At 40.9% G+C, this 202,895-nt stretch overlaps 15 protein-coding genes across 23 annotated transcripts; 6 read left to right on the top strand and 9 right to left on the bottom strand.

The window, feature by feature from the left end:
* Positions 1-13,576: 13,576 nt before the first annotated feature.
* tacr1a (tachykinin receptor 1a) lies at positions 13,577-49,043 on the bottom strand. Its single transcript, XM_034541818.1, has 5 exons — positions 48,640-49,043; positions 35,126-35,320; positions 22,693-22,843; positions 21,009-21,205; positions 13,577-13,922 (listed from the first exon to the last, which is right to left on the bottom strand). The coding sequence occupies exons 1-5, from the start codon at positions 49,041-49,043 to the stop codon at positions 13,577-13,579; spliced, it is 1,293 nt and encodes a 430-aa protein (XP_034397709.1).
* A 7,232-nt stretch (positions 49,044-56,275) lies between these two features.
* On the top strand, positions 56,276-70,458 carry zgc:110329 (uncharacterized protein LOC550500 homolog). Its single transcript, XM_034542018.1, has 8 exons — positions 56,276-56,604; positions 62,489-62,674; positions 63,596-63,670; positions 63,777-63,872; positions 65,334-65,450; positions 66,838-66,888; positions 68,086-68,202; positions 69,239-70,458. The coding sequence occupies exons 1-8, from the start codon at positions 56,506-56,508 to the stop codon at positions 69,572-69,574; spliced, it is 1,077 nt and encodes a 358-aa protein (XP_034397909.1). The 5' UTR covers positions 56,276-56,505; the 3' UTR covers positions 69,575-70,458.
* Positions 70,459-79,355: 8,897 nt separating this feature from the next.
* Positions 79,356-110,216, top strand: slc4a5a (solute carrier family 4 member 5a). The gene is given in 30 exon segments (XM_034540766.1): positions 79,356-79,416; positions 80,272-80,478; positions 80,592-80,650; positions 82,295-82,455; positions 83,697-83,857; positions 84,817-84,969; positions 85,463-85,579; positions 86,718-86,773; positions 88,211-88,368; positions 88,466-88,553; positions 89,808-89,962; positions 90,293-90,421; positions 90,540-90,714; positions 91,952-92,085; positions 92,696-93,002; positions 95,344-95,535; positions 96,086-96,199; positions 96,610-96,771; positions 96,934-97,112; positions 97,311-97,383; positions 97,930-97,998; positions 98,349-98,522; positions 98,878-98,989; positions 107,821-107,990; positions 108,074-108,185; positions 108,305-108,443; positions 108,617-108,671; positions 108,782-109,039; positions 109,117-109,233; positions 109,928-110,216. Coding segments are annotated over 30 exon segments (4,311 nt in total). The 3' UTR covers positions 110,192-110,216.
* On the bottom strand, positions 102,912-106,789 carry ogfod2 (2-oxoglutarate and iron-dependent oxygenase domain containing 2). Of its 5 annotated transcripts, none has more exons than XM_034542099.1 (8): positions 106,725-106,789; positions 106,326-106,385; positions 106,151-106,207; positions 105,667-105,777; positions 105,476-105,575; positions 104,772-104,896; positions 104,089-104,346; positions 102,912-103,546 (listed from the first exon to the last, which is right to left on the bottom strand). In XM_034542099.1, the coding sequence occupies exons 4-8, from the start codon at positions 105,703-105,705 to the stop codon at positions 103,280-103,282; spliced, it is 789 nt and encodes a 262-aa protein (XP_034397990.1). In that variant the 5' UTR covers positions 105,706-105,777; positions 106,151-106,207; positions 106,326-106,385; positions 106,725-106,789; the 3' UTR covers positions 102,912-103,279. The 5 variants fall into 5 exon arrangements, with proteins under 5 accessions (XP_034397990.1, XP_034397989.1, XP_034397991.1 ...); XM_034542098.1 differs by having other exon boundaries at positions 106,151-106,232; positions 106,725-106,761; XM_034542100.1 differs by having other exon boundaries at positions 106,320-106,385; positions 106,725-106,760.
* On the bottom strand, positions 109,631-112,853 carry LOC117736637 (zinc finger protein OZF-like). Its single transcript, XM_034542094.1, has 2 exons — positions 112,536-112,853; positions 109,631-112,440 (listed from the first exon to the last, which is right to left on the bottom strand). The coding sequence occupies exons 1-2, from the start codon at positions 112,705-112,707 to the stop codon at positions 111,476-111,478; spliced, it is 1,137 nt and encodes a 378-aa protein (XP_034397985.1). The 5' UTR covers positions 112,708-112,853; the 3' UTR covers positions 109,631-111,475.
* A 582-nt stretch (positions 112,854-113,435) lies between these two features.
* On the bottom strand, positions 113,436-115,397 carry LOC117736639 (zinc finger and SCAN domain-containing protein 12-like). Its single transcript, XM_034542101.1, has 2 exons — positions 115,088-115,397; positions 113,436-114,992 (listed from the first exon to the last, which is right to left on the bottom strand). The coding sequence occupies exons 1-2, from the start codon at positions 115,257-115,259 to the stop codon at positions 114,181-114,183; spliced, it is 984 nt and encodes a 327-aa protein (XP_034397992.1). The 5' UTR covers positions 115,260-115,397; the 3' UTR covers positions 113,436-114,180.
* Positions 115,398-115,702: 305 nt separating this feature from the next.
* On the bottom strand, positions 115,703-121,327 carry LOC117736634 (zinc finger protein 91-like). The gene is made up of 3 exons (XM_034542092.1): positions 121,053-121,327; positions 120,262-120,918; positions 115,703-119,068 (listed from the first exon to the last, which is right to left on the bottom strand). The coding sequence occupies exons 1-3, from the start codon at positions 121,222-121,224 to the stop codon at positions 118,413-118,415; spliced, it is 1,485 nt and encodes a 494-aa protein (XP_034397983.1). The 5' UTR covers positions 121,225-121,327; the 3' UTR covers positions 115,703-118,412.
* Positions 121,328-122,825: 1,498 nt separating this feature from the next.
* LOC117736636 (zinc finger protein with KRAB and SCAN domains 8-like) lies at positions 122,826-125,534 on the bottom strand. Its single transcript, XM_034542093.1, has 4 exons — positions 125,238-125,534; positions 124,037-124,831; positions 123,186-123,382; positions 122,826-123,092 (listed from the first exon to the last, which is right to left on the bottom strand). Exons 1-4 carry the CDS (start codon positions 125,407-125,409, stop codon positions 122,949-122,951), a joined length of 1,308 nt encoding a protein of 435 aa, XP_034397984.1. The 5' UTR covers positions 125,410-125,534; the 3' UTR covers positions 122,826-122,948.
* Positions 125,535-133,238: 7,704 nt separating this feature from the next.
* On the bottom strand, positions 133,239-157,293 carry LOC117736219 (protein FAM214B). Of its 5 annotated transcripts, XM_034541396.1 has the most exons (11): positions 146,452-146,704; positions 143,141-143,198; positions 141,479-141,665; positions 140,981-141,179; positions 138,770-140,125; positions 136,974-137,032; positions 136,552-136,651; positions 135,873-136,031; positions 134,994-135,062; positions 134,588-134,793; positions 133,239-134,409 (listed from the first exon to the last, which is right to left on the bottom strand). In XM_034541396.1, exons 5-11 carry the CDS (start codon positions 139,955-139,957, stop codon positions 134,256-134,258), a joined length of 1,935 nt encoding a protein of 644 aa, XP_034397287.1. In that variant the 5' UTR covers positions 139,958-140,125; positions 140,981-141,179; positions 141,479-141,665; positions 143,141-143,198; positions 146,452-146,704; the 3' UTR covers positions 133,239-134,255. The 5 variants fall into 5 exon arrangements, with proteins under 5 accessions (XP_034397287.1, XP_034397286.1, XP_034397288.1 ...); XM_034541395.1 differs by lacking the exons at positions 143,141-143,198; positions 146,452-146,704 and adding an exon at positions 156,932-157,293; XM_034541397.1 differs by lacking the exons at positions 143,141-143,198; positions 146,452-146,704 and adding an exon at positions 146,959-147,008.
* Positions 157,294-158,690: 1,397 nt separating this feature from the next.
* ccdc84 (coiled-coil domain containing 84) lies at positions 158,691-162,477 on the bottom strand. The gene is made up of 11 exons (XM_034542500.1): positions 162,212-162,477; positions 161,766-161,932; positions 161,335-161,433; positions 161,177-161,243; positions 160,935-160,997; positions 160,482-160,549; positions 160,273-160,387; positions 160,132-160,159; positions 159,598-159,699; positions 159,257-159,389; positions 158,691-159,012 (listed from the first exon to the last, which is right to left on the bottom strand). Exons 1-11 carry the CDS (start codon positions 162,326-162,328, stop codon positions 158,904-158,906), a joined length of 1,068 nt encoding a protein of 355 aa, XP_034398391.1. The 5' UTR covers positions 162,329-162,477; the 3' UTR covers positions 158,691-158,903.
* A 1,360-nt stretch (positions 162,478-163,837) lies between these two features.
* On the top strand, positions 163,838-166,592 carry LOC117735772 (zinc finger protein 625-like). The gene is made up of 2 exons (XM_034540565.1): positions 163,838-164,081; positions 164,239-166,592. Exons 1-2 carry the CDS (start codon positions 163,910-163,912, stop codon positions 165,324-165,326), a joined length of 1,260 nt encoding a protein of 419 aa, XP_034396456.1. The 5' UTR covers positions 163,838-163,909; the 3' UTR covers positions 165,327-166,592.
* An 836-nt stretch (positions 166,593-167,428) lies between these two features.
* LOC117735774 (transcription factor TBF1-like) lies at positions 167,429-170,825 on the top strand. Its single transcript, XM_034540567.1, has 3 exons — positions 167,429-167,701; positions 168,247-168,678; positions 168,994-170,825. Exons 1-3 carry the CDS (start codon positions 167,530-167,532, stop codon positions 169,020-169,022), a joined length of 633 nt encoding a protein of 210 aa, XP_034396458.1. The 5' UTR covers positions 167,429-167,529; the 3' UTR covers positions 169,023-170,825.
* Positions 170,826-171,203: 378 nt separating this feature from the next.
* On the bottom strand, positions 171,204-184,345 carry naaladl1 (N-acetylated alpha-linked acidic dipeptidase like 1). Its single transcript, XM_034540564.1, has 19 exons — positions 183,486-184,345; positions 182,892-183,064; positions 182,423-182,544; positions 181,094-181,213; positions 176,239-176,431; positions 175,980-176,073; positions 175,780-175,884; positions 175,409-175,494; positions 175,188-175,307; positions 175,021-175,106; positions 174,666-174,729; positions 174,299-174,366; positions 174,093-174,184; positions 173,759-173,852; positions 173,111-173,192; positions 172,700-172,873; positions 172,292-172,379; positions 172,080-172,172; positions 171,204-171,772 (listed from the first exon to the last, which is right to left on the bottom strand). The coding sequence occupies exons 1-19, from the start codon at positions 183,683-183,685 to the stop codon at positions 171,595-171,597; spliced, it is 2,232 nt and encodes a 743-aa protein (XP_034396455.1). The 5' UTR covers positions 183,686-184,345; the 3' UTR covers positions 171,204-171,594.
* LOC117735773 (zinc finger protein 699-like) lies at positions 177,189-179,143 on the top strand. The gene is made up of 2 exons (XM_034540566.1): positions 177,189-177,477; positions 177,612-179,143. The coding sequence occupies exons 1-2, from the start codon at positions 177,306-177,308 to the stop codon at positions 178,532-178,534; spliced, it is 1,095 nt and encodes a 364-aa protein (XP_034396457.1). The 5' UTR covers positions 177,189-177,305; the 3' UTR covers positions 178,535-179,143.
* Positions 184,346-186,094: 1,749 nt separating the features above from the next.
* On the top strand, positions 186,095-195,276 carry erap1b (endoplasmic reticulum aminopeptidase 1b). Its single transcript, XM_034540562.1, has 19 exons — positions 186,095-186,383; positions 186,810-187,325; positions 187,767-187,905; positions 188,141-188,275; positions 188,392-188,512; positions 189,059-189,213; positions 189,416-189,529; positions 189,804-189,935; positions 190,083-190,214; positions 190,430-190,513; positions 190,789-190,946; positions 191,356-191,435; positions 191,563-191,746; positions 191,860-192,016; positions 192,760-192,944; positions 193,101-193,262; positions 193,346-193,486; positions 193,726-193,807; positions 194,213-195,276. The coding sequence occupies exons 2-19, from the start codon at positions 186,835-186,837 to the stop codon at positions 194,381-194,383; spliced, it is 2,823 nt and encodes a 940-aa protein (XP_034396453.1). The 5' UTR covers positions 186,095-186,383; positions 186,810-186,834; the 3' UTR covers positions 194,384-195,276.
* Positions 195,277-202,895: the final 7,619 nt, after the last annotated feature.

Genomic DNA, 202,895 nt, shown 5'->3' with positions numbered 1-202,895 from the left:
TAATTGACTTGGCTTGGATTTATGGAAATGCATCATGCTTACAGACTGCACTTTTTATTAATTTATAATTGTGTCTAAGGACAGCTGCTGTTTGTCCCATTTCTTTACCAGCCTTTATCATGGATGACTTAATGCATACAGTTAGGTCTATAATGAGGTTTTTAATGTTTTTTTGTGTGTGATAAACAATAGATCATTCAGCGGTACAGTGAGTAAGAAGGGACTTCAAGGGTGGAGGCTTGCATATGGACGGCATATGTCCCAACCAATATTTGAGCTAACTCGTTCGCATTTTCTTTGGATTGGAGACATATTAGATATTTCTGATGTTTCCTCCCAGAGTTGAGATGACCTTACATGCTAGCATTTGATTGGATGGAAGGGAGGGGGCTGTCTGTAATATCACATTTTATCAGAGGTGGTGAAGTTACATTTGTGAAGACTGAGACACATAATGAGGTGAGATCAGAAGTGTTCTATGGCTAGCTCTATCCATCCAAAGGTGAGTCTAGGAAGTCATTGTGCCCTGCCAACAAATAGTAGAGCACATAACCGCCTGTAAAACCATATTTCCCCTTGTTTCCAGCCCCAGCAATAAGCTTGTCTTAGCTTGGCTGCTGCCTGCAGATTTATATTTATAATACAGGCGATCCAACTCTCAAGAAATAACACAAATTAAAAACAAATTCACCAAGCTAACACAACCGGTGAGACAATGTTTTTGCCCGACAGTTCTAATATATATAGTTAGCCGGTTTGCATTGCCACCATGTTAATTGCAGATGCTTCCGGGGTGTCACTGAGCACGAAGCAGTTTGTCTACCTGACATTTAGCTCTATTCTCTATCAGCCCCGTCATCCCTCTAGGGAATTGCATCTGTTATTTGTCACTATAGGCTCTGTACACTGAGCCAAAACTGCTGCCTGTAGAGTTTTCGATAGTTGTCCAATTTTCTTTTTTTAATACCTTGATGTAATTTGCCCTTGACCTCATTAAAATACACTGGACTTTGGAGCAAGGATGGGGGCTGTACATTGGTGAATCGGTGGCTTGAGCCTCGTTGTGATCACTGGACCAGGATGTCACACCTGCTGCCCATCTGTTACTGTATATACTGAGAGACCTCTGGCACGGCAGGTCTGGACTAATGCAGTTCTCTGGTGCTCATGCTAATGCTGGTCTGTGTGGGATTAACTGACATGTAATGATGATGGCCTTTGACTTGTTGTGTATTTCTGGTCAAGACATCTAAAGCTACATCTTCTTATGGTAGTCACTTATGGTAGTGACGCTGTGCTTTTGAAATGTAAAACTGATCTGTGGGGTTTGATTTCAAGTGATAACAAATTAGAGAACATTGCTATTAAAGAAGTATTGTGAGAGTTTGTACGTTCTCGCTGCCTGTTAAGCCTGAAGACAGCAGCACAACCACGAGGTACCCAAATACAGAGGCTGAGATGGGCAGAAGGTATTTTTAATGAGCAAAAAAGTCTTACAGGTTCCCAAAGGCAGGCATAGCAGGCGGATTACAGGGAAACACAACTCCATTCAGCAATGGAGACAAAGGGAGCACAGAGACGAAATACAAAAGACAAGGAGGGTGACGGCAGGGATCATTAGGAACCGATGAAACACATGAGGGAGGGAGAGAACCATCACAAAGGTGGGAAAACCAGACATGACGAATGGGGAGAGTGAATTCAAAAAAACAGGAAACAGGCTATGACACCAAAACAATAAAAGGTCACACAATGTAATGGCAATGCATGCAATAGTTGTCGAGATATTTCACTGAATAAATGAAAGCTTTGACATGTTTGATGGAAGGTCAGGAGATCAACATTAATAATTCATCGTCTGGGAGCCGTCAAGACAACAACAACATTATTTAAAGTACATATCTGGATATGACTTTCCTGCCATTTAAATGTGTACTGCATTTATGAATTGATATGTGCCAATTACATCAAACCTGAAGTCCATCCATCCATCCATCCATCCATTTTCAATACCGCTTATCCTCATTAGGGTCGCGGGGCGCTGGAGCCTATCCCAGCTGACATAGGGCGAAGGCAGGGGACACCCTGGACAGGCCGCCAGTCCATCGAGGGCACATGTAGGGACATACAACCATTCACTCTCACATTCACACCTATGGGCAATTTAGAGATCAATTAACCTGCAGCATGTCTTTGGACTGTGGGAGGAAGCCGGAGAGCCCGGAGAGAACCCACACTGCCACGGGGAGAACATGCAAACTCCACACAGAAGGACCGCTCCGACCGGGAATCGAACCCGCGGCCCTCTTGCTGTGAGGCGACAGTGCTAGCCACTACGCCACCGTGCAGCCCCAAACCTGAAGTCATTAAAGTTAATGCCAGCTTTTTGGAGTCTCCACAGTTCATTCAAAGTGAGGCAGGTTGTACAATCCTCCCACACCAGATTAGAGTGACACTGTATCAAGACCAAGACTAGACCAATGCTAGTCCAACACTGACACACGTGCGATAACATGTGGAACATGCAAACCATAGCACTCCTCAAAATGATGTGAAAAATCCACATTCCCATAAAAACACTCACGGAAAACAACTGATATCTAATACAAATGCAATTAGCCGGAGAAATGAGCAAATTTGACGTTTGTTGTAACTCTCCATGTTGGAAAAAAGCTCCTAGCTGGTATGTGAGATGATGTCCTCAGTGTACGAGGCAGCGATGCGGCTGACAGTGAAGATAAATGATAGTCCTTCAATTTGCCTCTGGAGAAATGCCTCATACACACACACACACACACACACACACACACACACACACTTCACCGTGGATTCTTAAAGCCCAAACACACACATTTGTAGCACTAGTCTTGTGAAGACCATCATTGACGGCATGTATCGGAGTCTGGCACTGTGATCCAGATCCTCTCAGACTTGTTGTCGACTGGGTTGTTGAGTTGTTTTCTGGGCTCGAGGTTTTCTGTTTGCCGTGTATTTTCTTCCTGTGCTCCTGCACTGCCTTTGCCTCCTTTGCTCATCTCCACACGTCCTCTGAATCAGCCTCGTGAGTCAGTCCCCGCTCCCTGCCAATCAGTCTCCTTTGTGTTTTGATACGTGGTCAGTTCTGCCTCACCTGCACTCCAGCTTGAATTAAAGTCACTTCTCGTGTGTTTTGGGTCCACCCGCTCAACTCTTCATGACAGCATGCTATTCTTCAGGCCTGATCACTCCAGCACTCAAATAAACTGACGTTTGACTTTTATAATCTGATTTGACATCGGAAAGGTGTGAGGCAGGGGATTTCCAAAGCTATCCCACCATCTGACAATAAGTTCACTACTTTAGGGAATGCCAATTTTGGTATAGAGACTAAACCCTAATGAGCACACATATTTGATTCAAAGCGACAGATGAAAGAAATGCTTAAAGACAGATTACATTACGTCACTAACTCACCAAACTTCTAGAACCTCCAATTTCTTTTTTGGTATCACTGGACTTTAACTCTACTCCTCATAGACGTGAAACAAAGGGATTACAAGTGAAAGTCATCCATCTTCCCCGGGATGATCAGGCAGCTATCTTGTTTTTCCTGTCACCGGAAAATCCACCCAAACTCTGATACCCTGATAGACGGTTGCGTGACTCAAGTTCCCTCTTCCCTCTCTCACTCTTTGGGCTCCCCTTTCGGTTTTTTGGCCCTTTTCTGTCCAGATTCCCACAGTATTTCTCCCTTTTTACTTATTTATTCTACCTTTGCTGTCTGACTATGTATTTATTATATTTGTTTGGATCTTGAAGTCTCTCATTTGTCCGTTTGCACTGTCTACTATGCGGCTGTAATCCTGCAAATTTCCCTGTGAGACTAATATGATTAATAAGGATAATCTTATCTTATCTTCCACCAACTTCCTTCGCCTCCCTCTTTTTTGCTTCAGTTTTCTGGCTCCTCTCCCCTCTCAGTCCGTCAATCTTCATCAGAGTTTCATGCTGTCATTAATAGTTTAGACCTCCTGTCACTCTACAGCCATCTTATTGTTTTGTTCTTTTTTTTTCCTGTTTTTATTCGGCCTACTTTAACTATCCCTCTGTGCACTTTCTTTGCAGCCTTGACTGGCGCATCTAATTACTGTCTCAATGCTGATCAATGTCTAAGTTGATTACTGAACTTTTCAATGACAGATGCTATTGCATCAGTAAATTTAAAGGTAAGTCTGTGAAAATGTTGGGAATTGTTTTCTTATTTTAACGTCAGTCTGATTTCAGTAGAGGCGTGTGCATGTTTTCATTGGACAAATAAACATATCCTGTGTCACAATGGTTTGGATGCAATTAAAAAAGTGAGTCACTTGAGTCACCATTGGTCGTGGATGAAGACTTCAAGTTTGACAATGAAAACAAATCTGGGGTTACGGATTTAGAAAGTCAGGTTTACCAGATCTCTGAAGCCGGCTCCGCATCTCTTGAGCTTGAAACAAGAAAGCATGGAATACAAACACATTTTAATACTTTGATTTCTGAATCTCTGTTATTTGTATTCATGTGTTTGCAAGGAAGTGGGTAATAACATCAAGTTCTGAGGCATGCCCAATCGTTTGGTATTGACAACTTGATCTGTTGTTTTTGAGTGTCGTTCATTTTTGCTGTGAAGCTCGTTAACTTTGGATCTCTGATCCACTCACGCAGCATCAATTCTCATTGCAACATATATTCAATGCTTCTTTTTGATCATGGTGGCGTAATTGAACCGTTGGTTTACTCTTTTACGGCCAGGCCTGCTGCCACAGTGCTTACCTCATGTGCTGACACATGCTATTGCTGCGGCTGATGCTCTATATTTTGCTTTTGACAGCCTTACATGCCTCACACACACACGTGACCTTAAAGAAGTGACTCAATGACCACTGACGCCGCACTACAGACCCTTTTACAGTTTATAAGTTTCTATAATAGCTTTACCGGTGGTCCCTATTAAAGCAGATCAGAAGATCTGATTATGCATCAATTCGGAATTGAAATGTTTACTATAGTCAATTTGTCTTTTTTCTCACCTGCTGTTTAATTTGCTCCGGGAGTGACTCAGCTGGACACACACACTCTGCAGTGCCGGGCCCGGTGTGTGCGCAAAACCACGAGAAACAAGACTTGCCCTACTGACACAAGGACACACAAGGACTCAGATATGAGCAGATATGAGCACACACACACACACACACACACACACACACACACACACACACACACACACACACACACACACACACACACACACACACACACACACACACACACACACACACACACACACACACACACACACACACACAAACACACGCACACACACACACACACACACACACAATGGGCCCGGCGAAGCAGAGCTCGTTAGCATTTAAAAAAAGCCACCTTCACCCCAGTATCCACTTAAGTCTCCATTCTCTGTGTACGGAATTGAATTATTGTCACTCAGTTTGGGGATAGTGTACATATTGAATATTCACATAATAATCTGTTCCTGACTGAAATAACTGTAAGCTGTACTTTGCAATGCCATACAACCTGCAAACAGATTGATACACATTTAAAGCTGCCTATACTTCTTGTTAGTCTGCATTATTGATTTTTAAATCTCATTGTAAAGCTATCATTTCTTTGCCACATGGTTACCTTCTGTTAAACACAATTTACTTACCTTGAATTAAAACAATCATGCATTGGGTTTTGTACTTGATACTGATAAGTGTTGTATGGGAGAAAGACAAAAAAGGGAGGATATGAAAAGAAGCACAGATGGTGCTACCTGGAGCTTGTGGTGGCTCTGACAGACGTCAGACATTTGCTCGCTGAATCTCTCTCTGCTGGTTTGGAAAATGACAGGAACCAGATGCAGTGCAAGGCAGAGCTTCCCAAAGGCTGACAGGAGACCTGCTTAGTATGACCTTTACTTATAAATCACACATTGGTTGTGGTTTATCTCTCATACTATTGGAGGTCCCCCCTAAACACAGCCAGTAGTCAGGTGAGGTTATTTCTTTATCATGCGTCTGTCCATTATTTCAGTCTGTAAAACCTGCAATAAAGCATCCATCATCATGTTGTAATGAGCTGCTGGCTTTCAGTGGAGACATTTACTCTCCCAAGGGGGTCTGAAATTTGTTTTAGAGGCTCTTTCTATCCTGAAGATAACTCTATTCTAGCCCCTAACACCTAATACTTTTGGGTAATGAAATGTCCAAATTCAATTATATCAAACAATAACAGAAAATGGATCAGCAGCTTAAAGAAACTAATGGTTATTGCACGTTTCAGACAATTTACTGCAAATTACATCTATTTAACATTTTGTAAATGCTGCTCTGCATTAGTTATTTGAATGTGCTTTTTTTCTGCTTTTCAGGTTTTCATTATTTCCTGAATCCATTCGACTCAATGTATTTGCGAAGTTTAATCCATCAAAAGAAATATGAAGTCTTTATTCATTTTAGTGAAAGTTAAATTATTAGTGAAGTCTTCAAATCAAGCTGCTCTTCAAGGAATAGTTTTAGATTTTGGAAAATACGCTAACCTATGGGTGACATCAACACGAGGATGTCCATATTTTATACAGGCTATGGTCTGGATGCAGTGACTCTGGACAGAGCCAGGCTAGCTGTTTGACCCTGCTTTCACTTGTAATGCTAAGCTAAGATAGCTTCATATTGAGTGTACACACACAAGAGTGGAATTGATCTTCTCTTCTAACTCTCCGCACGAAAGCAAAGATGTCTCGTTCCGTTTCTATTCCATAAAGTAAACGATCAAATATGATGTTGTATTTACATGACAGGGAGTCTCTTGGTGTTATAACTGACATATGGTTCATCCCCAGAAGGCAGCTCAGCTGTGGTTTAATATGCATGCAGTGTGCTCTCTCTGAAGGTCCAGTGCAGCACAGACATGTTTTTATCTGACACCAGCAACACACTCAGCCTCATTTTTTTTTGTTGACACACACACACACACACACACAGAGCCTTTCTTTCCCTGATGCCTTTTCCTTGTCATCCTCCCTGTCACCTGTGTGCACTCGTACCGTGGGTCAGGATACACACAGACGGAGTGAGCCGTGGCAGAGACATATACAGAGTGAATTGTTCTTTGGTCTATTCTCTCTCTGAACATTGTGGGAGCTGTACGGTACTTTCTGTGCCAGATGCTTGCTTCCATCTTTTAGTCCCAACTGTTGTTTGATGTGGAGGAAAAGAAAAAGAAAAAAAAGAGGACCTTCTGTTGCTTGAAATTAATACTGTAATTTATTTGAATAGAAGACATTAAAATTGATACCCAGATTTTGGCAACGATCACAGATAAAAACACCCACTGTACAGTAAATGTGACTCCACAAATAGTCATTAACATTAAAAGGTGCTAACAGATAGACTCAGAGCTGTTAAAAATGCTGTCTAAACCTACATTTCTTTCAGGAAGAAGTCAGCATGACAGAAACAAGCGAAACAGATAAATACAATACAGTATAGCACAGTATAGTGTATGTTTCAGATTTATATTTCTCACCCATGTACAGTATTCAGTCACCGATATATGATCAGAAATTTATTATTTTTCACATACTGCACAGTATCAGTCAGCTCTATATCCCTGCACATTGGACTTCAAATAGGAGTTCAAGTGCTGACTTTCCGCTTTAAGGGTATTTGAGGGATTAAAAGGAGAATCTTGGGGGAACAGTAGGAGTTTTAGCACCCTTGGGGGTTAGGCATTCAAAAGTTCCACAAGGGGCTTTAGATGTCAACTGAAACTAAAGCTGACAGTCAGCATTTTACACGATACGGCTGGGAAATATTTTTCTCATCATCAACAAATCCCCCCCCCCAAAAAATAAACAATGCCTTAATACGTCTTGCAATACTTTCGGACTTCTCTAACTTGAGTCGGTCAGCACGGGGCATATTTATTACGACTGAGGACATCAATTTCTCTCAAATATATTGTTTAATTTACTAAAAACAGACATTAGCTTTAAGCCAAAATATTCAAGTAAATAGTGTATTTGTTGGGGACTATATTCAACTGCAGATTAAGACACGTGTGAGTATTTCCAACCCGTCACCAGGATAAAATGCTGGTATTGCACAAAACTGCTCTGTTAGCTTAAGTAAAAGTTAATGTTTTAGGTTAAAATAAGTACTTAACTTTTGGTTTCACATGGCACATCGGTTGTTCGAAGCTTCCATACACCTAATCTGTGAGAAAATTGTTAGTAACTGACAAAGCATTTTCATAATATGGGAACTTGGTGGGGGAATTGTCTTCCTACTAACCATACAGGAAATACTGTATGGTTAGTAGGAATCAGGGATTTGTTAACAATAAGAATAATATAGAGTATTGCCAGCCTCATCCATGAACTTAAAGTTTGAATTAAATGCACAGGAGTAGAGTGGCAAAACAAAACCGTCAGAGCATTTAATTTAAAAGCTGAATCTCAACCTTCAGATTACATTTAGAACATAAATATCAATAAAGCTATATGGCAGGTTCAGTAAAAGCAGTGTTATTTAGGTTTCAGACAGCACATAGAGAGAAGTCTATGTCCCTTTGTATTGGAACAGGCACTATACTGTATACTGTCTTCTTGAAGGACACACTTACATGTGCTGTTATTCTGTTCTACATCTTTCCATTGGTTCATTAATTTTACAACACAATACAGATACAGTTGTTTCTATATCATGAGTTAAGGTGAGTTCGCTTTAAAGTTCACGAGTTCAAAACATCACATTCAAAAGTTTAGTAGATTCACAGAAGAGACCACCGAAAAGGTTGGAATTTGTGCAAGATGAGGAAAACCAGAGTAGTATTTTCACAAAATAACAATATGGAGCAATCTTTACATTGATTATATATCGCAGAAGCTGTTCTTCGCTGCGGTTTAGTTTTAATATCTCCTAATATACTAACACATATGATGCTATTTACTCTGGCTAAAGCATCAGCCATATGTGTACATACTCTTAAAAATAACATTTATTTTCTCAATGAAGTGCACTGTGAGTGATGCATTAGTGAATGTGAGGACACTGAATGACTCCCTATGTTGTGTGTGGCACTCAAAACTACTCCGATCTCTGTCGCAAATAAGTGCGCTAATCTTTTCTCCCCATCTCACGCGCACAAACACGCACATGCACTTGATTGTGCACCCACGCCACTGATGGGGTCAATCTGTATATATTTCACCCCGATGCAAGCACAAATATATGTGTGTGTGTGTGTGTGCCTGTGTGTGAGGTACGGGTCTGCGTGTTGCCACTTCTATGCCGTAATTAGCATGATTGGAGAGCGAGGGATGGATCGAAGCACAGGAAGAGATGGTGCTGATGAGGCTATTCACCCCGCTGTGTAGCCTGCCTGGAGCCTCTCCTCAATAACAAGCTGGCATCTTTTGTCTCCAGCACTCCAGCACTCACCAGCCACGTCTGTCTGTGTGTGTGTGTCTGTGTGTGTGTCTGTGTGTGTGTGTGTGTGTGCTAGAGAGGCAGAGAAAGGCAGAGAAAGAGAGCCTGCCACATGCTCCTTTTGAAGAGCACTCAAACAAAGTTGATTACACATTCATTAAAGCCACAGGTTCTCCTTCGCCGGCTCCACTTGACTTGTCCAAGTGATGGTAGGATGAGGGGACGTACTCTGCATTCAGGACAGAGGGGATGGGAGTTTTCCGAGGCTTGCTGGCTATGATTAGCGGTTAGCGGTCAAATGAAAATGAAATAAATAAAAAGATATGAATGTCTTTTTTGGAGGATATGTCCGTAGTGCTCACTCCACTTCTATATTCCTCTCACTACCTCAGCCAGCTGACACTACATTATAATGGGTACCACGGATATGTTATGTCATATTAGGGCTGTCATTTGCCCGTGTAATTGAATTTGACGGGTTTACATCCAAAGAAGTCACAACATCCGGTGGAAAGGTCAGGCAAACTGACACAGAACAATCTAGCAGTAAAGCTACTACGAGAGATTTATTGGAAATATATGAATGTTTGTTTTGACTTTGTTTATAGTTTAGTCAGTTAGTGAGGCTTCGTGCTAAGGGGAAAGCTCGACAGGAGCACAACCCTCACAAACAACTTTTTTTGACTCATGCATGAGCTAATTTACTTGCAGACAAGGAACATTTTATCCAGCTAACTGACGTCATCCAATCAGGGCAGGAGGCATCAAGGGTGCAGGTCTTGTTCATACTGTAATCCAATAACTATGTTCTAATAACATCAAGCGCAATGCTCTCGTTTTCTCCCAGCTGACTCTCTTTGTGACTCTGTGGTTGAATTGTAATGATACCGAGAAGGTCTGCTGCCTTTGCTGATGTTCATTTAGTTATACAATATCATTTTAGGCTGATTGGTTCCTTGGCTGCTTCTGCCCAAAGAAGAAAAACAGAGCAGAACTATTACATGACGGTCAAGTGATAGTGTGTCACTGCTGTTGCCAGGAGAAGCTATAGGTTTTTCTTTTCCAAGCTTTTAAGTAAATTGGATATTTGCAAACTTAAAAGGACCTAAAATCTTATTTGTGAAATAACCAGTGGTTATTTCTGTATTTTGTTCTCTTTTTACCCTCTCTGATTTTGAGTGGTTGGGGCTCAGTTGAAAGCGGTGGTGTCATGTACAGTAACTCTGTTCCCCAATGAGGATTTAGCATTACAGTATTGGAATCAAAATCTGATGCGAGTTGTTTGTCCATGTTGCTAGAACAGTTAAATGTTATTAAACTACAACAGCACTGTCCTGATAAATCAGGGTAGGCGAGTGTAAACAAAATATATGTAAAAATAATTAATAACTAAGGAAGTTGAACTAAGGAAGTTGAACAATTGCTCATTTACTCATTTGCTCATTTACTCATTTGTATTGATGGAAAAAATAAATACTTACGGTCTGAAATAAAAATGTTATGAGATTTTATGAGCTTTAAGCCACCTGTATCCCATCATTCTGCCGAGATGCTACTGCTAACAATAAAGCACACATTGTGCAGGTTGTAAAACACAGACAAACCGAAGTCTCTGTGTTCACTTAATATATTGATGACATGTCATTAAATGATATAATCTAATGATGAAATGATATAATCATTCATCAATCATCAAGGCAAACCCACTATCCTACTATCTGTATTATAACTGCAGGGAAGGTTCTTCACTAGTCCCACACTCAGCATAGTGTGTGTTCATTTGTTAGCATGCGCCATCAAAGCCAGAGATCTTTGCTCTCCATGGTCTCGTCACTGAACTGATGTTTTTTTTTTTAATAGCGACTGTTCTATGTCCATTTTAGTTTTGCACTGAATGTGACCTCCTGTTGTCCCTGCACCCTGTTTGTACTTTAGCGTTAGATGTGCGTCCGTGGCACAAAGACAAAGTTCTGTTAGCGTTATGCTTTGTATCGTGTTCTGATTTCATTGCTTCTCATCTGCTACTCAGTTTCATGTCAGCTGACACAGGAATGTATAACAACAGCTTTTGTGCGGTGTGTGAATAGACCAGGATTTACAGGGTGACTGGTGTGTGCGAGTGTGTGTGAAAGTAGAACGATGGGTGACAATAGGTGATCCCTCTCTGGTTGCGCGTGCGTATGTATAAGCACATACAAGCAAAGGCATATAAAGCGTCTCTGCCGAGCCAATTATGAGTGACTTTGTAGCTTGTTTTAGTAAATAACACAGCGCAACCGAAAGATCAATTGCATCAAAATGTGTAAATCTAGATTTAGTTATTAAGCTCACTCCAGGATATTTGTAATACAACTATTCTGGCTTCCATCAAACCAACACAAACTATGCATGGAATCATGAAGTGATTATCGTGATACGAGTTGAAACTAATGCAGCCATTTGCCACTGAAGTACGGAGACAAGATTCATATGTTTTCACTAAAACCCCACGCCAAGCTTGTTAATTTTTACAGTAGTTATATGTTTGTGTGCGTACTTAATCGTGTGTGTTTGTGTGCGTTTTCCACTGTAGGAGGTTAAGACACTTTTCCCCCATTAGGCTTCCGTAGCCCGTTTCCTAACCAACCATTTCCTGGAACCCTGCAGAGTGAGCAGCGTCTCTGCAACGCTCGCCTTTTTACAGACAATATGCTGCGCAGCAAGGCACATCGCTGCACATTAACGAGCTGTGGCGGACAGGCAGCCTGTTGGCCACAAAGCACCTTGAACCTGACACTAACATGCATCTTGAATGACTGGATTATGTTTTAGTGGAGCGACAGCAACTATTTGAGAGAGGTGAAGCTCTGATCACCTGAACTATACGCGCAGAGGAGGTCAGAGATGACTGTAGCTACATTAACAAACCAAGGAAAAAAAGCACACAAATGAAACAGGTGACGAGAAAATGTAATTCAGCCACATCACATTAAGACACAGAGTGCATGTTACTGCCAGGTGGAAGGGTAGAGCTGCTAATGAGAGTTGCGTGAATATTTCTCAGTTTGAAAGTGGAGCCTTGTATTCCGACGACTACCCAGTGTCATGTGTCGTATAAAGGCGGAGCGACTAACACAGACAGGCAGCTGAGGCAACACTTATTATAGTGACACTCTATTGATTATGTGGGAAACTGGAACATTTGATCTGCTCTCCATTGCAGATCGATCTCGAAACTACACACTGGTATCGCTCGGGTTCAGCGGTGTCAAGCAAAACAAAATCTGGGATTCAGGTGAATCTCACTCCCATCTTCAGCATTTGGAGTTCAGATGATTGCTCGAACTGTTCATGGCTGCAGGGGATGCTTGGAGCACTCCTTCAGCCAGATAGCCAGTCATCTTCTGCTCGGGGAGATAGAGATGGCATTCGGATCTGTTTGCTCGCGCGTGCGTGCCTACATGCAAAAACTCAAAAGTTTTGCCGTTGTTGTTTTTCTTCTCGCCATCACCTCTTCTCAATGTGTATCTTGTGAAAACAAAAAGTGTGAAAACCAGGTTTCCTCCATCAGAGATCTCCACATCCCGTCTCTTCGTTGCGTTCACAGCATGCTGGTCTCATGTCATAGCTCCGCTTCAAAATAGCCTATGTGAAGTCACACAGTGTGTGTGATTGAGGATGTGTGAACCTTCACCCTCCACTGAGAGAAAGCTGGTGTGACAAGCAGAGGCTGTGAAGATTGGAGCTGCTAGCGTCTGCTTCAGTTTAGTTTTTGAACTGGATGTCATTTTTTTTTCTTCCTTTTTTTTTTTTTTGGCAATGAGCAAACCTTTCTAATGGCAGTCAGTTGATCATTTACAGTGAGCAGCACGAGTTCCTTTATACAAGGGTGTTGTGGGTGACGACAGCAATCAGTGAACAGCAACTTGCAAGTCTCACTCGCAAACGAGCTAACACGACGTTCCAGTAAAATCACTAGAAATGGATTCATCAAAAACGGAGCCAGAATCACTGGCAGACACACATCCACGTTGTTCTTTTGCGTGAACATACACAGGCAACAGCAACAATCAACAATCAACTCAGGCGAACAATCAACTCACTCGCTCTCCCTGCTGCAAAATGCCACCTGTGTTAGAAGTCTATTCCGGCAGGTTGTTACCCGAGTAGAAACTGGACGTCTCCGATACGGTTTTGGAGACGCTCCGGGACGATGACCCGTTGGAGGTGAGGTCCAGGGAGGAGCTATGTGGTCCTGCTCCGACTGCAGTCCCAACAGGTTGTGGAGCTGCTATTGCCTTGACCGTGGGCTGCTGCATGTCATCCCCAACCTGGAGCACAGTGGACACAGTGGTCTCCATCCGGCTGGCCTTGTAAACGCTCGTCTGGGTCTGAAGGTAGCGAGTGGACTTGAGTTCCAGGCCATCATAAGAGCCTCGAGGGACACACGGGCAGAAGCGGAAGGCTTGCTTAAAACCAGCACGAAACCTGTTCAAGAGAAGCAAAGATTAGTCCTATTTAGTTTGGTTAATGTGCACACAATTCAACAATGGTATGAATTTAACAGCATGGCTCCCCTACTGGGATGAGAATATACCTGCCAATAAAAGTCTTATATAACTTTTGCTACACCAGTCATTGTGGCAACACATTTAGTTTTATGTAGGGGAGTAGAAATATAAAGTTGCATGGAATAGAAATGCTCAATTAAAGCACAAAAAAGGACAAAATTGTACTTAAGTAAAGTACGCAAGTAACGGTACTTAGTACATGAATAGTTTTTATACAATGAAATAAATATACGCTCAGAAGGCTACTTGATTTATTATCGATAAGCGATGTACACTATTTATTGATAAGGAAGCAGAATAAATAAATGATTCTCCACCATGGGTCCTGAGGGTGGAGCCTGGAGATCTGCAGCGGAAAGCTACTGGAAATCTTCTCAATCTGACAAGACTATTTACTCTGTTACAGTTTTAAAAAGAACTGGCTGACACAGTGTAGATCTACAGCGGCTCATAGAGATGTAATGTAAAATAAGGTAAAGAGAAAAGTTAATTAACACTAAATGTTTCTACCAGCACTTTGATGTTTAGCAAAACATAAAACACACACGGAAATGACAGAAATAAGAATTGTGCGGTTGAGATAAACACACACACACATAGAAAAATCCCACAAAGCCTACAGAGAGAGAGAGAACTGAAGGCAATCACTGAGTGCAGGAATGTCAATCGCTGAGAGCAGGAGCGAGATGAAAAGAGATTGAGAATGAGAGGAAAGGGCCATCATCGGTTACACCTTTGAATTTAAACCCACTGAGCTGATAAAGAGAAAAGACGGACGATATCTTATGCAGCATACTAAACCTCAGCTCACTGCAGTCCAACCCACATATTTTCATTCTATATTATTTATTTATGTATATATATATTTTCATTCAGAGTCATATTCATAGAGTTTATTCATGTCTGTAATCTCATTTCTTCGACAATGAAAAGACAATTAACAGGTGGCTGCAATGCGAGACAACGGGATATGATTGATTCCAGACCTCAAGCATTTATTACAAATGACGATCTTTAAATTCATTGACATTTAAATTGTTGGTGCTCACTGTGGGACAATATGATCGCTGCTAAACAAAATCAAAAATGTATTGCTCTCTGAAAAGTTGTCATCTTTTTGCAGTTCTAAGTGGGTTAGATGCACGGCTCCGCACCATCGAAGCTCAGACAGTTACGCTAGTTAGCTCGCCACCCCCCATAGCCGGCGCGGGGCCTTTAGCTTTAGCCTCTGTTAGCTGTCCCCCGGCAGCCCCCGAGCAGCCGGATGGCTGGGTGACTGTTCGAAGGGGTTTTAAGTCTAAACAGAAGCCCACTGAGCACCGCCAACCTCTTCACGTTTCGAACCAGTTTTCCCCACTCAGCGACGCACCCGCTGAGAAACCCACTCTGGTTATAGGTAGCTCCATAGTCAGAAACGTGAAGATAGGGAAGCCAGGGACCAAAGTCATATGCATCCCGGGGGCCAGAGCGGGCGACATTGAATCTTGTTTAAAACTGCTGGCTAAAGATGAGCGTAGTTACAGTAAGATTATAATACACGCCGGCGGTAATGACTCCCGACTGCGGCGGTCGGAGGTCACTAAAATTAATGTGGAATCGGTGTGTACTTATGCCAAGACAATGTCGGACACCGTAGTTTTCTCTGGCCCTCTCCCCAATCTGATCAATGATGACATGTATAGCCGCATGTCGTCGTTCAACCGCTGGTTGTCCAGGTGGTGCCCAGCAAACAATGTGGGCTACATAGATAACTGGCAGACTTTCTGGGGAAAGCCTGATCTGATGAGTCGAGACGGCATTCATCCCACTTGGGATGGAGCGCGTCTCATTTCTGCGAACATGGCGAAGTTGATTAGCGGACTTAATCCATGACCCAGAGTTCAGATCAGGAAGCAGAAGCAGAGTTGTAGTCTTCCACCCTTCTCTGCACTTCCATTCGAGCAGTTACCCACCCTTAACCTTAACTCTATAGAGACTGTGTCTGTCCCACGGCCACTTAAATTAATTAAATCAAAAGTAACCAGAAGAGGAGTCATACAAAATAACCTCATAAAGGTTAACATCACTACTGCCACAGTGCAACAAAAGAAGAGAATTAAATGTGGACTCCTAAATATTAGATCTCTGTCATCTAAAGCTGTATTAGTAAATGATTTAATATCAGACAATCACATTGATTTATTGTGTCTTACTGAAACCTGGCTGAGGCATGAAGAATATGTCAACCTAAATGAATCAACTCCTCCAAGTCATATTAATACTCACATTCCTCGAGGCACCGGCCGAGGAGGTGGAGTAGCAGCCATCTTTGACTCAAGCCTATTAATGAATCCTAAACCTAAACTAAACTACAACTCATTTGAAAGCCTTGTTCTTAGTCTTTCACATCCAACCTGTAAAACATTACAGCCAATTCTATTTGTTATACTGTACCGGCCACCAGGTCCATATTCAGAATTTATATCTGAATTTTCTGAGTGTTTATCAAGTTTAGTCCTTAAAAGTGATAAGGTTATTATTGTAGGAGATTTTAATATTCATGTGGATATTGACAATGATTGCCTTAGTACTGCATTTATCTTATTGTTGGACTCGATTGGCTTCTGTCAGAGAGTACAGAAACCCACTCACTGCTTTGGCCACACCCTCAACCTTGTTCTTACATATGGCATTGACATTGAGCATTTGGAGGTCTTCCCACAGAACCCTCTTCTGTCAGAGCATTACCTCATAACTTTTGAGTTTATACTCCCGGAGTGTACACCGTTAGTCAAAAGTTTCTACACCAGATGTCTAACTGACAGTGCTGTAGCTAAATTTATAGAAGCGATTCCTTCTGCATTTGATTCAATACCACGTCTCAATGTGACGGAGGACTCCTGTGCTAACTTTAGTCCGTCCCAGATTGATCATATTGTCGATAGTGCTACAGGCTCACTGAGAATGACACTAGACTTGATAGCCCCACTGAAGAAAAAGACAGTGAGGCAAAGGAGGTTTGCTCCCTGGTATAACCCTCAGACCCGCGACCTAAAGCAAACTTCACGAAAGCTTGAAAGCATATGGCGTTCCACCAATCTGGAAGAATCACGCTTAGTTTGGCGAGATAGTCTTAAAACATATAAAAAGGCTCTCCGTAATGCCAGAGCAGCCTATTACTCATCAGTAATAGAGAAAAATAAGAACAACCCCAGGGTTCTCTTTAGCACTGTAGCCAGGCTGACAGAGAGTCACAGCTCTCAGTAGTAATGACTTCATGAACTTCTTCAATGAAAAGATTTTAACTATTAGAGGCAAGATTGATGCTCTCTTGCCCTTAACTACTACCGATCTGTCATCAAGAGGAATGGCCTTGGAAACGGCTGTATGCCCTGGTGTATATTTGGATAGCTTTTCTCCCATTAACCTAGACCAATTGTCCTCAACGGTTTCTACTTCTAAACCGTCTACCTGTCTCTTAGACCCCATCCCAACGAGGCTGCTTAAAGACGTGTTGCCTTTAATTGGCACCTCTCTGCTGGATATTGTTAATGTGTCTTTGCTAACAGGCCATGTAACACATTCCTTCAAAGTAGCTGTAATTAAACCTCTCCTGAAAAAGCCCACTCTTAATCCAGAGGTGTTGGCTAACTACAGACCAATCTCTAACCTTCCCTTCCTCTCTAAGATCCTTGAGAAAGTAGTCGCAAATCAGTTGTGCGACTTCCTACATCAGAATAGTTTATTTGAGGAGTTTCAGTCAGGATTTAGAAAACACCACAGCACAGAGACAGCACTGGTGAAAATTACAAATGACCTCCTAATTGCATCAGATAAAGGACTCATCTCCGTACTGGTATTATTAGACCTTAGTGCTGCGTTCGACACCATTGATCATGACATCCTATTACAGAGACTGGATCAGTCGATTGGCATTTCAGGTACCGCACTAAATTGGTTTAAATCCTATTTATCAGATCGATCTCAATTTGTATTTGTAAACGATGAAGCCTCAATGACTACCAACGTTAATCACGGAGTTCCACAAGGTTCTGTGCTTGGACCAATTTTATTTACCTTATATATGCTTCCTTTGGGCAATATTATCAGGAAACACTGCATAAACTTTCAATGCTATGCAGACGATACTCAATTATATCTATCGATCAAACCAGAGGAGACCAACCAGCTCGCTAAAATTCAAGAATGTCTTAAAGACATAAAAACATGGATGACCTGCAACTTCCTGATGTTAAACTCAGACAAAACTGAAGTTATTTTACTGGGCCCTGAACACCTCAGAGATCAATTATCTGGTGATGTGGTTTCTGTAGATGGCATTTCCCTCGCATCCAACACCACTGTAAAGAATCTAGGCGTTATCTTTGACCGAGACTTGTCCTTTAACTCCCACATTAAGCAAATCTCAAGGATTGCATTTTTTCATCTACGTAACATTTCAAAAATCAGGCACATCTTGTCTCAAAAAGATGCAGAAAAGCTGGTTCACACGTTTGTTACTTCCAGACTAGATTACTGCAACTCCTTATTATCAGGCTGCCCTAATAAGTCTCTTAAATCCCTCCAGTTGATCCAGAATGCTGCAGCTCGTGTACTTACAAAAACTAAGAAAAGAGATCACATTACTCCTGTATTAGCTGCGCTGCACTGGCTCCCTGTAAAATCAAGAATCACATTTAAAATTCTTCTCCTCACCTACAAAGCCTTGATTGGTGATGCACCATCATATCTTAAGGAGCTTGTAGTACCATATTGCCCCACTAGAGAGCTGCGCTCACTAAATGTGGGGCTACTTGTGGTTCCTAGAGTCCTAAAAAGTAGGATGGGAGCAAGAGCCTTCAGTTATCAAGCTCCTCTTTTATGGAACCAGCTTCCACTTTCAGTCCGGGAGGCAGACACAGTCACCTCATTCAAGAATAGACTTAAGACTTTCCTGTTTGATAGTGCTTATAGTTAGGGCTGAATCAGGTTTGCCCTGGTCCAGCCCCTTGATATGCTGCTATAGGCTTATAGGCTGCTGGGGGATGTTTTAGGATACACTGAGCACCTCTCTCCTCTTCTCTCTCTCCTTATGGATACATTTACATCTCTCCATTGCACCTTATTAACTCTGCTTCCTCCCCGGAGTCGTTGTGACTTCACGTCTCATAGGGTCCATTGGACCTGGAGGTGTCTGATGCCTGGTGAGCCGGCCTCCCACCTTGGCCCTGCTGATGCCCCGCCCCCTCCTCTCTACCTCCTTCTGTTTCATGGATTGGAGTTCCATTCATACATTGTCATATTCATGTAATGTGTTTATGTAACTTTGTAAATGATGTTCATTCTGTACACATGACATCTATTGCTTCTGTCCATCCGGGGAGAGGGATCCTCCTCTGTTGCTCTCCTGAAGGTTTCTTCCCTTTTTTCCCTGTGAAAGGTCATTTTTGGGGAGTTTTTCCTGATTCGATGTGACAGGGATGTCGTATGTGTACAGATTGTAAAGCCCTCTGAGGCAAATTTGTAATTTGTGATATTGGGCTATACAAAATAAACTGAATTGAATTGAATTGAATCTTTTCTTAAAAAGGGGGAGCAACATTCTCACTGTATCTTATCAAAAGGACAAAACTATTTATTTGATTTTCTTGTCCTGGTGATTACTTACAAATGAAGATTCTATCTTATTCATTATCTTTTAAATGTACATGAGGATAGCATGTAATGAATTAATGGTGAGATGATTCAATTCATGAAGTTATGAATAGTGTAAATAAACACCACACCAAGGGAGGAAATTAATTAGTAATAATACTTTAGAAATGATTCACATGTTCTGCAGTATTTAAATGACCAAGTCTCAAATACCATCAACCACAACTTGAATAAAAATTGGTGCTTACCAACAGTACTGTGTTTATTCATAAGTGCTTCTACTTTGCTGCACTTTCATTAGAAAAGTTAATAAAACTGAAAAACGTCAGATGTTTCAACCTAAAAGCCTGTACACAAATCTTCTGAAGTACCCGAGGATTTATTCATTGCATTTATTTCTTGCCTTTTGTCTGTCATCAAGGTGGTGTCTTGGAGATCAATAACTGATATCCATGTGTATGAAGAGACGGAGGACATTCAGATATATAGTTAGAGTATTACAAATGGAGATTAAACCCTGAAATGTTGTTTTTTCTAAAGAGTATTTTTTTTTAAATGGTTGCTTTATATTAATTGACATTAATCTTTTTTATGTCTTGTGTATTATATGCTAGGGTGTACTGGAGGACAGTTGTGTTTTAATTTTGACTGTGTCTGGCTGAACATTATCAAAGATTTGGAGGCAATATTCATGTCACAAGAAAGCTTTAACGGTGTAACGTCTGTGCAGGAAGAGCTTTATTGACGACAGCTTTAAGCAACAGCCTTTAAGAAGCTTTTATGTCAACACACCTGGATTACTGCACTTTCAACCAGAGTAAACAGGCTTAAACACATCCCCCCAGGTTAAGCCTCTTTATACCGGTTTGCATGGTTCTTTTAAATACTTACATGGCCCATAATGGTCTCCTGAATAAAATATTTTATTCCTGTAGAACAACAATATATTCAAGTCTCTCTGCTGAGATGAGAGCCTCAGAAACACCCTGCCAGTTGAGTTTGGGGCTTCTTTTTAAATTTAAGCTAAAAAAACCCACACTTTTTATCTCACTGCCTTCCATGATTTCACATGATTCTAATTTTTATAGTGTGTTATGGGTTTTGCCATTTTGATTTCTGTGTAATGAATACATTAATGAGAACAGAATATCCGTTAAAACTACACAGTAGTGATTATAGAATGACTGTTTTTGATAAATGTACAAATCAAAATTGGAGCAGATAATACAACGGGGAGGCTTCTTCCTAATATATGATCAAGAATACTGTCTCTAATATAAAGCCAGGCTCAAATAGAGGCCTAGTTCTCTGCAGTGAATGTCAGTAAAAGATATATGTTTCATATTTATGTGTGTAGGCGCTGACTGACCTGTCGTTGAGGCAGCAGTAGATGATGGGGTTGTACATGGTGGAGCTCATAGCCAGCCACATGATGGCCAGGTAAACCTGCTGGATAAACCTTTCTTCAAACATGGCAGGAAAGACCTGGTGCAGCAGGAAGAAGACGTGGTAGGGAAGCCAGCAGATGGCAAACGTACACACCACCACGATCATCATCTTCACCACCTGTTGGACACATGACATGACACTGTTTTGTCTTCATTTTTGTTTCCCTGTGCATTGTGGATTAAGCCAGCGTCGACATACTTTTCAGGGCCGTGAGGTTACAAGTTGGCCTCTCCAGTATTTTTATTTTTACATCGCAAAAAGTCTTTATGCTACAAAAGGGTTATCAAAACATCTCAGTACAATGAGCCTGTCATAAAAGGTCCAACGGGATACCTGCTCCATAAATAATGTATAATTTATATAAAACATGTACAGGAAAACCAACACACACAACAATGTTACAGACGTTTTCTGCTTGTTTTTGTAAGCATTTTATGATGAGGCACACTGCACTGCATTGATTGTCTCCCCGGAGGACTTCTCTCCTTCGCCTTTCTTTAACAAGCCTCTCTGTTGGCTCAACAAGTAGCAACAAATCTGTCAGTCCAGAAAAAGCGCCGCCGCTTTGAACTCTCTGTCCGTCAAAATAGAAATCCAATACTCACAGGCACATCATTTGCGCTGTCAATAGCAGACAGTGCTTACTGGCAATGAATTGAAAATAATGTACATGGACAGACGGAAAAGATCTGAGAGGGTGCCTCATTAGAAGATGGACTGGCGTCCTTGCGCATGTAACAGGATCAAGGGATTTCTACAATCACAAAGGAAGTCGGGAAAGTGAGAGTTATTGTATTTAAAAGACTGTTATTGTTTATTTTTCTAATAGAGATTTCTGCCCACCGCAGCTTCTGATAAAACGATCATACATGTAGTTGCTCCCATGTACAAGTCTCTATCCTATATGGTTATATGGCCAGTAGGAGAGAAGAACACTAGGATGTCTACAGTCATGTATGATCATACAGTCATACAGTCTCCGTGATGCTGTTGGCATAGTGAAGCTTTATCTTAATGCTAACATTAGCATGCACACATAGTGGTATTTAGCAGATATAATGTTTATAATATAAGTTTTGGCCTGATGATGGTGGATGAAAAAAGACAGGATCACCAAAAACCGAGGGGGACATGATGGTCTGTACCACATTTCATGACAATCCGTCTCATGGTTGTTGAGATATTTCACTGATCTCTTCAGTGCAGAAACAGCTTAGTAAATATGTCTGTATGAGATTCTCTTTTTTATTTACTAGGGTCAGAAAAGCATGTCTATTCTATCAGATGTAACAACACTGAAACTGTGAACACGCCTTACAGACAGGGGGCATGAAAGATGACCGGAGACAGAAGAGGAAAAGACAACAGGTAGGCTGGGAAACCACCAAAGAAGAGAGGATGAAAGGAGAGAGGTCTTTGTTTCAAGGTCATGGTGCTGAAATGCTAATTTCATCACTTGAAAAGATAAAGGCAGACATCGACATTGCAGCCACGTCCTGTTCAAGGCTGCAGTGTATAAAAGTGCATATGCTGTGCTTGGAGTAATCTTGTTGTACTAGTTTGCAATTTAAATACTGTGAGTAGCTGTCTAAAGTGGGAGTTACCTTGCGTTTGGCGGTAAGCTGCTCCTTGTAGCGGTCAGAGGAGTCTCCGGGGATTTCGCTGGCCCAGAGAGTCAGTCCCACCACCAGGTAAGCACAACCCATCACCAGTAGAGGAAGGAAATAGATCAGGATGGCCACGCACACATAGTACCTACAACAAGACATATATCTCATATCATAAATAAATCATATACATATTTTTTGACTGGTAGTACAAAGAGACTCAAGTTGAGCCTGTAGAAAAGGAACCTACCGGTACCGTGAATGTAGTCCTAAAATGACGCTTGAATAGAACATCAGGCTAGTACAGATGTTCCAATACCCTTTCTTACAGTTCCTGAATACTGGATGCTGGAAATCGACCCTTTACCAGTGTGTTATAAACAAAAACAACATTTTAGAAGATTACATTTGTACCCATCATGATGGTGTTAGTTTAACATTGTCTGCATGCTGTTCTAGAAATGAGGCTATTTCTAGAAGAAAGCAATGAGACCAAAACAGGTGTATTTTCACTCAAATGTGCTCATTGGTCGGAAGAGCTTATTAGGGGAACTGCAGTCAGGTGATAATTCTCTATAGGTTGTCACGATGACTGACCCCTTACACATTCTGATGTGTAAGGTGTGGTTACACATCAGAATGTGTGGTTCTTTCATCCACCTTTAATATAGAACAGTATTTGTTATGGAGCTTTAAGAAAGGGAATGGGGAAATTGCAAATCCCAAAGATAAGTACCAAGGACACTGGTATCGGCAGACAAAGGACTCAATGACAAGACCCGATACACAGAGAGGTTTCAATAAAAGGTCTTTCCTTGATGGCATGGTCTGATACACCGGTAGGCATCCCAAAAACAACAGACAAATGTTTCCAAAACACAAGGCAAATAACTAAAGCAGATATGAGGAACCGGCACAGGAAGGGGAGCAATGAAATGAGGGTGATAACGAGGGACAGGTGAAAATAATCAGGGCCGAGCCAGAGTGTCCCACAAGCTAGAAACACACAAGGGCAGAAAGTAAAGAAGCAGTAACGAGAACGGTGAATGCCCCAAAATGAAACATAAAACATGAAACCTAACCAGGGAGCAGAGCTGGACATGACAGCAACATTCATGTCCATCGGACCTGGCTGTGTCTGATTTAGCAGATATAATGTTTACAAGTTTTGGCCTGATGATGGTGGATGAAAAAAGACAGGATCACCAAAAACCGAGGGGGACATGATGGTCTGTACCACATTTCATGACAATCCGTCTCATGGTTGTTGAGATATTTCACTGATCTCTTCAGTGCGGAAACAGCTTAGTAAATATGTCTGTATGAGATTCTCTTTTTTATTTACTAGGGTCGGAAAAGCATGTCTATTCTATCAGATGTAACAACACTGAAACTGTGAACACGCCTTACAGACAGGGGCCATGAAAGATGACCGGAGACAGAAGAGGAAAAGACAACAGGTAAGCAGAAACGAGAACGGTGAATGCCCCAAAATGAAACATAAAACATGAAACCTAACCCGGGTGCAGAGCTGGACATGACAGCAACATTCAGGTCCATCGGACCTGGCTGTGTCTGATGCCTGGTGAGCCGGCCTCCTGCCTTGGCCCTGCTGATGTGCCCCGCCTCCTCTCTACCTCCTTCTGTTTTAATGGATTGTGGAGGTCCATTCGTACATTGTCATATTCATGTAATGTGTTTACGTAACTCTGTAATGCTGTTCATCTGTACTCATGACATCTATTGCTTCTGTCCATCCGGGGAGAGGGATCCTCCTCTGTTGCTCTCCTGAAGGTTTCTTCCCTTTATTCCCTGTGAAAGGTTATTTTTGGGGAGTTTTTCCTGATTCGGTGTGAGGTCCTGGGACAGGGATGTCGTATGTGTACAGATTTTAAAGCCCTCTGAGGCCAATTTGTAATTTGTGATATTGGGCTGTATAAAATAAACTGAATTGAATTGAAATTCAGTGTAATGTTTATTTTGAATGACGTGGCAGTGGGTGTTTAACAGAATAATTGCCTATGAATAATTAGTTTTATGCCTGTCAATTTCCCCTAACTCTGAAGCACTAATTTAGCAAGTTTTAATACGAAGGGCTGAATCAATCATCTTTAGAGTGTTTGCCAGAGGAAAGATAAAGAGTTTCGCTTTGTGACATGATTAAAAATGCGAGGGGCATCAGTTAGACTCCTGCTCCAGTAACTGTCCACTGAATTTAAACCCTTAATGAAGTAATGCATTTTGACAGTTTCAGAATTTTGCTAATGATTTGGTAATCGAAGACAGACACACCGTTTGATCCTGTTAAATCCTTGTCCAGTGTGTATGCTGGTTAATAGGGGTATTGTGGTCTGTCTATATACTTATGTGTGTGTTGTGTGTGTGCGCGTGTGGGAGCGTTAATGTCTGTTAAAATGTGCCACATTGTAGTATATCACTCTGGGCCATGTAGAGAGAGTCTTTATATCGTATTTAACCGTGTTCAGAGATGAAAGACCCCCTGACCCCAGCAACCACATCAGTTTTCCCCTCTGCGAACAGTGCAGATGAGACTGGCGGGCCATTTTCTCTGCAATTAACTACAATTATGTTAATTTTGCTAAACACTCGGGAGCACGGGAGTACAAATGAACACACGCTGAGAAACACACACATGCAGATACACTGCAACGTAGATGTAATACAGCACAAAACATAGTGTAGATAATATCGGAGCCTCGAGCGCTTCGTCAGGTTTAGTCTTTCGCTTGAAGAATGTTTGAATAAATCATTCAATGCAACGAAAGCCAAAGGTCTACAATATTTTTGGATTACTATCTGTTTGTGCTAGTTACGGAAATGATAACAAACAGTCTTTGAATAAATAATACCATGGATACTTTTTTGAAAAGAAAAACAAAATATTCCTCTTAAGCCCTCTCTGTGGGAAAGGAGTTTTTGTATGCTTGCACTCAACACAATCTTTTCCTCTTTCATCCTAATCTAATTATCATGATTGGATTGCCTCGACAGCAGGTGGATATAAAACACAGAACATCAATAAAGTCAATTAATCTTAAGTGCTTATTAAATGGAACTTGAGGAAGTAGTTTCTAGTACTCTACAGTCAAAGTCAAGTGCTTGAAAGATTACTTTAATATAGATTGGTCAAAAACATCATATTTTTGGAGGTTTGGTTTATTAACACCAGCCTTTAGGAAATAAAAACAACAACTGCAGAACTGCCTGCTCTTGTCTGACAGGTGTTTGCAATGACGTTTCCTGATTGAACCTTTTCTCAGGTCAACGTATCCTCATACAATGATTTCGGACGATGTCTTCAATTTTCTTACGTTCTCCACACGAATGTCCAGCAACACGTGTCACCAAACCTGAGCAATGACACTAATGCTGCGTTCCTGACAACTCTGAATTAGAAAAATGTCTTCCTACGAGAAAAAAAGACAATGGAACGCCTCTCAAAGTCAGAATTCCTACTTGTGAATTGGGGAAAATCCATCAACCGCGACGTCACAAAGAAACCTTCGTCTGATGTCACACAACAATGGAAGCGCATATTGTAAATGATAAACCATCAATTAAAAAGGAAATGGAAAGTATAATTGTATTTAAATACAATTACGAATAGCTATCATATAGTGTGTTATGAGCCCAGTCAACTACTGTGCTGTCTTTCCCAGGAGTGACCTGCTTGACACGCGTCAGCCTAAGTTACCAAACCTAACCTTTTGATATAAGTTGCTCTACATACTAGTTCTTCTTTGAGAGTCTTTTTATAAACCAAGTCTCTTTGCTTCCACCAACAATCAAACACACCATTTATAAAAAGTCAAGAAAAAGTGGTCGAAACCCTTTTTTCTTCCGTGGTCAAACACCTGACAACAGCAAGGATGTCTGTACCTAAATACCTGAACCCAGGATATTAGTACAGGGCCGCCCAATGCATGCACAGAGAATAAGAATTACATTTCTGGATTATTTCCAACACCATATTTGGTTCTTACATCGAATATATTAGACATTGTGACATATGTCACAATGTCTTCTCTGCTCAAAAATGACACTGTAAAACATAACAAATGCCAAATAATGTGGAGACTTCACCGTAGAGAGTTACATTTTGTGTCCACTTGCTAAAGAAGCATCCCTTTATCTTCCGTGGTTTGTGTTAACGTTTGGTGTCTTGCATCTTGAATGCTTGGAGGTCAAAAGTTGAACATTTCAACCGGCAAAAGTCTGGAACAACAGAGTGAGAGCGATGTAACAGAGTGAGAGAGATGTAACAGTCTGTTCACACCCACACAGTCTTGAGAAGAGGACTAATCAAGGAAACAAAGTGAAAACACCTGCGTGGATGAACCAGGCCGTGCAGGGGCACATCAGTCACAGATGATTGCACGTACAACATAAACGTATAGAGTATTTACTGTAATCACAATGCCGTATACTCTACTGATTCCACAGTTAATACAGGAAATGGAGAAAAACTATTTTCGCTGACAGAAAATGATGCGATATATATGCACCAATGTACTTCAACTAACCGGTGGCTTTGTTGTACGATGTTAAACGTCACGCAAAAAAGAAAATACATCTTCATGTTTTTCTTGTACACTGTCTTTCTTGCGCTTTCTCACCCTCATCTGCAATTAGCTTGATTTTTTTCCCCCCCAGTTGTGGAGCAGCACCTCCATCTCCTTTGTGTATTGAATTGTAAAACAGTATTGTACATTTTTAAACTTGCCACATTTCAAGCGTATGCAATTGGGACTCTACGATCATGGCCGTGCATGTCGGCTATCTGGCAGAGCTGAATGGAAAGAGTCATCGTTCATGTTATCAGCACCGCCTTCTTTCTTTTTTTCTCACCGTCTCTCTTCACACGAGTGGAGAAGAGAAACGCAGTCAAGTCTAATCTTGTCTTTAACAATTAAACAAAGACGTCAAAGCATTCTGCGACACCGGCAAAATGTAACACTATTTAACGTATTAAGTAAAGCCAACACACACACAGCAGCAGCTCACACAAGGCGCTGATAACATTTACCACAAGGCTGAGGAGAATCAATTCAGAGAAAAGGAAAGCTTATTTCCAGCAGACATGGTGGGGTTTGTATGCACACAAGTGACCAATGGGAGAAGTGAGCTTCTAAGAAGCTTGAGTGAATCCTTTTGTCAATGTGTGTGTCTGGTGTCGGTGTGTTTGTGTGTGCTTCTCAAGAGTTCAGATGGAACGATATAGGCAACATACTGTGCATCACATCTGTCATTTGCTGAACGCGAGCTCCATTTCTTGGAAATGTTGAAGAAACCAGATTCAATTTATTCCCCACTGGATTTGTTTGTTAGAGATCAGCGTTTACAGTCTCCTCTCAGTACAGCACCTGTGTTATGTCTCAGCTCTCAGATGTCTGTGTTCTGAAGCCACCGTCATGAGCAAACCTACTTTATTTCTTTGAAAGAAATCTGCCATTTCAGTGTGACTTTCCAGAATCAGGCTGTGGGTAAAGAAAGATGCCGACTCCCACTGTGTTTCAAACCAACACGTCCTCAAATCTAAACAACAGAATTAGTTGTGTTTGCCAAACAACATATGTGACAATTTAAAACTTGTAATTAACGTTTTGAAACATAACTACTGTTACCTGTTAGTCTCTGCACTTTATTTTATATCCTTCTGTACATTTAATATGTTTAAATTATTGCACTGTGTTGATTGTTGTTGATTTTTTAATGTTATTGTCCAATGTTGCACCACCCGCCATGACAAATTCCTTGTATGTGAAAACATACTTGGCAATAAAAGATTCTGATTCTACTTGGATAGGTTTAGTAAACGATCATGGTCTGGGTTAAAATAAGTAACTTTGTCACGGAACAATGCGTTTGTGACATAGTATGTGACTTGTAGTTTCTTCTGTAACTTAAAATAATTCCCCAACATAAAGTAAGTCAACTTAATGACTTTTGGCTTCAGATGGGACATGAACAGCCTCCTACTGGGTGAAAGTCCTGTTGGTTTGGTCCATCCATCCACTCCAACCTCCTCCCTACATGGACTTTGTCGCTCTTTATACTTCATCACCTGACTTCCTCAGTTGCTCCCATCTTTAGGTTAAGGCTGTTAAACAAAGACTATTGACATATGTTCGTCAACAACCTTTTTCCCCCATGACTAATATGAGACAATGACAACTCAAACTCAGAAAAAAAGACGAAACTCAAATTTAGTTTTAAAAAATACAAAACGTTACCAAAATCTTTTTAAATTGTCACTTTGCACCTTCTCTTCCCCTCTACTTGTTGCTCTCTCTTTGTCTCAAAAACACTCTCTGTCTCCGTCTCTGTCTTTCTTGTCCTCAGTACTGACAATTTATTATAATAATATATAAAAATAATACTTAATGTTTGCTGATGGGTCGGGTCAGAGTGGCTGATTAACGCATATGTTTGCATGTTGAGGACTGGACTGACCTGCGCATCACACCTGAGAACAGTCAGGAGGACTCGGAGTACCAAAGCTTTATTCTTAATTCTTCAAGCTGTGTTTTTCACAAGATGAGATCCAATCTTATGTCAAATATGACTAAATGTACCACATGTTTGGGTTTTGGCTAGACTAGATTGACTGAAAAGCTCAATATATGTTGATGACTTAATAAATGACACATTCATTTAAAAATAGCTACCTTCCTAAAAGAAAAATTCTGGAAATGACACCAGATGTCCATCTGAATGGCAAATGCACTCTCTCTGAAATGCTCCTTCTTATTAGTCCTCCAGAGAGTGAATCGTGAAAGTGTAAATCATGCAGAGATAGTTGAAGGATTCATTTACAGATCCTGCTGATTTACATGATTAAAGTGGGTGTAGGCGGTAAGACGCTTGGCACCACATCCAACATCACATTAAAATAAACAACCTCAGCTAGGATGTTGGCTCGACTGTGTCTCGATAAACAATGGTGCCATAACTAAATAAATAAAGGAACCAAAATATGTTAAGAGAAGAGAGGTCAGAAAGTTTGGCACGCTTGTGTACAACAGAAATTTAAATGTGTACATACATAAGTATTCAATCTCTTTAATAGGACACACGTAGTTTTAGAAGTCACATAATTAGTGAAAAGGCGATCATGTGTGTATTGTTAAGGCATTTCACTTGATTGCATGAATGCAGCTGTGAAGGGTGTTGTCGTGGCAAAATCTGCAACAAGCTACTTTGCAATAAGATTGTACAATTATATCCGTCATAAAAGCTGAGGATGAGTTGAAGAAGAGTCTATGGTCTGTTGAGACTAAAATATAACTTTTATGCCATATGTGAAGTCATTTGAACAAATATAGCTTAAAGATAACATTTCCCGGAGTTCCCATCTTGACAAGTTTAAAACAAACACATTAAATCTACTTTAATTTAATGTTGCATGACAATAAAATATAAAAGCTATATCAAAATTAATTTTATAGGCAATGCATACTTTATTCTTAATTAAATTGTTTGAAGGCGGCCAGAAATTACAACATTTCCAATAACATAATGCAACTAAGATTCATCGATAGACAGACAGTGACGTATGGACAAAAACAATTCACATATAAGCAAAAGAAAAGTGTACCTACAGTATGAGCACATATATATCACTGAGGCACACACCATACATCAACACTGAACAGGACAAATGCACATATACAACAAACAAGTAAGCAGGGTTTTTTTTGTGTTTTTTTTTTGTGCTTGTTCTTTTCTTTCAGTCTGTGACAAAATAAGTCAGCATTCAAACCGCATTAGTATAATTGGATTATTATAATTTCAGAAGCAATGGTTCGGTATTTTTCACAACATTTTCATCTGGTGTTAGAGGTTGCTGTGTGTGTGTGTGTGTGTGTGTGTGTGTGTGTGTGTGTGTGTGTGTGTGTGTGTGCGTGTGTGTGTGTGTTTATTTCAACTGCAGAAAAATACTAACAAAAAAGACAGTTTCTTGATTTTCCTGAGATTGAAAACATTTGTCTGGCTTCAAATGCTCACTGTCGACCAATTTGATGATAAAAGATGTGAAACGTGTCTCTGCCAACATTTCTCGACGGACACATTCCCAAAAGTGTTGAGATGTTTACTGCGCTGCTGCTCACAATATCAGCTACTAACCATGAAAAGCTTGGAAAAAAGAGAATAGATATTTGCTGATGCATAATGCAGTACACTGGGTACTATTGATATATTTCTTCGGCAGCAGATATGCATTCCTAGTTTGCAGTCTGTTGAGCTCTCAGGGCCACCGTACTTATCACACCTTGTAAATACATATTGAGAAATAAACTCGGAAATTGACTTTTCTGGTCTTCTGACCACTCAAAGCGCTTTCATAATACATGTCATTCACCCATTCATACACAGCAAATTTATCTCTGAATTGTAGTAGAAGCATAAAGTGGTATGAAATGTGGATTACTTGATTAAATACATTTCACCACTGTTACCGTAATACCAGAGGTGGGCCCACACTTAGTAAAAAAAGCACTGATCCTACTATTTTTCAAAAAAGTTCTATGCACACAATTTCTTGCATTCCAAGTTTCTTCTTTTAAAACACATCAGCTGTAGATGAAGTATTACCTTGTAAGAGCTCTCCCTTGGGCCCCAGCTGATCCTTAGCTTCCACTGATGGCTGACGCTTGAGGGAACTATGTCATCTTTCTGTCTTACAAGCTGAATCAATAAAACTGCCTTCAACAGAGGCCACATACACACTGACAGATGATACACACAGTCACTTTATGTCCTTGGCTGTCGCGTGTGTGTGTGTGTGTGTGTGAACATGTGTAGACATGTGAACAAGTGTGAATATGAATACAAATGCAACAAATAGGAGTGGCTGGCTGAGTTCATCAAGTGAACTCTATCAACATCTATTTTACAGTAAATGAGCATTACAGTGTGGGTCATGTGAAGGAAATGCATATTGACATGCATAATTAAATTATGCATTACATTGTCTGCTTATTTAAACATGTGGGTGTGTGTACATAATTAATGAATGTGTGTGTGTTGGGAGGAAGGGCAGCTGTTCTTTTGACCTAGCCGGCCAGCCGAGGCAAGAGAATACTCAAAGTAACAGGACGCCTCGCTCCGCGCTGCCATACTGGCACTAATCTCAGGCTCATGTCGTGTGAGGCCCAATTTAGTGGAGAGAGGGATCACAGAGGACAAGTGTGCTCAGACTGTGATTTCCTCTCTCTGTGTGTGTGTACGTGTGTGTGTGTGTCTTTCTTCAGCAGTCAGTGTCTTTGTATTTATTTTCTTATGAGAAGCAAATATTCCCTCCTAGATAGAATGATGAGGACGATTCTGCAAACGAACACATTTAGTTCATTCTCACTTTCAGGGGGTTATTTGGTGCTGATTTACTGTTTGCGATACAACTTGGATCAAGGTTTTTTTTTCGTAGTCAAAGGTTTAAGGTTAGGAGGAAAGCACAAAGCTAAAAAAAGAAAGCACAAATTGCGCGTCACCAAAGTCTTCCACAAGCTGCTCGCTGGACAGCTGTGAGTTCTAACAATAGCCATGTTTGCGGTTTACATGCATTATGATCCAATGCTTTGGAGGGAGGCCTGACGGGCCGACAATGATCCAACTGCATTTTCCCCTAGTCAGCTTTCATACTTTGGCCATTGTGGGTTAGGGACCTGAAGTACACAATATCTGCCATGCAGCAACAACAGCCAGGGGGGGTGGGGGGGGTATGGTGTAACAACAGTTATCTGCATAAGTGTGCATTCACAAACAATGTCATCTATCAATACGACGACACCTTACTCACTAATTCCCCCTGGCAGGAGACAGGCCATCAGACAGATTTACTGTAACAGTGGCAGCGGGACAATGCCCGGAAAGAAAGACATGTGGGATCTGACCTGTGGTCAGCCTTAATCAGATGTGTCATTCACCGATTCAGCACCTGAGCTGAATCACTCCTCCTTTCTCACTCAGCTGCTGCGTGTCCCCTGATTCAGTTTCATTAAAAAAAGTAATAACCGCAGCTGGCACCCCTTAATGAACATTGAAATTGCCGTTGCGCTGCTCATAACACACACTATATTTCCATGGAGAAATGTGACAGAGGCAGTAGAGGGGGGGGAAAGGCACCCTGCGTGCAGCAGAGCAGGGTGAACACTGTTGCTGATGAGTTGCCATCAGCAGAGCTGCGATCAGAGCCGTGTTGCTGAGTGCCTGCATGTCTGCGTCATTGTGTGGGTGTTTTTCCGTTTTTTTTCCGCTGAACTACTCTGTGCACATTTACGGCACGATACCTGTGTTTATGCCTTTCGTGTGTGTGTGTGTCGGCCAGTTATGCCAGTGGGATTACAAAAAGACAAATGGAAGAAATTGAAAAGTGTGCATAAATAAATCAACTGTCATGCCTGCTGCATATATCGTGTGTTTTTGAAGCAGCTTCAGAAGTTTGTCTATCCCAGTAAGGTTTCAGGTTTCATGCATTTGCACAACCATACATTTCCTTGCATTCTCTTTGATCATAAATCATGGTGTGAGGGGAGATGGAATAGGTGCGCTTTGGCAGCAATGACAGCTTTAGCTATTTCCTCTGCACGTGTTAAAATGATTTACTCTGAGGTTAGTCACTGGTATGATATGAATTTGGCTTTGGTTCTATTTTAGCAGCCCAAAGAAATATGATATCTGGAGGAAAGGTGACTAGTCAACCGTGACTGTCACTGAACAGTCAGACCAGGGTCACATACTGCCTGTAAATCCTTCTTGGTGCATGTTGTGATCTTCACTAACTTGCTGCGTCACAGTCATTCAAATGGTGTCTGGCAAGCTTCTCGTCAAACTTCTATGGCATTCCGAGTTTAAAATGATATGCAAAGAGTCCTCAAAGGAGCCCGTGGGAAATAAATACCTGCGCGTCAACTCGTTGCCTACAGTCGTTTCAATGAGGGTCAGGCGGCAGAGAGGAAGCAGTTTCGATCAAGACAGTACGGGGCATAAAGTGGTTGCCACCCATGTAAACGCGCACATAGTTCACACTGGCTTTGGCCAATCAAAAAGAAGAGAACGGGCATTGGGAAAATAAAAGGAGGTTGGAAGAAAAAGAAAAGAAAACGAGAGTGATGGAATAGCTAATAATGCTGTCGTCTGACTAATCTGAGTTGTATAACACGGCCGGCGCAAGTTATTTATAAGGACAAACCGAACCCTATTTTCGGTTGCCAGGGCGGTGTGATGGTAGCTTAAAAGTGTGACGGTTTGTCTAAACGTTGTTTCACTTCAAATCCTCCCCGAGTCAAAATGTGTTGCTAAGTGTTCAGCTGGATGTTTGAGCTTCACTTTGCAGAAAAATGTGTGTGAAGAATTTTAAACTAAGCTTGTTTTTCATCCATCTGCCGATCGAGGACATATTCCTAAACTGTAAACCGAGAAATAAATTGAGCTATTGAATACACAGTAGAAGATCAGACTTTGGCCCTGCATGCCTCTGAACAGAGAAGCCCTCACTGCCTCAGGAGTAAAATCCTCTCACTGTCCATTACATTTAGAAATGTGCACTCTGTGCAGCACTCTGACTGAGCTCGCTAAATCTGCAGCAATGAAAGGACTAACCATATAAAACCAGGTTTGTATTTTGCTACCTAAGGAGCTGCTGGAACCGGCTCTTTCATTGATAGAATCAAGTCAAAATTACAAAGTTGCACTGCTGGCTTTTAGAAAATCGTGGAATCAATAGTACAAGTAAACATCGAAACAGACTTTGAACTGTTGTGGCTCGATAAAGAGCTGTGCCAGGTGGGCAAACTTCTGTTGTCAGCCAGCCCTTTGACATAAATCTCATTGCGTTTTGGTGTCAAATTGCAAACAAGGCTTTTGTGTTGAATACTGTCTGACTTGAGTTAGTGAGTTAACATGAACGTGAAAAGCTGAGCGGAGTGGGAATCATCAGTTGAAAACAAAAATTGTTTATACTGTCTTTTCATTCCTTTTTAAATGGCTTTCTAAAACACCTTTCTCCTAAATCTATTAAATTTAGGATTGATTTATTCTCAATTGTTTATTCTTTGCTTTTGTGAAGCACCTGGTAAACCATTCTTGAAAAGCATGAACGTCTTCTTTGTCGAGTAGAATTACAAACTAAAAATGAACGGTGGAGAGAGGCTTCAATTCAATCTAATTGTTCTTTTCTCCTGTCCAACTCGACTCGTTTGCCTTTCATGAGACGGCGAGCACAAATCCCTTATGATGTGCCTTCAATTTATTCCCTGCAAAGCACAAAAGCTTCCGTGCTTTTTCGACTCGCTCTCTCATTTACACTTAATGCAAACAACTTCCTCCCACATTTGCTGTCAATTCAAAAGTAATTAACGCTTAATGCTTGTTGACTATATGTGAATAGCTGTTCCACGGAGACACTCACAGCTTTTTGAAGTCGTACACCGTGTACTCGGGCCAGTCGATGTAGCACACCACCCGGCCGGGGAGCTGGTCCGTGTTGGAGTAGTAGTACTGGGGGAATGCCAGGAGCAGAGCCAGCACCCAGATCACTGCCACCACCACCTTGGTCTCTGTGGAGGACATGCGCTGCTGCAGAGGGTGGATGATGGCCATGTACCTGCAGGGGAGAAGATACAGGGATGCTGAGCAACACCTGAGCCTCTTTGACCCTCGTATTAGTCATATTAAATAAGTCACCACTGTCTCTGACATAATGCAGTTTTGGTGATCACTTAATTTCGAGTATGATTGATTCACACTTCATTGCTTTGAAACTATTACGCTGAACTGATACAATACATTATAAGCCATCAGAAATGTACATGTAGACAGATGAATAAATCAATAGTTCTACATTTTGGGAAACACGTTTATTAGCCGGTTAGCTCAGCCGAGCAGAAAGACTGGAGGCAGCTCAAGAAACATTGCACACGACCAAGAAAAAGTCCTACAAATAACTCGTCACAAATCTATAAATGTCGATATTACGCTCTGGTTTTTGTATGGATTAAATATATAAGATATACATTCAGACAGAAGGCGTTCACATCCATTTTGGGTGAACAATTCTAAGATGATGTAGCAGGACCTCATCTAAACCTTAATTCAACATGCATAACCTGCTGAAGATCAGATTTAAAACAAAAATCCCCTAAAACAAGGAAATGATGCTATATACTATATGCTTTCTGCAGTGCAGGCCTGGCAAAGCGTTACCAGTGAGGAAGTGTCTGCTCATGTCTGTGACTCACAGCCCTCCGGCCCTCATTGACTGCAAAAGGATTTGACACCAAATATTAAATGTGATGACTCATTTAAATTAAGAATTACTAATGCAATAATTCTCTGTCCCCTAAAATGCAGTGACTATATATATATATATATATATATATATATATATATATAAAAAAGGCTACAAGTCTTACACTTTACATTTGACTCACTCAAATTAATGCTAATTATAAGAACTTTAACCTCATTGTCACAAAGTCAATATTACGGTACACAAAATGTAGATTACGGTCCGTGTACTAAGCGTTTGTTAATAGGGAATAAGGCTCTTATAAGATGTTTAATAATGTGTTGATATGACTATGTAATAATTGTGAGATTATAGGCCATTTATAAGCACTTATAAAGCACTTCTTAACAGTTTATAGACTGCTTAACAACATTATTAATAGCTTTGAGTTTATCATTGTTGTTTATAATAGCATTTCAAACCCATTCATTAAGTTTAATATTTGTTAAACATTTACTAAGCTATTTTTGTTGCTTTATTAAGATTAATGAAACTTTTTGCAGGTACCAGCTCTAAAGCAACAGCAATGACTTGTTAATAAAGGGTAAATAATAAAAGTGTAAATTGCTCAGAAATCTATTAAATGAAACTACAAAAACCGAAGCGGCCCATTACAAAACATCTCTATCCAAATAAATTAACTTTGTGCTTAATTGTGTTTTAATGTTTCACCTAAAGGCAGACTGGAGGAGAGGATAAAGAGTCGCACAGATGGACAATTCATTGTTTAGTGTGTGATCACAAGTTATTTAGGTCCTTGATGAAGGCAAAGTGTGAAAAATGCTCATTTGTGTAAGAGCCATAAACTGAAAATAGAGTTCTTGAAGGGTAACTCCAACTTCACACTGAAACACAACCTGCAGGACTTACACACACTCGCCCACACATCTACGTCTCACACATTTACAAGTTATCAAACAACACAGTAAGCTTTGATTTGTCAAGTAAATTTTTTTTTATTTTATGGCCATGAGTTTACCAGAGACACCAAGATGAGAGTTACATTAGAAGTATACTTCTACACAAATCACTACCGTCTGCATTTTAGTAATGACATCACATTGTCATAATCAGGCTCCTAATCAGAGAGATGACGAGGGCATGAATAACTTAAAATGACCGAGAACATCACCACTGAGCGTCTGGAATTACAACACTTGCTGGCAGAATCCATTTCCTCAGTGAAAATATAATAATTCCGGGTGTGAGTGGAAAATGTAAATGCATTACCTCTGTTTCTGTTTTTAATACTCTGCAAAGATTTTTGACTGATAAATCCCATCAACATGGGTTGTTCTTCCTAATTACTCAATAACCTGAAAGCTATATTTAGCAAGTAAAGTGCTAATTTGATTGAATTTAATTTTCTCAGCGATACATATATTCATTCTTCACCTCATGTGTTGAAAAACCCAGACAATAAACATTGTTATGCGGTACGGTATTCAGTCTGGAAGCATGCACGGCATACATTCCTACAGGAGCATCAACAGCAGTGTTCTTATTATTTTTCGACCCCTTTTAAGCAAAGCTCTCCAGTGAAATGTAGGGTCTAATTAGGACTTAATTCCACTAATAACCCAAATTAATCTGCCAAATTGGACGTCAACTTCTCCCTCTAATTATATCAGTGACAAAAGGAGGCCTTTGAAATCCAACGCTCCCAGCGGTCGGCTGAAAACGCGCGATCACATCCTTGGCTTTACTTTGGCTCTGCTGGCAGCCATGTGGCTTTTCTTCACGTAGGTGAGTCATAGTCAGGGTGTTGATGTCAGAATCAAACACACACCTGCAGAGGACAATGTCAGAGGTTTAGAGGCAGCTGTTTGCTCTAACACTTTTCATAAGGATACGTGAATGTTTGCAGCATAGCGGTAGCTAAGTGCCAATTGAAGTTGTTTCATGATCGTCTGGAAACATGATCTATCATATTTCCTTTGCAACTCCTTTCTTTTGGAATTCCCTTTCCGGGACAGCACGACTGACCAAATTAGCCGTCTTACATACTTACCTTAAGGTTTGACTGCTCACCTGTAGGCATTTTCTCTGGCAAAATTGAAGACTGAAATTGATCAAGAATGATGAAAGAAGCTGGACTATTCATGTGTGTTTCATATTCTGTCAAATGTTGAACCCGATCTGAAACAAAACTGTGTAAAACCTACTGGCATGATGTGCTAACAATTAATATGCAGCCACACTTGGAAAAAAAGCAGAAATATTATAATGTATCAAGAGTTTTTTCATCCTAAACTTGCAAGCTTTCTGATCGACGTCTGCTATGCACATTCAAACCCATTTAATTTCAATGTGTTTCAGTTCGAGCTGTTTTTCTGCCAGCAAATAATATAGCTCCTCCAGCATAGATCAATATGAACACTCCTTTCATTTTCAATTTTTTTCTAAAAAGAAAAGTCTCTGTATTCTAGTGCATCCTTGGCGCCCTGGATAAATAACGGAGGAACATGTCTGGATGGATTTAAATGTCCCGAGAACCACTGCAACTGTTCAGAGTTATTTCATGTTCATGTCTTTGCCTGATGAGAGCTCTGCTTGCCTTTTGTCTTCCTGCCTTTTATTTAACATCTTGGAAAGCACACCTTTGAGACTTTGCACTCCAAGTATTTGTCTGTGGGCAATATCGGATTCCTCTCAAGATAATACCTTCTCACTAGGTGGCAGGCTGCATGGACAGCTGGGGTTAGATTGCATGGGGGACATACACCCAATTATCCACAAATAGCACCTAAACGTCCGTGGCAATGCAACAGTTTGATATAAACACCATGAGGCTGCAACACTGTTTTCCTGAAGAAACTGAAGTGATTTAGAAGGAAGCAGCTAAAGCGACAGATGGAATGGCCTGCCCGTGATTTTTTTTCTCCTTTTTTTTTCTCCAAATTGCATTTGAACGTCGGCTGTGGTAATTTGATCATGAATTTGCTTCATCTGGATTATTGGCCTCTTGGGGGGTTGTTGTTGTTTTGCAGAAGGTTACGTAACACTTCCATCAAAGGGTAAAGGTGGCAGAGCCTGGGGTGTCTGTTTGTATGTGTGTGTGTGTGCGTGTGTGTGTGTGTGTCTTTTGAAGGATTGTCACTGTTGTTTCCATTATTGTCTACATGCATACATATGAATCTTTCAGCCACCTCATTGTCATCAACAACCAACAGACACCATGTCTTGTGCCAAACCAATATCCACCTGCATCACCTCTTCCATGGTTGAGTGTGTAGCCTAAGTGTGTGTGTCCACAGAAGATGAGCTTGCTTGTTGAGGTTAGCCTAATCTAGAAAATCCAATCCTCACAGCATTCAGGAAACGTGCTGCAAAATGACAAAAGCAAAACCAAATAGAGAAATCCCAAATTCACACAATGCTGCAGGTTGCACAGCATACAACGGGAATGACTACTCGATGTACTGAGGATACCATGTTGATTTTAAGACCATATATTATGTACCACTATGTTCAGTGGTACGCTATGAATACTCAAAAAAGGCTAACACTAGGTTAACTGCAGATATCTGCAATAATATCTGAAAGTTGAAAAACTAAATGTGTGATCATTTTGCAGCTGGCGATTATTTGGCATTAGTAACTTTATGAGTCACAAACAAAATAAAACAAAATATTCCAAACATGTCCACGTTTTGTTGTTACACGCATACAGTGTCTCTTCAAAATAAGACCTTTTTTTTATTAGGTTTTTAGGCAACAAAAGCACTTGAAAAGATTGCAGTTGGACTGAGAATCTAAAAATGACGTGGATTGGTTCACATTGGAGTCAATTGAAAACCTAGTGCATCTCATACAGACGTCAAACAGTGCGCTACCTCTCTCTCGCTCTCTCTCTCTCTCTCTCTCGAAGAAGAAGAAGAAGAAGAAGAAGAAGAAGAAGAAGAAGAAGAAGAAGAAGAAGAAGAAGAAGAAAATGAAGAAGAAGAAGAAGAAGATGATGATGTTTTTATCATTTGCTGATGTTTTGTCTCTATGTGAGTTGCAGCACATTGAGCTTTCAGGGCCACCGTACTTATGACTTCATTTTACAAAACAATTAACACAACAAATAGGAATACCAAATGAAAGATAACATCACATCATCAATGGTAACAAAATCCACCAGCCAGCCAAGTGCCCTTCAGCAAGGCACTAACAGCGTCAAAGCCATTTGTCAAGCTTGAATCAGAGTTGATTTTTCAGTGACAGGAGATGACAAGTGTTGATTGGAGTGTTGTTTATTCACTAAGAGGTGACATCGCTCTGAGGCAGCTGTTCAAAGGGATCTAAATGTGTGACACTGACTCTGATGGATGTGGATTCACAGAAGCATCGACGCTGTCTTTCAAAATCATCAGATCTGTAATTAACAGCGGGCATTTTTGATGTGTTTCTGCTAACAAGATATCCTAATGCAAAATGTGCTGTGTGTGCAGACTAGAGATACAGACACAACATAGAATCCACCCTCATGTTACATAATTACATGTTGACACGGAACATAAGCAAACTGACACTGAGCTTATACCACAGACATATATTACATATTTAGGAATAACATTTGACTTCTCAGTATCTTGTCAATATGTTATTGCTAACATATTAAGTGCCAGTTAACTTAAATTTATATTGGTGTAGTGGTTTGATTTCAACATTTAGGAATGCAGGTCTTCAAAATAACATTATTCTGTATTTACTTCAAGCACCTTCTCAAACACATGTTGGTAGTGATAGATTTAGTGGAACTAGTGCCTGGGGCTCAGGTTAAACCATGCAGAGGCTGCATCAAATGTACAATATCATCACTGAGCATGCCCCCCGATATTTGTGTCCACAGCCAGCGTATGTTCTTGTAAAGTGCCGAGAGTAAATAATGTAGCTGGTGTCGTACTGTGGAACTTACTTGTGTGATTAGTCTGTTTTCTTTGAATCAATGAGTATTTATTTTTGGGTTTTAAGATTTAAATACTGAACCATGCTCTGTGGCTGCATGGATGGCAATGGTGCTCTGTTATTCGACGAGTCAGTCGGCCACTTTGGTCGGGAGTGAAATATCACCAGCATTGAGATGATTTGACATCCACAGTCTCCAGAAGATGTATCCCGCTGACTTTGGTGATCCCCTGACTTTAACACTAGCGGCACTCAGACATTCAGTTATTGTAATCCATCTGTTGCTTCAGAACCATGGACAGCGCCGCGGACTTATCAATAGACAGCATAATGAGAGAAACTTTTGGCACGCTTTGCGGGGCGTCAGAGATTCGAACTTGCACAGTCGAATAAAGAATCACTGAGTCAGGGGCACCCTCTGCCCGAGCACTCTCTCTCTCTCTGCTACTAAGGGATGGAGAGGGGAGATGGCAGGTTGCCAAGGTCGATGCATTTTGGTCATTTTGGCATCCCCCATTAAATCGCCTCCTAACATCCGCAATTTTAATATTGTCATTGTAAGCATGTTAGCATGTTGGTGAAGCATTTGGCTAATAGCTCTCCTGTGGAGTCTCGCATATAACGTTGCAAAAAAGTTTCAAAGGATTTTTATGAGCTTTTGCATCGCTAATAAAGGAATCACATTGTGCGGAACAGACCTCTTCAATCCGTACACTTGTTCAACAACTGGGAGGCTTCAAGTCCTAACCAAGACGGCAAACTGTGTTACTCTTTTCAACCTTGACAAAAGCAGCGCATGCCAGATCCACTCCTACCGTTCTTACATTTAACAATAAATGCCCTAGAAGAAATACAGTACACAGCATGATATAAATACAATAAAATAGCTTACAGAAGCTCGGTCTATACAACAATTTACCTTACACAGACTGCCAGGCAATGCTTTGACTCTCTGCATACGCAAATCTATTTGAACCTTTTATTGAAAACGTGTTGCAACTTTAGCAAACTTGCATCGCTGCCAGCATGAATATATTTTAGTATTTAACATTATCTTCTTGTTTTTTCCCTCGATGAGTAGAGGTCACAATCGTATTTAATGTGCACTGCCCCTATAAATAGAAAATAACTAAACCATTCAGACCACAGATCCATAAATAGATGAAACGGAATGAAAATATATGAGCCTAGGGTTTGTGATAGGCTTCAGACAGGTGTAAAAGCTGAGGGAAAACTTCACTCACAGTAGAAATCCAAACACACTTGTTCTTGTCACACCGCTCTATTTCCTGTTTTATAGGCATACATTATTCATGACCTTCATTACAATTGTCATATATACATAGAGGTACATACAGAAAATTTGACCTCTACATTTAATCGAGTAGGGGGCTGATGTGAAGCACCCTGGGAGCAACTTGGGGTTTAATGTCTCGCTCAAGGACACTTTGACATGCAAACAGGAGGAGCCCGCAAACTGCCAACCTTGGGATCAAAGGACACTGCCCACTGAGCTACATGTGTCACACAGTCCTTTTGTGAACAAAAAGGAATACCATTGTTCCCACTTTTCAAGCACAGATAACGAGAAAGCGAAAGGTGGGCAGAATATCTTCCCATGATGATTTCTCTGGGGGAAAAAAAGGACTTTGAAGGGAGTGGAGGAAGTGGAAATTGGAAAAGGAAGGTGAGAGAGCCAGAGAGGAGGCCACCGGGAGCTGTCCTTGATATGCTGTGCAGTAATGCTGCAATCCAGTGTACTCGGAACTCAGATAAAAGGGAAATTCAGGCAAGAGCTATCCAGCCCGAGGTTGCCAACATAAATACACCCGACATCACAGCAACATGTCGGCACAGAAAATTACCTTTTCATTATATTTTACTTCATGCCCTGTTTTATGTAGTGTTGTGACAACGTTGAAGCTTTTTTCATTGTTTCCAGTTGAGTTGTGCTTTTGTGTGAGCATGCGGCACCAACCTCCTCGGGGGTCACCACGGATCCTTGAAGTTACTTAAATTAAATTATATTATTATTCCCCACAGGATTCTCCAGTTGTCAATTTAAAATGCGTTTCTTTCTTTGCTAATGGCTGTGGTAATTAATGTAGGCCCTCTGTAGATGCTTGTGAAGCTCAGAAACTTGCCATACAAGCATCAGCTTGCTCCGGGCATCCATTCCTTGCAGATGCACTGGGATGCACAAAGACTGGAAGTCAGGAATACCGACTCAGAAATAGAGACTTGAAATCGATTGCAGTGTTAGTCTTCTGCGGTCTTGACCTGGTCTGTCTAGGAAAAGCTGGTCCATCATGGTCCAGTCTCAAACAATCCCCCTTTGAACGTATTAACTGCTCAGCGGTGTGAAGGGCAGCAGGTAATAGCTCAGAAATCAGAGAGGCAGGGAAGTAGTCGCAAAGCGGCAGGTTGTGAATGAAAAACATTCTTATTTCTCTAAACAACTCCCACCGAAGTGCCGCTAAACCCCTGAGCACTTATCATGAGTCAGACACTGACAATCGGTGCAAATAGCAAATTACACTGAGGTTTTTCCATGAATGCTTTTCAGTAGCCATTTTTGGGTTGCCAGGTAGTGCCTGCTTCATCATACTTTGTCTGTTTAGCTGATAAATTCATCAGGTAAAGCCTCCAATGGAACACTTGACCTCACATTGTGTGTACCACAGAGTTTTTTTTCTCAATATATTTTGCCATTTGATCATTTGTTAAAAATATGAATCAGTGCATCATAATCCTTTAGATTTTAGACCTTCTCCATTTTGTGAAACCCTTTTGTTGCCGTGGTAGCAGCACATCCGGTTTGATACTAAAGCAAATACTCCTTGAGCAACAGTTTTGTCATAAATACATCGTACATGCATCCTTTTTCTGTGAATCCCCCTTTTCTAGCACTGGAATGGCGGACTCCACCACTACTAATACAAATAATTACTGATCGTAAATATATGGAATGGCTATCACAGAAATGCCGACCATAAATAAAAATGACGTCTGATTTCATGAAAATCGTATGGATTATTATTTAACTAACTGGTATAAATCAAAGTTTAAAGTTTGGGGCCAGACTGCCAGATTCCGTTTTGTGCTGCTTTCTTTATCTATGATTATGTCTTTTGTTATTATTTATGCTTTCTGTTTTGCTGAAAACTAAAATAAATAAAGTAAAATCAGGCAAATGTCAGTAGCTGTATGAGGTATATTGACCTTCCCTTTAATGTTGACAAAACTGCAGCACTTTGCTTCATTGAGCTCCATCAAAGCACCTTTGAAATAAATAACAGGTGCCACCAATCTGATTTGATATATTTTGTAATTATATCTTTTTTGGGGTCACTTTTCAATATATATTAACAGTGTTGGTCTTCTTAATGGTCACAAACATCCCAATCTTGCCTGTGTTTTATACTCGATGGCTTTTCATACTTCAGGTGAACACAGTTCACGATGGCTGCAGGACTAATTGAACTGTCAGATATTCCTCCCCCAGTATCCTACAAAATTAAATGACCCATATCCAACTAAACTGCATTCTACATTACGTGTCCAAGGAAACGTACAGTATTTTCTCCCTCGGATTATACACAATTTAAAACATGGTTAACTTATGTAAATTGAAACTGCATTGACTGAAGGTGATCATAGGTGAAGGGCCAAGAGCAGCTACCAATTGGTGTGTTTCCATTCACCTGTTGCGCATTCTCAGTTAGCGCAAAACTGTGAAAATGCAAAGAAATCTTGAAAAGAAAGTGATTAGAGGTGAGGTGTAAATATTGGAGTGTTGATAAAAGCAAATATGACAAGTGCTATAGAAATAGATGTAGCTATTCAATGAGGACATGCATGAAACATGTGACTTCAACATTCACATTAATACATGTAACAAACGTCATATTTGCATCCAGTTTTCTACATTGTTTTTCATCATGTGAGGTTCAACTGAAACTCATTTAATAACATCTGCAATGGTTGCCTGACTGGAAAATGTCATAATAATCATATTATGGACATTATCTCAACATTCTCCATTGACTTTTGAGCAGTTTTTATGCAGGTAAACAGTGAAGAGCAAAAGTGGCTGAATGCGTTGGCCCATAAGTAATCTCGGAGCCCATCAACTATCCCCATGTGATGATTTTGCTTTTTAAGTGGTTAAAATTAGCTTGTAAACTGGCTGATTGTGAAACAATACAGTCGTAGACTTCTTCTCTCAACTCCTACTCCACTCTTCCATCTGAAGTTGCTAATCTGACTGTTGACAATGAAGGACGCACACAAGAGGAAGTCTTTGCCCACATTTCTAGCAAACCCTGATAAATTGGCCACTGCCCTTAGAGGCTAAATCAACATCAAAACGATAGCAGATGGGTTCCAAGATTGCAATCACTCATCATTAATGAAGCCATGAAGCTACTTTCTTTTTTGCTTCTGTTTTTTCATCCATTGTAGTCTTTTCCCCACTACATTTATTAGGGATTTTAAGCAAGTACTGGCAATCCTAGAAAACAGTAGATAGTAGATAATTATATTTCATTTGGGGCTGTATGCTTGATACAGAGATGCTCACAAGTCATTTTTTGCCAGTCCAAGTTAAGTGTGAGTACAACCGTATTGCATAATGGTATATAATCACACTGGGTCTTCTACTGCAAATGAACTAATCCGTCTTGCCTCTCAAACCCATGTGTTTTGTGTTCAATAACAAACCTGGGTTATTTGCCTGTTGCATATGTTAATAATTAGCGTGGACCTTTCTCTCGCAACATGAAGGATTACAGTTACCCAACCTTTTTTATACTCATGGCAAAGTCCGCCAAAGTGTGGCAAGCACTGACTCGTCTTTTCAAAACATATAGCAAACGTCAATCAACTAAAGGTATTCTCCCTTGTGCTCGCCACCGTGTTCTTGATGCATTTTACAGTCATCTATGGCCACCTAATGGTTACGCATGATAATGAGGGAGGGAATGACATTCCATTATTGTTAATGCACAGAAATATATGGATATATAAAGAATAATAAAGATTGTTTACAAGTTCCAAATCTTGTCCCAAGTCTCTGACTCAAACTCCCATGTGGTTCTAACTCAGCACACTGGCATCAGCACCCTGATTGTACTGGTGATCTATGGGTTGTGTGGTGTTCTTGCACTACACAACCCATAGATTGCCAGTCCTGATTGTAGCCATGATGGAGATGAATAAAAGCCTTATCAGCTGCAGCACAGTACTCCATCTCCACTGATGAGATGCAGAGTTCCTTCATTTGCAAAAAAATATTTCATGTCGAGAAGCTAATGGGAGCTCTTCAGCTCTCACAGGAAGTAGTGAAAATCAAGAATTGAAATATTAGCTGCAGCCTTAACAGCAGTGAAAGATGGCTGCGAGTGGAGGGTCAGGAGAATCATGATGGTGTCAGTGTGAATTCTAAGCTTCTCAGGTTTTCAATAACATGATTGTGTAGGATGGACATGGGTCAAGGGGTCAGGGGGTCAGGGGAAAGTATCCCGATTTGTACATCCCCTGAATGGCAAATTTCCCTGAATGTGTGGCCTGTTGCCATCTTAATCTGCTTTTTTTTTCTCACGTTCCCTTGTTCTAAAGGTTTGACTTAATTATTTAGAAGGTCAAGTTCATGGCTTTCTAGCTGAAAGATATATATATATATATATATATATATATATATATATATATATATATATATATATATGGAAGCCTTACATGCCATTATCACCTAAGATGTCGAGGTATAAAAACACATCTGCAGACTTGTCAAGCTGCAGGCAGGATGTTCACAGCTTTATGTATAGAAACGGTAGGAGCAGCATCCGTATGTGTCATTTATGCCCAGAAACACAAACACTCACACAATGAATAAAGACACACAAGCAACACAAGCACCCATTGTAGATAAACCAGCATTCATGGACACAGATGTACAGGTGCACACACATACAATGTATACTCGCGCACAACCGTACAGACAAAGATCCATGCACACGCACAAACACATGACAATGCAACGGCTCACGCCCCCATGATCAGGCACTCGCACACATTCACAAAGCAGCACAGGGCTTTCTATGCATTGAATTTCCATTCCCCCTCATCGCCACAATAGTGGGCCTTCAGACAGGAATGGGAGGGTTATTCCACGCACTGAGCTCCACAGAGTCCTGTGACAATAGGAAAAGATGCTCTGATGGAGAAAAGAAAGAACATGTAATAATAGTAACCCGCATTTCTCAAGACTGAAAAGACCGCCCCTTACAGCGGCCTGGGTGTGTTTTCCAGGGCCTGTTTTAGTGATTTGAGGGCCCCGGGCAACCACTGGCTTTCTCTACTGGGTTTGAAGGTGTTGGCAATGTAATCCAAAATGTTTCAAAAGGAAAACTATTAACTATTCATTATAAAATGATTAATACCGCTCAGTAAAAGTCCTGCATTTAAATGTTTTACTTCAAGTAACGAGGGAAAGAGTCATTGTCAACACAATGTACTCAAATTGACTTCTGCTCAAGGTGGAGCTTTTATAATGAATAATGATGCATCATATTTTAATTGTTACATTGTGTCAGTCAAATCTAAATCTGCAACATAACAAAATAACATTTCTCAGCCAAGTGAATGTGGTTGGAGCAACAACATGGATGTGTCATGGCAGATATATTAGTCCGTACCCGAGGAAGCGCCGTGTCACCATACACCACAGGCCAAGCATCCGCCTGTTCTGAACAGGCATGTTTTGATCCAGCACCACTCTCGTCTTTTTAAAATCGATGAGCATTTATAAAAATAAGCTCAACAGTGAGACCTTGAGAGGCTCTTTTAATTAAATGATGTCCTCTATGACAGACTTGTGCACATTGAGGAAAGGTTTACATTTTGTAATTTTATGGGACAGTGTTGAGTTTTTACCATTCTCTTCTATCAGAGTCTTTTACAGCCAATTGCAGGATGGAGTCCCTTTTCATTCCACCTTTCTCTCCATTCCTCAGAGGAACTCTATCCTCATGGAGGTGGAGGGTTGATGACCACCATGAGCAGATGCCTCTCTTCGACTCAATAAATGTTGGATATAATGTGCATATCTGCAGGAAATTGCAAGGGTGTGTCAGACATGCAAAAAGAATGTGTCGCAAGAGTTGAATAATTGTGCAGCATTTCTGATGTATTTATGTGAAGTTAGGCTACTAATGGGACGTTGGTTTAATAAAACATGAATAAAAAAATACATATTCTTGATCCTTTTTTGTAGACAATTGTGTGATGACAAATATCAGTGTTTTGTTGCATTTGTGCATTTTGATGTGAGATGAACTGTTCCGTTGAGCTGCATGTTGGTAGAGAGCAAAACAATCTAAGGCAATCTATTGCTATCTAATCTAAAGCTATCTAAAGTTTCCTTTCAAAGAGCAGTTGACCTCCATGTACCTGATAAACTAAATGATATCGCAACCTGTTCACCACCTGTACGATATAATGATATCACTATTGATTTGCTATAGGACCTTTATAAGAGTGGGAAAAATGGAATTAGACAGCTATTTTGGTTTTCTGTAATGTGATCATATCACTTTTTTTTTTTTGTAAGTGCAATATTCATGCATTTTGATGTCAATAATTTGGGAGAATATGGCGAAGAACATTGATCAGCACTTGATTGATAATGTTGCCATTCTAAAAACACATTTCGTATCTCCTTTCACAGCAGACTCGCAGCATACCTGTCCAGAGCGATGGCAGTCATCGAGTAAATGCTGGCGAAGACGGCGGCGATGGGGAAGAAGTTGTGAAAGCGGCAGTAGACCAGTCCGAAGTACCACTCGTTGTGCACCGCGTACGTGAAGTTGATCACCGTGTTGAAGGCGGACATGGAGGCTTCCGCGAACGCCAGGTTCAGTAGAAAATAATTGGTGACAGTCCTCATGCGTTTATGCGCCATAATAATCCAGATCACTGTGAGATTGCCGACCACGGACACAATGACTATACAGCTGTACGCAATGGCCCAGAGCACAATTCTCCAGACCGGCTGCACAAACTGGTTCCAGTCCGCGGTCCCGTTACTGGTGTCGTTGGAGCTGCTGGTCCAATTTGGCGCATTGGTGAAATTGAATAAAGGATCCATGTTGCTGTTTCAGACGCGAAAGTCACTTAAAAGCCGACCAACTGGATACAAACCCAACTCATAGCAAGACAACTCCGATGGCAAATGGAAAGTGACCAAAGTTTAAGAAGAGCATGACAGCCGCGCCGCTCTGTTGGAATGTTCACTGGAAGGCTCTTTCTTGGAAATGATAGTAACACGTGGGGACTTTTACGATGACATATTCATCTACTACCCTACTCTTTATCAATTATCCCTGTGCGTAAAAACGCGCAAAAACTCAAATTCTGTGTTCCCTAAACTGCTCGGACATGTCGGAGCTCTCCTCTGCTGCGTCCTCTCCCCTCTCCGCTCTGATCTCTGCTGCTTCTCTGCTCAAAGTGAGCGGCTGCACACCACCTTTTTATGTGGCGAGCCTGCTGCGCACCCGGCCAATAGGCAGTTCTCTGTAATTATGATTATGTCATTTACTCCATCCGACTCAGACCTCACGGGGAAGCCAACGGGATAATCATCCTTAAATACCTCTCATCTGATTAAATTCGCTCATGATTCCGTTGTAGGCAATCACACATCGGACCCAAGCAGGAGAAAGAATGAACACATTCAGGCATATGAGTGATAATGTGCTCATATCAATATCAATAGTATCCAAGTTGTAATACACATGGTTGTAGTTGTGTAGTGGCTTGAATGGATTTAATCTCGAAATACAATTGAAATAATCTATTTTTGTCTGAATGTGGTGTGTAACGTGGTGAGGTGTGACACTGTCCCTGTCTTCCCACTCACCGCCCCCTCTTGTGGATTCACGGTCTGCACTGGACTGTGCATTTGGGGATGAGCTGCTTCATGGGAACATGCTGGTGACAAAGATCAATTGTAGTAATGAAACTGTATACTTTAAAAAGCTTCTTTACATATTTGAACAGAAACACCAACACAACTCGGTGTAAATATGTTTAATAGTGCAATATAGACAGTGCCGTAATGGAAACACATGAGGCCCCCCTGCAGAATAACCGTGAGAGCCCCCCCCCCCCCATATGTAAGGGATAATGTATTGTCCGGCGGTCATTATCCAAAGATAAACGAACAGGACCCAAGCTTTTCTTTTGAGGGAAATGTATTCAATCAGAAAAAACAGCTCAAACAGAGAACAAATGTATTCCAACAGAAAAAAAACATATGCTAGGGCCTATCAAACAGCTCAAACAGAACATATGTTACAACAACATAACAAATATGCCTACATATAGTCGATACACCGGTAGGCTACTTTCTACAGGTTTGCATTTGAATACACATGTGTGTGTCTTTTAGCAAATCTGTGTGCAAAGTCTTTAACCACGCTCTTTACATCTAAACTGTGCGCACGTTTATTCTCTATGCTAAGGATGGCCAGACCTGACAGCCTCTCTTGTGACATGGAGCTTCTGAGATATGTTTTGATCAGTTTTAGCTTGGAAAATGACCTTTCAGCGCTTGCGACAGTCACAGGTATTGTCAGAAATAATTTGATGGCCGTGGCTACATCAGGCACACTTGATAGTATGGAGTTGTGTTTTATTGTTAGCGTGTTCGCTAAATCATAAAGGCCCTAGTGGTTGCCTGTTACGATTGCCTTTACAACTATTATTTAAAACTTATAAAGCCAGTTTAAAATACTTTTTTTATTGTGTAGAGAGAGAGACAACTTTGAGGGATATCTTAATGTTATTACGTAATGTAATATTATTTATTTATTACATTATTCGGCCCAGATTCGGCAGCCATCATCGGCCAGAGTTGATAATGGCTGCCGATAAACCGGTTGCCATGTCTCAGACAGAATCTGCCCATGTCCGTAACAGCTAAAAAATAAATAAAAAAATAAAAAAATTGCCACGCGAGGCCCCCCCGCGGTGCGGGGGCTGCGGGGGGTGATCTCTACGGGCCTGAATATAGATATAGCGATAAACACTGCAACAGAGGTTTTTCACAAGAGTCCAGGATATTTTCTTCAGCAGACTTTTTTGTTCACAATACTAAGATTTATATATTCCCGGCTCCATTGTCAGAGGTTGCATTTGCAGGAGTCTAGAGGAGCATTGTGAGACAATGAAGGCTGCTGCCACTGGACTCTTGAAGGCACGAAAAGACAGGAGATCATAAAGTTGATTGGACCTTAAAGTCACAGGCCTTTGTTGTGTGATTGTGGAGTAGAGGACCTTTTTATTGCCACCGGTTTTGCTGCTGTGAATCTGAGAGGTGTCACATTGAAAAGGAATCACATGGCTGCAGTGCTTTAAGCCAGCTTTAGAAACTATTTTAAAAAAGGAGAACAAAATTCTATACTAATCTTGGACAGACAGGCAAGCTGCTGATTACCAAAGCAATGTGAATCAATGAATTAAGCTGCTATTACCAACAACTACAAGATATACAGTTGGAGAGGGTCACATTAAATTCACTCCTGGAAATACAGCAGCCACACATTCACAATAATGCCACATAGAGCACCCTTTTGGAATATTGGAAAAAGAAAAGACAGTTTCTTTGTCATACACTGAGGCCGTCATTTACTATGTCAAACTCACCAAGCGCAGGAAATCATGTAACGTCTTTGACACTCCACTATTTTCTGATTTTCTCTTCAAAGCTCCCGTAACTATTGCACTGTAGGCGAGTCCTTTCATGCAGACTCGTCCTGTGTTAATGCCAGAGTACCTAGAACCTTGTGTATAAGCAATTAGATTGCCATCTTGACTCAGGCTCACTGGAAAAAAAAGAGGAAGCAATGCTAATGTATTGTGATTAAATGATCAAAAAGCATATGCAGTCAGTTAATTTCTCATTGTGTCTGTCCAACACAACCAGAGAAACAACTCTTGGCCAGCTTGCGATGACATTTCACAGGATTTTCAAATCATAATTACCCCTTGACAAACACATTGGTCTGTGACAACTCTAACAGCTGAATGAAAATGAACGTTTCTGTTAATTCATGGTCCCCAAAGTGACCCACACACTTTTATTTAATGATCAGGTCACAGGATGTATAACCTTTATTACCTTGAAGGTTAAAAACAACAAATTTGCACATGTGTGATAGCAACATCTTGAGGCTTATACACCGCGTTGTGGGTTGTAAGAGTGGTTTCATCCTCTAATATCATGAACTGGCCTATCAACACATGTTCTCTTCTCTTCTGTAATTGTCTGCAAATGTCTGCTGTTCACATAATGCCTGATCTATGATGACCCCAGCAACGTAATTTACCAAAAAATGTTCTCCTCCAAAGATAATTCCCTTTTAGATGGTGTCCAGTCCTAGTAATTCTGTTCCTCTTGCACAAGGACATTGTTTTTCTCTGTCCTCTCCATCACAACCGTCAGAGCTCCATGGTAGAGTCTAAACTGCTTGGAAGGAGAAGCAAGAGAGGTGAGCGACACCAGTCTGTAGCACACACTCATGATGAGATATTCTTCCTCATTTCACTATTACCAGCTGCATCCCAGATGCACTGCATAGCTCTAGCCATGAAAACATTGGCTCGGTCACAATAACCTGTACGTCTGCCATCCATTCATCACTTGACATTGGGCCAGATGCAAGAAACTAAGTACAAACAAAGTTCCTATTATTTTTTGTTCAACAATTTGTCCATTGAATTCTCTTTTTTTTTTCTCTCGACAGACATTTAAGACAAAATATAAGAGAAATGTAATATAATGTTACTGCATGAGGCCCAATGATCCACAGAGTCCTCTACATTTAGAACACAGTGCATTTAAATATCTTAGTCATAATAAAATGAGGCGATAAATGAACAGAGATGAATACCTGTAATTGTACAAAGAAATAATACTAACTTTCTGACCACATCTCTTTCTGTGTCTAGATGTTTTTCTTCTTCAGCATGCATCATGCCCCTTTTTCCCAAAAAGATTCCGTTTTAAATTATATTCATAATTATACATAATTAGCACTAAACACAAAGTACAGCTGAGGATGATGGGAATGCCAATAGTTTAATAGTTAGACAGAAAAACCAAAGTATTGGACACATTTGAATGTTGACCTGATGATGGTGCTACATGAAAAGTTAAAGGATCACCTAAGTTTATCATAAGGAAACATGAATGTCATGGCAGTGTATCCAATAGTTCTTGGGACATTTTAATTCAAACAAATGTCAACGACGACAACAACAAGACAAATGTGTTCACTCCATATGAAATAATCCATCCCAATCAGCAAGTGCCCAGGCTTCTGAAATTTATGGAGCCAGTTTTCTCCTTTTTCAGGTACTGAAACTACTTTTATAGAAAAAAAACAAAAACATTTGTCAGTTATATCTATTTTTTTTAAGTTAAAGAAAAGCTATTTTCTTGTTATCTTCCAAAAGCTGTCATCAGTACTGGGACTAATATTGGGAACATTGTTATAAACTATCTTAGGGTACTTTAAACTGAAATAAAGAATACTGAGAAAACTGAGTACAAAGGGAGGGGTGAGTCCAAGGTGAGAACACGCTCTGGTACATTTCCTTGCGGTCGAGGCAGGAACTAAGTCTCACATCATATGCAATAAGAGTGGAGGTGGTGTGGACCTTAACCCAGAAAGGTGTGAAAACAACATCATAACAAATGTCTGAGAGTGCTTCTCAGACATTTGTCACTTGTTTTATTCCATCACACTGATACTGAGCATCCCTTCATGGCAGCTCGGCCTTACACGACAAATTATGACGCTCTGGGTTATATAATATTTTTATTATGGTATGAGCTCCCATTTAGCACTCATCAAGCTCAACCAAACAATAAGCTGCTAGTTAGCAATGTTCAATAGCAGTATTACTTAGCTACTTTTGTTCACTCATTGATTTTATGAAAAGATTTTTTCAACTGCTGTTTCCCCTCGAATTAGCCTGACTTCAGTTATTTAAAGACAGGATTGTATGTCAAAATGTTTTTTCACAACTAATAATTCATTAGTTAGGTTAGTGTGCAAATTAAAAATTGCAGATAAAAACTCTCTAATTTCCCTCACTACAACATCCCTGACTGGAGACACCAGTAAGAGCAAAGTGATGATCAGGAATCTAAATTATTCTGGCCCCTTGATTCTAGCTTGAATGTACAATCTTGCAACAGAGTGAGCTCTGACATGTAAGTCTGCAGGAGTCATACACAGATCCCACCAAACCCTGGCACATATCCTCTAGACTGTATCAGTTGCATAGGATTCATGAGAGTCAGATCATATATTCGCTGAGACTAACTGTAATAGAGCTGTGATACAGGCAGAAGAGCATTCAAGAAAGAGATACAGCAAAAGTGATGAACAGTCAGAATGCCTAAATTAATTAATTATTTCAGTCTTCGCACAATAGTAGATTAATATATTCCCGTTGCTGACAAATATATATATATATATATATATATATATATATATATATATATATATATATGCATATTATATTTACAAATATATTCACAGAACCTAGTATCATGAGATAAACAATTCTTCGAAAAAGTGGCACAATCCAGAAGAGGATTTACAGAACAGCTCACATTTGAATTTGTCTGCAACGGGAATATATTAATCTACTATATAAAATGGAAGAAATATACTAGTTTTGTCAAATTACAGCCACTGATATCCATCATTGTGTAGAACTGCTTACACTTTAATATTAACATGATGGTAATTTCTTATCAAATTTGGGTGAAAGTATTTTACATTCCTCGGTTTGTAGCGATCACGAAAAGGCTCTGTGTGTGTGTGTGTGTGTGTGTGTGTGTGTGTGTGTGTGTGTGTGTGTGTGTGTGTGTGTGTGTGCGTGCGTGCGCGTGCGCGTGCGTGTGCGTGTGCGTGTGTGTGTGTGTGTAATGGTTTGAACTGTGGAAAAGAGGCTGGCAAATGAAATGCTGGATTCAGATGACTTAACACAAGAAATGAGCTGGGTTACTGAATTTAAACTAAACTGTCTCTGAGGCTGACCGATGATCCTGAGGGAATGAGAGACATGAACATATTCCTAAATTCCAAATGTTATTTCTGACCTTTCGATTGATTGGCTTTCCGTAGCTTAGACTAAATGTTTCCCTGCTACTCACTGAACATTTAAACTCAATTATGTGTGATATATGTGAGACACTTTGATGAGCTGCACACAACCTGGCCCTCAAAATGTGCACAGGGGTGATTTAATTCAGCCCTGTGCAATTCCTTCAACCAAATTCAATGCATATGCTTGTGAGTGAGAGAAGCCCTTAGAAAGATGAAGATTATGAATTTCGCAGAGCAGGGCATGATCATTACTTTTTTGTTTGTCCACTTATTTGTGTTCATGATCGTGAGACTAGATGCAAACCTAGCATGCATTGGAGTAGTACATATCCTTCCATATCTCAGCAGAGCAGTCAGCCACAGAACAGATGACAGGAGACATAATAAGAGGATGATTACAGAGAAATCAGAATCAGCTTTATTGGCCATGTACGTGTGCACGTACATGGAATTTGACTCCGGTTACACGTACGCTCTCATCGTACAACATATTTAAATTACAATTACAATTACAAATAACAGGACAAATATAAAAAAGACATTAAAGACAACAATATCAACATGTATGTATAATATAAACAACAACAACAGTGAAATGGGGATGTAGTGCAGAAAGGTGGTAGAGGAAAGAGGATCACTTTGATGACTCATGGCTCATGCTTCTCTCTGCAACACGCACTGAGAAAATCAGGAAGAAGTGAAAAAGAATTGAGAAAAGTAATGTAACAAGGGTTGAATTACTTTTAACAAGCCTCACTGATTGTCTATCTGTAACTACAATGTTGTTACTAGTATGCCCCTGTTTCTTTAGAGAGGTAATTATATGTTCCTGCTGTTTGTATTCATTTATTTGGATTAATAAAATGTTGTTTTTTTCATAGGACAATTCTTTTCCACAAGTTCCACACCTGTTTCACTGCTGCAGGGACTGATCTAGCACTTCTGACCTCAATGTCAAACAACAGTCTGCTTTTTAACGTTTTAATTGGTTTGTCTTATTTATAATTGTAATATTTCATAAGCAATAAACATTGACAAAATGAAACGTCACAACTATTATAGTACTATAGTACTATAACTATATTATACTATAGTTGAAACTAAACACAAATGATGTTACAAATTAACCGTAGCAGCTCAATCTAATTAAATAAGGAGGATGTGTTCACTGCCCCTTTAAGAATGTAGTCAAAACAAAGCGTGGCCTGGACCCGGGCCGTACGGAAGTGGTTGTGTTTCAGTGGCTACCCACAATAGTACGTGAGAAATGAGGGCTGCTATATATATAAAATTCAGTTAGCTCTTTCAAAACCTTTTTTTTTAAATTTCACAAACAACGTTTGATGTATAATTATCATTATTTTACATTGCCTGAACTAAACGAGGGATAACCAACGTCAGCTAGCTTGTCAGCTAGCTTTACGGATGTCAGCAGCCATGCCGTCCTACTCTGAATTGAGGAAAACCAACCACTTCTACTACTTCATCAAATTCACCTTGAATATCTACTCCATGCTCTTCTCGGTAAGTTCCCGGTACATTTATTAACGTCAGCATCCTATGCACCGTAGTGCAGTTTGAGCTGCAACAGTGACAGCAAATTGTAGCCGACGTGAACCACCCACTGGCGTCAGTGAGTCATCTCTCAAAACCTCATGCAAAACTCTTGTCATTTAAATGTAATATCTGCTCCGGGCGCATCATACATGTGTTGGAACATAAACCCCAGGCATATTCAGAGTCTATATGGTCTGCTGTACAAGTCGGCATACACCCCGCAACCAGGATAACGACATTTTGTATGGCAATGTCAATGTAAAACACGGATTTGCCTAAAATACTGTCGAACCTCTTCACCTTTTTTTTTTAAAGCGTTACAGCGTGAAAAGGAGTAAAACTGGCATTTTAATCAAATGAATTGGTCGTGTTGACATGAGCGCATCCCGTATTTACCAGGAGACTACATTTATTACAATACAAGTCACACATTTTGATAATAACGTTGTGTTTTTGTTGTAGAGTGATGCAATATAACGTGTCTCTATTTTCTAATGGGATTTTGGTTTGAAATTATCTGCATACTCGCTAGCTGGTGAACGATTAGCTTGCAAGATGAACATTAGCACTAAAGACATCCTCCCATATTTGAATCTGTTGACAAAACAAGGATTTGGGGCAATCTAATAAACAAGTATGCATGTGGTTTTGGATGCAATGTACTCAGCGATATGTGGCTAGCAAACAGCACGGTGGTGCAGGGCGTTGTATCTATTTAAAGGGATGCCAATGTGGGTACCTTTTTTGCCGACATAAAATAGGAGCAATGTTAAAGGCTCTTTTGCTGTTCACTCAATTAATCCATGTTCATTCTATGATTTTTAAAATGAGTCATGTCAGTAAATTATATATGCATAATTAATTCCGTTCATGCATATGATGCCTGCCTATTTTAAATGTTACCTTCCTAACCATGTTGGTAAAGTTCACTTGTACAGTAATAACATTATTACAAACTCATGTTTTATTTTATTGTCCTGGCATGTTTACAGTATTCTGGTTCATTTGGAATAAGGTGAGCCAACAAACAGACATGTACAGTTCAGTAACTTTTCACAGCTCACACTGATTTGATGGTATTGAATGTTTTCATGTCTCTCATTCCCTCAGGATCATCGGCCAGCCTCCGAGACAGTTTAGTTTAAATTCAGTAACCCAGCTCATTTCTTGTGTTGAGTCAGCTGAATCCAGCATTTCATTTGCCTGCCTCTTTTCCACAGTCCCAACCACACACACACACACACACACACACACACACACACACACACACACACACTCTCTTTTTTGAAGAATTGTTTATCTCATGATACTAGGATCTGTGAATATATTTGTAAATATAATATGCATATATACACATACAATGATATGATACTAGATTCTGAATATTGCAATATGGCATTAGTGTTGTCTTTGCCAGGTTTTAAAGGCTGCATTACAGTAATGTGGTGATGACTTTTTAATATTTGCGATGTAAATATTTTGTCAAACATATTGGGATATTTTAATTTCTCCATATCGCCCAACCCAACCACCAGGTATTTTGGCAGCTAGATCAATTAGCTACCCATGGCCAACACTTTGATCAAGGTTTTATTTATTTAAGTGCATATTTTTTTTAATTTGGGATCCATCAGCCACTTACATTGCTGGACAAGGTTTGCCAGGTCATTGCGAAGTAAAGATGACTCATCCTCAGCCTTCATAGACCCACTTACAAACTTGTGTTTTATTCTTTGATCTCACCTCTAACTACATCACCTTTATCTCCAGGAACATCAGTGGATTAGTGGTCAATTTGTACCCCCACAAATCTGCCTGACTGTTTAATACATATATACACACCCTAAAGCACATTATGAATATGACTCCAAAACCTCAGTAGTTTGATTTCATTGGCACTCCAGAGTCTCTTTCATATGATCTATCACCCTCCTCTAATATCTCTCCCTATTACTGCTGTGATATGATAATGAGGCCCAGCTTAGCTAAACAGAGAAAAGCTCATGCGTTTGGTTGGTGTACGTTAAGTGGGACTCTTATGTCAGGAATAAAGCTGCAGGTGTCAAGTGAAAATTACTCTGCCTCATCACAGGTCTAGTTGATGTTATTTCCTCTTTTTTTGTTTTGCTCAAGATTAGTTACACTCATACTATAATAATAATAATATTAATAACACTTTTATATAGCACTTTTCTAAGTAAAAGACGCTTTAAACATCATACTACACATACAATGCCGTTACATTGTGTATTACACATTGTGTATTATACATTGTATTAGGGTAATAATTTAGTGTGCCAAAATCCATCCTTACTGTAACGCAGCCTTACATACTAATAGAAGAGCTTCATTGTTCAATTTTGGTTAACAACAGATTTGTACACCTCAATGACAGCTAAATGTTTCTTTCACAGTAGCAGGCAAAAAATAAACGTGCATGAGGTCAAATATTCACGCGTAATAATAGATTCCCAAATTGCATTCAAAACACAAATTAAATCATAACTGTCAAAAGAATCAAATTGAATTTAGCAAACGTTAGACCTATTATGAACTATTTAAAGGTGCTAAATATGAGATTGGGAGGATTTCTATTGCCTCTCAACAGCCCTCATAGTGACTACTAAGCCAGCGGCTAAACAATGCTCTACTATACTTAGTGCCCAATCCCCCCTTCAATGAAATCATAAAAAAAACAATCAGAAGTCATCAACTAGAGTTACTACCAGAGGGGACCACCTCATATAAAAAGTACCTTTGGGCAGTCACCCTTTTTCAATCAAGCTTCTCATACCTGGAACACTTTACCGACTGACAGAACTAAGTATCACATCTTAATTTAATCTATAAAACAGTTGTAACTGGACAATCAAACATGCAGTCGTAATCTGGAGTAGTGTTTTTTTCATTGTTTTACTAAATTGTGTTTGCCTCTGTGTTTTATAATTGTGCATTTTGTCTGCATATGGCTCGTTTCCTGTAATACAATCAACATGCCAGGGACTAAAAATGAGCCCGTTTGGCTAAATCTGGCACATTTACAGATGGATGCAAGTGCTCATGTTGATTTAATGTGCATTGTTCCCTCTTAAATTATGTTAAACAAACAGTAGACGGAGATCTTTGCACAGTGTCGCTGCTCAGGAGACTTGGGCACCTGATCCATCAAACCCTCAGGCTGCAAGTCATCCCATTCTTCTAATGTCCTGGGATGACTGATATAATGCTAGCAATTCCGGGTTTTGTCTTTTTTTTTTTGGGGGGGGGGGGGTGGTATCGGATCCCTTTCTGCAAAGTCTGCTACTTATTCTTATCTTCATTACTGCAGCATGGACAGTAAGAAAGGCTGACTTTGGATGTTGGCTCAAAGCCAAATGTATCTGCCAATGCTTTATGGAGGGTTGTGAGCAGTAAATGGAGTTGAAGTAGATGGACCCCTCTCTTAAGGCAGATTGCCTCCGTTTCTAATTGAAAATCAATGTCAGGAAAGCAAGCGCTGTTTGTTACTTCTCTTTTTGTGCATGATTAGTTGAACATGGAACGCCACTCTCCGTTTGACTAATTTGTCAACTTGTACTCTCGCAATAATTAACTTTTTTCAGCCTGCTTAGACATAGTCATTAGGCTTGCTCATTTTAATGTAATCTTATTAACAGTGATTCACAGTGAGAATCAAGTACTGTACTTATGTACAATGTTGAGGTTTTCCATTTTACCTTGCTGCCAGTTCACTGCCTGGTCACTACTGGGGTGCCCTTGAGCAAGGCAACTCTCAGGGGTTAGCCCTTTTGGTCTATTTCTCCACCTGAATGTTTATGGACTTGTTTATCTTTCTACTCCACTCCATGTACTTTTTACTCTACTTAATTGATCTGTCAGCTATAAATACTTCACGAATTTTATGTTTTTAAAAACAATACAATGTTAAAGATTAAACCAGTGACCCACAGTCTTTTTGGCTTGGACCCCTTGCATAACAACAGTGGGGCTGCGGGTCACGTTTCAGATGTCTATGGGTAGCTTCCAGTTGCACCACAGAATGATTCCTCTTCTTAATTTATCAAATGGTTTAGTTTAAACGACTGTTTAAGGCCCAGAGAGGTCACCTTACAACCTTACAACGCATTCATCTGGTGACCTGTTGGATTGGCATTGTGCAGCGGTTAGGAGCCACTGGACTAATCTGTCTAATTGTATATAAAGCAGTAAACCAACTTCATTAAAATCATACTGGATGCATCAGTAATATAAATCTAATAGTGGAATTAATAATTATTCAGCATTTTAATGCCAGACAATTACTTTCCATTCGATATTTTAATACTATCTTTTGTTATATTTGTACGTTTAATTTGGGTAAAGGATCTGGGTATTTCCTCTGTGTAAGTGTAAAGCAAGGCTGTGCACTAGTTGCACTTTGTATCGTAAAATGATTGTGATGATGCATTCATATTAAACCAACACAACATTTTATTGCAATTGTTCTATATTTTGTTCCCCTAATCATCTTTTCAAATTGTGCAGCTTTAACCAGCTTCAGCACGCTTTGGTGTTTGTGTATTAGAAAACAAAAGCATCCAATCCTGTATGTATAATAAATGCATATTTCCACAGACATCACTTATTAAAGAGATGTCTGTGGAGCACTCTGATGTGAGAATAATGACCCCTGGATCAATGCTCAGCAGGATAATATTAGCTGTAAAAACAGGGCATGGTCATTCATAGTGCATAATGCAGACCTAAAATATCTGAACAGAACATTTCCTGAACATTTGGCTGCAACTATTGAATCCAATTGTAATTTTAATCTAATCAAAGAATGACAATTGAAAGCAGACGAGCTGATGTCATCGCCTTCGTCTTCAGGGTGGTGGTGTTGTTAAACTGAAGTGGCAAAAGTTACACACAATCAGTCACCAATTACTGTTTTTAATGTTCTCTTATTCTTATTTGAAATGCATAAAACATACCAAATCTTTTGGAAAATGTTTTATATTCAACAACAAATACAAACAACAATACTATAAAATAACAGAATCCCTAAATGTAGCTGAAAGACACGTGTAGCTGAACTAAGCGGTGCTGAGCCCTTCTTGAGTCGCGTCACGGAGGCGAACCAAGCCCTCATCACCGTTTCCTTGTGTCGGAGCACAACGCATGCTCGGCCTCTGATTGAGTGACAAGAAATGTGCTGCTTTAATGTATTGGGAAATTAATCTGTGCTGCTTACTAGCGAGAGGTTAAAGCGGCGATCCTGTGCCCAAAAAAAATGGTATTTGGCTAGCCCTACTCTGAACTGGAATGTCAATGCAGAAGTGCCTTTTAACTTGTATTTTATTAAATGGCCAGCAGAGGGCGTCTTGCAAAAAGAAATCTGATTGTATATAAGTCAATAAGAAAATGACCCTACTTCTCACTGTACTTATTAGCTCAATAAACATGAGTTTAAGGTCTGAATCGCTAGTGGCAGGTCTTCTTCAACACAGCATGAGGTTCGGTTAGTAAATCATGGTCCCATTCAGAGTAAAAAAAGACGTTTCCTCTTAGAACTTTATCCCTTTCACAGTGTGTTTTCAGTTCATGAAAGTTAATCGCGAAATTCTGGTTGCCTAAAAAAAATATTTTTCAGTGTTCCGTTGTACGTAACTCTACCCTCTCAAGTCACTTCCGGTTATTTAAATAAAGGTGTTGTGGGCCAAACTGTCGAACTTTAGGCTTTAATACCGCAGTCCATATAGGCTTAAAAACAGCTCAACACTACTTCTTCATACCGAGGATTGTCACGGCTTTTATCTCATGAACCCCCCTCTCTCTCTCTCTCTCTCTCTCTCTCTCTCTCCCCCTCTAGCTGATGGGTCTCTGCGTGCTGTGTGTGGGGGTGTATGCCGAAGTGGAAAGGCAGAAGAATAGAACCCTGGAGGGCCTTTTCCTGGCCCCTGCCGTGGTGCTCATCCTGCTGGGCCTGGTGATGTTCACAGTGTCGATGGTGGGCATGGTTGGATCCCTCAGGGACAACAAGACCCTGCTGCACATGGTAGGGATGATAAAGGAGGAGGAGGAGGAGGAGGGGACGTAGCCGTGAGCACATGTCTTTTAATGTTTATTTTTCCATGATGTGTGTGTGTGTGGGGGGGGGGAGGGGAGGGGGGGTAAATGGGTAGCATTTCCATTTTTAGAATTGGATACAATTTGTGTTGTCAAATGAGTAACACAATCAGAGAGGTAATGAGGAATAAAATAGGGAGTTATACGGAGCACAAATTGAGCTTAAAGGAACATGAAAGACTGATTGAAGAAGAGAGACGTAGAAAGCAGGAAGAGGAGAGGATTAGGAGGGAGGAGGAGAGGGTTCACGAAGAGAGGAGACGAAAGGAAGAGGAAAGGATCTGGATGTTGGAGGAAAGTGCTCAGGAAGAGAGGAGGAGACAAGAGGAAGAGGAGAGAGTAAGGGGACAAGAAGAGGAGTGTACATTATCAGAGGAAAAGAGACTAGAGGAAGAAGAAGAAGGATTGAAGAAGAGAAATTAAGGAGGAAGATGAAATGATCAGGAGGAGCACTATGGCCAGGTGTTGCTAGACTGGCAGAAGCACACAGTTTTTGTGAATGTATGACAACGAATGTTTTGATTTCTTTAATTTTTTTGGTTAAGAGAAATGGGTTTTGACAGGGAACATATCTTTTTGGTTTGTGTTTGAAAATGTACAACATCAGAAATAAATTACCTTTCACGTTAGAAACTGGACATTGCATCTGTTTATTGCACATGTCTAAACTAGTCTTCAAGCAACCACAGTGATAGTGCATACTTTGTCTCATTGATATAATGAAAACAATTGTTTGTGTGTGTATATATTAGGGATGTAATTGGTTTTCTTGGTTGGTGCTAAATATTTCCTCTGAATGCTCTATGAATTAGTTCTCTCTCTCTCTCTCTCTCTGTCTCTCTCTCTGCAGTTCCTCTGTGTTCTCTGTGTGCTGCTGCTTCTCCAGGCGATCGGGCTCACCACGGCGCTCATCTTTGAAAACAAGGTAAACGTCACATTCGCACACATCCTGTACATCCTCATACGTTATCAAAGGGAGGTCACGACTGTCTGACTGGCTCTGTGTTTCTGTCCCTCTCCACTTGATCCAGACGTCGGCCTTGTTTCAGAACAGTATACGAGAAGGAATCAAACACTACTACGATGATCTGGACTTCAAAAACATCTTGGACTACATGCAGCAAAAGGTGGTTTGATATTTTATTTAGGAAACTCACTTGGAAGATAGACTTCTTATATTTGTGGACAGTAATAATGGTTTCTAATTTGAAGCTCACAATTAATTGTGCATTATTTAAAGCTAATGATGATTCACACGGCTTTGTTTTCCTGCATTTTAATCCAGCCAGTTTATCACCAAGCTGGTCATTTCATAAAAAGATGAGATGTTTGTTGATTTCAGTATTATTCCTTAATATCAGTTAGACTGGGAATAGTCGGTTTGCTTTGTCATATTTTTGTCACCATTTGTGGCGTGATTCCCATTTGAAAAAAAGCCTATAACCACACGCACATCTGTCCCTTCAAACCTTCTTGTTGCATTATCATTTTATGAAATACTGAAGTTATCCTGTAAGACAAGTTCTGTCTTGGCAGTTTTTCTACTCGGCGAACAAGTAACGAGACCTACAGTGAGATTATTTATTATTATGGCTCAAGTAGCTGAATAAAAATAGTTTTTTTTAAAGAAAGACGGAACCCCTCTACATCATTTTGCTTTTCTAAAAAATATCTAAAGGAATCTTTTAGAGCAGCAATGGACACAGTAGTTATTGACGACGATAGTAGGGGAACAACTTGGTTTTAGTTATTCTGCAGCTCCTAAATCCATGAAGTGAATAACAGGAGAATGCTATAGTCGGTAATTTATAAATATCAAATGTTCTCTCTGTTTGAGACATTTTATGTGACCAATAACCGCACAACTGGCATCGGAATTGGCTCCACTGAAGCACGAAACGTACGTGCTCAGTTTTTACAAAATTTTCGAGACAAATTAATTGTCTGTAATGGGCATTTAACCTTTTGGCTGTGGGCTCACAAAAGTGTCTCTTGTCTCGCAACTGCCATTCTCACAGTTTGCCTTTTTGTATCGAGGGATACTTTACTTTTATTTCATCACGAGCGTCAGCAGAGAGGGCAATTAATCCCACTTCTTGCCTTGTGTCCCCTTTTTCTTTTGTTTCTTTTCCCACTGCTTGTAAAACCGTCTTATTTGCGCAGCATGCAGCGGAGGCCAGACGACCACAGAGATAAAGATGCCCTTCATCGTCTGGGAAACTTTCAAATGACAGCCTTTAATTTGATTGTCTCAAACTCTGCAGTCTTCACATGAGCACCTGTTTTGCACTGCAGACATGTCTACATTTATTTTAGTTCGCTGTAGGACTTAGATGTAAAGAGAGATGATGTTTTCTGTCTCGGGGGGCGAGATGAGAAGGCAACATGGTGAGTGATCTCCGTCTCAACTCGGAGGTGAAACACACGTGTGTGGATTGCACACCAGAAGCTGTAACTCAGCAGGTTGTTTTAATTTAAGAGATGTTGGAGAACTTAAGCTTGTTTTCATTTTAATTTGAGATGAGCCTTTGTTTTTATAGCATGCTTTGTTCCTAATCTCCTTGTCTGAATACTGTTTTGTTTTCCAGTTTTCATGTTGTGGAGGGGATGAGTATAAGGACTGGGGAGTCAACCAGTACCATTTCTGCAACGGCACTGGTCCATTAGCCTGTGGGGTTCCATATACCTGTTGTGTTCGCCACAAGGTGAGTGTTGGCAACACAAAGAAACACACATGCACACAAAATGCCATAAAACATTGCGTCATCTGTTACTTCCTACCTTCTTTTTTTTTTTTTTTTCAGTACAATTGGTCCAGATAAAGAAAATAAATCCACACCTTTTTTAGTTCTGCTCTAGTCTGGTTCATGGCCACACTGACTCAATACAAATAAACCACGAGGATCGAGCATAATGTCATATGGACTGACGGATAACTCGCTACTAATTGGACAATTTTGGCCTCTGTCATCTTGCAGCGTTAGCCGTTCATAAACTCCCTTTCGGGAAATAAAATCCCTGAGACTGACAGTCAGTCATGCAGTACATTACAGCACCACATGTGGTTATTTTAATTCCCTAGTGTCACAAGGTACTCTCCAATAAGAAAATGGATTATGGGCATGAGAAACCAGACATTTGATTAACAAATTTCCCAGTGAAGCCAACAGGAAAACGCACCAGAGTTGGTGTGAACCGCACGTACCCGATTAGGTGTGAAATTCCCCCACAAAAACTACAATTCAAGCTTGGATACAGTATTTTTATAGGAAACTCATGGAGTTGATGCTTCTGAAATGAAACGCAACATAAACAAACTATAATGGACATTTTCAGTGAGGTAAGCGGCCATCTGGAATGTTTGGTTGCTTGGAAGGCCGTGATCAGACTGAAAATGTTCACGAAATAGACTGAAAATAGACAGACTTGGTTTCTACGGTGAGATGAGGGCACATTTCAGAGGGACCAATTCAGCCCGTTAATTAGAAATTATTGATACTATGCCATCCGGTATCAGAGTATCAGTGATGTTGCAGCCATCTTGTTTAATAGTCCCTGTCCCTGCCGGCAAATGGCACAGATCCAAAAACATGTACTGAGTTAGGGAAGTCTCCTACTTTTCCAAAGCATCATTCATCGTACGAGGAAAGCATCTTGTATGTGGCCTTTAGGATAGCGCTCTCTTTAAATTAGCTGATACTCCCTTGTGGCCACCTCCTCCCTGGATGACCGGTATCATTCCTGTCCCTCGGCTCAAAACACTGATACTGTCTCTGGAAGCACCGGAGCTGCAGAAACCTAATGACAGATTCATCCAATCCTCACACACACACACACACACACACACACACCAGAGAGATAGAGGAATTGATTAGGGAAGCTGAACATTGGCTAGGTTTCGATTGTTATCAGTCCCTACCTGTCAGGGTTGCAGCCATTTTGCAAACGCTTTAAGTTCATGCTCTGTCTGTGACAGGAACACCCCTTTTTTGAGGAGCATTACTCCCCACTGATGGCCCCATGTCCCCTCTTGTCATCTTAGCTCAGTTATAGTCTTGTCTCTGACTTTCTCAATCTTAACTCTCTGCACAGGTAGGAGAGGTCGTCAACACTCTATGTGGTTACAAGACCCTGGATCATCAGGTAAGAGGAACAACAGGTTATTGTTGACACATTTTACCATTTGGTTTTAAGTGTGACGACTCCTAACGAGGTAACGGATTTGTTTTAGACCACTTTAGAAACCAGTGTTATACCCACCTTGGAAATGTCTGCTGTCACAATTAAGGGAGGGTCCCACTTCTCCTTCGTCATTGTAGAGCTGCAGCAATTAGTTGGTTAACTGAGGAAATAATGATTTTATCAAATTGACATGTTGGCGTCATCAATCGTATATCGTTTAGGAATGGGCAATATGGATGGAATATAATATCATGGAAACTATCATATCAATCATTAGAGTTTATTTCAGAAACCCTTTATAGACCACATAACCAGATGGATAATCCAGTCAGTCATTGATCCAAAATCCTATAAACAATGTCACATATCAAATGTAACTATTGAGGGGGAAGATGATGAGTAAACTGAAGCAGCTGCGCACACACACACTCCTGTCGGGCTCTTTAGGTCTTCATAATGATTTGTTTGTCAGTTTTCAGACGATCTGAGCTCCTCCTCATTACATTCTGTGACACTAATTCTTGGCAGCTTGACAGGCTTATTTGGTCCCCGCTCTTTTTTTGCAGTAAAGCAGTTGGAGGATGCTTTATCGTCATTTACGCACTACATACACCATTTTATGTCATACATAATGTATGTTTTTAGTATGTGATTTTGAACGGAGCCTGCACTGGTACTCTCTCCATTCAATAATAATAATATTTGACCATGAGAATACGTAATCGTTGAATATAATATGCATCCCTGTAGCACGTGATGTTTTTAATAAGTAAAGGAATATACAAATATTATATAAAGCCAATCTTAACAATTTAAATTCTGCTAGCTTATTGTCATTTGAGAAAGATTCGCATTACTTGTATCTCTCCTTTTAGAGCAACTATTTTTACGACTGGAAAACATCACTTAAAGAATATTAAATTGTACATCATGCTGTGTTGTTGCAAGCAGAGTCTGTAATGCTAATTGACACATTTGTCTGTTTTTCCATCCTCCAGCATCTAGTTTTTACAGCAAACGGTTGCAATTAAAATATATTTTTACTGTGTGAAACTTCACTGCTAGTTTTCTTTTCTTTGTTCTTAGAGGTAGTGACTGTTCAGTTTTAGTTTGAAACTGAAACTTTCCTCTTGTGTCTTCCTCTGGTCTGTGCATCAGCGTGAAACTCTGCATGAGCTGATCCATGTGCGCGGCTGCATCCATGCAGTCAACCTCTGGATGAGTGACAACATTGGAATAACCGTTGCACTCTGCTGCGCCATTGGGCTGCCCCAGGTAATTTAAAACTCATAGCACCGACTCACTCACACTGAACGTGGTTTTGAAGCCCTCTTTCCAACCAAATGCACCTCTTCAAATTAACCTTGATATCTGAACTGTGAACTCCCACTTCCTGTGAAAGTTTCTGACGTTTTTGATTTTCCTCGCAGCAACACAGCCTGGCAAATGATTTCCTCTGCTGCATAAAAACAACCTGATTCGGCACAGAATCCTTAACATTGTTAGCAAAAAAACTAAATTGATTGGGTTTTCCAAAAAAACTTCAGTGGCTTAGTTTCATGCCCTTTGGTAACTTTGAGTTTTGTAATCCTCAGGGAGGAGTAATCGCAATAATTACACTTCTAAAACGACTACATAAATAAACTTTTTTACATTACATTACATTACATTACATGTCATTTAGCTGACGCTTTTATCCAAAGCGACTTACAATAAGTGCATTAAATACCATTGGTTCTTTCCAGCACCTCTGATTCAGAATAGATTGTAGCTTTTTAAGTTTGTTCGAAAATAGTGTTTAGTTATAGTTTTCTGTGAGATGCATATATTTACTTTATGCCTGTCTTTAACTAACTTTGTTAACGGACAACACTTTCCATTCCTTTGGTTTGCTGTGGCTTATGTGCTCATGGGTAATATTTATTTCAATGTTTGTTCTCTAAATAGATATTTCTACAGTGTGTAGAATAATACTATTTTGGACGTGTATCAGGACTTCAACCTCAGTGATCGGATGTCTCTATACCAAAATGCTCTAGGAGATACTTAGAGAGTACTTAACCTCACACCAGATATTTACTGACGTAGCTGTTCATCTTTTGTGCTGATGATTTAACCAGAAAAGTTTCATATAACTTTCATATAGTTTCTGATTCAAGCTGTGTATATGCTCCTGTTATAAGTGACCTTACTCTTGAGAAACCAATACGATTTTTACCTGTCTGTTAATTTTTGGAGTAAAGTCAACATATAATAATAATAATAATAAAGTAAACTAATAATAATAATGCTGTCCCATGTGTCCCTGCAGCTGCTGGGCATCGTCTTGAGCTGCATCTTCTGGAACCTGCTGGTGGACATGAGCGAGTCGACCGACATGGTGGACTTCAAGCTGAAGAAGGTGGACGTCGAGTACAGCGAGCTGGACCTGGCTGGTGCCGGCTGGTGTCTGTGTCTGCCGAGGGACGGCGGCTACCTGCCCGTCCCTGCTGTTGAGCCCGATCTCGACCCCATTGATGTTCACTTGCAAAAGCTCAAGAAGCAGGCGCCCCGCACTCACTCTCAGCTCCGAGAACTGCAGCAGTCCAGATCGACCACCGGGCTGGATGAGGTAGATGTTGGCCGGAAGCAGAAAAGGGAACACTAATTGGTATTTTTGCCCTTTCTTGCCTTTTGGGTTTTTTTTGCCTTTCTTTTCTGTCATTGTAATCATTGCATTTGTTGGAGTTGTGTTGCACTACTTAATGGTTGAACCTGTCCGTCATTGGATCAAGAGAGAGTTGGTGTCAGCTAAAGGGATCAAAAGTACTTTGGCACTTTGTTGGTGAATCTGTTTACAACAAAAATCTAAGGAACAACATGCAGCATTGGCTTTAAAAAAACACACATTTCTTTTGTCTTGTTTGTGGCTGTTGATATTCAAAGATTTATGGCATTATGTCACATTTAATTTATTAAATTATTTTAGCCTTTGAAATTGAGCTCTGTCTCATGGGCTAAAGCTTACCTCAGGCTGTTTAAAAAAAATAGCCCAGTATTCAGAGGACAGTACTATTTGGTGTGTAAATTAATGGTAGCTTGAAAAGATGTTTTTCGGTGTCGGAGAAATAGGATAGCCGAGTATGTATGTCTTGCGTGTAGCGTCTGTGACGGATGTGTACAGTTTGTGTATTATTTCTTTTTACTATGATTTTGATTATATTTTGTGCAGTCGGTGTACATTGTAAGACTGGTAGTTGTGAAATAAAATGGGATGCATGTTTTGTACTGTATATAAAGTAAATTAAAAAAAATCTCAGTTTACATGTTAGGCTGTCATCAGGGGGGCTTCAGTCTATTCCATTTTTAAACTAAACTTTTTATTCCATCTTTTAATGGAACAATTTAAGGGATTATCCAGACTACAAATCCAGTAAAAGTTACTCTGACGGTTTTTTGTATCTGAGTTATGCACTGTTTTGAGCTTTCCCCTAGCTCCTGCCTTGTATCAGCACTACTGTTCTTGTCAATAAAGCTGAATTTGTCTACTGATTTTTGTGCTAAGTTGCTTTGCATATAAACGCAATGAGGTCGCAATACATTTCAACAGCAAACTGAAACGTGTTTGTCTCCAGAGAGGATTATACGTCCCTTTGTAGCACACTCAAAGATGCCCTGTGGAGATTAATTTGAACAAACAAAAGGTATATGTACATTTAGTGTTATTCACCAAAAGTCATTGTGTGAGGTCAAACCAATGTGTTAAATTTTCTTCTTTCATAAAACATTTGCAGAATTTTATTAAATATGTAGCATCATTTACATCCATGTTCTCTTCCATTGTTGGCACGTCGATCAATAAAATAATGTGAAACCATTGGCAGGACAGTGTCGCCCACATGTGGTGTGCTGCTACACGGCACAAAGTTATTCCGATTTCTGTTCCTACAATACCGTGGACACTTCTCATAATGATCCCTATAAGCAGGTGATTATTATAACTACATTTATTTTTCTTTCTTTATAATCCAGATTACCTTTTAATTGAGGTGTTTAGATTCATTAGATGAATATAGAGTAATTTGGACTGTTAATAGTTTGAAAAAAATATACTTATCCGTTAAGAGTTAGATGAGAAGACTGATATTAGGTTTCTTGGCCAGGACAAGTTGCCAGGCAACAAATAGAGATTGGGGTGGTCGTTGAATAGACAAAAAGGATTACGCCCTTTCCCAAAAATTTTTCTTTGACCTTCTTGGAAATTGCCATGAGACCAAGGAAAGATGTGAAGGAGAATTCAAAACTTAGGAAAAGAAGCGCTGAGCTGCAGTGATGAATGTTAATGCCGTGGATGTCGGGGATGAAGTGTGTGACTTCACTAAAAAGCTTCTCAGTAAATCACTATGGAAACCTAATTAATGACTGATGAAGTGTGTCGTAGCTTCAGCACTGTTCTCTCAACAACAAAAAAAGAAGTAAAACTCAGAAGTAAGTAGTGACAAAAATATGTAGATCTTTTTTTAGGACTTGATTTTCAGGAGCATCTGCAAATGAGTTTGATAAAAGCAGATTTTGACCCCAAACCCTATTTTACACACGGCCTCCTTTAAGACCTATCTGGATGAGAGCTGCCATGTTAATTCAATTCCCAAACAGCATATGAGTGTACGCAGCTCTCTCCTAGAGGTCATATCTCCTCATTCACTCTTCACCTTTCTTCCTCCCTCATCATGATGATCTAGAGACAGCAGGTGAAATAAGTATGGAAAGGAAATGAACTGCGTCAGCCAAAAGAAAAATGAAAAAGAAGAAGAAAAACACTCAACGGCCTGAAAGCAGGATGTGCGCACATCCAAACAAGCCGTGATTATGATAATATGGATATGAAATGTTGATAGGATCAAAAGAGGGAAAAAACACACCGTTATCTGTCAGGGAACAGGCTCGGGTATTTGGAGGCTCACTATTCATATCGCTCGTGGCACATATATTGAGTTCAGATAATAACATACGACGTACAGGATTCTTGGAAATATGCTGAAATTATAGCACACATTGCAGCACACATTGTCAATAACGTCCAGCCATATGAGAGCTATAGAGAGATTATATAATTTCGTTTTTTTCATCATCATAACATGTTCAAGTTTTAGAGCTATTACTATGAAAATGTGTATCAAAAATTGAAATACTGCAAGAAAGCCCCCGCCAGTGTTTATTTATTTCATTCATAACAGCAGATAATTGTTATTGAAGGAAAAAGCACAATATTTTCATCCGAAATGTGGCTCAGTTGAAGTATAAAGTGGCAGGACATGGAAATACTCAAATACCTTGCACAAGTATTTATCCCCCTTGGTGTTTTTACTATTTTGTTGCATTATACAACCTAGAATTTAAAAGGATTTTTATTTGGATTTTACATATTTGGGCTTCCAGAAAATAGTAAAACTGTGTAAAAGCCACCCTTTGGTTTGTGGACTCGTATGAACTTTTCCAGAACTGTATCCCTGACGTGCTAGTCGGGGATATTGGACTTACAATTTGTTGCACCAGATTGTATTTAGGGTCTTCATATCAAATGTGATGGATACATTTACAAAGTGCGGCTTTTCAGATTTTTATTTCCTCTGAAATCTTTCAAAAAACATTTTCATTTCGCCTCACTATGTCGGCGATTTTTGAATAGGTCCATTGCATTAAAAAGCAAATAAAAATCCAATTAAATTCCAGGTTGACACGGAACAACATAGTAAACACCAAGATGGGTGAATACTATTGCACGGCTCGTCAGTCATGTACTTAGTTACTTTCCACCACTGCTTTAAGCAGTGCAATGCCTCATAATGGCTACTAGGGGGTCAGACTGTGGGAAGGGGGGAACAAATAGCACAAATCAATGAAGGCCTATCACAGTAACCCTCATTCCATAATCTCTTTAATCTCACTTTTTTAATGTGGCATGTGAGATTCTGCAAAATGTATATATATTGTGATCCCTAATCCTATTTGAATACCTCTGTAAAACACATATTTATATCACTAACATCAGTCCCTGGCATATCTCAAACTCTCTCTCTTAACATTTGCAGGACGGACAAGTGTCCACCCCTGTGAGCCCTCTCGATTGAATTACCTACCTATCTGGCAACAGTTACAGGGAAAGCTTGACCAAGCAATCTTCAGTCAATTTCACACTCAACGCTCCGTTTGCTGCTGGGTACAAACACAGATTTGAGACTTTTACCAGAAGCTTCTCCCTCAGGGTATCAATACTATGGATTTCTTACAACGGCGCTTCTCATCAAACGTATCCCGTCGGTCTCATCCTCATAATTAATCTCTTCCTAGTTTAATCGCTCATTACAGCCGCACCTCCATGGATCTGCAGTCCCACTCCATTAGGTTTTAAAAGACTACCTCTAGCGTTCTCCGCTCTATGAGTTAAGGATTATCATCGACACAATCAACTGAGCAAGCTTCAATTTATTTATTGTTAAGAGCTGGGAGGGTTTTTTGGTATTAAAACTCATTTGCCCCCTCTCAATGTACTAACTGTGAGAAATCCCCTGTCTTCTGTGTTTCATATATTCACGAGACATTTTGTTATAAAGTATTTTAATTTACTTTCTGTTCGTTGAAGCTATTTTTACTCAACATGTCCCCTCTCTACCGACATTACAGTTACGGATTTCCTCCCAGAAGGCCTTTTGTGGGCACACAGAAGGGTGGGGATGGCTGCTCTCAGATAGAGTTAATTATATGTCCATATAATACATCTAAACCATTAGCATATCAATAATACTATTGTGGCACTACCACAAGGTACAAATGGTGATAATAACAACCAGATGCCATTATCTCCAGACAGGAACTTTAACAAACTAAGCCACACCTCCTCCGTGAATGCCTTGTACTCTGATATTAAAGCTCAAATCATATCAAAGACATTTCTGTTCTGAAATGATGTTAGAGATTGAAAAATCATGTTGATTATCTTGAAATACACAGGATGTTTGGAAACAGTTTGCTTTTATTGAAAATGAAGAAAGAATACTTCAAAGAACAAAGCTCACAAACAAAGTATCTTCGTAACAGATGATGGGCAATTCATTAATATGCAGGCACTGTTTGGCATTGCACATGTTTTTGCCGAAGTAAATGGATTTTACGTGTTTGTTAAACACCAACAATTCTCACAATGAGTTTTAGTAAGTACCTGCCTATAAACATAATAAACACTATTTTTGTTTGTTCACAAGAAAGCTCCACAGGGCTCAAATTTGAGAGTAGTCGGCATGATGAAAAAGGTACAACTGCTAGTAACAATCGCAGCAGTGGATGTAGTAGAATAATATTGATAATAAAATCAGTAATGGTATCGTAAAAAATAATAACGATAGTAGCAGTAGGTGTTGGGCAGGACCAGGGTCCAGATATAACCACGATCCATGGAAACCTGTGAGGAGAGAAAGCATAAAGACTCCGGGGAAGAAGCAAAGTCAGCAATGTTCATTAATGGGACCATAATCCATACAGAAGAAGAAAGAAATAAGAGTGGGTGTCAACAGGGGGCCATGGCAGGAGACAGGAGGCAGGAGGCAGGGGGCAGGGGGCAGGAGACAGGAGGCAGGAGGCAGGGGGCAGGAGGCAAGAGGCAGGAGGCAGGGGGCAGGAGGCAGGAGGCAGGAGGCAGGAGGCAGGAGGCAGGGGGCAGGAGGCAGGAGGCAGGAGGCAGGAGGCAGGAGGCAGGGGGCAGGGGGCAGGAGGCAGGAGGCATGCACATGCTGCAGCATTCTGGATCAATATATAAGAGACTTATTAGAGCAGCCTGATAATAAGGAATTGCAGTAATATTGTCGAGAAGTAACAAATGCGTGAACAGGATGTGCCTGATTTTGAAATGTCACCATGCTGCAGTGACCTGATCTGTACTCCAGGGCCCTGTGACATCACTGTTGGGTATGTTTCAAGCAAATAGGCTTAAAAGAGAATTCACAGAGCCATACCGCATCACATTATGAAAATCACTTGCTGGAAGTATCACTAGTTGGAGCACGATGATAGAACATGAGGAGGATTGATTTGTTACACTGCATGGAGGCTGTCAATTGCCTACTTTATGGCAATTCATGCAACACAAATGAGCAGAACAGCAGGCTGGTGGCCAGCTACCAGGGTTTTAATAAACTAAGTCACAGCATGTGGCTGAATATCTTCTTTTCTAACATTAAACTTGAAAGACATTTCTGTAGTGAAATGATGAAGATGTTAAAGACAGAAAGATGAAGTTGATCTTTACAATTATCTTTGAACTAACAGGATATCTGTAAAGAGTTTGCACTTTAACTAACTCAGCCACAGCAGCTCTTTTTTCTTGTATCTTTTTGTATGAGCCTGGTCGTGTAGGACACACACAGTCACACCAACATAAGCACTGTAAAAAAATATACATATTTTCATGCTCATCTACTCACACACATTGTGAACTGGAAGCTTGTTGGCTTTCGTGAGGTATTTTCATACCCGGTAAATACCAACAGTTCTTATCCAGGAATGTCATCAGGTACTTTGTGAAAACGTTTTATTCCCATCCAACTATGGAGCTGAACAACTTTTGGGAAAAACCTGATATAAAATCTATGATCAGATCAGGTCCCACAGTGTGTTTTTAATACAGAGCAGCATTCTGTGACGCCCTATTCTTTAACACTTTTTTCCATAATGCTATATATTAACCTGCTGGTACAGTATAGTGAGAGTGTTTCTATTGGCGGTTGGAATCAACCATATTGTGAACCCACTTTGTGCCTGGAGCTCTCTGCTGAGTCCTAGTTTGACCATTATTGAACCAGCCATGAGAGAGAGAGAGACAGAGTGAGAGACAGAGTGAGAGACAGTCAGAGACAGATAGAAAGGAACGTTCCTCTTTGCTGAGTTTGTACCATTCGATAGTTAGTTGGAGCTCCAGTGGCATGTTTTCATTGATGCGACCCTACGACCAGCAAAGGCCTTTTCTGCTTTCACTCATTCCAGCTGACGACTAATCCAGGTAGGTTATCTTATGCTTTTGTCTTATTGTCCGCCTGTTTTGTCACGTTTGGTTTTCCTTTCTCTGCACCATTGATTGTTTTTCTGTCGTACTGAGCTCTGTTGTCTGAACGGTGCCTTTTCATTTTCTCAGCCTGTTGAGTCAGAGATGCCATTTAGTTTAGATCCTCATCCTTTATCTTCATGTCTCAATAGACATATTGACACTTTGGAGAATTGTAGGCTCTTGAATATCAACTTCAGACTGATATTCCACTTATACATGTCTAAAGCAGCCACTGATCTTTTGACTGAAACTAATGTTTTCACCAGTAAGAGTTGGGCCTGATGGTTTAATGTTTTTACGGTTTGGTTCCCCTGCTTATAGTGGCATGTGGTCTTTGTGTAACAGTTTCATATGACCACATCGTCTTTTGTTAAAAAAGTTAATTATACATGCAGGTTATTTTAAAAAAACTTTGAGAAGTTGATGAGGCATTCAGTAATTTCTTTAAACTCACTGAAGCATTAATGAGCACCACTTATCCGAATAATTGTAATCTCTGTCACACTTTATCTCCACACACACAAATCTCTCAAAAGTTTTAGACTTTGTGCAGTTGGTTAAAACTTGAAGTGCTATCTTTGATATACGTGCAGATGTGTGTGTCTGTGTGTATGTGTGTGTGTGTGTGTGTGTGTGTGTGTGTGTGTGTGTGTGTGTGTGTGTGTGTGTGAAATATGAGTTTTAAGGTAAGGGTTAGAGTAAGTCTCCAGGAAATAAATGTCAATGTAGAGATTTAAAAACACAACTGTGTGTTTGTGTATTCACATATATATATATAATGTAGTGTGGAGCATATACGTGTGTGCGAGGGGTTCATATATGACATATATCACACATGCTTGTTTATTGTGCATGAATGTTGGGATTTGCAGAAATGTGGAAATTATTGGTGTTTGCACGTGTGCACGTTTACGTGTGAGTGTGTGTTTGTGCGCGCGCGCATATCTCTATCAAGCCGTATGGGGGTTTTGAAGGCAGGGCGAGCCCATCGATCGTGAGCTCCCGCTCCAGCTGCCCACTGGGTGTGAAGGACACTGATGTGACAGCACTAATTACAGAGGCAGGAAGCCTCTGTAAACTCACAGCGGCAGCTCAACCGGGCTCTGCTGGGCTGGAGCCATCCTCCACCAGCTACTTTGCACATCTCATCCCTCTGGGGTGGATTGCATTTGAAAAGAGTCATGGTCAAAAGATGTGTTATATTCAGAGTAAAGAAGCACAGTTTGACTTATGGGATGTAGAAACCAGAAATACTTCTGAGTGAGAAAAAAACCCAAAGTATCAGTACTGAAAATATATCATACTAATGTAGTATTACAAGTGAATTGCCTTGCAATTTCTAAACAGAAGAAACCTCAGTAACAAATACTAAATCAGTTGCATTTTATTATTAAAAGTTGTGCAGGTCTATGTACCCTAACTTATGTGATGGGATGGATTTATTTAGGTAAAAAACTAAATTGTGTATTATACCAGCAAATGTTGGTGCACTCTGGGAACGTTTTAATTTAGTAAGGGACCAAGAACAGCCACTTCACTTGATATAGATTTGGGTAAACAACAAGCTTCGTTACACGGTAGCTTAACGGCTTTGTTGTTGTTATTATTGACAATTCATTTAGAAACCTTTCATTTAAACCTGCATTCTTAGATTTGTTTTGTCCACTTGGGAGCAGAATAACGTGTTTTTTCTGGCCACTTTATGAATGAAATAATTCCCTTTTATTGTTGTTCTGTTTAGCTGCTAAAGCCAGTTAGCTACTCACCAGTTAGTCACTAACTTTGTCCGTTTGGTGTTCAGTGGGTTTATTAGAGCCTTTTTGATAATAGCTGCTGGCTGCATTTGGAACGAGATTGATGCAATTAGACGAAAATCTGGTTAACCCCAGAAATGCTTAAAAGAACCCTAAAAGTTCTTTGGGGATTTACTATTGCAACTTAAATTTTTCCCATATGTAACCCATCAGTATACTTATGGAGCACATGAACCATAACAGATTTATAAAGTCCTAATATGTCAGTTAGCTGTTAGCTTGTGTTGAAGTCCTTTCCACAAGCAGGCTAAAATGTATTAAAGTTTTAAATATATTAGGCTACCACAGGCTCAGCCTTAAAAAACATGTCTCAAAAAAGTTGTATGTTGCCATACAACTGAATGGCATTTTCAATTACACTTCAAGGGAAAATATTTTTTTCTGGATTATAGTTTCTGTTTTAAACACACAGTTTGTGTTGTGATGTGGTGTTTGTGTTTGTTACATAACTGAAATTATAATAACATAAGTGTGTTTGTCTAACCCATTCTTCCATCCATCCACACAAACCCCTGTGTGGACTTTCTTTGCAGTTTGGACGCAACACTTCACTTCATGTAAATTGATTCACTGAAAAATGTAAAAAAAAAAAATCCAATTCTCACATTTCACATCTGAAAGAAATGTAGGCAAATTAAAATTCCAAATGGCATCTTGGTTACAATTACAGTAGCTTAGTGTACATAACGCTGTGAAAGTAACTCTCTAACCTGTCACCAGCAGGAACAGGGTGGCCTTAAACTTTGCTGGTGGCGTTCAATGTGTGAATCGTTGCCACGTGCGATAGTTTTCATCACATTTGTTTACCATTGATTTGGCCTCCCTTTTAATTATTTCCCCATTGATCTGCACTGTAACACAACACGTAGGTCAGTGCACAAGAGCTGCTGCTAGAGTGTTCTATGCCGGAAAAAAAGCAATGACGCACGCACACACGCACGCACACACGCACACGCACACATACACACACACACACACACACACACACACACACACACACACACACATGTCACTGAAGCACACATGCGTACAGAAATGACAACACTAATGTACAGTGTGACAAGAAAAAGGACACACAAGTGTTACACAGGTGTGTCGGTAAACACACACTTATGAGCATATCTATTGCCATTGTGCATTAAAGAGCACCCACTAGTGATTCTTAACCTTTGTTTGTGTCAAGGACCTCTCAATTGATATACATTTGATTTGATTTCACTTCAGGGAACTCCATCTGAAAAGATGTTGGTTGTTGGATATGATTAAGACCCACTTTCTCCAGTTTCAAAGAACAATTGTGGAGATAACCGTGGAGGAATGATCAGAATAGCCACTCTAATGACTCTTACTCACACTGGACTGACTTCTATAGGGAATTGAATAGTGAAAGTAAACTTGTCCCCATTTGTCTGGGAACCCTCCGGAACTCCCTAAATGAACCCTGGTTGAGATCCACACACTCAAATAACATACCAAAACACACAACAGTCTAATGCCTGAAGTCAAATCACATGTTCTCTCTCTTCCTCTATACCAGGATGGACCATGGAGACCGAGGGATGGGCGTCTCCCACCTTCGCTATGAGGAGGAGGAGGAGGGTGAGTGTGTTTGCACATGTATGTATGTGTGTGTGGTTCACATCTATGGTAAATCCATCATGGAGTTCCCCTCTGTTACAGTAATAGAAACAGGAAATGAAGTCATTACACCCACTCTGTCTCTTAGTATTATCATGAGACAGTTGATTCATCACACTAACTTATAGTTTCTAATTTGTTTTGAGCGTTTGAGTGGGCGAATGCTGTTTATGGACTGCAAATGAGGAGTGATGATTGACATGAGATTGTGTATTTGTAATTTGGGGGCTTGGGGAGTTACATATGCATGGTTGTGTGTTTTCTGTCTTCACACTGAGCAGCAGGTTCTGTTCTTTTTCCAAACATCCAATATTGGTTGGCAAGTTGTTTAGTTATTCCACATGGGGTTTAGTGTGCAATTAGTTTTATAGCGACACCCTAATTGCCAGCAGATGATCAAACTCACATCCTCCAGGTTTTTGTTACAAAAATGGATTTTACGAACCAAATGCTAAGTCAAAAGAAAGCTACAGCTTGGAGTGATTCTAAATAGACTTGATTTGCTTTCATCTGTTAATGAGGAAACATGGTGTGAAACATAATATATTCAGAGTTTGTCAAAGTTGTGGAACACACTCCTCTGAATATGAGAAATTAATGATCTAATTAAACAATCTGCCACTGTTACTCATTGTCAGACAACTATTTTTGGACCTTTCACGAAGGCTTCATTTAAGTCACTTGTTTTGGAAAAACTGTGCCCTCATTGTGTTCTACAGGAACCCATATTGGCATTTTAGTTGTGCATTTATATGAGTGCAACCATTTGTACAGCATTCATGTAACCAGCCAGAAACCGTCCATATTTGTGCCCAGACCATCAGTCCATCTACATAGGTGTCCCAGTGCCTCGGGGGTATCGACGCAAACGCAGGCGAAGGCGCTCTGGTCGTGAGGCGGCCGACATGGACAGGCACCGACAATACAGCGACCACCGACCCCAAGAGCACAACCGCTACGGAGACGTAGAGGAAGGACTCCTGGATTCACATGAGCAGAGTCTCCAAGACATCAGCCGCACAGGTAAGTCAGTGGCCAGAGAGACAATAAATTACATGACATGAAAAAGGAAAGCAAGAAACTCAAATCGTTAGGACCTGAGGCCTGATCAGTTTTCCCCTGAGTCTCTCTTCCAGTTTCTGTTGCGCTGGAACATTTTGATTGGCTGCATCAACCTCTATCGGCCACCAACCATGTGAGACTCGCCATTAATGTAGTGTCTGAATCTCAATTTAGTCAACTTAAAGCCAACTGGTTTTTCCTACCCATTAGTTCACTACTACTTACTAACTAATAGTCTTACATTTGTTTTAAAGGGGCACACACACACACACACACACACACACATATATATATATATATATATATATATATATATATATATATAAAATAAATGTATACTGTGGCTGGTTGGGCTTTAGGATTTATTAATTAATTAATTTTGACCATTATTTTAATTGGCAAGTCTGACAACTTTATGGAGTGCAGGCTTACCCTCCTGGAGTTCCCACTCAGAACCACTGGGGACCGATGTGATCCATGACCAACCAAACATTGCATCTTTAATGAATTTGGTGCTGATAGGGTATTTAACATGCACCTGTCTTAAAGTAATAATATAAAACTGTTTCTGACTGTAGAATAAAGTAAAATGAGTAGCCTCTGCTAATATAGGGAAGTAAGGCTTCACTCTTGCAGAAATTGTTCCACTGAAGTCTGGTGTATCTGCACACAGCTGCCAAGGAGGCTTTAACTTCAAACATTTAAACACTTTCCAAAGAATTGGCATCCAGATTGTGTTATTTATTGTAATTGTGTTGCACTCTTCATGCTTTTTATTTGAGTTTGCTTCTTTCCAGCAGTTTTAACAGAGAACAGAAGGAGTCTGAGACACAGCCTGAGACTGTGTAGCTCTAGTAATGAGTAACCAGACAGAACACCGCTGCTTTGGCTTTCAAAGACTCGGCCTGGAATGGTTGTCACCCTTGCTCAATCGATTTGGTGCAAGCAGTGGCATGTGCAGCAGAGGTGTCTACTTAGTCTGGAGTCTATCAACACACAACTATGGTCTTTTGAAATGTGTTTTGTGCATGAATATCAGTAATGCATATAGTGCCTTTACTAGGAGGAAGTTAATAGCGGGGACGTTAAAGATTAGAAAGATAACAACAGGAGAAAATGGTGCCCAGTGTGGGGGAAGTAAACAACTTGGTGAGCATTGTAAGGAAAATAAATGATGTTGTTTGAAAAGTGTAAGTGGCCATGAATGTTGTATTTTCTATTTTTTTTCGCTTGCCATTTAGATAAAACAACATATATAAGTAGAATTCATAGTTCGTTCAATATAATTGACTCACCCCGTGTGCAGTTACTACCATACAGCTCAGTCCATAGGTTAGCTTGTCAGCTGACAGCTCATTACCCTGCAGCACCACTACAGAACATTGGGTCCAATTCAACCTCCATACAATAATGAAATGGATTTTAAGTACAATCGACTCACAATTGAATACCTATAATCAGGTTGAAATGTGTGATCTGGATCAGTACTGCAATCATTATTGCTAGTGCTGCAGAGGAAATACATGGAATGACATACAACAGCTGCTTGTAAACAATGTGTAAGTGAACATAGTTTTATAGTTAGAAGGTATGTGTCTATTGATTCAGATTCCAGATGGCATTCAGAAATAAAAGTTCAGTTTGATTTGACCTCTCCGCAAAGGAAAAGGGATAACCTGTTTGTCTCATAGAGAATCTGAGGGCTTATCTTTTTTAATATTATGTTTTAGGTTTCCTTTAATAATCATTAGGCCTTAAAGCCTGTTAAAACTCTATAAATGCTAGTATAATATAATTTCATTCCATAGTGTCTCCTGCGGCAGAGCGGCTACGTTACATCCTAAATGAAGAGGATGACATGCCCACGCCGACACTCTTCACTGAGATGGACACTCTACAGCGAGAAGGAGGCGAGCTGGAGTGGAAGGAGTCGGCCAGGTGGATGACACATGCACACTCAGATTCAGACACAGTCATGCTTCTCACACTCAAAAATACAATTTCTCTTGTATTTTGTTGCTTTGCTTTTCGCCTAAATATTCTCAAATCTGAAGTACATCCACATGACGAATGACGCAAACCGTCCAAAATACATATCAGTCTTTTAGTACCATGTAGAAAAAAGCACTGGGTGCTTCTCTCCCATGTACGATGTATAAAATAACATTTGTCTGTGCTTTCTCTTCTCATGATGTCAAGTGTTTTTTATTCTTTTCAATTGGTTTCCCCTGATATGTTATTATCAAGTGTGAGCCTCCTGTTGACCCAACGTAAACCCAATTTAATGATTTAGCCACTACGAATAAGGCTTTTAATATCCTTCTTCGTTGTTCTTAGATTGTGGAGGGCCTGAAATGCCCTCGAGAGTATCCTGATTTTATTTTCCCCATTTGCAAGAGCACCTGACACGTTTTTGATCTCCGGTTGATTACACAGAGAGACACAGAGTTATCTATCTTTCACTGCCTGTTGAATCTGGTTGACAAGTGATCAGTACCCCGTCCTAGTATTGTGTTGAGGCAAATTAATGCAAGGGAGCATTCATTAATGTCATTAGTTATATTCTGTGTTTTTCCTGCTTTGACAAGGCCAAATATGACAACGGCTGATTGCAGATGTAAAAGGATAGAATATATAAATGCAGATATAATATCTAATCCCAAATTATATTCATGAAGAAAATGCTAAATAGATTGGATGGCATTAGCTGCCATATATATCAGTTTGAAAAACGGGAATTAAGGTCAATATCAACTCAGAAAATGATTACTTTGCTCAATCAAAAAAACAATGTAGGAAAAACACTATCAACTTCCTATTCCACAGCCTACTCAAAATTAATTATGGATTACATTAATGCTAAATTAACCCCCAGACCACACAAGCCAAAATGAAAATAATTGCCATTGTCAAACTGTGTGTTACAAAATCAGATTGAGTTTGAAAGGTCATAAAAGTGATTATTTGACATTAATAACATTAACCACGTTCCTCCATGAGTGAACTGAGGTCTCTGCTCTTCTCCACAAGCACCGTCCTGCTACTTATGTATACGGTGTCATGTCTGGGAGCTGCACGCTCAAACCACAGACTGAGTAATGGGCACCACCATGCCGAGCTCAGTGACATCTCCACAGTTGTGTATTTGTCACTTCTCTGTGTGGTTTTGTTGCCTTCAGGTGGGTAAAGTTTGAAGAGAAGGTTGAAGAGGGAGGAGAAAGGTGGAGTAAGCCACACGTGTCCACGCTGTCCCTGCATAGTCTGTTTGAGCTCAGGACGTGTCTCCAGACGGGAACCGTGCTGCTGGACCTCGAAGGCTACTCACTACCGCAGATAATTGGTGAGATATATTTTGCTTTCTTGATTATTGCATTCATCATTGTGTGTCACTGTTAATATTACATTCACAGCCACTGAGTACTACATTTTGCCCAGATACATTTTTGTGTCAGCTTGTAACATAATGTTAGCTAATATCTCGTAAGCAAACCCTTCCCTAGTTGAGTGGCGATGTGCACGGGAAGTCAGCTGTTTTAGAGATTGTGCAAAGGTAAACTGCGTCAGTGCACCAGAAGTTCAGCTCCCTCCAAAAACCCATAAGTGAAATACTGTATAGTCAGGTGTTGTCTGCTCTGGATGATCAGGCTGGAAGGGACTACATCTTGAACCCTGGGCCTCTCTCGAAAACGGCATGATCAAAAATAAATAGAGTTCATCTCTACAACTACAGGGTCTATTTGAATCATCTTGGAACACAATAAAGGGTCCACTTGTGAGAATCCAGCTGTATGCATATCCCTACCATAACAACTTCTTAACTTTCCCTGTTGATATTTGCGTGAAACAGCAGCCAACTCGTGCTTTTCCCCCTTTCCCCATACTACTCGCCATATGCTAGAGCGGAGGCTGCAGATGCATTAGTATGGGTGGAGTGGTCAATAAATCAATTAAAATAGTCAATAGAAAATGAAACAAGGACAACAATTATATAGGGTTTTCTAGTTTGCAGCAAAAGTAAACAACCACTGGTTGCAGCTCCATATAACATGTTTTTATATGCATATACATCGATGTTGTTGCTTATACCTCAATTTACCGTTAACGTTACCTGGTAGCATACCTTTAGACCAATACCACATGTCCAGCAGGACTGTATACATGGTTATGCACCCAACGTAGACTGCAATCTTTGATATGGTAACAAACTACAGTAATACAATGTGCGAACGCGTGTAATTGGGAAAACTGGATCCCAATGCCACATTTCCTCATGTGAAATTTGAATGTGTCCATTTTCAGATGACATCATTGAGCGACAGATAGAGGAAGGCATGATATCTCCTGAACTAAGAGAGAAAATCAGTTTTGTCCTGCTGAGGAAACATCGACACCAGACCAAGAAGCCAATCCACCGCTCGCTAGCCGACATTGGCAAGTCCAGCTCCTCCTCCAGTGAGTGTCCAGTTCTATAGCTATTGGAAATGATCATCTAGCTTTATCTAATAGAACAAAATACATTATGGGACCCATATTTCCATGATTAATTAATACTACATACAATGGTGGAGAGCATGCATTACGACATCACACAAAATAACATCATTTCATTATTTGATATAGCATATAGCATTTTTTTTGTATTTATCAATTTATCAATGATTACTCCACTTTGGTTCCTTGTAAAAGTGTGCAGCTTCTGAGAAATCTACTATGCATAAATTGGACTCACGGTAAATGAATGAACGCACTCCTGCAGTCAACAAGGCTCACATCCTCCACATGGGATGTATTAATGTTTGATGAGTTAATTACCGCTGTAGCATTTCCTCATCTCATCCGGGCAGGACACCTACTGCAAGACAAATCATAAAGCACCCCTCCCCAACCCCCCACCCCACCCTTCTGTTACTGTTTGTGTCTGTTTATGTTTCCCTTCCCTTGCCAGATCGTAATGTAGGGCCCCGAGGTGGTCCGGGGACAGGTCCAGGGCCAATAGCTAACTTTAATCGATCCACAGAGGACCTCCGAATGAAACAGCAGTCTGCCAACTATGGTCGCCTGCGTGAGTGTCTGTCTATAAGTTCACAGTTTGTGGTTTACATGCATGGCTGTGCATTATGGTTAGATACATCTTTGTAATGTTTTTAAGGTTTAACAATATTAGGTTTTTATTCATGTAAATACAGGGTTAAACAAATAAAAAATTTAAATCAGGAGAAAACCTCATAAACGGCATATAACCTCATAACAGAGCTCTAAACCAATTGACCCCCAGCAGCTTTGACACAGAGACTGTGGACTTCTACACCGTGACTCCTTCACTTCACAATCATAGTTATACTGACTATCTTTAATCAGGAAAAAAACGCCATCTTGTCAGCAGGGGTGTGCCCCTCCCCTTTCAAAAAAATATGATTGACCCCCTGGTGCCCCCCAATGTCATTGGGCTTTAGTGCCAGCTGATTCCAGGTCTAGTGCACAGTGCAACTTTGTATGCAAGACCACATGTATTAGGGCACTGTGCCAGAGCCTAAAAATCATGGCCAATGTTTTCGAAGCCGATTTCCAACGCTATATTTATTTCTGATTTCCCATGGTGCCCCCCTGACTGGTTCTTGGTCTCCCCTGTGCCACCTCATTTTTTTAATCCTGGAATTGCCTCTGCTTATCAGAAAGGAATGGCATTCACTGCCCAAAATCAAATTGACCTACTTATTTACTCACAGGCCAGAGTCAGCCATATTGATCTGTAATTCATGATCAGAACGATGGACTCCACCCCTTCACCCACTCATTCCAACTCACATGGACCAACATTTGTTTACTCATCCCAATTTAAAAGTTATTAAAGTCCTCAAAATGTAAAGAGTGCTCACTACCTTTGTGGTACAATAACCTATTTTAAGTAACCAGTCTTGGCATCTCAACAATTGGGTGTAATAAAGCAGTTTGAATTGAACTGGATGCATTGTTCCCTAATTTCTAAGTCGTATATTGTTTTACATGACTGGCCCAATGTGGTTAAGATGGAAGAGAAGTAGTACAAAAATGACTCGTTTTGCTTAACCTTGTAATTGTGTAGCTAATTTTACAGTTTGTTGGATCATAAATAATCTATAATATATTGCATGTACTTAAGATGTTATAACTGGTGTTGTTGTTGTTGTTGTTGTTGTTGTTGTTGTTGTTTTGAACTCCAGGTCACGCCCAGAGTAGGAGTATGAATGATATTGCAGATACTCCCAGCACAGACCAGGTGACGACTTTAATCTGCTGCATATACTTAAGCATTATGTACCGGACTAACACATTAGAGAGTCATATTGAGTGAGGTAATAAACGATCATTTGGTTTAACAATCTCAAAATCAACATTTCCTCAAAACAAGTGTATTTTATAGTTGTAGGGTTTAGGCTTCATCGATTAAATTCCTGTTTTGTCTTTTATAATAGCAAAATGTCTATTTATCTGCATCAAAGCTATTTCTAGTAGTTCTGTAGTATTTCTTTGTGGCTTTTCTATTGCTTTTTTATTGAAGAGATTACCTATTTCATGTCTCAGTAAGGCATGAGTGTTGTGTTGAATCAGATTGGAGAGAACCAGCTCAGTCCTGAGTGTCATCCATCTTTCATTGCTGTTGCCGGTGAAGGTGACAGCTTGTGATAGAGGAAGCATGCAAGCACATAACTCACTCATTTGTGGGGCCGATGCAATATTGTGGCTTAAACCCAGAGACACATGCTTGGACCGATGCGAGGGTGTGCTGTTATCGCTTGGATTAGGCTTCCATGCTTTGGAACAGACAGGTCAGGATTAAGTGCCATTCACAGCGATGACCAATGTTCAAAAACTAATTAATGAAAACATGTTATTTGTTGGTTCAACTATGGTGTGCAGTTCCAAGTACAGCTACGAGTGGTTGTCTGGACGTTCGAATTGTATTTACAGGCCTGCTTGTGCTAGCTTGTTACAGCATGTGTGTGTGTGTGTGTGTCAATATTGAATGGGCACCTGGAAAAACATGGATCTCGTTGTCCAGTCCGCGTGCTTGGCCTTCACATGTAACCATAGATTGGGACTGCGTGTTATTGGAAAGGCTCTTCAACACTGAGTGTTATTGTGCTGCCATCCAGTATCCTGCCACACCTTGACATGCAATCAGACAGGTCAGGTTAGCTCGCCATCCCTCTTTCACTCGTGTTTTGCCTCTCTCATTACTGCTGTTCAATGCTCATGAAAAAACCCAGGGTTGTTATCTTGCAAATTTCACCCTAACCGATTCACTGCCAGGTTTAGAGAGACTGTTATTAACAAATGATAAGGATGACACTTTATGATCAATGTGGGGAGATCCAGTCATTGCAGCTGCAAATCTACGGCTGCATGTAATACTTATTTTAACTATTGATTTATTGGCCTATTGTTTTCTTGCTTTTTTTCTATAGAATGTCAGAAAATAATAAGAAACCAGTGCATTCATTTTACTATCACATGTGACAAAGAAAAGCAGCAAATGCAGACATTTTAGAAGCTGGAATCATTTAATAGTGAGTCATTGATTATCTAAAAGGTTTGCACTAATGTCGCAGTCTAATTGTGAAAAAAATGCAAACACAATAAACACCATAAATCATACATGCACTGATAAAAGATGTCTTAATATGTTCTATCTTTGTCCCTCCACTTTTTGTAGCTAAAAAATAAATTCATGAAGAAAATACCCAGAGATGCAGAGGCATCTAACGTCTTGGTGGGAGAAGTGGATTTTCTGACCAAACCCTTTGTAGCCTTTGTCCGCCTGGCCCAGGCTACAACACTAGGAGGTCTCACCGAGGTCCCTGTTCCCACCAGGTAAAAGGATCTGCAGTCTTTTGCTTCTTCAATTCCACACAACAAGAGACACCTGCCATCGCAGCACACGCCTCACGTTTGTCTCATTATTACACAGATTCTTGTTTATTCTCTTGGGACCGCAAGGAAAAGCCAAGTCATATAATGAGATCGGCCGAGCCATAGCAACCCTAATGGTGGATGACGTAAGTGTCATTGTGTATTGAAATATGCTGTTTCCATGACATTAGACAGCGCATGCGGACACTGTAGCTGTCAAACTAAACCTGTTGGAGTGTCATTTACTGTGCTGGAGTTGGAACTAAAATGTATGTGCCATGTAATTGTGTTTAAATTGCATCTGGAGGTGATGCTGATTGTTAAGCATCAGTTAGGAGCAGGGCTTCTATTGGGATAATGAGTCACCCGTGGCTTGTTAATGGGAGTGTGTATTTACATAGCAGATGCGAGTATTAGAGAAATAATAGGCTATTATTTTAGATTCCCACAGTTTTGCGCAAAAATAGTATGTTCACCTTCCACAATCAAACACTGTAAGGTTAGTGGTCAGTGGCAAGTTGACCCCAACTGCATCTGGCACCCTAATAGGAGGTCAAATTAACTCGCTAAGCTAACATGGTGACCTGCAAAGCATGTCAACATTGTCATTGTGATCAAGCACAGCCTCACAGAGTCGCTTTTGTATGTTGTTTTTAACATGGATCTATACGAATGCCTCCTCATCAATCCAATGACAAAATTCTCTCTGGGTTTATATTTCGGTGCTTACTTCGTCTATATGTGCCCCACAAAATAGCTAACTGACAAAGAGGCAGATAAATCAAGATTCCAACACTGGACGTTAAATGGTTTCAGAAAGCGCCCACTTAATCATTTACATACATTAACAATGAGAGTGTCTGAATCCCATGTGCAGTTATTAGCAGGATTTAAGTCAATCCAGAAACTCTGCTGCAAAGACTCAAACACATTCAGTGATTGTTCTAAAGACCAGAATCAAGAAGCTGTTTGTGTGGGATTCAGTTAAGGCAGCGCATAGCCTACCACTCTCGGGGTGGGGGGATACCTGCTGCGTTTAATTAAAAAAATGTTTTACTATGATATTTAGTTAGTGCTCTTATGTTGGTTTACTGTTCTGATGACCTGCTATCTGTGCAGCATGCAGTGACCATTTAGAAAGACTGGATATATATTGCCAATGAGAATCAATCCTTTGCTTATGCTCCTGTGCACTAGGCTCACAGTGTTCCAAGGGCATGATTAGTCACTGACTGAGGTCAAAATGTTGATTTAGCTTCTACAGTATATGGTCAAGTCTTCGGAGGCCATCCGAGAGGATGCCAAAGAGTATTAGAGCCGTACATATACTGATCACTATCACCATGCTATAAGCTAATTAAAATGGTGAAATCCTCACCTTTTATCTCTCCATCTCCCAGCTCTTCAGTGATGTAGCTTACAAGGCCAGAGATCGCGAGGACCTCATCGCAGGCATTGATGAGTTTCTGGATGAGGTGATTGTGCTGCCGCCGGGAGAATGGGATCCCAAAATTCGCATTGAGCCGCCCAAGAAAGTTCCCTCAGCTGACAAAAGGTTGGAGTTTTTTATTACCCGCATCCGCAATGCACATAAAGCTCTCAGCTTCTTTGTCTGTTGCACAATGAGCTATTTGCCAACAGCAGTTGTACAAAGTCAAACCTTCACTGAAATCAAAGATTTAGACGGTAGCTAAATAAATTGATTCCTGAATGAAGCATTATGCAGGGAGCAATAACAGCAGCCAAAGCTTGCAGGGGTGAAAAGCCTCTAAAACAGCACTAATAACATCATGGAGTAGCTCTTTAATAAACATACATGAATGAATTGCTCACCCCTTCCTCCTCATATTTACTCCCATCTGTGTTGTATGTATCTTTTCTGTAGGAAGTCAGTGTTTTCCTTGAACGAGCTGGGGCAGGTGAACGGTACAGCTGGAGGAGGAGGAGGCCAGGCTGAGGACGAGGAGATGCCACCTCAACATGAGCTTGGCGAGGAGCTGGCATTCACTGGACGGTAGGTAGTCCAGGCCGCATGGACTGCCAATAAACCAAATGTGATTTCATCCGGATCTAATGGCTTGATAATTTTTTATTAAGCATCCTAACCACTGTGTTTTTCCGTGCAATATTAGCTTCTGTGGTGGTCTATACCTGGACATAAAGCGGAAATTGCCATGGCTGCCGAGTGATATCTATGAGGGTTTCCACATTCAGTCCATCTCCGCAGTGCTCTTCATCTACTTGGGCTGCATCACCAACGCCATCACCTTTGGTGGTCTGCTGGGAGATGCTACCGACAACTACCAGGTAAAACAGAATGACGGTGCCAAACTTAAGAAACAGAGCAAGTGATTTATGTAAAGTGGTTTATCAATTAGATTTGCACTTCTGACACAAAGGGTTATACACATGCTGTCAGGCATATTTAAACAATTGAGAAAAACTACGAGATATCATCATTAATTCAATTTAAGCTTCTCAGTCATAAAACAGTGATACTTTTGACTCTATTATGAACCTCTCCTTGCCAAAGAGTGTCTGGCTTCATAAATAAGCCTCAGGCTCCACTGCACTGTGAAGAGTATTTTTAGCTCATTTGGTACTTGCATCAAACCAGGTCTCCCTTTTCCTATTCCTGCATCAATACCTTGGCACCAATACAAGCATTAACACACTCATACATAAAAACACACACACATTCCTCAACAATGTGTATTGTAACGTGAACGGGTCCTTCCCCAGGGAAAGAAGAGGAGAGGCAGGCTTGCACCTTCAGGTTGGTTGGCTACTAACGTTGGTAACCCCGTTAGTAGCCAACCAACCTGAAGGGAATAGTGTCCCTCAAAGGTGTCGGTAAATACCTTCGGCCTTTTATCTCACCCTGTAGTTAAAACGTTAGGATTTTTGGAATTATTGTCTTTCTGAGACTCTTTTACGGCCTAGGCCTAGGCGTTCTCAGTGAGGTGTAACAAACCCTTTACATAGTAACATCTGTACCATATTAATGGCCATTTTATTTTATTATATTCACCAATTTGAGTAACACTGCACACAGTCTTCACCCAGGGAACTTACCTTAAGTTCCTCTGGTAAAGTCGGTCGTCACACTTTTTTATGGACACCGAAGAAGGTTAGCTTAGTCTAAAGAACCAGAGTCTCTAGTTTGGGTCCCAGACACTTACACAATGGTAAGGCCTCGGTCAAGTACAACAATTTCAACTCAATGAAACAGTCACAGTGGTTAATGCAATCACTCCCAATTTCTTAGGATTTTTCTAGGTCAACTTTCGCTGTTTTCTTTGTTTTTTTGTTGTTTTTGTCCACTGATAGCAGAAGTGCCTTCCAGACTCTAAAGCTGGAAGCAGCCCGGTCCCTCCTCTAGTTTCATGTGTCGGTCCTATTTAAACAGGAACGATTATATAATACTTGAGTGACCATTCTACATACAGCGTCTAAGCAGGTTATGTTTAGCGAGTATACTTTCTACGATCTTCTAACAGTATATTAACTCTCCTCACCCCCATTTCTCTTTCCGTTCCAATAGGGTGTGATGGAGAGTTTCCTGGGAACAGCCCTGGCTGGCTCTGTCTTCTGTCTCTTCAGCGGTCAGCCCCTCATTATACTCAGCTCCACTGGACCCATCCTCATCTTTGAAAAGCTCCTGTTTGAATTCAGCAAGTGAGCTTCTTGAGCCAAATGATTTTGCAGTAGACCGACAAAGTGGGAATACTAAGTACTGTCGACAACCTTCTTAGTTTCATTTAGAGGATTATTAGATAATCCCATTATAAAGAAAAAACACAACTGAATTTCCTGCTCTACAATATATGACCCTTCTTCATAATACATATGTACCGGTTATCAAAGTCTATAGACGTCGGTTTTTCTAGCTGTCTAGATATAAGCTTTCAAGCTTATATCTAACACACATTCACTAGTTGTCTGCATTGCTAGGTGAACAAAACAACTTGAAATGATCGCTACATTATCTAGAGGGTTTGATCTTAAGGCAATTAAAAGAAGAAACTTTAAAGTTGGCAGAAAACCAATAGAGATATGATTTAGTCCTCCCAAACTGGTATGTATATGAAACTCTTGCGAGCGCACACAAGTCAACTATATAACTGTATAATGTCATATGGCCATTCTAATTGCCAAATGCCATGCCATGTTATAAATACATATGATATATGTGCAACAGACTAGCATTGGATATGTTTGTGTTGTATGGTTGTATCCGTGAATTCCCTTCATCAATGCATTCACCATGCTTCTCTGACTCCCAAAGGAACAATGGCATAGATTATATGGAGCTGCGTCTGTGGATCGGCATGCACTCCTGCCTGCAGTGTTTCATCCTGGTAGCTACAGATGCCAGTTACATCATTAAATACATGACACGCTTCACCGAGGAGGGCTTCTCCAGCCTCATCTCCTTCATCTTCATCTCTGATGCCATCAAGAAGATGGTGGGCTCCTTTAAATATTACCCCATCAACACCGACTTTAAGCCTGACTACGTCACCACCTACAAGTGCGAATGCCTGGCTCCAGACCTGAGTGAGTTCACCCCTTGGCTCGGGGAGATGCAGGGGGCTTATCCACAAGGGGGAGGTGTGGCTACAAGTGGCTCCTTTTGGGCTCAGTAGACTGATTCATTTTGTAGAGACAGAGCATGTTAATGAACATCACTATAAAATATAAAAAGATATAAACCTGCCAGAGTTATCAAGAATGCTAATTTACATCCGAGGCATGCAGGTTGTACAGGAGTCTACTATCGACAAATATGGGACTTTGAGTCAGAAGTCCTGTGTGAAACCAAGTCAATCGAATTGAGGAGTGAGAATATGTTGTCATCACATTAACGACTAGTTATCGGACAGTGTTGGAAAAAATGTCAGTTCATTTTTAAGCTGCACTGAACTGATTTTGAACAACTTGTATCATATCAGCCTAGAAAGTCCAGTTATCATCAGTGAAGGGTGGTAGCCTTCCTTTTCCAAATCAGAATTTGCCGCCAATTACGTACTTTTCCGAATTAATTTCCGGCTGTATTGCTATATATAATATTAACTTGAGACGTTTGAGATCCATCACAGTGAGAACAATTCGCTGCTATATATATATTTTTCCTTCAATCGGAGTGAAACAGTTGCAAGCAGAAGCTGCTTTGTAGATTACATTACATTACATTACATGTCATTTAGCTGACGCTTTTATCCAAAGCGACTTACAATAAGTGCATTAAACCATGAGTCCAAACTCAGAACAACAAGCAAGTACAATTTATTCAATAAAGTTAAACTACAAAGTACTATCAGTAAGAGACATTTAAGTGCTACTAAAGTGTTAAACTACAAAGTGCTATCAGTAAGAGACATTTAAGTGCTACCAAAGTGCTACTACGGCGCTACCTTCCCTACTCAAGGTATAGTCGAAAAGATGTGTTTTTCGTCTAGATTGTTCCTTTTCGTGCATTCAAGGACAATTGTGAAGTATAAATACATGTTTGCATTTATCTGTGGTTATACTGTTGCCTCGGACAATATACTGTACCAGCTGCTATTAGCTTATGCAGATATATAATATTGGCTTGTATTCCGGCTAATATGTAACACACAATTGCAGGACAGTAATGGCAAGTATACATTTAAGTTTGTGTAGAAAGAGTTTAAAAATATATAAAATGTGCCGTTCAGTATATATCTATAATAACCGAATAGAAAGGGTCCTTTGAAAACTATAGTGTTTATGTAGATAGATACATTTTGTATTTGGAACTGCATGAGAATGTACCAATTCACAGACGTTATCGAATCTATATACTATCTTTGAAAATGGCAGGGATTTGAGGTCATTTTTGTAAACATTAAATTCTGTAACTGATTTGTCTCTCGTTTGTTTTCGCCAACAATTTGCCTACCGTCTCTTGGAAGTGAGTACCTCTTTGTTTGTCTGCATGAGCCTGTCGAGTGCTCTCTGCAATGTCCAGCGGCTGGATTCTCATTGTCTTTTGCCTTTTTTTTTTTTTCTTCCTTTTGTTTCCCTCCTCACCCCCTCTTCACTTGCTGTCTCATTACCTCCCTGTCTCTGCCCGTCTCTCTCCCACTCATACACAGTGGCTGCAATGATCTTCAATGGTTTAGTTCCAATACCAGATAACAGCTCTAGTGTCTCTGGGGTAAGTACTTGTTTTCATTCCCTTTTCATTTTGTTGCCTCTATATACAACCCTATCTCCTCCAAAAATGCCTTCCCATAGAACGAAACTGCGTTTCAAGGGGAAACGTATTTTCTTCACAATGGAACAGTTTCAAACACGTAGTAAACAAACAAAACAAAAAAACTTCTTAGTTATTAGGTTTAGTAAAAAAAATTGTTTGGATTAAAATGCCTAAAACACCAAAAGTGTTTAGTGGTCCCTCCATCAGCCTGACTTCCTCTTTACGAGGACTTCCGTGGAATAAAAAAAATAAACGTAATCCACGACAAAATATGTTTCCCTCGAAACGCAATTCACAATGCACTTCTTTATGAGAACGTCATTTTTAGGGGACGGGGCTGCTATTTTGGTGCATTGTATTTCAAGCTGAAGGTTTAAAGGGTCGGAAACATCAGCTTTTCCCAGAATGAATTACTGGGGTTGTATTTTAGCCCTCAATGTCATAAAAGAGCCTCCTGTGTTGTTTACAGCCAAACCAAGTATCATCAACTCTGTCTGACGAAGAAGTCGCTTTATTCTCCTCTTTCTCTCCTTTGTTTGTTTCTTTCATCGAACCCATCATCTCGTCTCACTCTGGATTACAACTTCACATCTGTGATGACAATTTCCACTCTGTCTGTGTTTACGTTCATCTCTACGTCTGTGTCGAAACACTTCGTTCTTCTTCATCATCTTCTCCTGTCTCCCCACCACTGCCAACCACCATCCCAGTTGAATGTGACAGGTTTGGACTGGAGCCAGCTGAGCAAGAAGGAGTGTCTCAAGTACGGAGGCTCGCTGGTGGGAAAGACCTGCAAGTTCGTCCCTGATCTGGCCCTCATGTCCTTCATCCTCTTCTTCGGCACCTATTCCATGACTGTCACCCTCAAGAAGTTCAAGTTCAGTCGCTACTTCCCCACCAAGGTGACAAATTGATCTGTCAGTCCATCTGTGAATTTTCTTAAATGAATACAAAATATATATTTCAACATACTTTTTAAAATAAGTAAAATGAGTCTAGTTTAAATAAGATTGGACTCATTGCACTCGACTGTTCCAACTTGGACTCAATCCTCTCGTCAGGCTGCCTGTTCCGCTCCATTTGTGGTCAAATTGACCAAAAAGTGAAAAGAAACCTCAGAGCTTCAAGTCTTGTTGTCAAAAAGCAGCTAGTTTGACTCACCAGATGATTGTGATGGCTTTAATGACATACAAACAAACTATGTGTTTGTGTCCCTCTATATAAGAATGGTATTGTTTGTGAGACCAGAAATCAGTGTCAGCAGAGTCATTAAGGGAACCAAAGCTTTAGGAAACTAGAAGGGCACTTGTAGAGCGCAGACCTCCGCCAAGGCCCTCTCGCGATGTTAATAGAGTTTGCCTAGAAGAGTTGTTTCCTATTAGTCTGTGTCTCTGCAGTCCTGTTAAGAAATGTTTATTTTTCTAATTTTGGTTTCTCTTTGTCTGTCGTCAGTTGAGGAAACTCATCAGTGACTTCTCTATCTTCATGTCCATCATGACGTTCGTGGGGCTTGATATGTTGTTGGGACTCAAAACCCCGAAGCTAATCGTCCCCACAGAATTTAAGGTACCTATTTTCAAACTTAGGTTTGTTCATAACTATTCTCTATAAATTACAACGTTTTTGACAACGCAAACTAAAGCAAATCATTGTTGTTTATTTATTTTAGTCGACAAACAAGTGATTTCCCACACTAGATGATCTAAGCTATAAAGGAATAGTTTCACATTTTGATAAATACACTTATATGCTTTCTTGCTGATAATTAAATGAGAAGATTTATACATGTTTTATATCTATCTGTTCATGAAACATGAAGCTGAAGCCAGGAGAAAGTTATCAAGGAAACGGATGTCTGTCCCAAAATGTTGAATGATTCCTTCATACATACTGATTTCTGTCTAAAATGTGCATGTACCACTGTGCCAATGGGCCGCTCCGTTATTGAAATAAAGTGACCTCTCATCTCCCACTAGCCAACTCGGCCGGGTCGTGGCTGGCTGGTGATGCCATTCGGGAAGAACCCGTGGTGGATTTACGTGGCCAGCTCTGTCCCTGCGCTGCTCGTCACTATCCTCATCTTCATGGACCAGCAGATCAGTGCCGTCATTGTTAACCGCAAGGAGAATAAACTCAAGGTATATTGATTGCGAAGTGGTATTATTGCATGTTTCCACCTCTTATATATTGCACTTTGTTTGATTGAATCAATTTATCAACAAAATGTATTTCAGTAAGAAAAAAAACCCATCACAGACAGTGTAACATTCACACAACAACAAATCAAATTTCCCCGGCAGAAAGGCTGCGGATACCACCTGGATCTGTTCTGGGTGGGCGTCCTGATGGCCGTCTGCTCCTTCATGGGCCTGCCCTGGTACGTTGCTGCCACCGTCATCTCCATCGCTCACATCGACTCTCTGAAGATGGAGAGTGAGTCGAGCGCTCCCGGAGAGCAGCCTCAGTTCCTCGGGGTCAGGTCGGTCGTCAATAAGATAAAAAACACAGTAATAAAAAGACAACTGTGACTTAATACCTCGAGGCTGATACCGGCAATATCACAGTATGAGACACACCCTTTGTGAAGTCCTTTGAAATCGAAATTTTGAAAGAGAGAAGCCGTGTGAAATTAACTTGTCAGTCTCTTGTGTATATTTCCTCAATGTCTAATATACAGAGAACAAAGAATGACAGGAATTTTGGTGTTTGCCCTCACTGGAGTCTCCATCTTCCTCGCTCCAGTATTAAAGGTATGAAGTGTAAAGTGGATGAATCACGTGTTTGTTCAGATTTTTTAATCTAAACCATCTAAATATAGGTTACTTTTTAACAAAACTTTTCCTTAAAAAATAATGGATGTGTGGTCTTTTTTTTCTCTTTTTAAGCTCCTCTAGAGGTCAAGTTAATATGTAATGAAAAGTGCATCATAATGTGACATTAAATGAGTCATTAGGAAAAGTGCTATTGTGACAATAACAGTTGAAAAATAAAATGTTTAATTTATCATGGTCATTTTAGAGTTTATTGTTGTAATACTAATTTTGGCCACAAGAGATTGAAGTAAAAAAGCCTCTTGTGGCCAAAGGCAGTATTACAATAATTGTGACAGATCATGTGACACTTAGATTATAATTTTTTTCAGGAACGTTGAAAGTTTTTTTCACCTGTTCTTAAGTCATTCACAGGAGAAAACAATTAGATCAGACTTCTCACTTGCCTCTCAGAGCATCGCTGCTATAAACCTGTCTGAATTATGGCTGTAATAACATGTTTTCTGGCCTTCTTGCTGCTTGTAGTACATCCCCATGCCTGTGCTGTATGGTGTCTTCCTCTACATGGGCGTAGCTTCCCTCAGTGGAATCCAGGTACACTGTGTGCCAGCTGTTGATGTTGTTTATCATAGTAAATTAAATTAGTGTGGCTAGACATCTTCCTCATTGCATTTCTGACAGCAGGCGGGCAGCGGCTTATTAAAGCTGCCAAACAAAGAAGCAGGCGGGCAGACAGGATTCATAGTGTCTTTAGACATATATGCATATGTGCAAATGTGGAATGAATAAACAGGAGATATCAAATACTTTCCCCTCCAGTTTGAGGAAGCTGAGCTGTGACACATCATGATTTGTGATTCATCATCCATGGAGCTCTGCATGGAAGTAACCTGTGCTATTCAGACATGTTTCTCCTCCCCTTGCTCCCTGTGTCTGATCTCCAGTTCTGGGACAGGATTAAGTTGTACATGATGCCGTCGAAGCACCAGCCCGACTTCGCTTACCTCCGTCATGTTCCTCTGAGGAAGGTTCACCTGTTCACACTGGTCCAGATCGCATGCCTGGCTGTGCTCTGGACCCTCAAATCCACCTTCTTGGCCATTATCTTCCCTATTATGGTATGTGATCAAATGCTCACATTTGCAAATACGGCATTTGATAAAAATCCTGTGTTGTTGTATTGTGGGTGGAGGAAGAGAGGCCCACGGAGGGAGTGAACCAACCAGCATTTTCAAATGAAATATCCATTTGAAAATTGATTGTTCAGATCTTTGTAACTGTAAAGAATTAAAAAGAGGCATCGAGTCACTTTTAAAGAGTCTTACCGATTAAAAGAGGAAGTGATCTGATTACAGCAATGTATACCAGTGATTCATGTTGTCAGCCAGCTAAATCATAATTGGCCCATAACTTGGATATGAGATGTTCAAATGTGGCTTGTCTCTCAGTGTATCTCTGTGTTGAACCCTTCAGATTCTGGGTCTGATGGTCGTCAGAAAGATGCTGGACTTGGTCTTCTCCCAGCACGACCTGGCCTGGGTAGACGACCTCCTTCCTGGGAAAGAGAAGAAGAAGAAGAAGGATGACACTAAAAAGAAGGGAAAGGACAAGGACAAGAAGAAGGCCAAACCAGACGACAGTGAGGAGGAGGTGAGGAACTCAAGCGTCTGCTGCCCCCTGCAGTAATGATGGATCATGACACAGGTTTTCTGGTGATTTGGCTCTTCATTGTGTGTTCGTGTTTGCTTGCAGGACAAGTGTCACGCCTACTCCAACCACTCACCCAGCACAGATTCAGACTTGGATCGCAGGTACTGTGTCCTCAAACTGCACATCCCCTACAAAGACCTTGTGTGTTCTGATGTTGAGCAGTCTCAGTGGGGAGCGTACTGCGAGGCTGCTGACACACACAGTGCTCTTTAACGCACACACGCACGCACACACACAGGCACACACGTACACACGTACACACACACGCGCGCACTTACGCACACACGTGCATGGGAAACGTGTGTCATGCACAGTATATGCACAGATTAAAGGGTCAGTTCACACAAATTTAAATAAAATAATAATAAATAAAAAAAGGTACATAGTAAAGCTAGTTTTAGTTACATCTCAGTCAACCAACTCGTGTGGAATAGACTTTTGCAGGTGGGGTTGAGGTTTGTAAATTCCACAAACTAAATTTCATTCACCTACATTGTAAGGAAGCAGAAATCTATTTGACGCATATATATTAAAAACTAGCAACTGTTCCGGTGTTAAACTGAGCCTTTAAAATTAGGCCCAAATTGACACATTTTAATTCAAAGCCTCACATTAGTTAAATGATCACAGCAAACACAGACACAGAGATAGACACTGGAGCATGAAAGTAGTCCATAAAAGCCCTCCTTCTGACATATTATTGCACTGCATTATATAATGGTGTCTTTTCCCATGAAAAACAAACTATTAGCCCGAATGAGTTGTGTACTGTGTTGTTTACCATCTCAACAATGCAATGCAAGTGGTACTTTCATATTCCTTCATTGTCAGGTTTTAAGAATAAATGTGCATTTAAACAAATTGTCCCTTTTGTTTGCAGACATGTGCATTTCCAGACACGTAACACATGTTGTATCATAGCCTCCCCTCATTGTCACGTTTGAGATCAGTCTCCTCTCCATGCACTTTAAGGCAATGCAGATCATTGATGTTATTTACTGCAACCTCCTCCTGCTACTCTTCCTGCGTCGTGTGCCAAAAGCCAAATGTCTTGCAGGATGCGCACTGCGCTCTAACACTCAGCATGTTGCAATTCTTCATTCATGTGTGTTGTTAGTTTTGAGGTTTTCTGAAAGGCGGTGACTTTGAGGTGATGGTTGAAGACCTACAAATGTGTAGTTTGCCCTGCGTCTCAAAGCCATTGGTCAGGGTTCTTTGTTTGGATTCACATATATGGAATTTAAATAGATGAATAAAAATAATGTGTGGTATATTAAGCCTGTTGTATATATCCAGTACATGGAAAGGATTTATTTTAGGCCAGTTTGTACACAAATGTATGATCATCAACATGCAACAAGCATCATTGTTTTGGTTGTTTCTTTTTCCTCCATGTGATGAATCACTTTAGCAAATCAGTCCGTGATGCGCACGCCTGCATGTGAAATGTAGCCCGAGCTTTGTGCTCTCTGAACTACCCTCAACTGGAGCTGCAGCAGTCTCAATGGAGATGTTTGCATTGAAAGTGCAGCTGGAGAGGCTGTTTCTCATCACTGTTTCTCAATATGCTCAACATTTAACCACAAATACTTAGTTAGATCCTGTTTTTATTTTTCCTTTGTGGGAGATTCAGAATTTCAATAGTGTGCTTCATGTCTGCATTGCTTTGAAAGAGGCATGGTTTGGAATTGACTGTAATTTATTATTTATTAATTTGAATTGGAATTATGTTTTCAACTGTGTATTAAGATGTAGAAACCATCGCCATGTGATTCTCTTTTATGCTTTTATATCTGCCTTGAATGCATTTCGATCACCAAACATAACAAATCCATCTGTTTTTTTGTTTTTTAAAGATACCGCTTTCAAATAAAGTTCTGCTTTCAGTCATTTGATGAACAAATAATGTTACAACATGTACTGACTTCAACAGTGTAACAAGTTGAATATAAATTTGCTTCGAGGTAAACGTTAAAGTATTTTTAGTTTCGTTTTGTGAACTATTGAAGATTTATATGAACGAAATCCGGATTTTCTCATTTGATAAAGTGAAGTCAGTTAATCAAGATACCGTAGGTCACATTTTTATTTTGTCACTAGTCACATTACATTGTAACGGTGCTCCATTTACTTTTGGCATCTGAACTTAAACATAAAGTTCATGTTCATGTAGTTTTTCCAGGTTTGAAAATGTGGATTGATGTTTGCTCCATTGGAATCTTAAATGTGTCTCTCTTGGAGTGAAGGTTTGGCAAAGGGCACATTTCCATGTTGATGGTATAAATCCTTTCCCAGTCACCAATCCCAGTCTTAACCATAAGGCATTGTGGGCACAGGCTCCCACTACAGCAGCTCATGTCACTTTTCTCCTGCTCGTCACTGCTGGAGTGGGAGTCCTGATGCCACATGGCCCTCTCCGTTCTGCTCCCTCCGCCCCCTCATTGCTTTTGTCTCTGTGTGTATTTGGTAACTGGAGCTTGCCCTTCCTCAGCATCACCCTCCACCTGAAGATCTCCTGCCCGTCGTCTCCGGCCATGCCCATGGGCCGAGGAATGGCCTGCCCTGTGCCCCAGGTCAAGATCGAGATGGAGTCGGACTACGACTCGGACAGCGACCACCACCGGCCCCGGGACATTAGCAGTGAGACCACGTTGTAGAGCTCAGACTCTACGTCTTGTTGACAGGACATCGCACAACTCAGTGTGGGGAAACTACTCGATGCAGCCAGTGCTGACCCACTGACAGTACGAGGTGGCGGCTGCGAGCAAACTCACTCCTTAACAGACCGACTGAAGTGGGACCGATCCAATCAACGCAGTGTGAGAAGTTTATGGTTTAGCCTTGTCTGCTTTTAAATTGGTGCAGTTTTGACAGTTTTTGCTTTGAATAATATATTAAATACAACATTTATTTGTTTACTTGTATAATGTAAATGGCCGTAATAACAGAGGAAATATGTGTTTGTATGTGCTGTATAGGATTATATATTTAATGTGAACATATTTATCGTTATACATATTTGCTATATATTGATACTGTACTATTAATGTAGTTGCTCCAAATCCAAACTAATCTTGAAATTGGTACAATGTGAAAACTTATTGTACAATCATTTCACATCAGTCGGTCTGTGTGTACAGGCTTTGATTTTGAGGCAGGAAATGTGAAAACAAGCACCATTTTAGTAACAGAACTATTTACCATGACGTTGTAAAGTCGACTGTGGTAGCATATTTGTGTTTTGGTGTTTATTTGAATATGCTGTAGTGTGCCTCTGACCCCAGAGAACCAACTCTCCTTTCCCTGTTTCCCTCCAGTTCAACACTCCTCATTGGCACATTAACCTGGAACAAAAAGAAACAACCAAAAACTCGATGTTGTTGAAATGGATCGATTTATTATGCATGATGTATCATACGGGTTTATATTTGCGTTTTTACTCTCGAAGACTCTGTATGAAAACATAATTAACTTCCACCACAACACTTATGCATATGTCAGTAACGAGAAATTGACAGATATAATATATGCAATTAAAATGCAGTTATTCCAAAGCATGTGGTTTGTCTTGTGTTGAACACAGTGGCTTAGACACACATCATCACAAAAGTGTGTTCACTTCCATTTTTCCTGATCTACCACAATTTGCAAAAATAGTAAACACAGTTGGTCAAATGGAAAACACTAAATTACAACCAGCCATTCAAAAATATGTCCAAAACAAGCACATTACACTGGTTTAAAATTTCCAATGTTGACTTCTGGGACAAAACGAGGACTTCAGGCAAAGAAAGAGATATATTCAGAGTGGTGTATCCCTCATTTTTTATTATTTAGCACAAAATATAGTACAATCACACTGTTTGATAATATTGGAATCATATTTGAGACAATAAAGTCACAAAATAGGACTCTACACCACACGTTCGAAACACAGAATTTTAGTACAATTACTGTTAATAATGGTACAAATAATAAATATGAATATTATTCCAATATGGAATACAGTCAAAATGTTACATTAGAATAATGTCATTTCCCTTTAGTGTAGTCTTGATTAATTCTACAACAATGACAATCTTAAATAATTTCCGAAATCATTTGAAATTTCATAGGGCCAAATTTGAAAATCCCACAGCGGCTTTATTAAAAGCTGATAGCAGTGTCACGTCATCACACATGAAGTTTTCAGCGGAGCATCAGAGTGTGTGGTGAACCCGTCAGCAAAGCCCTCCCCTTCCACCAGTGTCGGCCTCCTGTTGCACATGGGGCACAGTTTGTTGCGTTCCTGTGAGGCTCTCATCCAGACGATGAGGTTCCAGCGCTGGCCGGAGGCGATGGGCAGGGCCCCGTGCATGTGTTGGCCCCGGTGGAGGAGGCCCTCGGTCACCCTGTGTTGAACCTCTGAACACTCCATCTCACTTAAAGGTACCTGCAGGGGGAAACAACCACTAACTTTACACAAGATTTAGCTTTTTTTTCGGATAGAAATTACTTCAAAAATCGTCTCACCATTACAGCTGTTATAATATATTCAAAATATCAGGTAGTTTAGTTTTGAGATGCAAAAACAGTAGCTCTAAACTGCCAGAAAACTTTAATCAGCAGACTTTCACATCGTTTCACTACCATAGGAAATTATTTTGGAACAACAATAGGTACACAATTACTGAAGTGAAAAAGGTATACTTTCCAAACTTTTTCTTAAAGGCAATTAATTCCTCTCTTTTTTCACCTGCTCTTAAGTCATAAATACAGTAGAGTAAACTATTTAGATCAGACTTGTAATTTATTTGTATTGCTTGCCTTTTAAAGCTTCAGTATAGATAACCTATATTGTGCAATGCATGGTTATCTCATTTGTATTATATTGCATATTACATAATGCTAGACAGAGTAGAAGTGGTGGTTGTCTGCATGCTAATAGTGCTAATAACAGTAGCAGTAGTAATAGTAGTATATGCATATGTTCACCTGTCTCATATCACCAAAATAAAGGTTGCCCTCAGTGAAGTCCTTGCCCAGGGAAACATTAAGGGTGACCTCTGCATTGTCGTAATGGTAGCTCAGGTCCAGGTCTTCATTCATGTCATATTTAACAACAAAGGCCTTGTGGCTGTCCAGACAGCGCCCCCCACAGTCCGGGTACAGCAGGGAGGTGAGCGGATGCAGGTACAGCTCACGGAGGGGTGTGAGGAAGCACTCGTCAAAACCCAGTTCATTCAGGAGGATCTGCGGGAGAGAAAAAGAGCCGAATATCATGAATAATAGAACGTAGAGCTCGTGTTTTATTCCATGATCTTCTAGTTAGACCTCTTTCACGGCTTCAACATTGTATATCTTCCTAGTTTAAGGTTTCAGCTGCAGGGCTACATTTTGGCTATAAAGACATACGATGCACTGAATTTTTAAAGACTTGCAGTATATGCATGTTACTGTGAAATGACCCTTGAATTTCCCTGACTTATCGAGAAAATCTATCAAAGTTCCTGCATGTACCTGCTTGGAATGCACCTCTTATATTTTGCAGAGTTCTACATATTTAATGGAGCCAAAGATCTAAAAGTCATGGCACAAAAACGATGAAATGTAAATGACTGAGCAGGGGAATAAATAGTCCTTTAAGGTGTTTCCGCCTGCAGGAACACATACATTACCCCATAATGGTTCATGGTGTTGGGTCTTCCTTTAGGGGCGGAGGACTGCTCAAAGTGCTCCAGCTCCTCCACCAGCTCCTCACAGAAGCCTTTCTCAAACAAGGGGAAGCGATAAACCTTCGCAGCTTCAACAGAAGGATGAGAATCACTTAAATATGCTCCATGTGGCATTTAAGTCCATCAATATATTGTTATCCAACTGTGATAATATAGTACAATCAATACAAACAAGCATGGGGAAAGATATTTTCTTTAGCTTTTTTTTTATTCAAAAGATCCGCAGTCCTCATTGTCATGAGTCAAAGCTTAGGAACGTTCTCAAAACCACTTCTTAAGAGATTTTATACATACTAGCCTTGTATGCTGATACGAAGTGTACATATGGATGGATGTATAAAGTCTGAGCTTTTCATTTTGTAGAAGCCCAGCTTTTTGAGTTTAAAGGTGTAAGCGTGTATCTTTTGCTCTTTGCATCAAGAGTTTTGCATGTTGAAATAAACGGAGCCAATCACTACATACTGTGATTTGTTTCAGAAACATTTAACGACTTCAATTTGTGTGTTTTTTTGCCATCTGTAACAACTCAGACCTGCAGAGACTCAAAAAAAGAAAAGTAGTACTAACAATTACTTTGCATTGAAAGTGAGCTGCTACTTCTTTTAACATTGGCCACTGAGAGGAAATGAAAGCACTTTCCAGCTAACCTGCCTCTTCCTCCAACATGTCTCCGAGACCTTCTTCACTGATGTTGCTGCTTCGACAATACTCAACAATCTGCTTGAACTTTGGTGCGAGGAAGGACTCCTGAGGAGAGGTGGTGTGCAAGTGTGTCTCAGCAAGGTGTTAATGACAGATTAATAACGGATCTATTGGCAGTGGCTGATGCTGAAAGTACCTGCAGATGGTAGACATGAGGATGGAGAGGCTGGTACATGTCTTTAATAGCAACGGCTCTCTCAGCAGAAGTCTCACTTAGACGCCTCCGCCTGTCCACTTCCTGTGAAATCTAAAAGGAGCAATCATACAGTTAAGAGTAGGGTTGGAAATCTAAAGTAGTAAAAAAAAATATATATATATATATATATATTTATATATATTTTTGTATTCTCATTACATCCTGATCCATATTTCAAACGTCGTGGTCTGTAAGACCAACAGTAACCAGTAAAACCCAGATATGCTAGGTTAAGAAAACAAGAGTCTAAAACTAGAGAATTAAGAGCATTTTATTTAGAAAAATAATAATTATCAACGATGCTCAAAATGTATTCCGATTAATTCTCTGTCGATCAATCGTCTAATTGTTGGAGCTCCACGAGGACGTGTTTAATTCAAATGTATGTATATATATATAAACACACGCGCACACACTTTCTCACCTTGTCGAGCACATCCTCAAACTGTTGCTCCGTCACGCAGCCCAGCCTCCGAAGTAGCTGCGTGCGCAGCAATAATGAAACACTCAATACACACATTGTCAATACAGTTTACAAAGGGGAACATTTCACTCCAAGTATTATTTTTTGTTTAAACGCGTAACTAACGCACACTCACTGGTTGGTAGTCCAGTCTGAACTGCTGCTCGGATGAAAAGCGGACATGGAGTTTGTAGTCCTGCAGGAAAATATTATCGGTGGTGAAACAGCTACAGATATAAAACGGGCGACTTCCGTCTTCCTTGTTTGTCATTACTAGCAGTTCGAAAAGAAAACTTCAATAAAACACACAGACGTGTAATAAACGGAGTGAAACCATCAAGACGGTTTACTAACAGGCTAAACGGCTAATTCTGCGTTAACGCTCGTTAGATTGCGGCAACAAAACAACATAACACTTCCGGTACGAAGACTTCAATAATAAAAGTCATCTCCACTAATCCAAAATTGAATAACGATGCACACAATTTATTTTTTAACTGGAGGAAAAATAGTAGCCATTCACATTATACTTTACATTTTTGCTCCCCTCCGTGTACTAGTAACGTTACTGACACTGGTATTGTCAAATGAAGTACCAGCAGTTTTCCGTCGGGGGGCGCTAATTATAACCAACGCATACCAAACATACATGCGAACGTAGAAGAAAATAAAGAATATATTTTTTAATTTTGGGGGAGTTTGTTATGTTGAATATATCTTTATTTATTTATTTTTAAATTAATTTTATATATATATATATATAAATATTTTTATAATGCAAGTTTTGGACATCCTGACCCACACTCCATACCAGTTGGTGGCGCTAATGTACCAAACAGTTGTTTGCCGGACCGCCAAGAAGAAGGAGGAGAAAGAAGACAGCACAAGCGTTGTATCTTCATCCTGAGTGATTTTTTTCTTTGTGGATTATTCGATATTTGTCATCGATAGGAGTAGCTAGCACTGCTGGTAAATATGCCGATTGGCAGTTAGCATATTTGTGTTTATTGAGAACACGAACGCCGTCCATTGGACTACTTTGTAAAGTCTGAGCGGAAATGTTAAGCGTGGAGTCGTTGCAAGTGGCTGAGGAGGAGGTGGTTGAGTCCAGCTCCAGTAAACTCGGGGACATTTACACTTTTGTGGCTAAAGGCTGCTTTCCTCAGACAATGAGTCCTTTACGAAAGAAGAATCTTAAAAGATACGCCCAGAAATTTATAATTGATGGTAAGGTTTATCTTAAAAAACCTTGTGAAACACTGACAATGCACCGCTGTCCTGTAGCTCCAGTGCACGTCTTCGTTTCTAAAATCGCCTTTTTCTTTCTTTCTTGTCATCAAGTGTATACCATATGAATCTGTAGAACATTCCACTATCTAACTTAATGATTCACTATAACCTGCAGTCATACACTGGCTCTAGTACTTGTTCAAGTATGTGCTTTGGTCGAAGATAATTATGGGATGTGGCGTTTAGTAGTGTGCCAAACTGATAAGTTATGTTGTATCTGTTCTACCATCAAGATGAGCAAGACAACATTACATACTTTTTTTTTAGTTTTTAGTTTAACTAAATATGGTGAGATATTCTTCGTTTCTACATTCAAGAGGGCAAGCTGTACTATGTGGGACCCAAGAAGGAAGAGAAGAGGGAGGTGGTGATAGAGGCTGAGAGGAAGAGGCAGGTGTTTCTCGACTGCCACTTCAATGACATCGGTCATCACCTGGGCCAAAAGAAGACTGTCCACAGGATCCAGAGCAAGTACTACTGGCTGGGGATCATCAAGGACGTGGTGGACTGGGTACACACATCGTCGTGACCACAGTGTTTTGCTAACATCAATGAGACACGATGATGATGATAATAATGTTTATACTGTTTCAGATAAAAGTATGCGAGACCTGTCAGCACACAGAGAGGAATAAAAACCTGGCAAGGACTGTTCGCCCTATAAAAGTGGACGCACCTTGGGATATTGTTGGGATTGACATAACAGGTTTGTACCTTTTAAAAAAAATTATTATTCATTCGATCTTTTTTAAATTTCTATTCTGAATAATTTATTTCAACGGTGTGAGACCTGCTGCCTGTTTTTTTTCCTCTTCTCGTTACCAGGACCTTTCCCAGAGACACAGCAAGGCAACACCAGTGTCACAGTCCTCATTGATTATTTTAGTAAATGGCCAGAAGCGTTTCCAGTACAGAAGAGAGATGCTCTCTCTGTTGCGAAATGTATCTCCAAATGCATATACAGGTAGAAGCATTTCACAAAATCTTCAATAATCACATTTGGATTGAAACAAGGTTGTTTTTTTTACCAATATAATCTGCTGATGTAATTTGCCAGTATGTGTTATTATATGCTCTATGTGTTATTAATTATATCTTAACCTGGAATAGAACTTATTCGGATCTCTGTTCAATCAGGTTTGGCGCCCCTAAAACAATAGTGTGTACACAGAATGCTGACTTCTGTCATGAGGTGAGATGTGAGTCACAAAGTCAATGAGAATAAACCGATCAATTAAAGGATTACACATTGTAACTCTGTTGTGCACCAGTTTTATCAGTTACTGTATTGGTGTTTCCTAGGTGACGAAGCTGCTGGGCGACAGGTGGAGCATTGTGCAGAAGGTGTCTCCTCTGGATCAACCTCAGCTCAACCCGCTCCACGACTGCACGAGTCCTCTACTGAAGGAAGCCATTCTGCAGATGGTCACGGAGAAGCAGGCGGAGTGGGACGACTTCCTGGACCCTGTGCTGTTCCTCTTCAGGACGTCCACCAACCCTACGACCAAGTTCAGCCCGTACTCCCTCATGTTTAACAGGAAAGCTAATTTACCAAACGAGGTGGGACTCCATTGTTAAGACCAACAAGTATAACTATAGTTAGTTTCTGCTTACTAATTTAACTCTTTTTGCTCTAGACGACTTTGAGCCTGCTCAACTATGACGACCAAGAGCAGGATATGTATTCCACAAAGGAGAAGGCCTCGGCGTATATGACCGTAATGCAGGAGCAGCAGAACTCTGTGAAGCAGCTGGTAATTGTTTTGTCTTGCTCTATTACAATGAATGTTGGTGGTGGAGCTTGTTCTTTGTTGGTTTCCACTGCGTTGTGGGTTTTGACAAAATATATCGGGGCGACTATGGGTCAGTGGTTAGCATGCCCGTCTTTCAATCAAGGGGTTGGCAGTTCAATCCCCGCCCTAGTCGATGTGGCCTTGAGCAAGACACTTAACCCTGCATTGCTCCCCGTAGCTGTGTCTACGGTGTATAATGTAAAGTGTCTTTGAGTATCTTGAAAAGCACTATATAAATTAAATGGATTATTATCATTGCTGCGTCTTTAAAGGATCCCAAGAAATGAGGCTGATACTTTCTTCCTACTTACTGACGATGTTGCGTGTTAAAATAAAAGACAAAAGAAAGCAACCAAACCAAGAGACCATATCATTTATTCTCAATATAAAGTAAATATTTACTTGTCATTAAAAAAAAACTATACTATATTCTGGAAAGTAGAAATTATTACTGATACAAAGTTAACACTGGTATTACCCATGTGTTATGCAACAACCTATCCCCAAAAATATTCATACATTTATGGGCTTAATTGTTCAACTCATAAACATATCCGGCGCGTGTGTGTACCATGATAGGGAGAGAAATTATTCAGCTCAGATGTTTTATGTTTATTTATCTTGTTGTGTCTGAACGTGTTTCTTCCACTTCCAGGTGATGGCCAATATGAACGCTGCCTACAAACAAGAGAAGAAGAAGAAGAACACCAAGCGGAGAACACATAACATGCGCTCAATGACTTTTAAAATCGCAGATCCTCTTTTCTGTGCCGGAGACTCGTCTCCCTCCCCGAAAAAACTGAAAGACGGTATATATTTATCTTTCCCTGTGGAGACGGTGCTGGCCACCGAGCAAAGCAGCTCAGAGGACATGAAGACGGAGTTGGAATATCACTTAGCCGAGTCTGACGTCCACTGAGGACGACCGGGAAGAAAATCGTAGAGTGAACAGATTAGTGGCGCACGACGATGTTGTCATGAGCTGCCTCTGAAGTCTTGGACAGAATATGGAAATTATGATTATTGCTGCTAACGCTCACGTCCGGCGGTTGATGTTTCACTGGTGCTTGGAACCAAGAATACACACGAGAAAAAAATGGCAGTGAACATTGATCCATACGAATTGTTGAGCTTATTCCCCTTTTCCCTACAAAAATAACTTATTTGTTTTTCTCCATATGCAATAGATTTTTTTTTTTTTTACGCTACAATACTTTCAAATAAAAATATAGTTTAATTTGCGTAGCCTCTGTGTTTAGTCTTTACCTAATGGGACATTAGATATTGATTAAACACTGTTAAGTTCTGAAAGTAGAAAAGGGGATTACGGTTTGTTCCACTCATAATTGTTGGCATTTTATTCTTTGGAATCAACTCGAAAATAATGTCATGATAGATTATCTGTCATTTTAGGGAAATGCCAAACATGTGGACAGACATACGCGAGGAAGTGTATAAACAGCATAAAGAAGGCACATTCACATTTCATAGGACATCGTTAAAAAAAAAAAAAGTTACGTCATTCACTCTCAAATATAAATCTGACCCTCTCGCAAAGATGTGCACGAGGATTCATAGAACTATCCGATACTACGAGAGGAACATGGATTGTAAGACCATATGTCTTTCTGAACAAATACAACATGTATGTATTTCAACCATTAGCATCCTTTATGAGTCATATTACCCTGCAGTTTTACTGACCTGTCCTGTGTAACTTTAGTTCAAGTTTTCACAATTTCCAACAGTCTGAGTTTTTTATTCTTCAAAAACTCCAAATATTTCATAAGCAGTAACAGTTAGTCCCTCATTGCCAAACGTGTTCAAATGCTGTACTGTATACATTGGTACGTTAATCCAAATTAAATAATTATTTGCACCAGAACTACAATATAGGCTGAATTAATACGTGCTTTAAAAAAATTATTTTCTGCTGTATGTTCTGTTATATGATGATTTTGCATGAAACAAACAAGGAAAAATATGTAAGAAACATTAAATGTATCATTATGCAAAAATGTCAAAGTGCCACATAATTAAAAAATGTCAGTGCCACATTATTATATATCTAAATATAAATTAACGAAATACTGCTTGCATATTAGCATCTATTTCATTACAATGGTGATGCTATTCTTCCCTCAAGTGCTGCAATTATGTCTATCTCTTGTCTACGTCCCTTATGTGGTTTATTATGGCTTGATTATGGCTTCAAAACATTGTGGATTCTTCTCATGTGTAGTGACCGGTCACTACTATGTCTGAACATTTTCCCACATAAGAGGCAAGTAAATGGCTTTTCACCCGTGTGGATTCTCATGTGGACTGTCAAATTACCACTAAGTCGGAAATCTTTCCCACATGTTTTGCAAGAATATGGCTTCTCGCCTGTGTGGAGTGTTATATGAGTTTTCAATGCTGACGTCTGAGCGAATCCTTTCCCACACGTTTGGCAAGAATATGGTTTCTCCCCTGTATGAATTATTATATGGGATTTCAGTGAAGATTTCTGTGTGAATCCTTTCCCACATGTTTGGCAAGAATACGGTTTCTTACCCGAGTGAGTTCTCAGGTGCACGAGTAAGCATGACTGGTAAATAAAAGCTTTCCCACATGTGTCACATTTTAAAGACCTATGTAAACGAGGCCTTTCACCTGTGTGTACTATCATGTGTTTCAGCAAACGTGACTTAAACTGAAAGGTTTTGTTACACATGGCACATTGGACAGTCTTTTTACCCGCGTGAGTATTATAGACAATTGACGCTTCAGGATTATGCACTTTGTTAACACGATTTCTGCTTTGCTGATGTTGATTCTTTGGATTTTGCTCTGCATTTCTGGTTGATTCCAAGTGTTCATGCTCGCTTCCTATCCGATCTGGGCTCTCAGTTACATGAGAGAAGTAAGAGAGGAGCTGGTGGTCACGTGTGGGTTCTGGTTCACTGTGGTCTGTTTCCTCACAAGTAGGAGTCAACATGAAGGTCTCAGTCTCCTGCTTCAGCTCAAGCTGCTCTCCCTCCTGACTGGTGCACAGTTCCTCCTGTTCCTCTTTAATCTGTGGAGGCTCTGAGTCCTCTTGGTCCAGACTGGAGCTCCTCTCCTGAATACAGAGCTGCTGCTCACAGAGAACCTCCTCCTCCTCCTCCTCCTGAGAGACATGTTGCTCTGGAGGAGACAGGAAAGAAAAAAAATAGGATACTTCTGTGATGGTAACGGGAGAATGCAGACATGCGAGCATTCAAACAAATAGCGTCACACACCTATCTTTCGTAACTTTATTACAGGTTTCCAAACGATGTCCAGCAGTCTGCGCTGACGGTCGACCTCTTCTTCGTACTCAACAATCGCTTTTTCCCAAAATCCGAATATTTCTTCGGCAGCAGCAGTCAGCCGCTCGTTGACAAACTTTCTCATGTTCTCAACTGACGACATTGTTGGTTAATTTCAACTGCACTACAACTGAAATATCATATCTCGGATAATAGCATACATCGAAAAAGCTGAGAATAGCAGCTGTATCGTTTACTTCCTTATGTTTTTGTTTTTCTTCTACTTCTTCAATGGGGTTTTATGGCATCCGCTGCATTCCATTGCTGCCCCCTGCTGGAACTAAACCGTTACTACGCCATCCTTTTTTTCCCCTACGTTATATTAATCCATTTTATTAACCGGTGTGTCTCAAAAAAGTCAACCATCACACACTTATCACTGATATTTATGTCAATCCCATTTTCCTAATTTCAGTTAACATCACATCCATCACAGTGTAATGGCTTCTACACAGCCCAACAATGTCCAGTTACCCTAGGTGCCTTGCCACTAAGGAGCTTTTTAACTACCTTAGCAACCATCACCAGGGATATGGGTGCAACTCGCCCCGGATACTCTGAATTGCTGTTTGGTGCATACGCACAAACAAGGACAACGTGTAACCCTTCTCCATAAGCTTGGTTCCACAGCCAGTGCGGTGCGTGTAGGTGAGCCCAACTATATCTAGATGTGTCCTTGAGCAAGGCACTTAACCCTCAATTGCTCCCCGTAGCTGTGTCTACGGTGTATGATTGTAATATGACTTTGGATAAAAGCGTCAGCTAAACTAATGTAGTGTCATCACACACACATCTGCAGCCTTGATGAAAAGAAATGTATTCACCATGAATCTGGTATTCTTAAATCATCACGTACGCATCTTTAATGTTATAATACACACAAGATCTAATAATAGCAGAACCCCATGTAGCACACCATAGACAATGTGTGTATGTGTGTCATCTCTAAAGTCTCCTAAAACAAAACTTGTATGAAGTTGAGCCAATTTTAAAAACACATCAACAAATAAAATGAGGCTCAACATTAGAGTTAACAATCAACTCAAATAATCCAGTCTTGCAACAACGTTCAAGAGGCTTCATATAGAACTGTCAAATACTACTTGAGGTACATGCATCTTGAGTTCTTGTTCAATATTACACTAAACATAAACTGATACGCTTCGTGATTTGACATTAACCGCAACAGACAAGATCACACCATGAACACACTTCTCCTTCATTTGGGAAATGATGTTTGCGAACAGAAATTCCAGTAACATAGATCAATAAAGGGTTACTTTCTATTAAGATAAGGTCATCTTAAGGTTATTTAAAACATTTTACATTGTCACAGAGATGTAGCCTGATGGTTTCTCCTGTGGATATTGATCCTCAGGTTTTTGTTTTTTTCTTCAGAGCAGTGATGAGTCAAATTAATTCACTATGGTGTCTTCTCTTGTGTACTGACAGGTCACCACTAATTCTGGACGTATTCCCACATAAGAGGCAAGTAAGTGGCTTTTCACCCGTGTGGATTCTCATGTTGACTGTCAAGTCACTACTAAAGTCTGAAATCTTCCACACATATTTCACATTAATAAGGCTTCTCACCTGTGTGGATTGTCATATGAGTGTTCAATATTGATATCCGAGTGAATCCTTTCCCACATGTTTGGCAAGAATATGGTTTCTCACCCGTATGAACTCTTAAATGAGATTTCAGTGAAGATTTCTGACTGAATCTTTTACCGCAGGTATCGCAAGAATACGGTTTCTCACCCGAGTGAGTTCTCAGGTGCATGAGTAAGCATGACTGGTAAATAAAAGTTTTTCCACATGTGTCACATTTTAAAGACCTATGTAAACGAGGCCTTTCACCTGTGTGTACTATCATGTGTTTCAGCAAACGTGACTTAAACTGAAAGGTTTTGTTACACATGGCACATTGGACAGTCTTTTTACCCGCGTGAGTATTATAGACAATTGACGCTTCAGGATTATGCACTTTGTTAACACGATTTCTGCTTTGCTGATGTTGATTCTTTAGATTTTGCTCTGCATTTCTGGTTGATTCCAAGTGTTCATGCTCGCTTCCTATCCGATCTGGGCTCTCAGCTACATGAGAGAAGTAAGAGAGGAGCTGGTGGTCACGTGTGGGTTCTGGTTCACTGTGGTCCGTTTCTTCATAAGTAGGAGTCAACATGAAGGTCTCAGTCTCCTGCTTCAGCTCAAGCTGCTCTCCCTCCTGACTGGTGCACAGTTCCTCCTGTTCCTCTTTAATCTGTGGAGGCTCTGAGTCCTCTTGGTCCAGACTGGAGCTCCTCTCCTGAATACAGAGCTGCTGCTCACAGAGAACCTCCTCCTCCTCCTCCTCCTCCTCCTCCTCCTCCTGAGAGACATGTTGCTCTGGAGGGAGACAGGGAAACAAGTACTAGGATACTTATGTGATGGTAACGGGAGAATGCAGACATGCGAGCATTTAAACAAATAGCGTCACACACCTCTCCATTGTAACTTTATTTCAGGTTTCCAAACGATGTCCAGCAGTCTGCGCTGACGGTCGACCTCTTCCTGGTACTCGAAGATAGTTTTTTCAAAAGCTCCGAATATTTCTTCGGCAGCAGCAGTCAGCCGCTCGAGGAAAAACGTTCTCATGTTCTCAACTGACGACATTGTTGGTTAATTTCACTACAACTGAAATAACGTGTCTCAGATAATACCATACATCCAACAATCTGAGAATAGCAGCTGTGTTGTTTACTTCCTGTGTTCTTCTTCTTCTTCTTCTTCTTCTTCTTCACTGAGCTTTTATGGCATCCACTCTATTCCATTGTTGCCCCCTGCTGGAACTAATCTGTTACTACGCCATCCTTTTTCTTTCTATGATATATTAATACATTTAATTATCCAGTGCGTCTCAGAAAAGTCAACCACCCGTGTCGCTCCTTTACATTCCCCTTCATGCTCAACAACACTTATCACTGATATTTATGTCAATCCAATTTTCCTCATTTCAGTTATTATTATTATTGGGACTGTCTGGAGGGACAGATAATCACAGAGCATGACACATCTATGTTTCTATCCTTTTCATGGTATTGTGGCATACCCGATACCTTTATTAATCAATTGATACAATCATTTTTCTTCTAGTGTGGTTAAAATTATACACAGGACGTAATGTATTGGTATGTATCTCCTTTCAAGTCCACTATGGAAAAATAAAAGAAACTGCTCACTCCCTCCAACTGTGAGGATGACACTGAGACGGCTCAATGGGAAAGTAGTAGTACTCTTCCTACATACTCTAATAGCGGTTGACAATATTGAACTTTTTTCTGGGAGGCTTTATGTCCCCCTTCTGCCAACCTCTGAAGCACCTGGGGGATACGTGTTAAGCTCAGTTTCCGTCCTCTGTATGTAAAAGCGAAAAAAATGTAGAGAGTCTCCAGCCAATGGAATACTGAAGAACGCCGAGCACCAATCCTGTACTACTTAATTTACTGCTCGCAAATCATGCACTAGTCGGTATTTATATTTGTCTGTTTTCAGCACTATGGGAGTGATGCAGGCGCTGTACGTCTCAACCAACACTACCATCCCCTCACGCATCATCTGGCATAATAAATGTTAACTAATCATTCACTTGTCTGCAGTTATTAGACCTTCAATCGTCTTACTCGCACCTTCTTCAGCTTCTGGTTTTAATGGATATTGTGGCCGATAAGGCAGTTTCACATTTGGGTTTAATACCATTTTGACTGGATGAGCAGACTTGACCAACCCCACATCAGTGTCATGTTTTGACCACACTTGATCTGGTACGTGCGTCCACATGTCTTCCATTAGAGGGTTTTTACTCTCCAGAATTTCTGCAAGTTGGAGTGTTTTTCACATTGGAATAGTCACTGCTTCCGGATTTGTGACCATAGACATTCCGCTAAGGATTTTAATGATCTTATTGTCTCGTGACGAAAATAACTAGTGGGTTTGTGGGTTTCTTGCCACTGATGCATCCCAGCAGCCACATGCATCATTGGCCCAAGGTCTTCGATCCGTTCATTCACCATCAAGGTGATCAGACAGATTCCAGCACAGTGCACCATTCTGAAATGAAGGAATTTGGTTTGTCTGCTTTGAGTCGCACTCTGCTGTCTTATCTCAATGTTAACAATTCAACAGTCACATTTCTCTTTTTCTCGACCCATTTTTCCTCAAATACTACACTGCATGAAGGACCATAGAACATTGTGCAATGATCGCTAATGGACGATTTGCTTCTGAAATTTGGACTTGAATACATTTTTCCCACTGTTTGAAGATTGTTACAGGTTCAGTATCGACCAGCATTGGCCTGCCTTATAATTGAACCTGTACAATGGGTTCTTTATCAGCTCCTGTCGAGATAATTGTCAGCGGACCCTTCCCCCATATAGGATTCTCTGGCCACCTGAACTCTGTCCCATCTGCCATGGGATTTTGTCATCCAACTATTTCCGCTATTACATAATCGAAGGCCAGGAATCTATTTTTTCCACAATCCGACCTTAAGCACGTGCATTCAACCAGAGTAAAATACATTTACTGAATTTGGCTTCCAGTTCTCCCCAAACAATCAATTTACTATTATCACACAGAAAACGATTCCTACAAGAAGTACAATTATAAAACACACTGCAGCATTAATGTTACTGATATCACACAAACATGCCATCAAAATGATAAAACATGGTGTAAAAACACTCAAAATGTCATTCATTTTGATCATTGGCTGCACACATAAGTTCCCCTGAACAAAATGGCTCATATTTTGCACCACTGCTTGCATTTTATAGTTGCAATGTTGGAGTTTCATGGAGTGTCATAATATCATAATACACAGTGCTGGCAGCAGTAACTGTGACATTGACTTACAATTGTAAGAACAATGCACTCATTATGCAACAAGCATATGTCAAAGATGTGAGATAATTCGTCGCAGATGTATTCTTTCTGACAAAAATGAGTTATGCAGCAATATGAAGGTAAAAAAGATGTTCGTTCAACAAAACTTGATGGCATTGTTGATAATCTCCTACTTCATCACAATAAGATATCGTGACCCTTTTTTCATTTGGAAATCACCCAACAAAAAGCATGGATGTAGCTCTTATGGTGTATTTCATTAAGTTAGGGACACTTGATTCATCTCTGTGGTTTCTCTTGTCGACGCTGATGCTCATGTGTGTTTTCAAGTATGTGACTGCAGTAATACTTTTCATAAAGTGCTGTGGGTCCTCACTTCTGTGAGTTCTTGAGTTTGACCATGAACCACGAGAACTGAATAGTCTCCCACACGTTGACCGCAGAGCTTGCAGACGTGAGGGCTCTGTGTGGACCAACCAGCCATGAGGCCGATACCCGCTGCTCGGAAATCTTTTCCACGTTTTGCAAGAATATGGCTTCAAGATTCTCATACGAGTCTTCTATGCTGATGTCTCACTGAATCTGTTCTCACCGGTGTTGCAAGAATGTGGCTTCTCACCTGTGTGGATTCTGAGGCGTGTCTGAAATGAGGAGCTACATTTTAAAGCTGTGTCACATTGGGAAAACATCTTTTGGACTGCTCGAGTCATTATTTTAATCGTGAACAAGTTATCGTCGCTTAAATGGTACTGACTTCTGATTTTGTCATGTTTATTTTTGCATTTCTTGTCTTCATGCTTGCCTCCTTTCTGATCTCCGCATATTTGAAGCTGGTTCACATACTGATAGTTTAACAAGGCATCATATCCAGTAAGCTTCTCTGTCTGTCAACGCCCCCCCCAACCCCCGTGCTGCTCTCGTCTACATTCCAGGCGAGGCGCGGTTCATCTCGAACGGACCCAACGGCTCCTCCGCTGCATGAATTCTCATGTGGGCCTTCAATCGTGATGGCCAACAGAATCTTTGCCCACATGTGTTGCAAGAATACGGCCTTTCACCGGTGTGGGTTGACATGTGGGCTCTCAAGGTGCAATCAAGTCTGAAAGCTCTTCCGCATGTTTTGCATGAGTACGGCTTCTCACCTGTGTGGATTGTCTTATGATCCGTCAACGACGATAGCCGACTGAATCTTTTCCCACACGTGTCGCAAGCAAACAGCTTTTCACCCGTGTGCATTAACAGGTGTCTCTGCAAGTGGGACTGATACCGAAAAGCCTTCTCACACATGTAACATTTTACTTTGTTTTTATCCGTGCGAGTATTGCTGTCAATCTTTGACATGGTCGGGTTAGACTGACTCTTAGTGGGTCTCTTCCTTTGGCAAAGTATTTCCTCATGAGTGGGAGTCGACGTGAAGGTCTCTCCCTCCTGATTGGTGGACAGTTCCTCCTGTTCCTCTTTAATCTGTGGAGGCTCTGGGTCCTCTTGGTCCAGACTGGAGCTCCTCTCCTGAATACAGAGCTGCTGCTCACAGAGAACCTCCTCCTCCTCCTTACAGACATTTTGCTGTGGGAGCTCTGGAGGGACAGAGAAACAAAATAAAATAAGATACTACAGTGATGATAGAAACCCCCCAGCAGATAGTCGCTCGTTGACAACCTTTTTCACATACTCAACTGACGACATTGTTTTTTTAAATGAAAGTGAAAAAATGATAGCTGGCGGTCCGTGTTTGACTCTGGTACCACAGAGACTATAACTGGTATTTTTACAGTGTACAGTTCACCCCCCTGACCTGACGCCTGTGTTATTTACTTCAGCTGGATGTCACTATCACAAGGCATCATATCAAATAAGATAACTAGAAGACTTGTTTTGTAATCTTAAATCAGCAAAATAATTACAGCTGTCGAGGTAATGTAGTTGACTTAAAAATACACATCAAATGTCATCAAGTATAAGTAACTTAACACGTAACAATTTATTTCCTTGGTTTTGGCTGCGTGTTTATTCTTGATCCTGAGTTTCCATGATTACCTCCGTTTCATGTTGAAAGAGCAGGTTGTTATTGTTACGTTTTACATCAAGCACAGGGTGTGCAATTTGTGTCACCTTAGAAAGCGTATATCATGTTGACCCAATCACAAACTACATGACAACATGGAATAAACACCGTTGCGTCAGACAAAAAAACAACAACTGCAAAGCAGGATGAAAACAAAAGTGACCCAACGTCACTTGAGGGTTTATTCAGTAATGAGTCAATTATATTGAAACCATTTACCAGAAACGCTGCATTCGTGTGGCTCCTCACTTACATGGCGGTTAAAAAAGAAAAAACTAGGTCTGTTTGCACTCTTTCATGCCTCGCCGATTCAAACACGCTGCAGAATCTGTCCCCCAAAAAGGTGTCGTTATGAGGTCTTCTCACCAGTGTGAGCTCTTCTCATGTGGACCAACAAGCCACTATCAAATCTGAAATCTCTCCCACATATTTTGCAAGAATACAGCTTTTCTCCTGTGTGGATGCTTACGTGATCGTTCGACGAGGATTTCTTACTGAAAGTTTTCCCACCGGTGTTGCAAGTATAGGGCTTGCCATCCCGGTGAGATTTCATGTGGAGTGCTAGACAGCTTCTCCATTTAAAACCTTTCCCACATGTTTTGCAAGAAAACGGCTTCTCGGTGTGATCTTTTCTCATGTGGGACAACAAGGAGTTATTATGTCTGAAAGCTCTTCCACATGTTTTGCACGAATACGGCTTCTCACCTGTGTGGATTCTCTTATGATCAGTCAATGAGGATGTCCGACTGAATCTTTTCCCACACGTGTCGCAAGAAAACGGCTTTTCACCCGTGTGCATTAACAGGTGTCTCTGCAATTGTGACTTATACTGAAAAGCCTTCTCACACATGTAACATTGAAAAAACATTTTATCCGTGGGTGTATTGCTGTCAATCATTGACATGGTCGGGTTAGACTGACTCTTAGTGGGTCTCTTCCTTTGGCAAAGTCTTTTCTTTACTTTGGGCGTTGCATTTTTAGTTGATCCTGAGTCTCCGTTCCTGCCTCGTTTGTGATCTTGGCTTTCAGCTTCATGAGAGTTGTGCGAGAGGAGCCCGTGGTCACTTTTTGGTACCGATACCACAGAGTTTATAACTGGTAAATCGACTGCGTCATCGGGATTGAAGATCAGAGTCTCATCATCACTGTGGTCTGTTTCTTCATAAGTAGGAGTCAACATGAAGGTCTCAGTCTCCTGCTTCAGCTCAAGCTGCTCTCCCTCCTGACTGGTGCAGAGTTCCTCCTGTTCCTCTTTAATCTGTGGAGGCTCTGAGTCCTCTTGGTCCAGACTGGAGCTCCTCTCCTGAATACAGAGCTGCTGCTCACAGAGAACCTCCTCCTCGTCCTTAAAGACATATTGCTCTGGAGGGACACATAGAACAAAGTAATGAGTACTATTGTAACGGTAAAGGTAAACAAACATGCGAGCAAATTAGTACCCAAAAAACGAATGGGATTATATATATATAAATCGAATCCCCACTTATTTCACTCACCTGTCCTGTGTAACTTAATTGCAGGTGTCCAAGTGATGTCCAGCAGTCTGCGCTGACGGTCGACCTCTTCCTGGTACTCGACGATAGTTTTGACAAAAACTCCGAATATTTCTTCAGCTGCAGCAGTCAGCCGCTCGAGGACAAACTCTCTCATGTTCTCAACCGACGACATTGTTGCTTAGTTAAAAAATAAATATATGTACCTACACAGAGACTAACTACAATGTCTCCAGCTGAAGCTAAGTTCATACGTTTAGCTAGGGTTAATGCTACAAGCTCTTATTTGATCTACTTCCGCTGGATGTTACACAATTATGTTCCGACGGGGGAAGTTTGTTATCCTCCGCTTTACCCCTGCATTCAAATGTTAGTAAATATACGACAATTCATTATTATAATATATATATATAGATATAGATATATCTATATAATATATCTATATATATCTATATATACATTTAAGCAATAAGGTTCGAGAGGCCGTACTGTATCGTCAATAATGTCCGGTTCAAGGGTGTTGTTAGGCCCGGCTCACTCTAAACCAATCAGAATGTTTGATTTCAGCTACCCCTATTATAAATATATATATATTATATATTTATATATATATATATATATATATATATATATATATATATATATATATATATATATGTGTGTGTGTGTGTGTGTGATTGGCTTCATTTATTTGGGCAATGATCATTGTATTTATTACTGCTATGCTGACAGTCAAGCATTCACGCTCACACTGAAAAAAAATCTCTTTATTCACTATAATCCCTTTGACCTTTGAGGTCAGTAACACACATCTTCAGCCCTTATTAACATAGTTTGTTTAAGGCTTTGAATAATCTGGTATTCTTAAAGCATCACCTTGCAAAACTGTATTTTTAGAATACAAACTGGAGATTAAATAACAACCTTTTGTTGCCCGTGCTCCTTTAATGATAGTATGCACTTCTAAAACGTAGGATCTAGCTACTTGTACTTAACATAATAATTGTCAAATCCATCAATTTGGGAAGACCAGTCTGAAAAACTGGAATAATTTTTTTTTTCTTTTATTATTATTAGCATAATTCATTGAGAGCACCATGTCACACATCATCTGCAATTCATAGAACCAATCACCAAATATACAAAGATCAAAAAAGTAAAAGAAAAGACTTTTCAACAGGATGACAACATAGGTGACCCAACAACAGTATAAAGACGGTTCTCAGCTTAAATATCAACATTCAAAATCCATTCAAAAACATATTTTTTTACTTTTTTAAGGTCAAACATTTGGATGAACTATGAGCTCATTGTGCTGCGAATATTTTAGAACGATTTGGCAGATAATGATTGTTTCAAAGACATACTGTAGAAAACAGTAATATTTAGGATAAAAAAAGAGATTAGTTCAACAAAACTCGATGGCTTTATTGATGATGTACTATTTCATTAAACAAAGATATTTTAATCTCTTCTTAACCCTTGTATGGTGTTCATTGTTTTGTTACGTTGTTGTGGGTCTGTTGGACCCGCCGTATTTTTGGGTGTATTTAATTCAACACAAACTATTTTATGTTAAAATACTCAGATGTTTTCTTCAACCCAATTAGAAGCAATATAAACAGAAAATATGGTTAATATTTGCCCTTTAACTTTGTTATCACACATTTACAAATTAAAGTGCTACTCGTTTTTTGGGGTTTTGTTGATAAAATCAAGAAAATCAATTACAATCAAGATGTGAGTGGACAAAATTCAACACATTTACAAATGTAGCAAGGTTGTTCATAACTATTGATTTTTATTTATTTGAATTTCACTGAATTTCATTAGTAATCAGGTCATTTTACATAACACAACACACAGTTTACATTGAACACATTACCTTTTCATACCAGCCTATTCAACACATGAGTGGCAGAGTTTTACTGTGTGTGTGTTGCATATGTACTTCTTGCACTTGATGCATGTATATTGCGTCTTTCTGTCCGTCTTGGGTCCACACACTTCGCAGCGTTTCTTTTTGTTGCTGCCGGCCGCAACCTAGAAAGATGAAAAGATCATGAATTTTACTAAAACCTCTGTCTCGCAAGGTATGAGTGTCAAACATATACTGCAACAGCATCACACACTTACCTCAGGCTCTGCAGATGGTGGTTCTGTAGGTTGGGTGGATGGGGCACTGGCATTGTCCTCCTGAATCCTCCTCACGGTGGCTGCAGAGGCTGAGGTTCTCGGAACATGCTGTCTTCTCAGGATTTGTGGTTTCACCAGTGCCTTTCCAAGTTCCTCGAGAAAGAGGCGTCTCCTCTGGAGCTTCCCCCTGTTCCACTCTGGGACGCACGCACGCGCACACGCACACGCACACACACACACTTACAGCAGGCCCAGACATGAGGAGGACAGACTGAAGGTACACAGGACCTACAATTTCCACACTTTTATTATCCCGGGTCCAGTGGACCCGAACACCCTGTGTGTAATATAAATGTGTAGGGGGGGGTTACGGTGTGCGGTCGATGAAAATGTTGTCTGATATATGTTCTTCGCAGAAAATGAGCCAAGGCCATTAAGTTTGAGCTTAAAAAAAATAATGAATCATATTATTTTTGTTTCGATGAAAAATGAAAACGGGTCCCACAGACCCGAACACCATACAAGGGTTAATGGGAAATACTTCATAAACAATAACAAAGACATTGCTGGATATATATATTAGCGTGTGAACACTTCTGCAGTGGTTTATCCGGTTTTTGCTTAGTTTTTTTCACGTATGAGTGCTGCATTTATGTGTGTCCTCACACGAAGCTATTTGTCTCTATGCATTCTTTCATGCCTTGTCAATTCAATCACTCCGCAGAATCGCATTCCACAAGTGTGGCAGGGATATGGTCTCTCACCAGTGTGGGCTTTTCTAATGTGGACTTTCAAATCACCACCAAACCTGAAAGCTCTGCCACATATTTTGCAAGTAAAGGGCTTCTCACCTGTGTGTGTTCTCATGTGAACCAACAAGCCACTATTAAATCTGAAATCTCTCCCACATGTCTTGCAAGAGTACGGCTTCTCCCCAGTGTGGATTCTTGTATGAGCTTTCAATACCGACGTCTGTCTGAATCTTTTTCCGCAGACGTTGCAAGAATGTGGCCTCTCATCTGTGTGGATTTTATTGTGCGCATACAAATTGGACTTAAACTGAAATGACTTTCCACATGTGTCGCATTTGAAAGGCGGAGTCTTTAACAAGTTAAAGTTGTTTATATTGTTACTGTGAATTTTGCTTTCGGGATGTCTTTTTTTTAGCTCTGCATTTATAGTTGATCCTGTCTGATCGTGGCTGTCAGCTACATGAGAGACGTAAGAGAGGAGCTGGTGGTCACTTGTTGCTTCTGATTCACTGTGACAGTTGTGTGAGAGGAGCTGGCGGTCCGTGTTTGACTCTGGTACCACAGAGCCTATAACTGGTATGTTGACTGTATCATCAGGATTGAAGTACAGATACTGATCTTCACTGTGGTCACTTTGCTCATAAGTAGGAGTCAACATGAAGGTCTCAGTCTCCTGCTTCAGCTCAAGCAGCTCTCCCTCCTGACTGGTGCAGAGTTCCTCCTGTTCCTCTTTAATCTGTGGAGGCTCTGGGTCCTCTTGGTCCAGACTGGAGCTCCTCTCCTGAATAGAGAGCTGCTGCTCATAGAGAAGCTGCTGCTCAGAGAAAACCTCATCCTCCTCCTCCTCCTCCTCCTCCTGCTCTTCCTCCTCACAGACACGTTGCTGTGGGAGCTCTAGGGGGAAAGAGAACAAAGGAAATAGTGTGATAGAATAAGCATCTAAGCAAATAAATACAACAAGTACTGTTATGTATTAAACCATTAGGATCATATAAGTCATACACCTATTGTTATGGCTGTGTTATTCCCCTCTGCTCAGGTGTCCTGCTTTGCTAAACGAGTGGCACCTGGATTCTGGATTGGAAAGGAGGGCTTAAAAGCTCCTGTGCCAGCAGCCGAAGGGAGAGGCACTGCCTCTCAGATTATGATTTGGTTTTGCCTTGTGTGTATGTGTTATGATAATGTTGTTGATAGTGTTGTTTTAAAGGTGTCTTCTGTGGTCGATTTGAGTCAGTAATGGACCATCAAAAGAGTGGGGCGAAACAAAAAGTTAGTATTTTAAAGAATACGTTTTACACACTTATCCTGTATAACTTCAAGTCGGGTTTCCAAATAGTATCCAGTAATCCGCGCTGACGGTCGATCTCCTCCTCGTACTCGACAATAGTTGTTTTTAAAAGTCCGAATATTTCCTCCGCAGCGGCAGTGAGTCGCTGGTTGATTAACACTCTCAGATATTCAACTGAAGACATTGCTGCTATTTAAAAAAACAAAAAAACAACGAGCAACACGACAACAATACCGTCTTCCAGCTAATGCAGTGCTCTCATACTCTCATACAGCGGATGCTACAGACGGGAGAGGCAGCGCCTGGATGGTTTACTTCCGCTGGATGTCACACTGTGAAGTTCCGACAGTGTACAAGAGCTGACCTTACGTTCCGTTTTCTTTTTTTAACAACATAACTTGAGGGTTTATCAGTTTAAGAGGTCAATCATTTACATGTGTAGAAGGGTTTCTCAGATTGAACGTTAGATTTTTAAACCAACTCATTTAATTATATAGTGTAGAAATGTAAGAAAAAAACCCTGCTAAAACATTTGTAGGAATGATTGAGGTTTGGGGGATTTAAAGTGGTTTCCAAAAAACACTGTTGCTAACAACAATATGAGTAGTGACGTGAAGGGATATATATCCTAGATCCTATGTTGTCTTCCATATGTGTAGGGACTCCTCTCCGCTAACAAGAAGGCTGTTTCTCTGTAACCCTGACACTCTTGGCAGTGCTGGCCTGTGTGTGTGATTCTCAGCCGATCTAAAATTAAATTATCCGTCAAGCCCAGTCCTTTAGCAGCAGTCTGCAGCAGAGATTCAAGGTCAGAGGGCTGATTCTGCTGATGCATTTTATTCTCCGGAGCCAGCACCAGGCTGCCTCTCTATACTCATTCCCACATCTATTCTGCACACACCCCATCCCTCCATTATCACCCTGGTCCTCCCTGGCAGGGGAGCGTGCATCCATCCATCCATCCATTTTCAATACCGCTTATCCTCATTAGGGTCGCGGGGGCGCTGGAGCCTATCCCAGCTGACATAGGGCGAAGGCAGGGGACACCCTGGACAGGCCGCCAGTCCATCGAGGGAGCGTGCATTTACCTGTTAAATTAGGTGGGGGATGGAGGAGGCTGGAGTGCCTGGATACCCTTGCCGACGTGCAACGGGGAGATGGATAGGCTAAGTCATCCTGATTTCCCTTGTGACTACAGTAATTGTGTTGCAATGGAGGTGGGAGTTAAGTGGCCATCAGCAGAGGTACAGTGCTGCTGGCATAGGCATCCCCTTCTTTCTTGTCACCTTACAGAACAGTAGACTGCAGACATAGACAGCAAGGAATTATGAGTATAATGTCTGTGTCCCTGACACTTGTTAGCTCACTTGATGGGCTTGAAACAGAAGCAGCATTAAATTACATCTTGCCTCTGCACATTTTTCTTTCTTTCTAAAAAGGTTTTGGGCCCAGAAAACGGGTCCGCGACCCACTAGTTGAGAATCACTGCGCTAGAACATGTCAATGTGTGCTTGGGCAAGACACTTAACCCCACTTTTTTTTATGTTCAAGATTTTATGTGTGGAATTTAAATGAAATCTTAACCATCTGAGGACAAAGTTGTACATCATTACAGTATTTGAGTACATGCAGTTACATTCCACCACAGCTTGTTCAACATGAGGCCGCCCCACTGATCAAACTATCAGCTACGGTATTGAATCATAAATTAACAATCAACAGTCGGTGAGCTCCAACATTAAAACACCTCTTGCATGGTATAACTTAACAGTTCTTCACAGACTACTTTTACTCTTGATATCAGTGAGACATGTGCAGCCTTGATGAACAGAATATATTTAAAGCTTTAGACCTCAGTGTGAATCTGGGCCCTATTCATCGTACCTGGGTTAGCCGGATAATTTTCAGGATAAGATTACATGAGTCAGGCTTTTCAGTTCCACGAAGCAAGTTTCACGATAGCAACACATCCAAAAACTTGAACATGCTCCAGTGGAGGCTAACTTAAGTTAGCTGGATAAGCTTGCAGCTCCCTTCTTCAGAGATCCCATTGATGAAGGAGTGATAGTAGTTACATTAGTGTTTTATAAGGAGAGAGTTCTTTGAGATCTGTTATGCCGTCATGATGACTTCCTATACAAGCACTATCAATTTTGCCCACAACGAATCATTTTTATGTGAATTTTTATTTTCATTCAGTTATCCAGACGTAGTCGGTGAAAGTCACCGAGCTGTGCGAGCCTACGGGTGATGGCCGTGGTATTCATCACTTCACAAAGCTTTATTATCAGAATACATACAAGAGGTAAGAACAATAACTGCATTTTGCAGCCCACTTCCCTTCGAGCACGAATTCTTACTTTTTCACTATCGCTCCGGCTAATTCTTTGACAGCACAATGTTGCACACCTACAATTTGTTTGTGAGCCACCTCTAAAATCTAAAACAACGATAATTGTATCAAGTTGATGCAATTACAAAATACATGAAAGTATTAAATGAGGTAGGAAAAAAAATAGAAGTTGTCTAATGACAACATTACTGACTCAACAATAGAGAGGGTTTCTCAGCCTCAACTGTGTTTACATTCCACTGAAGTGCACGCACGCACACACACACACACACACACACACACACACACACACACACACACACACAGTAGCAATGACCCTGTAAACAATTGCTTTCAGCCAAAGAGCAATTGAAGTATAAAACACCCTCATAAGTAGGAGTCAACATGAAGGTCTCAGTCTGCTGCTTCAGCTCAAACTGCTCTTGACCCAGCTCCTCTGTCCAGACTGGAGCTCCTCTCCTCAATACATAACTCCTTCTCCTTACATACTGTAAAGTTTATAGTGCACTAACCCTGAGGGAGAACTGAGGTATATATTACATTACCTTACATGTCATTTAGCTGACGCTTTTATCCAAAGCGACTTACAATCATGTTACATTCATACACTGCTACAGGGAACAATTCAGGGTAAAGTGTCTTGCTCAAGGACACATCGACTAGGGCGGGGATTGAACCACCAACCCCCTGATTGAAAGACGGACCTGCTAACCACTGATCCACAGTCGCCCACATATGCTGTGGGGCTTGATGAGGAAGGTTCCATGTGTGTGAGCTGATTGGCAGCAGCAGGGTAAATAGAAGGCCACGCCCAGGCAGACACCCACATGACAAACAGGGGATCATGACAAGAGCAGCCTTTTACTCATCAGTAATAGAAAAAAATAAGAACAACCCCAGATTTCTCTTTAGCACTGTTGCCAGGCTGACAGAGCAGTCACAGCTCTGTGGAGCCGTGTATTCCTATAGACCGTAGTAATGACTTCATGAACTTCTTCAATGAAAAGATTCTAATTATTAGAGGCAAGATTGATGATCTCTTGCCCTCAAACAGTGCTGATCTGTCCTCAAGTGGAGTGACTTTGGAAACGTCTGTATGCCCTGGTGTATATTTGGATGTTTCTTCTCCCATTAACCTTCAACCAATTGTCTTCAACGGTTTCTACTTCTAAACCGTCTACCTGTCTCTTGGACTCCATCCCGACGAGGCTGCTTAAAGACGTTTTGCCTTTGGGAAATATTATCAGGAAACACTCCATAAACTTTAATTGGCACCTCTCTGTTGGGTATTATCAATGTGTCTTTGCTAACAGGCCATGTACCACATTCCTTCAAAGTAGCTGTAATTAAACCTCTCCTGAAGAAGCCCACTCTTGATCCAGAGGTGTTGGCTAATTACAGACCGATCTCTAACCTGCCCTTCCTCTCTAAGATCCTTGAGAAAGTTGTCACAAATCAGTTGTATGACTTTCTACATCGTAATAGTTTATTTTAGGAGTTTTAGTCAGGATTTCGAAAACACCACAGCAGACAGCACTGGTGAAAATCACAAATTACCTCCTAATTGCATTAGATAAAGGACTCATCTCTTTACTTGTTTTGTTAGACCTTAGTGCTGCGTTCGACACCATTGATCATGACATCCTATTACAGAGACTGGATCAGTCGATTGGCATTTCAGGTACCGCACTAAGTTGGTTTAAATCCTATTTATCAGATCAATCTCAATTTGTATTTGTAAACGATGAATCCTCAATGACCACCAATGTTAATCACAGAGTTCCACAAGGTTCTGTGCTTGGACCAATTTTATTTACCTTACCTTCCTTTGGGCAATATTATCAGGAAACACTCCATAAACTTTCATTGTTATGCAGATGATACTCAATTATATATTTATTGATCAAACCAGAAGAGACCAACCATGTCTTAAAGACATGAAAACATGGACGACCTGCAACTTCCTGATGTTAAACTCAGACAAAACTGAAGTTGTTTTTTTCTCTCTCTACATCAGCTGATGTCTTGGAGTTATTTCAAAGACAATCATTCATCATCAAATGTAATTTTATTACATTTGTAGAGATGGAGGAACCCAGGTAGATAAAAGTAGCAATGACCCTGTAAACAATTGCTTTCAGCCAAAGAGCAATTGAAGTATAAAACACCCTCATAAGTAGGAGTCAACATGAAGGTCTCAACTGATGTTAAACTCAGACAAAACTGAAGTTATTTTACTTGGCACTGAACACCTCTGTAGATTGCATTTCCCTGTCATCCAACACCACTGTAAAGAATCTCGGCGTTATCTTTGATCGGGACTTGTCCTTTAACTCCCACGTGAAGCAAATCAGAAGGACTGCATTTTTTCATCTACGTAACATTTAAAAAATCAGGCACAGTCTCAAAATGATGCAGAAAAACGGGTTCACGCGTTTCTTACTTCTAGACTGGATTACTGCAACTCCTTATTATCAGACTGCTCTAATAAATCTCTTAAGTCCCTCCAGTTTATCCAGAATATTGTGGGAACCAAGATGAGGATGGTGAGAGGTTGAGCTTAACTATGAAGGGAAGGCAGATGAGTGAGTGGGGCTGGTGTGGTAGCTCAGGGTTATAGTAACAAGCTGGTGGGACGAGCAGGGTAGTCAGAGAGTAATGATCCTGGAGGCGCGATAAAAAAGGGTTCAAGTAAATAGCATGTACTTTAAATCCTCATTGTGAGCATGCTCAAATGGCTGTGCCTAAAGAAAGCATTTTTCCCTCGCAATAAACTTGTATACGTTTTATTTATTACAAACGCTGCATTGTTTAGGGATCTCAGAGCTCAGCGTCTCTACTAATCTTTTCTGTCTTTTATTCCCCTCTGTGACCTTCTCTTACACTCCTCCTCTCATGACACGTTCGGGATAATTACAGCGAATAACCACCTCATTGTGACTCGGCACATTTCAATTGTTCAGTTGCCTATCATTATTTTGTCATTCTTTATTTCCAGGCATGTTATTTGGGCCTCAAGTAGTGCCGGCCAGCCAACCTTCCCGTGTCTGGCTGATGCCTATGCCAGCGCTGAGTCATCAGGACACTCCAGCGCCTGGGCCAAAGTGCACTACCACCTGTCAGTCCTAGAATGATGCATGTTTTTTTTATTACAGCTCTTCACTTCAGATGAACCACTGTTAATACAGTTGTAGTTTATTTTCATGTGCACACCAACTGTTCAAATTTGCTTACACTACAGATTTAAAGTACCTGTTTTTCCTGCTGATACTAATACTTTCCACATTGTGTGAACAACAGGAAGTACAACAAGAACAATAATTAAGAAAAGGCTAATTCAATTGAGACAATGATCGCTTATGACATATCCACCTCAATAAAAATACATATGTATGTATAAAAGAAAAAAAGCGGTCTTTGTTTTTTCTAAGAAAATTAACGACCAGCTCTTACATTGCTTCTGGCAATTGGCACTTTGATATATAAGTGTTCACAGCAGCATGAGATGACTAACAGAGCTCCAAAAAAGCTAAATCCTCTATATCGAAGCTGCAAAATGAGCAAATCTTATCTTGCACCTTATCTTGCATGTTTTCTACGGGCCTCCATTGCATTCTGTTGCAGCCTGCTGATCTACTCCAGGCCTGGCTGTGGATGTGCAATACTGGCTCCTGCCACCAGGGGTCAGAAAATGCTTTGAGGCAGTCCTATGGAACTAGTCTGCATTTGGGATTACATTTGTCAATATCACAAAAACTGGGGAACAGTAGTGGCTACAAACAGTCAAATCAGCAATCTGGAAGAGGTAAATAATTTCACAGATACATCTCAACAAAACAGTCCCAATAATGCTGTTAAGTCATGTGCCGTCCAAATGAAGTGCAGGAAGAAGAAAAAAAAAACAATCGAGAGAGATGGGAAATAAGTAGTGTGAAACATGTATCTGACTACATGGGTTCTTCTCTACTTTACACAGGTTTGTCAGGGACTGTTTTTTTATCCAGCCGCCTCCTCTCTGGTTAACATTTAGTGTAAGTCACACCCATCTTAGCCCCTCCAGCCACTGCAGAAACACAACTTGGAAGTAGCACTGGTGTGTAATACATAATACTGTTTGTGTAGATGGGAGAGGTGGGTGGCTTGATTTTTTTTGGTATCCTTTAACCTTTATTCTCCGAAAAAAGATGGACTACTTTGGTTATTTGTTCTTCTTAAATTGTAAACAACGGTACAAAAAGGTGTGTCAAATTCAGTTAAATGCCATTTAGATGCATTTAACATATACATTCAAAGCAACACAAAACACTTAATATAGCTCTAGGGACAAGCTGCAGGTTTATAACGCACACAAATGCAACATGTATTTTTAATAGTCAAATAAAGAGGAGCAGAAGATATGGGTTAACGGTCAGTGGCAGGGATATAAAGGACATGTGCTGTAGACACCAGTTGACAAGCACTAATCTTATATAAATTCTGCATTTAGCAGTATTTTCAGTTTTCATTAGATTGTGTTTAAGTGATTTTTTGTCTACCCACTGTATGTTAAATACAATGACCCCATTGGTTCAGGACCAGGCCGTTATCCATATTTCAGTGCATTGCAGGAGTGACTGGCCGTTTTGTTGCCGAGACATATATAGATGTTCCTCTGTATTTTTAGCTGGGGAATATTTACAGAGGATGGATTCTATTTTCAGCAATGCTGTACTTGACATTCACACAGTTTGGCATTTATATTTTGCAGAACTGCCCAGAAGAACCAAAGACTGTCTGTTCGTTGCCACTGAGCAGTTTCAGTGGCACAGTGGAAGTCGGGGGAGGAAGTGCTTTATAGTTTAAAGGTTCCTCTCGTGCCGATTTCTAAACAATCTGCAAGAATATTGAGGCTTAATTTTGTGACAAGCTGCTTTATTTTAGTGTGTTATATTACACGTGGCATCAGAATCATGGGTCTGTTTCTCGTAATGAACATTGGCCTCCAATTTTCTTTTATCAAAAAGGTGTACTCTAACAAATCGATTTTGTTATTGATGATGCTTTTCATCGCAAATCATTCTCAAGAGGTTCCACATTGGAAGTAAAATTGAAGTATTACACATATTTCAGGTTCATCTCAAGTCGGGTGGAAATAGAATAGCCTGTTGACAGAAGTATTTATCGGACTTGGCTATAGTTTTGTATAAAATACTAACTAATCCAAGGAACATGTCGGGCACACCAACGATTTTACATATGAAGTTCAGTTTACTTGTCATGGTTAGTACTATTAAAACATGCCTGTTAAAACAGTTGTATGTTTTATGAGGCTTTGAAAACTTTGTCAAGTTGAATAAAAACATAACTTATGACATCATAGTGGCGTTATCAGACTTGAGACTTTTTAGTCAGATATTCCACGATGTTTGTCAATCAAAAAGAACAACAAAGACAGATGCTACTCGCCAGTCGCAGAGTTTATTCTTTTAAATATACATAGACTTTTTCCCCATATTAAATACCCCACCACCCTTCCCTCCCACATCATCCCTCCCTCCTCCCATTTCTAATTCTCCACTTTTCCTGCTCCCCCCTCCAGAGAGAAAGCTCGTCCGGCGGAAAAAACACACTCTACTTTGTGCAGCATATTGCTTATTAAGACATTTGCGAAAAAACATAAATTAAAAATACTACAGCTTGTTTATTTTTTTCCTCCATTTTCTGTTACAACATCAGACTGTTCTGAACAGAATCTAAAAAGAAAAAGAAAAAAAGGAATTTGAAAAAAAGGAAACAGCACAGTGTCCCTCAGTCTGACTACATAAAATGAACTGGATTCCCCTGTTTTTCATGACGTGGTACGACCCTCCTAGCTCGAAGTGTAGATAGATGAAATGGTAAGAAGTTAAATGTATCCTTCAACAAGTGTCCTGAGTTTGGTCAAATCATATCAGTGTTTTCTATCATATGTTGAATGATAAAACATCCGATCAAGATGACCGATTCCATTTCAGCCTTCGCTTTCACTAGTGTTTGTGTCTCAGCTCATTTCCTCTCTGCTGGTCAGAAAGTGTGCAAGTGGGGGAGGGGTCATTTTCTTCTCCTCACAATCAGGGACATGCTTTTTGTTTGTGGCCTTTTGTCAAATATGAATTATTGGTCCGATGAGGCGGTTGGCGCTGCAGGCAGAGTGAAGGACAGTGTGATACGGCACTAGAGGAAAATCCAGGTGTTTAAGTCACAAGGCATGCATGTTAACACGGAACTCAGAGAGTCACCACCAGAAGTGTTTCAGCTGTGACATGTGTCATATCTGTGTGTGAGTGTGTGTTTGTGCATTTCTTTTGTTTTGTACAGCCCAAAGTGTAGTAAAAATCCTGCTTTTGACTGCATGTATGCTGAACTGCTCTTATACTATTTTTTCTAAATTATTTTTAATTTTCAATGAATGCCATGTTTGGTTAGTGACATTTTCTCTCACCAATTTCTTTTGACTGTTAAAATTTCAATGGACAATAAATGCATAAAAAGGAGTACATTTACTACAACACTGTATCGTGTGTCTCGCGTGCACGTGGCGTGTCTCATCAAGTCTTGTGTCCATCATTCTAGCAGTCTGTCTGTTTCCGTCCCTCCTCTTTAGGAAGTACAGGAGGGGCTGCAATGGTGTTGGGGAGCGTCAAAGGGTCAAGCAGGGGTCACACGCGGGGGGAGTATTTAGGGTTTCTTGGCACCTCGGTGAAAGATTTCAGCTCATAAGGTATCCCTGTGTCCACTTCGATGGACTTGCGGGAGAATAGCAGCCGGATATCATTGTGCAAGTAGATCTTCCCAGATTTGGAGCTCTGGAATCTGAGAAAGCCAGAACCAAAGAAAAGTGTGAGCAAAACTATGCTAACTATGACTTTCATGTTGTTAGTGTAATCTAATTGTACGTTTCCAGACATTCCGACACAGGCCAGTAATTTTAAGTCAAGTGTTAACAAACCCTATAAAAAAGCAATGCAAACACTTGAAATCTCAGCCATACCTGAGATGTATCAGGTAGCAGAGAATCTTCTTCCTGTCGGGCACTTTGCCCCCTGGAGACGCCCCGTCCTTCCCCTCAACCCCCTCCTCGACAGGCATCAAGAAGATACGGTGGCGCAGGAAGGTCATGTGATTAACGGGCATGTCGCCGAAGTTGTAGGTCACCAGGAACATCTTCACCACAGTTTTGTTGGGATTAAATAAGGTCTGAGAACAGATATCAGACCGAGGTCATTATTTCAAGCAGCAAAAATAAGACAGCTGGCAGTGGATTTAAATTAAGTGTACAAGAGGTTATTTTTTCACATCATATTAAATATACATTGTGGTAACACAAATGAGATATATGCAACCTGGGTTTATTCGAGCAAAGAATAAGATGAGGATGAGAGAAAAGACAAACTTACCACTTGAATGGTCCCTGCTTTGGGTATGCTGTATCCTTTCTTTCCAAGAGGCTCGAGAGATATCACACCCTGTGAGGGAGAGAGACCGAGACCCAGCACTGATTACATGTCCTCAATCACTGCAGTTGCACAATAAATCATTCTTTTGTACACAGCTGTGAACATTAGGATCTGAGTTTAGAAGTAGTGTGCTAAAATCAAACTTTTAGGGAGCAGCAATATGACAGCAGGATTGAGCCACTGAATCACATCAGGTTATGCATGTAAAATCAATTCCTCATAAAAACCACCAAACGCACAGAAAAAAACTAAAATCCTGAATGAAAGCGGACGAATTCTAAAATAACTCCCATCATGCTGTAGTTACAAAGTCAGCTACATTCAATATTGAATGGCACTTTTATACACAACGACCCAGAGTCAACATGAGGACATTTGTTTACACATTAATGCCGGTCGTACCTTGCTAAAGTACTTTGTGATCTCATTTTATATGATTCTGTATCTGATGAATATATAGTATTCATTGCTGAAGAAAAAAAAAGGCTTTCTGATATATGTAAGAAAAGGAAAAACACAGTACATCTTTCTTTTTTTTTTTTAACATCTGGTTCTGAAGAGGCCAAAATCAACCTTGCTGAAGCCAATTCTATATCCGCCAGTGTTTTGGGAAGCTGTTCAGACTTCTGATTTTACATTGTTTGTCTTCTAATGAGTGTATTATTTGCATAATAAAAAACACACTTCCTGCCGTTTGCAATACACAGTGTTGTTTTTGTGCTTGGTTTATCGTTTGTGTACGAGTGACACAACATCTTGCAGAAGACACACACACACACACACACACACAGATACACAGACACACACACACAGACTGACCAGGAAGGGTGAGGGTGCGCTGTGCTCTGAGATGTCGTAGTATGTAACCTGCACCGGCAGGGTCACGTGCTGTGGACAATAAGAGCCGCTAGCACCGATCTCCGCTGTGAAGCCCTCGATCAGGCCTGACGGGGAGAATCGTCCCTTCAGGATGGATTCCTGGATTATACGAGAGAAGAGAGTAGATCGTTGTTAACAGGAGGCTTTTAAAAAAACTCTTTATGTTGTAAAACACAAGTTTCATTAAAGACTTGAGTATTTACTACAGCACTCGGAGTCAAGCTTGGCCAAATAATCAGAAAAAACACTAATGGTTATGCATCTGCAGGCCAACAACAATGTGAGCCAAGAGGAGGCTCTTTTGAAAGCATGAACACATTATTATATTGTTAACTGTTTTTAATGCCAATATGTAATTATCCACTGTCCTAAAATGATTTACATAAAGGAGTAAAGCAAATATCATACATATGATAACTATGTGTGTTTGGCACTCATTTTCTGCATTTCCTGTTAGTCCTTATAATCCTCCGATTAGCTCCACCCCCTCACGTCACGATGGCTTGAACACGAGGCTTAAAGGCAGTCCTCAAACCAATTGGTCGCGTCACGTTGACATGTCCACTTCTTATATTCAGTCTATGCTTGCGTCTCCTGAAGTTATTAAAGTAATGTGTACCTCAAAGTTGCCAAGTAGGGATCTGCTGATGGAAGATGAGGGCCAACTGGAACGTGTGGAGCGGCCGGTGTCTGTGTGTCTGCCGCTGCGCAGCTGCCGACTGAAAATGACCACAAAAAACACACAAAACAGGATGTTGGTTAGTGGTGGTTAAGATTACATTAATGTTGTTAATGTGCCTCTGAATGTTTCTGAATATTCAAGAACAGACACAAAATAAAACCTGTGTGTGTGTGTGTGTGTGTGTGTGTGTGTGTGTGTGTGTGTGTGTGTGTGTTCTTGAACTCTAAGCATGCACACGCTGAAGTTTAAATATTGTTTTCTTAATCAGTATTAGTATCAGTATCTTCATTTTCTTTATCCCTTTTTTTATGTAGTTATTTAATTATATAACTTTGCTGGTAATATAATGGAGCACTCACCTTTTCAGCCGCAGACCACTTTTAAGTCGTCTTCCTGATCGTGTGCAGTCTGTGGGAGTCTGTACAAAGAGAGGACAAAAAAAGAAATTAGAAATTATGAGTCGTTTTTCTTTTTGAACTTCTAGATTTATGTCAGCAGTTAACTAATCACAAATAAGTAACTGGATTGAAATTTAAACAACTAATGTTCTCAATACAGACAAATAAAATACAGTAAGTTATTTGAATAAAGACCAAATGGGCATGTGTTAGTGTTTCTGTGAGAATAATGTAAATGTATAATTGTATATTTCAGGTGTTCTCTTACTTACTGAGCACTGACTTTTGGTTGTGGCGTCACACGCATAAACATTCCCCATTTCCAGGCTGCCGTTCATCTTAAAGGCCACCCAACTGTCAGAAGGTGCGTCAGTACCCAAACCTATGCTACCTACCAGCCATTTGCCCACCGCAAACCTTTCACTCATGGTTAGCTTATTGGCATCAGCCAACCTGTGGTTACACTGGCTCTCTACCGAGCTTGGAGTTCTTTGTCAGCTTGTCGTCTCATCGTCGCACTAGACCAAAACCACGGCGGGCCTTTTAGAATATTCTCCCGTCGCCACTTTCTGTGCCTCTTAAATATATTTTTCCTATCCTTTATTTTCTGAAATATCACCTGTGACAGTTTATCCTTGTTTCTCTTCCTTTCACTTTGCCCTCTGCCCGAAATTTGTGTCCACAAGTCTTTCTTACATCTGTTTCTCTCTGTGCTTCCCACACATACACATACTCTAAACACCTCTAGTCACAATGAGGACACCAATGTATGAAACCCAACTAGTGAAACCTATTGTCACCATTCGCACACTCCCACCCTACAAACACACACACACACACATACACACACACTCACTCAAAGCTCTTTCTGGCCCCCCAATGTTAAAAATGGCCAATTCACTTCCAGAACCATTTGTTTAAAGCAGGATCTATGTACATGTGTGTGTGTGTGTGTGTGTGTGCGCGTGCGCATGCGCGTGCACGTGCACATGCTTCTGTGTGTGTGCACATGTGTATGAGAGACACAGCACACTCATGTGGGGGAACAATAGACCCTCCCTCAATGGGCTTTATTCTCGAGGTACTCAGCCTGTTCCAGCATGGCGTGATAATGAGCTTCCCATCACTTCACTCTTTCACATTTACTCGTTCTCTTAGTTTATTTTAATTGTATTTATGACACAGACTCTTTTCCAGAACTGTCAAGGCTCATAGATGTCTTACCATCAATCACTAACTTTGAACTGCAATTCCTTATTCTGTATTCAAAGCCTCTGCATATGGTAGTCCAAAAGGTTTGGGTCTTAATGCATGGTATTTGCATGCAAATGTAAACATGTGTTTTTTTTGTGTGCTGCCATAAATTCACCTCAAGCTTAATTTTATTTTTTCAAAAGGAGAAAAAAAAACAATATTCCTTAACACTGACTTGCTTCATTCAAGTACGTTAGGATAGGACAAATATTACAATCATAGGAATATTTAGTTCCATCTATATATTTTAGACCGTTGCACTTATAAATTCTGTATCTTCTTTGACTGCAATTTAAGCCAGCTTTGTGTACACAATGTACAGTTTACTCAAAGCTGGCTTGTGAAGTATAGCTACTTGTACACCAAAGAGTGCTACTGTCTGTACAGCTGACATTCGCTATTAGCTAGGATCGTATTTGGAACTCTAGACGGATGCAGTGGTTTTGGTAAATTGAATTACTCAAAAGAAAATGTCGAAGTCAGAAGGATGTTAGTGTGCTGACCTTAGGCTGGTCCCATGCAGAGGGAAGCAGGTGGTTCCAGTAAGGGGCAGCTTTAGCATCAGTGCTGCGACATGAGGCCGTGCCAAGTCCCGGAGCCAACAAGGACAGCCTGCTTCTTTTGGATGTGGAGGGGCCCTCGTCTTCTGAGCAGGACTCCGCTGTGTCGCTCGGGGACAGCAAACGCTTTTTGGCTGGCCAGTGGCCTCCAGAGGATAGACGGTGGCCATTACTGCTTGGAGTTTTCTCCCAGGATGCCAGGCCATTGGAGGATGAGGAGGCAGCCTGGGTGGCACTTCGCTCAGGTGGGGAGGATTCAAGTCCAACTTCCCATTCGGTGGCCTCCCCTGGCTCCTGCAGTTCTGTGTGGTGTGGGGGAGAGAAGGGGCCTGGAGGGCTGGTGGGACTAGCAGGGTTGGGAGTCTCATACATGGACATTTCATATATGTGGGGGCTGGGCTGGCCTCCAGATGAGCCGTTACCACAGCTCTCATTTGCAGGGCTACCTAGTGAGTAGGTGGGTGTGTGGCCCCCGTTAGGTGGCTCCGTCCTGGCTGAGCTACCGAGGGAATGGCCTTGGTCACAGAGATGTCCATGTGGGTCACACATTGGGGGTGATTTGGGTGAGAGTGGAGCAAATACATCAGGAATGGGCCTGTCATGATTGTGCTGAGTTGGGCGTCGAGAGGGGTTGTGGCTTGGTGAGAGGGGTGGAGACCTGGGTGACAGTCCCCCCTCAGTGTCTCTGTGCTCCATCTGTGTGCAAGAGTATACAGAACCAGGCCCACCAGGGCCCATCGCTAACCCCATCCCAACACCTTGAGCTGGGGCTGGCCCACACAGCACCCCTCCCTCCAACGCCTCATTGTCTGTAAAGTCCCCCAGGTGGGGGCGCTTAGGAGTCAATTGTGGCTCCTCTAGCCCCCTTTTCACACCCAACCGGACAGGCCTCTGTTGGGTATCAGTGTGGGTTTCTGTGGAGGTAGAAAAACCCCCCAACTGGGAGAAAATGGAGAGCTGGTAGACCTTTTGGAGGCGCAACTCCTCCTGACCAAAGTGCCTGGGCGCCCCCGGTCTGACACCAGGGTCTAAGCCCTGTGTTAGGGCTGTAGGTGGAGGCAGGTCCCCCTCCTGGGCTGGAAGCTCCAATGGAGCCTTTTTGTGGGCCAACTCTACGTGAATGTGCCGCATGGTTTCACTGCTGGAGGATAAGAGTCTTGACTAACTCGCAACAGGGTCAAGTAGGTCCTCACTAGTGCCAGTAGTCAAAGACAGATGTTTCACAGGAATAGGAAGTCTTACACTTCCTGCTGGGATGCTGTCAAGCAGTGTGAAGTAGGAAGCTGAGCCGCACAGCGCCTGAAAGCAACAAAATACTAAATTACTATTTAGGGGAGAGATTTCAATGAAGAACTCAATAATGACTATATGAGGAAAGAAGACATTCAGTCTTTCTAAGCTATCAACAATGATGTTAGAACATTTAATGATATCGTCAATTTAGGGTATTTGAGTTCTGAACTTGTTTTTGTCCAATCTAGCTAGATCTTTGAATATAATTATTGCATCTCATACAGCATGTCATTTACAGTTAGCAGAGTACTGACTGACATGACATAGACAAACAGCGTGAATCGCATCAAGAAATCCACCATAACCATTATAAACAGCTCACACCACTAGCATCTGGCACATGCTTGATAATGACACTAACGTCAGCCAGTTGTCCCACCCTATTTAGATTTCAGAAGAAATGCAGGACTATATGATACAGAATAATTAAAGCTTGGATATTCAATCCGTTTTTGCTGCTGTCACTATTGTCCCTGAAAAGGAATGGTATGCCTCTGATTGTTGGTTTTGACACACCGCCTTTACACTTTAGGTCTAATTACTATAATGCCATAACTTCACTGAGTCATGGTGTTATCGGAACAATGTGTAGGCTGTAAACCTTTTCTGCCCTGAGAAAATATTCTTGAAGCAAATTCAGAGGGGAAATCATGTACTAATATCTTTAGACATAGTTTGATTGAACATACAATCTAAGCCACACTCAGGACTCTTCAGATTTAAAACAGTATGAAAATACAGCTCTTTAATTGCATTAATGGGCTACGATACATAATGCAACTTAGGCGAGGCATAAACCTAATTTGTCTTCCTTGTAATTGAATGAATAGATTGAGACAATGCCCAAGATCTTCATCTCACCTCTGTGCCCGTCCTTGTCCAATTCTGCCCGTGTGGACAACCTGCATCTGGCACAACATCTGGAGGTTGTGTCTAAAATTGTCTACTAAAGAAATCTGTTTATCTCCATGGCAGCTGCCATGAAACGACGCCAACATCCCAATTTAGGTAATCAGGAAACAGTAAGGACTCCACCGGAAGTGAGCAGAAAAACTACAACCTGGGGAGGAATAAAGAGGTTTGTCGGTGAAAAAGAAAATACAATCAATCTACACCATGGTGAAAGTTAATTGTATGTATTTTTTTTTTCACTGATAAATCCCGACAATATTCAACAAGAAATATATTGTTGAATATGCATCCAAGGCGTGGATTCATACCATGGATGAATTTCCAAGAATAGGTTTGGATTCATTTTACTCAGAAGTTACAAGCAACTTGGCAATGCAACCAGTTTGCCAATACACATTAATTACATTATGTTTGTTTGTTCAATAAGGCCTGAAGGCTAAAGCGTACCTCATGGGCAGAGTGTCAGTAATGCAGGAAGATATTGAGGGGAAATGTCCCTGAACTGGAATTGGAAATAACTCTATTGGGGCTCCCTCTGTGGTTGGCTGATAGCCAGACACACCCTCCTTCATCCCCTGAGCGTGGGGTGTGGCACTTCTGTGGCATCATGACAGGGTCATCCGACCCAGAATTCCTGAGAAAAAAGAAAGATGTAGAAAAGAATGTAATCAGTGGGCAGTTAGTTTAACTTTACCACAAACTCATCCTGAAAACTCACACACACACATTCAAAATGACACCAAAAAGAGCGACAGAAACACACATACGTCCTCATACCTGCGCCTACTTGAGCAGAAATGCACTGTAGCAGACAGGGCAAGTTAGGAAGTCAATATTTAAGTCTGTTACTGAACTTGAGAAGAACACAATGGCAAATCAATCAAATAATAATAATAATCTCTAGTCATCTAGGTACTCAACAAGTCTGACTGACTGAGGGAGAAATATAACTCTCATTCTCCGTTATTTGAAATGTTTAGTACAAAAACCCAAACACTTTGGGTTGATGAGCAAACACGGAGGAGCTCGTGGAACAGAGAGTTGATGTTTCCAGTTCAAGTTTGGCACCAAATGGTGAAGCGGGCTGTTGCCCGACCCACTTGGACCAGAACTTGGGAATGTGGGGTGGGTTGGGGGTGGTGTCGTCACAGTGAGCAGTCGCCGTGGCAACCGGTAGCCCAAGGATAACGGCTCCTTTGTGCTCGATCACAAAGAGGGAGAAAGAGGAAAAGAGCTAGAGAGAGAGAGAGAGAGGGGGGCAAAGATGCTTCTCCAAGAAAATATCCATCAAAATGGCTGTTCACCATGAGGTGCGTAAAGCCAGCCAAACATTTTAACACACTGAAATAAAGACCTGTGTTCTGGTAACTTAAAGTAGGCAAACATGTATTTGATTGACTTCATCCAACGCTTGAAATGTAAATTGTGGCAATTGGAGGAGTTTTGAAAATAGCCAAGAAAGGTAATCTTACTAACACCCTGCTGGCGCCCATATAAAGCAGTAGAGAAGAGAGTTAGTCGGTACCCAGTCAGACCTGCATCACAGCACCCCGTTACTTCACTTTCTAGTATTTCTTTTTGAATCATCATGCCGAGATTCATAATCTACACAGAAGTGATGACACTCGCCGAAAGATCAAACAAAAAGGAAAGAAAAAAATGGGGAGAAAAAGGAAATGTAGATGAGTTGTTCAAAAGCTATTTTCCTCTCATCTGAAACACACCTGAAATGAATCCACTGATGCAACTGGGAGGGACGTTTAATTAAAAAAAAACAGAATTCCTCCATAGATATGTAATGCTTAAATTAGCAGCTGCATTGCTTACCTAGCTGCACTCTAGCTGACCCGAAGCAAATGTTTAAATCACTTTTCTGAAAACCAGTGTTTAAATGAGCATGTATTGTTTTTCAGATCTTTCTTTATCAAATTCTCTATTCTGTAAGTGGGAATACAGTCTTCAACTTCAACAAGACGGGAGGGTCATCTGTCAAAGAGGACACAAGAAGGAGAGCGAAAAGAGAGGGAGTAAAGAGAGACTGACCCTTCCCCTTTTAAATCATAATCTGATTATACTCAACTGCAGTATATTATCAGGTAAGATGCTTACCTATCACTGCAAACAAAGAGTCGTATGGGGTCGATGTCAGGAGGGAAGCCTTTGTCTCCTGTAATTATTCACATGACATATGCAGTGACACACACGGTCACAAGGAAAACCCAGCCTGGGCAGCCAATAGTGTAACAACCCAAGAGAGTAGGTAGGTCTAGGTTAAAAAATGTTAACCGAACACCACAGTGTTACACACCTAGTATTGTAACATTAATGGCCCACTCGTGGTTTATTGCCAGGACATTTGGAAGACAAATGCTGTAAAGCAGACATCTCTCGGTGTGGTGAGACACGCTCTAGCAAAACCAAAACTGTCAGACGGGGGTTAACCTACTGTATATTAACACAATACAAGGAATCCCCTCCTCTTGTTTACCCCCCCCCCCCCCACAAATTCAGGTGGAGTCCCTACAGTGAGTGCCATGGGGCGGACACTGAGTGGGGGATGGGGAATGAATGGGAGAAGAGTCAGCATTGAGTATTAATAGTCACTGCATATGCCATAGCTCCCTGGGAGAACCCAGAGGCTCTGTGCTAGTTCCCACTTGATTTCTTACCCGGTTTTGAACTAGTTGAGCAGGAGGCTGGCAGAGGCTTCCCAGCCCTTTTCAGGCTTCATCCAGAAGCTAACAGAGGAGGGAGGGGGGAAACTATGGCCTCGCCCCAAGAAAAGGCTTCAGAATGCTGCGCTTGTGTGCCAGCTCAGACTTGAAAACTTAAGAACTCTATTACTGCATCGCTAAACATTGACGTGCTTTTAATACACTCGCCCCTCCCCCTTAAACAATGTTCTCATAGACACATCTAAATCTACGTGTACAATCTGAAGGGCACAACCTGCGCACACTTAGTGTGCGTTTAAAAAAAAAAAACACCTGTACTTTACCTGTAATAGTCTACGTATAAAACTATTGCAAAGCAATTTTTTACCACTTCAGTGAACCACTTCCACCGATGTGGTCACACACACACACAATTAAAGTCGTTACGTGTTCCTTGATAGAACCGTGCAGACATGAAGATTTCTCCGTCATTGGCAGAACAGGCACAATCTCAAAGTGACATCTACAGCATCTGTGAAAGTGGCCCAGCAAGCATTTATCAGAATGAGACGGGGCAAAGGTGGAAATGGTGTGATGACAGATACAAGAATGAGAAATGCCTGACCAGAGGGTGTCGTGGACAAGAGGTTCAGACCGGGCCAGTTGAGGAAGTCTAAACTACTGCTCCACAACTCTTTTCTTATTCTTTACTTAATACATATTGGTGGCCTGATGATCTTTGAAGAATACACTGGGATCAGACAGAGTTTGATGAAATGTTCCCAAAAATGCCAATGTTTCTGAAATTAACTCGGTTAGGTCATTGTCTCTTAACGTTTAGTTTTCTTTTAACTTGTCTTGTTCTGTGTTTTTTGTTTGTAACTATTGTGTTTCCTGTCTTGGCCAGGTCACCCTCGAAAAAGAGATTTTTAATCTCAATGGGATTTGATGGCACTTAATAATAATAAAATGGAGTTTACTTATAACACAACCCGAGACATTCTCCAGAAAATGACTGATGTATTCTTGTTCTTAGTCTTATATAGTGTGGCTGACACCGCCTTTGCCCTTTTGAGCTCTTCCTCCGTTTCCTTTGATGTCTCAATATTTATTAATTAAACCCAGTAAATCACAGGTGTGTCCCTTTTCCTGTCATGGGGGTGTGGGTTATGTTTGTGTGGTTGCTAATGTGTGTATTGCATGTATCATGGTCAGCTTTATCTCTCTAGTGGGAGGTGAAGGTCTTTTCCTGATGCCGCCTCGCATAACATAACTCTTTTTATCCCAGCGCAGCTGTTCTTATCTTAGTGGCCTTCGCTTGCCTTTTCCATGAGAGCCTTACCATACACCTGCTATGCCTCTGTAGCAGTAATGCCAGCCTCACCACGCACCTGTTACGCCTCTTCATTAGCTTTTTTTCTACAAGAGACTTTGATCCTTATGCAGGCAAACAGGCTTTATGTTAACCCATTCACACTAGTTATGCAGTGTTTTAGATACATATTTAAACAAATGGACATAATCGATGGTGCTATTATGGTAATTCACACTCCCACAAGAGACACACCTAGACAGGGAGTGAGAGAGCAAGCATTTAGCTACTCACACACACACACACACACAAAAAGGGATTACATAAATACATCATCTTAAGAGTCAGTGGCCACAGCTCCTAACTTTGTTTACAATCTTCATGTGCCAAAAATTACATTCACTGCATAATTCAGATCTAATATTAAATGTCAGTTCATTGCCTGGCTGGATAATTGCTCACAACTTGGTTATATATACCATGGACACTAATAGTTCACATTTTAATGCCTCCCATATTCTTCAATTCAGAGGCAGACAGCCTTCAGAGAAACACTGGGCACTGATGCAATGCCAAAGGAGTCAAAACCCAAGGTTGTTCGCCTGTGCTTGTGTTTATAGTGTTCCTCTTAAAACACATAAAAACAAACCTAAACAAGGGCAAGATCCTGTTGAACTATAAAACATGCCCAAATACCCCCTTATAAGAGAAAATGTGGCTTCTGGAAGGGATTCATTCTCCACCATGTTATAGACTAAATATAATTATTTGTCTTCAAACAATGACATAAGGTCATCATCTTGAATGGGCAGTCTTATCTCTAGCTGCACTCTACCCTCCTTGTGTCCTTAGTCCCTCCCCCCCTTTACTCCCAGCCTTCAACAGAGAGGTGTGATAACATCAGCATGAAGTTAGGAGCCCCCCCAAACACCCTGATTGCACCATCAACTTTTAGCAGAACCCGCCCAAGCTACTCCCAGGCCTTTGCTGTGCCTGGAGGCTGATACACACACACACACACACACACACACACACACAGTGCCCATTCTCTGACACAAGAAAGTTGCTACAATCACCTGTTGATTCAATCACATCATCCATCTAGAGGATGACAATCGGAGGTCAGTGTGAAGAAGGGGATGGAATGACAGCAGGCTGTGAGAGTGAGTGTGTGTGTGTTCGTGCGAGAGAGAGAGAGAGAGAGAGAGAGAGAGAGAGAGAGAGAGAGAGAGAGAGAAAGAGAGAGAGACAGTCAGAGTGAGTTTGAGTATTACACAAAGACAGGAAGCATCGATGACCGAGCCGAAAGTGACAGGAGACTGTCTGTCTGTCTGCCTGCCTGCCTTTCATGTGGCCATTTTAGGAGATGTTGAGTCACCAGAGCCCAGCTGACAATATGACAGGAGAAACATTATTACACTTGGCTTGACAGCAGGATAACGTGTGGCACTCACCCTCTTATAAAGATGATTTACTCTCTGCCTCTCTCCACCCTTCCTCTGTTTAGTTTGGTGGCTGGAGGGGTAACTCTGCCTGCCTTTTCTTTCTGTCCTCCTCTTTTTTCTTCTATTTCCACTGGGTCGACTCTCCGGTTTGTCGTCTCTCTTTGCTTCCTTCCTCCTGAATAGGTGGTGTTGAGAAAGGCAGAGATTCTCTCTCTCTCTCTCTCTCTCTCTCTCTCTCTCTCTCTCTCTCTCTCTCTCTCTCTCTCTCTCTCTCTCTCTCTCTCTCTCTCTCTCTCTCTCTCTCTCTCTCTCTCTCTCTCTCTCTCTCTCTCTCTCTCTCTCTCTCTCTCTCTCTCTCTCTCTCTCTCTCTCTCTCCTCGGTCACAGGCATATCAAAAACTCATCAACAACCCGCACCCATCTCACTCTTTGCCTCCCATTCCTTTTCTCTCTCGCAAGCCCACCCCCTGCCTTCTTTCTTCCTTTCTCTCAAAATATCCTGAATGCTAAACCCACCTCACATGCTCGAATTCCTCCTCTCCTCTTCTCCCATTCCTCCTCCTCTCCTCTCTTCCTCTATCAATTCCCCCTCTCTCTCTCTCTCTCTCTCTCTCTCTCTCTCTCTCTCTCTCTCTCTCTCTCTCTCTCTCTCTCTCTCTCTCTCTCTCTCTCTCTCTCTCTCTCTCTCTCTCTCTCTCTCTCTCTCTCTCTCTCTCTCTCTCTCTCTCTCTCTCTCTCTCTCTCTCTCTCTCTCTCTCTGTTTTCTTTCTGTCGTTTCCTCTCAGCTGATAGAGCAAGGCGTGCTTTGCTCACTCAGCAGTGAAGGCATACAGCGGAAAGTAGGGGGGGGGGGGGGGGTCGACAGCTGATTGGCTGGAGAAAAGGGGGGTCAGCTGTAGTGGCTGAGTTCCTGATTGGTATGTGTGGGGGGGGTGGGGGGGGGGGGTAAGACCCCGCCCACCTGCTCCTGCAGAAGTAGAGAACGAGACCAAAGACCAATTTCCCCAAACAAATCTCCGTGTTGTGTGTTACATGTGTGTGCCCTTGACAGCTTCATGCATGTTGTGTGTGCAGTTTTTAATTTGTGTAATCTCTCCCCATAGTGTGCCACTGCCAGCCCCCCCCCCCCCCCCCCCCCCCCCCCCAGTGTGGTTGTGTGTCTGTTAATTAAAGAACATTTTAACAAAAGGAGGTGAAAGCCTCAGTGACTAAAGATGCAAACAGCTGTGCAGTCTTGTTCGCTCACACACAAAGACACACTGTGTGTAGCGTGGAATAGTACACAGCGTCTACAAGCACAAAGGCACAAGGCTTATCTGCTGCTAGTGCATGAAGTGCATGTGAAAAAGTTTATCAGCTGAGGACCAGGAGCAGCCCTCAGCTGCCTGTGTGTGTGTGTGTGTGTGTGTGTGTGTGTGTGTGTGTGTGTGTGTGTGTGTGTGTGTGTGTGTGTGTGTGTGTGTGTGTATTTTGCCATCTGTGAGCTAATACGGAACAGCATGTTGACTGGGCAAAAGCTATTTCTAAAGGAGTGATGTGGTTAAAGTACACACAGTGTGCGCAACGGTTATGTGTCAAGATCTCACCACACACACACACACACACACACACACACCGTGGGTGGAGAATACACAAGTCAAAAGCACTGTGCATAAAACATACCTGAAGCTGTCAAGACCACATTTTTATTACTCAACTGTGCCCCGGCCCTCTAGTTACAGACACAAACACACAACTACCCGATGCTTTATTTTTCAGGAACCACCACGAGACATAAAGACTATCAAATACGTTTGTCTCACATGTCTCAGTCATTGTCTTTACCTGATCCTCATCTATCTCCTTCTCACTGTTCTATCCCCTTCTGCTGCTGAAGAGAACGTGCCTCAAGTTTTGTGGAGCTTTTCCCCAACCAAATCAAGGTTCTCAGATGAGAGGGTATGTGTGCAGATTCTAAAACTCTTCAAGTTTGATGTCTGATTTGGGGTTATTTAAAGTGACGTAACTTGAATAGTTGCGTAATTCTAACTCCTCTTAACATTAGTCGAGTTATCACAAAATAAGTACAGTTCCTCGTGTAATAAAGAAAACTATCTTGCTAAAATATGTCACACCTGTCACGTTGATTCTGAACAGTTGAGGTTTGTAAAACAACACTCGGCTTTAGGTACCTCCAAATATAGCGATGTGGGGACAGGGGAGGGAGGGGAAGAGAGGTAGTAAGGTAAAATACATAAAAATAGAGGAAAATAAACAAAGTAAAATGAGGCAAGAAGACTGTAAAAACTGTAATGATGGGGTCTTTCTACTCTTAAGAAGCAGTTATTTGGGATTTTTTTTTCAGCACACTCAAATACACCTCTGTCCCTTTAAGAGCCCATGTTGCTTTCCATATTTTGGAAAAAAGGGTGTGTCTTCTTTATGATGAGTTATTCCATTCAAGGGCACTTTTGGGTACAGCTGTAGAGAAAGAAGCGTCACACACACACGCACACGCACTGATGCAATCCCGACTCGAGAACAGTGTTTGTTTTGATGTCTAGATCTCGACGTTGGGGTTGAATTCTCAGCCACGGCATGTGAAACGCTGCGTTACACAGACACACACTCATGTCTCGTTTGTCTGAGGCCCTCAAAGTGACACCAGCTGTGTTGTAGATAGTCACAGCCCTTCAAGAAACTGAAGAGCTTCTATCGGACTAGCCCAAAACTTACTTGAGTAAATAATTTAGTCAAAGAAAAAAAAAAAGAAAAAAAAGGCTAATTCACCCTCCTTCTTGAGGAGGGAGAGAACAAAAGGAGGAGAGGGAAGAGGTGAGGTGGAGGAAGGGTGGGAAAGGAAAGTGTGTGTCGGAAGGAGCGTGATATTGAAGCACTGGTTCGTTGACTTGCTGCCTCAGATCCATTATAATTTTGTGATGCAATGTGTCTGGTTTTACTGTAACTGTAATTAGAATACTGTGATAAAGTAGAAATATTGTAGGAAGGCCGATGTTCACAGTGACAACCATCAGTGTGTGAAATTAACTTTGCGGCCCCATTTGGCCTGCCAGTGTCAAGCATAAATTAAAGCCACTTTAAAACATTTAAAAACGAGTAGAACACATGGCTTTCTCACTTACAGTCTTCATTTATTCATTTTCTATTTCTAGCAGCCTCAGTTATTACGTGTCACTACATGTTAATAACTTAACTGCTTTCTATTTTCTACATTTCAACCCTTCTTTCGCTGCAGGTCAGTGTGTCTTGACAACTTTATTTCCGCAGGTAACAACCTTCAAAAGTAGGACAGGACCTCTGAATAACATGCTCTCCTGCCAGTTTGACCGCTATAACCACACCCACAACTTTACCATCAACAGATAGCCAGTTCCTGCAGGTCGCTTAATGTTTACATTTCCAGAGCGCTGTAACAATCCTGTGAGATGAACTCTCTCTGGAAAGGGTATGTTTGACCAGCTGCCTGATGATAAATAAGATCACAAAGCGGAAAAGAGGCTTTCATGTACAATTATTTAAGTTTACAGCCAAATTTACTACCAAGTGACTATAAGTGTCAATTGATATAATGGGTTCAGGTTAAATTTAGGAGTGGGGTTTAGGTTTAAAGTGAACACATGCAGTAAATAGACATTGCTGACCACAGACTCTTTGGAGGTCCATTTTAAACACCGGACTGTCCAAATAAAGCATTCCTCAAATAACTTCTGTTTGTTTTGCCATAACCAAATATGCCAATATGTCAATCCACATCTGCAATCATTCCCACCATTCATGACTACTGCTAGTATTACACTTTCTCACGCAGAGGATGAAAGTTTGGTGTAATCAAATTAATTCCATTCAATACCAGTCCATCACGACTTTTTTTTTACTGCTTTCTTTTGAATGTCTTTCAGTGTCTGGTCAGAAACAATTGGTTATGGTTTGCTCACTTTTGCTGTGGGAGGATGGGAGTAAAATGATAGAAACAATTAAGTAATGGTTGATATGCACAAGGAGTGCAATGGGAAGAAATGCAGAGATGGTCTTGGTCTTGGTGACAGGCTCTGAGGATGGAATGTTCCAGAGAAACATGTTAGCCTAGTAGTCGAGGACAGGAAATAAAGCCCCATCCCTCTCTCCACCTCTCCTCCCTTCCCTCTCACTCCTCACTCTCTCACCCTGAATTCAGCTGCCTGCCTTTCTTTACCTCACTCTCCGTGTCTGTATGTTTATTCCTCTCGCCTCTTCTCTGGGCCTTTTTCTGTCCTTCTTACTTCAGTTTAAATCAATTCCTTTTTTTCTTTTTTTAGCATGCTTGGGGAACTCGCACAGCATGGGGGTGTTGCACCACTCAGACTGGTAGCGGCTGAATGAGGTCCACCCTGCCATCTGGGCACTGAAATGAAAAGATCCCTTTCTTTGCTATGTAGCTCACCAATTCCTAACCAGGGCATGTTTTAATCATTTAACCAGCCGACACAACTGATGAGTTGTTACTACGATGGAGAAGATTACAATAGCAGTTAGAACTCACTCACTTGTATCAACGTTTGTAGGTGAGATCATTTCACAACAGCAGAATGAATGGAGGGCACAAAGCACAAGCTTTGTACATGCAATGTTTATAGACACACACACACACACACACACACACAGAGAGAGAGAGAGAGCGGCTCATCCATGTTGGTCTGGCGGGGGTGTTCCAGGGTCACGGGCGGAGAGAGGTCTGGCTAGGGTTAATCCTGAGATCAGTCCAACACACACACAGAGGCGTGTGCTCGCTAAGCAGCAAGAGTTGCTGCTCTGTGTTTGAGCCCCATGGCAGTGCAAATAGGCAACTAGACATAACACGATACCTAAATAAATCACGAGCAACCTAAATAATACCTTTCAGTGTAATGTCGACACGCTTTTCTGCAGTAAAATATGATGCTGACTCTTTGAGCAAATGTGCCATCCAAGCAGCACACATACAACTACAATTTATAGGCTATAACCGTCACAGCTGGTATATCTTGTCTTCCAAAATGCACCATGATCCCTCATGATCAGTATAAAAAGCACTGACGGCCTGTTTACCTCAATATGGCATCAATATAACAATAAAACTACTCATACAATGATGCTGGAGGACTAGTTGATCACACGGGACTAATCTTGTAAGATAGCTGGTCACCGGAGACGCAACAGTGTATTGGTCATAATTTAACATTGTATAATGGGTTATTTATTTAGCCCATCTGTGGTCTGCTTCTCAACAGTATCGTGACACTGATGGGGCCCTCTGCTTGTTACATCAGGCCACAAACAAAAAGGGATCTTGCCAAGGACTCGCAAGACACTCGCAGTTTGGACAAAAAAATGATTGTTTCCTGGCTCTGATGAGACACACCAGGCCTACAAGCACACACACACCACAGACACACACCACAGACACACACATTTACAGCGTACAAACGCACCACATCCGTGAGTATAGAAATAAAAAGGTACGGATATGCACTGATGATAAACAAGATGCTTCAGGACTCCACTTCTTTAGGCCGACAAAACAAAACAAGCAAACACACACCGACGGGCGCACGTACAGTACATCCCCGTACTCCTTGAAGGTGTACGCCACGGCTTTAAAACTCTTTGGGTACTAATGCTTTCAGGCCAGCAGGAAATACATTGTGTGTGTTCTTTGTTATTAGGAATAACACGGCTGGGCAACTAACTGTTTCAGCTGAAGGAAATAATACACTGCAAATATCAATGAAAAGAAAGGCACTCTGTCCAGTTTGGATCACACCCTCAAGGTCTTTACTTCTGTTTTTTTTTTTTTTTTTTCAATCTGAAACATACAAATCCAGTTGTGAAATTAAATGAATAATACATTTCCAAGTGTGGGTATCACAGTTATTAAACAAGGAACAATTCTGCCTAAAAGTCCATTTAAGTGCCAAATGATACATGCAAAGGCTGTAACCTGTCACACTCAGCCTTTACCAGATGGAGAGAATAAAAGCAGCACAAATAGAAGAGAGTTGTTTGATGCTGGGCAAGGGAAATTAAACTAATGACAACGTACTGGAGAGTAATGGACAAGGGGCAAGACAAGGCCGAGAGGGAGAGGGGCAGAGAGGGAACAGGTCTTAGCTCGATAAGCTCTGTGTTGACCTATATAATGCACAGAAATACATCAGCCTTCCAACATCTACTCATTGATTCTGGGGTTGTATGGAAACACTTTCAACAGACAAATGGCTCACAGGTCAGTTTGGTCATTGAGACACTGCTTCCAACGAAGGCTGCAAGAAATGATTGATTAATCTGTCAATTATTTGAAAAAGAAAGACAAACAAAATCTCCCAGAGCTCCAGGTGACATGTTCAAATAGTTAGTTTCATCAACCAAAAGTCCTGACATGTATTCAGTTTAAAATGATATCACATGGTTTAAAGAAAGGCTAATCCTCTCAGTTGAGAAGCTTGAACAAGTCCCTTTGCAACTAACAATCATTTTCATTATCGGTTAATCCGGCAATCATTTGCTTGAGTCGTCTATTCATGGTTTAATTACATAGAACGGAGCGAAATATTTCACAACTCCCGAGGTTATGTCATCCAACAGTTTGTTTACCATCACTTTCAACACTTGAAAACCTAAAACTATTCAATATCAAGCAAGAAAGAGAGCAAATCCTCACAAATGAGAAGCTGGAACCAGATTATTTCTCTGATCACCGACTAATCAATAACGTTTGTCATCTTTGCTTCATAAATGTTGTGTCCTGCCATGCAGCAAAGTTAAATACCGGCAGAGATGAAAACTCTCACATACCCAGGGTGTAGAGACGTGGATACAACAGCGCGTTGTCTCTCAGGGTGTAATGTCAAACCATGTTGACTTATTTAGCAGGTGGTACTGTCACCTTGCTATCCTCCTCTCGCTCCCTGGACTTCTATTGTCAGCTGTGCTTGAGTAAAGTTGAGCAGGCTTCTGCTATACATAGAGCTACCAAACACCCAGAACAAAAGATGGAGCTCTTGACACAAGAGACAATTCCAGATTTGATGCTGGTTTTGCTGCCATTTATGAAACATGAGAAACATTTTTAAAAAGTACTGGATACTAGATGTGTTTTTTTTGTTGTTGCTGTTAGCTTTTAGCCAGTTGTCAATATTTCCATTCTGCAGGTATTCATGGTGCACTGATCCAAAAACACAATTTGTGGTGCAGCGTTTTCGAAATAAAAACGTTTAAATGATGAGTTTGTGGGTCACGCTTTCCAATGAGACGCTACATCAAAATTCAACCCTGGCTGAAGTGTGCAGTTTGAGACACTTCGATTGGACTTAGAAATAGCACACTGATTTCCTCAAATCAATTAAATCCTTAAGTGTACTGCTTAGGTCACAACCTCATTATGTTTCCTCTATCATTCCAGTATTGCATTGTTGTGTCAATAGACGTTGACCTTCAACCACATTTAAAATAGTCTCCCAATACGCACTTATTCCAAGCATCCTTGAATTCTTCGACAGGCACTGAAGGGTTTAAGGACTAACGAGTTAATTTCATTGACAGACAGTTGGGTGGACAAACTGACCTTCACTGGTAGGCCTGAAGCTGTGGTTTAGCTAGTGTGTATGTGTAAGGCCCACGGTGAGGGTTTCAAGGTTAAAGTGGTAACTGTCAAAGCAACAAGTGCTATTTAAAAAAAAATAAAAAATTGATTCCGATAATGACTTTATCAGCATTGTGCATAAGTGACAACCAGACAAATGTATTTGACCTTCTGTGTTTTTAGTAAGAGGACATTTGGTTATCATTGAAAGGTGTGAATCCAAGCAAACACACACATTTACACACTATTGCCCTTTTGACCTGTCCTTTTGGTAGTTATATCTTTTATCTCGAGCTGCCTCTGCTCTGTCCCTGGGCTACACAAGGTATCTTGTACAAACATCATCCCTCTGATTGGTTCTCTATTGCAGCAATTCTCAAACCAAGGACTGGGACCATTGATGGGGTCATGAGGTTATGTAAAACCTTTAAAACATCTCGTAGTGCCATATACTACCTTTAATCTGTGTGATGGACGTTACAATCTTTAAACAATACTTACTATTTTTTGCTACTGGGCCACAAACAATGGATTGAACACATAAAGGGGCATGTGAATAGGAATATAATTAATAATAATTAATTTTATTATAGGACAGGAGAGACATTGGTCTGTGTGAGTCCACTAATCTAATCAGCAGTAGTTCTTTGTGATTGCTGATTGGTTATGAATTTGAAAGAAACATGTAGTGATTTCTCTCTTTGTTATCTTACCCTTAAAACTAACACTTAATGACTAAATAGATATTTATTTACGAGAGATAATTTAGCTCTCATAAGGATGCAATATACATGACATGCATGCACAAACACACAAGAGAGATCAATATAGCCCAGAGCAGTGTTGACTACTGGATCTAACCCACATAATCATCTGTAATCTCTGACATCAAATCCTGCAGAGACACATTGGCAGGCTGACAACAAGCCTTCATCAGCTCAAAGCGTTTAATAGCCAAAACCAACTTTCCACGCATACAGAGCACTGCCAGGGTCAGACGCTGAAAAGGAGACCGTGAACCGTACCCACTGAGTCAGAGAGCCATAGGAGGTATGGAGGGTATATTTCATTCTAACATTGGTTCGGTGCACAGAGGACCACGGGCTAAATGGTGTCCCTTAACTTGGACTCATTATTGTTACTGATTATCTGATGAACTCAATAAAATGGTATACTGTAGCTGAACTACAGGTAGGGCAAGAAGAGACCGTTTTTGACAGCGGCTGTAACATTGTTGGTCTGGGCCTAATCTAATTCGACAGAATCAGAAGAAACTGTATTACAAGCCTCAAGTAAGCGGCATGTTAACCATAATACTCTAAATAGCCTAACTAGGTACTCATGGCTCCTTATATTACCATGAGAAAACACATGGCTGCTCATGACTACACTCTTGCTTAACTTAATCTAACTAGCTGGGCAGGATGCATAGAAGCATACAATGTATTTTTTAAGGGTGATTATATTAGTAGTTATATATTGTTAAGTTAGCAAACAGACCAGTCATGGCTGAGGATTAGTGGCGTTGTTTGCCTTTCATGCTAAAAGAAATGTGTTTGATCACTCCCTCCCTTCTTTTGATGTGAGAGAATGTTCTAGGATTCTTTGTCTAACCTAAATAGACTGAATTAATTTCCCCAGTGTGCTTTAGAATTTGGAAACTTAAGTCCCACAGTGATCCTTCATGGGACAAGCCCAGACCCAGGCCAGCTAAACATAATGCACCTCGCCTTCATGGTTGATTATAGCAAAGATCTGTGTGACGTCACACTCAGCTGAGGACAAAGCCCACTGGTTTCTACCAGACAGAGAGGTGGGGGGCTGGCTGTCAGAGCAACGCAAGGACAAGCAAGGGAGAGAGACAAATGTGGAGTTATTGCAGATGGAGTTGCTGCAGCAATGTTTTTGTGTTTGCGTGTGTGTGGTGTGTGCAAAAATCTTCTATTTACACATGTGAGACAGCTAATGGATTCCAATATGCACGTGTTCTGTATGGTGAGTGTGACTGCATACAGTTGTGCCTAATGTGTATGTCAATGCCATCCTGCCCTGCTTGTAGGGATAATGAGAGGCAGTGCATTGCAGCTCAGCATAATGACACTGTAATAACTGGCTCTATACACTTTATGTATTTTGTATACACTGTAACCAGGCTTTAGTGCCAATATCAAGACTCACTTTACTGCATGATGCAATGCAACTCCCAAATGCAATCCAAGGGAACTACGCCCACTGCATTCAGTGCTATCCCCTCTCCTGTAACAGTGGTCATCATCACTTAATCCGCTGAGTTATAGACATAATCTCACAGATATATATATATATATATATATATATATATATATATATATATATATATATATATATATATATATATATATATATATGGCAGTGCTGGTTGATCCCTCCATGTGCACAAAGGAAGGCATGAGTGTGCATTTATAAAAATCCAATATTTACACATGGATTTATAATTAACACAAACCCATAATGGTGATAAATACATCAGGTTTCTATCACTTTGTCCCTAACCACCGCAAACTGCATGCGCACACACACATACGCACACACACACGCACATACACACAAAGAAAGACTGAGGCAGACAAAGCAGGGAACGCCCCCTGCACCCTGCAAGCTACTGTCAGGTCATCAACTGGATTAGGCTGGATTCCTATCATTCTTTGCTCTGATTAATGAAGAACATGATGACTCTGACAGCATGCACGCTCAGAGTGCTAACATTTAACTGCAAGCATCAAGGAATCATACAATAAACAACATATATACATTTTTCTCCTCCAATTTCCATCCATTATTAAAGTGCACACAATTGTAGAAGATGAAGAGATAGCTAGCAAGTCAAATGTCTAGATCTTGAAGGCTACTCACCTAAAAATAAAAGTAGACTGCGGAGGAAAAACACAGCCTGGCAGCTTGAACTGACGCGTCCTTCTCGTTCGGGAGTTTGGCCTTTTTTTCTTTATCTCTCGTACTGACTGCTGCGTTGTCGCATACCAGTTAGCTAAGGGCAAAAACCGACTTCGATGCAAAAAGCCGTTCGCAACCTTAGCCGGGTGTCTGATAGTTAAAATAATCGTATAGATTCAGTCTCACCCTCCCACTCTTTCTTGCCACATAGCTCGCTTTCTGTCTGACCACGTCCCTTCCTCTCTGTGCCTGTCTTTTTTTTTGTGCTCGCAGCTGTTTTCGTTGTTTCAACCAGCCTGAAAATGTCTCCTGTCCCTTTAAACGACAACGTTTCCGGTGTTTGCTCGGTAATATATAGGAGGCGGGGCTTCACGGCCAGCTGAGCGCCTGTCATTTAAGCGATTGGCCGCTTATTTTTCTGTAAACCAATCAGGATGTAGGGATTCGTCCTTCTTTAAATCATGCAGATGTATTCAAACATCCGGCCCCGTGATTGGACTATGACATATTTTAAGAAACGCCCAGTACACGTGCTTTTTCTCTCCTCCCATTCTTTAGTGCAAAGGGTGACTTGTGCTGGAGCGCAGACTTTCAATAGATCCATCCAAATAGATCCGTTACAGAAAAATACAACCAACTATGATCTGATATCAAAGCAACATCTTTGTACACTCACACAGCACTGACATCAAAATCTGTTAATTACAGTTTATTGCAACAGTTAAGCTCGCAGTACAGACGGTAACCCCATTTTTTCCCCCATATCGTTGTGAATCAGCCACAGCCGTGTAAGAACAGCTAAGAATAGATCAGCTACACGTTGTAGTCCCAGATTGCCTCGCAGCTGCACTGAGCTCCACGCCCATCCACCCAGAGCACACTGGGGCCTGATTATACCTTGTGGAGAGAAGGAGGTCTGTACAGATAAAAGAAAGGCCGACTGAGCTCAGGAGTGGAATATGTACTTAATTCACTGCTCTTAGCCACCTCTCCGTGTTGTACACACAGCAATAGTCATCGCAAAATTACTCGAATTGTTTTTTTTATCCTGCGTCGGTTATGCTCAATTACACATTGCAGGAGATTTGAACCACACCATTACACCGAGTGTCAGCGTTCCTACACACCACTGAAAGCTTTCTTCATTTCAATAATTAAGCCTTTCCATTAATCCTCAGTGGAACATGATCTTTAAGGGGAAATGAAAGCTCATCATTTGGTAGCACAAGTTCGCTGCAAAAACGGGATGTTTTTTTGTTGAGGTCGTCAACCACTGACCACTTCTGTGTATTGCAATTTAAGATTGGTTTGCAGAGTTTTTTGACAGGTCAGAATTTCGATGACTTTCTTTGCCGTATATGGACAAATATCCTTAAAATGGATAATACATTTAACCAAGTTATCTGAATGCTGGCAACTGGCCTCAACAGCCTGCCTTCAAGTAAAGTCTTATCTTATCAAACAGAGGGTGCCTTTGTTAGTCCAGTGGCTGACGCCCCCTGCTGTTTGCTTGGCAGATCTCTCTGTCTCTCTCTCTGTGTGTGTGTGTGTGTGTGTGTGTGTGTGTGTGTGTAGATTTAAATTGATAACATATTTTGGATATTGTGTCTTGAGGTTTAACCATACAGTTTTAATACAATTAAGCCTGACATACTAAGATAGTATATATATATATATATATATATATATATATATATATATATATATATAAACACATACACACACACTGCACACATTCCCAATTATGTTATAAAGAAGGTTACATATAATTTGCCATATGCAAGCACTACTGTTTGGTTAGGAACTACAGTAGGGCGTCTAGTCCGCCTGAGCACTTACAGTGCAACTCCTCAGAAACACAGTATACAATCTCATTCACATCTTGTAAACTATATACATCCCTTCATTCAGTTTTCACGCAACCCAATCAGCTTCAAATGCTGTCAGGATTTGTCAGCTGTTCAGTTGTTTTTGCTTTCTTTGACCCCTCTGTGCCGTGCTCCTTCTTCCTCTTCTGCCCTTCCTCTTGTCTGAATTGGTGCCTGTTGAAAAGAAGTCACATTTGCTTGCAAAGACCAATGACATATATATATATATATATATACACCAAGCTGGAAATTAAACATTATGTCCGCTATCAAATGAGTCATTTTATCTGTCCACAAACACAGGATATCAAACCTTAACTTAAGACCTGTGTGTGTAATGGGATGGAGTGAGAGGAGTTTTGCTTTTTAATTTATTGCATATCAGTTGCAGGTGTACTGAAGAGTGTTGAGTTCTCACCTGGACTGCCAGCGTCGGCCACTGTTCCACACTCTACCAAAGGAGGGAAGCCAGTTGGCGTCTGTATGCGAGCTGTGATCAAAGTTGGCACCCACTCGGTTCGGTGGAAGTTTCTTCAGCTTCTCTTTCTCCTCTGCCAAAGTATATAAGGTCATTTGAATTACCCTCCAATATTTTATTGATTTATGGACATATAATCTTTACATCATCAAGACAGACCAAGAATAAGATCAATATGTTGATCCTGCTTAAGTGGCATGATCATTTCTTATAACCAATATAAATAACACACTTAATATATAAATAACACACTTAAAGATATGTGTGTGTGCGATTCCTACTCTGTTTGAGGAACTCTTGGACCGATGGACCGATCTCCGGAGGTGCTGCAGCTGCGGAGGTTCCCCCCCGAGGATCTTCCTGAAGCCAAGGAGGTACAGCACCTACGGCACACAGAGGCTTTATGCTTATTCTTCATCAATCACAAGCAACAGGTGAACTGAGCTCATAACTATGACACAAACTGAAATATTTTCATGAACAGAACAAATACATCCACCAAACCCATCAACACCAGACAATAAACTGATCTGGAAAACAGATGGAATTAACTTTTAGAGCTAAATTAAATGCTGTAAAGATTATTCCGATATGGCAAACTCACACCTCACTTCACCTGAATCCATCATTATCACATACATCACACAGCAAAAGGCCATGTATTTAAACTACTGTCTGGTAACAACATTGCTAATTGGATTGTCAAATTCTATATCAATGTGAAATAAAAAATAAAGAGTTGAAATAACTTCCACATGTATTGTTGTCATTTCTGCAGATACTTCACCATTAAATAAATTCATGCATCACTGTACCTGTGTGTACATTTCCCCTGTTTGAGTGCTGTAACAGAGAAACCAAGTGATCAACTGAGGTGGTTGCATTTTTGTGAAAAAAAAAGAAGAAGAACAAATCCTTTAATAAACTATAACACTTAATGAGAGCTGTCCATCTACCTGGTAGCCGATGAAAGTCAGGCCGTGTCCTGTTGCAGCCCTTGGTGCTTCGACCATTGACTCGACAAAGCTGCTGCCCGCCTGATGGTCAGATCCCCGAGGCGTAAAAGAAGAGCTGGTCCCCGGACAACAAAAGTTATTTCAAGTGCCATCGATGATGATGATACAATGCAACAAGGACAAAATGTTGGCGGTGGACGCCGTGTTACCTGACAGCCTCCTCAGCAGACATGTCTGTGCCGTTGGATCCATTGAACAATTCTGGCTCTGCGTCACGCTGATATTGTTTCAGGAAAAGCCAACAGTGGTTCATAGAGGAAGTCTGAGCACTAATCATGCTTCATCTCAGCTTTCAACATCACAATCCTCGCACAATACTTTGGCCACAATGTTAACTCAAACTAGGAACTAAAAAGCATTTTATAATTTTTACTATAACCTGATGAGGAAAGTTTAATTCTCTCTAAACCACCAAATGCAAGATTTCACCAGCCACAATGTTACGAGTTAAACAGGATCTCCAGAGGATCATTGGTTAACTAGATTGGCAGTTACAATCATTTTGCTATTTCCTATATTAGAAGTTACTGAAAATCATGTCGACATGACAACAGTCAAGGCCACAGTGATGGATACTGCCACTGCATCCTTGGAAAACAAACCTCTAAAAGAGACTGCAAGACCTCTTGACGATGCTTTTCTTGTGCCCGGATGTCATCAGCTTGCTGCAGCCATGAAAAAAACAAAAACAAGACAAACAACTTATTACTATGAGCAGATTTCAAGTCGGTTTCAACACTCATGAATAACATTTGGACACTTTTCTAGCCATAGCATGGCTGTAGACTCAGTCGTGTTAAGTTAATACATATTCTTCTTCTTTTTAAGAGTGATTTTGCATTACCTGTTTTATGAATTCATCCTCCTTCTCCACAAATGATTCCAATGCTTTCTCCACCTCAGCTTTAAACCTAAATAAAAACAAACACTTAAACCTTGCAAAGAATCTTGTATTTTCCAAACAAACTTCATTAAAATAGATTTGTGGCACACCAAACCAACCTCTCAGTTTCCTCCTCTGTGATGATGACCTTGTCTCTAAACTTGGGGTCCGCCTTATTCTCCCACCAGAACTTGTGAGCATTCTTCCTGTGTTCTGGGCTAAAAACGACAACAAAATACAGTTCACCACAAACACTCATACGGACTTGTCCGTAGTATTTATTTTAGTAGTAGTAACTCAAACAGGTTTTTTTTACAAATATTGCAGCCAATATACATGAGCAAGTGTCCTGCTGAGCTTTCCCACTTCTATGGTGCAGTCACGATGACAAACGCCACTTCTATAATGCTTCTGTTCACTGGGGATACTAAATGTTAAACCCCGGGGTGCTCTGTGGCACACGTCCTGTTGTGGTACTGAGTGAAAGTGAAGCAAGGATCAATGGAATGGAAAATAATAAACTAAGTCAAAGTCAATAAATGAAACCTACGTGGCCATGTGCTCCAACAAGCCTCCATACAGGACAGTCATGTTCTCGTCGGTAACGTTTCTTTCAACGTCACGCCCACAGCAGTAGCACCAGAACGTCTTCTTGTGCTGGGTGCAATCGAACTTTTCTACTTGGGGTTTCTTCAGTGTCCGGCGAGCTTCTTTCACCTTGAAAACAACGGATACGACATACACAAGTTACATTCTTAATTACAACTGATGTTGTTCGCCAACACAAGCTACTAATCATAAAAAATAAAAATAAAAACTAGAAAACGGTGTCGGTCTAAATGTGACACACTGATCTTTTGGATCGTGACGCTAACACCTTAGCTTCAGGGCTAACATTAGCTAGTGAGTTATAAATAAATAAATGGGATCAAGGATACTCAAATTGTTACAGCGTTATATCCTTAGGAATCACTTCACAACAACATCACTACTCACCTTTTCTAAGAATTTAAGGAGAACCACTCTGAGTCTGCTCTGGTGGTTTTTCCCGAATATGTGTCCCTTCCCAGTGAATGTTGTTTGCCTGCATATAGAACAATAATATGCACCCATTTAGACTGTAAAAACCCTCAAATATGCTTGAGTTGAATAGACGCTTCTTTCATAATCCGTCTGCTACGGCAAAACAAAAACACAAGACAACAATCTCTTGTAATATGCTACAAGAAGCAGTGCCGTCTCGATATGTTTCCCCCGGAAGCCGGAACCAGACAGGATGTGGTCCTGTTGTTAAACTCTTCCGACTCTCATGCTAATGAATACATTTGAGAAAGTGTGGATCAATGTTTTTGGTAGGTTTAAAAAAAAAAAAGTTTATATATTTACATATTCACAACAAAACAACCTCGTTTAAAAAAAAAAAATTTAAATTAATTTTGTATATAAAAATGAAAAATAAAAATAAAAAAATAAAAAAATTGACTGATCATATAAGAATACGTACAGGTGAGAAACACTATTCTTGCTACACATGTGGGAAAAGATTCAGGTGGACAATTAAAGGCTCACAAAAGAGTCCATACAACACCTGTGGGAAAATAATTTATAACGATTTTGGATTTCTTATTCATCTTTATTATTGTATATAAAGCATTTTCCATAAAGAAGAGGTCACAATATTTAATTTTTTGTTAAATTAAGTAGTTTTTTCCTGTTGGTATAGTATATATCCTATTGCTGTTAGCAACAGTATACATTTGTGTGATTGGTTCAGTTTAATATGAGGTGACTTTCTTTGAAAATCTAAAAATGAATACATATAAATGTCATCATATAAGTTTATATGATAATATTAGTCTGTTTTGTATATTGAAAGGTGCACGTCGGTCACACTCTGCATGCTTTATGTGAGGAGGCTCAGGCTGAGGCATTAAGATATGACCACCTTTTAGATATTTCTGACTTCCATATATTCTGTATGATGTGGGATATACAGTATAAAGCTGTGTGAATTTCTTGTTACTTTAAGTTGTTGGTATGGCTGTGTCTATTCTGTACCAATATCTTCTCTGGCAATATTTGTGTTATAATAAATGTATACACTCAAGTAATAATACCTGGGGCTCATTACATTTTTCCTATATAAGTTACATCATCAACAATGTGATCAAGTCTTGTAAATTAGTCTGTTTTCCGCATTTTACTGTCTTACTATTGTTAACAACAAGAAAAATATAAAATATTCCAAATCTTTGAGTTCATAGTTTCCACACATGTTGGACCTGTTAAATGACTATTATTTTTACTGCTTTCATACAGGAAATAATCATATTATATAATACAGAACGGTTTCCCTTTCACTATTAAACTGCAACAAATAGGCCTTGTTCAAAACTGAGACTCCATTACAAGTATTTCACTTATTGCACAGTATTTGAATACAATATACACTTTTATGTTTTAATAGGACATGCAATTCAATGACAGATGTCAACACAAATTATACTGAAACAACTCGTTTCAGCCATGACTAGTGTTGAAAACGTTTTCTGTAAAAAGGTCAACAATTACAAGCGGAACAAATCTTCACACATTCCGCTGCCGGAACTTGGTGGCGTGACACTCAGCGGAAGTAAACAACAGAGGCTGCGCCGTCGTTGCGCAGCTAATTATACAATTTGCAATTCAGTAACAATGTCGTCACTTCAGTATGTGAGAGAGTTTGTCAACGAGCGGCTGACTGCTGCAGCTGAAGAAATATTCGGAGTTTTTGTCAAAACTATCGTCGAGTACCAGGAAGAGATCGACCGTCAGCGCAGACTGCTGGACATCGTTTGGAAACCTGCAATTAAGTTACACAGGATAGGTGTGCTAAACTGAAATGGTCCTTGGGAAAAAACTATTAATTTGACTCGTATATGAGCTTGTTGGTTGAAAAATAAACGTATTGTATTTATTTGTTCAGAAGTACATTTTCTATCATCACAGTAGTGTCCTGTTTCCTTTGTCATCTGTCCCTCCAGAGCTCCCAGAGCAACATGTCTGTAAGGAGGAGGAGGAGGTTCTCTGTGAGCAGCAGCTCTGTATTGAGGAGAGGCGCTCCAGTCTGGACCAAGAGGACTCAGAGCCTCCACAGATTAAAGAGGAGCAGGAGGAACTCTGCACCAGTCATGAGGGAGAGCAGCTTGAGCTGAAGCAGGAGACTGAGACCTTCATGTTGACTCCTACTTGTGAGGAAACAGACCACAGTGAAGATGAGACTCTGAACTTGTGTACTGATGAAACTCAGATGGTGGTACAGGAAACACCTCTAGGCTACATTTCAGTTGAGAGTGCTGCAGTACCAGAACCAAACAAGGATCATGAAGATGAAAGCCAAGATCAGAAAGGAGGCAAACATGGAGACTCTGAATCAACAGACAATGCAGAGCCTAAACTAAAGACAGTACATCACAAAAGTAGCAATGAAAACAACCCCACTATGTCAACAATTCACTCTGATACAAGCACAGGCCAAGAGTTTTTGCAATGTGACACATGTGGAAAACATTTTAAGTATAGGTCAACACTGGAGAGACACCTGAGAATCCATACAGGTGAGAAGCCATATTTATGTAACACTTGTGGGAAAAGATTTAGTAGGTCATCAACATTGAACACTCACATGAGAACACACACAGGTGAGAGACCGTATTCTTGCATCACCTGTGGGAAGATATACAGTCAGATGTCGACATTGAACGCTCATATAAAAATACACTCTGGTGAGAAACCTTATTCTTGCATCACCTGTGGGAAAGCATTCAGTCGGACATCACGGTTGAGTTCTCATTTACGAATCCATACAGGTGAGAAACCGTATTCTTGCAAAATCTGTGGGAAAAAATTCAATCAGAAATCAATATTGAACACTCATATAAGAATACATACAGGTGAGAAACCCTATTCTTGCAACACCTGTGGGAAAAGATTCAGTTGGACAAAACTATTGAAGGCTCATTCAAGAGTCCACACAGGTGAGAAACCCTATTCTTGCAAAACATGCGGGAAAAGATTTAGTTGGACGTCACAATTGAAGGCTCACAAAAGAGTCCATGCCGAGAAGTCATAACAGCAACGTCTGTGGGAGAAATATTTTGGGAATTTTGGAATTTGAAAGGCATAAAAGAAAGTGGTCCATTTAACAAGCGAAGAGCCACATCAATGTAGTACATGTGGGAAATAAATATCATACGTGATAAAACAATCAGCCTACTATCACCTGAAGAATATATCAAGGGTTAGAGGACTTATGTCTCAACAGGATTTTGAGAAACGTGTCCATGCATTTATCTTCAGTAGACTCGACTACTGTACCGGTGTGTTCACAGGTCTCTGTAAAAAGTCAATCAGAAACTGCAGCTCGAGTCCTCACTAAGACCAGGAAAGTGGATCACATCACTCCAGTTCTGAGGTCTTTGCACTGGCTTCCTGTCCAACAAAGAATTTACTTTAAAATCCTGCTGCTGGTTTATCAAGCACTGAATGGTTTAGGGCTTACATACATTTGTGATCTGCTGCTACCTTATGCTACCGTATGGAACAAGGTCCATGAAAGCTGCAGGTCTGCTGAGAGCCTCCGCTCCTTTAAATCCAGAATGAAGACTTTTCTGTTTACTGTTGCCTTTAATTGAACCCAATTCAAGGATATCAATCTCACTACAACACTTTGATTTTTTAATGTTTTTAAATCTTGTTTTCTTTTGGATTTTTTTTTTTTAATGGTTATGTGAAGGACTTTGAATTGCCTTGTTGTTGAAATGTGCTATACAAATACACTTGCATTGCCTAAACAGGACACAACATCGACCCCTCTGGAGTGTTCTCTTACTAAAATGAATACATCTTTATAATTGTACGTGAAGCATCTGTTAAATTAAGTAGTTTTTTTCCCCTGCGTGGTATATAACTCATATTGCTGTTGGCAACAGTATACCATTTTGTGATTGGTCCAGTTTGATATGAGGTGACTTTAGTGGAAAATCTAAAAATGAATACATATGCATGTCGTCATATAAGTTCATATGATAATATTAGTCTGTTTTGTATATTGAAAGGTGTACGTCGGTCACACTCTGCATATTTTATGTGAGGAGGCTCTGGCTGTCGAGGCATTACGATAATATGACCACCTTTTAGATATTTCTGACTCCCAAAAATATGTTTTGCTCCATCCCAGACAGTGTGATTATATTCTGTATGATGTGAGATATACAGTATAAAGCTGTATGAATTTATTGTTACTTTACGTTTCTGGTATGGCTGTGTCTATCTATGCATGCTGTACCAATATCTTCTCTGGCAATATTTGTGTTGAAATAAATGTATATACTCAAGTAAGAATACCTGAGGCTCATTGAGTTATTCCTATATACGTCTCACTCATGAAGCTGAGAGCCAAGAGCAGAAAGGAGGCAAACATGGAAGCTGTTGTAAAAGTCCCTCCCTGGATTGTATTGGAGTCACCTTTTAATAAACTTATTTTAACCGCCATTTACACCTTGAAGCATTGCATTGCTATCATATTTTCTACTGATGGCCATTACACTGTGACACACTCTGTATGAATGCCTTACCCAACTTTTTTTATTTTATTGTTGGGCATTTTTGTTTTTTTGCGTTCAGAGTTGACTCATCTGGGCCGTTACTGGAGAAAAACAAAAGCAACCTGTAGCTGATAAGTGGTTCAAACCGTGGCGGTACACACTTACATGGTGTTGTTTCTGATTTGTGCACTATAAACTTTACAGTATGTAAGGAGGAAGAGGAGGAGGAGGAAGAGGAAGATGAGGAAAAGGTTCTCTGTGAGCAGCAGCTCTGTATTCAGGAGAGGAGCTCCAGTCTGGACCAAGAGGACCCAGAGCCTCCACACAGGAGCTGGATCAAGAGCAGCTTGAGCTGAAGCAGCAGACTGAGACCTTCATGTTGACTCCTACTTATGAAGGTGTTTTATACTTCAATTGCTCTTTGGCTGAAAGCAATTGTTTACAGGGTCATCTTCCTGGGTACCTCCATCTCTACAAAAAATATTTTTTTTATTTTAAATTTGAAATGCTTGTCTTTGAAATAACTCGAAGACATCCGCTGATGTAGAGAGGGAGAAAACAAGTTTAAAAAGACGGGATGAAAAAAACAACAACTCCTTTTCAATGTCGGAACTTGACAGTGTGACATCCGGCGGAAGTAAACAACGCAAGCACGTGCGACGTCAGCGGCTCGCAAGTGTGGAGTTAGAGGGGAAACGATGTTGTTGTCGTCGCGGAGGTAAAACAACAATGTCGTCAGTTGAGAACATGAGAACGTTTTTCCTCGAGCGGCTGACTGCTGCTGCAGAAGAAATATTCGGAGTTTTTGAAAAAACTATCTTCGAGTACCAGGAAGAGGTCGACCGTCAGGGCAGACTGCTGGACATCGTTAGGAAACCTGTAATAAAGTTACACAGGACAGGTGAGTGAAATGTAATCATTTTAATTGCACTGAAGAGAGGAAGTCGACTTAATGTACTGGTGTTAATTAATACTGCAGTCACGTGGATTCATGCAGGTGGTAGACAGCAGATGAGCACAGGTTGGTGCAATGAGGTGAAGCAGGCAGAGAATAAATACCTTCCACGGGACACTTGTCATCTAAAGTGGCACTTTTTTGCCTCGAATCGATGTAATAATATATATTTGAGTTATCCATTTCGTGTCAACTGTTTTATTTAATTGTTCACGGAATGTAACGTTATATAGCTAGAAGTAACGTTGTGCTTTCTTTTAATATTGTATTGCAAATTTAAATGAGGGGGAAGAAGATTGAACAAATTAAATATTTGATCTAATACTGATGTTGGTATTCTCCCCTGGGTTCACCCACTTTTACCATCCTGTCCTCGTCCACTGTCAGGATAGCCGGTGTGCTGAATGCCTGGTTTCATGTGAATGCACTGTTGTTTTTTTCTTTTTTATCATCACAGTAGTACCTATATCCTTTGTCATCTGTCCCTCCAGAGGTCCCAGAGGTCCCAGAACAACATGTCTGTAAGAAGAAGGAGGAGGAGGAGGTTCTCTGTGAGCAGCAGCTCTGTATTCAGGAGAGGAGCTCCAGTCTGGACCAAGAGGACCCAGAGCCTCCACAGATTAAAGAGGAACAGGAGGAACTCTGCACCAGTCAGGAGGGAGAGCAGCTTGAGCTGAAGCAGGAGACTGAGACCTTCATGTTGACTCCTACTTGTGAGGAAACAGACCACAGTGAACCAGAACCCACACGTGACCACCAGCTCCTCTCTTACTTCTCTCGTGTAGCTGAGAGCCCAGATCAGAAAGGAAGTGAGCATGAAGACTCTGAATCAACCAGAAATGCAGGGCCACAACCAAAGAAAAGACATCCCAGTCACTGTGACGATGAGAACTTGTTAAAGATTCACAATAATACTCAAACAGGTAAAGCACCTTTCCAATGTGGCAAAGCTTTCAAGTGCAGGTCTGGTTTGTATTCACACCTGAGAATCCACACAGGTGAGAAGCCACATGCCTGTAGATATTGTGGGAAACGATTTGCTAAGACATCAACATTGCAGACCCATATAAGGATCCACACAGGCGAGAAGCCATTTCCTTGCAAAACGTGTGGAAAGGATTTTAGATGTAATAGTCACTTGAAAAGCCACATGAGAACTCACACAGGTGAGAAGCCATTTTCTTGCAAAACATGTGGAAAAGATTATGGACGTAATAATGCCTTGTTGGTTCACATAGGAAGATTCCACTCTGGGGAGAAGCCATAACTCTGCAAGACCTGCAGGAGAACCCTTTGAGGCTACTCCATTGACGAGGCATATAAGATCACATACAGACAATTTCTATCTGCAAAATACATAAAAGATGGTTGAGTTCAGTTTTTTTCTACCTCATTTAATACTTTCATGTATTTTGTAATTGCATCAACTTGATACAATTGTTGTTGTTTTAGATTTTAGAGGTGGCCCACAAACAAATTGTAGGTGGTGTGCAACATGATGAATATCAGATTCACGCTGAGGTCTAAAGCTTTAAGTATATTCTGTTCATCAAGGCTGCACATGTCTCACTGACATCAAGAGTAAAAGTAGTCCGTGAAGAACTGTTAAGTTATACCATGCAAAAGGTGTTTTAATGTTGGAGCTCACCGACTTGATTGTTAATTTATGATTCAATACCGTAGCTGATAGTTTGATCAGTGGGGCGGCCTCATGTTGAACAAGCTGTGGTGGAATGTAACTGCATGTACTCAAATACTGTAATGATGTACAACTTTGTCCTCAGATGGCTAAGATTTCATTTAAATTCCTCATAAAATCTTGAACATAAAAATGTTTAAATACATTTGAGGTATTTGTACTTTGACTCTTTCTACTTTACTATATTTTACAGGCAAATACTGTACTTTTTAAGCCACTACCTTTTATTTCACCGCTGTTGTTACTTTGCTGAGTAAGCTTTTTACAAACAAAAAATGATAGTGCCTTCAATGTGATTTCTTGTTAAGCTATGCATCAGTGTGTGTGAACCTGGTAAAAAATGAAATATCTCCACCTCCACAGACCCACTCTTGTAGCTATAGGCCCATAGCTTTGACTTTTCTCTTATGGTGGATGGTGAGGGTTATAGACTTGCATCTTTTCTTTTTGATAAAACACAGAGCTGGTGGGTAGGACATAAGAAATACGGTGAAAATATGTGATATTTCCAACTTGTGTACAGCAGGCAGCAGCATGCGCCTACTTGCAGTTTGATATCTGGAGTATTAAAAACAAAACAATTACCACCAGCTCCTCTCTCTCAACTCTCATGAAGCCGAGAGCAAAGATTAGAATTCCAATTACACATTTCAGGTCAATGTGATTGAGTCTGTATCGTCATATAAATACTTTGGATTCTTAATTGATGATTCTCTCTCTTTTAAACCTCACATTCAGCAACTTGTGAAGAAGTTGAAGCTGAGGCTGGGTTTCTATTTCAGAAATAAGTCTTGCTTTTCTTTTGATGCTAAAAAGAGACTTGTTGCTGCTACTTTTATGTCTGTGATGGATTATGGTGATGTTTTATATATGCATGCATCATCTCAATGTCTTCACTCCTTAGATAGTGTCTACCATGGAGCATTGAGGTTCATAACCAATCTTAAGGCTCTTACTCACCATTGCTCCCTGTAGGGTTGGTTGGACTGCATTGTCCATCCGTAGACTGAATCATTGGCATGTCCTTATTCACAAGGCAATTCTTAACGTATTTCCAGCTTATCTATGTACGTTAATTCATCAGAAAAATGCTGGAAGCTACCGTCTTCGCTCTGTGACACATGCGCAAGGCCTCCTCTTGCTATCTGTCCCTAACGTCCGTCTGGAAATGGGAAAAAGGGCTTTTAGGTTTGCTGCTCCTGCGGCTTGGAATCAGACTGATTTGGGTCTACGGGAGCCCGGTCTCTTTAGGTGGTTTTAAAAAGAGTTGGAGGAAGGTTCATCTGGTTGTAGATGTTTTTCTGACTTTGGTATGGGCACCTGTGTAAACTGGGATGTGATGACTTGAGTCTTAGTTTTGGTTTTACTCATTTTTTTATTATCTGTCACTGTTTTATGTTGTATGTCTGAAACTTTGTTAAATGTGCTTTGAGCTGTCTTGGCCAGGACACTCTTGTAAAGGAGATTTTTAATCTCAATGAGGCTTTTCCTGGTTAAATAAATTTCAATAAAATAAATAAATGCGGACTAGGTTCATAGGACTGCCTCAAAGCAATTTCTGACGCCTTGTGGCAGGAGCCAGTACTGCACAGCCAGGCCTGGAGTAGATCAACAGGATGCAATGGAGGCCCATAGAAAACATGCAAGATAAGGTGTTAGACAGTTCAACAAAGCGCTTTTTTTCTTTTATAAATACATGACAAGATAATGGATTGTACTTTTTATTGAAGTGGATAATTGTCTCAATTGCATTAGCCTTTTCTTAATTATTGTTCTTGTACTTCCTGTTGTTTACACAATGTTTGAAAGTATTAGTAAAACAGGTACTTTAAATCTGTAGTGTAAGCACATTTGAACAGTTGGTGTGCACATGAAAATAAACTACAACTGTATTAACAGTGGTTCATCTGAAGTGAAGAGCTGTAATAAAAAAAACATGCATCATTCTAAAATATTCTAATCCCGTGACGAGGATAGAAGACACCATTCATGTCGCTGTTTGGCAATGAGCTTTGCTCATTTGTTACTAAACGCCCTCACTTTATATAATCCATACTCTCATTATGGCCGAGCTCATTGGCTGCAGGTCCCCGTCTTTAAAAAAATTGAGGACAGTTCCTTCCTCCTTCCTCCTCTTCGTCTATATGACGTCAACCAGTGTGTGGGCAGCGCCCTCGATGGCCTGGCTCAGGACTGACAGGTGGTAGTGCACTTTGGCCCAGGCGCTGGAGTGTCCTGATGACTCAGCGCTGGCATAGGCATCAGCCAGACCCGGGAAGGTTGGCTGGCCGGCACTACTTGAGGCCCAAATAACATGCCTGGAAATAAAGAATGACAAAACAATGATAGGCAACTGAACAAATGAAATGTGCCGAGTCACAATGAGGTGGTTATTCGCTGTAATTATCTCGAACGTGTCATGAGAGGAGGAGCGTAAGAGAAGGTCACAGAGGGGAATAAAAGACAGAAAAGATTAGTAGAGAGGCTGAGCTCTGAGATCCCTAAGTACATCAAGTACAGTGCACTCTGCAAACTACACATGGCAGCTTCTTTAGAATTTGCATGCAGCACCAAAAACCAACATACACTCCTTCGGGCTTTTAGACAGACACATCATCATCTTACCTGAATGCATGTTTATCTGGGAAGGCCAGAGGATCCAAGAAGGCTCGGTCCAGCAGCATGAGCTGGTCATTGATCCTTCTGACCGCCAGAGGTCTAAGAGAAGAGAGACAGAGAGTGAGAGTGAGAGTGAGAGAGAGAGAGAGGGGTTGGCCCAGCATTCGTTTCTATGTGTACGGCAAAGGAGATAAACATATGTATGTTTGTGCCCTCACGTTTCATTTGCCAGGTCGGGACTGTGAATCACCTGGTCCAATCGGGTAGCCGCACTGCGAAAGCTGGCCACTGCGTTTTTGAGTGGTTCTGAAACAAGACACATATCAGCTTGTGACTTCACCCTCTTTAATCCTCCGTGACTGATAGAGAAACTGCTGCTGCGGCCGTTTGCTCTGTTCTTAAGTGCAACCTGCGGACACTATCTATTAGCACTTCTGTCTTCATGTTTTTCCTCAGACATCACGTCAGAGACATTGCCAACCTCAGGTCAAACAATTGTAGGCAATGCAGTAAGTTAGATGATTATTGCAGTGGCCGTGGCTCCATTAGAAACACTGACGTTTCTGTGTGTTGTGTGCTGCAATATTCCCCTGCGTCACTCAAGCATCTTTATCATCTGTGCTTACCCATGGAGATACCATTAGCTTGCAGTTTGGGCTGATAAAGGGTGACTGCTGTGTTGAGGTAGTCCTCCAGTGTCTCTGCGTAGTCACTGCAGTTTAAGGGCAACACCAGGCTGTCAGCCAGCCGGATCAGGACGTTTCCTGCTGTCCTGGCAATGGCCTGGTGACTGACGAATCCTGAGTGGAGGAAGTGGTAGCATGAGATGTTATACAAGATAAATTGTTGGTAAATGTTTTGCCGGCTTTCCAGATGTCAAATTTGACAACATAAGATGGAAAAACTGAGTAGAAACAGTTTGGCTGAGAAATAAAAGGCTTTTGGTTAAATGTGCCAAATGTGTGCATGACATAACATACAATGAAGCATAATCTTTAGTACTGAAACAGAAAAGTGTATGCAACATCACTGCTCACCAGGATCAATGAACTTTGAAGCGTAGTCAAAGGTGTCGTATGCTGTGTGGTACGCTGGGTATATCCGAGCATTCGTTTTACTCTGTATGAAGAAAAATAACCAGAGATCCAGTTGGCAGGGAGTAGAATTGGGTCTTGTACTCAACAAATGAATAGTTCAATACAAGTCAGCAGAAAAATAATAAACACGGCTTTCTGACATTATTATTGTTACCATACAAGGTATTACATCCTGTTCTGTTTGGTTTCCACTTTTCACTGATTATTTTCTGTCTTACTTTTGTATACTCGCCTCTCTTCTTGTTTCAGAAATCTTCACTTCCTGCCATGTGCGTTTGCCCTCATCAAGCTTCCTCCACATAGTATTTATTAATTGTGCTCCTTGTTTGTGGCCAGTTTATCTTAACGCTATGTGGTTAAAGTATACCAGCATTCAACCCTGTTTGTGTATTTGTGGACTTAGTCTTTTAACGCTTTTGATACCCTCGCCTGTTTTTTGGACGAAAAAATTACACTTTTTCATTCACTGCCTTGTGTCCCGAGTCTGCTTTTTAGTCCTTTGTCTGTTGGCTTCAGTCTGATACAAGGTTTCTACAACACAACACTGACAAAAATCTATTGCAGTAAGTCAAAGTAAGTCTTGCATACCTTGTCGTATGTGTACGAAATGTCCATGGAAGTGATTCCCAGGTAATGGACAAAGGCAGCGTAATCACTCCCTGCTCCGGACAAGTATCCCACCCTGTCAAAGAAAGACAAGAAACATCTTGTATTGAGTGCATGAGAGACCTGAGATTTCCGTGGGACACATACGGTATACTTGAATACGATCATGGTAAAGATGCAAATCACCTCACAATACAGAGAAAAGGCGACATACTGCATGGAAGGTACAAAGGCATTTTCAATGATTTGTTGAACGCTTAGAAGGACAAAACTAAAGAATGTGGGAAGTTTAGAGAGGTGTAACATTGTTCATTACTTGGGAATGGTTCCGTGGGTCGAGCTTGTCCTGTTGGCATATCGAATCCAGTTGTCGTACACAGATGTGGAGTCCAGTCCAGGTGCATAGACCTATAGGGAACAAACACACTTTAATGTGATTGGTTCCTGGTGGTGCGTGCTCAATTGTTTTGTTTTCATTTTCAAGAAGGAAACCAACATGTATATGTTTCCTTAAGCGCTCACTTGTTTTGCGGCTTTGAAGATGACGTTCTGAAGTGACGGCATCCCAGAAGCCCTGAGAGTGGCGTTGGCTGCGGAGTGGAAGATGAATGTCTTCATGCATGTAACATTTTGTACCATGAAATAATCATACACGTCTGTCAACTCGATAGCTTCAAGACCATTCCTATAAAAAACATCTGAAGGCTGAAAAATCATTCATCAATCAAGCAAAATTGTAAATTTGCTAATTGTTTTGAGGACATTTTGTATCCTTTTTCCAACTATAATGGCTGCATCTGTCCAGGTGAAACCAAGGACGAAGACTTTAACAAGGAATTCAATATGTTCTTATTTACTCCTGACAGGTAGTGCAGCAGGAGCTTCTTACCAAAAACAGCTATGTCCACATTGATGTAAGCAACCGTTCGCTCACTGAGCTTTGTGAAGTATTGCTGGAGAAAAGACAAGAACAAGATCATATTTGTCACTGTACATGAGCTTACTAGCAACACTTAAAGCAAATCTAAATCATGGAATAATGGTACATTGTATGAAACAGTTGAACAAGTAAAGAGTAAACAACTCAGAAAAAGGACATTCGTTATAGAGGAATGTTCATATAAAGTGCGCTAACATTAGCCACCATTAGCTACCGGTCATACCAGGCCAAGAAATGCTGTATCAGTAAAACTCCTGCTTGTGAACACATGAACATATTCCATGGTGGATTACTCGCTAATCACCTCTGTGTATTCTGCAGACCCAATAAGGCCAAACTCCTCCGCTCCCCAGCTTCCAAAGATAATGGACCTGCGAGGCCTCCATTTGCCTAAAATTAAGAGAGATTGAAATTGTATCCAACAATATAAACAAAGCAATTAGTCTTCCATTCAGCTACGACTGCCCTCACCCTGCTTCACCATCATGCCCAGCACTCTAGTTAATTCCAGCATAACCGACGTCCCACTGCTCGGGTCGATGGCACCGTGGACCCAACTGTCCCTGTGGTTCCCATAGATCACATACCTGTCTGTGGACACACACACACACAAACACACATAGAGCAGAGGAATTACAATTTGCAAATATATGTTATGAAATGTCTATTTTGGACTTGGTCAGCAGTCTGACCTGGCTCAACACTCCCTCTGATGACTCCCATCACATTGGAGGAGTTCTTCAACTCTTCATGGTTGAAGATGTCCAGTTTCACATCACTGCAACAATTAAGATGTATCAAGCAACACGAAATTGAGACAAAAGAATGTTTCACTGCATCACTGCTGCGTCATTAACAGGAGATTCTATGAAAAAAACAAATTATTTTAATGAAAAAGTCTAGTGTGTCATTGGAAAATATATATTTGTCATCCTTAGCAGATACAGTATGTGAAGTATGTAAAAATGAACTGTTTGATGATATTTCTTTTAGAATTTAAACAGGTTAATTGCTTAATAATGCTCCAAGATCAACTTTAAATGCAGCTAATGCAGTTGACTACCTGTTGTTGAAAGCAGATGTTGGTTTGAACCCTGGACCGCCAACGTTGTAGGTACAGTTGAACGCTCCCTGCCATGAAACAAGAGCTACTGTTCCACCTAGCTCACTGAAATGACCAATCAACACAAGTCACAATTAATTCATAACCAAACCCATTTTGGAACGTATTAATCCCACAAGCAGATTTGTCTAATCACAAACCAGATTAGCTTGTAGGCATCCTCAAATCCGATTGGTTGAATTGGAATGGGAGGGATCCCAGTGATGTTCTCGACTGGAATTCTGTAGGTTTCCTCTGCAAAATAATGTTGGAGAATTTATTGAAAAGTTAAATTTAAATGATCAGATTTGATCTTTGTAAAAGTCCCTCCCTCGATTGTATTGGAGTTGAAATGCAGCAGTAGTAGAAGAAACACACAATAAAAAAAGAAAAACACTTTTTACACAAGTCACTGGTTACCTTTGGCAGCCAGGTAGGGTGTGAGCATGTCTCCATAGTTAGTGCTAAAAGAACCTCTCTCCACACCAGACGGCGGCATGTACCAGGAGTGAGGATACGTCTCATTGCTGTCCGACATGAGACCATCGTTGATGTCCGAAGGGTCTGTGTAGACAAGCACACCAATGACTCCGTAGGGTGCTGCATTGATGGCCTGAATGAGACACACATGGCATTTGATTAACAATGTGATTCATTGATTTACACCTTTTAATAAACTTATTTTAACCACCATTAACACCTTGAAGCATTGCATTGCTATCATATTTTCTACTGATGGCCATTACACTGTGACACACTCTGTATGAATGCCTTACCCAACTTTATTTATTTTATTTGTGGGCATTTTTGTTTTTTTGCGTTCAGAGTTGACTCATCTGGGCCGTTACTGGAGAAAAACAAAAGCAACCTGTAGCTGATAAGTGGTTCAAACCGTGGCGGTACACACTTACATGGTGTTGTTTCTGATTTGTGCACTATAAACTTTACAGTATGTAAGGAGGAAGAGGAGGAGGAGGAAGAGGAAGATGAGGAAAAGGTTCTCTGTGAGCAGCAGCTCTGTATTCAGGAGAGGAGCTCCAGTCTGGACCAAGAGGACCCGGAGCCTCCACAGAGGAGCTGGGTCAAGAGCAGTTTGAGCTGAAGCAGCAGATTGAGACCTTCATGTTGACTCCTACTTATGAGGGTGTTTTATACTTCAATTGCTCTTTGGCTGAAAGTAATTGTTTACAGGGTCATTGCTACTTTTATCTAGCTGGGTTCCTCCATCTCTACAAAAAATACTTTTTTTATTTTAAATTTTAAATGCTTGTCTTTGAAATAACTCGAAGAAGTCCGCTGATGTAGAGAGAGAGAAAACAAGTTTAAAAAGGCGGAATGAAAAAAACAACAACTCCTTTTCAATGTCGGAACTTGACAGTGTGACATCCGGCGGAAGTAAACAACGCAAGCACGTGCGACGTCAGCGGCTCGCAAGTGTGGAGTTAGCGGGGAAACGATGTTGTTGTCGTCGCGGAGGTAAAACAACAATGTCGTCAGTTGAGAACATGAGAACGTTTTTCCTCGAGCGGCTGACTGCTGCTGCAGAAGAAATATTCGGAGTTTTTGAAAAAACTATCTTCGAGTACCAGGAAGAGGTCGACCGTCAGCGCAGACTGCTGGACATCGTTTGGAAACCTGTAATAAAGTTACACAGGACAGGTGAGTGAAATGTATGCTAGAAGTAACATTGTGCTTTCTCTTAATATTCTATTGTTTCATGTGAATGCACTGTTGGCATTTTCTTCTTTATCATCACAGTAGTACCTATTTCCTTTTGTTATCTCTCCCTCCAGAGCAACATGTCTCTCAGGAGGAGGAGGAGGTTCTCTGTGAGCAGCAGCTCTGTATTCAGGAGAGGAGCTCCAGTCTGGACCAAGAGGACCCAGAGCCTTCACAGATTAAAGAGGAACAGGAGAAACTCTGCACCAGTCAGGAGGGAGAGCAGCTTGAGCTGAAGCAGGAGACTGAGACCTTCATGTTGACTCCTACTTATGAAGAAACGGACCACAGTGAACCAGAACCCACACGTGACCACCAGCTCCTCTCTTACATGTCTCATGTAGCTGAGAGCCCAGATCAGAAAGGAAGTGAGCATGAAGACTCTGAATCAACCAGCAATGCAGAGCCACAACCAAAGAAAATACATCCCAAAAATAGAAGTCACTGTGACGATGAGAACTTGTTAAAGATTCACAATAATACTCAAACAGGTAAAGCACCTTTCCGATGTAACACATGTGGCAAAGCTTTCAAGTTCAGGTCGGGTTTGTATTCACACCTGAGAACCCACACAGGTGAGAAGCCACATGCTTGCAAATACTGTGGAAAAGGATTCAGTAAGACATCAACATTGCAGACCCATATAAGAATCCACACAGGCGAGAAGTCATTTTCTTGCAAAACATGTGGAAAGGATTTTCGATGTCGTAGTAGCTTGACGGTCCACATGAGGACCCACACAGGTGAGAAGCCATTTTCTTGCAAAACATGTGGAAAGGATTTTCAATATAGTAGTAGCTTGATGGTCCACATGAGGACACACACGGGTGAGAAGCCATTTTCCTGCAAAACATGTGGAAAGGATTTTCAATATAGTAGTAGCTTGACGGTCCACATGAGGACACACACGGGCGAGAAGCCATTATCTTGCAAAACATGTGGAAAGGATTTTCGATGTCGTAGTAACTTGACGGTCCACATGAGGAAACACAGGTGAGAAGCCATTTTCTTGCAAAACACGTGGAAAAGATTACGGACGTAATAATGCCTTATTGGTTTTCATAAGACGATTCCACTCTGGGGAGAAGCCGTAACTCTGCAAGACCTGCAGGAAAACATACTTTGAGGCTACTCCATTGACGAGGCATATAAGATCACATACAGACAAGTTGTATCTGCAAAATGCATAAAAGATAATTCAGTTCTCGAGTTTAGTTTGTGCAAATGTTTGACCAATTTTGTTTTGTTTTTAGAATATATATATATATATATATATAATACACACACACACTTCAGTATTATGAGTGGAATGTAAACACCGTTGAGGCTGATAAACCTTCTCTTTCTTGTTGAGTAATGTTTCATTAGACAACTTCTATTGTATTTTGTAATTGCATCAACTTTAGAGGTCGCCCACAAACAAATTGTAGGTGTGTGTGCAACATGGTGCTGTCAAAGAATCAACCGGAGCAATGGTGAAGAACAGTAAATGGAAAAGTAAGAATCAGTGCTCAAAGGGAAGTGGGCAGCAAAATGCAGTTATTGTTCTTGCCTCTTGTATGTATTCTGATAATAAAGCTTTGTGAGGTGATGAATGCCAGATTCACGCTGAGGTCTAAAGCTTTAAGTATATTCTGTTCATCAAGGCTGCACATGTGTCTCACTGACATAGACGTGCATGTTTTTTTTTTGGTGATAAAACACAGCTGGTGTGTAAGACATAAGAAATATGGTGAAAATATGTGATATTTCCAACTCGTGTACAGCAGGCAGCGGCATGCGCCTACTCGCAGTTTGATATCCGCCAGTCAAGCGCTTCAAACCGAGAGAAGAGCGATAACTGTTCTGACCAACCGTGTCAGTGGAAGTGAACACAACACACACGCGCTGGTTGCCTTACCCGTACGCACGTGCAGAGGTAGCTGGAAGGTAGCCATAGGTTTGAATTAATTTGTTATAACGCAGCAATGTACTCATTTGAGTGAGTTTCTAAATGAGCGACGAACTGCTGCTGCTGCAGAATAAATATTTGGAGTTTATAAACAAAACAATGACCACCAGCTCCTTTTTTCCTCAACTCTCATGAAGACGAGAGCAAAGATTAGAAAGAAGGAACTCGTGGAGCCTCGGAGTCAACTAGAAATGCAAATCCAAAAGCGTCACTCCAATGCGACACATGTGGGAAAGATTTAAAGTTCAAGTCTAGTTTTGACTCGCATCTGAGAAGCCACATTTTTGCAATGTCTGTGGGAAAAGATTTAGACAGACAGCGACATTGAACACTCATACGAGAATCCATACAGGTGAGACCTTGAAGCCATATTGCTGCAACACCAGTGGGAGAACATTCTGTCGGACATCAGAACTGAAAAGTCATATAAGAGCCCACACTGGCGAGAGGCCATACTTTTTTGGGGTCAGGTAGGTTGTCGTCCTGCCTGTTTAATGCAACATTTAATTTTGTATTTTTCCATTGCATCAACTTGATATGCTTTTTTGTTGTTTTGATTTAAGGGGTGACACACTAACACTAATTGTAGATGATGTTCTCCATAGTGTAAATCGGCATACGTATAGGAGTAATGATGCAGTGATCAGAGCCCAAAGGATCGTGGGCTACACAATGTGTTGTTGTGATCTAATGTTTGGGACGCACACCGTACGTTACCTTCCCCTGACTTCAAAGACAGGATCTCAAGTTGAGACGGTGGGAGGAGTGAGTCCCGTTGGTGGACCCCAGAATTTGCGACTTTGCTCTTTGCAGACGATGTGATTCTGTTGGCTCCATCAGGCCGTGACCTTTCATCGCTCACTGGGGCGGTTTGCAGCCCATCGGAATGAGAGGGAGCGCCCATCTGAGGCTGCTGAGGAAATCGGTGGATTGCCACCTTCCAGTTTGGGAGTGAGTTCCTGCGCCCAAGTGAGGCAGTTCAAGGGTGGACCGGGGTTTTGGTGCCGAGTCGGCAGTGATATGTTTGTTGTACTGGACCGTTGTGGTGAAGAAGGTAGTTGAGCTGGGAACATCTCCAGTAGGAGCTGGAAAATGTTGCTGGGGAAGAGGGACGCCTGGGAAGCTTAGCCTGCTGCCCGCAACCCAATCTCCAAATAAGTGGATGGATTTCTAGATGTATACAGTTTGACAATTTACTTGCATGATTTCACTATACAGATAATCTGAGGTTGTTGCTTGTGCTTCTTCATTTGGAGTCATTGTTAACTTAATATAAAGAAATACATTTTGAATCTTGCTGACCATAATTAATTATTTTTTCTGGAATTGCAGCCCTATTGTGCAGCACATTAAAGTATGGATTTAAAAAAAAAAACACATTGTTTTGAGTGGATATTAGTTTTCACAGTCACTTTACTCCACCTTTCACGATCTCAGTAAAAGTCGCCATTGAAAGAGCAGAGGTGTTCACTGTATTGATGACACTACTTGCCAAAGCACTCAAAGCTCCTTAGCATGCCACTGCTACTTTGAGTACGTAAGTTTGGTCTCTGCCTATCTTTAGAAAACACAGCCAAACATTTAAAAGGATAAGAAGTCACTCACTTTAGCAGCTCTTCCTGCTCCGCCATATCTGGTGATTGCGATGGTTCCTCTCAGGTCCACTGTCTCGTTCAACTTCTGGTAGTCACTTGGTTTCCCCTGGTTGGCGTACACCAGCTTCCCCTAAAACCATCAGAAAAACAACAACAATTGATGCCAGGATTAAGTTCAGATGCTCACAGCTGAATGATGATTCGGCAGAGGGAAGATACAATACATATATACAATATTTGATAGAAAGACAGCGATTACACAACACCAACATATGTATTAATATTACCCACATATTCTCACAAATATAAATCATCATGTAACCTCCCACAAATCCTTTTACTGAACTCTTATCCCAAATATAATGCTGAAAGACAGTTATATACTGCTGACAAACAAAATACTTTATTGTATTCCTCATCGCTGCTTATTTTCATTACAGGTCTTATTATGGACCTCTTCTCCTAAAATAGATAATCCCAGATATTAACAACCAGTCTTTGACCACCCTTTGACCCCCACTCGCTCCTGTTGGCTTATCAGCAGTCGGCCTCTCAAAGTGTAATGTTATCAGTACTTGACATGCAGAAGGTGTTAGCCTTGATGATGCCATATCTATTAGGAAATGTGACACTTGTAAAGTCTAAAAAAAGTACAACATGCGTTTCCCTCTTTCCCTCTTTACGGTTTAGAAATATATCAACTGAACCTTCCCCCAAGCTCCAGATCTACATTTGTTGCAACACCACTTAACTGGGATGTTTTACATCAGAATAAATATCTCTTATCGTTTCTTCTGTCAGAGGGAATATGACAATCGTGTGATTTTTACAGCGCCTGTGAATTACTATCCTTCTATTACTATCTGTTCATCCATATACTTTATCTGTGCAATATCCTAACAATACTACCAAAGGGTGGAAATCATCAAGCGGTGCCAAAGTTATTTCCCAGAGGGAACTAGATTTACTTTCCTGATTTATGCAGCTATGAGGTTAAAATCACTTGACAACAGGACCCCCAGGCAGCATTGGCACATACTGGGGACTTTTCTATTCATCCCATTAAATACATTCATTCTAGGAGATCTGTGCGTCAGCATAAAAACAATAAAACCTCAAACTCTTGAATCACTTTTAAGTGAAATTATATTTTTATATAGGTATTTTCATGATTTACATGCCTACTTCATGCCAGGACTTGGTCAGCTCTGCTTGGTGCTAACAATGTTCAGGTTAATAATAGTATAATAATGACAGCTGCTTTAGACATACCGAAGGATCAGGAGTCTATTAGGGATCTTTAAACAGAATTTCAGATTTGCGGGGTGTAGTTTTTTACCTTTGGCTGTCCAGCAGGGGAGAATGCAGCGTATGGCTGAACCACCTCAGGATCGTCTTGGTCCGAAGTATAACTTTTCTCTTTTTCTCTCGCAGTGTACAGCACGGTATCAGAGGAGCTCACTGAAATGGACAACTCACGGTGAATGGTCTGCCAGTATAAGTGAAACTCAGCGGGACACTGGCAGAATTATAACTAACCTCCTCAATGTGATGACGCCACAAAAAAAAAAAATACAGTCAAAACCTATAATGTGAAGCTTATTAAAGAAATTAATATTTATATATTTTGAGATGTGGAACACTGTACAAGATCAAGGAAGTCAAGAGAAGCCTGGACATGTACAAGAGAGTCGAGCTGCACTAGTCAGCTAATCTCAATCACCTGCGTCTGCTCGCTGTAATCAGATGTATCCGTAGTGATGGCAACGGGAAAGAGGAGGAAACGTTTTGATGTTCCAATGACTCACCTACGGTGACCTTGTTGGGTTTCTTGGGGTCAGGGAAAGACAGGTAGACCATGTACTCCTCTCTCCAGGCCTGGTCCAGACCCGTTTCGGGGTCCTGCCATCTCTTCAGCATTAACTGTACTGTCTGCTCGTCTCCAGCTGTGGTGGCCAGATGGGGCACTTTGGTCAACTCCCTGTGGAGGTGGATGAGGATAAAGAAAGGTTTGATCCTGTAGTGTTTGGGATAATTCACTGTCTGTAACCTAAAAGGACCATGAACAATGTCAAGTGGTTCCTGGAAACCACAAAGGGATAAAGTGACATGTTGTTCCCCAAGAAACGTTTAGGAATAAGCTAAAGTGCTGTATACGGGAAAAAGGCTTCACGATGCTGAATGAATCCCATGACCTCAAGAATGTCTGAGTCTTCAGTTTTTTTTAAGACAACTTTTAACATGAAAACCAAATACAAGAGCTGCTTGAATATACGTTGACATCTTTTTATTAACCACCTCTTTTTGTTACACTTACCCCTTTTTGTTTCTTTTCTTTTCTTTCCTTTTTTTCGACACAATTTGTATCAACATGATCTAAATGTGATCATTCGCCAACTCACCGGAGGTTTTCCTGAATCTGGATGTTGTCCACCTCAGACAAAAACCTCTCAATGAGGCTCTCGTCCACATCCTTCGCCACCTCATTCACCCAGGATGGTGCGGAGCCGTTGCCCTTGGCGATACCATAGTGGCCGATTAGGATACCCGCGGTCAGGACGGCAGCACCACACAGAATCCCAATCAACACTTGCTTCATCATTCTCCGCCCCTCTCCCTCCCGTGGAATTTGTTCTTTAAAGAAAATAGCTGTCCTTCTCTTTGGCCCTGAATCTTGTGCCAGACACTGAGCTTTCTCCAAATTTCAGTAATGTTGTGGTGTTGCTTATGAATCCAGGCTTATGTAAGAGAAAATCCTTGTTTATGAAATGATCACTGTAACACCAGAGCAGCTGCTGAAGTGACCTCCCAAAAGAAAGCTTGTAAAGGTTACTCATTGATGTTTGCATACGGGATGGACTTTATCCCTTTGTGGATGTGTGGTGTGTGTGTGTAAGCATTCTGTGTGCGTGCAATACATATTTAATATTACAAGTCATATGCATTGATTTGTGTTAGAAATTTAAAACATGAGATTATGATTTGAAAAGCGATCGTACATGTTTTAACAAAGCTAAATGGTTTATGTTTCACTGAATTCATTGCTAAACACCAGATACGGACAATTTAATTGTCTCGCCTTAGATGCTCTCCACTATATATTTATCCACTGAAATATAACAAAGTAAGTTTACACAATCAACAAAAACACACCGTTTAAACAATATTTTATGTACAATACAATTATGTCAGCACTTAAATTAAAATGCCTAACAACAACTTGTTTAAACTTATAACTACACTGTCTTATGTGCCTATAAATGATGAACTAAGATCAGTGAGTTGCTCACGGGTCTTGTGAGTCTAAAGACATAATAGTACATCTGTTTTATTCTACCACATAAACATACTCTTTGTATGGGTGGCATATGACTTACTCTTTCTCGTTCAATATTCAACTTGTGTGACAATAACACATATGATCATATGCATGAAATTAAATGGTCAAATGTAAACAAAATATATCTAATTTGATAGTTTCTTTAAATGAGCATTATGTCAATAAATAATGATGATCATCAGTACAGTTGACTACATGATTGTTAATAGTTAATAGATGTTAATAGTTTTATTATGACAGTAGGAAAAAAAGTGTCCCACACTCTGGCTCCATATGCATTTCTTTTATAACTGATTTGTATAAGCCACAACCCAGTCACACGTCCACAATCAAGACGCCTTCAGGGAGCTGCAGCCAAACAAACTACTGGTTACATATTTCAGAATGTAAAAATACACAAAAATGTAGATTTGTAATCAAGGTTAAACAGACTAAAGCTACATGTTGTTACATTTAATTTCGACTGCTAACCTATTTAACTCACATTCTTCTGTACATTTATTACAAACTGGTTATTTAATTCAATTTTTTAATTTTAATTTTTTATACATTTTATTTAAATGTTTTTTTACTGTGTCATGATGGGCGTCATACATCACCATTTAAATGTAATTATCAAACGATCCGCTTGTATCTTCAATACAAGTTCCATATCATATGATTTGGTTTCAAGGTTCGGGGAAAGAAAAAACTTATTTGTTTTACACAAATGTTAAATTTTTGTCTAAATGTTTGTATGTCAATTTGTATACTTGTTTAATTATCAGTCAGTAAATGCTTTGGCTAGTGAGATAGAGAGTAAGATAAAATAAGATAAGATCATTCTTTATTAGTCCCACAGTGGGAACATTAACAGGATTACAGTAACAAAGGGATAAAGTGCACACAGACATTGTAAGATCAAATATAACAATAGGCAGTAAACAGTAAATAAAACAGTCATCAGTCTGAATAAGTAACTGAATACTATATACAATAATATACACACAGAGGCAGAATAAATATGGCTATTTCCACAGTGTATTGGTATAAATATTGCACAGGTTGGAGTGAATGAAGTGATTGAAGTGTTTTTAAGTGTTTTTAAGTGTTTTGTGGTCTACTGGGAGCTCAGCTGGTTGTGCACCCTGACAGCAGCAGGAAGGAAGGAGCTGCGCAGAGCTGCCAGTGTGTCCTGCATGGGGTGGGAGGTGTTGTCCATCAGGGATGATAGTTTAGCCATCATCCTCCTGTCTCCCACCACCTCCACCGTATCCAGTGGACACCCCAGCACGCTGCTGGCCTTCTTGAAAAGTTTGTTTAGTCTCTAACATAAAGTATATATAACTGACAGTTCTGTCAATTCAGCTCAACTCAATTCATTGCATTGAGTACTTGAGGGGACGACTGTCATCAGACATAAAATGACTGGAAGCCGAAATAAACACAAATGACCGTTAATCAAGGCAATGCTGCCCTCTGGTGGTGAAATAAAGTATTGCAGACCATAACGACACGGAACTTCCGTTTTAACGTATTTTTACCTCATACTTCAAGTGAACACCCAGGTATTTATAATATCTCACAATCTCAATGTCCATTCCCTCGTTTACCCCGCCGGAAGTCCACCACCAGCTCTTTGGTTTTTACCGTTAATCAAAGCAATGCTGCCCTCTGGTGGTGAAATAGAGTATTGCAGAGACCATAACGACACGGAACTTCCTGTTCACAGAAGACGTTTTGTATGTTTACCTCATACTTCCTGGACCGGGTGAAGAAGCTGCAGAGATGTACAGACGTAGTTAGTGGGATAGAAGCATCTCATCTCGAAATGTACAGTCACGTCAGCGCAGCCGCAGTCCGCTGAACGATATCTATCTCGCGAGGTCTCTCCCAGAATGCAATTCCTCCATCTGTTTCACTTTCACTCTTGAATTACTTTGTGCACGCTCGGTTAATACTGCGTGCTGAAGAACACACGGTAAGTGGACATTAAAAAAAAGAATGCTTTGCATGAATGATTAACGTTAAGAATGTTTGACGACATAGCAACCCCTGAAGTAAGAGGCTTTATTTCCACAGGGACTCGATCGTGACCCTAAATGATTGGAAATGTTTGTGATATCGAAAGTACTTCACTTCACTTTGAAAGTCCAGGGATGGTTGTGCCTCATTATTATTCACCGTTTGTTTGTGTAGCAGTTGTCCTTAGTTGTCTTTTAGAAACGTGAAATAGATAATAAGAAATGCGAATCAACTCCATCCTGGTTGTTCCCTAACCAGCCTATCGGTGTCCACAGGTCCTTTGGGATGTAAGATGAGTTATTTAAATACGATTTGAAGATGCACATTCAAACTGGAGTACCGCTGAACATAACCATACATGCGTATGATATTTGTATTACAGCGGAGAGGATTTCCTGCCTGTCACCATGCTGGCTGCACCTGTCCTGCTGCTGCTGCTCGTTCCCTTTTCTCCCTCATCAGCAGCACAGCTACCAAACCCGGGCCAAGCCAAGGTTGCCCTCGTGGCCACCAACGGCCAGCCGTTCCCCTGGGACCGCATGAGACTTCCCAAAACCGTCTCCCCCTTCCACTACGACCTGAGCCTCCATCCCAACCTGACCACCCTCGACTTCACAGGGGTTGTTCGTATCCAGCTGGATGTGCACGAAGACACCCGCGCCATCGTCCTCCACGCCAAGCAGATGCAGGTGTCCAACGTGTGGCTCCTTGCACCCGAAGGCGTGAGGCCTCTCCGGGTGTTGGAGTATCCTCGTTTCCATCAGCTCGCCCTGCTGTCGGACTCGGTGCTGACCAAAGGTAGGAGGTATGAAGTTCAGCTGGAGTTTGCTGCCAACCTTTCCGACAGCTTCCATGGTTTCTACAAGAGCAGCTACCGCAGCAGCAGTGGGGAAGTCCGGTAAGAGCACCAATGACTTTCCTTTTTCTACGTCACATTTAAAGGAGCCGCATGTAGCATTTTAACATCGCGGAATCAGCGGCACGTTAATTTGGGATGTAAAAGTAAACACGATAAATCGAGACCACGAGTGACCACATGATTGGCGGCCTCTCCGAACAGCTTTTCACTGGATATTACGGGATGTGATGTGAAGCTGTTTGTCCAGACACATATGCATCTGGAAACAAAAGGGTTGATGGGAAACCAATCTTAGTTTGAGGACCAGCACAAACAACAGCATCACGAGTATCATTTTACCAAAGATTTTTTAGCAAACAACAAATTTACCGATTAAAAATCGATTTAGAAAATGCTACATGTAGCAGCTTTTAATGATCCTTTAATCTTCTTCCAGCATGATATAACTTGTGTTTTACTATTATTTCTTTACATTATTAGGGTTCTGGCATCCACACAGTTTGAAGCCACCTTTGCTCGTGCGGCCTTCCCCTGTTTTGATGAGCCCGCCTTCAAAGCCAACTTCACCATACAGATTATACGAGAGCCACGCCACATAGCCATATCCAACATGCCCATGGTACACACGAATGCAGCAACATCAGTTCATTTAGATATAAGAACAGTAGAATTATTCCAAATAAAAACTGGTTACCAAAATTGAGTTACGCCTTCATCTTCGCTGTCAAATTTAACAAAATTAAACACAGTAAAGAAGCTTATTAGTACTTATTCATCGTATTCTGTCTGCAATTGACCTCTTGACCTCTGCTTTCTCTTCTCCATTTCTCTCGCTACAAACCTGTGTTTCTCAGGTAAAAACGGTGGCGTTGCCGGGCGGGTTGCTTGAGGATCACTTCGACACCAGTGTAAAAATGAGTACTTACCTGGTGGCCTACATTGTGTCTGACTTCCTGTCTGTGAGCAAGACCACCCAGCATGGCGTCAAGGTGAGGCGGACGAGTTCTCTCACTCCGAACATGTTTATTATTTTATAGAGACAGTTTAAACGGTAAAATGTCACGTCACAAACGCTCTTTGACTGAACTGAACCAACGACCGTCAGATCTCCATCTACGCCGTGGCTGAGAAGATTGACCAGACAGCCTTTGCGCTGGATGCTGCCGTCAAGCTGCTGGACTTCTACGATGACTATTTTGATATTCCTTACCCACTTCCCAAACAGGGTCAGTATTTAAAAATTAGGTAGACATGGTTTTACCTGAGACTCGGCCTGCAGTAAACCGTTGAAAACAGTGATTTGTGCACATACATTTGGGTATCTGGAATTGGCTAATATCCCAAAACTGTGAAATAAGACAACCCAGCCCTTGTTTACTCCCAAGATCAGTAAACATGTGATTCAACAAGCCATTCAGATTTGGTTCCCCTTTCTTTATCACATGCAGCCCCTCCCCCATATCTAAGTATCTCAACCCACACTTGAGAACTACAAAAAACATATTTTTTATGCAAGCCAATCGGAGCTTCAGACAGAGAGTGAATGCAAGTGTATTCAGGTATTTAATGTGTTCTTTGAACATTAAATCATAATATATGTTCTCTATAAATCTATAAATCTCAAATACAAGTATGAGTCTGAACATGAGCATGATACGTCCACTTTAAGACAAAAAGAAATAATAATAGTAATAATTTAACAATAATAATTGAAGGGGTCATGAATGTACCATATATAGTTGCTTTCATGTGCTTGATGTCGTACCCTGCAGACCTGGCTGCAATCCCTGACTTCCAGTCGGGCGCGATGGAGAACTGGGGGCTGACCACCTACAGAGAGACGGGCCTCCTCTTTGACCCCGACAAGTCCTCAGCTTCAGACAAGCTGGGGATCACCAAGGTCATCGCCCATGAGCTTGCACACCAGGTAGCTGGCCTTGCAATCACACCCCGTCGGTGTCGCACTTCATCATTCTGTACAACGCGGCCGCGGGGGGTTGGGAAGTTACGCAGGGCGTGATCGAAGTTGCACTTGTTGCACGTCGAAAAAACCCAAAGATGCATTTGTCTGTTTTGATAGCGGCCTTGCACATGAAATTGATGCGCGTGGTTCTTCTTCTCCTGTCCAGTGGTTCGGTAACCTGGTGACAATGGAGTGGTGGAACGACCTCTGGCTCAATGAGGGTTTCGCCAAGTTCATGGAGTATATTTCTCTCGACATCACCTACCCGGAGCTGCAAGTGGTGAGAGCCGAGGGAACCGACTGGTATCTGACTGAGCACATGTGAACGAGTGGTCAGAGCATCCTGTGTGTATATTTCTTTTTCATATCTCTGTATTTCGGTCTCTTGAAGCTGTATTCCTAAAGGAGGATGTTGATGGGACAGTGTACTATAAAAGTACAATACTGTGCATGAGCTGAATATCTTGTGTATTTGTGGATCATTTCTTTTTCTCTCTGACTCAGCTCCTCCCTCTTCACTCTCACATGTTTCCTCTCCTCTCCTTGTCTTTCAGGATGACTTCTTCTTGGGGAAATGTTTTGATGCCATGGAGGTCGACTCCCTCAGCTCCTCCCACCCGGTCTCCACCGATGTGGAAAACCCCACTCAGATCCAGGAGATGTTCGACGACGTTTCATACGACAAGGTCAGCCGTATTCTGGCATAAATCATAATTTGCATAAATAAGTTATCCCCACACTGCAGACGGAAAAAAAAAACACATCAATACTCCGGCATAATAACATAGACAAGTACACAATGGAATTTATATAATAATATATTTTCTTTCCAGGGGGCGTGTATTCTGAATATGCTGCGGGACTTCCTGACTCCTGAGGCTTTTGAGATTGGCATCATCCGATACCTCAAGCGCTACAGCTACCAAAACACAGTCAACAGCCACCTGTGGGAGAGCCTGACTGATGTGAGTGATGTGTGTATGTGTGTGTGTGTGTGTGTATTTTATATTACTATAGTGTCAATATTTTTGTAATTGGCCTTTCTGTTTCCTGCTCATGGAGCCCTGGGGTATCAGTAGTCCGGCTGTAGACGTATCATTTGAGACCTGGCGTGTTTGAGGATTAAATGCTGAATGTGTGAACTGTTCTGACTCCAAAGCGTTCTGCTCTTCGCCATCAGATCTGCAACTCGGACGATCTGGACAAAGGCCGAATGAAACACAAAGAATTCTGCTCCCAGCGCAGCGTCCAGTCGGGAGCCTCCGTAAGTTAGTGACCCGGGTTCAACGCAGCACTCTTACTGATACCGATTACTTACATATATTCTGGAACTATAATTACATGACGCTCAGCAAGCGTTATTATTCAAAGTGGATTTTTACGTGTACAAATTTTATGGTCTTTTTTTTTTTTTTTTGCGACTGACTACACGCATTTCATATTTCTGTATTTCCCCCCAAAATAAATTCTACTCTCCTGTAGCTGTTACTGTTTATGATGTTCAGTCATCTTTATGTGTATCTGTGTGTACATACGCAGAAATGGTACCCCGGTGATGAGCTGGATGTCAGGGCCATCATGGACACCTGGACGCTGCAGGAGGGCTTCCCTCTGGTCACTGTGGAGGTCAGAGGTCGGGAGGTCCGGCTCAGTCAGGAGCGCTACTTGAAGACAGACGACCACTCCCTCACCGAAGGGTACAATGTCAGATTAGTCCGGATTAAGATTATGAGTGCTACGGCAGATAACGCCGGTGCACAGCATCAGTCAAGTCTCTCTTGATATATATAATAGTATACCATGGCGTAATAGTGTGCTACTACAGCCACTGTGCCTTTTCTCTTTACTACCGCCAGATTGTGCCGAAAAAATGACAAGTCACAGGCTGTTGTGATTCTCGTGCAAGAATCTATAAATTTGTTGCCGATATTGCTCTCATTTGTTGCAACGTCTGACTTCTAAGAGAGCAAACTGCACCTTTTGGGATGTAGCATGAACGTGATGCAGTGACGTTTTAAAGTGTGTCATCTTTACCCCTTTGTATTATTTCAGTAATTGTTGCATTTCAATTCAAAATGATTATTTTGTCAAAAATGATCCTTCTAGATTCCTGTGGCAGATCCCACTGACCTACATGACCAGCGCCTCCAAAACCACCCACCGCTTCCTGCTTAAGACAAAGACCGGTGAGAGTGTCGCGATGACCCCGATTTCCATATTGCTATATGTTTTTATACTTCATCCGAATATTGTTCGCAGCATTTTAATGCTACAAGTCCTCTCCTCACTGTCTTTAACTCCTCCTCCATGCAGGTGTCCTTCACCTGCCGGAGGAGGCGGACTGGGTGAAGTTCAACGTGGACATGAGCGGCTACTACATGGTGCACTACGCAGGTGACGGGTGGAACTCCCTCATCAAACTGCTGCAGCACAACCACACCGCCCTGAGCAGCAACGATCGCGCCAGCCTCATCCACAATGTCTTCCAGCTGGTCAGGTCTGTTTACAGAACGGGATGATAACCCGTTGAAGCGGCTGTGCATCCTTTATCGTGTGAATAGGGATATAAGATGGACACAAAAACGTTCAGCCTGTCCCGTGTGTTTACAGCACAGGGAAGGTGAGGCTGGACACGGCTCTGGAGCTGTCTCTCTACCTGTCCAGGGAGACTGAGATCATGGCCGTGACTCAGGGCTTCGGGGAGCTCGTACCCCTCTACAAACTGATGGAGAAGAGAGACATGGCTGCCCTGGAGAACCAGATGAAGGTTGGTAAATGCAGCAGTGATGATTCGGACCAATAAGCTTCAAATTCTAGACAAAGAAAATAAGAGATGCATGTCTTCTTACACTTAAAGATGCCCTAGTGGAGTTTATAAACAGACACAAGTTATGTTTACATTTGGTGTTACTCTTTAAAACTCATTGTGTGTGTATTTCGGTCCTCATACAACATTTGCAAATCTAATTTATTGCCTTTGCTGTTATACTGCTGCTTTTCTGGGCGCATTACCGCTACCTGTGGATGTGTGGAACAGTTTGAAAGCATTGGCAGGAATGTGCACGAGACAAACAACAAAGGGGAGCTCCTCCTGAACAAACTGCTCCATATTGCTACTAGAGGTCAAACACACGACAAGGTTCTGCTAGTGCTTCTGTGTTATACACACTGAGTCCAGGGTCCCTCGCATGAGCACTAGAACAGCCTGGAAAACAAAGGACTGTGCACGTGTCGTGTGAGCAGAGTGCTCCTTGTAACTCCTTGGAGTTCAAACAAAGAGAAATTCCTCTCAGGCCACCAGGAGACATCCCAGAATACAACACATGTTCAATAAACGTACAGTTGAAACTAAAGTTATTTTCTCTTGAAATCATTATAGTTTCCCTTTTTAATGTAACAGGTTTTAAGAACTGCAGGAGGGCTCCATTGTGTCTTTGATTAATTCATCGACCATTTTGTCAGTAAATTGTCGAGTGAACGATTAATAAACCGACTGCGTGTGTTCCTCAGAACTACATTGTTGATCTGTTCCGGGGGCTGATTGATCGGCAGGAGTGGACTGACTCAGGATCAGTGTCTGAGCGAGTGCTGAGGAGCTACCTGCTGCTGTTCAGCTGCGTCAGGAACTACGCTCCCTGTGTGACGAAGGCCTCCCAACTCTTCGACAGCTGGAGGGACTCTGACGGCACCGTGAGGTCAGCGGGCACATCGGCCGTTTCCTTTTAGCTATTTGTTTACGATTCCTTCCTCACAAATACCGCCCGTGAGCTTTGAATATTTATAGGCACTTGTACGTAGAGATTACACGTTTTCAGTTTGTCGCGACTGAACTCTGACTTGAATTGTTTCAGCCTCCCTGTCGACATCACCATGGCTGTGTTTGTGATTGGAGCTCGAACACCAGAGGGGTGGGACTTCCTGTTTGAGGAGTACCGCCGTTCGCTGCAAATGTCTGTAAAGAGCCGCATGAAGTCGGCGATGACCGTCAGCCCACTGCAGGACAAGCTCAAGTGGTGCGTACATCACACAACACTTTTAGCTCCCCCCCCACTGTTTCTATTTTCGACCTTCCTTCACCCTTATTTCTTTTCCACAGGATGATGGAGCAGAGCCTCCACGGCGAGGTGATGAAGACTCAGGATCTCCCAGGTGTGGTCGTCTCAGTCAGCAAGAACCCCCGGGGCTACAAACTGGCCTGGGACTTCCTCCGAGCCAACTGGCCCACTCTGATCAAGAAGTCAGTCATCATGCATACACCATACATGCCTCTCTAAACTATGTGTACTCTAAGAGCGTTAGTCAAAAATGTCTTAAAGCTGCAGTTTAAAATGACTCAAATTTAAATGTTAGTGTATTTACTGGCCTGTCATTTCACAAGATATATACAAGAGTCAATAACAAACAAATGAAATCTGTAGAGCCTGATAACAATGTATTGTAGTCGTGTTTTCTAAACTTTGAACTCCGTCTCCGTAGATTTGACCTGGGCTCGAGCACCATATCCCACTTGGTGACGGAAGTGACCAACCAGTATTCTACCAGGGAGATGTTAGATGAGGTAAGGGAGGCTGTGGCCATACTTTTGGGCTTTAATTACTTGCTGTTGCCCCAAGAACCTGGCTTTTTTTAGTGTTAATGTAGCTTGTTATTTAGGGATTTAAATAAGTGTAAATCCACGCTCGGGTTTATGTGCCACATGTTTACTTTGTCTTCTTTTGTTTGCTATAACTTTGTTCCTAATTTAACAATAAATAAATAAACTGGGGGAAATAATTAGTCACGAACAGCCGTTTGCAAGCTGATCTGTTCAGCAATGTAAAATCCAATTGTTTTGTATTGACCAACGGGCCGTTACAATGCGATGACTCGACACACTCTGCTGCTCGAGGCTTTCAGCTCGTTCATCAGATGAATGCAGATCCTCGGATGTGTTTTTTTTAAAGTCCAGCTACTCTGTGCTCAGGTGAGAAGCTTCTTTGGCTCTCTGACGGAGGAGTCGGGCTCCGAGATGAGATGTATCCGGCAGACCTACGAGACCATCGAGGAGAACATCCGCTGGATGGACACCAACCGTCCTCTGCTGCAAGCCTGGCTGGACAAGCGCAGCCACAGAGCCGCGCATGAAGATTTATAGCTCCGGATTGGACAATTGTGTTGCTAGAGGCGGAAATTACAAGACGTGTGGATGCAACTCACAAGATTTGGAGTCCGATTGAATCACACATTTGAACACAATTCACAAGGATGTTAACATCAGTGACTCCAGCCTGTAAAGATAAAAAAAAAGAGTTATCTTAGTACATCATAATTCATAATCCCAAATCAGAATGACCTGACATGATGGCACTTAATGTGTCAACAATCAGGACTTACTTGTGACGCCTCTGTAAACTACAACCTAAAAACCTTTGCCCCTCAGGTTCAAACAGAGTTATTGCAGATTTCCTGAAAGAAGCCCAATATGGTAAAGGTTTTCAGGGGGGATAAAAGTCCAATGAAATGCGCTCTGCAATAGTCATGACAACGGAACATTTGTGTTCAGAGTTTTCTATGTGTTTGTTTGTTTGTTTGTTTTTTAGGTTCAAAGAGGAGGTGAAGTGTTTCCTGTGCAAAGTATCTGTTTAAGTTCATTTCCATTCCTGCTGCATTATCACTGCAGAAAGCAACACCTTGTGTTCAGTGCCGCACCAAAATAAATGTACTGCACATTGGATATTAATATTTTCCTCAAATATTTAAGTACCAGACCACTACCTTTTTAAAAAATGTTATTCAGAAAACACTGCTGTAGAATCAGATCAAATACATATGAAAATGAAAATGAATTCAACCGACGCCACCATTCTCAAATTAATGATAAAAGGCAGTGCTCGATAAGGAATGTGTTGTATTTGGTTTATTCAACACAACAACATTTCATGCCTTATTTTGATAAGACTGTAAAATATTCTCTCAGACAGGATTCATAGAAATGCTGTTGTTTTGTAAGGCGATATGTGTTAAATTAAATAAAATATTGGACAGATATTGTATTCTATTGTTTTTTTGGGTGTCTTATTATAATGATAATAATATTGGTAATACTTGCATGTTAAATCCTGGTATTTATGTGGCTGTAACCTTTGTAAATGTTCACTCCTGATCAGCAGGTCAAACTATTCAGTCACATAAACACACACACATAAACACACACTCATACAATATAAAAACCAAAGTTGCTAAACAACTTGAGAAGTATTTGTTTATAAAACAAAAGCATCGACATCCCTTAACCTGTCACGGTGGAGTGCTCGTCGACCTGTCGCAGCTGTTGCATAATGTGCCTCTGAAAATGACCTCTGATGATGTCACATTGATGCTTTTTACAGAAAGTCAGTTTGACAAACGGGTGGAGTTTGTTAGACATGGGTGTGAAGTTGCATTATGGTAAATGTAGTATGAAAAAAGGGGTTCTAAAAGTTGTGTCGATATCTTTTACGCCTCAGTCTTAAGAAAGTGTTCCGACCTCATGGAAGTGCAATGTTAAACCGAAAACAACCAGTTTTGTCAAAGAAAGTCCCATGAATTCATGTTGATTAAGCAAAGTGTGTCAAGTTCTTTCCCCACCATGAGCACAGAAGGATTCTCACACATCCTCTCAGACTCCTGTTTCCACTGTAACTTCCCTCTCAGCCGAGGCCTTGTGGATAGAGGTAGCTGTTACTTTAAATCGTCTAATGTTGCCATAAATTCTTCTGATGGACCTTTAGCACAAACTAATAAAACACACCGTCGGACTGAAAACGTAGATGCAAAAAATATGATTTTTATGAGCATATATTCATACACAAAAGACTTGTGTAGAAGCTTAAACACAAGGTTGATATAACACCTTTTATTTCTGAGGGTGTTTTAAGGGGCTGAGATACATGCTGGGCTTTGCACTCACTCCAGTGCATGTATACACACACAAACACACACACACACACACACACACACACACCGCCCCCTCATCAAACCGCACTTCGCTCCAGTGAGTTTTCCCTCCCGGTCGTACACCTGAGGAGAGCCGTCTCTGGACTGGAGGTAAGACTTTCTACTTCTGCTTCCCGTTCATGGAATCCGTTTCTCAATGACTGAAAACTAATTAAATCTCATTATCTCAAATGAAGCGTATTGGGAGCCGTTTATTTGTTTAGTCAGTATATTTACAGACTTGACCCGTGTTCCAGTGTGCTCACTGTGTTGTGAGTTTTGACCTCACCTACCTCTGGGCATTTTGTGTGGTCTTTTGTTTGCTAGGTTTGGTTTAATAATCTACTCGGCATATAAAAGTAGTAATGTTAAACCACCTGAAATATTTATAGTTTGTGTTTCCCTACAACAACAGATTCACGATCACGTTGAGGATTTAATCCACACGAAGAGTTTAGAAAAGTGAAAGTTCAGTCAATTTTGATCAAAAAGGGTCTCCTTCGTTGTGCTAATAGCAACCATCATCAATAATAATGTTAATATTAAAGCCTGTCTTTAACCACAGAGCCAAACAGCTCCATATTGGTTCCACTTCACTTGAGAGGAAGTCGACATTGTGCCGGAAGTCACAACTTCTTAATAGTGACTCGGCAGAACTGTAGTGGTACCTGAATTGACCCGCTTTTTTTGGGTGTTGATCTGACAAATGACGTGCACAGTAATGCACTTGTGATTGTGTGTGCCAATATCTGTTGACTAATATGTTGTGACAGCATACGGGGACTAAATGCCACTGATTGCCGACCAGAGATCAGTACAATTCCATAATCTGTGTAGACATCAACTATTCATGACCCAGGAACAGCCCTCTTCTCAGCTTGTGAATGAGTTACCAGGAAATCCCATAGCTAAAGAGGAGGAGAATATTTTCAAGTCGGTTTATCTGAAGTTTTCTGCCAAATTAAAATGAGAATGTCTCAATATTCCTGTTGATTACCTGACAACGTTTCCACTACATTGGAACAATTATAATCACTTGATATCTGGGATTGTAAACTGAGGTAACGGTAGGACAAACCTTTTTCCAGGGAGAGATGTGCTTGTATAAGTTAATTATCTCTCCGCCCACAAGTAGAGACAGGCAATACAATAGCCTTGACTCATGACGTCTCAGACAAAACATTTATGGGTCTTAAGTGCAAAGTATATTTTTCTGTTGACCCAGCAAAAGAAAAACAAGACATGCATGTTCAAAGTCTATGAATAGGCAGCTATAGAAATAATACATATTTAGATAAACAAGGGTAATTATGTGCCTTTATGTTATATAGGCCACTCTCACTGCCAGGCCCCTTTTCACCCCAATTGACTTGAACTCCTCCACACACCCACATGCTTGACCTAGGGCGGAAACTGTGGGCATTTTTGTGGACCAACTGACTGACTGACTAAAATGTGTGTAATTGATGGCAAAATCAATATGCAATGTTTTGCCTGTCTCCTCTTCAGGTTCGTAGAGTGTTTTTCTGCCTCCGTTTCCATTTTGGTCCATCTGGAGTTCATCCACAGAGCTTAAATAATGTCATTTTCCAGCATTCCCATTCTGGAGTAAGACACGATTATGTTCCTCTATTTGTTTTCCTCTCACAACCTCCACCTTCCAAAATGACACTTCCTTCATTTCCTTTTCTCTCCACCTCCCTCTGTCCTGTACCCATCTCCTTGTTTCTCATCCTCCTCTCAAACCCGTCTCCTCGTCTTCCTCTCCCAAGGATCTTCCTGGGCATGCTGGGCTTCGGCCTCTCCATCATGTTCTGCACGACCTTCTGCAGAGTGTGCAGCCGCTTAAGAGAGGAGCAGATAGACAGGGAGGCGTGGAGACACAGTGAGCAGGACACGCGCCCTCCTCCCATATATTTCATCCCCTTCCACGGAAACATGTCACAGCAGGACAGCGAAGACCACCACAGGGGGCCTCGATACAGCCAGGAGCTCCACACACCGCCACGATATAGCAACTCTGTCATCTGCGGGCCCCCACCTTCCTACAATGAGGTGATTCTAAAATGACAGCTGAAAAAAATGACAAAGAAATTCCTGCCCATCGATTTCAATGCGTATTCATATTTATATTTTAACTTTGCATTTCTTTCCGTGTATCTCAGCTGGGATTGAAGCCTGACGATCTGCCCCCTGCATACACAGAGAACCACGTTCCTGTGTATCCCATCGCAGCTCCACCTCACACGGACACGGTTCAGCCAACACAGTCACAACAATAAACCGGGGGCACCCCACTGAGCCTCTACTGAGGTTATGGACAGTCTTGATTATTGAACTGCCTCATGAACTTGAGTGAGCCGGCTCTGGAGTAAACAATGTTTCAAGGATAAGTTTTTTATCGTGAGCTTGGAGCTGCAGAAATGGCTCCAGGTTTACAGCTACAATGCCATGAGGGACAGCACGTTCTCCGAGCCACTAAAAGAGATTTTACTCCCGTGTACTCCGGTGATTGTTAAAATGGGATTCCCTTGATTCCACTTGTTTTCTCCAACAAGGTTTGTTTTCATGTCCATCTGCTTCTTTTTAATTAGCAGTATCTCATAAATAGTATTAATGAAAGTGTAAATTCAGGTGTGAATGTGAATCCAATGGGGCCACTATGTGGCCATTTATGAATCTCCTTGTTTCTGTCGTCTACACAGGATAACTGTCTATTGCTATGGGCATTTTAATGCAGATCTTGATCCACATGCTGATTTAAAAACATCTAAATGTTTTCTTTGCATCAAAATTACAGGTTGAGAAGATTGTTCAGTCTTAGGGAGTTCTTTGTAGTTTATATTTTGTGTTTAATATAAACTATAATATACAATACTGAACTGAGTAGCAGCCTTGAGACAAATCCAGAGACACACACAAGTTAAGTGACTGAATGATGCGTTCAAATCAAATAGGAACAACTTTCGGAACGACTTGCTTGTTATCAGGTAATCAGATAATCCAACTTGAAGTCGGCTGTAGATCTTAATATGATTATGTTGTCATTGCATGTTTAAAAGTCAGGTATAAAGGGCATGTACCTGAAATCTGAAGGCAGTATTTTAAGTTCAGAGGTATGCTTTCCCAAATGACAGGTACTGATGAGGAACTACAGTTTGAAAACAAGAGAGTTGCTTTTTGTGAGATTTTGCTCAAAGCCTTGAATTAAACAACGACCTTACTGTAAATTAATTGTGTTAATGAGCAAATAGCCAATACGAACATGTGAATTGTACAAATACAGTAGCTGGTCTACCAACAGAACCCTGAATAAAACGACAAAACATGTGTGTCACTCCAAAGATATGTCTGTAATGTCAAGGAAAAATGAATTGGAAATATTGTCTCGATGAAATCTACCTTTATGTCTATATATTTAATGTTACGCCATAGTTCTATGTAAATGAAGATGTTCTTAATGATATTATCATTGGTGTTGTTCCACAAACAATAAATACAGCCCTCTAACTGAACTTTCTGTTGAACATTAACATCGAGATGGGGTGGAAAGTCATGTTAGGTCTGGTACTTCTTCAAGCAACAACTTGTATTGAATCAATGTGCATTGTTTGTCTTCATGATGCACCCACAATCTCTATATACTGATACAAGTTACAAGGAAAAACGCCTTTTAACCTTTTCACCTTTTAACTAGTTGGTGGAAATCTTGAATCAGAGATATACTACAACGGACGCTTTTTTCCTTACTAAACTTACTGTCGCATTAAAAAGACATCATCAATGCCACTGGGATGGCAGGCACACTCTCTCCGCTTTGAAAACACACATGTAAAGGTTTGCAATCACTCCAAAACCTCATGACGTTTCAAAGTTAGTATTATAATGTCACATTCTGTAAATCCACTCACAACCTCTCATATAATATTTTCTCTGACAGAACCAGTGGTTCAGTGAATCACACAGGATGGCCACCAGCGTGGCCAGGCTGACGTGCAGCCACACATGGCCCAATGTGTCTCACAGACAGTCACCCGTGAGCTGTAATCCTATATATGTCAAGAGTACTTAAAACCACAGATTGTATGGAGGCTCAAACGTGTACTTTTCTCTCTGTTTTACAGCAACTGGATGTGGAGTCGTATTCCAGCCTGCGTAAGGGAAAACCCTCTCCTCTTATACATCTCCTTACTCTCTCACCAGGTGCAGGGGGCGTGTGTGTATGTGTGTGTGTGTGTGTGTGTGTGTGTGCGCGCTATTGTGTGTGAGTACGTCTGTGCGGATGCATTAGCTTGAATCCCATGATATCTTTCATTCTCGTTTTAGAGTCAGAGTGTAATTTTATGACAACAACTGCATAGCCATAGGCCTGCAAAGCTATAGGAAACTGGATGGTGCAGGTTAAACACTAGAGGGCAGTGCAAGTGTGTTGTTTCGTGTCCACGGCTTGTTGTTATTTATATTTATTCCACACAATTCACAACCAAACTGAAGCTGGTTTAAAAGAAAGAAAATGTTGCCAAACCACATTTCCTCGGCAAGTCTGAGATTACCGCCTGTGAAAAGCTCATCATCCTGTCTCATGTGTTGACGGAAACAATATTCCACGATGATGCATATGTCTGTATTACAGGAATGCTTCCAATATTTAATTTCAAGGCTTCGAGAGTCAATCTGACAGCTTGGTGATTTTTGGCACATGCAAACCAGCCCTTGTACGGAGATTCTACTGTGTACCAAAACGTGTTTTTTTTGGAAATATGTGAGAGGTTATCAGTGGGAAAATATGATTCAGAGATTTGATGATGCAAGTAAGTAATATAAGTTTAATTGAGGGGAGGACGTCCAAGGTTCAATCGAATTCAGAAGCAAAACAATGTTTATTGCCAAGTAGGTTTAAAATCATGCAAGGAATCTGTCTTCATGTTTGGTGAATACAATAAAGAAAATACTGAGAGGACATCTTTTGTTACAAATCCAGATTATTTTGTTCATGGCCATTTACTCTGTATATGCTTTAAAGACAGACTACGTTGAACTTCTTTTGTTAGTTCCAAGCAAGATATTTGTCTTCTGAATTGCACATTTTAGTTTTGAAAATCAGAATTTTAGCTTGTCCTTGCAGAATCCAAACTAATATTTGTGGGAAGTAGCAGCAGGACAAATGCACCAAACCAAAACTCCTCCTCTACTGTTACGCCATGTCCTCCTCACCTCTGACCTCTGTTACTTTCGCTTCCCCCTTTTCTCTCTCTGGCTCCGTCTGTTTTTATTTTCTCCACTCGTTATCACTCTGTAATCTCTTTCATGAGTCTCATTTTCTCCCCCTCTCTTAAATCTCTCTCCTGAGGCTCCTTCTCCGATCTCCTTCGTCAGTCAACCCCCCCTCCCAGAGTACAATGTCTGAGTAGTATTTCATTCAGCTAACCTGACTTATGACTAATTTACTAGGGCTTGCTTACTCAATCTCCTGTAGCTTTAAGTGATTCAGTAGCTGATGTTATGCTTCCATTGAGTATAAATCTTCAGGGAGTAGGAATCTGGGAAGTGAAAACGTCAAAAGTCACTCAAAAATATCTCACAACTATTATTATATAACTTTGTTTTTCACACGCATGTGTTTGTGTTTATGTACGTTTTTGTGCATATTTGTATACAAAAATCAAATGTCTGTATTACAGGAATGCTTTGTCTTCCTCACATTTCCAGAAGAGTTTATCATAAGATGAAATCGTTTATTTGGATCCCTTCCCTCAACTATAGAAAGTACATACTGACGCTTGCATATCTAGATTTTACTCCTCCTGCCCAACAATAAGAATTAGGTTTCCTTTCCACACTTACGGTGAAAGTGTTTTGTACTCAGGGTGCACAGGTGAAGGAGACAAACCGGTTTAGAAGAAAACTTCTCTCTGAATTCTTGCTGCATTCTCACAGCTGAGTTAAATATTGTGTTTTTTTTACACTTTTCTCTATCATTTGACAGGATTTGTGTTGGTCTTTGTGATCTGGACTAACATTTGAAATGTTGTTTATTAATAATACATGGCCGGTTTGAACATTTGTTTTAATGACCATTAACATGTGGGCAGTCTGTCCACTAAACTACAGAGAAATCTGGTCATCGGTGTTTATTAAACTAAAAGTTCATTTTGGTTGTGATGCTCTTGAGAAAAAGTTATTCTCTGAGTGACTTCTGGTGAGTCTGGATGGTGCTGCTCTGGAAGAGATATGTGGGATCCTGGAATAGATTTACAGGAAGAAACCCCCCCCCGAGGGCTGCACTTGCAGAGAGAGGCACAGATCATTTAAAAAGGAATGGATGGGATGTGCTTTTTTGTCTCTGTGCATGTGAGCATGTCGGTCAGAGAAAAGAGAGGCTGCTAAAAGTATGTGTTTGTGTTTGCGTGTCTGCTCTGCTCTGCGCTGAATGATAGCTGAGTACAGTTGCTTTTATTACCAGGATGACCCATCTCTCTGCTTACCTTCCTCCCATTCTCTTCATCCTCCCCCACCGCTCTGTGATATGAATACATGCTGGAGAGCCGCTGGCATTCCTTTGTCTGATGACAGTCTCCCTGAGTATTTCCCTGCACTGCTATCCTTGTCTGGCATTCATCACCACCGTGGGCCGTGAATCTTCCTTATAACAAACTCTAAACCGCCTGTACAAGTGCCGCCTTTTCACTTTT

This window comes from Cyclopterus lumpus, chromosome 9 (genome assembly GCF_009769545.1).
Source record: "Cyclopterus lumpus isolate fCycLum1 chromosome 9, fCycLum1.pri, whole genome shotgun sequence".
Classification (NCBI taxonomy): domain Eukaryota; kingdom Metazoa; phylum Chordata; class Actinopteri; order Perciformes; family Cyclopteridae; genus Cyclopterus; species Cyclopterus lumpus.
Note: the sequence above shows the minus strand (reverse complement) of the source record. Positions and strands in the feature narration are given on the sequence as shown.

Coding starts and splice junctions, on each gene's coding strand:
- tacr1a (XM_034541818.1), bottom strand. CDS start 49,043: ATGGATCCTTTATTCAATTTCACCAATGCGCCAAATTGGACCAGCAGC. Junction 35,321..48,639: donor ACTGCCATCGCTCTGGACAG/GTATGCTGCGAG, acceptor TCTCCCCTGCAG/GTACATGGCCATCATCCACC. Junction 21,206..22,692: donor AGCTTACCGCCAAACGCAAG/GTAACTCCCACT, acceptor TGTGTCCAACAG/GTGGTGAAGATGATGATCGT.
- zgc:110329 (XM_034542018.1), top strand. CDS start 56,506: ATGTCAGCAGCCATGCCGTCCTACTCTGAATTGAGGAAAACCAACCAC. Junction 62,675..63,595: donor ACAAGACCCTGCTGCACATG/GTAGGGATGATA, acceptor CTCTCTCTGCAG/TTCCTCTGTGTTCTCTGTGT. Junction 66,889..68,085: donor ACAAGACCCTGGATCATCAG/GTAAGAGGAACA, acceptor TCTGTGCATCAG/CGTGAAACTCTGCATGAGCT.
- ogfod2 (XM_034542095.1), bottom strand. CDS start 106,460: ATGACAAACAAGGAAGACGGAAGTCGCCCGTTTTATATCTGTAGCTGT. Junction 105,778..106,150: donor TTGAGGATGTGCTCGACAAG/GTGAGAAAGTGT, acceptor TGCTCCTTTTAG/ATTTCACAGGAAGTGGACAG. Junction 104,347..104,771: donor ACACCATGAACCATTATGGG/GTAATGTATGTG, acceptor TCTCTCCCGCAG/ATCCTCCTGAATGAACTGGG.
- LOC117736637 (XM_034542094.1), bottom strand. CDS start 112,707: ATGTCGTCAGTTGAGAACATGAGAAAGTTTGTCAACGAGCGGCTGACT. Junction 112,441..112,535: donor AATAAAGTTACGAAAGATAG/GTGTGTGACGCT, acceptor TGTCTCCTCCAG/AGCAACATGTCTCTCAGGAG.
- LOC117736639 (XM_034542101.1), bottom strand. CDS start 115,259: ATGTCGTCAGTTGAGAACATGAGAACGTTTTTCCTCGAGCGGCTGACT. Junction 114,993..115,087: donor AATAAAGTTACAATGGAGAG/GTGTGTGACGCT, acceptor GTCTCCCTCCAG/AGCAACATGTCTCTCAGGAG.
- LOC117736634 (XM_034542092.1), bottom strand. CDS start 121,224: ATGTCGTCGGTTGAGAACATGAGAGAGTTTGTCCTCGAGCGGCTGACT. Junction 120,919..121,052: donor AATTAAGTTACACAGGACAG/GTGAGTGAAATA, acceptor GTGTCCCTCCAG/AGCAATATGTCTTTAAGGAC. Junction 119,069..120,261: donor TCATAAGAGAATCCACACAG/GTGAGAAGCCGT, acceptor CTGTCCCTCCAG/AGCTCCCACAGCAAAATGTC.
- LOC117736636 (XM_034542093.1), bottom strand. CDS start 125,409: ATGTCTTCAGTTGAATATCTGAGAGTGTTAATCAACCAGCGACTCACT. Junction 124,832..125,237: donor CTTGAAGTTATACAGGATAA/GTGTGTAAAACG, acceptor CTTTCCCCCTAG/AGCTCCCACAGCAACGTGTC. Junction 123,383..124,036: donor TCACATGAGAACACACACAG/GTGAGAAGCCCT, acceptor CGTGCGTCCCAG/AGTGGAACAGGGGGAAGCTC.
- LOC117736219 (XM_034541395.1), bottom strand. CDS start 139,957: ATGCGGCACATTCACGTAGAGTTGGCCCACAAAAAGGCTCCATTGGAG. Junction 136,652..136,973: donor AGTGGTCTGCGGCTGAAAAG/GTGAGTGCTCCA, acceptor GGTCATTTTCAG/TCGGCAGCTGCGCAGCGGCA. Junction 135,063..135,872: donor GCGCACCCTCACCCTTCCTG/GTCAGTCTGTGT, acceptor TCTCCCTCACAG/GGTGTGATATCTCTCGAGCC.
- ccdc84 (XM_034542500.1), bottom strand. CDS start 162,328: ATGGGTGCATATTATTGTTCTATATGCAGGCAAACAACATTCACTGGG. Junction 160,998..161,176: donor AGGATGAATTCATAAAACAG/GTAATGCAAAAT, acceptor TCATGGCTGCAG/CAAGCTGATGACATCCGGGC. Junction 159,013..159,256: donor GGCCGACGCTGGCAGTCCAG/GTGAGAACTCAA, acceptor TCTTTTCAACAG/GCACCAATTCAGACAAGAGG.
- LOC117735772 (XM_034540565.1), top strand. CDS start 163,910: ATGTCGTCACTTCAGTATGTGAGAGAGTTTGTCAACGAGCGGCTGACT. Junction 164,082..164,238: donor AATTAAGTTACACAGGATAG/GTGTGCTAAACT, acceptor CTGTCCCTCCAG/AGCTCCCAGAGCAACATGTC.
- LOC117735774 (XM_034540567.1), top strand. CDS start 167,530: ATGTCGTCAGTTGAGAACATGAGAACGTTTTTCCTCGAGCGGCTGACT. Junction 167,702..168,246: donor AATAAAGTTACACAGGACAG/GTGAGTGAAATG, acceptor CTGTCCCTCCAG/AGGTCCCAGAGGTCCCAGAA. Junction 168,679..168,993: donor TCACAATAATACTCAAACAG/GTAAAGCACCTT, acceptor TGGTTCACATAG/GAAGATTCCACTCTGGGGAG.
- LOC117735773 (XM_034540566.1), top strand. CDS start 177,306: ATGTCGTCAGTTGAGAACATGAGAACGTTTTTCCTCGAGCGGCTGACT. Junction 177,478..177,611: donor AATAAAGTTACACAGGACAG/GTGAGTGAAATG, acceptor CTCTCCCTCCAG/AGCAACATGTCTCTCAGGAG.
- naaladl1 (XM_034540564.1), bottom strand. CDS start 183,685: ATGATGAAGCAAGTGTTGATTGGGATTCTGTGTGGTGCTGCCGTCCTG. Junction 181,214..182,422: donor CCCCTGCTGGACAGCCAAAG/GTAAAAAACTAC, acceptor TGATGGTTTTAG/GGGAAGCTGGTGTACGCCAA. Junction 174,730..175,020: donor GGTCTGCAGAATACACAGAG/GTGATTAGCGAG, acceptor TCTTTTCTCCAG/CAATACTTCACAAAGCTCAG.
- erap1b (XM_034540562.1), top strand. CDS start 186,835: ATGCTGGCTGCACCTGTCCTGCTGCTGCTGCTCGTTCCCTTTTCTCCC. Junction 189,214..189,415: donor CCCATGAGCTTGCACACCAG/GTAGCTGGCCTT, acceptor TCTCCTGTCCAG/TGGTTCGGTAACCTGGTGAC. Junction 191,436..191,562: donor CCTGCTTAAGACAAAGACCG/GTGAGAGTGTCG, acceptor TCCTCCATGCAG/GTGTCCTTCACCTGCCGGAG.